Here is a 250,430-nt window from a genome sequence, read left to right on the forward strand (position 1 = left end):
GCATTATTTCAATTAGTTTCAGCGAAGTAAGCCGAAGTGTCATAACAATTGGAACAATAGCATATGAATCTGACCAAAGCACTGGGAAGTCTTAAATTCAAGTCCACGTATGTCAAAAGTAGTTTAAATTCAGTCCTTGTCGCCTGGGTCGATTGCTCACTCATTCAGGTTTTTACTGGTATATTTAATTTGTCTTTGGTACTGTAACAAAATTAACCCGATTTTCCCCCCATAATCATTCTACGAAACCCTTGTGATACCGAACTTGAATTACTAACCGTGACATAGTGGGCGGAGAAAGGACGAAACATAAAATGAAAAGAGTGGGCACACCTAAAATTCCACAACAGCTTCTTTGAAAATTCACACGAATAGATGAGACTCAATAAAGCACCATTTTATTCAACCCCGCACTCAACTGTCCAACACACACAAAAGAACACACGAAAAGGAAACTTTGAGCTGAAGGTGGAAGGAAGTCCCTATCGCACCCGGGGCACTGGCGGATTGGAGCAGGAGTTGGATTGACAGCTACATGCGCGCCGTGGCGTCTGGCTGGCGCAGCTGTCAATCAAGGCGCTGCCGCTGGTTTCTGGCCGCTGTAGCAAGCTGGCGCTGCTGCTTTCTGTTCATGTGTATCTGGCTTCTCCCCTTCACTTCTCTCTGCGTCTCCCGCCAGCCCCCTCCCCCCCTTTCTTAAATATCTCCTCGGTCAGTGTGCTCTGTCTGCTGGCTGTCTGGAGAGGACGCAGCGGCTGGTAGTGACCGCATTTTTTTTGCTCCTTCCCCCCCCCCCCCAAAAAAAACTGAATTATTTTTGTTCGGGACTCCAGAGAGTTTTAGTGCACGCAGATCTGTTTGGAACGATGTGCTGCTGATATTTCTCTGCACCATTAACAGAGAGAGAACGAAATTCATTTTGGATGGATCTGGGTGCGGCGACCTTTACTCTGTAAGAGAGAGGACAGGATTATTGAAATATTCAGTGGTCTGGGGAGGATAGGTTTGAGCGAAGAACGGCAGCAGCTCTTTCTCGTAGGTGAAACTACAATAGGGGAAGGAGACATTCTTCACTCTCCACCCTCCCTCCCCCTCCGTTGCAGTGTTTTACTACTTACGCGTTGGGAATACTGTGCATTCGCCGCGGTTTCCTTCTTTGAAGGGAAGCAGTAACTTGATCGTCTTTTTTTCTGCCCACCCCCTCCTTTCCCCGGCATCTTTTACCCTATATTCAATCGTTTTGCGCGAACAGAGCCTTTAATTGAATGAAGGAAACAGAAAGTTACTTTTTAAGATGACAGGGAAATAAAGGGACTTAATTACATCATAGGGTGAAGGGAGGGGAAGGTTTTTTTAAAAAAAAACTTGGAAACTTCTGCCCAGAAAGCCATAGCAAAGATTCAATTGGGCTGTTTCAGTGTCAGTGCGAGGTTTTCTATTTCTCTCTTCCTTCCCCCTCCCCTTAACAATTTAAATTATTTCCCCTTCCCCTTATGGTTTAACCCTTCGTAACCCCGCCCCGGGCTGATGTTTGTGGATTGTGTTGGCTGCCGGTTAAAGTTGAAAGCCGATGAAGGAGCGGGCTGTCCGGAACAGTGGTGAAAAAAGGTAAAAACAAAAATGGCTTGGGGTTTTTGGGATTTTGTCTTGTGTGAGAGGGCCCGGCCCTATCCGCCTGCTGTGTGTGGAAACTTGGTGAGCGCCCGCCGATAGCCGGCTTTTAAAAGGCAAGCATTACCCCCTCCGCGGGAGGAAACGCCAATTGTTTATCTCGAAAGCAAAGGAGGAAGTTTGGTCTTTTTTTAAGTTTAAACATCTAGGTGATTAAACCGGACCAGCCGAAGCTGTTCAAGGTCTAAACGTATCATACAGAGAGAGATCCCTTTGTTTAACTTAAGCCGTTTCGGCTCAGGCCCTTACAGCATCGACGCTGGTATGTTCACAGTTACGGTGTTGAAAGATAAGTGCTTTATTTACTTATTCGGATATTTGGCTTGGCATCAAAAACACTACAAACAAATGTTAACCTGGTTTCGCCCCTCCCCATAGAGAGAGGTTCACACGTATTTCTCTTACGAAACCTTGACCTCGTTTTCTACGCCTTGTTTCCCCGCCTGCCCACACCAGATATCTAATGATTGAAAAATTCATTTGAGGTCAGCGATTTACATCTGCCTCAGCAGAAAAAAAAGTATGTTTTATTTAATCGTTAGAGATCTATGATACAGGTATGCGAGTATACAAGTGTTGATTTCAAGGTTATGCGTGCAGTTTAACGCTCAAATTAACTTTGTCGTTCGTCGAACTACGCACGGTTATAGCTTTTTCTTTTTTCTTTGCAGTACTTTGGAGTCGAAATGATTGATGAATTTGTTCTGTTTTGTGGACGTTATCTGATGTTTCCGTTGTTTTTATTATGTTTGGTTCTTCTGTGTTACTGGGTAAAATTCCAGAGATTGTTTTCCATACGTGCTATAATTATGTCTAGGACAACGCAGCATAAACAATAACCTATAGTTTGCCCTTCAGAATTGTTGTATTAGTGGGTGGAGGAGCAGGGGACGGGGTTGTGCTGCAGTTGGTATTTCACTGTACTTTCAAGTTAGATAACAAAATATTCCTGCAAAACTTTACACAAGCTTACACAATTGAGAAATGCACCTATTATAGTTCTGTATTTTGTGAGAACTTTCTCTTGGATTTACAGCACTGAACTGACGTGTTGTTATCGATGATTCAAAGATTTTGTGAAATAATGGAAATGTGTAAATCTTCCAAACTGTCTCGGGAGGTGTAACTCATCTTTCCAGCTATGATTATGTCTGGGCAACTTGTAGCTCCTGTCTGCTTCTAGTGCCATCTTAAGTAGCTTGACCAACAAATGTAATTGTGGCTCCAGATGACTTAGATTTAAAAGCACAAGTGTGGGGGAGAAAAGTTTTTTAAAAAGTGAAGTCATGATGTGGAATCCATGGGAGGGTAATAGAAGACGATAGGATAGAATAGTAAAGTAATTGGATGTATATTTTAAAAGGAGTAAGAACAGAGAAGGGGACCTGATGGAATATATTTTTCCAAAACTAAGATGAATAATTTTTGTGTGCACTGTTCTCTGACTCAATGCTACTGGTATAATTGCATTACACTTGGGACAGTTAGGCTAAGTTGGTGGGTAAATTCACTTAATGTGTTAATTTTTTTGAGATGGTTGTTGAAACACTGAAGCTTGAGATGAACTTTGAATGCCTTGCAGTGATGCATCAAGTTGGTGCTGAAGTTGCACCTTGATTTACTGTATATACAGTATTGTGCAGTAGTCCTGGGTACGTATAGCTAGGGTGCCTGACTTTTGCACAGCACTGTAGTAAAATTAATGATATGCATAAATTATGTACAGCTATGCAAAAACAATTTTGATGACATATGTGAGTGATGAAAAATCTGATTCCGATATGGGTCTCTTTTGTGGACTGAGTCAGAAGGGGACAGGGAGAAGGGAATCATCTTTCAGAAAAGGGGAGGGAGCAGGAATCTTCAAAGAGACTTTCTGTAATGATAAATAGGCCAATTGTTTGGAATCAATTGACTTGGTGACTCAGGGTGGGGGTGTCTGTACGCAGACCACCTGTCCCACATCCCTCCTGTGACCCTTGCCATTTCCAACATCCTCTTCTCGCACCAGATTTACAAACTTGCTCCCTGCTTCATGTTGACAAATACAATACTGTGTGTGTGTGTGTGTGTGTGTGTGTGTGTGTTTGTATGTGTATATGTATGCTTTTGCACAGTACTGTAGGCACGGTGTTTATACAGTGGTATGTCAACTTGTGAGCTGTTTAATTGACCTGTTGGGTTGAGCCAGCTAGTAAACTCAATCTCATACCAAGCAAAGTTTGGAGCCATGTGCAATTTTTCATGGTGATCATAATTTGATAAATGAGTTTATTACTGACACATGTATGAGCGCACAGTGGAAATACTGTTTTGTAAGCCATTCCAACAAATGAGCAAAGGGAAGAGCATCATGTTACAGTTGCAGAGAAAGAGTAGTGCAGGTTGCTGGTAATGTCCAAGGGTGTGTAGATTGAAGTTGAGTCCATCTTGCTCTACAAGAGGTCCATTGAATTGTCTTATAACAGTGTCAAAACTGTCCTTGAGCAAGGTGGTACATGTTCTCAGGCTTTTGTGTACCCTCTGCCCAATCAGAGTGGGGGAAGAATGTTCAGGTAGAGTGCTCGGCTGCTTTACTGAGGAAGCAAGAAGTGTAGAAAAAGAGCGTGAAGAGGAGACTATCTGCATGCTGAGTTTGACTGCAGTTGGTTTCTTCCTTCTGCACTCAGTGGCCACTTTATTAGGTACACCTGTGCACCTGCTTGAATATGCAAATATCTAATCAGCCAATCACATGGCAGCTACTCAGTGCATAAAAGCATGCAGACATGGTCAAGAAGTTCAGTTGTCCTTCAGACCAAACAGAGTATCTCAGAATATCACTGATCTCCTGTTACTTTCATGCACAACAGTTTGCAGAGAATGGTATGAAGAACAAAAATAATTCCTGTGGGTGAAAATGCCTTGTTATTGAGAGAGGTCAGAAGAGAACAGTCAGACTGGTTCAAGCTGACAGGAAGGAAACAATAACTCAAGTAGCCATGTGTTGTAGCAGTGGTATGCAGAAGAGCATCTCTGAGCATGTAACACATTAACCCTTGAAGTTTCAAGGGCTACAGCAGCAGAAGACCATGAGCACACACTTTGTTAGGTACAGAAGGAACTGAGTGTATAACTTGAGTTGTTAAGCTTTCTGATGCGGTCTGTCATTTGAATTAAGGTGTGAGTGTGAAAAGGGGACTACAGACTAGTCTGCCTCATAGTTGGGTTGAGACTCTTAGGTACTGAAGTGGTGAAAAGTCGTTTGAAATAGTTGGGTGGAGGAAATCATATTTGATAGATCCTTTGGAATTTTTGAGGTTGCAAGTAGCAGAATACATAAAAGGAACTAGTGTATTCAGTGACTTTCAGATGGATTTCAATAAGATGCCACATCAGAGATGATTCAACATAACCAGAGCACGTGGGTCTGGGGATAATAGAAGAGACTGTAGAGTTGTTAGTTTTGCCATATGGTGGTGTGACCCAGCTCACAATCGGTATCATTGATCTGGATGGGGAAAATGAGTGTTGTGTATCCAAGTAGACTGATTTATCGGGGAAAAATGCTGGCTGGCATCGTGAGGTCTGAGGAAGATGCAGGAGTTTTCAGGGCACACGGATCAAAAATTGAATTGGTGGATGGAATGGAATGTTGAAAAAGTTATCTGGATCATAAAATTATAACTAAATGGTGGTAAGATTGAAGGATGATATTCAGATGGACATGGGTGTCTTGACCATCGGTCGCTGGAGTCAGCACAGTAAAACAGTTAGTGCTGCTACCATGGTGTTGTCGGGGTTACTGCTGCAGCTTCACAGAGTGCCCCAGGATTGATCCAGCTCTCAGCTGTTGTTTGTGTGGAGTTTGGACATTCTCTCTGTGACTGCACAAGTTTTGTCCCATATTCCATTGATGGTTAATTGGGTGGGTGTAAGAGGTTGCAGGGAAATTGGGAGATGGCACTGAGATGAGGGCTGTATTGACTTGGCCATCTCTAGGGGAATTTGAGGAATTTAACTTGAATATGCAGCAAGCCATGAGGAAGACCGATGGTATGAAGGCCTATTATGGCAAACAGATTTGAGTAAAACTCTGGAGTTTTGTCACAATTAGATAGGAAGCCGATGAGAACCACAGCTGAAGTTGTGTACAAGTCTCCAGATCAGATTTGGGCCAATTGGCTTCTGTGCCTCATGGTTTTATGGTCTGATCTCCCAGTGATGAAAGGATAGAGGGAGTAAATGTTCATCAGTTTGATTGTTAGGATGACGAATGGTGGCTTGTCTTATAACGAGGGGCAAACCAGACTGGAGCTGAACATGCAAGGGTCTGGAACAATGTGCAGTGACTTACTGAAAATTCTTGTGGGGCTTTTATAGGGTTGGTGGGGGAATGCTATTTCTTCTGGCTGACGTCCAAACAGAGGGCAGAATTTTAAACTAAAAGTCCAGCCATTCATGACGGTGTGGTGCACACACAAAATAGAAAAATAAAAGACATAAATATTGAGAGCACGTGATTGTCGAGTCCTTGCAATCAATTCCGTGTTGTGGTGAGTGAAATTGAATATAGTTACCCCTCTGGTTCAGGGGCCTGACAGTTGATGTGTCATAACAGTTCCTGACCCAAGTTGTGTGGGACCTGAGGCTTCCGTATCTCCTTCTCACTGCCTGCACTGAGAGAACATGGCCAGGATGGTGGGGTTCCTTTGATAGATGTTGCTTTCCTGTGACAGCTCCTTACGGATGTGCTCAGTGGTGGGGGAGTCTAGGATCAGAAGGCAAAGCTTCAGAATAGAGGGGCATCCCTTGAGAGCAGATATGGGGAACCTTTAGCCAGACGGTGGTGAACTTGTGTAATTCATTGCCACAGATGGCTGTGCAGGCCATGTTATTGAATAAATTTGAAGCAGAGGTTGATAGGTTATTGGTTAGTTAGGGTGTCAAAGGTTATGGGAAGAATGCAGGAGAATAGAATTGAGGGTTAATAAATCAGCCATCATGTAATGGCAGAGCAGACTCGATGGACTGAATGGCCTAATTCAGATGGTTTTATGTCTAATATATCTGCCTCTACTACCACCCATTAGGGCATTCCACACACCTTCCACTCTTGAGCGATTTTAAAAAAAAATTCATTACGTCTGACAATCCCTGTACTTTCCTCCAATCATCTTAAAGCTATGACCCCTCATATTATCCATTTCCTCCCTGGAGATAGTCTCTGGCTATCCACTCGATCTATGCCTCTTATCTTGTATACCATTGTTCATAGTGAAGAGCAATGTGGTATTGAAATTAGTTTATTATTGTCACATATACCAAGAAACAGTGAATAGCTTGTTTTACATACTGTGCATACAGATCAAAATCATTGCACAGCGCATCGAGGTAAAACGATAATAATACAGAATAAAATGTTAAAGCTTCCGAGGGAGTTCAGGTAAATAGTAAAAGTGCAAATTGTGAGTTGTATTGTGAGGTGAAAAGTCCTTATTGTACGAGAGGTCCATTCAGGAGTGTGATAACAGTGGGATGAGCCTTGGTGGTACTGTGTGTGTTTTCAGGTCTTCATATGTTCTACCTGATGGGAGAGGGAGGTAGAGGAGAGAAATGGAAACTGGCAAAGGAAGTAAGTGCTGCTGAAGTGAAAGATGCTTGGACTCAATTGTGGAGCATGGAGTGAGAAGCCATGTTTCACATCCAAGTTTCATTTCAAACAGCAATACTTCATGACGTTGGAGTCTATCTCTGCAGTGGAAATCATTCTTCTAGTCATTTTGTTAATTTGCTGGATAAGTAGGAGGAAACATTACTCTTTATCCTCTGGTATAGGTATTGATGAGTTCTGTGTGTGGTGGTTGCTGTTGTCATTCTGCTTTCAATAAAGTTAAATGTCTTCATTTAGTGTAATGTTTTTAACAATTTATTAATACATTTGACAACATTATTTATAAGCTAAGTATTATGCAGTCTGCAAAAGGGGATGTGGATGCTTCCTATTAAGACCTCTAATACTATTTGTATCAAGATTCAAAGACCTACATGTGCAGGAGTGATTTGGAACAGCTTTATATTTTGATTGAATTCGTAAGCATTTGTCATTTGATCAAGCAAGCATTTTTAGTTAGTAATTTTGTCAGTTAACTTGCTTCAGTAATAATTAAATTGCAAACTATAAAACAACAAGAAAATAATATTAGGTATACAGACTTAATTTTAAAATATGGAAAGGAAACATCCCAAAGATAACTAGCTGTTATTTTGTTTCAATTTCTTGTGAAGCAAATAACTCAATTTCTTTGTTTACTAAATCTGGAAAAAGTATTGGGTTCCTGAATTTGAAATCGTTGACTGTTCTGCATAGTCCTATCTTGACTCCGTCTTATGAATACAACTGAGAATGACCTTGGACTAAATGCCATTGGGAAGGAGTGAGTCATCTAACTTAAGCAAGTCAGCAATTGTTTCATTATAAGGAATAAATCTTTGAGGTTTGTACATGTTTGTGATTACTTTTGGTTTTCTGTGGCTTTGGTAAGGGAATGTATCTCAAGAACTCATTTGATAAAATTAGTGACACCATCAAATTGTAGATGACGAGGGCATACTTTGCCAATTAAGTTGAAGATCGATGAAAGCAGAAAATGCTGGAAACACTCAGCAAGTAAGGAAAGAGAAATGGAAGATGATTCAGTACTGGGTCCACCTGTTTGTCATTATTCCATTTTGTAGCCAAACGAACCACCCATTGTTAACAAGTGAAATTAAACAGAATATAAATAGGTTATTTGTGATATTAAACCTGGTGAGCAGTTACTTGAATATATAGTATTGAGGTAAAATTGTGTGAATGTAAATCTGTGGCATACTGGAAATACCAAAATGGAGGAAGTGCATTTTTGGTTGGTAAGGAGAGATTTCAAAATAGATGAATTATCCATTCATTCTGATATGTCAGATCACTGGTCACAATCATGGTAGCGATCCAGGAGATTAATGCAAAAGGATTCATGGTGAGTTGTTAGACTGGGTTCCAAATGGCAGTAGAAGACAGAAGATGGTGGTGAAGGGTTGTTATTCTGAGAGGACTGTGACCGTGATACTCCGCAAGGCGCGTTGCTGGAACCTGTTTGTGAGGTGTATAAATGACTTGGTCAAAAATGTAGGTGAGCTGATATGTAACTTAAACAATGCAAAAGTTGGCAGAATTGTGGATAATGAAAGTTGTGAAAGGATACAGATCCATGGAAATCTGGGCAGAGAAATGGGAGATGGTGTCCAGGCAAGAAAGAGGTCGGCAGTTAGGAAGGACAAATGCAAAAGGGAAGTAAATGGTAAGTCCTTTTGAGCATTGGAATGCAGAGTGAAGCAGGGATGCGAGCTCATTGCTTCTTGAATGTGGCAACACATAGAGAAGGGAGTAAGAAAGGCATATAGCTTGCGTGCCTTGATCGGTGAGGTGTTGATGTCGAAATCAGGAAGTCGTGTTGCAGTGGCATAAAACTTTGGTTATGCTCTACTTGGAGTATTGTGTGCATTTCTAGCTGTTTTATTACAGGAAGGATATGGAGGCCGTGTAGAGGGAGCAGAAGAGGTTCACCAGGATGTTGCCTGTATTATCAATAATGATAGGCCAGCCCAAGTTGTATTGATTTCTCTCCAGTATCAGAAACTAAGCAGCAATGAAATTGAACTATATACAATTATGGGAGGCACAGATGATCTTTATCTCAAGGTGGAAATGTCAAATGCTAGAGGGCATAGTTAAAGTTCAAGTGTAATTATCATTCAACCATACATGAATACAGCCAAACAAAACAGTGTTCCTCTGGGGCCAAGTTGCAAAATATAGTCCAACAGTCCTACACAGAGCAAGGCACATACATATAAGGTAGCAAATAAACAATCACGCAAAAAAAATATATAACCCAAATCCGAGTGGCATGATTGGTGCATGGGTGTTATCGGCAAGAACAACCACTTCTCAGAAGTCTGCAGACGAATGTATGCGTGCGTGCACGCACAATCCTCCTCATCTTCATCTGAGCAAACGTTGGAGAGTAGCATGGACTGGGGGGCCAGCCTCCAACTCAGCATAGATGCTGCGCGACACCGCCTTCTGGCATCTCCTAGATTGAACTCAAAGGACCTGATTTACTGCTGGTACTCATTCCTTTTTCTATGAATGCTAAGTTAGAGTTTAAAAAATGTATTGCTGTGGAATTTTGGTTGCTGAGATATGAGGAAGATTGACGTGGTAGGTCTTGGTGAACAAACGGAAAGGGATTAAAATTAGCTTTTGAAGCTGGTTTTGCAGATCAAAATATGATCCTTCCAAACAAGTAACATTTCTCTACTTCAAAATGTATGCCTCATTACTGGAGGGGTGCAAATAGTGGTAAATCCAAGCTGTTAACATAGTGAAATCCCTCTTTAGCAGTGGATCTATGAGTCAGGATTTTGCAACGCAGCAGGCAGTCTATTATTAGTTTGGCTGGCTTTTTGTTTGAAGTAATTATGTAGACCTTTGCATTTTGCCTGTACAGGACTTTCCTTTCCATCTGTGTCATCGTCCACGTGATGTGTTGAGCATTTGGAAGCATGGGCTACTTGGACAAGAAGAAGTAACATCCATTTATGGAGCCGAAATAGAATCCTGGAATATCTTGAAGCATGTTAGTCAGCAAATTGTGGCTAATCTGAATGAAATGGAAGTCCTGGGTTTTGGCTTTACGTTTGTGTCAGTAAATTCATAGTTACATCTTTAATTAGGTTATTCATTAATTTGTGAATAATTTTAAACAGTAAATCTACTGTTACTACTCTACATTTGGATGAGTGTTTTCTTTTGCAAGTCTCTTAAAATCTAAAATAGCTTTATTTGCTTTCAATTTGTTATAATAAGGTATTTGGGTTTTTTAATCCAGGAATTCTTGTTTTTATTTCTTTATTAAATTATTTGCAGAAGACAGACAATGGATATTTCTTTCTGTTTTATGGCTGTATCATCCTTAAGTTTGTATACATTGCTTAATTCCTTGTGTATTTTGCAATTATAGACAAAATTGTAATTTTTGTTGATGAGAAAATTAAATGCAGTTTGGAGCTCGCTCTAGATGAAGTGAGTAGGCACAACGATAAGCTTTGCAGGATTTCCAGTGGTTGATTCCTGGTGTTTTGAGAACTTCAGCCAAGCAGTTGGTCTGCGTGCCAATATCTGTTGTTTAAATTGTTCTTGACTGTTTGGTGTGGCAGCAGTTTACTTGTAAGGAAGTATTTAGAAAAAGGAAGAAATAAATGTACCATAAATACTGCGGATGCTTACATTAGTTATTCAATGGGTTTGATGGAATATCTTATGGAGTTTGAGTTTTGTTTGGTTTTTTCCATCCATCTTTTAGGATGTAGTGTCTGCAGTTTATTTGTTCTGAACAGGGCTTCGTTCTCTCACTAAAACAGGGAATGTGCAGGAAGTTCTTTTGACCCAAGTGTACACAGATGAAAATCCATTTTGGCAGGTGGGGGACAGAAAAGGGATTTTAATTTATAGGACTCTTTCTGTGGTTGCTTTGTTTAACTGCTGCAGTTGGCTTGCATTGCAAATATTTAACTGGTTGATTATGGTTTACAGTGCCCTGAATGAAAGGTCATGGCTGGAGGTGCAATTATATAATTACTTTGGTAAGCATTAGCAGGAACTTAAAATAAGTTGAGATGGCAGGGCGAGTGAGTGGCTGATGTGCAGCTCTGGGGACTGGAGTTCATTTGTTACCTTTCTGACCACATGGGTTTACTTGGTCTTAAGTGGTAAGTTAATTGACCACTCTAAATTGCCCCTAGGGTGCTGGTGAGTGATAGAATGTGGGGGAAGCTGATGGGAATGTGATCTGGGGGAATGGAATTAAGAAGAGAGGGTGGGTTTCCTCCAGATGCTCCAGTTTCTTCCCACATTTCCAAAACTTGACAGTTAATAAGTTGTGGGCATGCTATGTTGGTGCCATAAGCATGGTAACATTCGCTAACCACATTGTCAAACTGCTGGTTGTTGACACAGAGCAGCACATTTCTCTGTATGTTTCGATACACGTGCCAAATAAAATTATTTATCTTAAATTGGGTAATTGATGCTCAGTACAGACTTGGTGGGTGAAGGGCACATTTCTGGAATCTGTATAAAATGTTCTTCCTTCCCTGATTTTTTTATTACAAGTTCCTTCTCATTTGGCTTTGAAGTTTCCTATAAATTTAGGGAATGGAGTTGGGTGGATTTGCAGAGATTGCCTGTTTTTGATTTGTAGGTAAAATAAGTTTTGTAGCCATACTTCGAGTATTTTTCATTGGAGGCTCTTGAGGTTGTTGTATTTTATCTAAGAAGACGGGCTATAGTACTGGTATAGTAACTGAAGAACACTTAAGTTGCTCACAACCTTTACAAAGCAAATATTTGAGCAATTTAGCCATCAGTTTTAAGAACAGATTGGTTTCTTGGCAAATAACTTGTCCCTCCACTGACCTGTTGCTGTTCTCACAAAAATATTCACTTTTTGCACCTCCACAAACTGAAATTTAGTCGGAGTTCTTAAAGTCTTTCATCTTTATGGATTGAATCTTTGCCTAGCATAAGATCCCTTGGGGCCACATTTTAAATCTATACCACTTTATTTGCATATATTTCAAATTCTTTTCATTAACAAATTTTTAGTTCTAGCTTGTATCACCATCTGAGAATACTCCTTTCCAATTTCCAAACTTATTCAGTAGTTTAAACATGCAGATAGCATGCTTGTATATATGTGGTTTGAAAGTGAGCATGGGAGGAGGTGGTTGGTACCCCCTTCCCTACAGTCTAGACATCCATGATGTTCCACAGGAATTATTGCATTAATTGGTGCCGATTTTGCCAATGATTTATCTTGTGTTCATTATGGGATGTTTTGAACTTCCGTTTCAAAATTGATTATAAAGTGCAAATGTAATCTCGAGATTCTAGTGGTATGTTGCATCCAGAAGCCATTAGCTAATAAAAACACCTTTTTATAAATTTGAGCAGATGGTAAATTATTGATTTTTAAGACTTCCAAACTTAAAAATTGTATTCACATTTTTGTAGGAACTGTAATTTATATGAACTTCTCTGCCACCTCAGAAATTTTGTAGGAGGTAGAACAATACTGGTGGTTTCAGACAATAGTCTGATGGAAAATAGCATGACTAACTCTGTAGTAATGTTTGCTGACGCTGCAGAATTCTGCTTTGGTCTTTGGAAAATGGAAACGATATGACAGAGTTGCAGTTACTTTAAATTTTTTCTTAAGTGATTCTGATTATTTTGTAAAGTGTTAAAGAAACCGGTAACCCTGAGTATTTCTAATGCTTTCAGAAGGCAAGTTGTTGCTTTTGGCAAAGGACATGTTTGAAGAGGATGGGTTAGTAGCTACCTGATTCCAACAAAAAGTAGTGGATATGACCCAGTCTATCACAGATAAAGCTGTCCCCACCATTGAGCACATCTATATGGAGCATTGTTGGGGGAAAGTTGCATCCATCATCAGGGACCTCCACCATCCAGGTCTCTTTTTGCTGCTGCCATCAGGAAGTAGGTACAGGAGCCTCAGGATCCACACTGCTAAGTTCAGGAACAGTTAGTACCCCTCAACCATCAGGCTCTTGAGCCAAAGGGGATAACTTTACTCAACTTCACTTGCCTTAGCATTAAAATGTTCCCATAAACTATGGACTCACTTTCAAGGATTCTTCATCTCCTGTTCTTGATATTTGCTTATTTATTATTATTTATTTATTGTATTTGCTCAGTTTGCCTTTTGCACACTGGTTGAATGCCCAAATTGGGGCAGTATTTCATTTCTTCTATTATGGTTATTGGATTTATTGAGTATGCCTGCAGGAAAATGAATTTCGGGGTTGTATTCAGTGACATCAATGTACTTGATAGTACATGTACTTTGAACTTTGAAATTTTGGACTCTGAGACTATTGTGGCGAGGTTGAATTTCTAGTTTTACTTTTGTCTGTGTGAGCCGTTTGTCCCTTTGGAGAGTGAAATGATCTTGTGCATTTCAGCAGTACATCATACCTTTAAAAGGCTCCCTGGTAGTTCAGTCATTAATAAGCATATAATCCATGCTGACACTTAAGTATCCACTGAGTGAGTACTGCATTGTTGATGTGATCCTCTGGATGAGATATTCAGCTCCTTTCCATTAACCGTTCGTTCATTCTAAAAGGTCCCATGGCACTGTTCAAAGATGAGCATTGAGTTCTCTGGTGTCCTGGCTCATATTTATTCCTGAACGTAAGATTATCAGTCATGGCACTGTTGGTATGTGTCCCATTCATTTGCTATTGAATCGGATGCTTATAAAGAACTTTATTTGCAGATTGAGAGAGTGAAACCATACAATAATATACAGTATGCATCCAGATTGGAGTGTGTGGCTGGTGGAACCGGATTGTCGCTTTGCCTCAGCACACTTCAAATAGGAATCCATTAAATGTTCAACAATTTAAATGTTCAATAAGTTGTCCTTTTTTGTCATGTCTCCAAATCTTGAGGTATGTTACCCATGCTTGTGTCTAGGTTTGTACAATTCTGGTGGCTGCATTTAAGAACAAATGCATTTGCATTCAGGATAGTTCAGGAAAGGTTCACTAAATTCTCTCCTTGGATGAAGGAGTTGACATGTGAAGACAGGTTGGGCCTCTCGTGGGATTATAGGAGAATGAGTGATAATCTTACTGAAATGTGGGATTCTGTGGGGGATTGAGAGTATTGAGAAGATACAAAAGCGTGAACACATACCACCAGGCTCATGGACAGTTTCTCTTGAACTGCTCTCCGGTACAATAAAGAACTCGTGATCTCTCGATATCCCTTGCACCTTACTTGACTACCTGCAGTGCACTTTCTCTGTAACTGTAACTCTATATTCTGCATTGTTACCTGCAGTGCACTTTCTCTGTAACTGTAACTCTATATTCTGCATTGTTATTTTCCCTTTTGTACTACCTCGATGTCCGTGTTATGAAATTGCCTGGATGGCATGCAAACAAAGCTTTGCATGGTATCTCAGTGCATGTGACAACAATGAAACAATTACCTATGTTTTCTCTAGTGGAGGTTTCTGCAAGGAGCGTGAACGGGAACTTCTTTCCTGAGGGCTGTGACCCTTTGGAATTCACTAGAGTAATCAAATAGATGCAAATGCAAAGTTGACAGGCATTTGAACTACAATTGAAGCAAAGTGTTTAATAAAGGAGAGTGGTGTTGAGACCATGATTAGATCATTGATCTCATCGAATGCTGGAGCTCAGAGAGCCAGTTGGCAACTCCCACTTTTTATCAGGAGTTCTTGAAAACTTTGCATGCAAAATTTAATTATGGAGTAAAGCAGGATGCTGTTACTGACAGAGTGCCAAGAAAATTTACAAGGATGTTGCTGGGACTTAAACTGAGTTATAGGGAAAGATTGAATAGACTGGGACTTTATCCCCCAGAGTGTAGTAGAATGAGAAAAGATTTGATTGAGGTATATGAAGGGTATCGTTCGGGTAAATGCTTGTTTCTCTCCCCCACTAAAGTTGGTGAGATTAGAGGTCAAGGTGTTTAAGGAGAACATGGGGGGGAGGGGTGGATCTTCATTCAGAGGATGATGAGAATGTGGAATGACCTGCAAGTGGAAGTGGTGGATACGGGTTCTATTTCAACATTTAAGAGAAATTTGGATAGGTGGATAAATGGGAAGTATCTAGAGCAATGGTCCAGATGCAGATTGATAGGAGTAGGGAGAGTAATAGTTTGGAATTTACTAGATGGGCCAAAGGGCCTGTTTCTGTGCTGTAGTGCTCAATGACTCTACTCTCTTCGTGCATTTCTTCAAATGTTTGAGGAGGATGTGAAGACAGTGGCAGTTTGGAGTTGGGGGGTTGGTTAGAGTTGTGAGTAACTTTTCTTCAATTAAATGAAGGGTTTGTTCTGGAACAGCATCTGTTGGCTATGTATAATTTCAATACAGACCTAGAGGAATTTGTTTTAAATGTGCAGATGAGATTTTTTTTTTAAAGTGCATGTACTGAATAGAAGATTAGCTAGTCTTCTGCTTGAGATGAGGATTGAGAGTTAGAAGTTTATAGAGATACATAAAGGTCAGTATACCTCAATGACAAATCTAAAATTAAATTGAATTCTCAACTCTAAAGAGTGTAGAATATCAAATCCAAAAAGCACTGAAGTGCTCATGTGAAACGTATTAAAATTAGTTGCCATGTTGGACCTCAAAATAGGAAGTTATTGGAGTTTGAGAGATTACAGTACAGTTTTACTAGAAATAAAAAAAATCTAATGAAATCCTTGAAGGAAAGGTGTCTTGTGTCTGAATGATGTGTGTATTCATGTTGAAGATGTTTTATAATTGAGAAGCAGCCTGTTTACGGTTTTTGAGAGGAGCAGACAGTAGTATAATAAAGTGTCAGAAAGTTCAAATGGAGAGAGAAGGGAAAAAACTTTCTCAGTGTGGTGTCTGGAAGTTTGAGGTGGTCCTGGGTTTTGTTGAAGCACATACAGGGTTAGATTGGAAAAGTGGTTGAAGAGATGAGAGCAGGAAGGCTAAAATGGATTAGAATTAATTGTTGTGTACAGTTTATAGCCACAGCTTGACTAATTTTTTTTTGTTTTCTGAAAAACATTATACATTTTCTATTGTGAATGGAATTTTTGAGAATGTTTATAAATAATAGACCAGTCCTTTCATCTTAGTCTGGTACATTTGTATTTCATGTTTTTAAAGATCAACAGAAGTTGCACTATCTATTTGTAGTTATTTTTAAAAAAGTGAATCTTCTGGGTATGCACAGCTGTTTTAAATATTATTACAGGAACATTTTAATGTTACTGCTTGCCTTATTTTCAAGGTTTAATGAAGTTAGAGTCAGAGTTCCAATCTTGGGCACATGTATATAGCTTAGACTTTTGCATGTACTGTAGTAATTTAGTATTGTACCGTACTACTGCCACAAAAAAATTATGGCGTGAGTGATGATAAACCTGATTCTGATATGAGTCTTTGTTGTGGACTGAGTGCTGGAAGGGTGCGGGAGAGGGAAATCATGGTTGGGAAAAGGGGAATTAAGAGGGGAGTGAGTGGGAAGCACCAGAGAGAGATTCTGTCATGATCAATAAAACAATTGGTTGGAATCAACTGACCTTGCCTGGTGTCTCAGTGCTGGGTGTGCCTGCACCCATGCCGCCCCCTGCCCCTGGCACTCCTCCTCTGCCACCTGTCCCACACTCCTCCTGCAGCACTTCACCTTGGCATTCCCACCATTCTCTGCTCCAGCCAGATTTACAAACTCGTTTTCTGCTCCACAATGACAATGACTGTGCAAAAGACATGGGCACCCTAGAAATATATATGTGCCCAACACTGTATTGTACAGAGCACAGAAACAGGCCCATCAGTCCAACTTTTCCTGCTAAGCAGGTTGCCTACCTGTACTTGTCACTATTTATCTGCTTTTGACTCATTCTCTAAACGACTTATCAATGTAAAAATGTCTTCTAAACTATGTACTGCATCTACCAGCCTATTCCATGTACCCAGTATTTTCTGTTGGAATAATTTGCCTTTCATGTCCTCTTGCAATCTCTGTTTTGCTTCTTGTGTCAAATTAATTTGAGTTAAATATTAAGCTTGATTAAATGAATCTATTTTATTCAGGGTAGCTTTTTTGCAATGAGCTATCAGTAGATATTCTATACTCATTCTGTGTCCATTAATGAGTTCCATGTGCACCATGCTGTTTCTTTGGCTTGTGTAAACTGAATAAGCCGATTGTCTTTTTGAGATCAAATCAATGCTACCTTATTCTGTTGGGTTAGTTTGATTGCATATTTGGAATTTTTGAACATTTTGTGGTGTGTGTAGGGTGGTGCAGAATTCGAGTAGTGTCACTTCATCACTGTGTGGACACAATATTTAAATTTGTTTATAGACTACTTTTTGTGGCTGAAACCTATCTTGAGATATAATTTATACAAAATATTATAATGACCAATTTGTGGCACACAAAGTCACTTTTGATCTTTGTGCCTGACTGCTGAGGCATTGCTACCTCCCACTTTGTAGACCACCATCACTTCAAATGCATTTTGTGAGTGCTATGTAAATAAGGATTTCTGCCTCCACTATTTTCAGTGGAGAATTCTGACTTCCTAGGAGAAAAAAAATTCTTGGCTCCCCTTTAATGTTTCAAGTAATTAGCTTAAATATATGCTCTATTTAACTAGAAGAAAATTGCTTCTTCCTGTCCGCTCCATTCAGACCCTTCAATTTTGCATATCTTAATTAAACCTTCTCTTTATCTTGTATAAGGGAAACAAGTCCACTCCTTTCTCATAGCTAAAATCTTCCATTCTTGGTAATGTCCTCTGAAACTTCGACTGGATATTCTCCAATGAAATCAGATTATTTTTATCTTGTTTTGAGCAAAATAACGAAAAGAAGTCTGGAAACACTCAGTGGGTGAGAAGCATCTGCAGTGTAAAATGTTTCATACCAATATCTTCTCATCAGCATTGACAAAACTGTTTCATTCTCCACAGATGCTGCCTTATCTGTTGAATATTTCTAGCATTTTCTGCTTCTGTATCAGATTTCCAGCATAGATAGTTCTTGACTTTTGAGAAGATCCATTGTAATTCTCTAGCACTGGCCTAATTGTTATGTAGTGTAATTGCAGCATAATTTCCATGGTCTTGTAACATAAATACCATAACCAATAATGGCAAGAATGCTTTGTGGCTTCTTAACCATCCCAATTAGGAAGTTGTACAATATTGTATTCCCAGTTTCCTGCTGACTTATTTTGACTTCATAGTGTGCCTTGATTATTCTGGGCTAGAGGTGTACCATAGTTTTAGAAAAAAGTCTTCAATCCTGTCTTTTGTCAGCTGGTTTAAATTGAGATGTACAGTGTAGTTTATCTTTTTTTCTTCTCCAGCAGTCTTTGCCAGCTCCAACAGTATACATGATCTTCATCCTGTCGGAAGCAATTTAAGACTTTCAGGGTTGAATAGCAGATAGTGGCAAGAATCTGGCACGTGGTACCTATCTACCCGTCTCCACACATTGTAATGTGGATGCGACTCAGCAGATTGTGTCCCATCCTTTGAGTGCCTGAGAATGTTACAAGTTGTTAATGGTTGTTGGTGTTGGAGTGAATGTTTATACTGTGATTATAAAACTTGCTGACAAGTGCCAATATATTATTTAACTGTAGAGTTTGGCTCTTTATTCATTCAGTACTGGGCATTTTGTTGATTTGAACAACTTAACCTGATTTGTTAAAATACGCACTGTATGCTGTGATTGCTGTATTTACAATATGATAAAGGAATGCAAATAGGACTGTGAATGGTAGAGTGGACCACAGGACACAGATCTCGTTAAATGAGTGTGCTATCATTTAAATAGTTTTCCATGACCTTGCTTATTTGCACTTTAAAAGGCAGTTTGCTAGGTTTTGGCTTCAATCTGTTACCTCACTTCACTCTATACACAATGTCTTCTCTTTTCCTTTGCTTTCTTCTCCACCCAAGTTGACAAAGGTCATGACAGCATTGGTTCCATTTGTGACATCCATTTGTTTGACCCTATCCTCTAGCAAAAAATAAAGGGATTCCCCTTGTGCTGTGCTCTCAGTGGGTTTTGTATATCATGCCCCTTTGGTCCATTGTAATTCCCAGAGAAATTTTCCTTTCTCCCCTTTTATGAAGAGACCTATTCTTCCACTATGCTGGCTGCACTTCCACCTTCAACAATGTTCACAGGCCTTCTCACACAACCAGGAGAGTCTTTGAAAGGGGGGCAGCTGGAGGATTACAGGCTTAATTCAAGAAATGAGTTACTTATTATAAACCAATTGATCCTCAGTGCCTCCTAATTGATTACAATGATCATGTAATCACCTTATCTCTAGCTAACCCACCATTATCTTAGACCTTACTCGAAATGTATTTTAATTAAAAACAATGTGACACTTCTGTATTTGGCACATCATGAGAAATTGGGACTGAGGAAATCATGTTATTTCCAGGGCTGTCCCACACATTATTATAGTTCAGTACTGTAGGACAGTGTGAGCATGTACGATTCCCATACTCTAATCACGCAGTGGTGCATTTCCTGTGAATTAGGGTATGGTATTCAATGGGATTAAGTTCAGAATCTGCCCCTTTGAATTGTCTTGACTGTATTTCTCTGTCTTTGAGCTTTGGGCTACTTTACATACCCTTTGGCAGAGTCGTGGTTTGCCTAAGCTATGATGCTGTCATAATTTTCCCCTCTATATCACAGCTCTTGAGGTTGGATTTAAGCAATCGGTGATTCACCATGGTCATTAATCCATCATGAAAATGTCAGAAATAGATCAAATGGAAAAAGTGTAGACACACTGGTATGGAATATCTGAAATATAGTTTTATACCAGCACCAAAAAACCACAGCAGCCAATGTGTCAGTTTGAAGTTTTTTCTTCAAATGAAGCAATGAAACTGTCCAGGCTCCTTGACCATTTGAAGAGAATACTCTCTGATAAAGCAAACAAGAACTTGGCTTATTTTCAGTCACTTGTGGAAAAACTTTAGAAATGGAAAACTCCTCAAAATCTGCTTGCCAGCACTTCACAACAAAACAGTGATGGTTTGCATGCCTCCTATGACATTTCATTGCCCATTGCTAAATCTTTAAAACCCCATAGAAGTGGACAACTGATTCTTCCAGCAGTAAGGGAGATTCTGAGTGGTTTTGTGTAATTCCCAAGACCAAATGATGAAAATAATTCTGCTCAGCGACAGCTCTGTGTAGAGACAAATAGATGAAATGTCTGAGAATGGATAAGACCTATTGTGCAACATAATTAAGAAAACAGAATTTGCTCTGCAGTTGGATGAGTCAACTTTGTCAGACAACAAGTCTTTGCTTCTTGATTATGTTCACTTCATAAAAGATGAAATCGTGGTTCAAGAGTTGTTGTTATTTGCAAGGGGACTGAAAACAGATACCAAAGGGAATCAATATTTAGAGTTGAACAATTTTTCAAAGAGAAGGACATTCTGCTCACCAATATTTTTGCTTGTGCAACAGATGGGGCACCATCAATGACAGAACATCATAAGATTATTATCATCTTGAAACAATATGTTTAACATTATTTATCATTCACTGTGTAATTCACAGACAACATCTTGTTAGGGGGGAAAAACCCAAGTGATCAGCTACATAAATCATGAAATACTGTTATCATAGCGGTAAATAAAACGCTCTCCATTCTTGACTCAGCTTTGTATTGAGAAGGATGAACAGTTTGAACACTTGCTGTTTAACACCGAAGATAGATGACTCTCAAAAAGGAAACTGCCTCAGATACTTTTATGCACTTCTCGAAACTAATAAAATTCTTCAAAGCTCAAATGCTTCATTCAATAATCAAATCAGGAATATTAGACATGACATCGCTTATTTGTCAGAATTATTTGCAAAGTTTAATGAAATTAGTTCTCAATTGCAAGAAAATGATGTGATTCTTATCAAAGTTCAATCAGTCATCTCCCTATTTGTCAAAATTAACCTTATTTATGTGCAAAATTGGCTGCTTCAAGATTCGAGGGAGTAGAATTAGGACAGATGAAGAGGAATTGCTTTTCCCAGACGGACTGTATCTGTGAAATTCTCTGCCCAATGAAGAAATGGAGACTACCTCAGTAAATATATTTAAGACAAGGTTGGATAGATTTTTGCATAGTAGGGGAATTAAGGGTTGTGGGGAAAAGGTAGATAGGTGGAAATGGCCAGATCAGCCATGATCTTATTGAATGGTGGAGCAGGCTCAATGGGCCCAATGGCCTATTCCTGCTCATGTTTCTGATGTTCTTACACCGTGCCTTTTTCCAATTTATGAGTCTCTGAGTTGGAAGATAAAGAAATAATATCACATGATGATCTTCAAGTATACTGTGCCCACCTCAGTAAGCTACATGCAGACATGTTAGAGAGATTTCAGGATATTCACTTGATCCGAATTCCAGATTGGACAATAAATCTATTTCTGAACTCTTGTAATGGGGAACTGATCTTGGTACAAAATGATTGGCTGAAGCAGAGGTTCAAAAAAAGTCTTTCAAAGCAGTGAAACAGACTGCATATTACTGAACGTGGGGATCTGAGACTCCTCTTGAGTGACACCTGGCCTGATGTTGAGAAGATGTTAAAACTGACCCAACCCCATCCATTTCATTGAAGGGTGAAAAAGCAACAAAGTAGTGAATAGTTGGATTACTAATATATGTTCTAAAATTATTGAGGAAAATTGTTTTTATGGTAATTAAAGAAAAAAGATATTGTAATTTGAATAGTTTTTGCATTTTTTGTCACTGCTTTCAGTTTGCAGTGTCTATTTTATTTTACTTTCATTGTAAATAAAAACTTTGTAGATTTTATGTAATGGCCAGAAAGGCCACAAAAGTGCACTGGGGATGTGGTGTGGGAGCCAAGAAGATGGTAACCCAAAAAAGTTTGGGAATCACTACTCTAGGCATTTATTACATTAAATGAGCAACATATGACTTTGTGCCATTTTAATGGGCAGATCAAATCAAGTACTGCTGGCTGCCGATCATAGCTGTTGACATGACTACAGTATAGCTATAACTTTGTGTCAGTGCTATTCTTATCTGTAGGTTAGTAAGTGATAAGCTCTTGTTAGTTGCAACGTTTGATAATACACTTGGAGTATCTACTTTTGAATCATTTGTGAAATTTCATTTGGTATTATTATGTTTTTGAAGATAACTGGTTACATTAAGATTATGAATCATCCTGATTAAATTGAAAATGGTTATATTAGGCCTTCTGGATCAAGTCTTTTCATATTTGAGCAGTAAATGTTCTTATTTAATGAACTCAACTTAAACCAAAATGTTTCATGATCTCCTCACTCCCCCACCTCATGCCTGCTTTGCTGTCAATTGCTGTTTGGATCAAGTGATAATTTTAATTAATGTGAATATTGCTTGGCTAAGCACGTAAAGAGGGCTCGTAGAAATGCTTTGTTAAAATGGCACACATGTAAATCAAAATTATTTTGGTTTCAATAGTTGTGGGTTCTGGATCCTTGTTATCAGATACAAGCTGTTCATGACTGATCTTATACCTCAGCATCATTTTCTTCTGCAGACCCCATACCCCTTAATTCATTAATATCTAAAATGTTGCAATCTGTTTTTACTGAACATCTACAGCTCTAGCAATGGTTCCCTACTCACTTGTGAAGAAAGTTCTTGTCTCTCCTGAACTGCGGTCTCCTTGTTTTGGAGATGCATGGTTCAGGGCAACCTGACCAGGGGGATCTTCATCTCTCATTTTTCTAAATTTAAGACTTTGTTGAATCTGCTTAATCTATTGTTAAACAAAATCACTGTTCCAGCAAACTTAATATGGTAAGATTTTATTGCACACCCTCCAGATATGGAAGCTAGATGTATTCATTGTATTCAAGTTACACTCTCACCAGCGTTCCATATAGATATAGGCATAGTATCATAGCAGTTAGCACAGTGTGACATAGCATGCCAGCTGCAAGATGCTGTCTGTGAGGACTTTTTATGTTCTCCCTGGGACTGTGTGGCTTTCCTCCAGGTGCTCTGGTTTCCTCCCATGTTTCCAGGATGTATGGGTTCAGGTTAGAGTTGTAGATGTACAGTGGTGACAGCAGCAGCCCGGTGACCCTTGTGGGCTTCCCAGCACAATCCTGGCTGCTTTGTTTTGATGGAAATGACACATTTCACTGTATGTTTCGACGTGTATGTGACAAATAAAGCTAATCTTTAATGTGATAAAAATGCCTCTACTTTTGACCTCGTTAGTTTGATGGTTGGAAGAATGGGCAAAGTGTCTGCTTGTATCTGTTGTGGTGTGATGCCTGTGGTTGGATGGATGTACCTGGATTCCAGGAACCTTTCCAAAAATTGTAATTTGCTTTGACTACCCCCTCATGCTTTATTCAGGAATTTTTCAACTATCATAAAACGAAATTATTCAGTTAATCTGCAAATTGGCTACGTTCATGATGTTGAGTGCTTTCTGCAAAGAGTGCTGAGCAGATCACTGGTCAGATGAAGTAGCAGCTGGCACTCAAGGCCAGTCCTTGATCAGGTTTGCTTAAATGATGAAGCTTGATGGGATTCAGCAAGCTTTGAGGACTCGACCACTCTCTTTTAGTTGTACCCTTCTGATCTGCTGAACAGTCTGAAAACCAGGGATACGGCCTAATCTTCAACGGAAATCTGGATATCCATCCTGCTGCCTTTAAGCGAGGAAAGCTTTACAAGGCATCATTCCATTTTGTGTCTTTTAATTCAGAGCTGAGAAAGTAGCAAAATGGGTTTTATTGTTCTCTTTTTTTTACCCACGTGCTATTGAGCGCACCTGCAAAATTACTTAAAGGGAATTCAGGCTCTTGTTCCTGATTACAACTCTTCCCCAAGTACATTGGGATGGACTCTAGTTTCCACATTCTTTTTGATCTTATTGGGTTGGCTGGGAAATTAATACTGCAGTGTACTTGTTTTTAAAAAGCAAATTTGGAGTATGTGAGAATATTATTTTCAGTAATATTGCAGAAAATGTGACATCATTGAAGTATTGAGCATGTCAGATTAATGGGGTTTTCCAGTAGTCAGAGTTTTTGTGTATATATAGAAAGTTTGATGCATTAGACCCATCTTATTGATGTAAACTGTTGTCGATTATTGCAGTGCTGCTATCTGTATGAAACTGCTTTCTGCATGACAACTGAAGCTATAAAGTTTCAAAATTGATTTCTAGGAGATGTATTCCTGGAAGGGAATTAGTCTTATGTAACACAAGGTGCTGCTGAAATGAACCTTTTTAGATTAACATTGAGTTTACGAGGTTAAGTTATGATTGTTACTTGAAAATCAAGTGCCCATCTTAAATGGCCCCATTCCCAGTGTGACGATTTCTTATAATAGATGTTGGGATGTGTTGCTTTAGATCTCTGACTTTGGATCTTCCACTCTTTTTGATAGGAAAAATTCAATTCTTACAGTAGAATAGTAAACTTTGTATAAATATGGCCAAAACGGATTCACATGGCAAAGCTGCAGTTTGATAACTACATGACTGATTGCGGAGATAATGCATTGCTTCACAGATTATGTGAGTAGGAAGAGTATGAATATATAATGCCCTAGTCTGAAGAACATCAATAGAATTTTTAATTACTATGGAAGTAATCATCATGAATAATTGGTTGATTTTTTTTGAAACTTGAATGTACACAGATAAAAGAAAAAGTCAGATGTTCCCTAGTTTACCTGAAGGCATGGCCTTGAAGCTGGCATATAAAGGTTGATCTTCCCAAGAAGAGTGAAAGTTGGAATCCTGGTTTTAAAGTAAGCCCTTATTAACAGTAGGAATTCATCAAATCGATTGTTATTGATGTTGTGCCATAATGTGTCAAATTGCTTCAGATTTCTTGCTGATTTGATTTTATTATACTGTAATTTTTGCATGTGGATTTACACATTCTCCCTTCATTTCTCTCATCTTCCACTTCCTCCCCTCCCTACCACACTGAAAGTGCAGCTACAATGATTTGGGCCTGTGTACCTACAATCCTTCAGTTCTGGTAGCATCCTAGTTAACTGCCTCTGCACCGTCACTGGTGCATCTGCATCTTACTGTAGCATGATGACCATTATCGCTTAACTTTCGCAATTTTTCCCATTGGTACTGGTGTCTCAAACTTCAAAGCAGGTTCATTTCAACCTTGTCAGTATTGTACTAAACAGCACCATACCTAAGGTGAATAATAAACAATGCAGTGAAACTTTAAACTAGCATGACACCAGTGTGTTCTTATTGTAAATTTTATCCATTGAAAGATTTGTGCTTATAGAAATGTTCAGTCATTGCCTTTGTGACAGGAATAGTTCAATTGAAATTTAATGGATACTGAGTAGGTATTATAAAAATAGCATTACCCAATTTATTTTTCTTTTTTGGTGGATTGGAGATCAAACTGATTTCATACTCTGATGCAGTTGTGAAAATAATTAAAGGTTCTATTTTCAGCCGATGAAAGGCTTTAACTCCTTTTTGTCTATTTGTATTTTGTTTCTGGACTGTATGTAAAACAAAGTAACAATATATGAGCTATGAGCCCATGCCTCCAGCAGGGAGTACAATCCAAATGTGTCCACTTTGTTCTGCAAACGTTTCTTATAATTAATAACATCTTGAACATATCAAATGTAGCAGTTCTCATCATGATACTTGTTGCCTTTCCAATTATAAATTTACATTACTTTAAACCACTTAAGAAAAATTATTCTATTAATGTTTATTTTTTAACTGCCCTCCCCTCCAATTTTAAATTGAAAGCTTCATTACTGTTTTGTGTAAGTGCTCTATTTGCTGTGCTTTGTAGAGAAGGGCACACATGATCCGTTAATGAATTTAGACGTTAGCTGAGCTGAATTGGCTGTTGTGAAACATTCAGTGACACTCTGTGAAGAGAAATTCCCATTGGAGACATGGCATAGCTAATGAAAAGCATATGGAATTAAAAGGTTGTACGGCTATGCACTGTTGCATGCTGTATGAAACGAACTAGTTTTCCGGTGCTTAACGCCTCACAAATGCGTTTGAGTTTTACTGATAAAGCGTGCTAATAGGAATATTGAGCTTAGTCTTTAGTTGCTGAATTTGCCTTGGGTTTTGGAACTATTTTGGTGATGAACCCAAGAGCAGCATTTTAAAAACTAATTCAATTCATAAAAAAAGTTTGTCTTAATTTGCAGTCTTTTAATGTTAAACAGTGGCATAATCTGGGCATTCCATATGCTGAATCATGATCCGTCAACAGAAGTTTAATTGGATCAGGTATGTGAAGCCAACAAAATTACTGGACGTGTTGCAAAACAAAACCAAAGTGGTGGAAATTGGACTTTGGATCTGGGAGTGTGGGTGCCGAGTATAATAACCTCACCTTTTCAGGTCCATGATCTTTCATTATCTGAGAGGTTATCAACTCAAACTATTTACTGCACACATACCTGACCTATTACATAATATCAGCACTTTCTTCCACCAGTTACTTCAAGTGTATTTTAGAGGCTGGGTTTCCTGTGATGACTGATATGCTTGGTAACTGACCAACCAAACTGCCTTTCACCAGACTTGCCTTTGCCCCACCGAGAAGCGCAGTTCCTGTCTCACCACAAATCTTTTACGTGATCTATCATTGTGGGTGAGGATTCTGGAACTTGCTGTCTTAAAACACTTTGGGAGGCCTTTATCACAACAAATGTAGTGCTTCAAGGTGACATGTTGCTCCCTCCCCTGTGTTGGGAAATAGCAATGAACATTGATATAACACTTCCTCTAGCAGATTGGTCCACCTAACCAATAAACAGTTGCCCCTTGGGCTCCCTTTAAATTCCACCCCCCCCCCCGTCCCCCGTCCCCACCCAGCATAAATCTATACTCAGTGGCTAGTTCATTAGGTACCTCCTGTAGCCCATCCACTTCAGGGTTCGATGTGTGGTGTGTTCAGAGACGCTGTTCTGCACAACACTGTTGTAATGTGTGTGTGTGTTTTTTTAAGCTAATGTTGCCTTCCTGTCAGCTTGAGCCAGTCTGGCTATCCCGAAGTCGACAAAACTGCTGCTCACTGGTTTTGTTTGCTTTTCTCCATTCTCTGTTATCTCTGGAGAAAATCCCAAGAGGTCAGTTTCTGAGGTATTCAAACCACCCGTCTGGCACTGGCAATTGTTCCATGGTCAAAGTCACTTGGATCACATTTCTTGCCCCTTCTGAAGTTTGGTCTGAACAACAATTGTACCTCTTGATTATGTCTGCACACTTTTATGCATTGAGTTGTTGGCACATGATTGCCTGATTGGATATTTGCATTAAAGAGCAGGTGTACTGAAGAGTGGTTTTATACCTCCCTGCCCCAGAAAAAGACTAACCAATGTCCTTATCTTTGTCCCTCATGATTTTGTACACTTCTATAATGTCACCACTGGGTCTCTTATTCTCTAGGGGTGGGGAGTCCCCAGTCTATAGTCCCCCCAGGCCCAGTGAGATGGGGGACTTCTACACCCTTTCCAGCCTCATGACATGCTTTCTTCAGCTAAACAACAAGAACTACACACACTACAAGTGTGGTTTCACCAGTAACTCATCCCATTGTACTTAGTGCTGTTCTACTCTTGTACTCAGTGCCTTATCCAGTGAAGATAAACACTACAAATGCATTCATCATCACCACGTCTACCTGTGTAGCAACTTCCAGGGAACCATGTACTTGTACCCTTTTGTCTCTCTGTCCTACAACACTCCCCAAGTCCATGATGTTTATTGTGCCCTATTTCCCTGTTGCTGCAATCATCCTCACTGTCCATTGTACCACAAAGCTTGGTGTTGTATGCAAGTTTTGCTTAAACCATGCTAACTGTGTTTTCATCCAATCATCAATGCTGACCCCTGTGCATATCGCTGGTCAGGGGTTCCCATCTGACAAGCAACTCTCCACTATCACTCTGGCTCCTCCACCAAGCCATCCTGTCAACAAAATACAAGCTTTCTGAATTTTGTCAACACTGTATCCGATGGATACCAGGTCTCACTTCCTGCTGCTTTATCTCTGAGTATTTTGATGTGGATCAATGTAATATTGCAAAATTAACATATTGCAAGAAAAAAGTCCATTAGCATTTAACAAATCTGTAATATTAATACATTTGAGCATATTTAGCATAAGATTATCAGACATTGTTGGCTTTCTGCAGCTGCTAGATTTTTTCATGTTTGCTGTTCTTGTTAATCCACATTATTGTATGTGGATGTATATCATATTGCATATCATGCCTTTGATTAATTTACAAGAGCATACTTGTGTTTCAAGCTGCCTTTTCCTCTGGTGCTCCTTCCCCTTCCCTTTCTTCCGTGGTCCTTTACCCTCTTCTGTCAGGTTCCCCTTCCTCCAGCCCTGCGCCTCTTTCACCAATCAATTTCCCAGCTCTTTACTTCCCCCCCCATCCCCCCCCCCCCCCCCCCCCCCCCCCCCCGGTTTCACCTATCACCTACCACCTTGTTTAATAGGCTGGAAAGTATTTCATCTTAAAATTGACCTTTTTCAGTTTGGGAATTGACATACATGGTTGTGCCAAGCCTAGTTTTGTGGCTAATTACAATTTAAACCTGTTGGTTTACAAGTAGGACTGGGTGTCTGTTGATTACTGTCAGAACAATGACTAGAGTTGGTTGCTTATTACTCTTTAGTACTGGTATATGGTTTTTTTTATGCTTCTTGTGTGAACCAGCTGTAGAATGGCTGGAAAAATTTAATTACGAAAAAGATTCTCATAATTTTCACCTTCTTTAAAATTTGAATCTAAAGAAAGGTTATAGGCAAAATCCTTAAAGTTATTGTCAAAGGACATTCCAAAGTGGTTTGCATTCAGTAAGTTATTTTGGAATGTGCAGTCATAATTACAGGGTTTGATGCACCAAACCCACATTTATAATAATGTGCAAGTTGTGTTGGTTGAAAGAGTGAAGAAGTTGGCTTGATAATCATAGCACAAGTTGCCTGAAGCTTTCAGCAGGGTAAGCTGCACCCATGAAGAGGGATATTATCAATGTTTCAGATGTTCTTCAGAGTTTAAAACTTATTTTATTTTACAATTTCTGACATTGGGGTCACTGACCAGAAACAACCTTTTCTTCCCCGCTCTCTTACAAAGAAACTGGCTCAGTGCTTCTGCCATTTTCTGTCTGTTTCAGATTTCCAACATCTGCATTTTTTTTACAATAATTTGATTGGGGTTTTATCATTTGTTTGGAATCCTGTCTATTGCACAATTGGAGCTCTGTTGAATATCTGTAAATTTGGCGCTCACTTTACCACTTGAGCTGATAGAAGTGTCTACTGGCAGAAAAAAGGAAGTCAAAATTTGGCCCAGGTTTAAAAAAAACTTGAGTCCAGTTGATAATTTAAAAGTTTAAAAACAGAAGATGCTGGAATTAAAGCAGCAGTTCAGTCAGCATCTCTGGAAAGAAAAGATAATTAATATCCAGATGAAGGGTTTCAAACTGTTATGTTTCAACTATAACCTGTTCATCATTTTTGTTTTTAAGATTTCCAGCATCTGCAATTTTTTGTTGAATTTCCTTAATTGGTGGATTATATTGTTTTTCTTGTTATATTTGACCCATACAAAAATGAGTCTTAAATCTGAACAGTTCTTGGGTAATTTATTGTGTTCAGTAAAAACTAGGGAATGCTTTTTGGCTCTCCCAACAGGCATGTTTGTATTCAGTGATGATTTTAAAAAATAGGTGAACCTGGCTTTTTATTTTTGAGTTGTTTAAATTAGTCAGACAGAATGTGGTTTTGTAGTTCCAATGACTGCATTTCTCATTTGGAGGGACAGACTAGTCAGGGACAGTGAAAATTCTCGCTGCCTCTCCCTGTAGTTCTCTATTTTGAATACTAATGTGATTCAACTGTCAGGTATTCTGGGTTTATTTTATTGCTCTAATGTCGATCCATCATTTGATGAGTGGTTGCATTGGGCTTGTGTGCAATTGCTCAGAGATCCATGGGGTTTTTGCATCAAGACCATGGTTTATTGGGGGTTGGAGAAATGCCAGATTGGCGAAGATGATGCTGAGTTACGTATAGAGGATTTAGTATATATCTGTGTCTTTTGTGAACTTTGAGCCTTCAGTCTTATGGAGGATGGTACTGCCACAGTGGTGTCAATGGTGGTGATTCCAGGATTGGCATCAACGTTGTTTTATTTGCAATTATTTTCCCATAATATTGATACTCTGGATTTTCTCATTGATCTCTCATAAATGAGTAGTGCACTATGAGGAGATTTTCACCAATTTTAGTCAAAATGGATAATGAATGTTGATTGACCATGTGTGGTATCTGGGCGATTGAATCCACTTGTAAATGCCCTGTTGTGAATCAATCCTCTTATGTTGTGGTGGAGCCCTTCTGTTTAAATGTGCAGTGGTGTTGATTGTTAGGGGTGTGATTGAGCCATCTGAGTTGTGGTTTAAGGGATTGTTAGAGTTCCTTGTGTGAATGGCAGTCATATATTGACTCGAAGTTTAAGTGGATTCCTAGTACAGAATGGGAAAAAGTGTATGTGGTATTTAAATGAAATGCAGAACAATTGGAACACTACCAATACCTCTACAGTACTATAAAATTGTTTTAGCTCCTAATAGTTATTGACAGAGGAATTAATCTGCCATGTTCTTTTGACTGTAAATGAACAAAATCAGCACAGACACCCAGTGCAGATAATGGATTGCCCTCATACAGTGTTTTAGACAATTTCATCCTCCAAATCTTCTTTTTCATTGTAACACTCAAGATGATTGTCAATACCTTCAGAATTCCTAACTTGTTGAAGTAGTGAAATCATTTTGTTTTCACTCCTGGCCATTTCTGGCATCTCCAAGCCTGAATACTTGAAACTGCAGTAAGCAAAACAGTTCCGAGTTATCTTCCTGCTTATTTCTCACTAACTATCAGTGACAAAAATCACTGCTTTTTGATATATAGAGATAGAGAGATAATTATTTAAACTTCTGGGCAGTGATGATTTGATTCTGTGTTGGAGCTTATTGGTATCTGGCGTCTATGCATTAATGTCCTGCTGCAGGTGGACTTTATTATTGGTAAACTTATGGGATCTGACCTCTATGGAAAGTACAGTGAATGAAAGCTGCAATGTGCTAAAGGAGGCATGTTGAAGAAGCTGCAGAACCCTCATCTTCTGTAGTTCCGTTGTGCAACAGGAATGATGAATGTCCAAATGTGATTGTTTAATATTAATCAGGATTCATTCAAGCCATTGCAGGAATTTTCCTCTTTGCTCTAGTTCACTATTTTGTTGCTGTTGATTATCTTCCTCAGGTTGGAGCTACCCCTGTTGTTGCTTTGAGTTATACTTGTGCATCCACATCAGGAACGAGGCTGTTCTGAAGCCTGTGGCTGGATGATTTCAGCAGAAGTTAGATGCTGCTCCAGCAGGCTGGTTATTGGTAGTGACTGAGGATAGGTGACAATGACATGGTGGGTTTATCACATTCCTTTATAGCATTACAAAATTGATAACGTGCAGTGTTTTCAAATGCCTCTGCCCTTAAATTTTATACCTATAGGGATATGTTTTTTTTTGGTAAATGGTGTTGATTCACAAAGCAGGAGAGCAGAGCGAAAACCTTTTTCCAACTAACTGCTTTTTTGTAATAAAGGTTGTGCCCTATCTATATTTTCTTGTGTCAAAAGACTAGAATTGCAAAAACATCTTTAAACAAAGATTTTTATTTAGGAATTCCATATTGATGTTTAGTGTTCCATAAATATTTAATAGAACACTGAAATGTACTTGTGTGTTTTGAAGTTGTAAATTATGTTTAAAACACTTACATTGTGAAGAAAAAGCATTTCAGGATGTTTTTTGTGCACTCTTCTCTGACATTAAATTGGACCTTTGAGCCTTGAACATTGCAGGAGACTAACTTCGAAGCCATTGGAGTAATTAAGTGGAATGTCGTGTGTAGGGCAAAGGACATCTCTTCTGCAAATAAAATTAAGTTGATTAGCTTTAAATTATTTTTCACACCTTCAGTATTATACGGGTAATCAATCATATTTGAAACATGGGATGCTGCACCTAATCGAAAATATTTGGCCCCTTGGGCAATGTCACTATTCCATATACATTAAAACCTCTCCCACTCTGTTTCTGTCCCTCTGTTTGTGACTTGATGTAAACCTTGTGAACCTTTACTACTTTTCACACAAAGTAATTACTTTATTTTGTAGCTCATAGAAACAGCAAGGATACTTGCATTGAGGAAGAGACGTGTCAGAAAATCCAATTTTGTGAACAAAATTTCGTTGCCAGTTTCAGATTCAGCAGTTTATTTCTCCTGCGAGATCCATTGAATAAAAAGCATTTTCAGGATATAGTTAGATTCACTGGGGTTGCAATGCAGCTCATGGGAAGACTTGAAGGAATCCATGTCAACTGGGACTTGCTGTATTGCCGTGTGTGATCAGTAATTTTTGCTGGGCAGAAAAGTTGTATCTTTTGTATTTAGATTATACGGCTGCTTTATATGCAGAGTCCCTGTTTGCATAAAACCATATCTTCCTTCAGCAGTGCCATCGGAGATGTATCAGTGAAGCTAACTATGACACTGGCTGCAAATACATGATAAGTAATTAACAATGTAATGCAGCATGAGTGAGGCTGGATTTTAAAGTGAATCTTTGCGTAGTATATAACAATCAAATAAATTAACTTCTGGAAAATGTACTTCATGCTTGTATTAAATTAAATAGGTTGTCTATTAGTGAATCATATTTGTGTTTGTTCAGCAGTCTTCTCTCTTTAAATTGCTTTACAGTGCATCCTTGTTAGTGAATTTTCACTGTTAATTGAGTATTAATACTTAAACAGCTCTTTAAAATATTTGGCTCCAACACCATCCCCAAACTTTAAAAAAACAAACTACGCCTAAAACGATCTGGTATTTCTCCTAAAGCAATTCATGCAACGATTTTTTTCTCTCGAAGTGAATACACATTGGAAGAGTAAATTGAAAGTCCAAGTATGTTCATAGACGAAAAAAAGTCTGCCTTGAGATTTATGTATAAGCATGGATGCAGCCATGGTGGCCTTAAACTGGAGGGGATTCAAGTAGTGTTAGTGAACACAGTGGCTTCAGGAATGTGCTCTGCCATTTGATTTTAACAAATTTTGGAAGGATATGTACCCCTTCTGTTATGAAAATAGGATGTATACCATGCTCATGCTAGGCAGTATTGATGGAAAGAGCAGTGGTTGACATTTTAGACTCCATATCTTTGTCAGAGCTGGGAAAGTCACCAATTAAAATTGGTGTGGGGAGGAAGGTTTTACTACCTCTGAGGCCTCCAAATTACATAATTTTGTTTTCCAGATAGCTATGAGCTGGTCACTTTTTTGGCTGCTTGCATTTCCAGCCCTGTATGAAAATGCTTGGATGAACCAACTGTCCTCTTCACTGCAACATCGCAGATAAAATTTCCTCAAAGGCTACATTCAAGTGGCAGGAGAATTGGGTAAAAATTCAAATGTAACTAAAGAAAATTGCTTCTGTATTACTATTTCTTCCAGCCTACTGCCTGCTTTGCCATTTCTTGTGTTGGATGAGGACTCATCCCCTGGAATAGTGTTTTATTAATGATGCTTAAAATTGTGCTATACCAGTGACGGTAGAAAATGATGACTACTGAAATGTTCAAGGTAGTGACATTAATCATGAGCATTGCTGTTGGCCAAACCAACATATTTCTGCATCTTGTGAAAGTTAATATCTGTACATGCTACACTGGATGCTCATGCAGAGGCAGCCGGAGCACCAATTACTTGCGGTAATAAGGTAGAAATTTCTCAAAATGGGTCGCAGACTTGTACTAGCATGGTCAGTAGGGGTGAGGGGAGGGGGGAGGAGGGTTTGCGTCAATACTTCAGCTAGTAGAAGCGAAGGCCCTAATTCGAAGCTGAGAAACTGAATAACACTATTAAAAGCTCTGATCTTGTCTAAGTGGAGGTCTGATCTACTACATTGACTTAACGTCTTGGTATTTCAAAGATGTAAAGTACATTTATTATCAAATATATAAATTATACAACCTTGATATTTCCTGCTTGCATACAGGTAGCCACTAAGCAAGAAATCTGAAAGAACTTAATTAAAGAATAAATAAAAAAAAGCCAACTCCCAATGTGTGAGAGAAAGGGGGGAAAAACACAAATCTTGGCAGCGTGGAGGATCTGAGAGATCTTGGGGTCTTTGTCAATAGGACACTCAAAGCTGCGCAGGTTGACAGTGCTGTTAAGAAGGTGTATGGTGTGTTGGCATTCATCAACCATGGGACTGAGTTCAGAAGCCATGAGGTAAGTCTATATAAGGCCTTGGTCAGACCCCACTTGGAGTACTGTGTTTAGTTCTGGTCTCCTCACTACAAGAAGGATGTGGATACTATAGAGAGAGTGCAGAGGAGATTTGCATGGATTTTGCCCAGATTGGAGGACGTCCCTTATGAGAATGGGTTGAGTGTACTTGGCCTTTTCTCCTTGGAGTGACGAAGGATGAAAGGTGACCTGATAGAGGTGATGATGGGCATTGGTCATGTGGATAGCCAGAGGCTTTTTCCCAGGGCTGAAATGGCTAACATGAGAGGGCATAGTTTTAAGGTTCTTGGAAATGGGTACTGAAGGGATGTCAGGGGTGAGTTTTTCCACACAGAGTGGTGAGTGCGTGGAATGGGCTGCCGGTGGTGGTGGTGGAAGCAGATACAATAGGGTCTTTTAAAAGCCTCTTAGATGGGTACATGGGGCTTTGAAAAATAGAGGGCTATGCGCTAGGGAATTCTAGGCAGTCTGTAGAGTAGGTTACATGGTCAGTACCACATTGTGGGCTGTAGGGCCTGTGATGAGCTGTAAATTTCTATGTTCTATCATGCAAACAATTGAAGTGAACAACAACATTCTGAACTAGACGTACAAACAAGCTGGATCAATTCAGCAGGTCGGGCAGCATCCGTTGAATTGATCAGTCAACGTTTCGGGCCAAGACCCTTCGTCAGAACATTCTGAACTAAACTTGAGTCCTCAGATCTGAGCCCTAGAGTAGGCCCAAAGCCTTGCTTATCAGTTCATCAGTAACAAATTATATGACGTATCCCAGTGATATTAAATCTAATTCGTCATATTAACAGGCATAGAGCACAGCGGCTGGGGCAGTCTTCATGGCCTCAGCGCCATGGGGAGAGGAGTGACTATCGCGGAGAGCAAGCAAAATTACCTCTTGCCTCTGATCCAGACATCCTGTCTTTTCAGTATTTCTTTCAAAATGGCAAAAAGTGACAAGGCAGTAGTAGTTCAATGGGCTCATCATAGATAATATTTCCTCTTTATCATTAAAACTATCAGATCTCTGTATATGGTGTGGAATAAGGTGACTTCAGTGTTCAAAGTAAACTAGTTTGATTTAAGCAGTTGATTTATGGAGGGAAATATTGTTTAACCATGTCACATAACTGATTCCTCATAATGTTAAATCTATATCTCAGTCAGAGGTATAATCAGATTTAGCAGTCGAGGAGGGAAATCCATCAATCTTCCAATGTTGAAAGAAGATTTAAAGTAACATACATAGAACAAATACCAGGAAATTCTTCATTTGGATCAAAATATCAAAATGGTAAGTCATAGCATGAACATCTAGACATTGGTTTCCAAAAGATCTTGTGCTGTTTACCAATATTACTAATAGTAATATCGCTAGAATAATAGCAAGGGAAAGGAAAATAGCCTTCTGTGTGGTCGGTTTTATGATTCTTCCTTTACTTCTGTCTTTTCAGCTATGTGGTATTACCTTGTAAGATAACGCCTCAGATGCCCATTTGGTTAAGATCCAGGGTTCTTCAGTCATAAGTTGCCATTCATACTTGTATGTTCTGTCAGTACTTTCTCCTCTGTTCTAGGTTTTCTCTTGGGCTGGTCATCCCAATTGGCCTTGGCATGCAAGATGCTAGGTTTGGATCAGAATACTAACCTGCTTAATCATGACTTCTGATAGATGTTTAGGCTGTTGCATTTTCTCTTAATCCTGCTGATGTTTACATTTTGGTTTGGTGAATTTTTTTTTTCACCTGCCTTCCCCTAACACCCATTCATGGAGCATATATAAACACAAGGGATTCAGCAAAAGCTGGAAATCTTGAGTCAGGGCAATAATCAGTTAATGTTTCAGGCTGAGGCTGAAGAGTTGACTGTTTATTCCCCTCCATAGACGCTGCCTAGCTTGGTGAGCTCCTCCTGCATTTTGTTTGGCTCGTGGAGTACACCTGCTGATTTCACTTTCCTTTGTCTAACCCTTTAATGTTATTAAATTTCATTAATGCATTTTCCTCAAAGTTATATTTGTCAGCTGACTCCGTTGTGCCTCTTTGTCCCAGTGTATCAGTTTGGTTAACAAGTTTGTGCATGGATCATATAAGTGAGAAGCAGTGGTGGCTCCTGCACTGCACCCTAAGGGGTTGTGTACATCACTTTTAATGGCAAATTATTTGTTTTAATGCTTCAACTAATTTGCACTTTGCAGGACTGATTCAGGATGCTACAGCTTGTGAAATCTTTGAGGTAGTGTGACTGTATTTGTTGTGTATTCTAAAGATTGGCTGAAAGCTGTATCCAAAGTCAAGACTCGTGTTTGGTTGTCTTAGTCTGTTTGTGAGACCGTTTAACACTTGGATATTGCTGCTTACCCCTGGCTGATTGAGTTGTGAGTGGAAAGGTGCAATAAGCTGAATTTTGTTTTCGTTTACTAGAGAAAGACCATCAACAAACAAATAGCATACTAGCCCACTGAGTCCACACCGACCACCCATTTACAGTTTTTATTTTCCATGTTGTCATCAACTCTGTCTCCATGCTAGCATATCGAAGCACTTGGGACCATTTATGGTCATCAGCTGACCCTCACATTTTTGAGATGTGGGAGGAAGTTAAGGCACCTGAAGGAAGCTCACATAGTCAAATGGAGAGTGTATAAAGTCCGCGCTGGTGGCACGTGCAGGCAGGATTGAACTGGCCCTCTGGCGCTGAGTTACCATTTAGCTTTTCTGTATAAGTTGTCCAGCTGGATTGTCTTAGTTTGATCTTCATGATTCTTAGAGGGCCAGCATTGTTTTTTTTTGCAGAGATGTCATAATCAGTTTATTTTGGATTATGCATAATCTGTGTGGGTATTTTGTTTTTATCAGAAATGTCTGCATATTATGAAGAAAGGATTTTGAATGTGGATAGCCCTAGCAAAGTAAGCAAGGTGTGTTTTTGAATGGTATGTAATGGATGACTTGTTATCTCTCCTGCATTGTTTCAGTGGTATTTAATGTGCAGTCAAGTATTTTACCCTTTCAATATTTCGCCTATATTATCTGGAGATTTTTGATGCCCTAACATTAATTTGATGGCAGGTAGTTCAATTATAACTCAGTTCAATTTTTCAGCAGGAAATTTCTCCTTTGTCAATGTATTGTTCAAGTTCTCGTTCTTCATGTCTGGAGCTTTTAAAGTAATTTTATCTAATGAGATCTAATTTAATCAGGAAAACTTTGTTTTTACATGAATTTACATTGACTAAATCTAACTATCATTATAAAATTGGACTGTAGATGGGATTGAGAAGTAATTTGATTTATTTACTTCAGTCAAATTATTTTAGTCATTGATCACAGCCATTACCTGCAAGACCCAGTGTCCTTTGCCCAATCCAACTGAGTTGCTTAGATATAAGTGATTTGCTAGCTATCATAGAAAGCAGATGAAAGATATTAACCAGATTGTGTTCGGAGTTTCATATAAACCAGATAGAGCAAGTGTGACAGACTTCCTTCCCTGATGGGCATTACAGAACCAGATATGCTTGCATGATAGTTGGCTGGCTTTATGGATGATTTTTACTGATGTTACTTAATTGAATCTGGAGTTTTTAAAGGAAGCTAACAGTTTTAAACTACTTTTTCTCACTGTTTTGGGATTTTAGTTTGTCAGGCTCATTACTGCAGGCATCTGATTTGCTAATCTAGCAATTGAACAAGATTGATTTAAAGATTTACTTAATCAACTTTAAATTTCATACCTGTTCTGCTTAGAAATTGGTGTGTGCCTCTGGATCATTATTCCAGAACTTCCGGATGATTCTTAGGCAGTCCCTTGGGCTCGAGGTGTACTATCTTCTATTCTAGTTTTGTGTTCTGGGGTAGCTATTGTGGACTCTCCCATTAGTGGGGCAGGAGGTGTTTGATGGGGTAGGTGGTACTTTTGTCAGGTAGTGTACTCCTGTCACTTGATTTGCCCTTATTTGTGCCTCTTGAGAATGGATGCTAGGTTCTCAATTCAATTTCAAATGCTTGTCCTGCACTTGGAATAGTCATGGTACATTGATTCTTTTGGAAAAGCTTTGAGCATATCTTTGGATGCTTTTTCCTCTGGTGATTTTTTTTTCAGGGTTGCCTACCTTAAGATTCAGCCTTCAGTGAGAATGCAGGCTCTTTGAATGCTTGGGACAATGGATATTTGATGATCGAGCCCCCCCCCCCCCCCCCCCAAAGTTAGCTCAGAACTAATGGTCCCCCAGAATCAGTCATCTCTGCCCTGACATTTTTCTGGCACCAAGGCTAGCTACGACAGCACTTAAAGGCTTTTGAAAAATGCTGCTAACCTTGTTTTGGCAAAGTTTTGCAAATTCATTGGCAGTTAAGCAAACCAGTGAGTTTGTCCTCTTCCAGACCAACAGCATCTTTGTTGTACTCGGGTGGGCAGACTATTTTCTCACATGATTGTGACTATTCTACTCATTATCTACACAAACCCTTCAATTAGATTACAGCATGTAGCTCCCATCCAGCTACCTGTTGTTTTACAAAACTGCAAAAGTCTTGGCCACATGTATATACGTAGCTAAAGGGCCTAAGACTTTTGTACAGTACTGTATGTATAAACTACAAGAACCCTTGGGTGTATTTTGGCTAGCAATTGCTTCCAGGTGAATGTTATTTGATGTATGAACCTCCTAAAACTCTCAACTGGAAACAGACAGTGAGTGTTTAGTCCAGTGACTACATGCTTCTGGTCTCCAGGAAGAATGGGCTGTGCTTATCCAAGTAGTGTGGAAACAGTGGAATTCCTTCTGTAGAAAATGTATTCTGTGCATGCAAACCTCTAGTGCAGATTGTTCCTTTCGAAAGGTATGGAAGGCTGTGATCACGCATACATTGAAATTTAATCTCACAAGCCTTATGTATGCTAAACAGGCATTTGTCATATTATCACATCAGTTTCCACTCCTGTTAATCAATTGTTTTGAACTGTTCAGTATGTTGGTTCCATTGTGACCACGATAGGAAGCTGAATCAAATTATAAGTTCAAGATGAAATGGTGCTGCGTTAATCAAAATTGCAAAATTAATGGATACCAGGAATTCTTGGCCAGAGAACCAGCTGGTACCTGCCCTGTCACTAAGAGCAAAAGTGAAATTGAGCAGCTTATTCCCTGCTCTCAATAGCTGGGAACGGCAGAGTTGAAATCTTCCCAGATCATGGGTACTGTAGGAGTGCCGACAAAAATTGGCATGTGTGTGTATATATAGCCCCGTCCCCAAAATGTAATGTACAGCGTAACATGTAACATACAGGGAACTTAACCCTTAACAGTGTGGGTGAATTTTGCCTAATGAAATTAAGGAGTCGCTCCAGAACCTTATTTTAGCAGAGTATTTTGTCCGCACTGACCCACGTCCATGCCACACTAAAAGAATAGAGAACACCAGCTGGGTGGAAATGCCACCACCTGGAGGTTCCCTTCCAATGCTGATGGGGAAATCTCACTCTACTTTGTCATTGGGTCTGTATATTGGCACTTCATACACAAGCAATGTGGAATAACCTTCACTGGAATGAATGCAGAGGTTCAAGAAAGTGGCATATTGCTTTTTCCCCTGGCAGTTGCAGATGGGCAATGAATATTGGAAAGCATGCCCAGATCCTTAAAAGTGAATGTCTGTATATGTTAGTTTTGAACATTTTTAAGGAAGAAAGGTGGTGAGAAACTAGTTTGTGTTCCCTGCATCCAGTCAAACTGTTTAGCCAGTTTGTGATTATAGATCTCTTTGGAGTTGAAGTTAGTTTGTCTGGTGTATGTGCTGTAATATACATCCCAAAAACAGATTTTCCAATAAGAGAAAGCCTGCAGATGCTGGAAATCCAAGCTGCACACAGAAAATGCTGGAGGAACTCAGCGGGCCAGGCAGTATCAATGGAAAAGAGTAAGCAGTCGATGTTTCATGCCAAGACCATTCATTAGGACTGTACCAGACCCTCATGAAGGGTCTGGACCCAAAACACCAATTGTTTACTCTTTTCCATAAATGATGAATGACCTTTTGAGTTCCTCTGGCATGTTATGTATGTTGCTTTCCAGCCATATCTTGTACATAGTGTTGGTGAACTTTGCCTAATTAATAAATTGGCTGACAACTTGGGCTGATCCAGCAGATTGCAAAAGGCTGATGCTATTGAGAGTTGACATTCTTATGACTTTTTTTCTGAGTGTGCCGGAACCTCAGCAACCACTTTTTTCAAAGTGGTGGTCTTGGAGGAATGATTCAGTGAGTGGTCCCCTACGTACTTCTCACAGCACAGTGTTTTTTTTTGTGAGGCCGAGTTGCAAGCTTGACACTCAACCCGGCACAGATGGAAAGCGCGTCCGGGAGCGGCCCACCTGGATTCGAACTCGGGAACCTTTGCTCCGTAGTCCGGTGCTGATGTCACTGTGCCACTAGCCGTCCATGGTATGACTACACAGATTAAAATGTGGGGAGGTGTGCAAACATCTCAATATTTAAAAGGAGCAAAAGTCATTCACAAAGGTATATTTCCCATAGTCTTATAAAAACGTATACATAAGTTTGGTTAGTTTTCAGTCTTATTGTTGCTGAAGAGAAACATAAATGTCTCAAAAAGTTCCAGTGGTGAAGCCCTATAAATCTTTTAATGCTCTGAGGCACAATTGTACCAATGTTCCTTTTATTAATTAGATACTGTGAAGCTTGGGTGTTGAATGGTGCATCTTTTGTTGAGCTTTTGCATGACCTTGATGTCCCTAGGTACCGTTGAAGAATAATTGTTAATTTGAAGGAGAGGTAGGCAATTTGTATGAGTTCCCATAAGCAAGATACAGTGGTGACCCAGATTATCTGTTTTGTGTTGGTTAAGTATTGTGAAGTCCATACTCCTTGTATAAAAACAGTCCTTGCATTAAGAGCCAGTGTATTCAGTATGAGTAGCTTTTATTGCTCATTGCTTTGACATTTGAGATGGCACCTAACCTGAATTAACCAAGTGAACAACTACTGTTTACATGAGGTAATGAGCTTTTACTATGCATAATGTAGATTCTTATTTTGGTGTTAAATGAAAAGTACTCTATATCTAAGTATAGACCAAGGAGTACTTCAGTGACTGAAAACAAAATGTGGGTGTAGCAAGCAAATAGGAAGGCAGATGGTACTCTGAATTTCGTTGTAAGAAATTTTGATTTAAGATTCAAGGGTGTCTCCTTGTAAATTTATACAGCTTCTTGCTGAGGTCACGTGGGTGTAGTTTTGGTCTTATCTAAAAGGATGTATTGACCACGGAGTGCAATGAAGGTTCATGAAAATGATTCTTGGTATGATAGGACTAGTGTGGAGAGAAATTGGGTCTCCCTGGACTGCATTCAAAGTTCAGAGAGATAACTCGCTGAAAGGTACAAAATTCTGGCGGGCAGGGTGCAGGGCTGGGGTCATTTGTATTCTCCCCAGCTGAAGAATTTAAGACTGAGCCTTACAATATCTCTTCCTCATGTAACCAGAGTCTGTGCTTGTGCTCTGAGAGTGCTGGAGAGATTGAGTGCTGCAGTCTGCTTCACTGAGCGGTCGCTCTCGGGTATAGGAAGTGGTCAGTGCTTTCCTGTGTCTCGGTGCAGCTTTATTGCCTGTGGGTGGTTTTGTGCAGTGTTGACATGTTGGAGAGGAGCTTTGTATTAACTGATATTAAAATTTAAATGATTCTCTCATGCAGTTGAGTGACAAGTTGACCATGACTTGCAGCTGGGCCTCTGAAATAAATTACGTACTGTAGACAATGACTGATGGTTGGAAGTGCACATTGAATAGTTCACTTGTCCTGGAGACTGGCATCACTCACAAGTGTTGGAATGATGTTGCAGCTTTTCTTCGTTCCATTCTGCGTTGGGATTGGGTCAGTGTGAACTCATTGGTTGAGATCCAAGCTTGAATTCCATCTGGGAGCCAATTAAAGATGGAAACTATTTTCCATGACAATCAAACTTAAGAAGGATGCTCCACAGTCTCTTACAATTGATGGAGAGCTTTACTGTGTTAGCTCTTGGGAAGAGACTAAAGAGTATTGAGCGAAAATCCACAAGTTACGTTTTCCTTATAAACCAAAGATAGACTTGGGTTTCTTTATACTACTTGCCAATTAAAATGTGCAAGGTGGGTCTGGGAAAAAAGATAGCTCTGCCATGTGGTTTCCAGAAATTTTCTGCTGCATCCCATCTTAAGTTTGATATAATTTTTCATCAGATATCTGTACTAAAGGGACACCTAACAATATTTCAGGAGCTTGACATCAAGCCTCAAGAGAGTTTTACTTTATTTAATAGGTCTATTTACAGATGATGCTGAGTTGTCTACCCTGCTTTTTCCAATAAATGGCACAAAATTAAAAACATAAACTCAAATTTTATTAAGGTTTAGTTTTAACTTATCAGGGAGCAGATTAAAGCCATTTATAGATTTATCATAATTTAAAACAACCTTCAAGGAACTAAAAGATATTGGCACCCATGTTGCAGCAGTTTGGGTAATGGATATTCTCTTAAATAATTCACAAATCACTTAAAAAATTTTTGAGGTATGAATATTTGTGCATAAGGAATTTGTGAGGAAAAATAACTAAGAATAGATTTTGTCAATTTTTATGCAGTGTGTATGTTATGAAAATCCTGGTTTTCTAGAAACGCAAACCCTCTGTAACCCGGGTTGACGTATATTCTTGTATCCAGTCAGCCTGAAACTTGTAACTGAATGCACGAACTTTGGAGCAGGAGTAAGTGATACGTTAGATGGCTTTCAATATTCAATAGGATTATGGCTAATAAGTGATCTACTGCTGCATAATTCCTTTTTCCTCAAATATATTATCGAGTAATCTCAGATTTCAAATGAGCACTGTTTGAAGGAACATCACTTTGCCATTCAGTGAAGTTTTTCTTAATTCTCCTTTAAAATGTTTGAGTAGACATTGCTCTTTAGACCAAAACTTGCCACTAGTGAAAATAACTTGTGAACCTAGCAGGCCTTTCTTAAAATTTCAGCAAATTCACCCTTTAACATGAATTTTGGAAACAGAATCCTGATTTGTAGGTATTCTGTTGATGTTATCTTCACCCCAATGATCCACACAGAAAATTTTTACTGAACAATTTAGGAAGCTTGTTGCTGAATGGACAAATTCTCATTCAGCATGTAATGGTAGAATCCATCAGTTAATGATAGAATTAAAGAATGAAGTATGTTTATTACTTCATGAATATTCATAATCATAACATTGATTTATTTTCCCATCAGCAATATATCACGACTTCAAAAACTGTTTACAAAATAGGCAGAATTTTGGAAAATGAATCATGAAATAATTTAACTTTTCTGAATCTTTTAAATTAGATCATTTTAAAGTTAAAACTTTAAATCCTAGTGAAATAATTTAACCTGAAACATCAACTTTTCCTTTCTTCAGTGATACTGACTGACTTGCTGAGTATCTGCAGCAATTTAATTAACTTGTATCAGCGAGGTAGTTAAAGATTAATGCACATTTTAAACATGGCAACAAATACAAGGTTTTGATTTGCTGTTGGTTCAATGTGATTTTTTTTCCCAAGGAGATTGTGTTGGCCATTCTTGTGCCACGAGTTTATAACTGTGCGCTTTCTTTTTTGGGAATTGTTTTTGGTTCATTATACATAACTAAAATCAAGCCATGTTGGAATGATCTGGTTCCTGATGCAGTGGTAAGCAGTGATGGGTTGGTTGCCAAACATTCTTCATGGAAAGATGCATGCTTTTTCTATTTAATATATTTATGTGGGATGCTTTGTCATTAATACATAGTTTCTTCCAATACATCTAGATTTAACTATTAATATATGTAATGAGATGCATATTTGCATTTAATGTAGAACAATAGTCACAGAGAAATGTAACGTGGATACAGTGAGTTTACGCTGAACTGTGGTGTCCACCCACTAGGTTCAGTTTCTTGTATTTCAAAGTTCAAAATAAAATTATTATCCAGTTACATATGTCACCTTGTATCACCCTGAGATTTGTTGCTTTGCAGGCAATCACAATAAATATAAGAAAAACAACAGAATCGATGAAAGACTGCACCCTAAAAGACAGACAGCAACCAATCTGCAAACAAACTGTGCAAATACAAAAAAAAGGGGGAGGGGAAAAGAAATAATGATTGAGAACATGAAATGAGGAGTCATTGAATTGAGTCCTTGGGTTGTGGGAACAGTTCAGTTGAATGAAGTTATCCCCTCTAGTTCATGAGCCTGATGGTTGAGGGGTAATAACTGGTTGCAAACCTGGTGGTGTGGGTCCTAAGGCTTCTGTGCCTCCTTCCTGATGGTAGCAGTGAGAAGTGAGCATGGCCTGGATGGTGGGTGTCATTGAAAATGGATACTGCTTCCTTGTGACAGCTGAGTAGTGGGGAGGGTTTTACCTGTGATGGACTGGACCATATCCACTACTTATTATAGGTTGCTCTATGCAAGGGCATTGGTGCTTCCATACTCTGATTCCAGGCTCTGATTTCCTCCTCCTCCTGGAACAGGAAGCGTTTCAGATTTTGGAATATTTACGTCTATATAATGAGAGAGCTGGGGATGGGACTCAAGTCCTTGAAATCCATATACTTTGCATATACAGCTGAGATTCTGAAGGTAGTTTTATGCAATATTTTAATTAATTGTGCATGAAACAATATTGTGTACATTGAACTATCAGAAAAGGTAAACTATCACTACCTCAGCCATCCAGGTGGACAACCAGTGGCTGTGTTTGTCATCGCCATGGATTCCCAACTCTGAATTGATGTGCTGCTGGTAAGGGGTCTTTGCCTTGCACTTGATCATCACACATATGTACTGAATAGTAAAAATTATTACATATCATTAATAGAATGAAAGTATAATGTGTGCAGGGTGACAAAAGCAGCCCAGCAGCATCAGGAGATTACCTGAATCAGCTGTTGTACAACAATAAACAACGGCGGGCTTTCAGTTTCCACCTACTATGCCATGTTTTCATTGTTACTGTACACTGTACTTGTATCTGACTTTGTAGGTTTAATGTAAGGTATAAAATAATGATTGAACTTCATTGCAGAAAAATGTAATAAAAGCTGTGGAGGAGGAAGTCAGTGTTTTACTTTCGGTGCGATAATGATGCTGGTCATGTTACACTCAAATATGGGATTTGAGGTGGAGATGAAATTCAGGTTTTGTGCAAAAAAAAATGTTTTGTGAGTTTTTTCTACTTTTCAGGTCCCCACCCAGACCTGGGAACTTTCCCGACACCTTGTGGAATTTTCAATTTGTGGTGTCGTGTTAGTGCTCCAAAATGTATAGGATTTGGGAGGTTCTTGCATAACCTGTTTTGGGGAACAGGCATTGACTAACAACTGAAACAGCTGAAGTACCTAACAGAGGCAGGGTTATTTTCTATGAATGTTTGTCAGTCCTAACAGTAGTCACGATGATGTCTGCACCTTGAATCCACTTTCTCAACAATCTTGTTTCCCTTAAATCTTGTCTAAAATTCTTTTCACCTTGGTGTAAACTTCATTCCCTATGTTGGAGATCTGAAAATTCCAAATATTCACAGCTGTCTGATAGACATCTGTGTGGCTGACCCCTTACCTAGTTTTTCCAGGTTGAGAAAACAGCATCCGCTCTGATCCGAGACGTGCCTTTCAACAAGCTTGCTAGTACTCACTGCAGTCGAGAAGAATGAAAAGTCAGCCTTGTTTAACCTCTTGGAACACTGCTCTTCTGGATCAGTTTTGTAAGTCTACACTACCCTGCCTCCAAGGCATGCGTTTCCTCCTTTGTACGTGGAAACAAAATTGCACGGTATTAGGGTGGGTGCCATCTGTTTTCTTCTTGTTGCTAAGCTAGGTTTCTAACATCCTGATTTGATCGGCATAACATCATTTGCCTGTCAGTTGGCTTCCTCTTGGGAGTCCACAAGTGGGATTGATGACCTCTGCTTTTTAAGCTAAGTTTTCAAATAACTTGTATTACAGAGTGGAGGATATTTGAAGTTGTAATTGTCAGCTTACTGTCCTTCAATTTTACTTTACAGTGGTTGTAATATACAAAAAGCTGCATTTCCAGATTTTTATGTGCTGCAATATGCAAATAAAGCTATAATGTCCACCACAGAACAAAGCAAGAATTTCAATAAAGGAAATTCCATTCACAGTCAATCAAATAACTGCTGGCTTCTTTTATGGATTGGCAATCCTGTTGTTGCTACATGATTTGACACTCAACTTCTTTAAAAATTAGTTTCTAGAGATGATCTGCCATGTGACAGAATATTTCCAATAAAATGTATGCAATTCGGGAAAAAAACGGTTCTGTTGTAAGCTTTTTAAATTGCACAATGGAAAGTGTAATATTGGATGGCATTGTGAGAGGAAGTATGAAGGGGTCTACTATTTTTGAAAGTATAGGAATTACTAATCAGTTTTTTTTTGTCCCAGGCTGTCAAAAGGCAAGGGAGGTAGCTATGGGACTCTGACTAGTTTCCAAGCTGAACCAGTTATAAGGCTGGTACTAGAGAATCTGAAGGAATCTAATGTTACTTAAAGATTAAACAAAGACATTCTGAGCAGTAGGAACTTCAATTTCTGGGTCCCATATCGAAGAAAGGATGCGCTGGCATTGGAGAAGGGGTTTGAGTGTTTGATGGGTCTGGGTTTGTATTTGCTGGAGTTCAGAAGAACGTCGGGGGGGAGGGGAGGGTAGATCCTCATCGAAACATGTCGAAAGGTCTGGATAGAGTAGATGAGGAGAGGTGTTCCCAATAGTGGGGGGAGTCGAGGACCAGAAAGCAGTCTCAGAATAGAAGGACGTCTCTTTAGAGTTGGGGAAGAAATTCCTTGGCTGGATGACTGCGGAGGCCCAGTCATTGTGAATATCCAAAGCAAAACTTAATAGTTCCTTGATTTGTAAGGGCATCAGAGGTTACGTAGGGTTGAGAAGAATAATAAGTCTGCTATGATCAAATGGTGGAGAAGACACGATGGGCTGAATGGCCTAATTCTGTTCCTGTGTCATGGTTTTAAAAAGTGTATATTAATCAAAGATTTGTTTGGAGAAAGATGTTATTTGATTTGTTTGAATATGCCCTTGATAGTAAGGGCATTAGGTTTAAATTTATTAAGGTTGTTAACGAGGTTTGACTTGGGATACAAGGGAGTACTGAAGTGGCAAGCTGGGTGAATGTTGACTTTTGCATTTGGAGATCAATTTTTAGTGTGGTTTCAACAGATTGTTTATTTGGTTGCCTGTTCGTATTAGTGATTTAGACTAAAATGTATGTGGCATGTTAAAGTGCCAGAGGTTATCAATGGACTGATCAGAAAAGTGGCAAATGTCAGTCTTCTGAGAACAGTCTCTCTGAATGGAACATTGTTGTGTCAATTTTTACAAACCATGCCTCACTTACCAAGTCAGTGCCTTCCCTTTAACTTGAGCCTTGCTTTCCCTCAATACAACTTTCAACCTTCTTGCTCTTAGTAAACTTCTTGTCCTTAGTAAACTTAATGTATTTTGATGTGGAAAGTCTGGCTGAGTGGTGCAGCAACAACGACCTCTCAATAAATGTCAGCAGGACCAAGTAGCTGAATATTGACTTCAGGAGGGTGAAACTGGAGGTCCATGAGCCAGTCCTCATCGGGGGATCAGAGATGGAGAGGGTCAACAACTTTAAGTTCCTCAGTGTTATCACTTCAGAGGATCCATCCTGGGTCCAGCGTGCAAGTGAAGAAAGCACAACAGTGCCTCTACTTTAGAAGTTTGCAGAGATTTGTCACAACATCTAAAACTTTGACCAAACTTGTATAGGTGTGTAGTGGTGGGTGTATTCACAGCCTGGCATGTGAATGCCAATGTCCTCAAATGGAAAATACTACAAAAGGCAGTGGACACCGCCCAGTCCATCACAGGAAAAGCCATTGAGCATATCTGCGCAAAGCATTGTTGCAGGAAAGTAGCATCCATCATCAGGGACCCCACCACCATTCAGATCGTGCTGTCTTCTCTCTGCTGCCCTCAGGAAGAAGGTAGAGGAGCCTCAGGACTTACTCCACCAGGATCAGGAACAATTATTATCCCTCAACCATCAGGCCATTGAACCAGAGGGGAAAACTTTACTCACCTTTACATGCCATATGACTGAAGGATAGACTCACTTTGAAGGACTCTTCATCTCCTGTTTTCAATGCTTATTGCTTATTTATTATTATTATTTCCTTTCTCTTTCTGTATTTGCACAGTTTGTCTTTAGCATACTGTTGGTGCAATCTTTCATTGATTCTATAATGTTTATTGAGTATGCCCACAAGATGATGAATCTCAGATTTGTATATGGCAGGGGCTCGCAGCCTTTTTTATGCCACGGACCCCTACCGTTAACTCAAGGGTCCGTGAATCCTAGGTTGGGAACGTCTCCTATATGGTGACGTATATATGTTGATAATAAATTTACTTGGAACTTTGAACTTTGATTTGTACACACTGACTGTATCTGAGGTATTCCACCAGTCCCATTCCTTCTCTCTCGTACCCCTATTTTTTCATGTACCCACCATGTTCATGTTGATTGTTTGGCAATGTATCCACACTAAGGAGTACTTTACAGTCAAAATAGCGTACCTTTTGTGAAAAGAAATGGGAGTATTTGGTGGAAATCCATGTGGTCATGGGGAGAACATGCAAACTCTACAAAGTTGATTGTTGTGTTATTGTGTCCCACCTTTAGCATAATGCTTGTATAGCCTGCTTGGCAAAGTTGCTTTGCATGAGACTCAAGTGCTTAAGAGCCTTTCACACCCACCTGGCTTCACCTATCACCTTCTGGCATTTAACAGGCCCTCCATTCCCTCCTCTCCCCCCTCCCCCACCCACTTTTTCATTCTTGCATCTTCCCCCTTCCATTTCAGTCCTGAAGAAGAGGTCTCAGCCAGAAACATCAACTGATTGTTCATTTCCATAGATGCTGCTGAGTTTCTCCAGCATTTTGTCTGTGTTGCTTTGGACTTACAGTATCTGCAGAATCTATGCTTGAGAGCATGTTATATTCTGCTTTTTTTTGGGTGGGGGAAAGAGGTTCATATGAAAGATTTCTTTCACTTTTACTTTGAAAAAAATTTGTATATACATGTATTGGAAAGGAGACCAAGGTATGAAGTCTGTATCACAGATCTCAAAGACCAAATAACTTCTGATCAACTTGTACGGTAATTTTTTTCCTGAAAGCTTTCTGTGCTGTTTGTGATGTTTACATTGTGGAGTGATGCAATCAGTAGACCCCTCTGATCAGGAAAATGTTTGAACTGACTGCTTCAATTTGCTTGGTGTTCAATAAGTTAATGGGGATTAACTTGGTGGACTGGTGACATCAATTTTAGTTCAGTCACGGGGCAGAGGTTAATGCAAAGAAAATGCTGGAAACACATGGGTCTGTCAGAATTTGAGGAAAGAATCAGAATTTTAGTGGTGTGTCATTGACTTAGAGTGCCTACTTTCTCTCCAGAGACCAGGCATGTTGATCACCATTACTCTGTGCTAAATTTTTGTTTTGCAAGGATTTGAAGTTGTTTTTTTTGGATAGCCAAGGAAGCATAAATGCGTCTTGTTGATTTTGTGCGCCATCAACAAGTTCCAATTCTGTTCTCTATTATCACCAGCTTGCTCTTGTCTATTACTTTTTTTAAGGTATGAGAGTGCTACTCATGCCATGATTTTCTGGTGTTTAAAATGGGTCACAAGTCAGAGCTTAGACCCCTAGAACAAATTTGGATGCAATGCATTTGCCAGTCAAGTCTTAATGATTCATTGAATAAAAAGTTGTTTTGTTATTGTCATAGGCAGTGCCTTGGCATCTTGCATCCATCACTTCTAGGCCTCTGAGGTGGTTGACAACACTAATGTGGGAACTACAGTCTCTTCCACAGAAGAGGTGGATAGGAGTTTGTGAAGTGGTTTGCTCTATTGACTATTAGCATCACCATGAATCTCTTTGTGTTGGGGGCCATCAGTTCTCAATCTCACCGTGAATTGCCCACTATAACCAGTTTGGGATTCACATAGTGGGAGAAGTTGCATTCTTCCCCCCCCCAAGAGGGCCTTTGAAAAGATCCTTCAGTCATTTCCCCTGGTTAGCTCTTGCCTTTCTTGGCAGTCTTATCAGTTGTACACTATGTGGCCATCCCATGAGAGCAGGCTCATGGAACTGGGCTGCGAAGTGGTGGCGTTGACATTCCATTGCAGTGGTTGATGTTTAATGACTGGTCAGTTAGTCTGTTTATTGAATAAGTATTGTAATTTTATGAGTTAATATGCAGACATTGAGTAGTTATCAATCCACTGCAACAGTTAGATTGCTTTAGATGAGTGATTATTCTGTATGGCTTTGAATAACATGCTCAGTCCCTGGCAAAGGCCGAATGCCCCCAGAATACAGCTGTCATCAGTGGGCTCTTCTGACCACCTGCTGCTTGACAGTCCTTGGAGAGGGAAATTAATTTTGAATCAAGATTTACAGTGTAAAAGACACATGGCAGAAAAATACCCAATAGATTGCCACGGGTTCAATTGTGCAATCCCCTGCAAGGGAAACGTACTTCTACCTGAAGGACTTTGTATCTTGTTAATGACTTTGACTGCAATCCAGAGTGCGTCATCATTGATAATGCTTTTCTGAAATAGTCCAGTGTGAATCTCAACTTAATTAAAATGAAAATGAAAATGTAACATTTGACCTTATTGACTCATCTCTATATGTTTAATCTAAAACAATTAAAAGTGAAATTAATTACTGAAAAGTTAGAGTGTGTGGCAAAAGAAGAGTGGCATTAAGTTGAGAATTATTTGATTTTTAACTACTGCACAGGACCGAAAGAAGCTGCAGAAGGTTGTAAATCTGGTCAGCTCCATCTTGGGCACTAGCCTGCAAAGTACCCAGGACATCTTTAGGGAGCTGTGTCTCAGAAAGGCAGCGTCCATTATTAAGAACCTCCAGAACCCATGGCATGCCCTTTTCTCACTGTTTCCATCAGGTAGGAGGTACAGAAGCCTGAAGGCACACACTCAGTTATTCGGAAACAGCTTCTTCCCCTCTGCCATCCGATTCCTGAATGGACTTTGAAGCTTTGGACACTACCTCACTTTTTAAAAAATATACAGTATTTCTGTTTTTGCACTTAAAAAAAAATCTATTCAATATATGTAATTTATTGTTTGTTTATTATATTCTATTATTATTTTCTCTCTCTCTCTCTGCTAGATTATGTATTGCATTGAACTGCTGCTGCTAAGTTAATGAAGTTCACGTCACATACCAGTGATTATAAACCTGATTCTGATTTACAGCATAGTATAGGCTCTCCGGCGCACAATTTCCCAACTGCTTAACCTCAAATATCAATCTAGAGTAGGATTCCCATCCTGGAGTCCATGGACCCCTTGCTTAATGGTATTGGTCCATGGTATTAGAAAAACAGTTGGAAATCATTGAACGACAGTAACACATAGAGGAACTCAGCAGGTTCGGCATCATCTATGGAAAGGAATAGAATCAATGTTTCAATCTAACCCTTCCATCCTATGTAGCCCTCCATTTTTCTATCATCTACGTGGCTTAAACATCTTTAATGTACCTGCCTCTACTACTGCTCTTGACGGGGTATTCTTCATGCCCACCCCACTCTCTGTAAAGAATGTATCTCTGACATCCTTTAAGCTGGTAATCTTTTAACCTGGTTTTTGGAAATGGTTGTGCTTTACTATTTTTTCCATTGTTGATCCTGATGAATACTACTAGATCATTGGGTAGAATGTAGGTCACTCTTTGAGGGCTGTTGTAGCCTTTATTGGTTAACTTTTTTTAAAGGTTAACAATTGCTTGGTTTTAAACTACAAACTTTTAAAAGAATTTGTAGCCAACTACGATGCTGAGTACTTGAGTCATTCTTAGAAGATTAATATGGAAGGGCAAATATGAACGATAGAAAATCTGCTACTTTAGTGTAACTTCCCGGAAATGGAGACTTGACTGAAAGCTAGATAAAGAGCTCTAAGCTGTTATTCAGGATGTTATCAGTGCGTGTTTGGTTAAGCTTGTGCTACAGGGAGATGGTTGCGTGTATGATGTTGAAAATGCAATCTAAACAAGTGATGTCATAACTGTTGAAATGTTGGTTCCCTTTCTGGATGCCTAATATTTATCTAATGGAATTTATCATACCATGGCCTTATTTTTCTTTCCTTCATTAGTTATTTAAAAAGTGATGTGTTCTTGGCAAAAGTTGTGAACAAAATGGCCTACCCATGAGAGTCTGCATGTAATTCCGCTGCAGTGTGAAGGTGTCAACCTTTCATCACTATGACTGATGTTTAATGGGCTTATTTCAAATTGCCCACCAATTTCAGGAATTCCAACATCAATAAATCTTGAGTTGACTCTTCTTAATATATACCCTATTTGCTCAGCCTACCTTGTCAGCAGCGGCCCTTGGTACACGCATCTTTTTGATTTGCCTCAAGTGCTGATTTAGTCACTTACTGACACGGTCTCAGAATTAGACAATAGACAATAGGTGCAGAAGTAGACCATTGTAGGCGTAATAACATTTTAAAATGATGCTGGCCATCTACTTGGCAAATTTGCTCATCAAAATCTTTTGCCTTGTCTGGCTTGCAGTCCTTTTTACCTATCTGAAAAGCTTCCTAACCAAGGCCTCCTTCTGTTTATGCTCTCAATTTTGATATCACCCTTGTTTTCTGAATCTTGCATTTTGTTCAAAACTTTTTTGTTTTCATCCTCTAATAACTTCTCCAAATCTAGTCTTTTAATCAATCTTATTTCCTCTAAGACAGAAGAAGCCACTTAGTTAATTGAGTTGATTCTGGCTGTCAGAGCAACCTTATTCTTTATTTCCCTGTAAGCTATTTTTCTTGCATAACACACTCCTGATTCTGTAATGCCAGCTATACTTGTGACTACTCAACATAGCAAGTAAATCTTTTTGATGTAGGTAACTGCTGCATCCAGTGAAAACCCCATACAATCACAAGGAAACTACACAGCACAAGAGGTTAGAACGTATTGTTGGGGCTTGGAGACAACTGTATTACCTGCCCTAACTATGTGTCCCTCCAATTTGAGCATTGGACACTTTTCTGACAATATTTTTATTGATTTTTTTAAATAAGGAGAACCTAGTGTAAAGGAGAATTGTGCAGTGCATATCAAATGTACAATTCACATTCATGAAAGAGATGCACCCATAGTACAAACATTATCACCCCACCCCTCCCAGTCCCCCAACTCCAAGCCATCAATGCATTGGCAAAAAGGGTTAAACAGAACCTTTGTCCCCACAAAGCTGCATTGGTGTATTTTTCTAATACATAGACTGTTGTATGATAACAAATCTTGAGTCCAAAGAGTTGTACCGGAAAATGCTGGAGGTCAGGGATTTATGTACTGAGGAAAGGGAGAGAGAATGGACCTTTAGTCTGGCTGTGAATTTTGAAAATATTCAACGAAGGGTCCCCACACCTTTTGGAACTTTATTTCTGAAATGAGGATTGAGTAGTGGATCTTCTCAAGGTGTGGACTGAACATGATGTCCCTGAGCCACTGAGTGAGGCAGCATCCCTCCACTGGAGCAAAACTGCGCGCCTGGCCAGCAGAGAGGCAAAAAACGGTGTGCGATGTTTAGTCGGACTTAGGTGCATGTCCCCCTCTCCGGAGGTGCCAAAAAGGGCAATCAAACGGTTAGGTTCCAGATTGTAATTAAGTATTTGGGATAGAGTTTGGAAGACACTTTCCAGTATTTTTCCAAACTGGGGCATGTCCAGTACATATGGATAAGGGAAGCCTTGCCCCTTTTGCATTTGTCGCAATAGGGAATTAACATCTGGGTAAATGTGAGATTATTTAGTTTTAGACATATGGGCCCTGTGTACAACCTTAAACTGTGACAGGCAGTGGCAGGCACATAAAGAGGTTAAGTTAACTAATTTGAGGACTTCATCCCATACCTCCTTTGACATTGAAAAATTTAAATCTTGCTCCCAGGCAGTTTTAATTTTGTCAAGAGAGGCTCACCTCCGAGCCGTCAGCTTGTCACAGATAAAAGATATTAGACCTTCACGCAATGGATTCGTACAGAGAAACAAATCAGGTGTCGGGTGTCTCAGGGAAGTTTGGTATCGGGGCAGATAAAATGTTTAATTTGCAAATATGTAAAGAAATGAGTGTTGGATAGATTAAACTTTGCAGATAATTGTTCAAATAATGCAAAACAGTTGTCTGAAAAAAGATCTTTAAATTGTCTGATGTCCTTTCTGTACCAGTCTTGAAATGTTGAATCGTGTATAGAGAGCTGGAAGAGATGATTATGTAGAATAGGACGAGAAAGAGAGAAGGCATGGAGACCACTATGCTTTCTGAACTGAGCCCAGACTCTCTGGGTGTGCCTGATGACAGGATTAGCAATTGATTTAGACGTACAAAAAGGGAGTGCAGAGATGGAAACAGTCTTAGTAAAGTTCAGCTCCATCGTCACCCATAATGGGCAGTTGGACTGATTATAAAAATGAGACCAAAAGATGAGACAACGTGTGTTAGCTGCCCATTGGTATAAGTGGAAATGGGCAGAGCCTTGCCCCAACACTTAGATTTTTGAAGATGAACTTTATTCAGTCAGGGACGCTCGCCTTTCCATGGGTAGGACGATACGACTGAGTCTAGTGAGTCAATGGCTTTAGGAATGAAAATTGGTATGGATTGAAAAAGGGTATAAAAATTTCGGAAGGATGTTCATTTTGAGAATGTTGATTCGGCCCATCAGGGACATGGACAGGGGTGACCACTGTGCTAGGCTCTGTTTTGTTTGATTTAACAAATTAATAAAGTTTTCTCTAAAAAGATACTTACATTTCCTTGTTACTGTAACACCAAGGTAAGTAAATTGGTTATTTACTACCTTAAAAGGCAGGTTATGAAACTCTAACATTTGTGCTTCTCTATTTTTTAGAAAAAGTTCGCTCTTGCGAAAGTTAAGTTTATATAGAGAAAACTGGCTAAATTTGTCAAGGAATGAGAACATGGGCGGGTAAGGAGGTGATCGGGTTTGATATAAAAAGTAAAAGATCATCAACATAAAGGGAAACTTTGTGCTCAACTCCCCCCACCCCCTCCAAATCCCTGTTAAATCTGCACAACTACAGAACGCAATCGCCACTGGCTCTATGGCCAGATCGAAAAGTAAAGGGCTAAGCATTTGATACTTCTGAAATTACACTCACTGTATCCCTGAAATTGATTGTTACTTTTTCTTTTGCTTCCATTCAGTTGTCAAGACCCCTCAGCACTGGAAATCTTTCCACCAGCCTTTCCAATGTCTTTGACCTTCTTAAAATCTTCCATTAATTTTTAGTTTTGATTGGACTAATAAACTGAACCTTGTGGGAATCTATTCCTGGATGTCTTGATGACAAATTCTGCTGATTGGTTTGCCATTTCAATGAATTATTAATCTAAGTTTTCTGACAGAATAAGTTCTAGTCCTGCTATTATTGTGATTTTTATCAATTTATCCATAAAACAAGCACAGAGTTTGAATTTGAATTATCGTGTACAGTCGGCCCTCCTTATCCATGGGGGATTGGTTCCGGAACCCCCTATGGATACCAAAAAACGTGGATGCTGAAGTCCCTCATTTAACCTGTCACAGTGAGGTGGTCTTTAGGACCCAGCAGAACTCCGGACTTTATTTAACATTAGGAGCAGGCGCAGCTCTGAATCCGCAGTGTTTCTGTTCATGAAAATAATCACGGTCACAATTGAAAATAAGGTGGAAGTAATAAAGCAATCGGAAAGAGGTGAAACGCCATCTGTCATTGGAAAAGCGTTAGGCTACAGTCCGCCAACGATCGGAACAACTTTAATGGAGAATGTGAAAGGCCCTACCCCAATGAAAGCAACAATTATTACTAAGCAACGCAGTGGTTTAATTATTGAAATACGTATGTTTCTTAAGTGTTTTACATGCATAGAAAGGTACTATATACTAAGAAAAATGTTTTACTAACTGACACTAAATAATACCAGATGTACCTGTTCCGACTTCAAATCCGACTTAAAGACGGACTCAGGAGCAGAACTCATTCATAACCTGGGGACTGCCTGTACTTTTAAATCATCTCTAGGTTACTTGTAATACCTAATACAATGTAAATGTTATGTAAATAGTTGTTATACTGTATAGTTTAGGGAATAATGACAAGAAAAAAATAGTCTATACATGCTCAAACTGTGTGGAGTGATGGAGAGAGAACTTCCGGGTTTTCCCGATCCGCGTTTGGTTGAATCCGTGCATGTGGAATCCGCGGATAAGGAGGGCCAACTGTACTGACAGCAGAGGTTAGGAAGCTCACTGATAATTTGTTGTTTGCCTGCCTTAATATGCTGGGATTTGTCAATCTTGGAAAAGTTAATGTTTGAAGATCTATAATATTGAACAGAATGGCAACATTAAAATATTTGAAAATAGTGCAATAGTTTTACTCCATTAATTGTTAAATTAACATTTCAATTAATTCACGATACCAATAATAATAAGCATAACATTAGGGTGTTTGGAATGGAACTGTCACATCATTAACTGCTTCCATTGGTACAGACAGGAACTAAGCTTGTTTCTCTTATCATTTACTTTTAAGAAGTTGACATGTCCACTGGAGGCTAAAGGCGGCCTGTGCTAGGGATAGAGAGATCCTTTATGCGGGTGAGTGGGAGGAAGAAACAAAGTTTACTTTGCCGTTGTTTGGAATGTTCTTGTGTTCTGCGCAGCATGGTGGGCATGCTTCGTTAGTGTTGGAACGCGTGCTGACACTTGTGGGTTACCCTCAGCGTAACCTTGGGTGTGTTGGTGGTTAATGCAGAAGGTGCATTTCACTGTGTATTTTAACGTACATGTGATAAACCTGCATCATATTTTCTGCAATGTAGTCTTTTCACCTCTGCTAAAAATGCAGTTATTTTAATGAGGTTTTTGCCAGTCACCCATTAAGTATAAACATAGAAACATAGAAAATAGGTGCAGGAGTAGGCCATTCAGCCCTTCGAGCCTGCACTACCATTCAGTATGATCATGGCTGATCATCCAACTCAGAACCCTGTACCTGCTTTCTCTCCATACCCCCTGATCCCTTTAGCCACAAGGGCCATATCTAACCTCCTCTTAAATATAGCCAATGAACTGGCCTCAACTGTTTCCTTTGGCAGAGAATTCCACAGATTCACCACTCTCAGTGTGAAGTTTTTCCTCATCTCGGTCCTAAAAGGCTTCCCTTTTATCTTTAAACTGTGACCCCTCGTTCTGGACTTCCCCAGCATCGGAAACAATCTTCCTGCATCTAGCCTGTCCAATCCCTTTAGAATTTTATACGTTTCAATAAGATCCCCCCTCAATCTTCTAAATTCCAGTGAGTATAAGTCTAGTCGATCCAGTCTTTCTTCATATGAAAGTCCTGCCATCCCAGGAATCAATCTGGTGAACCTTCTTTGTGCTCCCTCTATGGCAAGAATGTCTTTCCTCAGATTAGGGGACCAAAACTGCAGACAATACTCTAGGTGTGGTCTTACCAAGGCCTTGTACAACTGCAGTAGAACCTCCCTGCTCCTGTACTTAAATCCTTTTGCTATGAATGCCAACATACCATTTGCCTTTTTCACCACCTGCCGTACCTGCATGCTCACCTTCAATGTCTCGTGTACAATGACACCCAGGTCTCATTGCACCTCCCCTTTTCCTAATTGGCCACTGTTCAGATAATAATCTGTTTTCCTGTTCTTGCAACCAAAGTGGATAACCTCAGATTTATCAACATTAAACTGCATCTGCCATGAATTTGCCCACTCACCTAACCTATCCAAGTCACCCTGTATCCTCTTAGCATCCTCCTCACAGCTAACACTGCCGCCCAGCTTCATGTCATCTGCAAACTTGGAGATGCTGCATTTAATTCCCTTGTCTAAATCATTAATATATATTGTAAACAACTGGGATCCCAGCACTGAGCCTTGTGGTACCCCACTAATCACTGCCTGCCATTCTGAAAAGATCACGTTTACTCCCACACTTTGCTTCCTGTCTGTCAACCAATTCTCTATCCACATCAATACCATACCCCCAATACCATGTGCTTTAAGTTTGCACACTATTCTCCTGTGTGGGACCTTGTCAAAAGCCTTTTGAAAATCTAAATATACCACATCCACTGGCTCTCCCCTATCCACTCTACTAGTTACATCTTCAAAAAAATTCTATAAGAGCTGACTTTTTCCCGATGATTTCACCTCTTTCCAAATGTGCTGTTATCACATCTTTGATAACCGACTCTAGCATTTTCCCCACCACCGACGTCAGACTAACAGGTCTATAATTCTCGGTTTTTCTCTCCCTTTTTTAAAAAGTGGGGTTACATTAGCTGCCCTCCAATCCTCAGGAACTAATCCAGGATCTAAGGAGTTGTGAAAAATTATCACTAATGCATCCACTATTTCTTGGGCTACTTCCTTAAGCACTCTGGGATGCAGACCACCTGGCCCTGGGGATTTATTTGCCATTAATCCCTTCAATTTACCTAACACCACTTCCCTACTAACATGTATTTTCCTCAGCTCCTCCATTTCACTAGACCCTTGGTCCCCTACTATTACCAGAAGATTATTTATGTCCTCCTTAGTGAAGACAAAACCAAAGTAGTTATTCAATTGGTCTGCCATGTCCTTGTTCCCTATGATCAATTCACCTGTTTCTGACTGTAAGGGACCTACATTTGTCTTGACCAATCTTTTTCTTTTCACATATCTATAAAAGCTTTTACAGTCAGTTTTTATGTTCCCTGCCAGCTTTCTCTCATAATCTTTTATTCTCTTTCCAAATTAAGCCCTCCTCTGCTGGTCTCTGAATTTCTCCCAGTCCTCAGGTGTGCCACTTTTTTTGCTAATTTATGTTTCTTCTTTGGACTTGATTCTATCCCTAATTTCCCTTGTCAGCCACGGGTGCACTACCTTCCCTGGTTTATTCTTTTGCCAAACTGGGGTGAACAATTGTTGTAGTTCATCCATGCGATCTTTAAATACTTGCCATTGCATATCCATCGTCAACCCTTTAAGAATCATTTGCCAGTCTATCTTAGCTAATTCAAGTCTCATACCTTCAAAGTTACCCTTCTTTAAGTTCAGAACCTTTGTTTCTGAATTAACTATGTCACTCTCCATCTTAATGTATTCCACCATATTATCGTCACTCTTACCCAAGGGGCCTCGCACGACAAGATTGCTAACTATCCCTTCCTCATTGCTCATTACCCAATCTAGAATGGCCTACTCTCTAATTGGTTCCTCGACATGTTGGTTCAGAAAACCATCCCGCATACATTCCAAGAAATCCTCTTCCTCAGCACCCTTACCAATTTGGTTCACCCAATCTATATGTAGATTGAAGTCGCCCATTATAACTACTGTTCCTTTATTGCACGCATTTCTAATTTCCTGTTTAATGCCATCCCCAACCTCACTACTACTGTTAGGTGGCCTGTACACAACTCCCACCAGCGTTTTCTGCCCCTTAGTGTTATGCAGCTCTACCCATATCGATTCCACATCCTCCAGGCTAATGTCCTTCCTTTCTATTGTGTTAATCTCTTCTCTAACCAGCAACGCTACCCAACCTCCTTTTCTTTCCTGTCTATCCCTCCTTAATGTTGAGCTCCCATCCTTGGTCACCCTGGAGCCATGTTTCTGTGATCCCAACTATATCATATTCATTAATAACTATCTGCACATTCAATTCATCCACCTTGTTATGAATGCTCCTCGCAAACTACTCAAACTAATTTCACTGAAGCCCCTGAGAGATACTAAAAAGCACTACTGTCCATTTTGTATGTGTGTGCTCTGAGAGGGTTTATTTTAGTCACAGGTTTGTTTTGAATGTTTAACGGTAATGACAAAATGTTTTTGTGCGAGTTTGTCTTTAATGTTTGAAATGGTGTTAATTGGGGAAAAATAAACACAAATGATATTTAGTGTAAAGCCCACGGCTGATTGCACTTTAACATAGCATTGAGATTTTAGAATTTGGTAAACTTGTATTTGTAAATTCTGTCATTTGTGTGAAATTTGAAGTTTAATTTACTAGTGAAATAGCTTTTGACTGATCCACTTGCTGTAGAGATTGCGGTATATTTGTGTACCAGTATACAATGCATTTTCAATTTCATTTTGTCTGCTAACTTTGATTACAAAGTTTGTAATATTTGATTTGAAAACTGTTCAATGCCACCAGTAGTATTTTGCTTGGCTTTTAATAGTGTGTAATTTTTTCTGTCAATGTCTGTGCTTTGTGCATATTTAATTGTGGGTTTAGAAGAACCAGTGTTACAAAAACAAACACACAAAATATTGGATGAACCCAGCAGATCAGGCAGTATCTGTGGAAACAGTCAATGTTTCAGGCTGAAACCCTTCTTCAGGACTGAGATGGAAGGGGAAGATGCCAGAATAAAAATGTTGGGGAGTGGGGAAGGAGGCTATCTAGAAGGTGAAGCCAAATGAGTAGGGAATGTAAAAAGGGCTGGTTTTTATTCTGGCATACATTCCCCCCCCCACCTTTTCAGTACTGAAGAAGGATCTTGTCCTGGAACGTCAACTGTTCATTCATTTCTGTAGATCCTGCCTGACCTGACAAGTTCCTCATGCATTTTGTGTGTGTTGGCCGGCTGGTGGCACAGAAGAATCAGCGCTGGACTCCGGGACGAATGGTCCGGAGTTCGAATCCAGCCGGCTCCCTTGCACGCTTTCCATCCATGCTGGGTTGAGCTAGCAACTCGGCCTTGTGAAAAAAAAACTGAAGGATGCTACAGAAATGTCACATGATGAGCAATCACCAAAAGGATCGGTGCAAAAAGCTTGTCATGACGGCGCCCTGATGACTCCACCAGGAATTGAGGGCATTCTTCTTACTTTCGTGTGTGTTGCTTTGCATTTCCAGCATCTGCAGAGTTTATTACAAAATGGAGAGTCATTGCTGACTCCTGTACTCTTGCGTCATGCTTGCAACCTCTTTCTCTTGAACTAATGTGAAATTAGATTAATGTGGTAGTCCACAGGGTGGATACACAATGAGACAGGAAATTATTGTTACTCTTCCTGAATGAAGTGAAATATTTCAGTTTATGTAGCAGCTTTAATGTGGAAAAGGTGTTCTTGTTCAGGAACGGGGTATTTTCAGTGGTTAAAGAAATAACGGATCAACTCTGTAAAACTCCTGACTAGTTTTGGTGAAGGAAAATGAACCAATAGGTGATGGATGGGATGTAACATCTGATATTTCAGCCAGCTTGGGAGTTGACAGATTCCGATTTACAATTAATGATGTATGATTCTTGCAATTTCAGTTACTGAAATAGAATCATGGATAAATCCACAAAATGAATTTCTTGGTGCAAGATTATGGAACTTGCTGTATAGATACTATTCATTTGTAAACACCCACAAGGTTTCTTCCTATATCTTTTCCAGCTTATTCCTTATTCCTATGGGAACAGACCTATCACTCCTCCCTCCCCATCAACCTCAACATGGGTGTGTCCCCAGTGCTGTATGCTGAGCCCATTGTTGTACAGTTTGCTTAGAGATGACTGCAGGGCCAGACATCCGAATAATCACATCAGGTTTGCCGATGACTTTTCAGTGGTGGGGCTCATCACCAACAACGGTGAGAAAACCTTATAGAGATGCGGTGGAAGAGCTGTAGGTCTGGTGCCAGGCCAGTAACCTCTTCCTTAATATCAACAAGACAAAGGAGAAGGTCGTCAATTTCAGGAGAAGTCACCCAACTCACATTGCCATTTACATTGGCAGCACAACAGTGGAAACTGCAAGCACCTCCTGCATATCTCTCAAGCTCACATAGTCTGAGAACACATCCTTCAATCAGGAATGCTCACCAGTGCCTCTACTTTCTGAGGAGGCTGAAGAGTGCTGGACTACGCACGCCCATTCCGCTGTGATTCTAGGGATATGCACCCTGACAAGCTCCCTCAGTGCTCAGCATGGGGAAGGCTCTACCATGGGTGGTTAAACCTACCCAGTGCATCACCAGCTCCAGTCTATCTGCCAGCAAGGACATGTATTCAGAAAGATGCCAGAGAACAGCTGGTGACGTTGTGAAGGATCCCACCCATCCTGCTCATGGACCGTTTGTCCCACTCCCATCAGAGACAAGGCTATGTAGCATCCGTACAAGGGCCCCAGACTCAAAAAAGGTTACTTTTCCTGAGCTGTAAGAATAATCAACACCTCCACCCACCAAATCCCCTACTACTTCATTATTTTGTCTGTCACCTTATGCACAGCCCAGCAAGACTCTATGGACATACGATCAATCTGTATACAAGCTATCTTATGCTTTTGTATTTATTGTAATTATTATTATTTTGATCCTTTTGTGTTTATTTTGCACAATTATTTCATTCTCCTTTACACTTGTGTGTTGGACATGACATTAAACCATCTTGAGTATGGACAGTTGCCATAGTTCTGTCATGATGTGAAATTACTTAAATGTCTTTCAGGTTTACGATTGGATTTTTAGACCATAAGACAAAGGAGCAAAAGTCGGCCATTTGGCCCATCGAGTTTGCTCCGCCATTTCATCATGAGCTGATCCAATCTCCCCTTTAGTTCCACTCCCCCACCTTCTCACCATAACCTTCGATGCCCTGACTACTCAGATGCCTATCAATCTCCGCCTTAAATACACCCAATGGCTTGGCCTCCACTGCCACCTGTGGCAACAAATTCCGTAGATTCACCACCCTCTGGCTGAAATTTTTTTTTCCACATCTCTGTTCTGAATGGGCGCCCTGCAATCCTCAAGTCATGTCCTCTCGTACTAGACTCCCCCACCATGGGAAACAACTTTGCCACATCCACTCTGTCCACGCCTTTCAACATTCGAAATGTTTCTATGAGGTCTCCCCTTATTCTTCTAAACTCCAAGGAGTACAGTCCAAGAGCGGTCAAACATTCCTCATATGTTAACCCTCTCATTCCCAGAATCATTCTAGTGAATCTTCTCTGAACCCTCTCCAATGTCAGCACATCCTTTCTTAAATAAGGAGCCCAAAACTGCACACAGTATTCCAAGTGAGGTCTTACCAGTGTCCTTATAGAGCCTCAACATCACATCCCAGCTCCTATACTCTATTCCTCTAGAAATGAATGCCAACATTGCATTCGCTTTCTTCACCACCAACTCAACCTGGAGGTTAACCTTAAGGGTATCCTGCATGAGGACTCCCAAGTCCTGTTGCATCTCTGCATTTTGAATTCTCTCCCCATTTAAATAATAGTCTGCCCGTTTATTTCTTCTACCAAAGTGCATGACCGTATACTTTCTGTACTCTTTATGATTTTTGTTAATTAATTTTGAAATTGTTTCTTCGGATTGTACTTAAATAATTTTTTAACCTTTACACTGCCAGACAAAACTCGAGTCAAAATCTAGATGCTTACAGGAGGAGGGCTAAAACTCATCAATCCTACTTGATAACAAAACCTATTACTACAGTGTTACTGTCTTTTTTTAAAAAAAGTGTTTGCTACCAAGCTCTTGAGTTCCTCCAAAAATGCAGGTAACATGCTGAAGTGGTCAAAGGAATGCTTTTGTTTCTAATCCAGCCTGTGCTTTATCTCAGTAATAATAGTATTCCTGGCTCCACTCTCCTTTTCTGGGCTCTCTCCACCCCAGATATGCGTCATCTGAAGATACAGCACGTTATGACAGGAACTGTCATTACAGTCTTTATTTTCTGAGAGGCGGCCATTTGCAACATGTAGGCTCTGTATAAGATGAGCCACATTAGTGTCATTTCTCAGACACTCTTTTCTCATTTCTGAAAATACAATTGAATCAGTTGTATTTTCACCAGGAATCTCCGATCAAATACCATTGTGTGAAGGTTTTCTTTAACATTATAGCTTTGTTTGTTTATTTTCCAGGTCTGCACCCTCTGCTTTTCAGCACTTGTACCAATGGATGATAAAGTCCACAATTTAGATACTTTATCAAATCTCCCTTTCAATTATTTCTCTAAGAACAACAACCCCAACTTTTCCAATCTGCATAATTTAGCCTTTCATCCTGAAGTCACTTTTTTTCTTTCTATTTTCTAAGACCTTTGATGCCCAAATGTGACCTGACATTGTACTTCATATAGGTTTGGCTTTACTTTTGTATTCTGTGCCTCTCTCGGGAGGAAATAAGCAGTATATAAGCCTTTTTATTCCATATCTTGGCTTGTTCTTTCACTTTAACACCTGTGTACCATGAGCGCAAAATACTTCAGATCCTGCACCTGAATTAAACAACTTTATTCCTCTAACAAAATATGTCAACTTTTCCTCTGTTAATTATCTGCCAAATGTCCAATTTGTACTAGTGACATAGCTTGGTCTCGTGTTGTTCTTTGCTTGAAATGGATTGATGTGTGTGTGTGTTTCTTCAATTAAGTCAGGGTTCACAGTGGCCCTGGAAGTGCTCATGGCCAGCAAAACATCAAAGTTTTCAGCCTTGTACCTCGGAAGAAATCTGTAATAATCTGGAGTGGTGATTATTTTAATATAGATGCTGATTGACTGCTTTATGTTTCTAACCTCATTTTTAAAATAAATCCTTCTGCTTGTTTTAACTTGTTAGGCTGTGATCTGTATTTTCAGGCATCATAGCTACACTTGAAGTGAGGAACTTTATTCTGATGAAATACCTGTTCAGGAGTTGGCTTAAACATTAGTTTAAAAAAAAGAAAATTATCTTCAAAGTACTGAGTGTTAAATGTGAGACACGGGGAAGAATGTAACAGACCTTTATCATGAAATGCTTTGTGCTGTGCAGTCTTCAGTTTTTTTTTGTTAAGTTGTAAGTTGTTTAAGAAAAGAGAATTTGATTAATGGAAGTGCTGCTACCAGCAAACTTTAAAATAAACAATTTTAGGTTTTGATTGTATCCAGTATGTACATTTTGCTTGTAATAAATTCTGCTTAATATTTTCGGGTTCAAGCATCCAGTCTAAATGTTGAACTGAATACACAGATGTTGTCATCAATGTTTATGCGTTTTACTTGAGTTCTTTTGATGCTGAAGAGCTGAACCTTCTGATGGGTCACAGAATACTCAGTTGTGTTTATTATGCTGGTTTCTTAAAAGACTTGTCTGTGGAAATGTGTATGCACTGGGGAAGGCTATCAAAAGATAATAATTGTGAACTCTGTTGTTAATCAGAGGATGGAGAACTGGAGATTAAATCTGTATCCTTCAGACTGGAAGGAGCTGGTTACTGTGCCAACATGGTACAGTAATGACAGGAAGTATTTTTTAAGCGCAATCTTTTTATGGAACATTAAAATGCCTAACAAATTGATTGAGGAAATTAACCCAACATGGCTTATGTTCCTAATGATGTGTTTTATTTCAAGGCAACACTTTTAGTTACAAGTTTAAACTGTTAGGATGAGAACAATCTATATAGATTGGTTTTTTTAAACAAATATTCCCCTCAATTCTTGGGTTAGATCTTAGTTTTACATAGCAATGTAAAAGAAATACACTTGGAAACTATTTCCTCCTCCTCATAAATTTGCAAATAACATTAGACTTGGAAGCAGAATGAATTGGGGGGTGTGGCTGTAGACCAGGACGATATTGACAGACTGAGGGGACCAACAGACACAGAAGAAGATGAAGTTAACTTGGGTAAAATCTGAAGGACTAAAATTTGGGAGTCAAAATGAGGGGCAGAATTCTAACAGATACAGTAATACCTTATGGTTTGTGCTGTTTAAGCCATGGCTTTAGTGGAGATGCATTCCATAGCCACTCTACCAGTGGCGGTGGGAGTGAATATCTAGATTGATACCTAGCACCATGCCTGAATGTAAAGCTGTTTAATGTTGCTTTCTGGCAAATAAATCCCCAATGAATAGTCTTTTTATTGAAACTCTTGCAGACCCGCACTTTTCTCTCTGTGCTTTTCTCACCTTGCTGAGGTAATAATGTTTTACCGGTTTATTTTTTGATGAACTGTCCAGATAGATCCCATTTTAGCATCTCATTGACAGGTGCCAACTCTGACACAAGCAGAGCAGTGAGAATATAAACTTGCTAGTTGAGTGGGATGAATCTGTGACCTTAAATCTGGGCAGGAGTGCTGTGCCCATAGCGTCAGTTATGGTTTGCCATGAGAGAATGTGGCAGTGATTTGCGTTGGTTTGCTTGAGCAAAGTGTCAATATGAATACAGTGTGCCAAAACAGTGCTCCATGCTATAAAGCACTCTGCTACTGCTGTGACTTTAGCCCCAGAATGAAGAAGCAAGAGGTGCACATAAGAGGCAATACTGTGTAATTGTGGAAGGTTTCAATCCACCAAAATCAGGAGAGCTGCTGACAATGAAGAGGATGAATCCCTGAGCAGATCACAGTCAAACAACATAAATGCCACCAAATGAAACAATATTCCTCCAGAGCATGGTGCACAGCACTATACATACACACAACATAAAGGTAACATTACCACAAATAAATTGAAAATAATAAAGTGCATTTGCCAAAAGTAAACTGTAAACGCTACTGGCACCGTGCATGATGAGATCTGGGTGGTGGCAGGGAGTCCAGTAGTTTCACGGCTTTGGGGGGGGGGGGGGGAGAAGCTTTTTCCAATCTTAACACTTCTTACCCTGACACCTCCTGCCTGATGGTAGGGGATCAGAGAGATTGTTGGATGGATGGGGAGGGATCATTGACAATTCCTGATGAATATGTAGCCTTTTTATTGAAACTCTTGACAGCCTGGTGCTTTTCGCTGTGGTGTCTCGCTGAATGGATGCCAAGCTGGGAATCCAGTGGCGAGTAACTTGAATCCTACCCAAAGACTGTTCACCAACTACAAGACTCAGTCATTTGTGTGATGGAATACTCTCCACTTGCCTGGATGAGTGCAGCTCCAGCAGCACTTGAAGCTCTGCTTCATACAGGATGTAACAGCTCGCTTGGTTGGCACCCTATCCAGAACCGTTCACTGCTGACGCACAGTAGCGGCAGTCTGAACCCTCTGCCAGATGTACTGCCACAACTTACCAAGGCTCCTTGGGCAGGACTTTACTGATCTATGAACTCTGCCAGCTTAAAAAAAAGTGGCAAAAACATGGGATCACACCAGCTCAAAGCTGCCCTCTAAGTCACACACCATCCTGACTTGCAAATCCGTAGCTGTTCCTAGTCATTCCTCCCTGTGACTAGGTCAAAATCCTAGTGGCAGGGTTGTGGATATACCCACACCTTGAACTGTAGTGGTTCAAGATGATCACCTTCTCAAGGGGATTGAGAGATGGGTAATTAAATGCTAGCTCAACCTGCAAAATCCACATCCCTCGACTATTTAAAATAAAGTACAATAGAGATTACTAGCACAGTATTGAGGTACTGGCTAGGAGCTGGTCTGTTTTGGAGCTAGAATGTACAATGAGAAAGGTTTAAAGTTATGAAGGTGCTTGGGAAACTGACTATAATGAGAGTTTTGCATTGTTAGAAAGTGATATACAATCTGAATCTTGGGTTTTCAAACTAAACAATGGAAATTGAAGTTTAGGGGTGGGATGGAGGACTGTGGTAGCCCAGGGAAAGTAAGCTCAAGGGTGTAATATTGGACTCACAATGACTAGCATTTAAACTGATCACCTGCAAAGTATGCTTGATTTTAGAGCAGAAAGGTGCACTAGGAAAATCAGGCCAACGATGAATTAAAGGAAAAAAGTGAAGGTGTAATATTAAATCTGAAGAAAAAGTTTATAACATGACTGGAAAAAGGCAGTATGCTGAAGAATAGTTTTTTAAAATTTAGCCAAGCTTGACCAAAAAAAAACAGCCTCAGGGCATGTGTGGATATTTTATAGACAAATATGCATATTTGCATTGGGCCACAAGGAAATGGCAGAGGAATTGAATAAATGCCTTGTTTAACTGCATGGAAGAAAACAAAATCTTCAGGGGAATTCATGGAGAAAGGGGTTTGGTGCAAATGAGAAAGGGAAAGAGATTAGAATTAGTAACTAAAAGTTCTTCAGAGAATTTGGCAAGCCTGAAAATTGATCAATTCCAAAGATCTAAACCAATATTTGATAAGAAGATAAGAAGTAAGTCTCTTTCTCTCTTCTTTCCCTCACCCATTGACCACAGTTGTATCCTGCACACAACAGAGTCGTGTATAGTAAGTACTTTTCGGACCTAGATTCTGAGACAATAGACAGTAGGTGCAGGAGTAGGCCATTCGGCCCTTCTAGCCAGCACCGCCATTCACTGTGATCATGGCTGATCATACACAATCAGTACCCCGTTCCTGCCCTCTCCCCATATCCCTTGACCCCACTATCTATGAGCTCTATCTAACTCTCTCTTGAATGCATCCAGAGACTTGGCCTCCACTGCCTTCTGGGGCAGAGCATTCCACATATCCACCACTCTCTGGGTGAAAAAGTTCTTCCGCATCTCTGTTCTAAATGGCCTACCCCTTATTCTTAAACTGTAGCCTCTAGTTCTGGACTCACCCATCAGTGGGAACATGCTTCCTGCCTCCAGCGTGTCCAATCCCTTAATAATCTTATATGTTTCAATCAGATCCCCTCTCATCCTTGTAAATTCCAGTGTATACAAGCCCAGTCGCTCCAATCTTTCAACATATGACAGTCCCGCCATTCTGGGAATTAACCTTGTGAACCTACGCTGCACTCTCTCAATAGCAAGAATGTCCTTCCTCAAAATTGGAGACCAAAACTGCACACAATACTCCAGGTGGGGTCTCACCAGGGCCCTGTACAGCTGCAGAAAGACCTCTTTACTCCTATACTCAATTCCCCTTGTTATAAAGGCTAGCATGCCATTAGCTTTCTTCACTGCCTTTTGTACCTGCATGCTTGCTTTCATTGACTGATGTACAAGAACCCCTAGATCTTGTTGTACTTCCCCTTTTCCTATCTTGGATAACCTCACATTTATCCACATTAAACTGCATCTGCCATACATTTGCCCACTCACCCAATCTGTCCAAGTCACCCTACATTCTCATAACATCCTCCTGACATTTCACACTGCCACCCAGCTTTGTATCATCGGCAAATTTGCTAATGTTACTTTTAATCCCTTCATCTAAATCATTAATGGATATTGTAAACAGCTGCAGTCCCAGCACCGAACCTTGCGGTACCCCACTGGTCACAGCCTGCCATTCCAAAAGGGACCTGTTAATCACTACTCTTTGTTTCCTGTCAGCTAGCCAATTTTCAATCCATGTCGGTACTCTGCCCCCAATACCATGTGTCCTAATTTTGTCCACTAATCTCCTATGTGGGACTTTATCAAAAGCTTTCTGGAAGTCCAGGTACACTACATCCACTGGATCTCCCTTGTCCATTTTTATAGTTACTTCCTTGAAAAAAAACTCCAGAAGATTAGTCAAGCATGATTTTCCCTTCATAAATCCATGCTGACTCGGACTGATCCTTCGACTGCTATCCAAATGTGTCGTAATTTCCTCTTTTATAATTGACTCCAGCATCTTTCCCACCACTGACGTCAGGCCTATAATCGGTCTATACTTCCCTGTTTTCTCTCTCCCTCCTTTCTTGAAAAGTGGGACAACATTAGCCACCCTCCAATCAGCAGGAACTGTTCCTGAATCTATAGAACATTGGAAAATGATTACCAACGCGTCCACAATTTCTAGAGCCACCTCTTTAAGTACCCTGGGATGCAGACCATCAGGTCCCGGGGACTTATCAGCCTTCAGACTCAACAGTCTATCCAACACCGTTTCTTGCCTAATATAAATTTCCTTCAGTTTATCCTTTACCCCAGTTCCTTTGGCCACTATTACATCTGGGAGATTGTTTGTGTCTTCCCTAGTGAAGACAGATCCAAAGTACCTGTTCAACTCATCTGTTATTTCCTTGTTCCCTCACCTGTTTCTGTCTTCAGTGGTCCAATTTTGGTCTTAACTATTTTTTTTGCTATTCACATACCTAAGGAAGCTTTTACTATCCTCCTTTATATTCTTGGCTAGTTTACCTTGGTACCTCATTTTTTCTTGGCGTATTGCCTTTTTTGTTATCTTCTGTTGCTCTTTAAAAATCTTCCCAGTCCTCCGGTTTCCCGCTCATCTTTGCTATGTTATACTTCTCTTTTATTTTTATACTGCCCTTTACTTCCCTCATCAGCCACGGCTGCCCCTTACACCCCTTAGGATCTTTCTTCCTCCTTGGAATGAACCGATCCTGCACCTTCTGCATTATTCCCAGAAATACCTGCCATTTTTATTCCACTGTCTTCCCTGCTCGGGTATTGTTCCATTGAACTTTGGCCAGCTCCTCCCTCATAGCTCCTTAGTTCCCTTTGTTCAACTGTAATACTGACACATCTGATTTTCCCTTCTCCTTCTCAAATTGCAGGTTAAAACTTATCATATTATGGTCACTACCTCCTAATGGCTCCTTTACCTCCAGGTCCCTGATCAAATCCGGTTCATTGCACAACACTAAATCTTTGCCTTCAAATCATTGCCTTCTCCTGCGTAGGCTCCAGTACAAGCTGTTCTAAGAATCCATCTCAGAGGCTCTCCACAATCTCCCTTTCCTGGGGTCCAGTACCATCCTGATTCTCCCACTCTACCTACATTTTGAAATCCCCCATGACAACTGTATCATTACCTTTGCGACATGCCAATTTTAACTCTTCATTCAACTTACACCCTACATCCAGACTGCTGTTTGGGGGCCTGTAGCTAACTCCCATTAGGGTCTTTCTGCCCTTAGAATTTCTCAGTTCTGTCCATACTGACTCCACATCCCCAGATTCTATGTCTCCCCTTGCAAGGGACTGAATATCCTGTATCAATAGAATGTGAACACTTGCAAGTCTGCATGACCTCACTGACCATCCCAATGCATCTTGTTTAAAAAAGAGAGACGCCTGCTCAGGCTGTGCCACTGCTGTTGGTGTTTGAGGGTGGGTGTTGTTCGAGCTATCAGTTGGCTGTAGCTTGCTGTAAAGGTTGGTGTCTTCTGGCTCAGGGTTGCGGTGAGCCTCTGTTGGATGTATCGGAAGCAACTTTTCTGCTCTCTTGTTGTCTGGGTGTGCAGTTTGAGTGGTTGAGTATACCTGGAATTAGAGCAAACGTGGAATGGAGCTTGCTTACTGCCACACCTGCCTGGAATGTCAAAGGTAAAATAGAGAAAGTCATTTTTGTGCTTCACTTCCCCCTAATTGAGCAAAAGGCCTCTGAACACTGTAATGTCAGCTATAATCAGGTTTATCTGGATTTTGAGGTGGGATGAGAAAGAAATTAATTGCAAGGTTATAGAGAGCAAGGTCTGATGTGAGACCACTTTATAAAAAGGAAGCGTGGAAATGATGGTCTGTTCTGTGTTCTGCTCCATGATTCTTTAAGGTAGTTGTGTGAAGATAAGTTGTTGTATATCCTGTTATTGAAATGACACAATTCTCAAATACAGTCTTTGTAAATGAATCAGTGGGCCTATCCCTAAGGTGTACGACAGGTTGTGCTTATGAGTCAGGCACAGGAACTTGAACTATGTGCAATGGAGATGTCGAGCGTGAGGTTCAGGGAGGTTTCAAAGGTCTGCATAACCATGCGATTCTCAGTGACTAGAAAATAGTTTTAATTTGTAAATATGTTCTTGAACTTGGAGAATTTGTTCAAAGTTCAAAATAAATTTATTAATAATAGATAATATATTTATCTTTATTTATTGAGACAGTGTGGAGTAGAATCTTCGAGCCACTTTGCCCAGCAACCCCTCAATTTTAATCCTAGCCTAATTGCATGACAATTTTACAATGACTAACTTGCCAGCTGGTACGTCTTTGGACTGTGGGAGGAAGCTGGTGCACCTGGATTGAACCCAGATCACCTGCACTGTAAAGTGTTGTGCTAACCGCAATGCTACCCTGTCACCACATACAACTGAGATTCTTTTTCTTGCAGGCATACTCAATAAGTCCACAATGGCAAAATAATCACAATAGAATCAATGAAAGACAGCACCAATATTATTTGGCACACTTGTTTGACAGCAAGAGGCTCAAGGAACCTCGGATATTTATTTCAAGGATGCCCCTTCACAGGTTTATAAAAAAAACAGCAACGTGGAGACTTTAGAATGTTGACTCTTTGATTTGCATGAAGTAATTCTCAACATCGAAATTTCCTTGCCGTCAAGGCATTTAAAAGAAGTTGACAGTAATTTTAAAAAAAACTTTCTGTAATTTTAAATCAAGAGGTCCCTAAACTCAGACAACTGGGCAACAGTTATCAGGCTCTAGCAGAAGACCACAGTATGAAATTGTGATTGCCTTCTCCCTGTCTGATGGACCAGCACAAAAGCTGTTGATGAACACTGATAACAAAGAGCGCACGATTATCATTTAATCATGAGGCAATATACACTGCTAGGCCTTCAAAACCAATGAAGACCTGAGCTGGAGTATAAACTTGCCTTCTGGCAGGTAGTTATTAACTTGCTATCATTGCTGGCCAACAGCATTTCACTTTTGCCTAGTTGACAAGGGCCATTGTAAATGTGTTTTTGCTTGGGCAGTTGAGCGTTTTCCCCAAATAGAAAATGCTTGAAATACTCAGCAGCCTGGAGAGCAGATGTGGAGAAAATAGAACAAGTGTTTCAGGTGATGAAGAACAGAAATAAAGTTTCAAGTACCGGTATGTATACATGAGGTTTACCTTCTTGCAGCCAGCCACAAAACAAAGAAACCCAATAGAACCCATTGAAACAAAAGTTCATCCAATGTGCAGAGAGGAAAAAAACAATCAGGCAAATAATAGAAGTAAGCAAATAGCATTCAGAGCTGAAGTTCACGAAAGTGAGTCTACAGCCAGGCGTCACTGCAGCTGATCATTAAAAACATTTGACGTCCTCTAGGTTTCAGTCTGTTGAAGGAATTATTCAACAAATTTATGCACCAAAAAATTTACTTGACACATTTTGCCTAATTGCCTACTGATTTTGGGCTTTTGAGTAACATTTCCTGCAGAGTTAAGTTCCTGGAAAACCCTGAGGTGGTTTATTTGTGCAGACAGTGTCCAGGGCCAAGCTAGTGTCCTGCATTTTACAGAATTAAAATAATTAAAGTGAAACTAAGTGATTGGAAAAAAAAAATCTAAAAGGGTGGCTGATGTACGTACGGCACTTCCTCCTGACTTGGAACAAAATTTCCATGAAGATTTTGCAACTTCTGGTGAGGTCATTGCATCTACGAACCCTCACTGCCGATGGCTGTTGGTTTGAAGGACTCCCTGGGCACCAGCAGCTCTGTTTGGCATGAAACTGATGTTATGAGCAGTCAGTCACAATACGCAGAGAACCAGGAAGAATTTTGTTATTGGCTAGAACGGTAACATTTTGGTGTAATTACTCTTATTTAAATCATTTAAAGTAATTTTAGTATTTTTAATGATTAAATCATTTCAGGAGATTAGAGTAACAAGAGTTTATTAGAACCAAGTAGCTTATAACAGCATAAGGGTTTTCAAGCGCAAGGCTAATGAACTGACGTTTAGTTGGAGAACACTTGATCACAATTGTAATGTCAGAATCTCAGTGAACAACTTGGGTTCACATCATGCATTTATTGTAAAATTTGAGAGGTACAATTGAACAAAATTTGACACAAGCTGCTAAGTAGGTAATACAGTGTGTTTTTACTGAACGGCTTAAAGGAGACCTGAGAGAGAAAGACTGAGAATTTGGGTCCTGGGTTGCGGGTATTACCAGTGCCATTTTATGTTCTTCTTCATCCTCCGTGTTACACTTTGAAGTACTCCACTGCACACCATTCCCAACACCAAACAGTACACTTTCGTTACTACAGGAGGGCATCTTCTCCCTTTGGTTCTCCAAGTCTCTCAATCTTTTTGTTTTCTTCAACCAACCCTACATGTCTCCACATCCAGGGTTCCTTGCCCTCCACCATTAGTTTGAGACTTCATTAATGGGACACCTTCTCAAAGTAAAGAGTTGAGACTTATTGGATATCCATCTCAAGCAAGACTGAATGGGTTCTAATTGAACTATTACACCATTCCTACCACCTCCCCCCAACTAAAGAGAAGCACATAACTTTAATGTGGTTTAGTAGACTATTTATTAAACTGTATTTTTCTATAAATGAAATCAAGTAAATACTTGATCACTATTAACTACACAAAAATGTAACACACCTCGTGCCCTAGTTTATGTAGTTTATTTTGCTTGCAAGCCACTTAAACTGGGTTGCCTTTATCAGTACTGAAACCCTTTTTGTCAACTTTACACCATCTGTTCGATCAGCAATCAATGGTCCAGGTTATACTGAATTTCTTGTTGGCATTTCGTGATGTGTGGTTGCTGGAGGCATTTATTCTGGCCATGAATGCTGGTAGAGGATATTGTTTCCAAAAAATAAATGGCTTGAACTGCGTAATTCATGTTGCAGCACAGGTTTGTCTGCCTCATGAGCTCCTTACCACAAACCATGCATCCTGTTGTGCTTTACTTGCATGTATTTTTGCATTCCAGAACTTTTTTCTCTCTTGTGTGCCCATAGTTGAAATGGGAAGCACTGGATTTCCACAAAGTCAAGAAAAGCAATGTAAGCCAAAACTGATCAGATTGCAATGAGAGATGCAGAAGTGTTAATTGATTTTCAATCTGTTAAGTATGAGCAGTCAAGTGCTAGTCCCTTGTGACATGAATATGAAAGAACAGCTAATCTTGAAGCTATTAACTAGGGTGTTGAATACCACAACGTTTATAAAGTGCACTGCAAGATACATGTAGACCGAGGTGGGCTAGGGTGAAGTTTTTAAAAATAACCTTTCATAGTTCCATTCAATTTGCACGTATCTGCAAACCTAATCTCAAATATTTCTGAGCATGCCCGAGTTTTTTCTTAATGCAAATTATGGTTTTGATAGAACATGGGATCATTGAGTTTTTGAAATTTTAAATCTTCTGCAAGAGTTGAAACTTGATGTATAACTTTTTAAATGGCCAAATGTAAAGAAATCTTGAACATTAAGTTAGGTCAGCTGCACAAAAGGCAGAAGTTTTCATTTGACTGAAATGAAAGCACCCAACTTTTTAATTGATTGATCAATGTTACAGCATTTTACTTGCATTGAGCAAGGTAAAATTAACAGAACAGCAGCTACTGGGTGCACCTACAGAAGGTACCACATCATTGTCAAACAGGAATGCAAGCAGGCTTTTTCCACTGAGGTTGGGTGGGACTACAACAAGAGGTCATGAATCAAGGATGAAAGGTGAAAAGTTTAAGGGAAACGTGAGGGGAAACTACTTCACTCAGAGATACATGAGAGTGGAAAAAGCTGCCAGCTGAAGTGGTGCGTGTAAGGTCGATTTCAACATTTAGTAGATAGATACATGGATGGTAGGGGTATGGAGGGTGATGGTCCCAGAGCAGGTCAGTGGGAGTAGGCAGGATAAATAGTTCCAGCATGGACTAAATGGGCAGGAGGACCTGTTTTGTGCTGTACTAATCTGACTCTGTGACTCAGTTGAAAATGGGGTCTTTGATCCACTGTCTATGCCAACTGACAAGCATCCATGTACATAGACCCCAGTTTGGTGCTTGTGTCCACATGAACAGCACCTCCCTAAGATTCATCTTCTGTTCATCTACTTGGTTATACGAATGGCCCTTCGGATCTTCACCAGCCACGTTACACCTGTTTGCACTATTCCTATACCAGCCCCATTTTATTGTTGTCAATTTCCCCCGCCCTCACCTTCCAGATTCTTCCATTCAATTATGTATTAGAGACAATTCAGTAACAAGTTAGCCTACCAAGACAGATGTGTCTGAGATGTAACCACAGGCAGAACAAGAAAACTCCATCCCAACAGAACTGGAGGACAGGGTTGAACCTGTGTCTCTGGATTGTGACACAGCAGATCAACTGGCATGTCTCGGGCATGTAGGAGAAGATGAGCACCTGTGGTGAGCCCATTAAGTGGGTAGTGCTGAGTTGCTGATGTGCAAACTCCGCTGTGTATTCAGGACTTGGCATTTTGTTTCAATTTGGATCCTCAGTTTAGGTTCAATTTTGTGTTGCTGCAAGCTGATCCCAACCCCAAAGCTACACCTCCACCTCTGTACTTCCACTGAACTCTGCCCTTGTGTGTGTTTAGAAATAGTACTGTTTCATCTAAAGCTCTGTTGTGGAGTTATTGTGTGTGTGTGTGTGATTTTGCTTGTTGCTACTCAAACAGAATTTTGCCATTGATGGTTTTTCTTCTGAAGTTTGGCCAAACTCCAGCCTAGCTGGCGAGGTTGGCACCAATTACGCCTGCCACTTTGTCTTCGGAAGCTGTTGATGTGGAACTTTGCCAGTTTTTGTGGACAGTTGTGGTTAAGGATTGGCCAAATCCACTAATAGCCTCTCGACAGTATTAGTGATTTCTTTTTTTTAATCTGACAAGGACAAGATCATTTGTCATGCTTCCAAATCTATATTCACTTTCTTTTGTGTTAAGTCAAATACTTTTGTGGAGTCATTCTAAATCAGTTCAATATATTTTGTGTTGTAAAAAGTCCCGTTTTTCTTGTTCTTAAGCCGCCATTGATTGAAGGCATGTAGAAACTGGCACTTGTACCTTCCCCACGTTGCCTTTTATCATTATTTTCATTGAGTGGAACCTCCTCGTCTTTTGCCAAGGTTTGATTTCAAAACAAAATCCTGTTAACTCTTGAACCGTATGATCACTCCCACTGCTGCATAGCAACAGCTTTTACTCTCTGACAGCCCCTTGCGCTTCTCCCAGATATCAGAGGGCTTTTCTAAGGAGCCACTTGCTTGTGGATGAGTCATAAGGAAAATGTTGATATTAAAAAGCAGTGCATGCCCAAGTATTTCAGCATCTGAAAAATATTGGTCCCCCCCCCCCACAAAATATTGACATAGTCAAGTTGATTGAATCTTCCCCCATTTTGCCAGCCATGTAGTGTCTTTACTTTTTATTTATTTCATTTTCATTTTTTATGGTGTCGGAAGGTATCTGGCCCAACAAGGTTGTTGGCTCTCAGCCAATGTCACTCCCATGTTTATTTCCCTGTAACTCATTCTGTCTCATTTTTGTCTGTTAACTGCAGCCTGTTTAGAGTGGTACAGAACGGCAGTGAGCCCTTTGGCCCATCTGGTCCCTGTTGATCAAGATTCTCATCTAAGCCAGTCTCATTTTCCCATGTTTGGCCCTCTTTCCTATCCATGTACTTGTCCAACTTACTTTCACGTGTTATTAATGGACGTACTTCAACCACTTTTTCTGGCAGCTCATTCTATGTGTGGACCACCTTCTGGTGGAATAAGTTGCCTTAAGGTACTCCCCTCATCTTAACTCAGTGCCTTCTAGTCCTTGATTCCCCAATGCTGGGGGAGAAACGACTTCATAATTCAGTACACCAGCCTGCCAGCACCTACATTAAGCTGGAGAAGGTGCAGAAGAGATTTTCAAGGATGCTGCCTGGACCTGCGGGCCTGAGTCACAGGGAAAGTTAGACTACACTGGGTCTTTATTCCTTGGAGCATAGGAGTATGAGAACTGACTTCAAAAGTTTTTCAAATCATGAGGGGCATGGATAAGGTGGGTAATTCAGTCTCCTCCCCCCCCCCCCCCCAGGTGGTGAGCCCAAAATTATAGGGTACAGCTACACAGTAGGAGAGAAGAAGTTGAAGAGACCTGAGAGGTAACTTACAGAGTGTAGTGAGTACGGAATGAGCCACCCGAGGAAGTGGTCATTGTGGATACAAATGCAACATTTAAGGGTCATTTGGATAGGAATATGAAGGGGAAGGATGAATGATTGTGGGACTAATGTGGGGAACTGAGACTAGCATGGTGGATACTGTGGTTGGCATAGACCAGTTGGGCCAAAGGGCCTGTTTCTCTGTTGCCTGATTCCAGAGGAAGTTGACAGAAATCCATTAACTTATCACTCAACATGCCTATTGGAATTTGGGAGGAAACTGGAGCACTTGGGGATGTGCATGCATTCATGGAGAATTTGCCGATTCGACGCAGAGAGCATCCAAGATCAGTATTGAATCTGTCAGAGCTATTTCACTAATAAACTTTATTCTCCTTCAGCTATTGAGTTTGGTATAACCATCTACCTTTCCTGGGTATCAGAACAGTGTATATAATGGTTGGCTACAGGCTTTCACCTAAGTTGCCTTCAGCATCTTCTAATCACTTTGTTTCTTGTAGTGCTGCCTGAACTCTTCATTTTGGATACTTCATTTATTAACCATATAAAGATTACAGCACGGAAACAGGCCATTTCAGCCCTTCTAGTCCGTGCCGAACGCTTACTCTCACCTAGTCCCACCTACCTGCACTCAGCCCATAACCCTCCGTTCCTTTCCTGTCCATATACCTATCAAACATTCATATCTATATTATATGAATTATTATCTGAATAGTAAGCCTTCCATTTCCCAACCAGCATAAATTTGTTTCTGTGGTCTTTTATCAGACAAGTTTATGGGTTGCTTTATTTTTTGTTCCTAGGTTAAATTCTTTGGTTAGCTTTGATATACAGCTACAGTTGTCACTTGTGGGCTGAGCTCTATCTGGGTTTCTGCTGTTTACTATTGCAAAATGAAATTGTTTCCTAGTTATTTATCATTAACTCTGATATTGGCAATTGCTTCCTGAAGTACTTTGCCCTTCCCATCATTCTTTTCCTTCATGGGCTCCATTCTGAGATGCCTGAGTAACTTGAATCTGCCTGTGAAGTGTTTCTGGTATTGTACAAGAAATAAAACATTCAGGAATGTTGCTTGACGTTGCAACGGTTGTGTAAATTGAGTCAGTCCATTTGGGGCCTAGGACAACTTCCCTTTGTTATAAAGTGGAACAGGTATATTTTATCACACAAGGCTGCTCCACACCAGCTACATTATCTTGGCAGAGTGAGGCCTTAATGCATTGACAAACAGGAGTAAGACTGTTATAGATGAAGCACAGGCTTAACACATATGGGTACATTTCTCAGTCTTTGCTTTAATCATATGCAGATGAACTCTCAATTTCTTCCCCTTTCCCCCGTTTTTTTTTAAAAGATCAAAACAGCAAAGAATCCATAATTTTGAGAAGGCTGGACTTGAGCTAAGAATGAAATCAACATCTACTGAGTTTGACCATTTGAGTCCAAAATTATTGCGGCATACTGTGGTTCTTCAAGGGTTAATGGAAGCTCAGGGCTTTCAGCTGAGAGATGCTGTTAGTCAGATGGGTTTGGTTCAAATTTCTGCCTAATTGACTTCAATAGGGTTGGACATTCTGTTTTGCAGGTGAATAATTTGTGGTGTAGATGTCAATATTTGTTAATGCTGGAGTTGTTTTGATGATAATTTGTGATATTTTCCCCACGAGTTATAAGACCTGAAAAGAATGAAGGCGGAGAAAATAAAATTATCTTTGAATGTAGAAGTATTCTATTTTAAATGTAAAACTACATTTCAATTCATTATTAAGCAGTGAAAACTAAAGGAATGGCTACTCAGCCCAGAACTTTCATTTCCGTGGACGCTGCCTGACCTGCTGAGTTCCTCCAGCATTTTGTGTGTCTGTTGCTCAGGGCTACTTTGCTGTGATTAGGCTGAGGCTCCAAGAACCTGATATTTCAGAGTAATTTTATGTAAATGAATAGGAACCTGAACATTTCATCAGCAGTTTTGTGCAATACAATAGGAAGTAGAGTATGTGGTTGCTGCTTTGAATACAGCTCTGTTCCCTTCCCTGCTGTCTGGGAGTTGGATAGTGATGCTTATTCCCTGGAGCCAGTGGAGCTCTGAGTTTGAAACATCACTACCCAAACTTGGTACATACTTGATATTTAAACCAGCTGAAGGAGACCTTGAGCAGCCACATATGTTTGGAATTGTTTTGCCGATCTGCCAATACCTGATAGGTTAACTCATTTGTGTTCTGAAAAAGAACGTGACTGAGCCAAGCTTTTACTGCACTCTCCAGTCTAGGTTTTAATTTCCAGCATACGCAGTTCCCTTGCCATGATCAAAAATATTTTCTGAACTTAAGATGTTCCATTCACTTAAATTTGTCAAGTTCTAATTTCATAAATAGCAGTTAAAGATCTTTGTCCCATTATATGTTTCAGACAAAACTGACAGAAAGACAGGACAGCCTTCTGATGAGTTTTCCAATTTGCTGTAACTATTTTATGTTAACTGAATTTGCATTGCTCTTTTTAAAAGTGAAATGTAATCTTTTGATATCAGATTTGTCTACAGTTTTCTCTGGTAACATTCAGTGATCTATAGTTTATCAACTACAGTAGTTGTGGTTTTTTTGAAGGCTACCTGTACTGATAAGATTATGTTTGCCCCATACAGTCTTTCACTTGCTGTTTTTTCCCCAGGTGCTTGTCTTTGAAAGTCATGACACTTACTGGAACCAAAGTCCAAAGTTACCAGGGATTCCCTTACCCAGACCGCCATTTGTAATTGTACCAAATTCAGGAGAGCTGTAATTGTATATAATTCAGGAGAGCTGTGTTGAGTTTCCCCACAGAAGGTCATTCTTTGTACAGAGGTAATTGGTATTACCAGTCAGCAGCTGCAGTGGAGTCAATTCACTTTTATTCATTGCTCTGCCAACATTGTACAAAGTTGACATTTTTCCTCCATGATCAGAAGCAAATTGTTGTCATCTGAACTTGGTAACTCATTACCTGCTGCATTTACCTGCATAGTTTGTGTTCTGTTACTTCTATTTAAGCATATCGTGGGTTACCAATTAAGAATCATATTCTGTAAGAATTAAGAACTTCTATTAAACAAACACATCTTAGCACCCGCCACATGCTGATACACTCTGGCAAACCCCACGCATGCTCAGTGCTCTCCAACCAGGAACTGGCACATCACCACACTTTTCTCATTCAGTGCACTCCAACTTCATGGCCATCCTTGGGTTTCCATCATGCATCATATTCTAAAATTCCAATAAGAAACTTCTTTTCTTGGGGGCCTGAAGCTTTAAAGAGTAAAAGGATCTGATAAGATGGACTGTCAACTACGCAAGAGTCTGAGGATGTCCAGACTCAGGATGTCAGAGAAGCAGGTTATTGGCCCCAGAGGATGGGAAAGTACTTGATTCACCTTGGTCAATGCTTGCTTTTACTATCAGCATTTACTAAATAGAGACGCTGGCAGCTGGCACACAAATCATCAGAGCTAAGCTTCTTAAAAAATTATTTTGGAAAATGCATCATAGTTTACTATGTATGATATGGGTAGAAGCATTGCATTTGTGTAGTGTTGATACAGATTGCCCCTTTGGCGGTTTAAGACTCAACAACTGGGCAGCCCAATGAGACCACAGCGTAGATGACGAGCTTAGAGAGGTGTTACTGCAGAGAGGTGTACCTGGAGCTAGGAAGCAGCAGACGAAATCAGAACTAATTGGAGAGCTTGTAGGTGAGCAAGTCTGCCATTGGGTGATGTAGTGAATTGAAATTATTCGATCACTGTTCACTTTATAGAAGTGTATTTAGTCATGGTCATTGACAAATTGAGTACTTACAAAGTGAAATACTTTGTTTTACTTTGGTTTTGTTTGACTTTAAGAGACCATTTAAAATTTCTCAGATTTCTGTATCTGCTTTGCCCTGTGAGCAGTTCCTGCGGACAGTTTCTAGACTGGAGGTTTATTGACTCAGACAGTCCTGAGTGTGGTGGTGGTGGTATGTGCTCTGAAACTGCTTTTGGCATAACAGAAGGAAATAAGAATTTGCTTTTGCTATCAAAAATCTGGGTTTGTGTACAGTGTTGGAGATGACCAGCTTTGGTTGTGAATATTGTTAAATATTCTATCATTACTGCAGAGGCAGATATGATCACTGAGATGTCAGAGGCTGCGAGAGAATAAGTACCAGAATAAGGAATCAGTACCTAGACACTTTGGGTTGGAAATGATCACGAAATGTCCTGCTATAATTTAGTTTTTTTTAAAATTGTACTTAAGTACGTTGAAGTGAATAAAATGGTTTCAATTTTTGTGTCTCATAGTTTTGAAAAAATGGCATTTTAGAACTTCTGTTGTCTTGTGGAGACACTTTGGCTGGATTCATTTGTGAGCAAGCATTTTTTTTTAAACTTGTTCAGGCAGGCAATAAAGAAATGGAATGGAAAATGCTACTCTATGATAAATTTCTGAGTAGCATAAAATGAAGTAAGTAATGCTAGTGTGCAGACTGCTAAAGTTACTGTTATCTAGTCACCTGTTCTGGCTTGAAAACCAATCTACTTGACAGGCAAACTTTCCATAACTAATCCTTTTGTGCAGCATCGAGGTGGCTGCTGTTTTGTCCCTGCATCTAGGAAAGGAGCGCTACACTTATGCTTTAGTTGTCCAGAATTAACAAGTTAGGATTTGATTTCAAAAGCATTGTTTCCATGATTGGTTCAGGTACTCTTCAATAGTTCTATTCTGACCGAAAAGTTCAAAGTAAATTTATCTTTTTCCAAAAGGTCGACTGTTTATTCATTTCCATAGATGCTGTCTGCCTACTGTGTTCCTCCAGAATTTTGTCTGTGTGCATTGCTTTGGATTTCCAGTATCTTCAGTGCTCCTCATGTTAACAAAGTAAATTTGTTATCAAAGTACATGTATGTCATCTTGTACAACCCTGAGATTCATTTTGCTGTGGGCATACACAGCAAATCCAAGAATCATAATCCTAAATAGAATCAATGGAAGACCACATCCAATAGGATGAACAAGTCACCAATGTTCAAATACAAAGGACAAAAAAAGAGATAGTAAATAAATAAGCAGTAAATATGGAGAATCTTAAAGTGAGTCTATAGGTTATAGGAAAAGTTCAGTAATGGGGTGTAAAATTGAGTGAAGGTATCCCCATTGGTTCAGAAGCCTGATGGTTAATGGGCAATAGCCCTCTTCCATGCAACTTAGATTTGCTAAATTACAGATTACATGCGGTTTCTTTTTCAACACGTATGTAATGTTTGATTGCAATATATTTAACAGTAGTCTTAGGGATTTGTCATTGGCTTTTTTTAAATGATCCCAAATGATTCTTCACTTGTAATAAAGTAGATGTGCAGAACAATGAAGTCTTTTCACTGAAATACAAGCAGCCAAACTGTTTTGAATGGAATTAATTTTGAACAAACTACATTCAATTGCAGTCTGAGATGACTTAGATTAACTGGAAAAACCTGATCTGCTGGTGAGTTGTCATGTTGTGATGTGACCTATAGGTGTGTCACTTTAAGATTACGCATCCTTTTAATCTTTAGTCTTTTAAAATTTTCTGCCCAGTTTAGCAATGTTGTCTTCTGATATTGTTGTTAACGAATTAGCTAAAAATGAATTAATTTACTAAAACACCAGATATTATGCAGGTGCTGGAAATCTAGAGCAGAACACAGACATGTTGGAGGAACTCCACAGGACTGAAGGGTCTCTGCATGAAACATAGACAGTTTTATTCTTCTGCATAGATGCTGCCTGACCTGCTGAATACATTCAGCATTCGGTGAATTCACTGAAATGACCTTTTGTTTTTAGGTGTATAAGTGAGCTGAAATTCCTTTTGCAAAATACTGCATTAGTATTTAACATCCTTAGTCATTTCCCTTTTTTTCCCACAAAGGACTAGCCTTGCTGTCTTCTGACCTGGTTTGACCCTGCACAAACTAATCTTGGGGAAACCACACTCTGTAGTTGATCATTCAGAAATGAGTAGCAGTGTATGTATTTTGTGCTTGCCTTCCTATTAGGTGAAGTTGCAAGGTCTCGATCATATGTAATGGATCGTGTGCAATGACCATGGTCTGCATTCTAGAGTAGCAGAATGGAATTTTGGGCATCGATAATAAATTGAAGTAGAGTTTAAATTTTTTTTTAATATACTAGAACCATAATTTAATAATCTTGGTGTGTAATTGAAAAGATTGATGTTTTCTTAAACTATATATAAATCATAGTGGAGAGGGTATAAAACAATTGTCACTCCACAAGCATGTAATTATTGATCAAAAACTAATGCTAGAAAAACTTGGGGGGTGGGGGGTTGTCAAGTAGCATCTGATGCAAGAACTCAGTCCAAAATGTTGATTTAAGCCATTTTTTTCTCTACAGAATCTGCTTGCGTTCTTCCAGCTTAGTGGGGTCCAGATTCCAGCATTTGCAGTGTCTTCATTTGATAACTCATTTGGCAATGAACTGCAGTGGAAATAGGTTCCTATCCATCTTGTCGTCAGTAATGGATAACTGTACTGCATGAACAACTTGAACTCAAAATGTCATGCACGAAACCTTTTTAATGTTTAAAAGTAACTGCTTAATGTGTAACAGTAAGGTTCCAGAGTGTAACAATATTTCCTTTGGGATGGGTATAAAGTGGGGTAGAGATTGGATTTATTTTAAGAAGTGGAGCTATTTAATATAAATCTCCTTCACCTGGACCTATTGCAAAAAACTGGGAAGAGTTCATTGGTGTAAAAATTAGTAAATATCATTTTTTTTTTACTGCGTGTAGACAAGATATGTCCACTATGTTCAGGATAGTGGAGGACAGGAAGATGACTTGTTCAGAATCTCTTTGGCTTGTATGAAGTCTTGCGTTGTCCAGTTATTGCTGGAATTGTGCAACACTGGACTTGCATTGACGGTTATGATGGTGCAGAAGCTAACTGATCTCCCCAATATTCATACCCTGATGTCCAAGGTAGACTGTTGAAGAGAACAAAGCCAGCGGTTGAGAAATGGCTTCCACAGGAAAAACAGGACTGGTCTACAATTGCAAATACAGAGTACAGTACCAGTGTGAAATGTCTCTTTAATGTGGTTCCAAACAGCTGTAAGGCCAGGGCATGAACAGAAGGACTTATGAATTCACCAGCGGCAGTCTGGGCAGTTAAAAACACTTGTGTGAGACTATTGCTTATTGACTTCTACTCTGCCTTCAGTATTATAATTCCAAGCAAATTCCTCTCCAAGTAGGACCTTGGGCTCGTTGTCTCTCTTTGCAGCTGATTCCTTGACTTCTGACCAATAGATGCTGATAAGTAAGTTAACCAGCAATACCATGATGATTATCCTTAACACAGGTGCCCCACAAGAGTCTGTCTTTCACCCCCACTCTATTCCCTATACACTCAAGACTGTGTAGCAGATTCCACTAACATCACCTACAACTGAGCAGGTGATGCCACAGTTGTGGGCCGTATCTCCAAAAAAAAATGAGTCAGAGGACAGGATAGAGATGGGGAGCCTAGTAAAGTGTTGTCATGACAACAATCTTTCCCTCGGTGTCGGCAAAACAAAAAGGCTGGGGATTGACTTCTAGACCATAAGACGTAAGAGCAGAATTAAGCCATTCAGCTCATCGAGTCTGCTCTACCATTCTATCATGGCTGATCCTGGATCCCACTCGACCACATACATCTGCTTTCTCCCGATATCCTTTGATGCCCTGACCGATCAGGAAACAATCAACTTCTGCCTTGAATATAGGCACGGAGTTGGCCTCCACCACGCTCTGCGGCGGAGCATTCCACAGACTTACTACTCTCTGTCTATATATATATATATATATATATATATTTATATAAAATTCCTCCTTACCTCAGCTCTAAAGGGTCACCGTTCAGTTTTGAGGCTGTGCCCTCTAGTTCCGGATACCCCCACTATAGGGAACATCCTGTACAAGAAGGGGGTGGGGTGAGAGAATGGTGGTGTTACATGTGCCTGTTTGCTAAGATCCTGATGTTTGAGATCTTATGAGTTCTTCGGAGTGAACATTACCAACAGCTCGTCCTGGTCCAACCATCTTGATGCACACCAGCCCCTCTATTTGTTCAGGAAGCTAAGGAATTTTAGCATGTCCCCTGTGAACCATACCAAAGTTTCATTGATGCTCCAGAGAAGGTATTATATCTCAGGCTTTTTCCTGGTAGGTCGGTTTTAAGAAAATTTCTGCATTGTCAGGTCAATTATCTTGAAGGTATTAATTGTTCCAGTGGAGGCTTCATTATCCACAATGTTTCTCATTTAAGGAACGTGTAGTCTGTTAGTAGAGATAGCTGTCAATCTGTTGACTAGTGTTTAGTTTTAAATCAAGGTGACTGGCACTTGTCTTGCTTTCTGTCAGCGGCATGGTGTGGCAGCTGCTCTGCTCTGACTGCAGGGAAGTGGAAGCAGCTTAGTGCAAGATGAAAAAGGAGCTTGTCTTCCATGGATTCTGTCTTCACTTTTCACTGCCTTGCTCAAGTAGCCAGTAGAGTCAGAGAGCCCACCCTCTCTGGACACTCTCTCAACTCTCTCCCACCATCCCCCATTGGGCAGAAGGATCAGAAGCCTGATCGCATGTCACACCAGGCTCGAGGATAGCTTCCACCTCACTGTCTTGAGACTATTGAACATTACGATAAGAGTGGGTGTTTGACCTCACAATATACTTTGTGGTGAACTTGCACCTTATTGTCTACTTGTCCTGCACTTTTCTCTGTGGTCTGTTCCTTGTACTACTAAAATGCACTATGATGAATTGACACACATGAATGATAAGCAAGATGTGTTTTTTTACTCTACCTCAGTACATATGACCACAATAAACCAGTTTGCCAATGGAAGCACCACTTAAGTTGTCCAGCGCGCTTGATATGTGTGAGTGAGTATTTGAAGTGTTCCTTTTAAGAAAAATCTTGAGGAAAAGTATTCTTGGAGCTTCCATAAAGAGGATGTATCTTCCTCTTTCTATAAGCCCTGCCCACCCTTTTCAACTTTGTGTTGCAGTACCAGTTATGTGAAGCAATATAAATTCAATATAACAGCATAAAAATTGGCATTTATTCTGAACAGTTAGGGAGGCAGTTGATGCAGATGCAGCAGACATGCGGATTTGAAGTGAATAATGTCAGTGGTATGTGAAATATTTTTCCAATTACCTAACATTGTCCCATGAGCATAATTTTTTTTAAGTGAAAACAAAGCTTTGTAGAACACTGAATCAAAAACATGCTGATTCAAATGCTGTTCTTTTGATCGTCTTGACATTCACTTGTTTCAAATAATGCTTGTTATTATTGTTATATTAAACCAAACAATTAAAATCGGGTGTTCAGGATGCATTTTCAAATACTGTTTTCCCTTCTAGCTTTTCCTAAATTAACATGTCATGTGTAACATGAGAAAACTAATTCTCCTGCCATGTCCTTTGGTGTGAAATTAATAATTTCCAGGTATGAAACCTTACAAAGTCCACTTTGTCTTGCAGAGTTTAATCATGACGACGAAGCGTAATTTGTTTGGACGACTGGTGCCATGCCGTTGTCTCCGGGGTGAAGAGGAAGCAGTCACTGTGTTGGATTATTCTCACTGCAGTTTAGAACAAGTACCCAAAGAAATCTTCCCTTTCGATAAGACTTTGGAGGAACTTTATTTAGATGCCAACCAGATTGAAGAACTTCCAAAGGTGGGAAACTCTTCAGGAAAGCCTCATTTGCTTTTTGGGTCCAATGTAATCACTTTTTAAAAATCTAATTAATTTCCCTCAAACAAAGCATGAATCAGAGTACTGATTTGTTTTGACTCTGTACTTTACCCTGACCCAGGTGTTGGTTTTTCTGATATTTCTTCTTGCATTTGACAAATCAGTGTATATTACCTGATGGGTTGTGTGAGTTAAGGCTACAAAAAATAAAGCTGAATTTTATAGCAGAAAGACGACACAGCATATGCCAGAAATGTGGGATAAAAATAGTCACAGCACTCAAGCTAACTTGCATTTAACATGAATATAGTATCAGATTTAAATAATGGCAAAATCACATTGGCTGGAACCGGGGGAATCTGGCAGTGACTGGAGGTGAGTCATCTCAGAAGGGGGGGTGGGGGGGGGGAACGTCAGTGCAAACGTTCTCAGGCCAGTCTCCAAGGCCAAGCACTTGTCAGCTCTTCATCACTGATCTTTTAATTTGGGCTACAGGAAGAGTGTGGGGGAGCTGTTATTATAACTCCCTGCGCTCTGTCGCTGTGTGGTGCAGAATCTGGACATCTCTGATAATTTAATCTTTTCCAAGTGTTGGTTGACATCTGGTGCAAGTATCAATTGCAAAATGAGTGCCAAGAACAAAGAGCCTCAGGATCTTCTGTTGAAATTCATCAGCACTGAATGTGCCACTATAAATGATTTGGGGACATTGGGAATCTGCCGACTGTGCTAAAAAAAAATGCTAGTGGAACTGGAGGGTCAGGCAGCATTTGTGGAAGGAAATAGACAATCAGTGTTTTGGGTTGAAACATTTTCAAGATGGGTAAGATGAGAGGTAGCTGGTATAAAAGTGGGGGTGGAGGGGTGCAGCAGGAGCTGGCGGCTGACAGGAGAATCCAGTTGAGGGATTAAATGGCAGGCTGGTGGGAATAATACAAGAGTCAGGGAGGTGATGGGGGGGAAATGACAAAAGACTGAAGAAGATGGAATCCGATGGAGGACAGCAGACCATGGAATACTGAGCAAGACAGCTATGGGGAGGAATGTGTGGGTGGTAGGCAAATCAAGAGGGCAGGGAAGCGGGTAAGAAAAGTGAAACCCCAGCCGGCTTTGGGTCTTACCAGTGCAGAGGAGGCAAACCAGATGCAGGATATGACAGAAGCATTCACAGGTAAAGGGCTGGTTACGGCCCTGAATGGTGGTGAGGGAGGAAAGGTAGGGGCAGCTGTAACACCTCGCACAAATGCAAGGGTAAGAGCCTGTGGGAGGGATGAACAAGCAAGGGAGTCGGTGAGAATGGTTCTTCTGCAGAGGGGGGGTGGATACTTTGCCTGCTGGTGGGATCATGTTGGAGAAGGTGGAAGTTGCAAGGAATGAGTTGGATGTGAGGACAAGGGAACTCTATCCCTGTTTTCTCTAGGGAGGATGAGGTTTCGGGATGAGAGTAGGAAAACAGAAGAGAAGCAGGTGAGGGTTGTATTGATCACCGGGAGAACCCTGTTTTCTGGGAGGAAAACACCGCATCAGGTATCCTGAAAAAGAAAGCCTCATCTCAAAAATAGATGTGGCAGAGGAACTGAGAGAAAGGAATAACGTTCTTGCAAGTGATGGGGTAGAAAGAGGCATAGTTAAATTGGCATTATAGAAGATGTCAGTGATTAATCTGCCCCCTGAGATGGAGGCAGGGAGATTAGGAAAAAGGAGAGGGGTAACTGGAAATGGACTTACTGAACTTGAAGGTAGGGTGGAAGTCAGTGGTGAAGTTGACGAAATTTGTGCTGCTCCATATGGTGCAGGGACCAGCACCAATTCAGTTGTCAATGTGGTGAGGAAAGAGTTGGGCAGCATTGCCAGTGTAGGTTTGGCTACATGGAGCCATCCACCTTCCAATGAATGGGCAGGCAGAACTGGACCCCGCTCGTGGTGACACCATTGATAGAGAGTGGGGGTTGCCAAGATCTGCCAGATTGAGGAGAGTGATGGCAAAGAGGAACTGGTTGGGTCTGTTATCCAAAAAGAGGGTGAGAGCATTGAGGCCTTCCTGATGAGTCCATGGTGAAATGAGCAGTCGGGGCTAGGGAACTGAAAGCGGGAGAGAGCATCCAAAGTGGCATGGGAGTAAGGGAGAAGGGACTGAACCGGTGTACAGACAAAATACAACCTTGAGATTCATCTGCTTAAAGGCAGCTACAAATCAAAAACCCAATAGAACCAATTTTAAAAAAAGAACTGCCAAACACCCAAAAGTGCAGAAAAAACAAATTGTGCAGACAATAAAAATAAACAAATAACATTCAGAACTGAAGTTCACATAAGTGAGTCTAAAGCCATGATGCCATTGTTACTGCAGCTGATTTAGGAGCCCATTAGTTTCAAGCCACAGCCTCGGTTCAGTGCAGAGATGAGTAAACCTCACGGAGCCGCGAGCTGAACACTGGCCCGTCCTTCATCTCCAGCCCTGATAGCCTGACCTTTTCAATTTGGCCCAGTGCTTAAATCAGCCAAACTTCATGTCATTCCTCACTCTCAGACCCAGGCCCTGCTGCTTGAATAAGCTCTTGGACCCAGGCCCCACCACATCGATTTGGCCCATGCCCAACCTTTCCAATTTGGCCTGGTGCTTAAGTTGGTCAAACCATGGGGGACCTCACTCGGGGGTCCAGGCTCCACCACCTCGACTCTGCCTCCCCTCTGCTCTCCTCATTTCTGCTGCATTGAATCACCTCCAAGTCCAATCCAGCAATGGCCAAACATTGGTTCCTTTCCCAATCTCAGCTCCGGGACACACTGACTCGATTCAGCCCATAAATGCCACGGCACAATCCTCCTGAACCTTTTGAGACTTCACATCACGAAAATTCCAGGTTGTGGAGGCAGTTCAAAAGTTGGACTCTGAAAGGGGTCCTCAGATTGTACCTGAGGAAACATTGTTTACAATGGCAAGTTGTCGCTATGCTTCACTATCTTAAACTGGACAAGGTAGTCCGCATATGAGGGTATATGTTCAGTAGGGCAGGAGTGGGCAGAAACTATGGACACTTGCGTTTGTGGATCTTGAGTAGAAGGCAGAATGAGTTTGGGGAAGAGTGAGGTTGAAGTTTGTAGAGGGGAAATCTCCAGAGGTGATGAGGTCCGTCATGGTTTTGGAGACAGTGGCCTGATGTTTCTTGGTGGTGTCCCGGTTCAGAGTTATGTAATAGGATTTGTCTGAGAGCTGCTTTCTGGCCTCTGCAAGACCAAGGCTAGACTTCAGCACCACTCTACACCAGACTGCAACGGCACCACTCTTGTCTGTGTGTTTGAGGTTGGAATTGGTGCAGAGAGAGTAGAAGACTGTGTGTTCAGAGGGAGTGAGGTTGTAAGTGCAGTGTTACCCCAACACTAAATCATTTGCCTTTCCATTTCTCAAATTTTCCTGGATTAAGTACAAGAAATACAAGAAGAAATGGCAGGTTATGATTTTCATTGAATGACTCACTTCCTGAAGCACTGACGTTTTCCATCTACTTAACTGGGGCTAGCATGTGATGGAATGCTCTCCACTTGCACGAATGTGTGCAACTCTTAACAGTACAAAGGCTCGGTGTTTTGAAGAGTACACAATCAATAAGTCATATGTGAACTCTTTTTTTCTTAATGTGGTTTTAACTGTATTCCGGTACTTTTACCATTTAAGTGTTTGATTTCTTCCATTTTTGCAATGTCTAGATGAATCCCTGTGAAACTGTCTGAAATAGAGATACAGGGCAAACTGTGTACAGGACATACGGGCAATGAATGTATCTCCACCAGGGCACTGTAGGAATGAGTTTGGTTTGGAATTCAGAACGAGGGAAAACAGAGTTGAAGCTGTTGTGATGTAATTAGTTCAGTTAAGGACCAGAAAATGTAATACATGAACACGAGAAAGTCTGTAAATGCTGGAAATCCAGATCAACACACACAAAATACTGGAGGAACTCAGCAGGTCAGGCAACATTTATGGACATTAGTCGTTGACGTTACAAGCCAAGACCCTTCCTCAGGGTGAAAGGGGGGTGTGCCAGAATAAAAAGATGAGGGGAGGGAAAAGAGGCTAGTTGGAAGGTGATAGGTGAAGCTAGTTGGGTGGGAAAGGTTGGGCTGGATATCAGATCTCTGATAAGAGAGGTGAGTGAACCACAGGGGAAAGGGAAGAAGGAAGAAACCCATTGGGAAGTAATAGGCAGGTGAGAAATAAAAGATCAGAGTGGAGGAATAGAGGGCAGGTGAATTTTACATATTCAAGGCAATGGCAGCAGCATTCTTTTAAAAAATATTAAATGGATTGATTGGGTCAAAGTTTAAGCTTACAAGTGTTGTATGTTAATGTCCACTCGTTTTAGTTTGGAAAAATGTAGCTGGTGTTCTCAATATTTCTCAATACTATTTAATTAATTAACGGAGGGACCCTCCTGGTGGGCATGTCGCATCCTCTGATGTTTCAAATTTGAAATACATCCCAGAAGACGCTAACATAATCTTTAGTAAATGTTCTTTGATTCTTTTTCTTCTGAAATCTTCAGTTCACCTTTGTTTTTGCTCTCTATTAAACAGCAACTGTTCAATTGCCAGTCACTACACAAGCTGAGCATGCCCGATAATGATCTCAGTGTGTTGCCAGCTTCCATTTCAAATCTCATCAATCTCAGGGAACTAGATGTCAGCAAGAATGGTAAGGACTTATGTCATTTTTTTTTTAAATATCAGAATGTAGATGTTTAATCCATGCTGGGGTATGGAATTTCTTTTGTGAATTGGTGAATAAGTGAGGGCAGCTGGGGGTATGCAGTAATCACACAAGCCTGTTTCCATGTCCAAATCTGTTCCCCAATTTGTCAGTTCTTTGTATTACATTGGTGTTGCTCTTGTGCATAACTGAGGTCTGACATAGCTTTGCAAATCCTCATTGATGTGAATGAACTGAAGGTAGCTTGTAACTGAATGCTGCCAGTTTATAAATCAATTCTCGTTTGCCACAAGGAAATATGTTCCAGGTCACGGCCACACTCTGAGATCCAGGGTGCAGTGAATTCTTATTGATAAGTCTGTCGGTGCTTTGGATGTGTAATAATCACATATTTTATCTCTAAACTTGGAATTAGTGTTATGTAACAAACGGGTCATCAGTACAACTTGAATGATCACTGATGTAGAGTGGCCTGTGGCTGGACATCCATCACAAGAACACCAGACTGAGATGTGTACTGCTTGGTGGGACACATCCTTTATAAACATGCATTCAGGGAATACATGTTTTTATAAAGCATTTTGACAAAAGTCATTATTTTGGCTGAATGAAAGAATTTGCAGAGCTATGGGAAGGAGGTGGTTCAATGAGATTTATCTTGGAGCTGGTAGAAACTTGAAGCCAAATGACTTTGTTTCATGCCGTGACTGTTCTAATTCTGTTGTGCGTAAAATCCTCTGAAACATGAAAGATGTCCAAGGTTTCCAAAAGAGCAGCCAGCAGATTTGTTCTGATGACTATATTCTACAAGGATTTGTTTAGGTTTCCTCCTCTGTCTGCCGAGTCTTGGCAGCGTGATCTATAGACCAGCTCAGATTCTGAATTTGCACTGACAATATCCAGCTGTCTCTCTAGCACCATCTATCCCGATCCTTTCTTCTGTCGTCAGATTTATTTGACATCAAGTCTTAAACTGCAAGTTAAACACTGGGTGAGCAAAAACTTGTCTTCTCCACTGGCCATAAATTCTTATTCTTCCCCCTTGATTATTTTTGATTCATCCTGTTTATTTTGTTATCTGCATGCAACACTCCCCTAGCCAGAGCCATTTCTCTTGTTATAAGTGACCAAGTTCAGCTCTATAATTTGCCTTCCACCTCAATCTATCATTGATACAGCCTTTGCTTGTATTCTGGTTAATGCTTAACCAAACTCTTATTCTCTTGCAGCGGGGATACCACATCAATAGGATTATATCTTAGTTAAAATTTATATTCTTATATATATATATATATATTCTTTATATTCTTCCTGGTTCAATGCTCCCATTAACTTGGCTCCTGAAGTTTGAAGTTCTTGTATCTTAGCTTCCCTCCATGGCCTTGACCCACCATCTGAGATTTCTTTAGATGTACACTTCCAAACATTTCAATTTCCTTGCTGCGTTCGAGTTTCTAAATCTACCCTCTAAAACTCCCATCTATTACTGCTTCTGGCTTAATTATCTGGAGCACTACTGTGAAGTGTCTGGAATACATGTTTACATTATTGACACTGCAGATTGCTTTTTCTTTCTAGTACTCCTTTTACCTTAATACAGACAAATGTAATCTGTAACTATATTGTGTTCTGTTTTCATCCAGCACTTTCTATAATTTTTGACTTGTCTGCATTTTATTATTGCAGTTGAATACCATCCACTTTAGAAACCAAATCTTGTTAGCCACAACAAAATATCTGTTTCAGATCTGGGTCAGTCTGAAATCCAGGATGTAATGGGTTCTTTCAGATTAGTCTTTCAATTACTTTGCTTTGAGTATCTGAATTTGGTGCTGGAGCAAATTAGAAACAGTTGTGATCCCAGTGCCTTGGCTCCAAGTCAACACACACAGTATTATCCATTCTTCATCAGCTGCCAGGCATGTTAGAATTATATCTTCTATCTTGTTTACCATTAGGAGGAGACCATCTTATGATCTATTGAGTTTGTACCAGCACTACAATCAATCTCACCGCCTCATTTATTTCCTGCATCCTGTTCACTCTCATAGTGCTCAGCTCCATACTGATTTTCTCCCAAACTATGCATGAGCCAATTTAATGACAGGGCCATACTATCAATAATGTACTGTATCTTATGAGAGTCCGCTGTGCACTTGCCCACTGTATTTCCTAGTTTACTCAGCCAGTGTCGAGCCTTTTGAATCCAGGTGATTGTAGCTCAATGGAGAGAATTCTCCTAGTTGTTTTACAGCAAATAGAAGTATGACTAAATAGTCTTAGCATCAGCAGTTAAAAGATGCACATTTTTTTCCCCCAAGGCTGCAAGTCTTTGGAACCCTCTTCCTCAAAGGGTGTGGAAGGTAGAGTCTTTATTGTTAGGGAGTAGTGATTCTTTGTAAAGTTCAATAGGGGAGGCAAAATTATGGAGTTGATGCACTAAGTTCAGTTGATCTTAATGAACAGCAGAGCAGGCTTGGAGTGCTGAGTGTCTACTTCCAATTCATTGACAATTGGAATGAGCTCTTTGAATCCAGGTCAGCTAAAAATGAATTATTTGCATTATCCCAATTGCTCTTGGTCCAGAGTCTACAAGTGATGGCACCAAAAGCTACTCAAGCCAGTGAGTTTTTTTGAAAAAAAACCACCTCATTTCATTTAACTTTTAGAGCAGAGTTCCAGATCCTCGGTATCCTCTAGGTCAGGAGTTCCTACCTTTTTAATGCCTGGGAACCCCTGCTCTAGGTGAAAGAAATATTTTTCTTCACCCCCTTAAGGAATGTCTATCTCAACTCCCACGCAACACGATTTCAGCTACTCCTCACCAACCAGGAGGTGTATCAGTCAGTTATTTAAATCTCATTGAAAAGAAGCCCTTGTTCAACACCCAGGCCTTTGAAAATTATTTCACCTCATTTTAAGTTCTCCCTAGCTTTCATATTGAGACTGAAACTTGTTATCTTGGAATAAAGGTATGAGCCAAGGGCATTATCCTGGTGTGGTTTAACTGGAGATTTTTTATACAATCCAAACCTGTGCTTATCAATATTTTCATCTATAACTCTAGCATCTCCTTCAGTCTGCTACCAATAAGTTGTTCCTTCCCCATTGTCTCTCAGCTCTGGCAACATAATTACCAATGCCTCACAGCTCTCTCTAATCTGGGCTGGGCAAATCATAACTTTTGTCCTGTTGACCTCAAACTTGCATCGCAATTGCATGAATTTTGTTTGGTTTACTTTGCTTAATTATGAAACGGGGACTCTTCTTTTCCTGGGATTCATCCTTTGTTTTGATATAATAAGAAATACAACAGCGTCACACTCAATGTCAGCAAGACTAGGGAGCTTCAAGGAGCTATTCATTTCAGGAGGAGGAAACTGGAGATCCTTGAGCCAGTCTTCATCAGGGATCAGAGGCGGAGAGGGTCAACATTTTAAAAGTCCTCAGTGTATTCATGTCAGAGGATAAATCATGGGTCCAGCACATGGGGCCATTGTGAAGAAATGTCAGCAGCACCTCTATTTGCCTCAAAGTTTAAGATTCAGCATATCATCTAAAACTTTGACAAATTTGTATTGATATGTGGAGAGTATATTGACTGGCTGCATCACAGCCCAGTATGGAAACATCAGTGCATTTGAATGGAAAAGCCTACAGAAAGCAGTGGATATGGCTCAGGCCATTGCAGGTAAAGCGCTCCCCACCATTGAGCACATCTACACAGAGCACTGTCATAGGAAAGCAGTGTCCCTCATCATGGACCCCCACCATCCAAGATGTGCTGCTCACTGCTACCATCAGGAGGAAGGTACAGGAGACCCAGGACTCTCACCACCAGGTTTAGGAATGGCTATTAGCCCTCAACCAGCAGGCTCTGGAATCAGAGGGGGTAACTTCAGTCAACTTCCCTTACCCTGTCACTGAACTTTTCCCACAACCTATTTATTCAACTTTTTAAAAAATTAGTTTTTCTTGTTCTATATTTGCACTTTGATTTCATTTGCACATTGTTTACTGTCTGTCCAGAATGATCAATATTTTCAAGGTAGCACAGTAATTCAGCAGTTAGTGCACAGCTGTCACAGCCAGGGGCATTGGAGAATTGAGTTCATTTCTGGCACCATCTGTAAGGAGTTGTTACATTCTCCCCATGAATTGCGTGGGTTTCCTCCTGCAGTCCAAAGACAATGATTAGAAGGTCAATTAGTCATTGTAAATTGTCCTGTGATTTAGCCAGTGTTAATTAGAACTATAGAACACTACAGCACAGAAAACAGGCCATTTGGCCCTTTTAGTCTGTGCCGAAACTTTATTCCACTAGTCCCATTGACCTGTACCCAGTCCATAACCCTCCAGACCTCTCCCATCCATGTATCTATCCAATTTATTCTTAAAACTTAAGAGTGAGCCCGTATTTACCACATCAGATAGCAGCTCATTCCACACTCCCACCACTGAGTGAAATTCCCCCTAAACCTTTCCCCTTTCATCCTGAAGCCATGTCCTCTCATATTTACCTCTCCTAAGTGGAGAGAGCCTACTCGCATTTACTGTCAATACACCTCAATTTAGGAAACCTCTATCAAATCCCCCCTCATTCTTCTACGCTCCAAGGAATAAAGTCCTAACCTGTTCAATCTTTCCCTGTAACTCAACTCCTGAAGACCTGGCAACATCCTAGTAAATCTTCTCTGCACTCTTTCAATCTTACTGATACCCTTTCTATAGTTAGGTGAACAGAACTGTACATAATACTCCAAATTTGGCCTCACCAATGTCAAATACAAATACAACCTCACCATAACATCTCAACTCCTATACTTAATACTTTGATTTATGCCAAAAGCCTTCCTTACAACCCTGTCTACCTGTGATGCCACTTTCAGGGAATTGTGTGTCTGAATTCCCAGATTCCTTTGTTCCTCTGCTCTCCTCAGTGCCCTACCATTTACTATGCATGTCTTATCTTGATTTGTACCTTCCAAAATGCAACACCTCACACTTGTCTGCATTAAATCCCATCTGCTATTTTCAGGCCCATTTTTCCAGTTGGTCCAGATCCCTCTGCAAGCTTTGAAAGCCTTCCTCACTGTCCACAACACCTCCAATCTTGGTGTCATCAGCAAACTTACTGATCTAATTTACCACATCATCTAGATCATTGATATAAACAAACAATGGTCCCAGCACAGTTCCCTGAGGCATACCACTAGTCACAGGCCTCCAGTCTGAGAAACAATCATCCACCACCACTGTCTTCTCCCACACAGCCAATTTTGAATCCAGTTTACAACCACTCCATGGATACCTTGTCTCTGAACCAACCTCCCATGTGGAACCTTGTCAAAGGCCTTACTAAAGTCTATGTAGACAACATCCACAGCCTTTTCTTCATCTACTTTCTTGGTAACCGCCTCGAAAAACTCTACAAGATTTGTTAAACACGATCTACCACGCACAAAGCTATGCTGACTATCCTTAATCAGCCCTTGGCTGTCCAAATACTTGTATCTGATCTCTCAGAACACCTCCAATACTTTACCTATTACTGAAGTCAGGCTCACCAGCTTGTGATTACCTGGTCTTTTTTAAAAAAACGGAACAACATGAGCTACCCTCCAATCCTCTGGCAGCACGCCCGTGGCTAAGGACATTTGAAATATTGCTGCCAAGGCCCCTGCAATATCTACACTAATCTCTCTCAAGGTCCGAGGAAATATGGGAGGGTGATTTTAGATGCATATCATATTTATACTGTTAAATACTGTATGTAATTAGTTTTGCTACTATAAGTGTATGGGACACTGGAAAAATGTTGGATTTCCCCTTGGGGATGAATAAAGTATCTGTCTTCGCTGTAAGGCAGCAAGCACCTCCTCCTCTTTAATCTCTATTTTCCATGACACTACAGCTCATTTCCCTTCCTTCCATATACGTTATGCCAGTTTCCTGAGTAAATACTGATGCAAAAAGACTGTTTAAGATCCCCTCCATCTCATAGATGGCCACACATAGATGGCCACTCTGATCTTCCAGGGGACCAATTGTCCCTTACTATCCTTTTACTCTTAATATACTTGTAGAAACCCTTCGTTTACTTCCGCATTATCTGCCAACACAACCTCATGTCTTTTTGCCTTCCTGATTTCCTCCTTTAGTATTTTCTTGCATCTTCTATGGTCTACAAGTACCACATTTGTTCCTTGTTGCCTATCCCCTGCTATACACCTCACTTTTTCTTAACCAGATTGCCAATATCTCAAGGTTCCCTATACTTGCTAACTTTGCCTTTAATCCTGGCAGGAACATGCAACCTCTGTACTCTCAAAATTTCACCTTTGAGGGCCTTCCACCTACTGAACACATCCTTGCCAAAAAACAACTTATCCCAATCCACTCTTACTAGATCCTTTGTCATGTCCACAAAATTGGCCTTCTCCAATTTAGAACCTCAAATCAAGGACCAGACCTATCCTTATCCATAATTAACTTGAAACTGATGACATTATGGTCACTGGACCCAAAATGTTCACCTACATATTTCTGTCACCTGACCTGTCTGGTTCCCTAATAGGAGTTCAAGTATTGCATCCTCTCTCATAGGTATCTCTATATATTGATTTAGAAAGCTTTCCTGAACACATTTGACAAAACTCCAAGCCATCTAGCCCTTTAACGGTGTGGGTGTCCCAGTCAACATATGGAAGTTAAAATCCCCAACTATTACAACTTTGTTTCATGCATTCTGCTTTCCCTCTACAGATGTGCTCCTCCAATTCTCTCTGACTATTGGGCGGTCTATAACACAACTCTATTAGTGTGGTCATACCTTTCCCATTCCTCAGCTCCACCCATATGGCCTCTGTGGCTAAGCCCACTGGGCTGCCCTGTCTACACACAGCTGTGATATTTTCCCCGACTAGTAATGCCGCTCCTCCCCTTTTCATCCCTCCCCCCCATCACCTTCCAAAACAGAACCCCAGAACATTAAGCTGCCAGTCCTGCCCCTCCTGTAACCAAGTCTAACAGCAATAATGTCGTAATCTCACGTGCCAATCCACGCCCTAAACTCAACTGCCTTACCTACAATACTCCTTGCATTGAAATAGATGCACCTGAGAACATCTCTCATGTACACACCTTTGATTTCTGTCTATACATGCAGTCCTCACATGACCTTTATCCTCCTCCACCTCACTATCTAACATTCTGGTTCCCCTCCCCCTGCAAATCTAGTTTAAATTCCCCCCCTGAGCAGCATTAGCAAATCTACCTGCAAGGATGTTAGTCCCCCTCCAGTCCAGGTGCAACAGGTCCCACCTTCCCTGGAACAAAACCCAATTGTCCAGAAACAGGAAGCCTTCCCTCCTGCACCAACTCCTTAGCCACGTATTTAGCTGCATTATCTTCCTATTTCTAGCCTCACTAGCATGTGGCACAGGTAGTAATCCAGATTGCAACCCTGGAGGTCCTGTCCTTCAACTTCACACCTAACTCCCTAAACTCTTTGCAGGACCTCCTCCTCCTTCCTATCCACATCATTGACCACTACTTGGACCACAACATCTGGCTGCTCACCCTCCCTCTTGAGAATACCAAGAACTCTTATCTGCAATATTGTGGACCCTGGCACCAGGAAAGCAACAGACAATCCAGGATTCTCGATCTCCCACAGAACCTCTTATCTGTCCCCTAACTATTGAATCCCCTATCACTACTGCTCTCCTCTTTTCCCTCCTTCCTTTCTGAGCTGAGGGTCCAGTCTCAGTGCCAGAGACACAACCACTACGACTTGTCCCTGGTAGGTCATCTCAAACAGTATACTAATTGTTGATGGGAACAGCCAAAGGGGTATTCTGCTCTTTCTGTCTATTCCCCTTCGTTCTCCTGACAGTCACCCAGCTACCTGCCCCTGACTTTTAGGGGTGACTGAAACTCCTGCTTATTTCTGCCTCACAAATGATCTGAAGTTAATCCAGCTCCAGCTCCCTAACTCAGTTTATCAGGAACTGCAGCTGGATGTACCTTTTACAGGTGTAGTCATCAGGGACAATTGTACTCTTCCTGACTTTCCACATCCTGCATACAGAGCACTCAACTGCCCAAACTGCTGCCTCCATTACCTACTCCTAAGCTAAATAAATTAATTAAAGGAATTTACCTGGCCTTACTTCACTGGGAGCAAGCTCATCCTCAGCCTCTGCTCGCTAAAGCCTCAAAGCTCCACTCATACCCTGAGCCACTCACATAGTGGGTACTCCTCTTCAGTTGCCCCTCCTTTTATTTGTCCCTGCCAATTATCACAAGTACTCACTCCCTCTAATCAACACTCTGTTTAACCCTTCAGTTGCCCTCCACGCTCCTTTTAAAGCGCACTCACCTCAGCTCCTCATCTGCTTCCCAGCGCTCTCCCGAGCCCCTCGCTCCTCCTCCTGCTGCGACGGTTCCGCGATCACACTGGGCAGTGTGTCTCATTGGACAGTATAATGTGGGTAAATTTCCTAAAATCAGGTTGCTGTTGACTTGCATTATTAAAAAGCTAAGCTCTGTCCTGCAACAGTGGCTTACTTTTAGGACTGGGTCTCAATCATTGCATGAACTAGTGGAATTTGAGACAAAGAAAACTAAAACAGTTGTTTTCAGTTCCAAAGTAAATGAGAGGAGAGGTTGAAGGGCTAAGGTGGGAAAACAAATTTCAGCTGAGATTAAATACAAGAAACAAATCTGAATTACTTGGCACTAAAAGAAAGATTGTATCCTGTAGTTTAATGTCCTTAGTGTTGTGTGTCTGAAATAGTAAAGTTTAGTTGTGACTATCTAGTTTCATCATATTGTATGTCGCTGCATGCTTGAGCTTTTGCTTAATAGACTTTTTCAGACTTACTCTCAAACAATGTACATCTTCCTCCTATTAATGCAGACATTGTACTGAACACACTCGATGGTTTCTCCTTTTTCTCTTTCAATATTTTTATTAGTTTCTGCATAGGGGAATACAGAGTACAAGAAAATATATATTTTAAGTCAAAAGAAAAACAAGTACCAAATACATTGTATTAAAAAATACAGTTACAATCACAAAACCCTGTATTCATAAAAATTATATTGTCATGATATTGAAATATAATAATTTTGTTATACAGAAAAAAAATCTAAACACTACTAAATTCGGAGCTGTTAGGAAAAGCAAGAAAAAAGGGTGGGGGGAACCTTTATCGAGTAATAAGATCTACTATTAGCCACCATCTGTCCTTTTACAACATATCAAAGGTTTTGAAAGTTGAAAGATCTTGAATCTCAAAAATGGTCCCCACAATGTATACAAGTCTAGGCTAGATTCAAAAACTGAACAACAGATCTTCTCTAAATTTAAGCATGACATAACATCCCATAACCATTAAGCATGAGTAGGCGGAACAGCATCCTTCCCTTTTAGCAAGAGCGCCCTCCTAGCTATAAGAGAAATAAAAGCCAAAATATGCAAATCAGGTGTCTCTAAAATAAAGTCTTTTCCTTCAACAATACCAAATAATGCAGTCAAAGGGTTAGGCTTGAAATTTACCTTGCAAAGTCCAAGGAAGTTTGGAATACTTCCTTCTAGTATCTTTCAAGGCTCGGACATGTCCAAAGCATGTGAATTAATGAAGCTTCTATCACAGAAAGGAGATAATCTGAATAAAAATGAGATTGCTTATCTTTAGACATGTGAGCCCTATGAACCATTTTAAATTGCAACCTTTTTAACTGACAGCAGTGAAAGCAAAGTACAATTTATTTTTGTTATTTATTCAGTGATTCAGTGTGGAGTAGGCCTTTCTGGCCCTTCGGGCCCCGGCAACCCCTGACAACTCCAACTAACCATCACCTTATCGTGGGACAATTTGCAATGACCAATTAACCCAACTAGACTATAGCAAGAAACCAGATCACCCAGGCAAAACACATTCATTCCACAGGGAAGGCATACAGGCTCTTTACGGACAGTGCCAGAAATGAATTCTGAACTCTGGAACACCACGAGCTGTAATCGCCTCTATTCAACCACTACTCTACTGTGGCGCTCATCTGGCTTTGCAAGAAGTTGGAGTTGAAGGTGAACAAATCAAATGACATCTTGCATACCATTTGGGTAGGTTCAGAAAGTGTTTTGTATATTTTGAGAAAGCACGGAATCATAGAAAACCTGCAGCACAATATAGGCCATTCGGCCCACAATACTGTGCTGAAAACCTTGCATGCAAATACCTCTATAAATTATTTAAAATTTAAGCAGACTTTTCTTCTGTGTACCCGTAAACTAAACACACATGGTTATGTTTTGATAAATTTAGGGGTGAAGATATACTGTGGGTTTTTTAGTCAGAGTCTTTTACGAGTGTTGTGCCATGTCTGTAGAATGAGTCTTTGATTTTAAGAACTTGAGAAGACAACAAATAGTATTCGGCATTTGGCCCTTCTGACCCACTTCCATTTATCAATTTCACAATTGATCTTTTACCACAGTACCTCTTTCCAGCCAGCTCTATCCTTGAATCCCTCAATGCCAGTCATTGTTTCAAATGAATGGCAATTAACACAGCTATCTGCAATAGACAATCTCATCGATCCTCTGAGGGAACAAAATTCCCCTTGTATCACACCTATTTGTCCTATACCTTCCTTTTAAATTTTATGCTAGGCTGGTATTCAGCCCAAAGAAATATTTTCCTACGTCTAGCCTGTTTTGGATATTTTGATTGTTTCTTCCAACCTATCTAAATTTGAGGACATCTTCAACATTTTTTTAAAAAGAGTGGCATCCATCATTAAACACCCCCCACCATCCAGGACATGCTCTCTTATGGCTACCATCTGGAAGGTGATACAGGAGATTGAAGACACACATTCAACTTCCAAGGAACAAATTTTGACCCTCTGCCATCAGATTTCTAAATGGTTAGTGAACCAACCCATGAACACACTACCTCTCTATTTTTTTGCTCTTTTAACACTACTTACTTAATTTGCTAATATATATGTACAGTAGTGTGCAAAAGTCTTAGGCACCTTAGATTTTTTATATAAATTGTGTTTGAGTTTTTTTGTTTTGTCTTCTGTATTCATGTGTCAGTTGAAAAGACCAAAGTTAAATTCCCTTAACACTTTCCAAAAAATTGAATGTCAGAGAATTTTTTGCATTTCATTAAAGTCGCATATTAAAAAAATGGACCACTTTTCAAATAAAAATGATGACTTTGTAGGTATAGCCCAGTGCATGATTAAACCGAGATAACAAACAGGTGCTAATGATCAATGACATAATGAATTGAATGAACTAAACTGATTAACAGAAAAAGGTCTAGAAGGAATCAAACTGGGCAAAGGACAACCAGACTAAAAGATGAAAGTGTGGCAGATGTGATCATTTAACTTTCAAATCGTCAATTCTTACACCATGGCAAAAGACACAAGGTGGTCATCCTACATCAGCAGGGTCTCTCCCAGGCAGAAATTTCACGGCGGACGGTAGTTTCAAGATGTGCTGACCAAGCTCATCAGAAGAGCATGAAGAAAGGGGCAAGGTTGAAGACCAGTGGTCAGCTGTGGAAACTGAGTGCAGCGGCTAAGAGATGCATCGACATTTCACAACCCACCCCCGGCAACCAAAATCAGCACTGCTATCAGCTCTGAACTCTCAGAAACCATTGGAACCCATGTACACCCCTCTACAGTCCGGAGAAGTCTTGACAGAGATGGTCTTCATGGAAGAGTTGCTGCCAAAGTGCCATTTCTCTGCAGTGGGAGCAAAGCCACCTACACGCAAAAACGCAAGGACTGGGTGCTGAACAGTGCCAGAATGTGCTCTAGACTGACAAGACAAAACTTTAAATTTTTGGCTCAAACAGGAGACGGTTTGTCTGTTGGAAAGCGCTATGTGGATGAGTGTCTGCAGCCAATCGTGAAAGATGATGGAGGTTCCCTACAGGTTTTGGGCTGTATTTCTGCAAATGGAGTTGGTAATCTGGTCAGTATTAATGGAATCCTCAATGCTGAAAAATATAAGCAGATTCTCATCCATTACATAATACCGTCAGGAATTTGTCTGATCTGTTCCAACTTCATTCTGCAGCAGGATGACTGGCACAGGCACATGGCCAAGGTCATAAAGAACTGTCTTCAGTGTAAAGAAGAACAAGGAGTTCTGCAACAGAAGGTATGGGCTCCACGGAATCCTGATCTCAATGTCATCCAGGCAGTCTGGGATTACCTGGAGAGATAGAAGTGAGCAAGACAGCCAAAGTCTGCAGAAGAACTGTGGCAAGATCTGCAAGATGCTTGGGAAAACCTACCAGCTGACTCTCTTATTAAAATGCACGGTGGTGTACCGATCAGAATTTATGCTGTTTTAAAGGCAAGGGATGGTCACACCAAATTTTGATTGTTTTCACTGTTACAGTAAATTTTATGATGTGTTTATTTTTTGAAAGCACCTTTGCTTTACGTATTTTTTGCAGGTCCCTAAGGCTTTTGCACAGTATTGCAATCTACTGTTGCAAAACAACAAATTTCATGGCATATTCTAGTGATGTTGCATTCTGATTCCAAAGCATGCAGTTCAATTTTACTTGATCTCCCTGTATCATGGTAAACTCAGCAGACATGAAAGTATAATGAATCTTTTCTGCACTTTCTTGAGATCAGCTTCAGTATATTTTTAGTGATGGAGACTAAAACCATAGAGAGGGTGCTTGGTATAGTCTAACTAATGCCCTGTACAATTGCAGTAAAGCATCTTTATTCCTATTTCCTGATACCATTTGTCCACCTAAATGCTTTCTCCACTTGTATGCTGGCCTTTGGTGACCCACTTGGGTTCCTTTGAACATTACTCAATTTCTCCCCTTTTAAACAAATGGAAAGCTTTTCTGTTTTGTTCACTGAAGTAGATGGTCTCGCACATTTGGAAATTCTGACGATTTGGTGTGTTTACATTTCCTTTAAAGCTCTTTGCATCCTCCTCTCTTCCCACTGAATTTAGTTGAATTTTTATCCATGATTTCTGTTTCTCAGCTCTACATAAACAGCCATTGCATTTAGTCAAGTGGAAGGGCTCAAGTTTGCCAAAGAGAATATGCTGATTTAAAAAGTTTTGTTTCAAGCACAGCCAATTAGATTTGGCTGATCTTGATGACATATTGTCTTTAAGGCTTTAGTTTTGCCTACATTACTGATACTGACCTTAAGTTGACACAGAGCAGAAAATGTCATCTCTCTGGCACCCTGCACAACTATAATTTATTATTGTTTAGTCTGCAGCTTGGCAGAATTTCCTACAGTTCTTACAAACCCCAATTTCTTATACTTTTCTCATTCCCCAGCCCACCAAAGGGGGAAAAAAGATGCCTGTTACTGTTTTTCACCCACTGCAGATCAATGTAATTTCGTCCTCCTTTCATACCACTTCAATATAAAGACCAGAGTCCGCTCCACTGCTGTTTGTAAGGAGTTTGCACATTCTCCTCGTGGCCATGTGAGTTTCCTGCAGGTGTCCCAATCTCTTCCCAAAGATGTACGAGTTAGTATGTTGGTTACATGAGTGTAACGGATTTGTGGACTTGTCAGGCCTGTTATCCTGGTGTATCTCTAAATGAAGCAAAATACTCTAATTTCTCCCTTTTTCTACTCCCTTAATGACCACTGATAGTAGGGTATAATGTGAAGCTGGATGGTGTGATTTCCTATTTCAATTCACTGTAGGTGTTTCAAAGTTGCTCCTCACCCTGAACGTATCGTTGCCTGAACTGCGAATTTTCATTGGTTCCAACCTGGGAACCCCAGCTTGATTTTTTACAGCCCGGTTCAAACATGTGATTTTCTTATTGATGTGTTTTGGAACCCTTCCTTAAAAATAATCCTTTTTCCTGTGTTTATTCTTCAGCTGTGGCTTACTTGACCACACTTGAATCCAACTATATTTTGTCTACCGGACAGCATTTTGAAAATATTAATTTTGACCCTTACAGACCTGTGCAAGTCATTTCCTCTCAACTTTCTCATGCAACCCTAATGGATTTTATTTTTGGTATATCTGCATGCAAAGCACGTATTGTATATTTACCATGCTGACACACCTCTGTTTGTTTCTAGTGAAGTAGTACAGCTGAACTCTGTAGCACTGCTGGGAGTGCATTGTTGATTCCTGTAACCGTGCATTGCAAGCACAGATGATTTCTTAGCAGCAGTTTTAGCTCAAAATATTTAAGCAAAGTTCTTACCAGATTAAACTATTTAGTGGCTTAAAAGACTTACAAATGCGTTGTGTTTTTCACCATATGCACTTCCTATAACCTCTTGTTACACTTTTTTACTTGCCTTTTTCTTACTTACTTTGTCTTGACCACAATTTAGTGGTCACCGCGTGGTCGTGAAGGATGAATGCTTTTATGCCTTAGACCACCAAGGTTTTTTTGACAACGTCTCTGAAGCCATGGTGTCCATCGCTGGCTAATAATTGGTTTTCATTCAGCATGCTTCTTTTCTAGCCCATAATCCATTCTCTCGTTTCCTTCACCCCTCCCCCCACTTCTCATTTTTGTTTCTTGGAAAGGCGACAAGGGTAAATGAGAAGACACGGTCCACTGTATTCTCCCATCAGATTCATCATTCAACACTTTATTGGCACCTATCAGGACCTAGATTCTCACATCATACTCCTCCCACCTTCACCCCCCCCCCCACCCCCATCCATTCTTATCTGTCACCTGCTACCTTGCTCCATCTCATTCTGGCTTCTGCCTCTTTCCTCTCCAATCCCGATGTAAGGTCTAGGCCCGACAAATGGACTGTTTATTCCGTTCTAAAGTTGCTGCCTGACCTGCTGAGTTCCTTTTGTGTCTGTTGTTGCCTAACACAATCTGTTCCATACTTGTCTCTGGCTTCTGCCCTGATTCACCATTCCAAATGCTTTCTCAATGTAGTGGAAGATTTTCAGCATCTGCAGAATCTCTTATCTCTGTTGCACTGGGGATTATGATGCATGGAGCAAGGAGGATGGAAAAAGGTGGGAGCAATGGATAAGGCAAGGTGAGGGGACAGAAGTAGGAGGAACAGTGCTGATGGAAAATGAAAATGAAAATAAAAGGTGGGATAAGGAGGATCAAATTCAGGGCGGCAAGTGCATTAATGTAAAGTTGCATGGCCTAAGAAATCTGGAATGCAGATTGTTTGGGCTTGAGCTATAAATACTAGAGGGATTAAACAGTAAAAATATTCTGTTTGATCGGAGTTCACTTCCTGAGTGTTACATCTGTAGCATTTTGAAGGGCCTGGCCCACCGTGGAGTAAAAATATTTGGTTTTGAATCTTTCTGAGAGTTATGAAGAAAAATATGGGTTATGGTGATAATTTGAATCTCGTTATATAAAAAACATTGTGAAGAAAAATCTTGTTTATTTGCGAACTGATCTTGAATAAATTACTGGATTAATTTAGATAAAATGTGCAAATGTTAATGCTTTTATTTGAATTACAGCAGTGATTGTGATTTAAATGTTACCTATAAATATGCTTTTAACTTGACTGTGTATATCCCTTCAAACTTCTGTCCTTATTAGTTCAAAATCTAATTTGGAAAGGAGAAATTATTTATTCTGGAATATTAGTTATGTATGTTCTATATTTTTTTCTCTAATATCCCGAAAATAAGAAACATTACAGTATTGTCAGGGAATTTGTGAATGATGCAATACAGCTAGTTGGCAATCATTTTAAGAATTGAAGCTTCCAAGATGGATAGAGAAGTCCTTTTTTTTAACAAACATGAAAGATGTTTAGGTTATACACACAGAATGCTGGAGGAAGTCTGAAATGCTGAAGGGTTTTGGCCAAAACCATCAACTGTACTCTTTTCCATAGATGCTGCCTGGCCTGCTGAGTTTCTCCAGCATTATGTGCGTGTGCTCGGATTTCCAACATCTGCAGATTTTCTCTTGTTTGTGATGAGATGTCCAGGTTCTTTGTTGCACCATAGACTGACCTGAACAACAGTTTAGCATCTTTTGTCTAGATCTTAATTGGATTATACTTTAAACCTCAGCTATTTGAAGAGCAGAACATCCCTTCAAGGAAATTTACAGAAACTGAAACACTTCAGGGTATCAGATTTGTAAATTAGAAATGTGTTCATCTTTATATTGAACTGTACGGTGTAATTCATTATAGTTCAGCTGAAGGAATTAATAGCTTTATAGAAAATTATTCTTTATAGTAACATGTTTGTGGTACAGGCTTAAAGGGCCAAATGGTCTTTCTGTACTTATCAATAAAGTATGTCATTTTATTCAAGGACTAGCACCCTGAATCTGGACTAGAATTTATAACTGGAATGATTATATTTACTAAAATGGGATGAGTTACATTCTAGTTTCGGAATATACACAAGTTTCATTCTTCACTTGGTCAGAGGATTTTAAGCTCCTTGGTTTACAGTACCATGGAGAAAAAGGGTCTTTTGTCCAACCACATCAATGGTGATCAAGTAACCAAAGATGCTAACTCCATTTACTGTCATTTGGCCTTCTACACTTTGAGTATTCATATAGCTGGCTCATAAATGTTAAGTTTCTACCTCCATCAAACCATCCGCATATGGGTTGTAAATACCAATTACCTCCTGGGTGGGGGTAATATACCCTTGGTTCCTTGCCCTAAGCCTGTACCTTCTAGACCCGGACACCTCTACTGTGGGAAAATGTTTCCTACTGTTTAACAGATCCATTCCTCTCTAACTTTGTGTGCTTCTATCAGGTTATTCCTATGCTGTTCAGAAAATAAACCCCCAGACTACTGAGGGTTTATTATTAATTGACTATTGAGTCTCCATTCATAATTGAGGAAGCAATATTCTGCTGAATTCTCTCTGTACCCTCCAGTGAAATCACTCTGGCCTTAACAAATGGTTAATAAAGCTGCACCAAAATCTCCATGCTAATAAAATGTGTTTGGGTGTCTATTTTAATAAGCTCTCCTTTCTACCTGTGCTGTCACTCACTATCAAGGATCCTTTGACATGCTTGTCAGAGATCCCTCTGCTCCTCAGTACTACTTAGGGCTATTCCATTCACAAGATATGCCCTGCTTTATCAATCCTCCTGAAGTGCATTATCTCGTTCTAGCAGGATTAAAGGCCATCTGCTATTAATCTGTCCACTTTAATAACTGACCAATTAATGCCAATTAACTTTAACCCAGTGGGGGGCTGTGAGCATGGGCAGAAGACGTATTAAAATCTGTTGACATTTCGGGCTGAGACCCTTCAGGGCACAAGTGTCAGTTCGAAACGTCGACTGTTTATTCTTTTCCATGGATGACCTGCTGAGTTCCTCCAGCATTTTGTGTGTGTTACTCTGGATTTCTAGTATCTGCAAGATCTCTTTGTTCAAATCTGGTTGTGTTGTCACTTTTATGGTTAGTGCTTCAGATTTAAAAAAAACACAAGCTTGCAGGCTCTTAGTTTCATTCCATGGCTGGTTGATGTGTGGAGGTCTGAGAACATGGTGTCATATCATTTCCGATGGTTTCTTCAGTTTTCCTGATTGTTCTTAAAGCTGAACTGCTACATTGTTGATCTGGGCAAGGATTTAAGGTTAGTTGTGGTAATTGTGTTCTCTGCTGAACCAACTTGTATGCTGTAATTTTGAGTAAGATTTCTGTCAGATTTAATAATAGAATTGAAATGAATTGGGCACAGTCTGTGAAGTGAGGCTGCTTTGGGTAGAGGGCCTGTGTATCAGAGGCTGTCGATAGGGCAAAATTGCAGTCAGCGGGATGATTTGCCTAAAGGGCGGACAAAATCGTCAAGCATGAATAGAGGACTGAAGGTGCTATATTTGGATGCATGCAGTACAGGTGTTCCCCCCCCCCACCCCCACAAAGGTAGAGCATTCCTATGAAACCTTTCTTAAACCAAAATGGCGTAAAGCAATGAACCATTAATTTATATGGGAAACATTTTCGTAAAAACGAAAATTCTCTTTGTAATGCGAAAGCGGGTTACTAATGTAGGTCTTTTGTAAAAGTGAAGTGGTGTAAAGTGAACATCCGTAAAGCGGGGGGCACCTGTATACAAAATAAGGTAGATGAAATTGCAGCACAGATCACTGAGTCATGGCTGAAAGAAGATTAAAGCTGGGAGCTTAATGTCCATTGTAGGAAGGCAAAGGGGTGTGTTGCTCTTTTGGTTTAAAAAAAATAAAATCATTAGAAAATGGTGACATAGGGTTGGAAGGTGATGAATCATTGTGGATAGAGCTAAGAAATTGTAAGGGTAAAAAGACCCTAGTGGAAGTTGTATATGGACTCCCAAACGTGGCCTACAAGTTACAACAGGAGCAATGCTCATGTGTAACTTCAATATGCAGGTAGATTGGGAAAATTGGATTGGTGCTGGATTCCCAGAAGGGGAATTTCTCTAGTGCCTATAAGGTGGCTTTGTAGAACAGCTCGTGGTTGAGCTCACTAGGGGGTCAGCTATTCTGGATTGACTGTTGTGCTGTGAACCAGAATTGATTAGAGAGCAAGTGATCATAACATGATCAATTTCACCCTAAAATTTGAGGAGAAGCTAAAAGCAGATGTATCAGTATTACAGTGAAGTAAAGGGAATTACAGAGGCATGAAAGAGGAGTTGGCCAGAATTGATTGGAAAAGAACACAGGCAGGGATGATGGCAGAGCAGTAACAGTTGGAATTTCTAGAAGCAATTTGGAAAGCACAAGATGTACACATCCCAAAGAGGAAGAAATAGTTCAAAGGAAAGGCAACACAACCATGGCTACCAAGAGAAGTCAAAGCCAACATAAAAGCCAAGGAGGGCAAAAATTAATGGAAAGTTAGAGGATTGGAATTTTTTTTTAAAAAAAACAACAGAAGACAAACTAAAAAAACCCATTAAGAAAGTAAAGATGAAATACAAAGGGAAGTTAGCCAATAATATTAAAGAGGATACCCAAAGTTTCTTCAGGTACACAGTGTAAAAGAGAGATGACTGTAAAACGATGCTGGAGAGGTAGTAATGGAGGAAACAAGGAAATGGCAGACAAACTGAATTAAGAATTTTGCATCAATCTTCACTGTGGAAGACACGAGCAGTATGGTGGAAGTTACAGGTGTCAGGTCTTGAAGTGTGTGAAGTTACCATAACTAGAGAGAAGGTTCTTGGTAAAGTAAATGCCTGGAGGTAGATAAGTCATCTGGACCAGATGACATATGCCCCAGTTCCGAAAGAGGTGGTTGAAGAGATTTTGGAGTCATTAGTAATGATCTTGCAAGAATCACTAGATTCTGGAATGGTTCCAGAAGTCTGGAAAATTGTAAATGTCACTCTCCTCTTCAAGAAGGGAGAGAGGCAGAAGAAAGGAAACTGTAGGCTAGTTAGTCTGACCTCAGTGGTTAGGAAGATGTTGGAGTCAATTATTCAGGATGAGTTCTCGGGGTACTTGGAGGCACATGATAAAATAGGCCATAGCAAGGTTTCCTTAAGGGAAAATCTTACCTGGGAAATCTGTTGAATTCTTTGAAGAAATAACAAGCAGGTTAGACAAAGGAGAATCGGTTGATGTTGTGTACTTGGATTTTCAGAAGGCTTTTGACAAGGTGCCAAACATGAGGCTGCTTAACAAGCTACAAGCCAGTGGTATTACAGGAAAGATTCTAGCATGGATAAAGCAGTGGTTGATTGACTGGAGGCAAAGAGTGGGAATAAAGGGGGCCTTTTCTGGTTGGTTGCCAGTCTGTGTTGGGACAGATCCTTTTTACGTTATATCCTAATGAAAAGGCCGAGTCTTTATGTAAATTTAAAGCAGAAGTTGATAGATTCTTGACTTGTCAGGGCATGAGGGGGTTTGGGGAGAAAGCAGGAGATTGGAGCTGAGAGGGAATTGGATCAGCCATGATGAAATGGCAGAGCAGACTCAGTGGGCCAAATGGCCTAATTCTACTCTTATATCTCATGGTCTTACGGTCTTTCAGTTCCTGTCTTTCAATGTTTGAAATAAAATCCATTACGCTTAATAGCATTCACCACCCTACATTGATGTACCTTAATTCTGACCTCCATTTGTTAAATCAAAGGTAGTATGGTGTGAATGTGTTTCAAGTAACCTAATTTGAGCGAGCTGCTATGATTACCTGGAAGCTGTCCCTGTACAGTTTGTCATACCGTGTGCTGGTGGAATGCTGCAGTATAACACTAATACAAGATAACGATTGTTGTGGCAGACTGAAAAAAATATTTCTTTTATTTCAGGCCTTCCTGATAAGGCTCCAGGGCATATAAAAGGTTGGGAGCCCTTGTGACTGGCTTAAAGTATTGTTCATATCCATCAGAATGTAGAACCAGCAGCTGAGGGGAAATTGGGGTTGTTACAATTCTTACAATGCTAAGAATTTGTTGGGGCGGGGGAGGAGTCTGAAATCCAGAACTAATCATTAAAAATGTCAATGCTTAAAAGAGAAATTTATTTTCTCTTTACCCCAGTAATCTTAAAATTCCATGTCATTTAATAAAAAAAAGGGTTTAGACACCATAAGTCAAATAGCATTGGTGATCATATTTCAATGATGTATAGCTGGAATATATTTTAATGGGTAATACTTTAATGCTCCTGAGTCAGGAAATGTAGTTTGTCTAATCACAAACAAGAGAACATCTGCAGTTGTTGAAAATCAAAGCATCACACACATACAATGCTGGAGGAGCACAGCCGGCTAGGAGGGATATATGGAAAAGAGTAAACAGTTGGCGTTTTGGGTCTTGGCCTGAAGAGTCAACTGTTTACTTTTTTCCATAGATGCTGCCTGGCCTGCTGAGTTCCTCCAGCATTGTGTGTGTATTAATATAGTTTTGTGTGTTTAAAGGCAACACGTGAATCTGCAGATGCTGGAAATAAATAAAAAACACAAAATGCTGGCAGAATTCAGCAGGCCAGACAGCATCTATGGGAGGAGGTACTGACAACGTTTCAGGCTGAAACGTCATCACTACCTCCTCCCATAGATGCTGTCTGGCCTGCTGAGTTCTGCCAGCATTTTGTGTTTTTTAGTTTTGTGTGTTTGTTTTTTTTTTGCTCATTTCCAAACAAGCTGAAGAATGGGCAAAGTATGTTGAAACATGGTAATAAATTTTATGAGATGACATTTGGTTGGGACACACAAAACTGTACAGAGTTAATAACGTCTGTACTGTATGATGTGAATTTTCATGCAACACAATGGAGTGAGTCATCAGATTTATTGAAGAACCAATCTTAAAAGACCATTACATTCTAAATGGAACTTCATTATTTCACTGAAACCAGCAGCAAGCTTGTTTCTTTACGTAATAATATCCGTTTATTTTATACTGTTTGCCGAAAGAACAAACTCAGTGTGCATGATAGTAAGAACAATGTGACAACAGCTTATTAGACTTGCAACTCAGTAAATTTTGTAGTGTTTTTAATGTACAGATATGGCTCTGATTTATAAAACTGAAACGATATATAGACGAAGCATAAAAGGTCTTCTGTCATTTAACTATGGAGTGAATTTCCATGGGCAGTATACTGTCACATTTCCTTTTAATTTACATTTATTTAGCAGGTAAAACAGTGACAGCTGCTAATAAATAAATCTCTTTTCTTTTTCAGGAATTCAAGAATTTCCAGAAAATATCAAAAACTGCAAGGTCCTCTCTGTTGTTGAAGCCAGTGTAAACCCTATTTCAAAGTAAGTTTCCTTTTGTGCTTTCCTCCTGTCAATACATTTGAATAGCATGTGCATTGGCATTTTATTTCATGCTGGCATGGAGCTTGGCAAAGCTGGTCATTTGCTTTGAAGTCATGTTGGTTTCTTACACCCTGATCCGTTTACTTGGCACCTATTTAATGTGCTGCTTGCTATTCTCAGGATAAAGTAAAAGTCACACTGCAGGATGTGATATGAAAATGAAGAAGGGTACTATTTATATTCCTTTATAAATGCTATTCTGCACATACATGGAAAATTGATTTTGTTTGTGGAATTGCTTTTCACACTTTATTGATCTCCATTGATGATTATGTAATGCTGAGTTTGAATTTTAGAGTTAAAGGCAGTGCAAGCATAACATTTATGGAATATGGTAAGGTTTTTACATCCAGTTCTGAATCATAGATCTATATGTTTGAATTTAATGTTTCCTTTTTTCAAAAGGAAAAGCTTGGAAAGGAACAATGAGATCGAGCCTGAGCTGTTTGATTGGATAAAATTAGATTAGTTAGGTGAGGGATTCACTGGACAGAAAAGGTAACAAAAGGTGAATTGGGGTATCTTCAGATGAAAGATGGAGAGAAAAAATCTAGTTCAAAGTCTGCTTTCATAGATAACCAGATCCAAGACTAAGATGATTTAAAATTCTGTGTTAAGGCCGGAGTTAATAAAGAATTCATGAATATCAAAAGTGAAGTGTGTACAATTTGCAAAAAAAAAGAAATATACTACTAGGTGAATAAAGGGGTATTATATGTGCATATTTAAAAAGCAGTTTGATTATGAAAGTTAAAGGTGTAAGATCCAATATTTTAGAAGAGAGTAGCAGTTCATTTGGAAGTTGTGCTAGATAATTGTAAATCAATAATTGGGTGCAGGTGCCAGTATTTACGAAAAATGTAGAGATCTGGGAGAGATTTAGCACCTTCATAAAGAGACGCATGTCTGCCGAAGTACTTACAGAGGCAACATTGTTGGGTGCCACAGTACCCGAATGGTTAGCACAACTCTTTCAGCTCAGGACATTCTGAAGGTCAGAGTTCAGTTCCAGTGCTCTTCTGTAAGGAGTTGTTTTCATTTGTTTTCATTATTCACACAATTGAAGCAAAAATTTCCTGCTTCAAATCATTACATGTTCCAAGTACTTGAACTAAAGTTGTGCGTAATTTTGGTTGGGATTTCAAACATTAATGTCAGGCATGTACACAAGTGTTATATTAAACCATGGTTTTAAAATTGATCCCTTTTGTTGAATGTTTTTTTAAAAAATTCATACCTTGTATCCCTGAGTATCATCTAAGAAATTAAAGTTTTCGGTTGTCTGTATCTCTTCTAGGCTTCCTGATGGCTTCACACAGTTATTGAGTCTGACACAGCTTTATCTAAATGATGCCTTTTTGGAGTTTTTGCCAGCAAATTTTGGAAGGTAAGCAAGTTAATTTATTCCCTGAGTGATTTGTTTGTTTTAAAAACAAAATAAAAACAGAAAGTACTGGAAACACGCAGCAGGTCAGTATCTAAGGAATGGGAAGGAAGTTGATGCTTCAGGTTAAACACCCCTTTTCTGGTCCCTTTTTAGGTGGGGAAAGGTTTGGATTAAAGAGTTGAATATCCATGATAGGTTGAGGCCAGAGTTGGGCATAAGTTAGAGATACAAGAAAGCAAATGGAAACCACAGAGTGTGTGCGAAGTGAAATGGTTATGGTGCCAGAGAGCAGAGGGAGAACTTTGACGTCGACACAGTCCTGAGCGTGGCAGTGAAATCAGCAATAATGAAAATCAAGTCTGCTTAATGCAGGAAATATAAAACAAAACCAGAAAATACTGGAAACGAACCACATCTGTGAAGAGGGAAAAATTAACTTTAAGGTCTTGGTGCAAGTTCTTAAACCAAAATATCAACTATCCCTTTGCCTCCATGGATGCTTCCTAACTTACCGAGTTCCTCCACTGGCTTTTGCTTTTTTCTCCAGATTTTGGCATCTATAGCTTCTCTCTAACATTCCTTTCTTCCTAAAATTGCTGTTTGTTGAGAAGTGGCAGATGGAGTTCAGCCTGGAAAAGTGTGAGAAGATGCACTTTGGAAGGTCAAACTATAAAATCAATGACAGGATTCTCAGATTCTTCAGTGATTCTGTTCTACTACGCTCTCCAGAGCCTGTAATTTAATGTGCAAGCCCTGCCCTGGTTTAACTTGCCAAAATGCAGCAGTTCACACTTGAGTTAAATTCCATCTGCCATTCCTTGGCCCACTTCCCAGTTGACCTAAGTCCTAGTCCTGTTGTAATCCCAGATAAACCATTATTGTCTGCTATGTCATGAGTTTTAGTGTCATCTCTAAACTTACTAAACATGGCAACCACATTCTTGTCATAATCTTGATTATAGCTGATATTAAGTCACAGGTTTTGTTGTAACTGGCTGGCAAATCTGTTTTTAAGAAAATCATATATCAAAAATTTGAATTGCTTGTTTAAGAAAATTAATTTTTCAGTCTTTGGTAACATAGTAGTCAGCGCGAAGCAAATATTGGGGCTTCCCAGGTTAAGATTTTTGATTTATGGAAATTCAACTTTGCACAACTTCTCCCGTGTATTTTTAAAACATTTTACAAGATGATAGTTACAACCTGCTTTGTGGTAATCGTTACTGACTGGATGCATTATATATTCTATTAGTTATGAGGAGTGTTCAGTTAAATATTTAGTGAAATTAAAGAATTGTAGCAAGCATGTAGACCAATATAATATGGGCAGTTATAGAAAACAGGCCTGTACCACTTAAAAATCTGATTACGCACTGTTTTCATGAACAGAACTGCATCCAATGCTACAAGAAGTCACAATAAAGCACATTCAGCAGGATCGTTCTGTTGGAAAGAAGAGCAGATTTGATGGTTCAGATTAACAAGTTCTCAACAGAGCTGCAGGGGAAAGGAGGTCCATGCTTAGCAGGAGAAATTCAGTAACAGAGCAGATAAAGATGTTTTGCAATAAGTATGGTAACGCGATAAGAGGGTGGACCTGGTGGGTGTACAAATGGAAATACAATGATTTATTTGTTTGAAACAGTTCAACCCTGTGTTGAACTCGAAGATGTAATATTCTGCGGGCTTATCTTGAGCGTCATTGGAAAAGATTTGGAGGCTTGATGCTCTGTTTAGATTATCTATGGAGCAGAAAATTCAAGTGATAAACAAGTTTATAGTGGCTTTATAACTGGAATCTTCTGCAAAGCTGATAACATATATATATTTGGACGCTCATACAAATGAAATCATATGGTGTACAGTAAAACAGCAACCTAAAAAGAAGCAAGTTTCTTTTTACCATGGAACTGGTTGGCAGGGAGTGAAAGGTGTGTTTTTAATAAATGGAGTGTAAGTTACTTGGCTAATTTCTAGTGATTTCTATAAGTTCACCTACTAACGAACAGAATATGTTGTTACTGACAAGAACAGTGACCTTAAATTCTCTTGGGGGTGGGGGGGGGGAAGATTGCATCACAGCAACAGCATTGTGCGTGCATTTTCTGCAGTTTGAGGACCAAAGGAGGAGAGTGGTGTTCACACTGTGCATGGCATCGTGCACACAGTGGTTCTTTTTATTTCCTGCCTGTAGATGCGTAGGGATAGGGTTAGCTATGTTCAAGTGCCAACTAAATGTAGCAACCAGGGCTCTGTTTTTGACAGTTTGTTGTCTCAAAAGTGTTCCTTAGGTGATCCTACTGTGAGGAATTGTTTCCTTAAGCATGAACATTGACAAAAATAGTTTTATTAAACTATGCGTTTTCCTCTTTCTTCCATCATAATTTTCAGATCTCGTGTGTGTGTGTGTTGGAAAGCATTCATGGAAATGCGTGTGATTTTGTGACTTTCCCTGTATTTGCAGGGAAGTATCAGATCCCCCTTTCATACTGCCAAGCAGCAGCAGTGAAGATGGTTTGCTCCCTCTGTAGAAGATAATGCAGTTTGTTGTGTTCAGCATGCTATCACTAAAGTAATGAAAATTAAAGCCTTCTATATGTACTGAATGCTAAATGAATATTTGTTTAGGATTAGATCAGTAATTTATAGTGGGTGGAAATGCTGGTATTGGAAACAGCTGTACAAACCTATTTGAGGCTGTGGAAGGATACTCCAGAGACTGGCTGTTAATAATTCATATCAATGACTTTATTAAAGATATTATGATATATTGCTGTTTGTAATGAATAGTCTCTCTTCCACTCATTTGAGATGGTTATTGGGAATGTTGCAAATGGAGGGTCCTTGGCATTGTCAAGGATCCATCCCATAATCTTTAACCCTCTACCATCAGGTAGGAGGCACCATAGCATTAGGACAAGGACTGCTAGGATGTGAAATTGCTTCTTCCCCAAGCCATGAGACTAGTGAATTCCCTACCACCACTTAGGTCTCACTACATATGAAGTGCTAGTAGCGTTCTACTGTTAAGTAAACAATTCTTAACTTGCACTGTCAATTTTCTGGATTATACTTTATCATTTGTGATAATATTACTTTAAATGTTGTGAATGAGTTATGTCCTGTTCTGCATCTTGGTCTGGAGGAACGTTGTTTCGTTTGGTGGTATGCATGTCTACGTTTGATGACAATGAACTTGAACTTTGACGATGAATGTAGAAGAATTGGCTCAAGTTTCATTGGCAAAATTTTAAAAATTAGTCAAATGATAAATTATCATGCTTCACGAGTCTAACTTCCAAATGTTTTAGTGAGCTCATCCACGCGTCCAAAAGCACGACGGCAAAGCTTTCAGTCTGAAATCATTTGATACATTACTCAGACACATAATTCGATTTCTGCCCCCAATCTCAAGATCTAATAGTATATTATTCTATCTTATCATTGTCATGAATGAACACATTATTAATAGTTTGATTGCTGAGGATGAAGCCTGTGTTGGTTCTTTCATCAAGGGTTGATTCCAGACCCTATCTGACATTAGTGTACCAGTTTTAGTGTTTGGCCTTAATTCCCATTTAGGTCACACACTCAGCCCATATTATCAGCCTCTTTCCCTTTATGGATCACAAGCATTCATGACAGAGGGTTGTTAGACTGGTAAAACAGCAATTTGGGCTAATTTATTTCCCACCTCGTTTCAAGCCCCACTTGTTAGGGAACCTCCGTTTACCCAGGAGTTGATTTAGCATGGGGCATTCCGGATTCTATACTTGTATGAAAAATGTTTTCCTCAGCCACCACTGGTCCTCTAACCAATTATCTTAAAAATGCTACCACTCACTGCTCCCAGCTATTGTTGACCACTCTAAGTGGCACGATAGATCCTCTTTTCACTTGACCAAGTCTGTTCATAATTTTGTACACATCAGTTTAAATCTTCCCTGGAAGTTTTTGTTCCAACGCCCAAGTTCAGACTTGACCTTGGGTGCTGCTGTGTGGTGTTTGCCAGTTCTTCTTGTGACTACGTGTGTTTCCTTTGGGGTTCCAATTTCCTCCCCTTTGCAAAGGCATGTAAGCTATAGGTTAATTAGCCACTGCAAATTACCCTTGGTGTATCATTGAGTGCTACAATTTAGGGGTGCTGAAGAGGAGGTGGGAAGTATGAAAATAATTTAGGATTAGGGTAAATGAATGGTTGATGGTTGGGCTAAAAGACCTATTTCCATGCTCTCTCTTTAACTCTGTGACAAGTCATTCTCCACAACTGGTGTTAACTTGTAAATCTCCCTTGTGCTAGAGTTACCACACCATCATATTGGAACTTGTACAAGCTTCAATAAATTTCCAGCAGGCTTTCTGCTCTTGTAATTGATGGCTCAGTTAATAAGCATCACATATGTGGCTTCCTCATGCCTCTTCTTGTACCTGTCCTCGTGCCCTGAGGTGTCTGGATAACCAAGACACCTACGTGAGACTCCAGTTTATTGACGGCACTCTGCCTGCAACAGACAAGCACATCTTCGACTCTTCAACCTTGGACTCTCTCTGCAACTGGATTCTTACCTTCTGGACCAGCAATCCACAGTCAGTCAAGAGAAGCAGTGACACATCCACTGTGATTATCCTCAACACTGTTTTCAGCCTCTTTCTTTACTGCCTATACACTCAGAGCTCTGCAGCCAGATTCTGCTGCAGCTCCATCTACAACTTTGCAGATGATGCCACTGTACTGGGCCACATCTTAGACAATGACGAGGAGCACAGGAAGGAGATATTTTGCCGAGTAGCATGGTGTCAAGATAACACCGTTTCTCTCAATATTAGTGAAATAGAAGAGTTGGCCGTTCACCAGGAAGTGCTGTGGGGTACATGCCCTTGCCTTCATCAATGGTATTGAAGTGGAGATTCATAGATTCATATATAGAACATAGACATCTATGGCGCATTACAGGCCCCTCGGCCTGCAATGTTAGCCAACCATGTAACCTACTTTAGAAACTGCCTAGAATTTCCTTACCACATAGCCCTCAAGGTATCGCTGATATCTTGTCCTAGTCCAACTATGTAGGAAGCACAACAGCACCTCTACTTCCTCAGAAGGCTAAGAAAAATCAGCATGTTTCTGATGACCTTCATTAATGTTTATAGATGCACCATAGAAAGCATGTTGTGTTAATTGCTTTTCCTTTTGTCCAACCATATTGTACTTCTATCTTGGGAGCATGCAAAACAAAGCTTTTTTCTGTATCTTAGTACATGCTGCAATAGTAAACCATTTGGGGACATGCAGTCTAAGATCCCCTGGGTCATCAACACTGTCCAAGCCAACATTTTATTAGGCATTCCCTTTCCTTGTTTGCTATTCCCAATGTATTGCCTCTTAGCTTCTGGACTGAATTCCATTTGCCAAAATGTTCCTATCAAGGAATCTTACTAATTTTAGAGCATTCTGATTGGCTGCAAGTCAACAGGGTGTGGAGTCTTCAGTGCACGGGATCACAAGAGATTGCAGTGTGTCGTGGACGCAGCCAGCTCAATTACAAGCGCAGCTCTCCCCACCATTTAGGACGTCATCAAGCAGTGGTAACTCAAGAAGGTGACACCCATTATTAAGAGCCCTCAGCACCCAGGACATGATTTCTTCTCGTAGAGCAATCTCAAAAACAGCACTCAGTGACTTAGGAGCAACTGCCTCTGACTCCAGCTTGAATCTTTATAAATCACATTTTAAAGTTTGAGCTTATTCATAAGCTTACAAACTATGATACATAAATACAAGTATATATCATTGACGTTCAACACACATAGCTGGGGAAATGGGACCCTGTAGAAGCCCACTGAATGTACTTGATGGTAATGCAGTAGAATTGAACATTGCATTCAAAATGCTGTGTGTTCCCTATAAGAAAGGGAAGGGTCAAAACTGAATTATTTATAGGTATACAACTGGTATATCTCTATAGGCATACTACATCCTACAATAAATTTGCTAAAAATAGATGAATTTCAGAAGTTGTTCATTTGGTCTATATTTGCCTTTTGAGATGTTGAAGTTCATTAAATGAACTGTTGGTATGTTACTTAATTCCACAAATTTTGATTGGATTTACTAAGGACAGCAACCTTTATTTGCTTTGGGTCAAGTTATAAATTATGTAGGCTTGGCTAATAATTATTTTTGGTTCTCCCAGAGCATACATGTATAATTTATTTGGAATAGCTGTAGATTTTTATTCTGCACTATTGTGACACCCTCCCTTAATAAGTTGCATATGGGTACTGATTTGTTTGTAAAAATACCTCTGCATTTGTTACTAAGCTTCAAGGGTCTATTATGAAACTTTTTTGAAGTTTAAAATGTCTAGTGTATCAGTGCTTCCACTTGGACTTTCGTGGTGAATTTATGAAAGGCTGTTGTTAGGTGCTAGTTACCTGAAACAGGTAAATTGTATCTGGGTTTAACTAAAGATGTTGTAAAGTAAAAACTTCTGTCAGCATACCAGCTGTGTTACTGTGCAGTGTATCTTCTACTGAAATTCCATTTTGTGCTGATACTATTGGGCTGTGATGTATTTATGTTCTTTAAAACTGGAAATAAATCTCAATCTTGAGGCAGACCAAAGAAAATGGATTCTGAACAACACACACACAATCTGTTGGAGGATCTCAGGAGGTCAGGCAGCATCTATGGAAAGCATCTTGAGCTGAAACCTCAACTCTTTATTCTTTTTGCAGATGTTGCCTGGACTTGCTGATTTCTTCCGGCACTTTGTGCCTGTTACTCTGCATTTCCAGCATCTGCAGAATATCTTGTGTTTAAAGTAGTTTCTGAACTTTAGCATTTCTATTTGGGTTGTTTTATTTTTGTCCTGGTAAAATAAGTCTGCATTTATTTTAACATTTGTGAAATTGGCAACTTGGTGTTCAATTTCCCACTGTAATTATAATGTCTTATTTGATCTGGTTGATTGTCTCCCAAGAGTCAAGAAGCATTTGGCAATGTGGGAGGGCCAGTAAGGAATAACTTGCGGGATCCATACACTTGAAAAGTAGGAAATACAAAGTTAATGAACTGGACTTTTCTTGATCATACCACAATCACATTCTTTGAAACCCTAAGCCATCTGTTTATTCATTTGTCCATTTATTCGTTGTCTGATCTAATGCCATGCATTTTGCCTTTAAGTAACTTCTCAATCTTTATGATTCCCATCTCTTTTTCTGTCTTAGTCTTTCAGTGACTATTAATGTGCATCGTTTTACAATGCAGCTTCTACCATTGCTTCTCTAACTTAATACTGGAAATATTCACAACCTTCTACTTCTGTTTCTTTCCCCTTTTGACCTTTTGCTGAACCTGGTTACCTGGGATCTTGCAGCCATGGCCAAAAACATCTAATTTTCACTTTTCTAATTCCGCTTGCTTTTTGTTTTTCTCTTACCTTGTCCTCTCTGCCTTAGGCTCCTGTGACCCACGGAATTCTTCTGGGTGCACTGGTGTCCTCCCACTCTCCCAGGATATACAGATTAGAAGATTAATTGGTCAAATGGCTGTAATTTGATGGTGCGGGTTCATTTGGCCATAAGGGCCTGTTACCGTACTGCATCTCTAAACAAAGAAATGCTTTTCTCATTGTGCAAATCATTGGATTTTTTTTTATTCACACAGTTTACCACCTTTTGCACGTTGGTTGTTTGTCCATCTTTGTATGTAGTTTTTCCACTGATTCAATTGTGTTTTTCTGCTCCACTGTGAATTTAAGGAAATCTCTAAGTAGTATAATGGAGAAAGAAACTTTACCCCTCAGACCAATCCCAATTGTTCATCTTGCATCTGGCTTTTGCTCCAATTAATTCAAACTTTCTGCCTCTCTCTATTCAGTTTTCTGTAAAGACCATTTGAAATTCTGAAATCTCAATGATCCCAGCCTTCCCAATCCTTCGCTATTTCAGTTTTTCCATTCCTCAAACACTTTTTCCTATTCTACCTGCCTCCTAATCAGTTTTCATTTTGTGAAATGTCACTTGTGTACCCATCTCATCAATAAGAGGTTGTTGACCTTCCTTCCTTCCCTGACTTCTACTTAACTTGTGTATCTTTCAAAGGTCAAAGGTAAATGTATTATCAAAGTATAAGTCTCCATATACTACTTGGAGATTTTCTTAAATTCACAGTGGAACAGAAAAATACAATTGAATCAGTGGAAAACCTACATACAAAGATGGACAAACAACCGATGTGCAAAAGTTGGTAAACTGTGTGAATTAAAAAAAAATAAGTAAATAAATAAATAGCATTGAGAACATGAGTTGTAGAGTCCTTGAAGTTGAGTCCATGGGTTGTGGAATGAGTTGAGTTTGGAAGTGAGTGAAGTTATCCATGCTGGTTCAGGAACCTGATGATTGAAGGGTAATAAGTGCAGTCGGCCCTTCTTATCTGCGGATTCTGCATGCGTGGATTCAACCAACCGCGGATCGGGAAAACCCGGAATTTCTCTCTCCAGCACTCGTTGTTTGAGCATGTACAGACTGTTTTTTCTGGTCATTATTCCCTAAACAATACAATATAACAACTATTTACATAGCATTTACATTGTATTAGGTATTATAAGTAATCTAGAGATGATTTAAAAGTACAGGCAGTCCTTGGGTTATGACTGAGTTCCATTCCTGAATTCGTCTTTAAGTCAGATTTGAAGTTGGAACAGGTACATCCGGTATTATTTAGCGTCAGTCAAACATTTTTTTTAGTATATAGTACATATTTTACCTTTCTATGCATATAAAACACCTAGGAAACATACGTATTTCAATAATTAAACTACTGTGTTGCTTAGTAATAATTGTAGCTTTCATTGGGGCAGGGCCTTTCACATGCTCCATTAAAATTGTTCCGATCGTTGACCGACTATAGCCTAACGCTTTTCCAATGACCGATGGCATTTCACCTCTTTCCGATCGCTTTATTACTTCCACTTATTTTCAGTCGTGACCGTGATTATTTTCGTGAACAGAAACACTGCGGATTCAGAGCTGCACCGCCGGGTCCTGATGCCCACTGCACTGATAAATAAAGTCCGGGGTTCCACTGGGTCCTAAAGACCAGCACAGTGAGACAGGTTAAATAAGGGACTTGAGCATCCGCGTTTTTTGGTATCCACGGGGGGGGGGGGGGGGGTCCCGGAACCAATCCCCCACGGATAAGGAGGGCCAACTGTATTCCTGAACCTGGTGGTGCGGGACCGGGGGATCCTGTACCTCCTCCCTGATGGCAGCAGCAAGAAGAGAGCATGGCCTGGATAGTGGGAATCCTTGATGGTGGTTCTGCTTTCTTGTGGGAGTGTCCCTTGTAGATTGCTTAATGGTGGGAGGGCTTTGGCAGTGTGTGTCGTTAATGTTGTTCCACGTGTTTATTTTACATTCCTGGTTCTGCATTAGAAAATATTAGTATTTTCTCAGTGCCTTGCACCATTATAAACGAGTGGTATTTAACTGTTTTCCACTTTATTTTTCAGATTAACTAAACTGGAGATATTGGAGCTGCGAGAAAATCAACTCAAGATGCTTCCAAAGTAAGAACAATTCCATACTTAATATAGAAATCATGGGTCAATGTGGAGTAATATTAATTTAGTTATCATCTGTAACTTGTTGTTCCAGTTGCTCTGAGTGGTCAAAGCTTTTGATGTCAGGCCTGAGCTATCCAAGCAAAATAACAATAAGTATCTATGTTAAAATTGGTTTTGAATGAAATGGAACAATATGGAGTTGCTGAACCCCAGTCTGGTTGTATTTCCGAATGCTTGGAACTGTGGTTTGTTCTTGATAGTTCAGTAAAGTTACTCATACAGTGTTTTGCTAGTTCACAGCCAAATTTAATTACAATCCACTTTCCTTTGCACTTACTTATTAAGTTGTTTGCAAAGCAGGCTACTTTAGCACTAAGAATGTGCTTGTGTAATGTTGTCAGCAACACAAGGCTCTCTACTCAACAGATGTGATTTGCATTTTCAGTTGATGAAAGTTGCTTGCTGTTCCATTCTTTCTGTAAAATGCAAACCCCACTCCCTTTTGTGCCAAGTGCAGCTTGGTTACATGCAGGGTACTGCTTTGTCATAGTCTACTCCACGGGCTGAAGGCACCCATTACAGTATTTTTCATGTAGCACAGCATGTGACTTCAAATGTTTGTTTAGATTCTTTGTGACTGGCCTAAGACAACTTATGGGTTTTGCTGTGTAAGGGTTGGATGGATGTTCTGTTGCCTAAGGGGCTAAACGGTTTATTCCTCATAACAAATTCTCATAACACAATAAGCTCGTAATTAAAGTTGACTGTCCAGTTTAATACCATGATCAAGACAGGTTGGTCCTTTGCCTTTCAGATGTGATGTCAGACAGGAGCAATATCCACATTTTTGTTAACAATGTTGCTTTCCTTTTTTTAAAGAGAGTGGGATTTATTCTGCTTTCCTGGTTAATTTTGATACTTAAATCAGCAAAAATGAAAAATTCACTGGCTTCTCATCCAGCAAATGTGGCTATGGTTTGGGTTTGCATTATTGAAGACATATTATATCAAAGCTCAGAGAGCTGCTGCTTCATTGCGCTGTGTCCTGGTTTCGATCGGCTGTTTGTGGAGAGTTTGCATTTCTCCCTGTGAACATGTGGGTATCCTTTGGGTGCCCCAGTATCTTCCCACAAGCAAGCGATATGTGGGTTGCTAGGTTAATTGGACATTGGTAAATTGTTTAAGGTGTGGTTAAATAGTCTGGGCAAGGGGGGAGGGAGTTGATCTGGATGGGTACTTGATGGTTGGTGTAGGCCATACTTTGTCACTCTATTAGTTCCAAGTGATGTGATTAGATGCTCATGGTAAGATTTCTATGCTCTAGTTTAAACTAACATAACATTTATCTTACTCTGTTCATTAACAGTCTTCCTATAAAGTTAATAACATATCATCTGAGTATTCCATTTAGATGAGAAACCCATTGTCTGTTGGTTCAGTGGCCCAGATTTTACAGTCAGTGGTAAAGTAAATTTGGCTGCCATTTTGGATGAAAGTTCCCCTGATCTCGAACAAGCCATCTTGCTGTTGATTGCTCTCAGCTATTACTGTGGAAGGATTTCCTGGCACCCAGTAGCCATGACACCAGCACCAACCACCTTAAATAATTCTTCAGAAGCCAGGAAGGGGATACATAGTTTTAACTAAGATTAGGGTAGAAAGTAGCCTTTGAGAAACAGGCTTTAATTTTTTTTTAATCTTAAATTTTGTAGCTTTTCATGTGATGATAATCCATAAAGTTTAGTTGTATCACTAAGGCATCTATTAAATGATGGATTATTACACTATGCTCTCATTCAAATATGATTATAACAGCATGTAATATTTTAAGTGTTTAGAAGTAAGGCTGCTGTGCATGTATCTGAAGTTCACTTCAACTTAATGGGTTTGCTTTGACTATGTTGGAGAAGAACACTAAGCTGCACAGCCAGTGAAGGAGGGCTGGATCACATAGATTGCCATATCAAATTAGGGCCATGACGGTGTCTTGGGGTTGCTGTCAATTTCATGCTTTAATGACAGAGAATGCTGACATCATCACAACCTGAAAATCTGAGCCAGTACTCCAGGTGGTTTTCTTTCCCGTCTTTGTCTGTCTAAATGCTGTACTTTGAAGTGTGAAAAGTAATTGGGAGACTAATAATTACTGGCAAAAGTTATTGGCCAAAATTAATAACATAAAAGCTGCTTATGTTCACAGGCTGTGAATGTTTGTGATAATTTCATAAGCCATTCTGCTTGTTCATTTAATTTATTTCATTCAATTATTAACATTCATTATGTGAGTCTTAAATTAACAGTTTCAGTTTAGAGTCATGAAAACATTCTTTTTTGCAAATTCCTTTCCCATTTACTAAACCATAGTCCTGTTGCAATTGTCGATGCTTTTCTGAATGACAGCTTGGATGATTCAGCTTTTACGTTTGTGCATGGATTCCTGGGAAGATCTAACGTGACATCATCAGTTTAAACATTACTGGGCCAGATCTTCCATTGACAAGATTGCCATTAACTTTTTCCACGCACCCATTACAATTGCTTCTTGCTATCATATGGACACCCTACATCGTCTCTGAGCTCTCAATGGAGCTTGTTGAATAAAAGCAAAAGCTTGGTAATCTTAAGCATACACTGGTGATCAATCAGCCAATGTTGTGTGCTGAAGAGATTCCGTCAACATTTGATAACCAACTGTCGCCATTTGAATAAGATGAGGAATATCATGAAAATATGAATGGCATCTTCAGATTAGTGTATTTAAAAGTTCATCCAGGACAATGAATGATAGAAAACATAAAACCTGAATCAGCTGGAGATCGAGTGTCTCAGCACTGAAACCCCGCTGTCTAAGACCAGCATACCAGCACTTAAAATATATCTAATGTGCAAGGACCAAGCGTTTGGAACTTCAACACAGTGACGCATGATATCGGTCTAGGAGTAGTTAAAGTTTTGTTAATGTTACTTCATATTCATGGTTATTAATGTGGAAGAAACTCACAGTATGTTGGAAGTTCCAGGTGTCAGGGTCATGAAGTCTGTGAAGTTACCAAAACTAAGAAGAAGGTTCTTGGGAAACAAAGTTCTGAAGGTAGGTAAGTCACTTAGAGCAGATGATGTACAACCCAGGGTTCACTCCATGGTTCTGGAAGACTGGAAAATTGCAAGTGTCATTCCAAGAAGAGAGAGAGGCAAAGGAGAGGAAACTATATACTAATTAGTCTGACCTCTCCGATTGGGAAGATGCTGGAGTTGATTATTCAGGATAAGGTCTCGGGTACTTTGAGGCACAGGATAAAATAGGCTGCTGTCTTGCTTGGCATATCGTTTGGAATTCTTTGAAGAAGTAACAAGTAGGATAGACAAAGCAGATTTGGTTGATGTTGTGTACTCTCAGACCCAGATAACGCTGAGGATATGCCCCTCCGAGGTGGAGCACTACATAAATCAGTGCTGTCTGGGATCATTATAACCTTATGTAAATGGACATGTGCCTGATTAGAAATGAAATGTAGAACTGAAAAGGTAGACTATTTTCTAAATGGGTAGGAAAATACAAAAAAACTGAGGTGCAATGGGACTTGGGAGTCCTTGTGCAAGATTCCCTAAAGGTTAATTTGCAGGTTGAGTCTGTGGTGAGGAAGGCAAATGCAATGTTAGCATTCATTTCAAGAGGACTAAAATATAAAAGCAAAGATGTAATGTTGAAACTCTATAAAATACTGGTGAGCAAGAGTGGGCCCCTGTCTTTGAAAAGATGAGCTAAAAGTGGAGAGGTTCAAAGGAGGTTCATGAAAATGATTCCAGGATTGAATATGAAGAGCATTTGATGTCTCTGGGCCTGTATTCTCTAGAATTCAGGGAAATGAGGGGTGACCTCATTGAAACCTGTCAAATCATGAAAGGCTTTGATAGAGTGGATGTGGAGAGGATGGATGTTCCTATCGTGTGAGAGTTGAAGACCAAAGGACACAGCCTCAGAATAGAGGGGTTTACTTTCAGAGTGGAGATGAGGAATTTCTCTCGTCAGGGAATGGTCGATCTGTGGAATTTGTTGCTACAGGCAGCTGTGGAGACCAAGTCTTTCTGTATATTTAAGGCAGAGTTTGATAGGTTCTTGATCGGTCAGGGCATGAAGGGATATGAGAGAAAGCAGGAGACTGGGGCTGAGAGGAAAATTGGATCAGCCATGATGAAATGGCGGAGTAGACTCAATGGGTCAGACGGCCTAAATCTGCTCCTATATCTTACGGTCTTGTGGGTGTCTAAGAACATCAAAATTGGGTGTTATTGCATTAATGGAAAGGTATTCAGAATCAAATTTCTCTCTGCCACTAGTTTTATTCTCCTATTAAGTCCATGAAACCTGGCTCCCCTGATGCCAATAAATACCAAATGACTCTGCTCTACGTGGTATTGTGGGACTCCATCTTGCACCCAGCTTGTGGCCATTTGTGCATCTCTCTGGCTCTTGGTTAAGACACAGAAGTCTGCTGTTGCAGAGCATTGCTGAGAGGAATTGAAGGATTGTAAATCAATAGTAGCGGTTTATTTCTGTGGCCTTCTGAATCTTATAGACCAGGCTTAATTGTACTTTGTCAGAGGTGTGCTTTACAGTATAACGTGAAAATCTGAAATGTAGACTGAATGCTCAGGACACTCAGTCCAAAAGCATTTATGTGGGGAGAAACTGATTTAAAATTTTGGTTCAGTTTCACTTCCAAATGTGACCTAACACTTCTTTTCTTCCTTGTTTCACCATTATTGTTTCTATTTGCTTTTTTTCTGGTCAAGTACTTGGCAAAATTATTTTAACATCCTGAGTACTGATGCAAATTCATCAATCTGAAGTGCTTGCAACACACACAAAAACGCTGGAGGAACTCAGCAGGCCAGGCAGCATTTATGGGAAAAAAGTACAGTTGACGTTTTGGGCTGAGACCCTTTGGCAGGACTGAAGAAAAAAGGATGAGTAGTTTTAAAAGGTGGGGAAAAGGAAAAATGAACACTTGGTGGTAGGTGAAACCAGGAGGTGGAGTGATAAAGTAAAGAACTGGGAAGTTACTTGGTGAGAGTGATACAGGGCTGGCGAAGGGGGAGTCTGCTGGAGAGGATGGAGGGTCATGGAAGAAAGAAAAGGGGAGAGGACCACCAGAGGGAGGTGAAGGGCAGGCAAGGAGAGAAGGTAAGAGGGGGGAAAGGGGATGGGGAATGGAAGGGATTGGGAGCATGGCCAAAAATTCAAGAAATTGATTTTCACACCATCAGGTTGGAGGTTACTCAGATGGAATGTAAGGTGTTGTCCTCCAACCTGAGAGTGGCCTCATCGTGACAGTAGGGGAAGCCATGGATTGATGTATTGGAATGGGAAGTGGAATTAAAATGGGTGACCCCCAGGAGATCCCACTTCTTGCGGGTGGAGCATAGGTGCTTGGCGAAATGGTCTCCCTCAATCTACGTCGGGTCTTGCTGACATACAGGAGGCCGCACTGGGCACAGTATTTAACTCCCACAGACTCACAGGTGAAGTGTCACCTCACCTGGAAGGACTGTCTACGACCATGAATGGTAGTGAGGGGAGAGCTGTAGGGGACAGGTGCACTGCTTGTTCTACTTGCAAGGATAGTGCCAGGAGGGAGATCAGTGGGGAGGGACAAATGGACAAGGGAGTCACATAGGGATCAATATAAATGGAAAGCAGAAAGTGGGGGTGAGGGAAGGTGTGCTTGGCAGTTGGAGACAGAAGTTCTGGAAAATTATGTGCTGGACACAGAGGCTGATGGGGTGGTAGGTGAGGACCAGAGGAACCCTATCCCTGTGGGTGAATGGAAGGATGACGGGAGGATGGAATAAGAGAAAAGTATGTGAATTAGAAGAGACGCAGTTGAGGGCAGCATTGATGGTGGTGGAAGAGAAGCCTCTTTCTTTGAAAAAGCAGGGCATCTCCTTCGTTCGAGAACAGAAAGCTTCATCCTGACAGCAAACGCAGTGGGGACGGAAGAGTTGAGAGAAGGGGATGGGTGGGGAGCGATATATAGTCCAGGTGTCTGAGAGTCCGTAGGTTTATAATAGTAATCGGTAGATAAGCTGTCCCCAGAGATGGACATTGAGAGTGAGAAAGGGGAAAGACCAGGAAGTGGACCAGGTAAATTTGAGGGTAGGGTGGAAGTTGAAGGTAAAATTGATGAAGTCAACAAGCTTCACATGGGTGCAAGAAGCAGCATCAGTGTAGTCATTGATGTGGCGTAGGAAAAGTGGGGGAGTGATACCAGTGTAGGCTTCAACATAGACTGTTCCACATAGCCGATTTTTAAAAAGCCTGGCATAGTTGGGACCCATGGGTGTGTCCGTGGCTACACCTCTTGTCTGAATGAAGTGGAAGGAGCCAAAGGAGACATTATGAAGAGTGAGGGCAAGTTCTGCTGGATGGAGGAGAGTGGTGGTGGAGGAGTACTGGTTGGGTATGGTGTCCAGGAAGAAACAGCACGCTTTCAGGCACTCTTGGTGGGTGGGTGGAGGTGTACAGGGACTGGACATCCATAGTGAAAATAAGTTGATGGGCCCAGGGAACATGAAATCAATGAAAAGGTCCAGAGCATGCGAAGTATCACAGATGTAGGTAGGAAAGGGGATAAAACAGAGTCGAGGTATCCAGATATTATTTGAGTGGGACAGGGACGAGGTGAAAGGAGTGGGTCCAGCTGGACAAGCAGGTTTGTGGATCATGGGAAGGAAGTTGAGTAGGGTCTGAAATGCTTCTCTCTTCAGTGATAATGCTTGACCTTTTGCCTATCCCTTTCATTGTCTTTTCCCAATAAAATAGCACTGCAGATTAATAAATCTGCTGGTTTAATAATAGTGCAGCCAATTGATAACGGGTAAAGTTCAAAATGAACTTATTATTGAATTACTATATTAAGGCCTGAGATTCATTTTCTTGTGGGCATTCACGGTAAGTAAAAGAAGCACAATGGAATTAGTGAAAGGCCACACCCAGCTGGACGAACAAACAACCAATGAGCAGTAGACAACAAACTGCAAGTACAGAAGAAAGAATGTTAATAACTAAGTAAGCAATAAATATGGAGAGCATGAGGTGTGGAGCCCTTGAAAGTCAGTCCATGGGTTGTGGGAATAGTTCAGTCCTGGGGCAAGTGGAGTTATCTCCTCTGGTTCAAGAGCCTGATGGTTGAGGGATGGTAACTGTTGGTGAATGTGGTGGTATGGGTCCTGAGGCTCCTGTGCTCCTTCCTGATGGCAGCAGCGAGAAGAGAGCATGGCCTGGATAGTGGGGGTCATTGATGGGTGCTGCTACCCTGTGATAACACTCCGTGTAGATGTGCTCAGTGGTGGGGAGGGCATTACTGAGATGGGCTGGGCCGTATCCACTACTTTTGTAGGTTTTTCTGTTCTAGGATATTGGTGTTTCCACACAGGGCAATGGCACAGCCAGTCAATATACTATCCACCATATAACTCTCAAAGTTTGTTACAGTTTTGGATGACATGCCAAATTTTCATAGCTTCTCAGAAAGCTTTGCCATGCTTTCTTCATAAGTGCACTTGCACGCTGGACCCAGGACAGATCCTCTGAAATGATAACACTAAGGAATTTAAAGTTGCTGACCCTTTTCATCTCTGATCCCCCGATACGGACTGGCTCATGGGCCTCTGGTTTCCTCCTTTCGAAGTCAATAATCAGCTCCTTGGTCTTGCTGTTAATGATTAAGAGGTTATTGTTATGGCACCACTCAGCTAGTGAGGAAATCGAAGATCCAGTAGCACGAGGAGGTATTGAGACGATGTTCTTGGAGCCTATAGTCTGGTTTTGTGGGAGATGATTGTATTGAATGCCAGGCTGTCGTCAATGAAGATCATCCTGATGTATGCATTTCTACTGTCCAGAGTTTCCAGAGTTGGGTGAAGAGCCAATGAAATGGCTTCTGTTTTGCCACTACACAAGTTAGAGTGAATCCAAGTCATGCCTCATCACCAACTTCCCAAAGTGCTTCATCACAGTGTATGTGAGTGCGACCGGACAATAGTCAGTGAGGCAAATTAAACACATTCTTGTTGGGCACTGGTGTAATTAAAGCCTTTTTGAAGTAGGTGAGTATCTCAAGCTGTTGAAGCCTGGGTTAAAGATATCGGTGAACACTGCAGCCAGTTGATCAGTACAGGTCGTTAGTACCCCATCTGGGGCATCCATGGGTTCACCCTCCTGAAGGATGCTCTCACATCAGCCTCAGAGATTGAAATCACAGGGTCATCGGGAGCTCTTGAAGTTCCTGAAGATGCCTTGATATTTCAACAAAGCAAGCATAAGTATTGTGCTCTCTTGGAGCGAAGCCTTGTCATCTATGTCATTTGGTTTCACTTTGTAGGAAGAGAAGGCATTTAATCCCTGCCACAGTTGTCGAGCATTCTTCAGCAATTCAGAATTTGTCTGGAATTGTAGCTTTGTATGTGAGGTGGCTCTCTGGAGATGGTACCTACACCTTTTGTGTTTTACTTTGCACCAGATCTGGACACCACTGATCTAGCCCTCAGCAGATTGTAGATTTCGTGGTTCATTCAGTGCTTCTGGTTGGGGAAGACTGTAAATGATCTATGCGGGCGCATTCATCAATGATAACTGTAGTGTATTCATTCAGATCCTCTGAGTCCTTAAACACAGTCCAGTCCATCAACCCAAAGCAATCTCGTACTGCTCTTCTACCTCCTGTGATCACCTCTTAGTTGTTCTTGCCTCCAGAGTCTTGCCCTTTAGCCTCTGCCTGTATTCGGGTAGAAGGAGGATGACTGAGTGATCAGATTTCCCGAAGTGTGGACTAGGAATCGCACAGTATGCATTCCTTATGGTAGTACAGCAGCGGACAAGTGTGCTGGGATTCCTGGTGCCGCAAGTGAAATGTTGATGATAATTGGACAGAGAATTCTTCAAACAAGCCCAATTGAAGTCTTCAGCAATAATTTGAAAGGTATTGGGGTGGCAGTTTCTTGTTTGCTGATGGCAGTATATCAAGTGTCTGTTTAACATTGCCATTTGGCCAGATGAAAACTGTGGTCAGGATCATGGAAGAAAACTCCATTAGTAAGTACAGTAGATATTCCATGTTGGGGTGGGGAGGAGAAGAACAGGAGTGCGATAAGACTGCTGCTTCTGAGCACGACAAGAATTTAAGAAAGACCGCTACCTTTAGCCTTCTCTGAAACAGCAGAGTGGTCTATCTGGTGTATCCAAAAGCCCTCTGGTCTCATTGCTGAACCCAACATGTCTTGAGTGAGCTGAAAACAGCAGTCCCTCATTTCCCACCAATATAGCAATACTGAGTCTTGTTCTCCAGCAAACAAACGTACATTTGCAAGATACTGGGTAGAGGAAATTTCAAACAGTCATTTAATTCTGGCTTCTTCTCCTTCCCTGCTTTTGGCAATGGTGATTTTCCTTCGTCTGCTTAAAGTTGCCGTGTCTGCACTTTTCAGAGGTAAATCCGTCAAATGCTTCTGAAGATTATGGTTTCACCAGCAATTGTATTGTGTAAGACTGTTTTTCCAAACGTGATTCAGCACCTTCCCTTTGAGGAGGAACTGACATGTGAGCCAATCAGCCCCTGAAGTTTTAACTTCTATTTAATATATTCCTGGCTCCTCTGGGCTGTCCTCAATCCCTATATCAATTCCCCATAATGTTGAATGAATTTATCTACATCTGAAATGCATCTAATTATCCAGCCTTGTGCAGCAGAGGATTCTAGACTTCCCCTTCCCTCGCAGTTACAGAGGATGGTCCCAACCTGTCCATGTCAACCAAAATGTCAGTGTGAGTAAGTGTCTGTGTTTGGCCCAAACCCCAAAGACAGGAGACATATTTTAAAGCACTGGCTTTGGAAGGCAAGAGGTTGGGGCTGAGAGGAAAGTTAGATCACCCATGATGAAATGGCAGAACAGTGGCCTAATTCTGCTCCTCTATCTTACGGGTCATTTTCTAAGCTTTGTTTCCTTTTTAATGACTGGTGCTGCTGGAAGTGCATGCAAGTGTCAGTCATTATGGAGTGGCTCCCGATAATGTACAATTCAAAGATTTATACCCAAAGGGCCTCCTGTCTGCTGAGGAAACTAATTTCAACAAGAGGCAAAACAAAGATCCTAATCCCTTGGATTGGAAGAAAAAAGAGTTTCTTCTGTTAACCTCACTTGGCCTGCTAGAAAGTGATGGGTTTGAATCAGGACATGGAGGCCTACTAATGGTCACACAGTATTGAGTTAGATCCATCCAGAAGAGGAACCAGTGGGAGTGTTTTCTTTACCTGGCCTAAATGGAAGACATTGCTATTGACCTTTATATTTGGTTGATAATTGCCCTGGGGATTCAGCCTACACTGTGGTTTCTTTTTAATGAATACACATTGTTGCAAGTACATAATCTTCTTTCTGTGTGCAAACTGTGATCAATTGGAACACTCTAAAGCACTGGAAGTCCCCTCTTTAGTTGTCCTTTACGTTCACAATTTAATTTTATTCCTGGAATTATACATTATTCATTATTCATTATTTTTTTGTTTCATTGACTGATTTCATGAAGCTCTTGAATCCTTTTTTTCCCAAAAAGTCAAAGTGCCCTTTGACCAACCCATGCATCTGAGGAGATGCACTATTCCTTTGAGACTAATTGCTACTGTAGGAGTAAAATGATCCCCTTGTGTGCACACACTGTGGCGTAGGACAATAGTAACATATAAATATAGGAAAGCCTTAATCACTGAGGTCCCCCTTCAGATGGAATATGGTATCCCAATAGGTAAGGCACAGATGTGGCAAATATGACACTTGGAGTGCAGTTGGATCAGGGTGTTCCTTGTAATGAGCACAGAGATTTTTTCGATTTCAAAGTTCAAAGTACATTTTTATCAGGTATGTTTATATACATTATACAACCTTGATCTGTTTCTTTAGTCAGCCACAAAAACAAGAACCCATTTTTAAAATAAACGGCACTCAAAGTGCAGAGAGATGGGGGGAGAAAACAAATTGTGTGAACAATAAAAGTAAGCAAATGGCATCTAGAAACAACAAAGCCCGGAGCAGTTGTTTAACCATTGATTTCTTCATCTTTCACTTTGAAGGCGGTAGCTGTATTTTGGTCATTGTGAAGAATCTCCATCAAGCCATCCTGCATTTTCTCTGTTGGCCTCATTAAAACCAAGCTTAGTAGAGGGTGCAGAAAACATTCACCAGGATGCTGCCTGGACTAGAGGGCACATGCTGTAATGGGAGCTTGGACAAACTTGGCTTGTTGTCTCCGGAGTGGAGGAGGCTAAGAGGAAATCTGATAGCCTTAAAAGGTTATAACAGGCATGCATGGAGTAGACAAACAAGCATCTTTTCCCCAGGGTTGAAATGTCTACTACCAGAGGGCATGCATTTGAGAGGGGGGGGGGGGAATTTCAAAGCAGACGTGTGGGGCATGTTTTTTACACAGAGTATTGGGTGCCTGGAATACACTGCCTGGACTGGTGGTAGAGGCAGTTACATTAGGGACTTCTAAGAGTTGTGTAGATACCACATGAATGTGGGCAAAAAGGAAGGTTATGAACATTTTGAAGGCAAAGAGATGAGTTGGCTGTTTGATTACTAATTTAATTGGTTCGGGACAATACTGTGGGCCAGAGAGCCAGTTCCTGTGCTCCACTGTTCTATGGAACAGCTTCTTCCCCTCTGCTATCCGATTCCTAAATAGGCATTGAAGCCGAGAACACTAACTCACTTTTTCACTTGCCTCTGTTTTTGCATGATTTTTAATCCATTCAATATCCATATACTGTAATAGATTTATTTATATTATGTATTGTAGTGGTCACCAACCTTTTTAAGCCCAAGATCCCCTACCTCGGCCTTAGTGAAAGGCAAGATTGACCCCAGATTGATTAGTTGCACGCATGCGCACCGGGGCAGAAAAGACCGGAAGTGAAGCCCCACAACCTGGAAGTAGAAATAATGTATGAACGCCAGGGGTCCCCACCGTTTTTTTGCACCACGGACCGGTTTAATAGTGACAATATTCTTGCAGTCTGGCTGACGGGGGTGGGGGGGTGGTGGTGTTAAACACAGCTGGAATACTGCAATACTCGAAGCAGGTTCCTTATGTCCAGTCTATTCCGCAATTTAGTTTACGTGGCTCTCAGCTGCTGTCCTGCTTGCTCACGTTTTTTTCCGCTGAGAAAGCTCAACAGGTTTGTCTTTAAGTGCAGGGTGCTTGGACTCAGGGTGCCGAAGCAGTCTTGAGAGCTTCATTGCCTCATTAGACAGCCTCCAGGCCTGAACTCCAGTCTCCTGCCCGCCCGCCACCAGATGCTTTGGCCAAGTGCGGCTGGTCGTGGGTGGGGTGAGAGGACAAGGTCAGGGCCAGCGGTCTCTGTGCCGGGGCTGCAGCGGTCGTAGTCCGGAGAGAGTGACTGACCGAGCGAGGAGTGCGACAGGATGCCCCCTCTTGTAGAATCTATCGGCCGACAAAAGTTTGCCTTGGGATGACTTTCAGTAGACCACAGCGAGGTAGCTGCTCTGTTACTTACGAAACCCTGAGCGCGAATTAGGTCGTCTGCGAATATTTTAGCACTGGGTTCCCCTCGAATATACGGTGTAGTAAACAGGTTTAGAGGCCCCACCCATCTGTCCGCGCTCCAGGCTGGTACCAACAGCACTTCCTGCCGGCTGCGCAAGGCTGTGACTGCGGTTAGGCGACTGATGACCTCGCATGGCTTCAAGTTCAACAGCGGACGTGACGGAATGAGGAAAGGTGCAGCCGACTCGTATTGTTTCCTTGCGGCCCGGTGGTTGGGGACCACTAAAGTACACTGTGTAGTGAAGTGCGTGGCAGGGGAGCTACACGCATGCGCACTGGGCAGAAAGAACGGAACTAAAACCCTACAACCCAGGAACAATCTCTCAACAGTATTTGTGTATTTATTTTTCATTTTTTTTCAGGATCTACTGGGAATGTCTCGAAGATCGACGGGGTGGTGACCACTAATGTATTGCAATAAACTGCTGCTGCTAAGTTAACAAATTTCATGACACATGCTGGTGATAATAAACCTGATTCTGATTCTATGTTCTTAATCTCCAATGACCTGTTTTCATCTAATTTTGATTCCGTGAAAAGCCCATTGGTTCCTTTTGCTTTATTTGTATGATGCATTTAAAAATGAGCAGGTCAACCCTTTGGAAATTGGTACACATAGCATTGGCCATTAATGTCATTAAAGATCCATGAATTAGCTCCGACTGACACTTTCATTAAGTAAAAACACTTTTTTTTCTGTGTGATTGGAAGGCTCGGCCCTCTCAATCCTGTGTGTCTCTGATCTGTTTTTAAACTTTGTGAAGATTGTCTCTCATGTTTTATTTTTACTTGGACCTCATGACAGATTTGCATTTAAGGCGTAAAATTGATTTGCCTGTGTAGCTGCGATTAGGTGTTCTCAATAGCTTTTATGTCTGGACAGTTATTATGCACAATATTGTTTTGTGTTTGCATATGATTTAGTAACATAGAAAACATAACAGCACAGTACAGGCCCTTCGGCCCATGATGCTGTACTTAGGAATTACCTAGGGTTACCCACAGCCCTCTCTTTTTCTAAGCTCCATGTACCAGTTAAAAGACCCTATTGTATCTGCCTCCACCACTGTCACTGGCAGCCCATTTCATGCATTCACCACTCTCTGCGTAAGAAAGAAAACACTTCCCCCCTGACATCTTCTGTACCTACTTCCAAGCACCTTAAAATTGTGTCCTCACAAGTTAGCCATTTCTGCCCTGGGGGAAAAAGCCTCCGACTATCCACAGGATCAATGTCTCTGATCATCTTCTACACCTCTATCAGGTCACCTCTCATCCTCTGTCACTCAACCTATTATCATAAGTCATGCTCCCCAATCCAGGCAACATCCTTGTAAATCTCCTCTGCACCCTTTCTATAATTTCCATATCTTTCCTGTAGTGAGGTGACCAGAACTGAGCACAGTACTTAAAGTGGGGTCTGACCAGGGTCCTACATAGCTGCTAAGCTCAGTCCCATGATTGATGAGGGCCAATGCACCATATGCTTTCTTAACCACAGTCAGCCTGCACAGCAGCTTTGAGTGTCCTATGGACTCAAACCCCAAGATCCCTCTGATCCTCCAAACTGCCAAGAATCTTACCATTACTGCTATGTTCTGCCATCATATTTGACCTGCCAGAATGAACCACCTCACACTTATCTGGGTTGAACTCCATCTGCCACTTCTCAGCCCAGTTTTGCATCCTATCAATATCGTGCTGTAACCTCTGACAGCCCTCCACACTATCCACAACATCCCTAGCCCTTGTGTCATTGATTTATTGAGAGTTATCTTGTATCCAAAGTTCAAAGTAAATTTTATTATCATTTTATTATCAAAGTACATATCAGGGGAAGTAAGGGTTATTAGGAAAAGGCAGGTACAATAGGTGGAGATGAGTCCGTGGCCAGATCAGCCCTGATCTGATTGAATGGCGGAGCAGTCTCGATGGGTCAAATGGCCTACTCCTGCTCCTACTTCTTAAATGTTCTTATATATGTCACAAAACACAACCCTGAGATTCATTTTCCGATGGGCATACTTAGCAAATCTATAGAATAGTAATTATAAAAGTGAAAGATCAACCAAAGTGCAGAAGATGACAAACTGTGCAAATGGAAATAAATAGCAATAAGAAATGAGAACATGAGATAACAAGATGAACAGTCCTTAAAGTGAAATCATTGGTTGCAGGAACGTCTCAACAGATGAGTGTAGTTATCTCCTTTTGTTCAAGAGCCAGATGGTTGAGTGGCAGTAACTGTTCTTGAACCTGGTGGTGTGAGTTCTGAGGTTCCTATACCTTCTACTTGATGAGAGCATCGCCTGGGTGATGTGGAAGTCTGATGACGGATGCTGGTTTTCTGCAAAAGCAGTTTCATATAGATGTCTTCTGGTCAAGAGGCCTTTGACTGTAAAGTACGGTCCAAATCCACTAACTTTTTTCGGACTTTCCATTCAAAGGCACTGGTGTTTCCATACCAGGCCATGGTGCAGCCAGTCAATAAACTCTCCACTACACATCTACAGAAGTTTGTAAAAGTTTTAGGCGTCATGCTGAATCTCTGCAGACTCCGAAGGAAATAGAGGCACTGTTGTTGTTGTTTCCTTGTAATTGCACTTGCATGTTGGGTCCAGGACAGATTCTCTGAAACAGTAACACCCAGGAATTTAAAATTCCTAACCCTCTCCACCTCTGATCTTCTGAGGACTGGCTCATGGACCTTTGGTTTCTCTCTCCTGAAGTGTATAATCAGTTCCTTGGTTTTGATGACATTGAGTGAGAGGTTGTAGTTATGACACCACTCAGCCAAATTTTCTGTCTCCCTCCTCTTATCACCACCTCTGATTTGACCTACGACAGTGGTGTCACAGCAAACTTGAATATGGCATCAGAGATGTGCTCAGCCACACAGTCGTAGGTGTAAAGCAAGTAGAGCAGGGTTCAAGTTCATTGAGTTAAAGATCAAGTGTATTGTCAGGTGTACTGTACATGTATACAACCAAGTAAAACAATGCTCCTCTAGACCACAGTGTAACCACAATACCAATATCATACAGCACATAAAGACAATATTTCCGCTAATATGTTAATAAAATACAATTCTAAGTACGCAGCACAAGTAAACAGTTTGCTTCCTGGTGAGGAGACCTCAGTGATGGTAGAGTGTTCATTAGGCTCAGAGCCTGGGGAAAGAAGCTGTCACCCACTCTGTCAGTCCCAGTCATGATGCTCTTGTACTTCCTTCCTGATGGTAGTGAGTGAAAGAGACTGTGAGGTGGATGGTCGGGATCCTCAACAATGCTCCAGTAAGGGGGAGAGGGAGACCCCAGTGTTACTGATCTATGTAGGGTTTTGCAATCCAATACCTTGAAGCTTCCATGCCATTCAATGATGCAGCCAGACGGGGCCCGTTCTGGTGCTCCTTTTGGAAGTTGTTGGAATGGGGACCAGGAACCTTGCATGCCCCAGTCTCCTTGGGAAATGTAGACGGTGGTGTGCCGCCTTCACTAATGAGCATTGCGGGTCCACAAAGATAAAGATGTTTTATATTTGTACATCAATTTTTAAAAAATTAAGGGTTAACCAAGACTTCTGGTGTATATTATAGTCCAAAATGCAACATCTTGTTTTATGAATAATACTAACCAGAGGCATGAACAAAATTAGTTGTTATTTTTAGCAACAATTCTGCTTTTACTTCCTGGAAAGAATTAGATTTCAACTTTAACCATTCCTGATGCTTTCTGATCATGTGATGAATTTTAAAATGAGAATTTGTTTTCTCGTAGTGTCTCTCTCACCCCAGCCATGCTGTTTCCAACAGCTAGTTTGAAAGCCTTTCACAATTAAGATACCAGTTAGTTGAAATTAAGTGTCCCAGTGCAAATACTTGGGTGCTTAAGGCTGTGGTCTCCAGGATCATCAAAGTGTACATTGTGAAACAAAGTCATCTTGAATTTCTGTATCAGTCTCTTGAGTGAAGTAGGTAAGGCATGGCAGTGGGAGCACTCAATGCCAGCATCTGTTTGAAAATATGACATCTGTGTGAGGGAGACTGATGCCTGTTTTCCGATGAGTTTCAGTTTTGTGTTGTCTGTAAAGATGAGGCATGGCGAGGTAGTTCCAAGTGAGTGACATGTGCATCCAGTGTCATCAGGGAAGTTGTGCATAATTCCAGAGACTTGGACAACCTCATCCATGGGAAATGGTGCCTGCTGTGGCACCTTAAGCCTTCGGTTTTGGTGCTGGAGTGGCAGCTGGAGCTATTGAGCCTGTGAAGATGAAGAATTCATTGATAGCACATAAGGCCATTTGACATACAGGGACAGAGTGAGTCTATTCAGCCCATTGCGTCTACTCCACCATTCCATTATGGCTGCCTTCACCCTGTAACCTTTGACACACTTACCAATAAAGAACCTAGCAACCTACTCTTTGAATATATCCAATGACTTGGCCTGCACAGCCATCTGTGGCAATACATTCCACAGATTCACCATCTTCTGGCTGAAGAAATTACTCCCCCTCTCTTGCTTTGAGATGTTCATGTGTTCTGATGCTCTGTCCACTCTCGCTATTGGAAACATCTTCTCCATGTCCACTCTCTATCTAGGCATTTGAATATTTAACAGGTTTCATTGAGATCCTCCTTAACACTTCTAAACTCCAGCAGGCACAGGCTCAGAATCAAAGGCTCCTCATACGTTAACTTTTCATTCCTGAACCTCCTGTGGACTTTCTCCAATGCCAGTGCACCCTTTCTTCAATAAGGGGCCGAAAACTGCTCAGAATACTCCAAGTGTGGTCTGACCAATGACTTCATAAAGCCTCTGCCTCACATTTAGGAAAGCTGTTATAGTGTGGCAGAGAGTGCACAGAGAGATCTAGAGTGGGTTACTGCCAAATAGCCCAAAAATCACAGTCCATCGCAAACAGTTTCTTTCCTTTTGGAGAATGGTGAGTGTGAAGGTTCCTGAAGGCTCAGCTACACAAGAGGGAAGGAAAAAAATGGAGTAAAATAGTGACAATATTATGCATTTATTAGGGAGATGGACAGGTGCAAAGACATGTTGAAGAGCATTCTGAGACAGGGTAAAGAACCCATAAGTTTGGCCTACATTTCTGGTAGGGAGTTGTTGATCAGATTTTAGGGAGTTAAGGCAGTATTCCAAATAGTAGTAGTATGCCAATTAATTCTAATGCCATATTAATCCATTGTTTGGAGTTTTTACTTTCTCCTTCTGACCATAGTTACCAGGTGGGCACTGTGGTTGGTATGCCCTTGTTGAACCAAAGAACTGCATTGTTGCTGTGTGGCTAGTGGAATAATTTGATTAAACTTCCATTTCTTTCTAAAGACCACATCAACAATGCTGGCGTTTGTGGAGAACGTTAGTTATCTAAACTAGTGAAGGTTTTAAATAGCAGAGGGGATAGGTAATTAGTGGTGGTGAGGGGAGACTTACCAGCTGGAAGGCAAGAGTGATTAAGCTGATTTCTATTGAATTTCCAAGATGTGCAAGTTATTGGCACCTCTATTCTGTTTGTGGGTATGACTGAACCTTTTTGGCCATTTTGTCTTTGTTATTACCCTGAGAAAGTGGTGGTGGTACTGCCTTGAACTGATGCAATCCTCTGGGGGCATCTGCTCTGTTATAAGCCACTGGCAATCAGGGGATGGAGGAACAAGCGGGGGGGGGGGGGGTGCGGCAGTGGAACCCAAGTCACACTCATGATATTTCTAATCCATCAATGGCAGTATAGTTCAGTTTAAATTGGTATTTCAGATCACGATTATTTTATCTTTGTTGTCTTCCATTTATTAGCCCCCCCAACCAAAATCTCTCAGCAATTCACTGCTAATTTATACAGTGCTAACTAAGTGTGTGCATTTCAGATTAACATAGCCCACCTCCCAGCCGTTAGTTTTCTCCTATTCCTTTGGGGCAGACTGTCCCGAGAGCCACAAACTGAAAGTTCATGGCATAAGTTTCTGGAAGGTTAATTCCCACATTTGTGCTTTTTTTTTGTAAACTGTTGCTACTCACAAATTAAATGGAGGTAGTTAAAAATAGAAACAAGTGACTGAAACCAGCCGTGAACCCATCCATTTGGAAATTTGCTCCCAAAGTGAACCGTTGTTCTACATTGGTAATATTCTAGACAACAGTTAGTATGTAAAAAAAAATAAAGAGGAAAGGGGCATTTTTAGCAGATTACGTAGCTATGACTTTGGTTGCGAGCATTACACATATGGACGGCCTGGTAACCCTAGACATTTCCAGAGGGAACTTGGCCAATATGATTGACCAACAGCTATGCCTTGAATTTTGAACAGAAATGATATATTCTGTTCCACAGAAGATGGTTTTTTTGGGTTCAGTGGCAAAGTTTGACAGCAATAAAAATAGTGCACTTGTGGTTGACAGAACAATTCTGTTGTAACCATTAGGTTTGCAGGAAGTGCTCATCTTTTCAAAGATGGTGAACAAGTGACAGTTGCCTTGAGAATTTTCTGTATCTGCGTAGTGCAATAACTTTGACCTAAAAAGCTCAAAGGAACATTGGGTGAATGTTTTAAAACATTAACCATAGCACAGTACAGGCCCTTTGGCCCATAATGATGTGCTGCCCTCTTAACCTACCTTTAGATCAATCTAACCCTCTCTCCTACAAAGCACCCTCCCCATTTTTCTATCATCCTTGTGCTTGTCTAAGAGTCTCTTAAATATCCCTAATGTATCTGCCTCTACCACCACCCTGGCACTGCATTCCATGCACCCACCTACCTCTTTGCAAAAGAAACTTATCTTTGACCTACCAGGCCCCACCCCCCTCATACTTCCTTTCAGACATCCTAAAATTAGGCCTTCTTGTGTTAGCTGCTTCCTATGGGAAAAGTCTCTGGCTATCCATCCTCTTGATCTATGCCTCTTATCATTTTGGACACGTCGATCAAGGTGCCTCTTGTCCTCCTTCACTCCAAAGAGAAAAGCCCTGGCACTCAATCTACCCTTGTAAGGCATACTCACTATTCCAGACAGCATCCTGGTAATCTCGTCAGTTCCCTCTCAAAAGCTCCTGCACATCCTTCCTATATTGAGATGACCAGAAATGAACACAATATTCCCTGTGTGGTCTAACCATAGTTTTATGGTGGCTTTTGTAATTAAACAAGCAAGCTTTTCTTTTGTGAAAGCTTTATTCAGATGGCTCCTGTTGACATTCCAACTCCAGCATTTTCTGGTTTCTTCTCCCTTAAGATGTATACAGTCGCCCCTCCTTATCCGCGGGGGATTGGTTCCGGGACCCCCCATGAATAACAAAATTCGCGAATGCTCAAGTCCCTTATTTAACATGTATCAGTGCGGTGTTCTGTAGGACCCAGCGGAACCCCAGACTTTATTTAACATGTCTCTGTGCAGTGGACATTAGGACCTGACGGTTCAGCTCTGAATCCGCAGTGTTTCTGTTCACGAAAGTAATCACGATCGCAATTGAAATAAGGTGGAAGTAATAACACGATTGGAAACAGGTGAAATGCCATCAGCCATTGGAAAAGCGTTAGGCTACAGTCGGTCAACAATCAGAACAATTTTAATGGAGAATGTGGAAGGCTCTGCCCCGATGAAAGCTACAATCATTACTAAGCAACACAGTGGTTAAATTATTGAAATACTTATGTTTCTTAAGTATTTTATATGCATAGAAAGGTAAAATATGTACTATATACTAAGAAAAACGTTTGACTAACTGACGCTAAGTAATACTGGATGTACCTGTTCCGACTTCAAATCCGACTTAAAGATGGATTCAGGAATGGAACTCATTCATAACCCGGGGACTGCCTGTACTTTTAAGTCATTTCTAGATTACTTATAATACCTAATACAATGTAAATGCTGTGTAAATAGTTGTTATACTGTATTGTTTAGGGAATAATGACAAGAAAAAAATAGTCTGTACATGCTCAAGCAACGAGTGCTGGAGAGAGAACTTCCAGGTTTTCCCGATCCACGGTTGGGTGAATCCACGCACGCAGAATCCGTGGATATGGAGGGCTGACTGTACTGCATTGTAGGGACAGTGTCTACTATCTGGATCGTTAGTTGGCAGGTTTCATTCAAGTAAGAGCTTGGGACAAATGTGGTACTACAATATAAATAAAAACCATTGCTGTGGTTTCCTCTCTACACCCGCGTCCCAGCTGTCCCTCCATCTTTCAAAGGTCTAAAACTAAACAAATGCTTAGCATCACAGTTTTTTGTAAAACCTAGATTTTATATAGTAAAGGTGTTGTAGTTCTGAATGGGAGAGCACATGTTTTGCTGACATACAACTGTTCAAGACTTCAAGGATTGGAGCGAGGACCGTATTACAAATTTATAGCAAAGAAAGCAATCCACTGTGACTGTGGTGCCTATACTGAACATATCAAATCTATTTGGTTTATCTTGTTTCCTTGTATTTGGTCTGTGGATTTTGGGGCAAAAGTGCTGAATCAGATATCTAGGTGTCTGTGACGGACAGCTCTCAGTAAGTACACTCCTTACACACACGCACTTACACACACATTGCCTGGTCATTCTGCTGTCATTGCGCTGAGTGTGTGCGTCTCAATGGCTTCCTGGTACGTTCTCATAATGGGCCGTAATCGAGCTGATTTACTCTGGTTGGCTTTACGATGCCTTTCCCACCATGCACGGCAGAATATGCCATTTCTTCAGTAATGGAGATGTGTTTATGTTGTTTGAATGCTGTATTTAAGGTTAATGCTTTTGTTTATTTTGTAATAAGATTGTATCTGTGTTGTGGAGTGCATCATATTCTAACTTTGTAGGCAATTAATGATGTTATGTTTTAGAGGGAGGGGGGACAAGGGAAGGCTGATCGCTTTCAGCAGGAGAGAGAGATTGGGGCTGCCAGGAGCTCTCGCTGGCCCAGTGCAAGTATGGAACCACCATTGTGTTTTCTAGTAGATGCCTTTTTGTAAATATTAACAGTTTCTGTAATTTTTTTTTGTAAGTTTGATTTTGACACACCTAATATACACACAGTGCTAGCAACTCCAGCCATTTTTTTTTTCCTCTTTGGTCATAACCCAAGTATTTAACAATGCTTCAGCTTTTTGCTGCCTTTGGAGCAGAGTTTCAAGCACTCACTTGGGTGAAACAAAATCCCTGCCAGTCCTTTTTACTGGCTAGCTTCAATCTATGTCCTCTTGTTCTTGGCCCACTGTACAGATGTGAAGTTTTGATACACTTGCTCTGAAAGTGGCTTTTTCTTCTGCCAATAAACAGCTGGGCATCCTTTTTGGGTTGGTCTTTGTTTAACTTCCAAGATCAGATGTTGTATGGGCTCTAAGATACAGTCAGTTTAAAGACGGAAGAAAGTGTATGCTTAAAATTAAATTATTTTTCAAGCTTGTGGAAATGAAGTGTGGGCAAGTGACTTTGCACAGAAAAATTAGTGTTCAGCCAGCAATTGAGCTTTTCCTGCCCTTCAAAATCGTTGCGAGGCTCTTTCTCTATCGCAGAGTGCAATATATGCTGATACTGAAGTATATTCAAGGTTGAGAAAACTTCCTAGATGATTAGGGAATTCAACATTGTGGGCTTCAGATGTGAAAATAGAGCAGGGTCAGTGAGCAGGGCAGCCAGTACCTTCAGGAATGGTAGAGTAGGTTTGAGGGGCTGTAGGATCTATTGCTGTTAATGTTCACATGTTTGTTTTGCAAGTTGTAAATGGACATCTTGGGACTTGTGACCTAGTCTTTCAAATGTTCTGTCGATCCATCGGTGAAGAATTGAGGGTTGAACTGGGAAAGGCTGAACCAAACAGATGGAGGCTTAAATGTGCAGTTAAATAGTGTTGAAAGTTAAATGAAGAGTGAATTAATAATCGGTTTAAAAGAAGGCAGGGGAAGAAAGAATAAGTTTAATGATATGAAGCAATCTATTTTGGTCTGCCACACAGCTGCTTGTCCTATTTACCCAGATCCCAGGTTCACATCTTACAGCATCTTGTACACAAGCATGTGGAAATCAAATGAGCAATTTTAATGTAAGGCAGGTGCTAATTGTTCACTTGAATGTACTATCAGCTGCAGTAAAATTACTTCGACACACAAAATACTGAAGGGAACCCATCGGGTCAGGCAGCATCTATGGAAATGAATAAACTGTTGACACCAGCTCCATAGCAAAGAAAGCTCAGCAGCGTCTCTACTTTCTGCGAAGGCTGAGGAAAGTCCATCTCCCACCCCCCCATCCTCATCACGTTCTACAGGGGTTGTACTGAGAGCATCCTGAGCAGCTGCATCATTGCCTGGTTCAGAAATTGCACCCTCAGATCACAAGACCCTGCAGCAGATAGTGAGGTCAGCTGAGAAGATCATCGGGGTCTCTCTTCCTGCCATCACAGACATTTACACTACACGCTGCATCCGCAAAGGAAACAGCATTATGAAGGACCCCATGCACCCCTCATACAATCTCTTCTCCCTCCTGACGTCTGGGAAAAGGCTCCAAAGCATTCGGGCTCTTACGACCAGACTATGGAACAGTTTCTTCCCCCAAGGTATCAGACTCCTCAATACCCGAAGCCTGGACTGACACCTTGCCCTACTGTCTTGTTCATTATTTATTGTAAATGCCTGCACTTTTTTTGTGCACTTTATGCAGTCCTGGGTAGATCTGTAGTCTAGCGTAGCTTTTTCTGTTTTTTTTATTATTACATAGTTCAGTCTAGATTTTTGTACTGTGTTATGTAACACCGTGGTCCTGAAAAACGTTCTCATTTTTGCTATGCACTGTACCAGCAGCTATGGTCGAAATGACAATAAAAGTGACTTGACGTGATGTTTCGGTCCAAGACGGTCCATCCATACTGGAAAGGAAGGGGAAGATGCCAGAATAGGTGGGCGGGGGGAGGGGAAGGGAAGGAGGACAAGCTAGGTGATAGGTGAAGCCAGGTGTGGGGTGGGGAGGGGATGAAGTAAGAGCTGTGTGGTGATACATGGAAAAGGCAAAGGGCTGGAGAAGGAGGAATCTGATAGGAGAGGAGAGTGAGGTCATGGGAGAACGGGAAGGAGGAGGAGCACCAGGGGAAGCTGAAAAGCAGGTGAGAAGAAGCCAGGGTGGAGAAATGAAGGGGGGCGGGGAATGATCAGAAGTTGGAGAAATCTGACTTCCTGGCCTCAGGTTGGAGGCTACTTAGGTGAGATATGAGGGATAGGTAGTCCAGCCAGAGAGAGGCCTCGCCATGGCAGAAGAGGAGGCCATGGACCAACATGTTGAAACAGGAATGATGATGGGAGTTGAAGTGGTTTGCCACTTGGGACATTCCACTTTTTCCATGTGGCGCGCAGGTGCTCAACAAAGTTGCCCCCTAAATTGCATTGAATCTAACCAGTGTAGAGGAGGCCTCTTTAGAAGCACTGGCTACTACAGATAACTCCAGCAGACTTGCAGGAGAAGTGTTGCCTCACCTGGAAGGACTGCTTGGGGCCCTGAATAGTGGTGAGGAAGGAGGTGAATGGGCATGTGTAGCACCTGGTTCCGCTTGTGGAGATAAGTGATAGGAGGAAGATGAGTGGGGAGGGTTGAACAGGCGAGGGAGTCACGGAGGGAGAGATCGCTGCAGATAGTGGAGAGTGGGTGAGGGGGGAGGTAAAGATGTGTTTGGCAGGGCCCTGTTGAAGATGACAGAAGTTGCACATAATGATGTGTTGGATGTGGCTCAGAGGGTGGTAGGTGAGAAAAATGCTGCAGTTCCCCAATAACAAAACTATCTGCAGCAACTCTAAGAATAAAACTTCACACCTTGTAGGTCAACTCTGAAAGGCAGGAAGGATGGCTGACTGTGACTCAGGCATGCAGCATCTCTTTTAAACAAATACTTAAATGGATAAGCTCTAGTTGTATGAATACCAGAGTCTACAACCACTAATCAAGTATCAGAGCTTCACATCACTTGAAATTCTGAACGATGAAGCAGTAGGCAGCTTATCATTCACAGTAAGCTAAAGATAAGGCAGTGCACCTCTGATAACAGTTCATGCGTAACCATGCTCTGCCTTTGCCTGACATTAGTGTATGTATGGTTTGCTGTCAGTGGTGGGCAATGGCCTCGCTATTGTCTTGCCAGTGAATTCTCACCTATTATAGTGAGTCATTACTAAGTTAAGATTTACCCTGGTATGCTACAGCATGGTTTGAACTATTCATCAGGATAAACTGTTGCAGATAACGTTTTATTTTGCTGTCCGTATGAACAGTGAAGCACGGTAGTTATCGACATTCATCATGGCTTGCCTTATGAATCAGGGAACTTCTATTCTTGCTGTGTGTGCACAACTTTTAAAATTCATAAATATGGTTTAATAACTACAATATTTGAACCTTGCGATCTGTTTAAAATTTCTGCTTAATGGTAATAGCAAAATAAAATAATCACTACCTGGTAAATGAATTGAAAGGAAAAACTGCAATGGTTGTTTGTGCAAAGTAGATATCCTTAAGTCATAAGAGCAGAACCAGGCCATTTGGCCCATCAAGTTTGCTCTGTTATTCCATTATGGCTGATTTGTTATCCCCCTCAACCCCTGCCTGCTCCTCGTAACCTTTGACACCCTTACAAATCAAAAACCTATCAAGTTCTGATTTAAATATACCCAATGACTTGGCCTCCACAGCGGCCTGTAATAATAAATCCTACAAACTCCACTCACTGGCTAAAGAAATTCCTCCTCATCTCTGTTTTGAAGGAATGTTTCTTTATTCTGAGGTTGTGCCCTCTGGTCCTATACGCACCATATCCACTCATCAATATTCAACAGGTCTCAGTGAGATCCCCCCCCCCCCCATTCTTCTAAATCCACTTACGTTGCTCATCGTCATAATCAATTGATACTTGGGGAAAACTGTACCTTCAATAGGATGGAGTTTAAAGTGATTTCAGGTCCAGATTCATTTGATATACATTGAAACACAGTGAAATGTGTTGTTTGCTTTAACAGCCAAGGATGTGCTGAAGGCAACCCACAAGTGTTGCCCCACATTCTGGCACCAACATAGCACGCTCACAATGTCTGGCAGAACAATTCTCACATCTGTCTCTCTGAACCTAATATATTTGGAATCAAAATATCCAAAACCCATGTCAGTGCTTAACTGTTTGTTTTGCCTCATTTCTCATTCTCTTACCTGTTGATTCTTGATCTTTCTAGAACCATGAGCAGACTGACCCAGCTGGAGAGATTAGATTTGGGAAGCAATGACTTCACAGATGTGGTAAGGAGTTCAAGTGCACTTGTTACTGTTTTTAAAAAAAAATCAGTGGGTTCTTGCATTTGGTAACATGGGGAGTATTTTCAAGACTATCACAGCAGAATTCATTGAAGTTGTAGAATAACTGATCAGAAAAAATATAAGTTGAATTTTTGACAGTAAAGAATTCGGCTGTGCTGGAAAAAAAGCCATTTGTAAACAGTAGACTTAATTTTCTAAGTAGTAATAATAAAATTATTATACAGCTTTAATAAAATTATCGGCCAGGGTGATTTCTGTAACGACCTTTACATTGAAATTGAAGGTTTTCTTAGAAGTTAAACAGTTACATAATCTTTAAAATGATTCATTCAAGGGCCATAATTACCAAATCATCATATTTATCTTTGACATACTGGTTTTAGGTGAAGTGCAAATTTAAAAATATATTAATTTCATTTGCCACTTGGTATTTTTCAACTACTTTTCACCAGAATTGTCCTCCAAAAGCAAAAAGGTTTAGTTCAGTGAGTAGATATTGAGGTAGGTAAATGTCTGACGTGTTTAAAAATCACCTCGTGTGTGGAATTCTTTTTATGAAATGTCACTTTCAATGTCCTATTCCCTTTTAGCCTGAAGTGTTGGAACAACTGAGTGGACTGAAGGAGTTATGGATGGATGGCAATAGACTTGCAGTGCTCCCTGGGGTATGTGTGTGGCAGCAATTGATATACACTAATGTATCAACTTAATGATTAAGATGTTTCAATCTATTTGAGGTTTAATTGGCAGGCCATTAACATTTAGGTTTTGATTGCAAACATCTGGTCCATTTTGAAGAATATTCATTTAACTATGCTTCTTAATCCTTCTGCCAATGAGTAAAATGAATGTATAATCAAATGCAGGATGAGATTTTCAAATGTATGTCGGGCTCTGCATTCTTTCAGGAGCATTAAGGAATTACGTTTCTATTAATTGCAAAGCTGATGAATAAATCTCAAATCTGCTTTCAATTTTCTAAACCTAAAATGACTGAGCTACCACATTGCAGCATGAAAATGTGGTATTGACTGACTCTTAAAAAGTAACCAAAGAGTTTTATTCTTTTAAAAATTTGCAAGAAGAAATAATACTTCGGTAGTTTCTTAGTGCACTGATTTTTATCCTGTTGATGTTCTTTGCTGTAGTTAATGGTGTTTATGTGAAGGTCTCCTCATAATTGGGGGCCCAGACAAAATCAGTTTTGGAACGTTGCTTTTCCTTTGAGCCTTGTCCGGAGCAGCATGACAAAGGGAGTATATCCTGGGGTCATCTGAAAGAACTTGTGGTCAGCATCAGACTTGCTGTTGACCTAAGGAATTAAATTCAAACCTGACATGCCTCTGTGTGCAGTGGTTTGGGGGGGGGGGGGGTGGCTGCGGGGAGATACCTGTGAGCCAGAACACAAATTGAAAATTGTCGATCTCAGTTGACAATTGGCATGTTCTCCAGCCCATATGGGGCCACACCGTATTTTATGTGGGCGCCATGTGGACTGGAGGACAGTCTGATTTTTCAAATGAAATTTATTTGTCAGAATGTCTGATTCATTTCAAAAATTCTGGGTTGCTTGGCAGACAGCCGCAGCAATAACATACTTCTTGATGCAGCCATGCGCATTCAATTAGGGAGGGTGAGGGTGAGAAGGGAAAATGTTTGTCCCTTTGACTTCTCACTGCTGCCAGCACTGAAACTCTAGTGGTAGACTGCTATGAAGAGAGTCACATGAAGAAAATTACTGTCTGAAAAGCTACACTGCCAATACCAGTCTCAGATGATCTCTCACCATTGCATTGGGCTATTTATCTTTCACTCTGAGGTTTAGATCTTAATACACCTTGAAAATATTACACCTTCAGATTACAAAGGTTGTAGCCTCTTTTGATAGCTGTATTTCCTGAATATGGTGCACTGCAGGTGCTGATAGCTGTGCTCCGGTTATCAGGTACTCTTTATTAATATACTAAAAATAACATCAGTGGGAAGTGCATTAGTCACAGTAAATCCAATAAGGATTTTTTTTCAGTTTTCATTCTGAATCTATTTTTATTAATTGTGCAGTCTTTGCTTATTCATATGTGAACATTTACTGCCACACTGTCCAGTTTAATTTGCACTCAAGATCAACTATATTCTGTATGTTTGATCACCAGGTTGATCTATTCATAAATTTCTCGCTATATTGTGTGACAAGAGAAAAAGTCTTAAGAAAACCAAAACTAGTCCTTGCCAACCAAGATGCTGATTATATGCTCATACCACTTCCCTCTGGTTGGCCTGTAACTCTCCACACTAATCCGTGTGCCTGTCCAAATGTTTCTGAAAAGTTGTCGTTGTACCAGCTTCTGTGGTGTCTTCTTCCCTATTACCCACCACCTACCCCGGACACTGTCTCTTCTTCCTCCTCCCATTGGGCAGAAGATCCACAAGTCTCAAAGCACAAGGCTCAAGGACAGCTTTCTACGCTGCTGTTATTGAATGGTTCCCTTGTGCAATAAGATGGACTGTTCACAATCTACATTGCTATGACCTTGCACTTTATTATCCACCTCCACTGCACTTTCTCTGTAGCTGTTGCAGGTTATTCTGCATTCTGTATTGTTTTGCCTGTGGTACCTCAGTGCACTCTGGAATAAGTTCATCAGTATGCAAGGCGAGCTTTTCACTGTACATTGGCACATGTGACAATAATAAACCAATTTCAATTCCTCTGGGCAAAACATACCCATCACATCTCCACGAATGCATTCTGTATTGCTTTCGTTTGTTCTACCTCAATGCACTGTGTTATGAATGGATCTGTATGAATAGTATCTGTATGAATGACGTGGTGGCCATTACAGAGACGAGGATGGCTCAGGGACAGGAATGGTTACTTCAAGTGCCTGGTTTTAGATGTTTCAGAAAGGACAGGGAGGGCAGCAAAAGAGGTGGGGGCACAGCACTGTTAATCAGAGATAGTGTCACGGCTGCAGAAAAGGTCGATGCCATGGAGGGATTGTCTACAGAGTCTCTGTGGGTGGAGGTTAGGAACAGGAAGGGGTCAATAACTCCACTGGGTGTGTTTTTCATAGGCTGCCCAATAATAGGGATATCGAGGAGCAGATAGGGAAATAGATCCTGGAAGGGTGTAATAAATAACAGAGTTGTCGTGGTGAGAGATTTTAATTTGCCGAATATCGATTGGCATCTCCCTAGAGCAAGGACTTTAAATGGGGTGGAGTTTGTCAGGTGTGTTCAGGAAGGTTTCCTGACACAATATGTAGATAAGCTTACAAGAGGAGAGGCTGTACTTGATTTGGTATTGGGAAATGAGCCTGGTCAAGTGTCAGATCTCTCAGTGGGAGAGCATTTTGGAGATGGTGATCATAATTCTGTCTCCTTTACAACAGCATTGGAGAGCGATAGGAACAGACAAGTCAGAAAGCGTTTGATTGGAGTAAGGGGAATGATGAGGCTATCGGGCAAGAAATTGGAAGCAGATGTTCTCAGGGAAAAGTACAGAAGAAATGTGGCAAATGTTCAGGGGATATTTGTGTGGAGTTCTGTGTAAATACGTTCCGATGAGACAGGGAAGTTATGGTAGGGTTCAGGAATCATGGTGTACAAAGGCTGTAGTAAGTCTAGTCAAAAGAAAAGAAAAGGTTTCGAGAACTAGGTAATGTTAGAGATCTAGAAGATTATAAGGCTAATAGGAAGGAGCTTAAGAAGGAAATTAGGAGAGCCAGAAGTGGCCATGAGAAGGCCTTGGCGGTCAGGATTAAGGAACACCTCAAGGCTTTCTACAAGTATGTGAAGAGCAAGAGGATAAAACGTGAAAGAATAGGACCTATCAATTGTGACAGTGGGAAAGTGTGTATGGAACCGGAGGAAATAGCAGAGGTACTTAATGAATACTTCAGTATTCACTATGGAAAAGGATCTTGGTGATTGTAGTGATGAATTTCAGCAGACTGAAAAGATTGAGCATGTAGATATTAAGAAAGAGGATGTGCTGGAGCTTTTGGAAAGCATCAAGTTGGATAAGTCTCCGGGACCGGATGAGATGTGCCCCAGGCTACTGTGCAAGGCAAGGGAGGAGTCTGCTGAGCTTCTAGCAATGATCTTTGCATCATCAGTGGGGACTGGGGAGATTCCAGAGGATTGAAGGGTTGTGGTTGCTGTTTCTTTATTCAAGAAAGGGAGTAGAGGTAGCCCAGGAAATTATAGACCAGTGAGTCTTATCTCAGTGGTTGGTAAGTTGAAGGAGAAGATCCTGAGAGGCAGGATTTATGAACATTTGAAGAGGTACAATATGATTAGGAATAATCAGCATGGCTTTGTCAAGGGCAGGACGTGCCTTACGAGCCTGATTGAATTTTTTGAGGATGTGACTAAACACATTGATGAATGAAGAGCTATAGATGTAGTGTACATGGATTTCAGCAAGGCATTTGACAAGGTACCCATGCAAGGCTTATTGAGAAAGTAAGGAGTCATGGGATCTAAGGGGACATTGCTTTATGGATCCAGAACTGGTTTGCCCACAGAAGGCAAGGAGTGGTTGTAGATGGGTTATAATCTGCATGGAGATCGGTCACCAGTGGTGTGCCTTGGGGATCTGTTCAGGGACCCTTACTGTTCATGATTTTTATAAATGACCTGGATGAGGAAGTGGAGGGATAGGTTAGAACCATTGAATATTACAGCACAGAACCAGGCCTTTTGGCCCTTCTTGGCTGTGCCGAACCATTTTTCTGCCTAGTCCCACTGACCTGCACCTGGACCATATCCCTCCATACACCTCTCATCCATGTACCTGTCCAAGTTTTTCTTAAATGTTAAAAGTGAGCCTACGTTTACCACTTCATCTGGCAGCTCATTCCACACTCTCACCACTCTCTGTGTGAAGAAGCCTTCCCTAATGTTCCCTTTAAACTTTTCCCCCTTCACCCTTAACACGTCCTTTTTTTTCCTCTGCTAGCCTCAGTGGAAAAATCCTACTTGCATTCACTCTATCTATACCCATCATAATTTTATATTCCTCTTATCAAATCTCCCCTCATTCTTCTACGCTCCAGGGAATAAAGTCCTAACCAATTCAGCCTTTCTCTGTAACTCAGTTTCTCAAGTACTGGCAACATCCTTGTAAAACCTTCTCTGCACTCTTTCAACCTTATTAATATCCTTCCTGTAATTTGGTGACCAAAACTGCACACAATACTCCAAATTCAGCCTCACCAATGCCTTATACAACTTCACCATAACATTCCATCTCTAAGTTTGCTGATGACACAAAGGTTGGAGGTGTTGTGGATAGTGTGGAGGGCTGTCAGAGGTTACAGTGAGACATTGATAGGTTGCAAATCTGGGCTGAGAAGTGGCAGATGGAGTTCAACCCAGGTAAGTGTGAAGTGGTTCATTTTGGTGGGTCAAATATGATGGTAGAATATAATATTAATGGTAAGACTCTTGGTGACGTGGAGGATCAGAGGAATCTTGGGGTTCGAGTCCATAGGACACTTTAAGCAGCTGTGCAGGTTGACTCTGTGGTTAAGAAGGCGTACAGTATATTGGCCTTCATCAATCGTGGACTTGAATTTAGGAGCCACGAGGTAATGTTGCAGGTAATAGGTAATAGGACCCTGGTCAGACCCCACTTGGAGTACTGTGCTCAGTTCTGGTTGCCTCACTGCAGGAAGGATGTGGAAGCCATAGAAAGGGTACAGAGGAGACTTCTGATGTTGCCTGGATTGGGGAGCATGCTTTATGAGAATAGGTTGAGTGAACTCAGCCTTTTCTCCTTGGAGTGACGGAGGGTGAGAGGTGACCTGATAGAGGTGTATAAGATGATGAGAGGCATTGATCGTGTGGATATACAGAGGCATTTTCCCAGGGCTGATATGGTTGCCACAAGAGGACACAGGTTTAAGGTGCTGTGGAGTAGGTACCGAGGAGATATCAGGGGTAAGTTTTTTTACTGAGAGAGTGGTGAGTGCTGCCGGCAACAGTGGTGGAGTCAGATATGATAGGGTCTTGTAAGAGACTTTTGGATAGGTTAATGGAGCTTAGAAAAATAGAGGGCTGTAGGTAAGCCTAGTAATTTCTAAGGTAGGGACATGTGGGCCGAAGGGCCTGTATTGTGCTGTAGGTTTTCTATGTATGCAAGGCAAGCTTTTCACTGTGCATTGGTGCATGTGGCTAATAAGCCAATTTTAATTGCTCTATGCAAAATTTACCCATCAGCTCTCTTTGAAATCTATCTGATCTCATTTTAAACCTATGCCCTCAAGTTTTAGAATGTGCCCTTCATAATTTTATAAAATTCCTTTCAGGTCACCCCTCAGCCAACTTCACTCGAGAGAGAATGATCCCAGTCTGTTACTCTAGCCCTCCAGTCTCAGTAACATCCTCATGAACTGTTTCTGCAGTCACATTTTTCCTATAGTGCAACAACCAGAATTCCACACATATTACTCCATCTACTGCTAGCCAATGTTTTTATCTTCATCTCAAAAACATAACATTGTATTTTTTTTAAAAACCTGGAAAGTTTTAGAATTATTTTAATCTAAAAGTGCTTGATATTAGAGCTAAAATCTGGATCTAAGAAGGCCTGACTGGGATCCATTTGCTTTCATCAGTTTTTGGAGTTTTTCTGTAAATTCTTTACTCAGTAGCTTCATGCTTGTCAACTGAAGTTGCAAGTTATCAGCCAATAAAGAAATTGGTCTTACAATCAAGTTATGGTATAGTTGACACCAGGTATTTGGTTTCAGACTTCAATTTTAACCAGTGTCATTGATTGGAACCGATGGCATGAGGGAATGATGCAGAACATCAATGGGAGATTAGAACTCTGCAATCTGATAGATATCATGGACCACAGTTCTTCTGAAATTCTGAGGAAGTTCGCATGCTGTTGTGCTTATTTGGTTTTTAACCCATTTGTTTCTGCACTCCTGTTACTTTTTCTGTTTCCCTGAAATATGTTTGCAAGAACTCATGCTCGAGCTTTTGGATGTGATTCATTTTAGTGGCCGATAATGAAAATCTGATGTGTAATATGAGATGTTAATCAGACTTTCTCTTTACAAGCTGCACTGCGCTGCTTCCTCTCTACCGTTATCCCCAAGCCCAGAGGACTTTGGGCCTTGGTTTTGTCCTGTACCATTGCCCTGATCAGACCCTGCTCACCTGGGAATAGCTGTTCAGTACAAATTGCTTTTTGAATGCAACTCATTAAGTTTGCTTGTCTCAGTTGCTCAGCCATCAAGGATGTCCTTAACCCGTATTACCTGTTTGGATATAGAAATGAGCTGAGTATCACATTGCAACACTGATTTCTTTTTTCTCCTTTTGCTCTTGTAGTTCATTGGCAAATTAAAGCAGCTGACTTATCTGGACATTTCCAAGAACAACTTGGAGATGATTGATGATTCCATTTCTGGGTGTGAGAATCTACAGGACCTCTTGCTGTCCAGTAACGTGCTTCAACAGCTACCCGACTCCATTGGTATGTTGGTTTTTAATTGTGTATAGAATGCTTCGATGCTCTACTTTTAATATACGTATTTAGTGACAGTGATGTAAATTGAATTGCAATATTTACAATGTGTGACCATTTTATATTCACATAAGTGACCCCTGTGGGTGTTCATGAAATACAGGTTTGAAATGTGTGGCTGTTGGTACTGTGTTTTGCACTCGACCCCAGATTGATGCTGTTTTGCTTGGCTGTATTCTTGTATGGTTGAACAATAATTAAACTTGAAATATATCAAGGGTCTGATGAAGAATCTTTTCATACTCGTTTAATAAACGGCCAGCAGGTGACTCAAGTTCAGAAAAATTCTCTTCATGACATAGCCGATGAATATTTAAAAATGAGTAATTCCATTTTACTATATTTTTGTCAAGCAACTCCCAAGATTCCACTGTTGTATGTCTTGACATGTTTCCTTTGGCAAAGCCGCTTTATTTTTAACAAACCTAATGAATAAATTGGAACAAACACATAAAATTCTGTGTATTTAAATGATGGTGTCAACCGGTAAGTTGTGCCAAAACATCAAAAATTAACAAAAATATCAGAGTAACAAAATTAACAGAGTAACAAAAATTAAATTAAATCAAAAATTAAATTAAAAAGTACATGAAAACATGAATACATGGTGTATTCTATGGATTAATGCCTTGTTCTCTATTTCTGCTATGTGTCAACCAATTTCTAGTTTTCTTCGTTTTTTTTTAAATGTAATAGTTGATTTCCAGAAATTCTCCCTACAAAATTCACAGTACTGTTTCCATTCCTCAGCAACCATTTGCAATGCAGTTGTTCTGGATGCTTGAGCCAATGTCACTTTTGCCATTCCTGACTGAAGGAGGTAGAATTCAGCCATTCCTGGGTGAATGGGGAAGAGGGTACGTTCATGAATTACGGCAAAATAAAAGGCAGAAAGCGAACTCGGCAATGAGGAAAACCCAAAAATTTGGTTGAGTAACTCATTAAGTTGAGATTAAATTAAAATTAAGTTAAAATTTTGAAAAAAATATGAAGTGGATCACTTGCAGCTTTGTGAAACAAAATATCTTAGGAGCACAAAAACAGGAAAATCTTCAGAGTAGTTAATCAAGCTTTTTAGATTAATAACTACTCTCTCTTCTTGGCTTTAAATCCATTTCATTCACTCTGGACAGTCTTCTATCTTGTGCCACGAACTCCATGCTAATTTGTGTCTTTTTTTTATTGGTCTTATCTTGAAGTGATGTATATTGAGGAGGGTGGAGAATCTCTTCACCTAGCACATCAATTTTGTTCTTTCTTTTTCAATCTTTTTATTAATACCAACATATTAAGATAACAAAAATTAATACATAATTGTTGGGATTACAAAACTAAAAGATAACATAAATGGATACATAAACAATAGATACAAAATAATTAATCTCCCAAAATCATACATGATACAAATATAATGTGTACAGACAAGAAAACTAGGTGTAACAATATGGGAAAAAAATCAGAAAAAGATGAGAAAAAATTACATACCCCAAACAAAGCAAAAAAAAAAACTACTCTTAACAAGCTAACCACTAACTTTTAAAAAAGAGAAAGAAAAGAAACGTGGGCTGTTTATAATATCTGAGAAAAGAAAAAGAAAAAGTGGCATCAACTCTGATCCTCTCTACATGTATATAATCAGAAACAGAAAGAAATAGGTTTGGAAAAGGTCAAATTACATCATATGAAAACATTGAATAAATGGCCTCCAAGTCTTTTCAAATTTAATAGAAGGATCATATATGACGCTTCTAATTTTTTCCAAATTCAAACATAACTTAGTTTGAGAAAACCAATGAAATGTGGTAGGGGGATTAATCTCTTTCCAATTCAACAAAGTAGACCTTTTAGCCATTAATGTAAGAAATGCAGGAGATAAATGAATTGGCTCATGAACCAAAAATTGTGGTGATAGGGCGAGGTTATAAATCAATACTCAATACCATATAAATAATATTGAAGATATCTTTCCAATATTTTTTCAAAGATGGACATGACCAAAACATACGAGTTAGAGAGGCTGTCTCAGAATAACATCTGTCACATATAGGATTTATATGGGAATAATAACGAGCTAACTTAAGTTCACTATTCCTATTGAGAAATGGGAAAAAAATTCTTCAATTAGTTAATTCATCCTCTATATGTTCCAAACATTCGTTGATACAGTTTAAAGTTGTGCACAGGGCTCATATGTTCAAGGATAAATTAGCTTGTTATTATTAGCACATCAATTTTGAAAGCTTCAACTTCTTCCACTTGTCAAAAATTTTTTTTAAAAACTGCATTAAAACCAGACTGGCAGTTAAATGTATGAAATGAATCGTAGTAATTGATTAAAGATTTAAGATTCTAGGTTGTTTATTGTCATTCTCCAGTACTCGAGTGTAAAGGAGAACAAAATGATTGTTACTCTGGATCCAGTGCAGCATAAACAATACAGGCATAAACTACTCAATAAATATGAATATAAAAGCAATCCTGTAAAACATATACAGGTGACTGTTGAGTGTGGCCGGAAAACTTAAAAGAAATAGCTGGCAGTTTTACAGTTTTTTTAGCCAAATGGAGCTCTATTATGTAAAGTATTACAAACTGGTGTAAGTTGAGAATGAATGTTCAAGGAAGGTTGGTTGGTGGGGCTGAGGAAGGTGAAGGGGTTCATTTCAATTAAGGAGCAGAAGAGCATGAACATAATTCCAAAAGAAAATTTAGAGAGTTTGAGGTAAAGAAACTAATCGAGTGGTGAGCAGAAGTCATTTAGGTTTAGCTGAGCTTGTAGTAGTCCAAAGCCTTTTAGTGGCCCTTGGCCTGGGACAAGGCATTTATGTTGTTCCCCAAGGTTCCCCTACAACATGAGAAGGTAATGGGTCCAGGTCCACACCTTAGCAAGGACTTGGACCCATTGCAATTTGCCTATCGCCACAATAGGTCAACAGCAGATATAATCTCAATGGCTCTTCACAGGGCTTTAGACCATCTGGACAACACAAACACCTTTGTCAGGATGCTGCTCATCGACTAAACTTCAGTGTTTAATACCATCATTTCCACAATCCTGACTGAGAAGTTACAGAACCTGGGCCTCTGTACCTCCCTCTGCAATTTGATCCTTGACTTCCTAACCAGAAGACCACATTCTGCGTGGATTGGAGGTAACATCTCCTTCTCGCTGATGGTCAACACTGGTGCACCTCAGGTGTGTGTGCTTAGCCCACTCTCTATACACATGACTGTGTGGCTCGCCTTAGCTCAAATACCATCTACAAGTTTGCTGACGATACAACCAGGTGCTGACGAGAGACTGTACAGGAGATATGCCAACTAGTGGAGTGGTGTCGCAGCAACTACCTGGCACTCAACGTCAGTAAGCGGAAAGAGCTGACTGTGGACTTCAGGAAGGGTAAAATGAAGGAACACTTACCAATCCTCATAGAAGTGGAGAGAGTGAGCAGTTTTAAGTTCCTGGGTGTCAAGATCTCTGAGGACCTAACCTGGTCCCAACATATCATTGCAGTTATAAAGAAGACAAGGCAATGTCTATACTTCATTAGGAGTTGAAGAGATTTGGCATGTCAACAAATACACTCAAAAACTTCTCTTGATGTACTGTGGAAAGCATTCTGACAGGTTGCATCACTGTTAGGTATGGAGGCGCTACTGCACAGGACCGAAAAAAGCTGCAGAGGTTGTAAATCTAGTCAGCTCCATCTTGGGTACTAACCTACAAAGTACCCAGGACATCTTCAAGGAACAGTGTCCATTATTAAGGATCTCCAGCACCCAGGGCAGGCCCTTTTCTCACTGTTACCATCAGGTAGGAGATACAGAAGCCTGAAGGCACACACTCAGCGATTCAGGAACAGCTTCTTCCCCTCTGCTATCCAATTCCTAAGCGGGCATTGAACCCTTGAACACTACCTCACTTTATTAAAAGTTATTTCTCTTTTTTGCACGATTTTTAATCTGTTCAATATACATAGACTGTAATTGATTTATTTATTATTATTTTTTCTGTATTATGTATTGCATTGAACTGCTGCTGCTAAGTTAACAAATTTCACAACACATGCCAGTGATAATGAACCTGATTCTGATTCTGATGAAGCAACAAATTAACTAGTTGGATTAATGAATTCCTGTTTTCAGTCTCGGCCAAGAACTGGGCAAGAGAAAGTACTTAGTGCTTTCTGAACTTGAATGCAGAGAGCATAATAAAGAAATGAAAATTAGGGTGAAATAGTTAACAATGAGGGGGGAGCAAGCCTTAAATCTTAACTTAATATTTTCTCGACTAATTAATACTTGTAACTGGTCTGGCTTTAGGTATATAGAACAAAGTTTCAGTGCTGAAGTGATTTAATTGCACTTTTGGTAGATCACTTTTTACAACTGAAATGAGCAAAGTGGAGCTTGCTGCATTAGTGGGAACTTGTGTTAGTACATGACTTCCTTCCTGCCCTTGTTTTTATTACCGGTCTCAGCAAAGAATTGAGGTAGCAAAACTTGCAGAGGAGTAGGGCAAATCAAGGAACAATGTAGCAATTTCTGCTTTCAATTCTTCATGTTGAATTTGTTCCTCTTCATTTCTGGTTAAAAGAATGAGAGCTAAAAGCCGCATTTTTAACCATAAAATCTGAGCCAGTTAGAAACCTAAAACTGAGTGAATGTTAAAAAAAGATACTTTGTATTATACTATTGATCTTGCAATAACTCACTTTGAAAAACAAATTATACTTTTTAACCTGTTAGTAGAATGCCCTGTGGCTCATTGCTGTCTTCTGCATTGCAATATGCTGGATGAAACTGGCTTCTGTGGAACCATCAACTTCAATTTTTTTTTGTATGTTTATATTTGTTTATATTTTAATTTTTGATTTTTACAATCATTTTTAATTTTATATTTGTGTGAGAAGTATTGTTTTAAATTGAACATTTGAACTGGTTGGGCCAGAACTCAGAGTTCAGAAGAATTAGGGGTGATTATGCGAAACATATACCACTGAGTGAGCTTGCATGGCAAATGCTGAGGGGTGTGTTTGACTTGTTGGGGGAATCTTGAAGTAGGCCATAGTTTCAGAGTAAAGATTCAGAATAGAACTTTCATTTCTCTAGGTTATAGTTCTCTGCAACCCCAGATAATTGTAGTAGTTAAATATTTGAGAGATTTTTTGACAAGGGGATTGTGGAGGTCAAGCAAGAAGATGGAGTTAAAAATCAGATTGGATATGAGCTGACGGAACGGCGGATTGAGTTTGAGAGGCTGGGCCGACCATTAGTCTTAGCTTGTATTCTTAACTTCAGTCATTCTGTACATTTGACCTACAATTCTTAAGAACCAATTCGATATAATTATAATTGTTCATTAATCTATATTGCAGGTTCCCTTAAAAAGCTCACTACACTTAAAGTGGATGAAAACCAATTAATAACTTTGCCAGACTCTATTGGAGGGTAAGTACTTGGGATAGATCTTCCAATTAAAGAGCTATAACTTGTTGTGAGTAGCCAATACTTGGAGAAAATTATTTTGTAAACTCTTTAAACTTGTTGGTTATGTTTCTTGTCAGAAGAACCTTTATCATGGTTCATGTCCATGGTGGAATGTTTTGATAAGTATGCGAAACAGAGTGTTGGTTATGGAATCATTTGTTTATTTGTGTTTGTATAGGCTGTCCTGTTTAGAAGAACTTGATTTCAGTTTTAATGAAATTGAAGCTCTACCTCCTACAATTGGGCAGTTACAGAATCAAAGAACACTTGCTGCAGATCATAATTTCATTACAGATCTTCCATCAGAGGTGAATTGTTAATCGTGTTTAATTTTTGTTGGCACTAAGTCATAGTTCTTTTGGTAATTGTTATGAAATATACTGTTATTGAAAGTACCTTGTTTATAATCAGATATGCTGTTCCTTACCAGTGTTCTTTTTTTAAACCATGTACTTTAGAATCTAAGCTGAAAGTTTTCAACCTTAATGGCCATTATCTTTAATATTGGGTGTTAGCTGGAGCTTATTCTGAACTGAAATAATTCACATTTTAAAAGTAGTCAGTTGTGATTTGTAGGGTATAGAATTAGTTCTGTAGCTGTGAATTGGTGGTAAGCTGCAGAGCAGACGAGTGAATGAGTGGCTAAAAGTGCAGCTAATATTGAGACATGGGAAAGTTAACAACATGTTTGTGTATCTCTGGGGGGGGGGGGTGTTCTGATTTGGATGCCATGGTGGTGTACTGGTTAACGCGATGCTATTACGACTCAGGGCATCGGAGTTCAGAGTTCAATTCCAGCCCCTATAGAAGGAAGCTTGTATGTCCTCCCTGTGACTGCTTATGGGTTTCCTCCCACAGTCCAAGGATATACTGGTTAGTAGGTTAATTGGTCATTGTAACTAACTTGCCCTATGATTAGGTTAAATAGGTGGGTGACTGAGCGAAGAGACTCAAAAGTGCTGAAAGGGCCTGTTCTGCACCATGTCTTTAAGTAAATAAAAAAAATAGATTGTTAAATTTGGCAGTCAAGTTATTTGTTGTCCTACTATCAATAATACTTTCTGGAGAATATACATATATCAACTTTTGAACAAAGGGTGATGTTCAAGTTAAGGATTTGCTGATCGATTCATCTTTTTACATCAGCTTGTAAATTGTTCATTTTTGGATCTTCAAGTAGTAAAGTTTAATGCCCATCCTGAACTGGTCCTTTGCAAAATGATTGCGAATCCTTGGATTGGCTTGCTGCTCTTCTAATGGTGAAGTCCCTTCAGAGTGCTGTTGAGTCGAGGAATCTAATTTTAGTAGTACAATGATCAATATATCTCTGACCAATGGAGTATGCCTTGGCTGGGAATCTGAAGGTGTTGGTGATTCGACTCATTGAGATGATTTTTATGGTGGTAGAGTTCATCAGTTTTGGGGGTATTGCTGGAATAAGTAAAACAAGGAACTGTATTTTGCGAGAGTACTGTTTAGTCACTGCACGCTGGTGAAAAATGAATGCTGGAGTAGTTGAGGTGCCTATTGAGTAAGCTGCTTTGTCTTGGGTAGTGTCGAGCCGCAGGCAAATGCTATGTTAACCTCCCCACCCCTACCCCACCTTTAAGCTTATGATCTGGTGTTTGAAATTTCCACGTGGGGGGGCAAAGGGATCTTCAGTACCTATTTTACATAATTCTGTCAGGCCTTGTCCAAAGTTTGTCCATGACACCAAGTAAAATATATAATCTCGGCTTCCATTGCAAACTTGATCTCCTCGGAAGAATTTGGGGCAGTCTGTCACTACCACAGCATTTGCATTTCTAAGAGGAAACTGCAAAGCTAGTCCTGAAGCTTTTTATTGAGGTAAATGGAATTAAGAATTTCACAGGTGATAGCTAGTAAGTTAACATCAAGTTCATCAGGGCAAATGTTAGCTTTATATTAGACACCAAAATGTTGTAAACTCATTTTGTCTTTGGTTTGGAAGGCTATCGTTATGATGATGGGACAGACCTTCATGACTTATAGAATATATGGGTGGTCTGTTCTTGCACCTGAATGAAAATCACCCCTATGCAGATTAGTTTGGGCAAATGAATGATGGTATATTCTCTACCCAAATCTGGCTGAGCTTTAATTGCATGAAGGTTAAATAAATAGAAATTTGTAGTAAACTCAGCCTGTGATGTGGGATTCTACCACCACAACTCAAGTGTCACTGGAGGTGTTATGTGCTATTGAATCGAGCTCTGGCATCGTAATACTGCTGATAGGTTTGTTGGATGACTTCTGTCCCTGAAATACTCCTCATCACTTAACCTTGATGCTCTAATACTGTGCCACACCAGTTTCAGGAGAATTTTATAACTGTTGTGACTTGTTCGATGATTCATCCCAGTCTCTCCTTGCAGTGATATAATGTTAGTGCATTAGTTTATGCTGTTGTAAATAAATGTCTCATTGAGACAGTTTGATTTATTTCAGATTGGTAACTGCAAGAATGTGACTGTACTGTTCCTGCATTCCAACAAGTTGGAGTATTTGCCCGAGGAAATGGGAGAAATGCAGAAATTGAAAGTTATTAATCTCAGTGACAACCGGTTAGTATTTCAGAAATGAACTTTTAAAATAAATACAGATATTAAAAGATTTTTAACCATTGTAGAATTTGAATATAGTACAGGGATGAATCTATAATTCCAGAGTTTGGATTCAAACAATTCTAAGTTTACAATTGACAATAAACTGGTGGGAGGCAGTTAACTATTTTTAAAAAGAGGGAGAAAATAAGTGTTTTCAGAGAAGTTGTCATGCGATGGGGAGACATCTTAGGAATTAGTAAATTGTTTTATTATTGTCCTGTGTATTGAAATACAGTGGAAAAACCTTGTCTTGCATGTTGTTCATTCAGATTAATTCATTGCAACAGTGCCTTGAACTAGTTGAAGGTAAAGCAATAGTAGTGCAGGATAAAGTGTTGCGGTTCCTGAGAAATTCAGGGCAGATGCTGTAGATGACAAGGTGCAAAATCATAATGAGGTAGATTGAGGTCAAGAGTGCATCTTGTAGAGCGAGGGATCTGTCTAATTGTCTCAGAACAGTGGGGTAGAAGCTGTTCTTGAGCTTGGCAGTATGTGCTTTCAGGTTTTTCTATCTGATGAAAATGGGGAGAAAAGGGAAAGTCTTGATGCTGCTGGCTGATTACCGAGGTATTGAAGAGCTCCCATGGAGCGGGAGCTGTTTTCAGTGATCTGCTGACCAATGTACACAACTCTAGTTTTTTGTGGTCATGGGCAAGGCGATTACCATACAGAGCCATCATAAGAGCATGAGATATAGGAGCAGAACCAGGCCATTTGGCCCATTGAGTCTGCTCCATCATTTCATCATGGCTGACCCAATTACCCTCTCAGCCCCAACCTCCTGCCTTTTCCCCATATCCCTTCACATCCTGACTAATCAAGAATTTATCAACCTTTGCTTTAAATATACATAAAGACTTGGCCTCCACAGCTGCCTGCGGCAAAGAATTCCACAGATTTGCCACTCTCTGGCTAAAGAAATTCCTCGCCTCCATTTTAAAAGGACACCCCTGTATTCTGAGGCTGTGTATTCTGGTCTTAGACACTCCCACTCTAGGAAACATCCCCTCCACATCCTTTCAAGGGCTTACACCTTTCGATAGGTTCCAATTAGGTCAACTGCATTCTTCTGAATTCCAGTCAATACAGGCCCAGAGCCATCAAACACTCTATATAACAAGCCGTTCAATCCTGGAATCATTTTCATGAACCTCCTTTGAACCTCTTTGAGTTTCAGCACATCCTTTCTGAGATGAGGGAAGCAAAACTGCCAACAGTGCTCTATAAAAGTCTCTACATGACATCCTTGCTTTTATGTTCTAGTCTTCTTGAAATGAATGCTAACACTACATATGCTGCCTTCACCACAGACTCAACCTGCAAATTAACCTTTAGGGAGCCCTGCACAAGGACTCCCAAATCCCTTTGCCTCAGATTTTTGTATTTTCTCTCCATTTAGAAAATAGTCTACCCTTTCATTTCTTCCACCAAAGTGCATGACCATGCACTTCCCAACGTTGTATTCTATTTGCCATTTCTTTGCTGATTTTCCTGATCTGTCTAAATCCTTCTGTAACCTCTCTTTCCTCACAACTACCCGCCCCTCCATTTATCTTCATGTCATCTGCAGACTTTGCAGCAAAGCTATCAATTCCATCATCCAAATCATTGATGTGTGAGGTAAAAAGAATTGGTCCCAACGCAGACCCCCACGGAACATCACTCGTCTCAGAGAGCCAACAAGAAAAGACTCCCTTCATTCCCGCTCTTTGCCTCCCGCCAATCAGCCACTGTTTATCCTTTCTAGAATGTTTCCTGTAATCCCCTGGGCTCATAGCTTGTTAAGCAGCCTCGTATGTTATCAAAGGCCTTCTGAAAATCCAATATCTACTTAAGATATGGGGACCAAAACTGTTCACAATACTCCAAGAGAGGCCTCACTGGTGCTTTATAAAGTCTCAACATTACATTACATCCTTGCTTTTATATTCTCATCTTCTTGAAGTGAATTTTAACATCACATTTGCCTTCCTTACCATAGGCTCAACCTGCAAATTAACCTTTAGGGAATCAATTTTCTTTGTGTATCCTGCCTGTTAGTACTTCAAAAATTCTGTCAGATTAATCGGGCAAGAATTTTCCTGAAGGAAACCATGCTGATTATGGCCTATTTTATTTATATTGCTCCAAGTTCCTGGAGACCTTGTCCATAATAATTGACTCCAACATCTTCCCAACCACTGAGGTCAGACTAATTGGTCCATAATTTCCTTCCTGCCTCTCTCCCATGACACTTGCAATTCTTCACTGTTCTGAAACCATTTCAGAGTTTAGTGATTCTTGAAGGATCATTACTGAAGCCTCCACAGTCTCTTCAGCCATGTCTTTCAGAACTCAGGGGTGTACACCATCTACCTTCAGACCTTTGTTTCCCAAGAACATTCTCTGTAGTTATGGTAAATTCATGACCTCTGACACCTGGAACTTCCACCATACTGCTAGTGTCTTCAAAAGTGAAGACTGATGCAAAATACTTATTCAGTTCATCCGCCATTTCCTCGTCACCCATTACTACCTTTCCAGCATTCTTTTCTAAAAGTCCGACATCCACTCTTACCTCCCTTTTACACTGTGTTTCTGAAGAAACCGTTGGTATCCTTTGCATTTCCTCAGCTCTGTCCAAAATGATTGAACACCTTCTGACCCTATGTCCCCTCTTTCTAATGATCTAATTTCATTTTTTGCCAACAGAGTCACACTACCCCCTCTGCCTTCCTGCCTGGCGTTTTGATTAAATGTGTATCTTCGGACATTAAGCTCACGGTTATAATCTTCTTTCACCTATGATTCAGTGATGCCTACAACATCATGCTTGCCAGTCTGTAACTGTGCTACAAGTTTATCGACCTTATTCCACATACTACGCACATTCGAATATAACACCCTTAGTCCTGTATTCACACCTTTTGATTTCTGTCTGCCTTTTATGTTGCAACTCGTCCTGCTGACTGCAATTCTGCCCTGTCATTAGTCTCTCCTTGCCAGGCGTCTTATTGCACATTGCTTCTGTTTGTAAGCCAATCTTCAGCATTATCACTCCAGTTCCCATACCCTGCCAAATCAGTTTAAACCTACCCAGAAAACTCCAGCCAACCTGTCTGCAAGGATACTGGATCCCCTTGGGTTCAGGAATAACCTGTCCCTTTTGAATATGTCATACAGTACCTTCCCCGGAAGAGATCCCTAAGATCCATAAATTGAAACACCTGTCTCTTGCATCACTTCCTCAGCCACGCATTCACCTGGCAAATCATCCTAATCCTACTCTCACTGGCACGTGGCACAGGCAGCAATCTGGAAATGACTATGATGGCATCCTGGTTCTCAGCTTTCTACCTAACTCCCTAAAATCTCTTCAGGACCTCCTCACCTGGTCTACTTGTGTCATTGGTGCCGATCTGTACCAAGACTGTTGGCTGCTCACCCTCGCCCCTGAGAATGCCATGAACCAGATCCAAGGTATCTCAGATCCGGGCACAAGGGAGGCAACATACCATCCAGATGGCCCTATTACACCCACAGAATCTCGTTTCTGTTGCTGTGGTTAAGGAGAGTCTCCGATCAACACTACCCTTCTTCACCTCTCTGCTCCTCTGAGCTGCAGCACCAGACTGTGCTCCAGAGACCCGGTCACTGTGGCTCCCCCACGATGGCATGGATCTGTTTTGAGGTAGACGAGTTGCAGTGGGTTCTGGTTGTCTGGGAGAAGGGGGGGGGGGGGGGTGACCTCTGCTCTAACCAGTACTTCCTGATAGTGGATGTCAGAGCCACCGAGCATTAGTCACTAAGGCACATTATCTTGTTTTTCTTGGGAACCAGGGTGTTAGTAGTGTTAAAGCAGGTGGGAGCCTGAATGAAGCAGGGAGAATTTAAGGGTTAAGATAGAAGAGCGCTCGAAAAATAAGGCAAAATATCGTAAATTTAGGGAAGGGAGTTGGTCTTTGAGGATTATGAAAATGAAACTGGTAGAATAACTGGTAAATGTTTCAGGAAGTTCTCAAGAAAGTCCTATGTAAAAGGGTGTGCTAAATTAAAATGCATGATGTTGCCGTAATATTTCGGCATGGAATAATAATAGACTGACTGACAGGAAACAAAATGGGAATAATTGGGCATTTTACACAGTGGCATTTATCTGTGTTTGGGCTTCAGTTATTCATAAAGCAGAAACATGATTTGCACAACAGAACCAACAGTAAATTTTCAAAGTTCACTGATCACACAGTTCTGTGTGGTATTAAGATCTTGAATAAAGAGACTTCAGTGCAGCTTAAACAAATTGAAAGGCTGGATTAAAGCTTGGAGTTTTACGTGCTGAATGCGGTAACTGGGGCGAGCAGAGAGGATAACGTGGTCAGGATGGATCACTTGGGCTGAAGGTCCTGTTTCCACGATCCATTACTCCGATGCTCGAGTAAAATCTTGCTCGGTATATCGTGTACATTTCTAGCTTCCCTGATTTAGCAAAGACATTGTCAAGCTGAAGAGGGTGCAGAAGAGATTTATAAGCATGCTGCCTAGACTAGACACCATGATATATAACACAGTTGAAGGTGGGCATGCAGGTACGGCAGGCGGTGAAAAAGGCAAATGGTATGTTGGCATTCATAGCAAAAGGATTTGAGTACAGGAGCAGGGAGGATCTACTGCAGTTGTACAAGGCCTTGGTGAGACCACACCTAGAGTATTGTGTGCAGTTCTGGTCCCCTAATCTGAGGAAAGACATTCTTGCCATAGAGGGAGTACAAAGAAGGTTCACCAGATTGATTCCTGGGATGGCAGGACTTTCTTATGAAGAAAGACTGGATCGACTAGGCTTATACTCACTGGAATTTAGAAGATTGTGGGGGGATTTTATTGAAACGTATAAAATTCTAAAGGGATTGGACAGGCTAGATGCAGGAAGATTGTTTCCAATGTTGGGGAGTCCAGAACAAGGGGTCACAGTTTAAGGATAAAGGGGAAGCCTTTTAGGATCGAGATGAGGAAAAACTTCTTCACACAGAGAGTGGTGAATCTGTGGAATTCTCTGCCACAGAAAACAGTTGAGGCCGGTTCATTGGCTATATTTAAGAGGAAGTTAGATATGGCCCTTGTGGCTAAAGGGATCGGGGGTATGGAGAGAAAGCAGGTACAGGGTTCTGAGTTGGATGATCAGCCATGATCATACTGAATGGTGGTGCAGGCTCGAAGGGCCAAATGGCCTACTCCTGCACCTATTTTCTATGTTTCTATGTTGTCACTGTTGGATCTTTACTTCCAGGAATGTAGGAGTAGGAAGTGTAACTTCACAGAAGTTTATCGAACCATGAAGTGTATAGAAAAAGTAAGAAAGTCATGGTCTTTGCCCCAGGGTTAAGGAGTCCAACAATAGAGTACACAGATATGAGATGAGAGGGGAGAGGTTCGAAGGAGCCTGAGAATAGCTTCTTTACACAGAGGGTAGTGAATACCCGGAATGAGATGCCAGAAGAAGTGGTCAAGATGGGTACAATTGCAACACTTAAGTGTTTGTCTTTGTATATTGAGGGAAGGATCTTGGAGGGGCCTGGGCCAAATGCAGGTAACTGGGACAAGCAGGGAGATGCTGAGGTCATTACTTAGTCAGTGAAAAGACAGAATTATAATTAAACACTGTGAGAAACATTGACGGTAAAAACTCGTGGGTGTCCTCATACTTGAGCAGTTAAAAAAGTAAGTAGCTTGTAAGAGGATATGAGTACAGGAGGGAGAATGTCTTGACACAATTAAACAAGGCCACATTGAGACCACACATGGAGCATTGTGCTGATCTCCCTACTGATAAAGGATTTACTTGCCAAGAGGGAAAATGAAGCAATGGTTCAGAAAACTCATTCCTGAGATGGCAGGAATGCTGTAAAGGGAGAGATTAGGTCAACAAGGTTTTGCGTTTGGTAGAGTTTAAATGGAGGAGAGGATCTTATTGAATTTAAATGAATTCTGAGGGTCATACAGGTGGGGTATGAAGGTGTTGTCTCAGATGAGGTCTAAAGTGAGGTGTCACAATCTCTGTGAACGAGGCAAAAGGTATGGGGCAAAGGAGAAATTTCTTCACTTGGAATATTACTGATTTAAGGAATCTGCTGTCATGGAATGCTGTGGAGGCCAGGTGATTGATTATGTTTGAGTGGAGTTGGCTCTCCAGAAACGCAAAGCAGGGAATCTTCTGGAGAGAAAGCAGAAGCTGGTAGTGAGAGTTGATCAAGCAAAAGGTTGAACAGGCTTGAAAGACTGAATGGTACACTCCCACTTTGTTTTTCTTTCAGTTTGCAGAAGATTTTAACCTGTTTATTATTGCAATTTTAAAGCTTAAGTGCAATATACTTTCCAATTGAGCCTGTTGATCTTAATGGACTTACAGGGAATAGTACTTAATGTGTTAAATTTTATTCTTAATGAGGTTTTACAACAGTGTTTTTTTCGGAAATTTTTCTGGAGCATGTAAAGGAAAAGACACTTGGCATTTTCTAACAATTTTGACCTCTTCAAATTCTCATGAAAGTTAATTGCATGCTTGTTTCTTAAATATGCCATTATCTTCCTGAATTTATTTGAAAGGCCAGTGCTTTACAGTATGGTGAGATACTGTTTCCATAGATAATCTGTGTCAGCTCTATCAAAGCCTGGCATAGTTTAGAAAGACCTTCTCTTAGGGCATTCCTTAATAGCTGCCAGAAGGAAGTGACCCAAGCCGATACTGAACCCCTTTTCTGATAGGTATAATTTTACATTTTGATGCCATCCTTAATTTTTCTGTTCCTTTTATCTTCTCTGAATAATTATGTCACAGATGTCTCCTTGTTTGAATAATTACACTTGAATTCTCCATGTTTTATTCTCCCCTTGAGTGTTTCTGTATGACCTTATCAACTTGTCAACAGTGATTTGTGTATTTATACTTTTGCCCTCAACTCTTGTTCAGTTGCTCAGTTTCCAAGAATCATATATTAACTTTTATTTCATGTATTCTAGTATTGATGCTCTTTAAACAACTATTTGTCCATTTTACATTTTCATGATTGTGTCCTTATTGTTACTAGGACTTTGCTCAGTACTGATCATCAATTACCTTTCCCCAATTTAGTGCTATTTGCGAATTGTACATTTGGATTTAAACTTTATATCATCAATGTGAATTATCATTCATTGATATATTTATTATTTGTCAAAGACATCTTGCAAATCAAGATAAATGATGTCAAAGCAGTTCCCGCTCTGATGCTTAGTCTGACTATTGTACTGGAGTTGGCCATTAATGGGTTGGGTGAGGCTGAACCACTAAATCACTCAGTGAAATTGCCAATTAAACTACCAGTCACTGCTTGGAATGCCTAATTTGCTTAGCAGCTATTGGAATGTGCTTGACTACTAGGCATTACAGTTTGCATTGAATATCGGCACAAGTGAAAGGAGAAGCATACTTTTATGTGACCTCTGCTATGCTTGAAAATTTAAGTTAAAACATTGCCATCATATTATTTCCATTGATGTGGTTTCTAAACCTTGGAAAGCCTTAAAATGTTACTTGTGTTCTCAAGTTTGAGAAGACTGGAAATAGCAGGTCAGCGGTCATCTTTAGAGAAAGAAAATCAAAAAAAAAACTGCAGATGCTGGAAATAGAAATGGAGTTAACATTTCTTTTGGCCCGTACTCTAATCCAAGTTCTGCTGAAAGATCATTATCTTCAAACTTTACTCTTCTTTCTTGCCACAGATTGCCTGACCTGCTGAGTACTTTTTTTCTACTGACTTATTTAAGATGCAGAAGAAAATTTGCTGTTATGGAGTTTGTGAAAAGAAAGTGAATTAACACAATTTATCTGCAACTCTTATTTTGTGATGTAGGCCCAAATTATGCAGCTACACCTTATGGAAAATTGTGGTACTTTTTTTTGTATGAATGGAAGCTTGTTGCCTGTAATAGTTCATAACTTTTGTATATTCAGTCACTGTTCTTAAAAAAAATTGTCAGGCTGATTTATTCCTGACAGTCTTGTCAGAGCTGCATTTGAAATATTAATAGCCTGCTTGATTTTATCAACTTGAGCATTAGTGCCTTTAACATCCAGCATAGCATTTTCTCTAAACGTGATTGTGTAAAATTTATTTTGTGAATTAAGATTTTTTTGTTTACTCTTTGTATTTTGATTATGTTTCCTTAGATTAAAGAATCTGCCATTTACTTTCACAAAATTGAATGAGCTAACAGCGATGTGGCTGTCTGAAAATCAGGTAAGTGATTGAGTGAGCCAAATGGTAAAGCTATGAATGTGATATGGGTATCGATTTATTACTGCCACGTGTAGTGAGGTACAGTGAAAAACTCTGCCTACCAAATAGATAAATCATTTCATCACATCAGTTCATTGAGGACGTACAAGGGAGAACGATAACAATGCAGAATAAAGTGTTGCTGTTAGAGGAAGTGCTCTGCAGTCTTGCAATGAGACAATTTCTGTGCTGCAATGCTCTATGATGAACAAGGTGAATTGTAAGGTTAGGATTCCATTTTATCATACAAGAGACTATTCAGTAGTCTCAAAACAGCAGGATAGAAGCTATCCTTGAGCTTTGTGATGTTGTATTGTCAGCTTTTGTATCTTCTGCCAATGATGAGAGAATATCTGGAATGATATCGTGCCCTCCAGTGAAGTCATGTAATTTTCTGCAGACAAAACTGGACAGGGATGCAGTTTTCCCACAATTCAGCACTTCAATTTTAGAATGGCTACGGCAACAGACTTTGGCCTACTGAGCTTATGTAGGCTCTGAGTACAGTCATCCCTTTAGTCACTCCCCCTGCCCCCCACTTTTACATGAAAGCCCTGCAAATGATTTCCTTTCAAATGCTAATTTAATTCCCCTTTAAAGCCAACCCTTTAGGCTGTGAATTCCACATATCACTCTGAGTTTAAATATTTAAAAAAAACAACAAAAAATCTTTATTCATGATCCCTTGGCGTGTTTCACTAAAATGCTGTGTCTGTGTCTGACTGCTTCACAAGATGGTGCCAGTTGATTTTGGTACACCTGAGCTGCTGTTCTTGTTGCTTGGGAGTCTGCAGATGTTATTTTTCCCTCAGCCACTGGAACAACAGAACATGGTGAAAGGTGGCTTTGGTAATGACACTTTGTCCTAAATTTCCCTGAGGCACGATTTGATTAATCTCTTTACTTTTCCAACTTGCTGGGTTGTGTTTCCCAGTGCATATTTAGATTAAAGGCCTGTCTTTTGCAGCGAGGAAATTATTGTTTTGTTCACCTGAAAACTGCACTTTTTCCTGTGATGGTTGATCTTTTCAATTTACTTTTGAGTTGGAAGTAATTTTTGACGGTCTGATTATTCAGGTCTGATACCTTTTGAAAAGAGTGAATGATTTTTATGTGATGTACGGCCTCTCGTTGTTTAAACCCACACCTCCACTATCCCCCTGCAGATACAAACTTCGTTCCCTGGTCTTAACCCTTCCAACCCTTGTTTATAGTACACACTCTTCAGCCCATGATGCTGTGCCAGCCTTTTAACCTACTCTTAAGATCAATCTGACCCTTCCTTCTCATATAGCCCTACATTTCTCATTTTTCTTTTTTACACTTTGCGTGTGCCAATGTTATTTGTTTGTGGTGTCCCCCATTCCTAGCTCCAGTGTAGCTGGCCAAGTACTAAAGATTTGTGCTGAACAACAGGGTGGAGTGTTCAATAGACAATAGACAGTAGGTGCAGGAGTGGGCCATTCGGCCCTTCTAGCCAGCACCGCCATTCACTGTGATCATGGCTGATCATACACAATCAGTACCCCGTTCCTGCCCTTTCCCCATATCCCTTGACCCCGCTATTTATAAGAGCTCTATCTAACATTGACTGAGATCTTGAACCTCTTGCCTCAACAGTCTGAGGTACCCACCTGCTTCAAGCAGGCTTCAGTTATACCGGTGCCAAAGAAGAATGTTGTAACCTGTCTTAATGACCATCGTCCAGCAGCACTTAGATCCACAGTGATGAAATGTTTTGAGAGGCTGGTGATGAAACTCATCAACTCCTGCCTCAGGAGCAACGTGGATCAGCTCCAATTTGTCTACTGGCACAACGGGTCCCTAACAGATGCCATTTCACTGGCTCTTCTCTCAACCCTGGAACATCTGGACAGCAAAGATGCATAAATCAGTGTGCTCTTCATCGACTGCAGCTCAGCTTTCAATGCTATCTTCCCCTCTAAGCTAATCGATAAGTTTCAAGACCTTGGCCTCAATACCTTGTGCAATTGGATCCTCTATTTCCTCACTTGCAGGCCTCAGTCAGTTCAAATTAGCAATATCTCTTCCACAATCTCCATTAGCACAGAGCGCATCATAAGGCTCTGTGTGTAGTCCCCTGTTCTACTCACTTTACACTTATGACAATGTGGTTAAGCACAGCTCCAATGCCATATTCACGTTTGCTGACGACACCCCTGTTAAGGCTGATTTCACTTGTGTGTCGCATCCACGCTGTAGGTGTCGCGTACCCTACACTGTACCTACGCTGTACCCTACGCAGTAGGGTAACGTGCACCTCTCCAGAAAAGTTACTCACACATCGTGGCGACGCAGACCACAACAACTGTGATTGGTTGGCTTGGTAGCGTCGCATTTCCTCCTACGCATTTCCGGTTGCTGCTTCTCCGCCATGTTTGCAGGCTGTGCGTACTCCGATATGAAATACATGAACCAAATTGCCAAACCTACCTGCCGACATGTTTGAAATGCATTTCCTCATCCATGTCTCTCACGAAGAAACTCAACACAGTGGCATAGAAACTCCACCGCCAACTAGCGTTTTGGCGCACACCAATGCATGCTCGATACGGCGTAGAGTGATGCAGAAGTGAAAATCAGGGTTACAGCGTAGGCTGCGCGTAGCCCAAACGCACAAGTATAAATCAGCCTTTAGGCCAAATCAAAGGTGGTGATGAATCAGCAGATAGGACGGAAACTAACAATCTGGATCAGTGGTGCCATAACAACAACCTCTTCGTCAACGTCGGTAAGAGCAAGGAGCTGATTTATTGACTTCAGGAGGAGGAAAACAGAGGTCCATGAGTCAGTCTTTACCAAAGGTGTTGTCATTTTCGAGGATATGACGTGGGTAGAAAAGGGAAGGAGGCCCTGCAAAAAAACAACACGGGGTTGGGAAGGAAGTTGAGAAGCAGGTCGTGATCTTGGGAATGCTGTCTGTGCACGCGACAGTAAGGATAGGGATAGAGTGAGGTGGAGGATAAATGTGTGGCTGAACGATTGTTGTTGGGAGCAGGGATTCAGATTTCTGGATAATTGGGACCTCTTCTGGTGCATTTGTGACCTGTACAAAAGGGATGGGTTACACTTGAACCCATGGCACATGCTCCATGGTAAATAAAAATAAGAAATATTTAAGATCTCTCCCATGTCCTGTGACTCCACACACAGGTGGCCACCTTAATCCTTAAGAGAACTAGTTCTGTCCCTAGTTACCCTTTCGGTCTCAATATACTTGTAGCAATTTACAGCATGTTACAGGTCTTCGGCCCACAATGTTGTGCCAACCATGTAACCTACTCTGGAAACTGCCTGGCATTTCCCTAGCGCATAGCCCTCTGTTTTTCCAGGCTCCATGTACCCATCTAAGAGGCTCTTAAAAGACCCTATTGTATCTGCTTCCACCACCGTTGCTGGCAGTGCATTCCACGCACCCACCACTCTCTGTGTGGAAAAAATTACAGCTGATATCCCCCGTGTACCTACTTCCAAGCACCTGAAAACGATGCCTGCTCGTGTTAGCCATTTCAGCCCTGGGGAAAAAGCCTCGGGCTAGCTGCATGCTCAACACCTCTATCAGGTCGCCTCTCATTTTCCATTGCTCCAAGGAGAAAAGGCCAAGTTCACTGAACCTGTCCTTATAACACATGCTCTCCATTCCAGACAACATCCTTGTAAGTCTCCCGTGCAGTCTTTCTGTAGTAGTGAAGTGACCAGAACTGAACACAGTACTCCCAAGTGGGGTCTGACTAAGGTCTTGTATAGCTGTAACATTAAAGCTATATGTAGACATAGGATTCTTTTACATGCAAGAGCTATTTTGTCCTCCCTTCACCCTTCTGATTCCCTTCAAGAGTATTTCTGTTCTGAAGGGATCGACTTGATCCCAGTTTCCTCGTATGCCTTTTCTCCCTGACCAGAGCTTTAATCTCCCTCATCGGTCCTGTTCCCTTCATTCTGCTGGCCACACCCTTCACTCGAACAAACGTTCTGCCCCTGAACCCTCACCATCTCAATTTTTAAAGCCTCCCACTTGCTAAACATCCGTTTATCTACTAATAGCCTCTCCCAGCCATTAGCAAATTCCTGTCCAATGCTATTAAAATTAACCTTGCCCCAATTTAGAACTGGCAGACAGTGCTTTCTTTTTCCATAATTATTTAGAACTAATAGAATTGTCAGTGCTGTGTCACTGATCCTTCGAGACAGTTCCCTGCATCATTGCCCAATAGGTTGTTGACCCTCCTCAAGTAGGGCACTCTACACATTGATTTAGAAAACTTAGATTAGCCTTGTTCCAGTTTTTTCCAAGGACAGGAAGGCTATTTCAATAATTCTTTACTAAATTTTTAAAATATAAATTAAGTCGTAGTGTATCTGTCTTCCAAAGCTTACACCCCATATTCATGTAATTTTCTCAGTATTTCATTCTTGGTCTGATGGTAATTTGGTGAACTTGTGATATAATCCTTCTAAGAACAATACAGTATTTCTAAATTGCTGGCCTAATGATACACGCATTTCTTCTGATCCTTCGGCTCTGTTTCATAAAATTGAAGCTGAACGTGGTCCCATTTATATTCTCTGGTTTTTTAAAAAGATGTATCGCATTAGCTTTTCAGCACATTGTTTTGTATCAGATCAATTAATATCAGTGCCCTCTGCATGAGGCCTTGTGTCTCTGAAGTTCGTGGTTCTTCATAGATTTTCAGCATTAATATTGTGTTGGAACCAGTGGTTTGTTTTGCTTCAGGATGGATGGCTGCACACTGCCTGTATGAAACCAGTTTGGCATACTATTTCCGTTCCTTTTACCTGAGCGGCTTTGGCTATAAATTCTGACCCTCCCAGTCACAATGAATGGAGGAAATATATCCACATCTATTGTAATTTGTAATTTCATCAACAATCCACACAGTTTAATATGTGCGTCAGCAACAAACTTGGACATCTAGCTCCCCCTTGTGTCCTCTTGGTCATTAATATTGAGAAGAGTTGAGGCTCCAGCATGGGTCCTTGTGAGGGATGACAATAAGTCACATCCTTTGAATTTGGGAGCATTTTTCTGCTCCCCAATCTCTCTAGCCTTTCATTAATTACTCCTTATGAGGCCAATTAGATCTGTGAGCTCGCGTTTTGTGTTCAGGACAGTTGAAACGTCATCAGCCTGAAATATAAACTCTTCATCTCTCTGCAGGTGCTGCCTGATCTGAGTATTTCCAGTGTTTTGTTTGTATTTCAGGCTTCCAGCAGCTCCTTGTTTTTTGTTTTCCATTCTAAGATATACAGTTATATTCTTGAACAAAATAATATAGCTTTTTATCACTCCCTACTTGAAGAGATTTGATCAATTGTTGGGAAACCAGGTCTTGGGAAAATTGGCTGCTCATCTTATTGAATGTCAAGCTAGATTCAAAAGGCTAATGCCCACAATCATTTCCTCCTGTTTTCCCTTCCCATGTTATTGAATCCTGAAAAATTATTGTAATATATATAATATTTGCAGTAGATATGCTAGAAGAGGACAAAATGGCTAAAGTGCCTCATTCTGTTGAACGTTTGGCTATCAGGTGAATATCATTAGAATCTGCAGCCTGTCGTTTCCCTTCGGAAGTTGTGCTTTAGAACAGTCTGCATGACCTGCTGTTCTTGAGGTACTCTGAAGAATTCAGTGACCTGGACTCGGGAATGTGGGTACGGCTGCAGGGCAGCTATTACTCGTGTGGACTTCGGGCGGGATTGAAGTAGCAGGGGTCCAGGCACAAGACTGATAAATGAACCAATATTTTAGCCGCTTTAAGTGCTGAGCCAGATTGAAAGATCGAGGTGTCGCGGCAGAGGGCGAAGAGCGAACCGGTGTTTTGCTCACCTCGGCTCTGAACTGGCTCCATGGCCATCAGGCTCCTGGACTGACTGCAGCGTTTGTCTGGCTCCGTGGCTGCAGATTCAAGTATGGGGGCTCTGCAGTTCACGTTCTGTGTGTTATTTGTTGACTTTTGGTATTGCTTGCACGATTTGTTCGTTTTGCTCATTGGGTGTTTGACAATCTTTGCCGATTTTTTTAAATGGATTTTATTGTACTTTTTTGGGGGGCTGCCTGCAAAAAGATGAATTTGAATATTGTATTTGATATATATGTACACAAACTTTGACTTTAAAAGTGTACTTTGAACTTTTGATATGCTTATGAGCAAAAATACATTGGTCAATTCCTTTAACTTAGGGAGGTCAGTTGTAATATACCTGGGAGCTGCTACCACTGAAATGTTTCCTAATTATTTTCGTGCTTTCAAGCATATACATGCGTGTCAGAATGTGCAGTGGAACAGTAACATATAACTTTGTGTTTGCAGTCCAAACCACTTATTCCCCTTCAGAAAGAGGTGGATGCAGATACTCAGAAGCAAGTACTCACAAACTACATGTTCCCTCAGCAGCCCAGAACAGAAGATGGTGAGTTTCAGTTGAATTTTAGGCTGTTATTTTACTATCTGAGACCATTTTAGCTCATGATAATTCAGCTAAATTTTGAACCAGCTTTTCACTATTTCTCCCGCGTTGCCGAGATACGATTCCACCTTGTGATATCTTGTCCCAATTGATCCAGCCACTCCACCTTTCTAAGTGACACTCGGGTTTCTGGGGTGTTTGGCTCTAACCCATCTTTTTATCTGTCCCTTTTGGAGAGCAGAATTGCATTTAGTCAATACGTTAACAACATTTTTTTAAAAAAGACTACTTGGACAAGCACATGAACAAGAAAGGCCTAGAGCAGAAATTCCCAACGTGCGATCCACGAACCCTTTGGTTAATCATAAGGGTCCGTGGAGTAAAAAAAGGTTGGCAAATTAGAGGGATATGGGCCAAATACTAACAAATGGAACAAGTTTAGATGGGAATCTTGCTTGGCTGAACTAACTGGATCTGTGAGAGTTTAGTTGAAGTCTGTCTCTGCCTGTGAGTTACTGCCTATTACACCGCTAGCATTTAGGGCAGAAATGAAAGTCCTCCATCTCTGGCGGTGTAGATGGGTTCCTTCATCGTGTCAATAGCTTCCTCTCTGTTTTCACTAGTGTCCATGCAAGTTCCAGTTGGAAGCTCAGGAATACTGTTGTACTCAGATGTAAAAGGATTCTTCATTGGTGTTTCCAGAGCAGTTTTGTTTTGCCAGTGCTGAGCTGAACCTCCATAGTGTAAATACGGGTTAGAAAATCACACCCCAAAACTCAGCAGGTCAGGGAGCATCTATGCAGGGGCATAAAAAGTTGATATTTTGGGCTGAGACCTTTCATCAGGACTAGAAAGAAAGGGAGAAAGCCAAAATAAGAAGGTGGGGAAGGGGAAGGAGGACAATCTTGGTAGGTGATGGGTGAAACCAGGTGAGAGGAAATATAGCTGGGTAGGATAGGTAGGATGGGTGGGAAAGGTAAAGGGCTGAAGAAGGAGGAAACTGATAGAGAAGAGTTTATTCTCCTCTGACGGGCTGAGTTCCTTCAGCACTTTGTGTGTGCTGCTCTGGATTTCCAGCATTTGTAGAATCAGTTTCTGTGTGCTATCTTGCTCAGACTCCATGACATCCGATAGTAAATTCCATTACTTCTCCAAGAAATGGCAGTGTCAGAATTGACAAGACAAGCACTGAAGCGCCACCATGATAAGGGAACACTATGGACTGTCTTTAATCTTTGTCTACCAGTCAGTGCAAAATCCAAGACATCTATGCTGATGTTAAAATAATATTTGGAGTTGCATGTAGCACACTGCCTTTTTCTGACTCCTGAGTATCAGGATTCAACAAATATTTATCTGTAGTACATACCTCAGGAAAAAGCAAATTCACTTCTGCATTTATAAACAAGACATGGCATTGTCACAATAGCTGCTACAGCAGGATTTGAGTGGCAGCCAATTAATTCTGGTTTCAAAGTACTTAAACTGTTCTTTTAGACAGGTGCTTTCTTGGGTTTGATGTAGAATTCCATTTGTAGATTCAATTTGTCAAATGCAACACAATGCGATTTTAAATTCTGTTTAATAAACGTTTATGGCGCTTTTCTATTTTAGTTAAACCCTTTGATTTAAGCTCAGTGCTAAATTCGTTTGTAATAAGAGATTTTTAAAAAAATAGAAATCTGTTTTCTGTTGCTGTATTAGCGTTGTTCATCTCGGATAACGAAAGTTTCAATCCTTCACTGTGGGAGGAACAGAGGAAGCAGCGGGCTCAGGTGGCTTTTGAGTGTGATGAGGATAAGGACGAAAGAGAAGCACCGCCACGGGTAAGATACAGGAGCCGTCAATCTAATTCCCCCCTATTTGCAAGACCCCGTTCACTTGGTGTTTATTGGCTATATTGGCCAACCCTTGTTTCAGAATTGGAAAGCTTTACAGCTAAATCAAGACATGAATATGTAATCACAATGCCATTGAAGCACGGGGGACAAAGGGTTAAAATGGTAAAATAGGTTCTGTTCTGCCACATCCTTTGAGTTTAATGGGGGGTGTCAAATAGTTGATGAAACAATAGGAAATTCTCCTTGGTTGACCTATGCTATATGAAAACATACTTGTTTTTTCCCCTGCTGCTTTTGGGGTTTGTATTATAGCAAATCACCACCACAGCTACCCAAGTATGTCACTGACACATTATGTTAAAGTATTTCAAGGGGCTGGCTTGTCCTGCTTGCTGTTAGTGAGGATGGCTTAGCTGGTAGTAGTTATCATGTGAATGACATGTGTTAACACTCATTTCCAATTAATTATCAGTCAATGAGTAACTCCAGGACAAGTTAGTTGAGTTATGGGGAGGAAATCAAACGTTTGGTTTCCATTTAAAAGTTGAATTGTGAATGTGTGTGTTTTTTGCAAAATCTAGCATATTAATACTGTATTTTTACCAAGTATATTAAAAGGCTGCTTGCCATTGGTGTAATTTAAATGGAAAATACATTATGATAGAATGTGGTCATAAGATAGAACTCTTACTGTGATTTCAGTTTGCTTAATAATAAATGTTAATACACCTGAATAACTATATTGCACAAAGATTGAATGAAAAAGTCTTAATTTACAAGCTAATCCTTGGAAAGAATGATTTAATTGAATATGCAACAAATAGGCCTTTTTTTTATAAAAGCTTGTACTTGATTGCATCTTTCAATTTGAATTCTTTTATGGCATAACAGTCATAATTATTTTTGAGCATCATTTTTAATTGGTATTGAGGATTAATTATTCTGTGAGTTCCATATGTTGGGATATGATGACTTGCATTCATATTTTGCTAATACTACAAGTAGCAACTTTTTATAGTATGATTTAAAATTTAAATTCAAATCAGATTATTATCTTTCTATGTAGAATATAAATGGTATCTAAATAAGCAACCATGTTTTTACTTTAATTGAAATGTATTGGAACAGTGCGCGTGTTCAGTTTTTCCAGTGCTCTTTAGGGATAATACAATGCCTGTGGAATCTGTTCAAATAGGAAGGTAACTTGAAAAGGTATCCAACACCATATCCTGATGAGCTCAAAAACATGGTTAAAACTGCACAGAGTGTGGTACATAGATTAAAGGATGATGGGAATTCAGACGACTCTGCTCCTGAAATGAAGCCTATCGATGACCGATCAGTCACAACAAAAAATTCTGCAGAGGTGAGAAAATACTAAGGCACGGTCCTAGTAATTACAATATTGTGTTTGTCTAGTTCAGTCTATGACCAGCTAATGGGTTATTTTCATCCACTAATGCATTACAAATTCTGTACAAATGCATTTTGATCCAAGCAGACACAAATTTGTGCTTCCTTGCATATGAGACTATAGCATGCTAATTTTTTTGTATGGTATGATCTTGTATTTTCTGCTTGAGAGAGGAAAATTCAAAAAGCCAAGCTAACAAAATTTAATCAGCTGGTGTGCTAATCTGCACAGAAATGTAAGCAACTTATCTTTTTCCCTGTCAGTCTAAAAGATTTGATGAGTTTCTGGTTTGTCAATTGTGTGTATCTATTTAAAATTTCTACTTTTTTAAATTTTAAGATGCAGCACAGTAACAAGCCTTTGCAGCCCAATGCGCCTGCACCACTCAATTACACCCACGTGACCAATTAACCTACTCATGTGGGAGAAAGCTGCAGACCTGGAGGAAGCCCATGGTCACAGGAGGAACGTACAAACTCCTTACAGGAATTGAACCCATGTTGCTGGTGCTGTAATAGTGTTTGTTACACTTAGCTCTACACTACTATGCAATGCCGAAATCTAATCCTGTGACTTTACCTGCCAATGGAAAGATTTATCTTGAGTTTTTACCAATATAGAACCATTTTTCTAAAATGCTGCATTAGTTGGAAGCTTTTGAGCCGGGGGTGGGGGGTGCATCTAATGAAACTTATCCCGGCCTGGACTCTTGAAAATTCAGTGTTTTTCCTGGATCAATGTGCACTTAATAACTTCTTTAAAATTAAAAGAAATTGAGTGAAATTGACATAGATGCTGTTCATTAACTGGAAGCTTTTTCTTCAGCATTCATTTTGGCTACTGTTTAACTTGGGAATTGACATTGCACTTCAATAGAAACAGGTCATATCTGACTTTGTACAGTGTCACTACTATTTTAAAACCAAACTGCAAATATTAATTTGATACTCTTTTCCTTTAAATATTGATATTTACGATATTGTATGAGGCTGTTTCGTCAAACTACAGCTCTGCATTGTAAGATGTAAAACACTGCTAACCATTGGTTCTGCATCCAGGCAGTTTGTCATCTGGCTGGTTTTCTGTCCAGAGATCCTGATACGAGGTTGATTATGCATTACTGAGAGAGGGGTCTGGGTACGTGGCCAGAACCAGGGTCCCAAATGTGGACTAGATTTGTGGGTGAGCTGGGTGGTACATTTTGGGAATATCAATGATCCATAATGTGGGCTGCACTTGTGGTCAGGCACTGGGTCTATAAGTGTTTCAGCTTATTTTGACAAGCTAAAACTTGTGGAGCTCTTATTTCCCCTTCCACTTTAAATTCATTCGATTCACTGAAAAATTTATTGTATTAGTGACATTTTTGAAAAGAAACACAAGTGAAATACTTAGGGTAGTATTCCAGTTGTCCGGTAATCACCTAGTTTGGCACTAAAGGTCTTGAGGATGCAGATTACTGAAATCTTACTTTACATTGTGGCGACCCACTTTCTGCGCAGGCGAACCGGCTCACAAATAGCCAGCGCGCGGGGGGAGACATTGGTAATGCACCTCTGACGTCATTTCCGCCCGGAGAGGGCGGGCGCTAGGGATTAAATGCCAGCGCCGTGAAGTTTGAATAAATTTGTCTAGAAATGACTTACTGACTGTGTGTCATTATTTCAGCACTGTGTGTAGCACATCGCTACAACATTAAATTTAAGAGACAGAATGGGCAAGTCAAAATTGTAAAATATAGTGATTCTGTTGTTAGGTAAAAGACAATGCAGTCGAATTCAACAAATCATCAGAAAACATGGAACTGAATATGGTGGAAAACTGCATAAGCAAAACACCTGAGCAAGAACTGAGCAGCAATGTGAAAGACGTACAGATCAACGCAGTTGTGGATGATTCCGAGGTTATAAATAAACCCACTAATGATATCCTTGAGGTATATTGGTTACTGCTAATATTCTATGTTTCTAAAGTCAATAAGCTACGGTCAAAAATATGAAACTCAGTTGGTATGAATTCATTGCTGACCTTTTGCATTATTTCATTTGCCGAGTAGCTGAATAGTTTTTATTTAGCTATGATTTCAGTTTTACCCTTTCCCTTTGGCTGTATGAATTTATTGGTGCTCTTTTAAGCAAAAATAATCGTTCCTTTCAATATAACCATAAATTCATTACCTTGATATAGGTTTTAAATCAAATGCCCATAGAGACTGGAAAAATTAAAACAGAAGCTGCTATAAATACTCTGGACAGACTGTATCCATCATTGATTAACAATGTTAACTGTTTTCCCACAGATACTGTCAGACCTTTTGACCAGTAAGGCATATTCTGTTGTTCTCCTCTATAAATTTTAAATTTACAATATGTTAGTATTATTCAAGTTTATTGTCATGGCACATTTACCCAGAGCATAAAAGTCATGAAAATTAATTTTATGCAGCAGCAAAGCTGTATGTTGCAAATATAACACACACAAAATGTTGGGGGAAATCAGCAGGCCAGTCAGCATCAATGGAAAAGAGTAACCAGTCGTCGTTTTGAGCTGAGGCCCTTCATCAGGACTGGGAAAAAGAGATTAGAAGTCAGAGTAAGGAGGTGGGGGAAGGGAGGAAGAAGTTACGAGGTGGTAGTTGGTGGGTGAAACGAGAGGGGTAGGTGAAGTAAAGTGTTGGGAAGTTGATTGGTGAATGAGATAAAAGGCTGGAGAAGGGGGAATCTGACAGAGGACAGAAAGCCATTGAAGAAAGAGAAGGGAAAGGAGCATCAGAGGGAGGTGAAGGGCAGGTGAGGAGATAAGGTGAGAGAAGGGAATGGGAGAATGGTGAAGGAGAAGGGGAGTAGGGCAGTTACCAGAAGTTGAAGAAATTGATGTTTATGCCGTCAGTTGGGAGGCTACCCAGATGGAATACAAGGTGTTGCTCTTCCAACCTGAGTGTTGCCTCATTGCAGCAGTAGAGGAGGCAATGGACTGACGTGGTGGAATGTGAAGTAGAACTGAAATAGGTTGGCAACAGAAGATCCAATACTTTCTGGAGGACACTGTGGTAAACTATGTGTATACCTGTCTGGACATGCCCCTCTGTTGACTGCTCCTGTGGCTCCTCCCACAGACCCCTGTATAAAGGCAATTGGAGGCACTGCTCCTCCCTCAGTCTCCGAGATGTTGTGGTCACTTTTGTTGCTAATAAAAGCCTGTCATTCGCCTCCCATCTCCAAGTTATTGATGGTGCATCAGACACATTACTACCTTTTCACCTAACAACTACTGCCTTGTACTTCTTTCTCTCTTCTCTCTCCCCCCCGCCCCACCTTTTTACCCTGACTTCTCATCTCTTTTTTTCCCAGTCCTGATGAAGGGTCTCTACTGGAAACATTGACGGTTTGTTTTTCTGTAGATGCTGCCTAGCCTGCTGAGTTCCTCCAGCATTTTGTGTGTATTACTTTGACTTCCAGCATCTACAGATTCTTCTCCTGTTCGTGATTCGACATCGCAAACATGATGATGCAAATTACATAAACTTAGCATAAATTATACTTGCAGAACTGTATAAACAAGAAGCAATGTACCAATTTTAATGCAAGTTCAGGAGCAGAATGTGGTGGAGATGGTAACTACCAGAAAAGCATTAATTCTATCTGTACCTTTGAAAACTTTTTCACTCAGTAATAGGCAAACTGACAATGGATAGTAAGGAATAACTTGGCTTCAATAAATTCCTTGATATTTAGAAGAATCTTTGTCAAATAATTAAATCAAAATGCATTATTAAATTAAATCAAAATGCACTAATTGCATGGAGGTTCAGTTGATCCTAGTTTACTTTGTCCATTAGAAAATTGTGACAAGGTTCCAAAATCCTTTAAAACTCGATGCTATAATACCAACTTTTTTTTGTATGTTCCTTAGAAATAACGCTATGAATTGTATGGCATTCAGTCAGCATTTTTATTAATTTGCTTCTCATGACTTGACAGGATTCTGAAAATACTACTTCGGATGAAGAGATGAAGGTGGCAGAATTAAGACCACCCTTGATTGAAATACCAATTACTCAACCAAAAGTAGTTGCACTGAATAAAGAGAAAAGAGGTTAGTAATGATTAATACACCAAATGCCCTGATAGATGAATAAACCTGTCAGAATTTGATTGTGGATAAGAAATGATAATGTATTTTGAAAAGACACGTAATTTACAGAAATTGTTGGCATTTCCTGTATATATTGCCACGCATCATGCACTATGCAGATGCCAGTAACTGATGAACTTTGGCATGTACCACTCACTTCCTTTCCTCATCCTTTATACCCTACAAATTCATCGCTGAATCAGATTGTTTCAGAAAGAAGGAAATCAGACTTCAAAAAGCAGGAAAAAAACTTGATTGAACTGTGAGATAGAGAATGCAACAGCTGCTGGAAATCAGAAGCTGGTTAAGCATTGCATTTTCAAACAGACTGTTGTTATTTTATTAACCTGGCTCAATCAGGGTTTGTAATCTAATAATCGGAAATGTATTGAGAGTTATTGAGCTGAGTAACGTATCAGTGTATAATTTAACCTGTGAAGCGTACCCAGTTTTGCCTTCTGCACTGATCTTCCTTCCACAGCTATCAACGACATTAGTGGTCACCAACCTTTTTAAGCCCAAGATCCCCTACCTTGGCCTTAGTGAAAGGCAAGATCAACCCTACTAAATCGGTTAGTCACATGCCTGCACACCAGGCAGAAAAGACCGGAAGTAAAACCCCGCAACCCGGAAATAGAAATAATGTATGTACACCAGGGGTCACCACCCTGTTTTGTACTGGGGATCGGTTTAATATTGACAATATTCTTGCGGACTGGCTGATTGGGGGCGGGGGGTTGTTAAACACGACCAGAATACAGCGATACTCGAAGCAGGTTCCTATTGTCCAGTCAATTCTGCAATTTAGTTTACATGGCTCTCAGCATTTAGCTTCTGTCCCGCTTGCTCATGTTTTTTCCACTCAAAAAACTCAACGGGTTTGTCTTTAAGTGCAGGGTGCTTGGACTCGGGGTACCGAAGCAGTTTTGAGGGCTTCATTGCCTCATTAGACAGCCTCCCGGCCCGAACTCCAGCCTCCCACCACAAGACACCTTGGTCAGGTGCGGCTGGTCGTGGGTGGGGTGAGAGGACAAGGTCAGGGCCAGAGGTCCCCATGCCTTGGCCGCGGCGGTCGCAGACCAGAGAGCGCGATCGCTCCCCCTTGTAGGATCTATCGGCTGTCGAAAGTTTGTCTCGAGGGATGACTTTCAGTAGATCGCAGCGAGGTAGCTGCTCTGCTACTTAGGAAACCCTGAGCCCGAATTAGGTCGTCTGCGCTCCAGGCCAGCAGCAACGGCACTTCCCGCCGGCCACGTGAGGCCACCGGTTACCCGAGGACAGCCAGTGATCCCTGGCGCGAGGATGTCACTGCCTTTAGGCGACTGATAACCTGGCGTGCATTCAAGTTCAACAGTGGGTGTGACAGGGAATGAGGAAAGGTGCAGCCGACTCATATCGTTTCATATCGATAAATCATATCGATTCCAGTGGTTGGGGACCACTGAAGTACACTGGGGGAGCTGCACGCATGCACACTGGGCAGAAAGCACGGAACTAAAACCCCGCAACCCGGAAACAATCTCTCAACGGTATTCTTCACTTTTTTCGGGATCTACTGAGAGAGTCTCAAAGATCGAACAGTCGATCGCAATCGACTGGTTGGCAACCACTAAACTATATATTACTTGTTGGCTGCTTTCCCTGATCCATCCCTTTTGAAAGGATCATATTTGGCTTATTGTTGACATAGTGAAAGAATTTCTCCCTCTAATAGCAGGACGTAGTTCCTTTACAGGATATATTGTTTAACTCTGCTTTACTCGGTACCCATGTTCTGTACTGAAGCAGTGAAATACAAGTGGCTGAAATGCTGTAACTTCCCTCGAGCATGTGGCTGCACAATAGTGAAGCAACGAAATAATTGCAGCTACTCTTGGTCTGAAATTAAAAAAGGAAGTACTGAAAAGACTCATCAGGTCAGGCAGCAGTGAAGGAGCAAGAAAACCAGAGTGAAAGTTTCAGGTTGAACATCCTGTGCAGAAATGAGAACATTTAGAGGAAAAGGTGAGTTTCAGAGAAGAGCGCAGGGTAGAGAACAAAGGGAATTGATTACATTGCTTGAGTATGGGTGAAGGAGTTTATTGCAGCTAATTTGTAGTTAGGTAGTGTATAGGTGAAGGGAAGAGAGAAAGACAACCGTATTTGAACAGAGATGCAGAACATAGCAACTGCTGTAAATCTGATGTAGAGATGGGAGATGAAAGCACATCTAGCTTATCAGGCAGTATCTGTGGAGAACTTGCCCAGGACCACAGAGCCAACTGGAGATCTAAAACAAAAGCTGAAAATGCTGCAAGATTCTTCAATATCTGCAGGGGCTTTTTTTTGCTTTTTAAACGTTTGGCATATTCTGATTTTTCAGATGATGACTGGGCACTGCCAACTTTCCCTTTTACTTCTGATTACCAGCAGCTGTTGAATTCTATATCTCACACTTGAATCTTTTTTTTGAAACGGATTAAATCTTCAGATTTGCATTCTGAAGTTTTGAAGAAATTGGCTGTGGAGTTAATGGAAGCACTCATCGTTATTGGCTGAACTGTGATAGCTTCTGGAATAGTTCCAACAGTGTTAACCCAACTGCTTAAGGCACATTGGAAAGAAAAAATGGGGAACTTCAAGCCAGTTAGTCTTGCATCAGTCAAGAAAATGCTGGTATCTTGATTAAAGAAGTAGTAACTGCATGCAGAAAATAATAGGACTGGGCTGAGCAATTAATGGAAGGGAAATCCTGTTAGACAATTCAGTTAAAACTCAGATTGGAGCTAGCAGATGCAAGCCACCTGATGTGATATACTTGGAAAGACGTTATGCCTGAGGGTGTGAAATGCTTTACAGACTGAAAGCCGTAGGAATAAATAAATAATTTTTAAGTTGAAAGGCTGTGAATAGTGGGGATGCTATTTGCAATCTTTGGTCCGGTCATGCAAGTCTTTGACAAAGTTGAAAGTAAATTTATTATTATGGTACATCTGTGTCTCCATATACAACCCTGAGACTCCTTGTCTTTTGGGAATATTTAGTAAATCCAGGAAAGACAATAGAATCAATGAAAGACCGCACCCTTCAGGGTGGGCAACCAAAAATCCAACAAACTGCAAGTACAATAAATAAATAAGCAATAAATATTGATAACATGAGGTGAAGAGTACATGAAAGTGAGGCCGTAAGTTGAAGCAACAGTTCAGTGATGGGGTTGGTGACGTTATTCTCTCTAGTTCAAGTGCCTGATGGTCGAGGAGTAAAGACTGTTCCAAAACCTGGTGGTGTGAGTCGAGACATGTATGGCTGCATCCTAATGGCCTGAGCATGCCCTGGTAGTTGTGGTTACGTGATGATGGATGCTGCTTTCTTCGGGCAGCGCTCCACGTAGGTGTGCTCAATGGCGGACAGGGCTTTACACATGACGGACTGGGCTCGATCCGCTACTTTTTCTGCAGGGTTTTCCCTCCAAGGGCATTTGTGTTTTCTTATCAGGCTGTGATGCAACCAGTGAATATGCTCTCCACTGCACATCTATAGAAGATTGTCAAAGTTTTAGATGACATGTCGAATCGTAGCAAACATCTAAAGAAATTGAGGTGCTACCGTGCTTCCTTTGTAAATGGCACGTGAGCTGGGACCAGGACAGCTCCTCTGAAATAATAAGACTGAGGAATTTAAAATTGCCAACCCTCTCTACATCTGATCCCCTGATGAGGACTGACTCAAGGACCTCTGGTTTCCACCTCCTGAAGTCAATAATCAGCTCTGTGGTCTTACTGAGCTGGTAAGACCACGGAGCACTCGCAGCACTCAGCCAGATTTTCCATCTCCCTCCTGTACGTGGCTTTATCATCACCTTCGATTCACCAATAACAGTGGCAGCGGAGCTGTGCTTAGCCTTTCAAACATGAATGAAGTGAGTAGAGCAGGGGGTTGAACACAGCCTTGTGGTGCATCTGTGCTGATGGAAATTGTAGAGAAGATGTTACATTGAAACATAGAAAACCTACAGCACAATACAGGCCCCTTGGCCCACAAAGTTGTGCCAAACATGTCCCTACCTTAGAAATTACTAGACTTACCCATAGCCCTCTATTTTTCTAAGCACCATGTACCTATCCAAAAGTAGACCCTATCGTACCCACCTCCACCACCATTGCCGGCAGCCCATTCCATGCGTTCACCACTCTCTGAGTAAAAAACTTACCCCTGACATCTCCTCTGTACCTACTCCCCAGCATCTTAAACCTGTGCCCTCTTGTGGCAACCATTTCAACCCTGGGAAAAAGCCTCTGACTTTCCACACAATCAATGCCTCTCTTCATCTTGTACACCTCCATCAGGTCACCTCTCATTCTCTGTCGCTCCAAGGAGAAAAGGTCAAGTTCACTCAACCTATTCTCATAATGCTACCCGATCCAGGCAACATCCTTGTAAATCTCCTCTGCACCCTTTCTATGGCTTCCACATCCTTCCTGTAGTGAGGCGACCAGAACTGAGCACAGTACTCCAAGTGGGGTCTGACCAGGGTCCTATATAGCTGCAACATTACCTCATGGCTCCTAAATTCAATTCCACGATTGATGAAGGCCAATACACTGTGTGCCTTCTTAACAACAGAGTCAACCTGTGCAGCTGCTTTGAGCATCCTATGGACTCAGACCCAAAGATCCCTCTGATCCTCCACACTATCAGGAGTCTTACCATTAATACTATATTCTGCCATCATATTTGACCTACCAAAATGAACCACTTCACACTTACCTGGGTTGAACTCCATCTGCCACTTCTCAGCCCAGTTTTACATCCTATCAATGTCCCGCTATAACCTCTGACAGCCCTCCACACTATACACAACACCTCCAACGTTTGTGCTATCAGCAAACTTACTAACCCATCTCTCCACTTCCTCATCCAGGTTATTTATAAAAATCACTAAGTGTGGGTCCCAGAACAAATCCCTGAGGCACACTACTGATCGCTGACCTCCATGCAGAATATAATTTGCCTACAACCACTCTTTGCCTTCTATGGGCAAGCTAGTTCTGGATCCACAAAGTAATGCCCCCTTGGATCCCATGCCTCCTTACTTTCTCAATAAGCCTTGCATGGGGTACCTTATCAAATGCCTTGCTGAAATCCATATACACTACATCTACTGCTCTTCCTTCATCAATGTGTTTAGTCACATCCTCAAAAAATTCAATCAGGCTCGTAAGGCATGACCTGCCCTTGACAAAGCCATGCTGACTATTCCTGATCATATTATACCTCTCCAAATGTTCATAAATCCTGCCTCTCAGGATCTTCTCCATCAACTTACCAACCACTGAGATAAGACTCACTGGTCTATAATTTCCTGGTCTATCTCTACTCCCTTTCTTGAATAAAGGAACAACATCCGCAACCCTCCAATCCTCCCAAGCCTATCTTGTCCCTATTGATGATGCAAAGATCATCACCAGAGGCTCAGCAGACTCCTCCCTTGCCTTGCACAGTAGCCTAGGGCACATCTCATCTGGTCCCGGAGACTTATCCAACTTGATGCTTTCCAAAAGCTCCAGTACATCCTCTTTCTTAATATCTACATGCTCAAGCTTTTCAGTCTGCTGCAAGTCATCACTGCAATCACCAAGATCCTTTTCCATAGTGAATACTGAAGTAAAGTATTCATTAAGTACCTCTGCTATTTCCTCTGGTTCCATACACACTTTCCCACTGTCATCATTGATAGGTCCTATTCTTTCACGTCTTATCCTCTTGTGCTTCACATACTTGTCGAATGCCTTGGGGTTTTCCTCAATCCTGCCCACCAAGGCCTTCTCATGGCCCCTTCTGGCTCTCCTAATTTCCTTTTTAAGCTCCTTGTTAACCTTAAAATCTTCTAGAGTTCTTACATTACCTAGCTCTCTGAACCTTTTGTAAGCTTTTCTTCTTGACTAGATTTATTACAGCCTTTGTACACCACAGTTCCTGTACTCTACCATAACTTCCCTGTCTCATTGGAACATATCTATGCAGAACAAATATCCCCTGAACATTTGCCACATTTCTTCTGTACTTTTCCCTGAGAACATCCGTTTCCAATTTAAGCTTCCATTTTCCTGCCTGATAGCCTCATCATTCCCCTTACTCCAACTAAACACTTTTCTAACTTATCTGTTCCTATCTCTCTCCAATGCTATTGTAAAGGAGATAGAGTTATGATCATTATCTCCAAAATGCTCTCCCACTGAGAGATCTAACACCTGACCAGGTTCATATCCCAATACCAAATCATGTACAGCCTTTCCTCTTGTAGGCTCATCTACATATTGTGTCAAGAAACCTTCCTGAACACATCTAACAAACTCCACCCTATCTAAACCCCTCACTCTAGGGAGATGCCAATCGATATTTGGGAAATTAAAATCTCCCATCACGACAACTCTTGTTATTACACTGTTACAGAATCTGTCTCCCTATCTATTCCTCGATATCCCTTTAGGTGGCCCATAAAAACACCCAGTAAAGTTATTGACCTCTTCCTGTTCCTAACCACCACCCACAGAGACTCCGTAGACAATTCCTCAATGGCGTCCACCTTTTCTGCAGCCATGACACTATCTCTGATCAACAGTGCCAGGCCACCACCTCTTTTGCCTCCCTCCCTGTCCTTTCTGAAACATCTAAAACCCAGCGCTTGAAGTAACCATTCCTGTCCCTGAGCCGTCCAGGTCTCTGTAATGGCCACCACATTATAGCTCCAAGTACTGATCCACGCTCTAAGCTCATCTGCTTTGTTCACAACACACCTTGCATTAAAATAGACACATCTCAAACCTTCGGTCTGAGCACAGACCAACTGGGGTCTACAAGTGAGGAAATTGAGAATTCAGTTGCACAAGGAGGTATTGTGGTTTAAGTCTTGAAGCTTACTGATTAGTTTTGGGGAGATGATAATATTGAGTGTAGAGCTGCTGTCGATGAAGAGCATCGTCACTGCCCAGCTGTTCCAGGGTCAGGGGAGGAGCTAGAGAAATGGCATCGGCCAGTTGGAGTGAATGTGAGTGGCTTCTCAGGCATGGGTTGATGAGTTACATCACCAGCCTCTCAAAGTACTTCATCACTGGACATAATTGAGCCAGGCACACCGATGATATAAGCTTGGGTGCCTTTGTGGGTTTTGAGGTGGCAACAGAGTGGCTCTTGGGATGTAGATAGACGAAGGGAATCAGTTGATGATGCAGCAAATTGAAGGTAATCTGCATTAATCAGAGGTCTGTCACTTTCTGGAAGGAAAAACTAGAAAAGCACATTTTAAATTGTGAATCACTGTCGTAGTTGACAAATATGTTTCAATCAGGATGCACTTGGTATGTTATGTGCAATTTTTGTCACTCCATTACAGCAAGGGTGTTTAAGTTTATTGCCATCTGACTGTACATATATCCAACCAAATGAAACAACGTTCTTCTGGACCAGGTTGCACCCACAAAACATGTATCACACATAGAACATAGAACAAAATGTTAGCATAAATAAGTTAACAAAATATAATTCAAAATGCAGATAGTGCGTGGTACAGTACAGTGAACAGCACACTGTCCGAGTGACGAGACTTTGATGGTGGCAAAGTATTTTAATCTCACAGCTTGAGGGAAGAAACTGTTACCCAGTCTGGCCGTACTTGTCCTGATGCTCGCTTACCTCCTCCGGAATGACAGGGGGCCGAACAGATTGTGGGAGGGGTGGCAGGGACCCTTTTGTCTACAGCACTCTCAGTAAATGTCACAAATGGGGGGTGGGGGAGGGAGACACTGATGATCCTCTCGGCAGCTTTTACTATCCTTTGGGTCTTGTGGTCTGCTGCCTTGCAGTTTCCATAACACACAATGATGCAGCCAGACAGGACACACTCAGTGGTGCTCCTGTAGAAGTTGTTAGAATGTGGGAAGGGAGTCTTGCAGTCTCCTCAAACTGTAGACGCTGCTGTGCCTTCTTGAACAGTGAGGAGGTGTTGTAGGTCCAGGTTAGATCATGTTCTGTATACACACCGAGGAGCTGGGCCCTCTTCATGGCAGAGCCATTGATGTACAATGAAGAGTGGTCAACCTGAAGTCCACAATCACCTTCTTTTGCTTTGTCCATGTTGAGACTTGGGTTGTACTCATACTTATGGGACAAGCCTCTCACCTCCTCTGCCGACTCATCATTGCTGCTGACGAGGCCAGCCACTGTCATATCGTCAGTGAACTTGACAATGTGGTTTGAACTGAATCTGGCAGTGCAGTTGTGAGTCAACGTCAACAGCAGTGGACTGAGCACACGGTCCTGGGGGCACCAGTGGTCAGCGTGACAGAGCTTGAGGCATTGCTGCCTACTCAGACGGACTGAGGTCTTAACATCTGGAAGTCTATGATCCAGTTACAGAGGGGTTTTCAGACCCTAGAAGGACAGTTTACCCACCTGCCTCGGGGATGGTTGTGTTTAAACACAAGGCTGAAGTTGATTAACAACATCCTGGTGTACAAGACGTCATTTTCTAGGTGGGATAAGATGGAATGAGGAGCTGAGGCTATGACATCATCAGTTGATTGGTTTGATTGGTAGGCGAACTGGAAAGGGTCCAGTGTAACTAGAAAGTGGGATTTCACACAAACCATTGCCAGTTTCTCAAAGCAGTTCATGATTTTTTTTTTAAAGTCACTGCTTCTGTGTGGTATTCATTCATCAGCACCAGAACAATGGCTGCCTTGAAGCCTATAGGGAGAGTGGACAGTTTCAAAGAGATATTAAGGATATCCATTAAGGTCTCTGTTAGCTGTGCCACACAATCCCACAGCACCTGACCAGGTACATTTCCCAGCCCTGCAGCTTTGTGTGGGTTTACCCTGGCTCGGATCCTCCTCACCTCAACAAGGGCCAAAGGAGGGTGCCTGTTCCTCAAGAGGGACAGGGGTGAGGGGGGAGGTGGTGTGCTCCATGTCGCACTATTTGTTGCATCAAATTGTGTCAGGCATTCAGGGCATTCAGTGTGTCAGGAAGGGAGGTGTCGCTGTCACCTAGAGGCTTTGGGAAGAGTGTAGAAGAGGATTACCAAACGGGTATCAGGAGAGTTTGGACAAACTTGGGTTGTTTATTCTTGGATTTCAGATGTGGGGTGAAGACCTGATGGAAATTTATAGGATTATGAGAGACATGGGTAGTGGTTGTGTGAGGATCTTTTTCTCAGGGTAGAGAAACCAAATACTAGAGGTCATGCATTGAAGCCTCACAACTTGATCGTTTTATTTTAAGGTTTCTCTAAACGTTTTGGTCCTCTCATCTAATGAGCTTTGTGTCAATATTTTGTTTGATAATTTTCCTTTTGACAGCTATAGGGTGTAAATTTTTCAAGTTAAAAGGAACCTTCTGAATTTTCCACTGACTTTGTCTGCTTTTGGAATGTGGGACAGCTAGGCCTGGGAATACAGAATGGCTTGAAACTTCCTTTCATTACATTGAGGAAAAAAGGACTGATTCAAGCTGTAAAGCTCTATTTCCATTAAACTTACTCGGGAGCCAAGTGCTAATTAATAAGGACCTAATAATAGGGTACAACGATTTCTTCAATTTTCAATTTAAATATGGGCAGGTTTTCTAGATGTTGTTCGCTAGATATTTGCAAATATTAGTTTTGAAGCTATATTTAGTGTTTTTGTAGTGGTGATAGCTGCTGATACAAATGTAGGTTTGCGTAGGTGTGAGTAAAAGAGATTTTTCTTACATGTATTTATGTTTTCTTTACTCAAACAGATGATGCTGACTCTTTACTTGAGGATATAATCCCAAATAGTAATCAAAACAACAGTAATTGTTCAACACCGTCTAGGATATCAGATACCGTTTCCTTCAACACAGGAAGCAGCCAGGAGACTTTGCAGTCTACACCAGACAGAGATCTGAAAACTACCGTCCCAGTCCTAAAGCGGTAAGTTGGCATCCAACGGACTTGGAAAGTAAATGTCTCACGCTGAGATTGCTAAAGAATAATCAAAGTTTACAGGAATTACAGACACCTGCCAGATAACTCTACTTTCAGTTGGTATAAATTTTACAAATAACAAATGTATCAAGCCTAATTTTGTGAAATATGCAAGCAACTGAAAAATTAATAAATTGAAGTTAGTAAAACTTGAATCAATACTCCGATCAAAAAGTAAGTGAGGGCAATTTTGTCTGCTGCGGTATTCAAGTCAGTTAAGTTCGAAGTATGTTTATGTTACTATATACAACCCTATGATTCGTTTTCTGCGAGCATACACACAAATCGAAGAAACACAATGAAAGTCCACGCCCAACAGGAAGAGCAAGCAATCAATGTGCAAAAGATGACAAAATACAAAGAAGAAGAATAACAAACAAGCAATAAATATTAAGAACATGAGAAGAAGAGTCCTCGAATGGAGTCCAATAGGTTGTAGGAACTGTTCAGCAATGGATTGAGTGAAGTTATCCTCTTTGGTTCAAGAGCCTGATGGTTGAGGGGTATTAACAGTTCCTGAACCTGACGGCATGGGTTCCAAGGACCCCATACCACCTTCCTGATGGTAATAACAAGAAGATACCATAGACTGGAGTAGTGGGGGTCCTTGATGATGAGTGCTGCTTTCCTGCCACATTGCTCATGTGATTGTGCTTTACCCATGATGAACTGGGCCATATCTACTACTTTTTGTAGGATTTACTGTTCAAGGGCATTGGTGTTTCCGTACCAGCCCATGATGCGATCAGTTGATATACTCTCCACCACATATCTATAGAACTCATGTCAAATTTCTATAGTTAAATTGGTTTCCTGCATGAATGTAACAACTGAAGGTCTAAGGGAACACTGTACACATTTGTAATCTTTTCCCCCCCTCTGTTTTTGAGGGATATAAATAATTTAACTAAATTCTGGTATGTCAAATTATTCCTTGCTTCATGTTAAAAAGAGGTCCTTGACTCTTTCTACTTAAACAAAGTTTGACCCTGAAACATAGATTTGGAAATATAATTGAATATGCAACTTATGTAGGCTAGAAGGTATGAGAATTACATGGCGTATGAATACCTTTAGAATGAGGTTAGTTTTGTGATGAACTTCGGGCTGTAATCCATTGTGTGTTAATACTGTACCATTATACAGTTTGCATACACTTCAGTAAGGCCTCAACTGGGCTGGTCCAAAGGTTAGGTCCCATGGGATCCAGGTTAAGTTAGCAAATTGGCTTGGCAGTGTGAGACATAGTGATGGTGGAGGATGGTGTTTGTGATTGGATGTCAGCAACTGGTGATGCTGGAAGGTCAGTGCTGAGACTCGGGCTGCTAGTAATACACATAATTTGGATGTGGATGGAGGTGGCATGATCAGACAGTTTGCAGATGATACTAAGATTGGTAGAGTGTGGAGTTGGTCTTGGGCTACAGCATGATATCATTGGTGGTGAAATTGGTTGAGCAATGGCAGATGAAGGTTACCCTTAAATATGGCAGTGATGTGTTTTAGGAGTACTAATAAGGTTAGGATGTAACAGACCATAGACACAGCAGAATTAGGCCATTCAGTCCATCAACTCTGCTCCACCATTCCATCATGGCTGATTTATTACCCCTTTTGACCCCATTCTCCTACTCCCTGTAAACTTTGGCACCCTGACCAATCAAGAACCTATTAACTTTTGCTTTAAATATACCCAACAACTTGCCTCCACAGTTTGTGGCCATGAATTCCATAGATTCAGTACCTTCTGGGTAAAGAATTTCTTCCTCATCTCCTTTCTAATTGGACATCCTTCTGAGTCTGTGTCCTCTGGTCCTAAACTCCCTGCTAGAAGAAACCTCTTCTCATCCACACTGGGCCTTCCAATATTCAATGGTTTTCATCGAGGTTCCTCCTCATTCTTATAAACTCCAGTGCGTACAGACCCAGAGACGTCAAATGCTCCTCATTAATCCTTTCATTTCCTAGAAACAGTCTTGTGAACCTCCTCTTGACCGTCTCCAATGCCAAGACATCTTTTAGATAAAGAGCCCCAAAAAACTGCTAATACTCCAAGTGAGGCCTCATCAGTGCTTTATAAAGTTTCAACATTATATTCTATTACTCTTGAAATGAAAGCTAATGTTGCATTTGCCTTCCTTACCAACAACTCAACCTACAAGTTAACCTCTAGGAAATCTTGCATGAGGAATCTCAAACTTCTGCGCACTACTGAGTTTTGTATTTTCTATCCATTTATAAAATAATCTACCCTTTTAGTTCTTCTACCAAAGTGTATGACCATGTTCCATCTGCCACTACTTTGCCCATTTGCCAAATCTGTCTGAATCCTTCTGTAGCCTCTCTACTTCCTCAGTACTACCTGCCCATCTACCTATTTTCATTTCTTCCGCAAACTTGGCCACAAAACCATCATTTGTCTTCCAAATCATTGACATATAATGTGAAAAGAACCATTCCTGACAAAAGACCCCTGCAGAACTCTGCTCATCACTGGCAGCCAACCAGAGAAAGGCACCTCCCCTGCAGCCAAAGAGGATTCAGAGATCATAGCTACTACTCCAGCGATCTCTTCTCTCGCTTCCCACAGCAAACTGGGGTATATCACATCCGGCCCTGGGGGTTTATCAATCTTGATGTTTTTAAGAAGATCCAGCACTATTTCTTCCTTAATCTCCACATTGTCCAGCACACAGGCCTGTTCTATTTCGACCTCACCCTGATCAAGGTTCTTTTCAGTTGTGAATACTGAAGCAAAGTATTCATTTAGGACCTCCCCAACCTCCTCTGCCTCCAGGCACATGTTGCCTTCTTTATCCTTTAGCATCCCCACCTTCATTCCAGAATGATAATTGTATGATAACAATTAACTGATAATAATTATAATTATCTATTGATTCTTGAAAGATCAGTAATAATGCCTCCACAGTCTTTTCAGCCACCTCCTTCAGAACCCTGGCGGTAGACTATCTGATCCAGGTGACTTATCGGACATAATGACAAGGGTCTTGGGTGTATCGAGGAACAGAGGGATTTTAGTATACAAGTCCATAGATTCTTGTGGGTGGCACTGCAGGTAGATAATATGCTTAAGAGGGCAAGGGGATTCTGGCTTTCATTTGTTCAGGTTCTGAATACAAGACCAGGGAGGTTTGTGCTCTAACTTGATAAAAAATTGAGCAAGCATGCATTTCTGGTAATCAAACCGTGGGTGGTGGGGAGGGGGTGAGAAGTGATGGCACTGGAGAAGGTGCAGAGGAGATTTACCAGGATGTTGCCTGACAGTGTTTTAGACATGAGGAGAGACTGGAGAGGCTAGGTCTGTTTTCCCTCAAGTAGAGGAATTTGGGGAAGGGGGGGTATGCTAAATATGTATGAAGTTATGAGGGGTAGATATCAAGTAGCCAGGAGAAATCTTTTTTCCCCTATCACCTATCAGAAGTATATTAAACGAGAGAATATAAAGGCTAAGACTTTTAGAGGGGATCTGAGAAATGTCTTTTTCACCCGGAGATGCTGAGTGTCTGGATTGCATGGTTGGAAAGTTTGATGGAAGCAGAATTTTGATGACATTTTATTGGTGTCCAGGCAAGCACTAGAATCACCTTGCCATTTTGGGCAACAGGCCCCGTACTAAAATTGGAGTTAATTGTAGATGGGTATCCACAGGTCGGTGTGGATTTGGTGTGCCGAATGGCTGTGTGACTATTCAGAAAAGGTGAATGATTTGCCAAATACAATTTCAAGAAGAATAATTTTTTTAGAGGTGAAATGAGTACATAAAGTGGGAAACCACAGAAAATCGTCAACAGGATAAGCAGAAATCGTGGATTTATTGGCAGCCATCCAGTTATTTGTTCTGCTTGTGGAAGTTATGTTGAAGCAAAATGAATTGCCATTTTTCACCCTGAATACATAATTGTAAATATATCATAGATGTTGGTTTATATTCCAGAAATCAGAATTTGGTACCAAACTTTCATTCTTAAAGTAAAATTCATGGTTTCATTGTTCAAACTAGACATCCTTAATTACAAGATCGTGGGTAGTTCATCTCCTGTTGCTGATTGCTATTGTGAAAGACAGCGGCAGATGTATAATGCAATACTGGCACAGCTGAAATTGGCAATTTTCCATTTTTTTTTTATTACTTTTGTGTTTAATTTTGTCTGCAGAAACAATCGATGTGATGCCCCTGAAATATCACTGCTACAGAATGGAGCAAAGACAAGCACACCACTTGAAAGCAGCATGAGAAGCCTCGAGAGGATTGATACTCCTGTAGAGAACAAAGAAGCCATTAAGTCATCTGAATTTGAGTTAAATGCCGAGGAGAAACTAGCTCTTCTGGAGAAGGGTATTGATCTAAATAACAGCGCACAGCAATACCAGAAATTGCTCAAGATTGGCATGAATGAGAATGAGCTTGCTGCCGAGGGTCTGATACTGGGTTCAGGTGGGGTGACTAAAACTAACAGTAGTGTTGATGGAATGTTTATTGCAGAGCCATCGGAAAATACTTCGGAAAGTAGTGCAAAAGTAACAGAACATTTAAAGAATGGAAATGAGATCCCTATACCCTTCCCTCAATATCAAATAAATGGCTGCACGGAAGAAGCTAAAAGCCCTCAACCCCACATAGAACATGGAAAACAATATTCACCTGGCCTATATTCAGGTGGTGATGCTGCATTGTCTCGGAGCACGGAAGAGTTGTCCCCTCAGAGAGAATGTCCGCGAGGGCCCGTTGTCAAATCGCACAGTATAACAAACATTGAGACAGGTGGTTTGAAGATTTATGATATTATCAATGACAATGGACCGCATGAGCAATGCTTAATGGCAAAGGGGCCGCCTGGAGCTGGTCAGGGGCAAAACATAACTCGCAGTAAGTCGGCCAGTCTTCTAAGTGAACAGTCCCTACAGCCATTCACGGGAAATTCTGCGTCGTCGTCAGATATTATGTCGAGCAAAAAAGCGGTGTACACCTTTGATCAAAATTTCAACCCTCAAGGCATCAGTTTGAAGAGAGGTCCTATGGCTATTTCACAGATGCCTCCTGTACCTCAATACAATGTCCAGTACAGCAGTAGTGCATTACCCAAAGAGAACATGTGGCCACAGAGGCCAGCCTTTCATACAGAGCAAGGTAGTGCAGTTTCCCAGCACCACCTGAGGTCAGAGACACTTGACAATGCCAATTATGTAAAGCATTCGGCAAATATGAACTTCTCCAATCGCAACAATTCCCAGTCCAGCATTCCCAATTACAACATGCAGCAGAGGATGGGACCTCGGCAGATGGAGATGTGGGGCTGCCCGCCAAATGAGAGGCTGATTCAGACTAATCAGAGGACCACCTTGCAAAGGCAGAGCAGCGTCTCATCCAATTCTTCCGTCACGCTTCCGGAAACCCTTCACTGCAGGCGGTTTCCAGTCCCGGAGGCGGATTATATGACTTACAGGGATTTGCACACGCTTGGACGAGGGCCCCCGATGGCTCAGGGTTCACAGAGACCTTTGTCTGCAAGGACTTACAGTGTTGATGGGCCATCTGCAGCCAGGCCCCAGAGTGCTCGGCCACCAGTACCCGAAGCCCCAGAGAGAACAATGTCCATCAGCGATTTCAATTACTCACGGACTAGTCCCACCAAAAGACCGAATATGAGAGTGAAATCTGAGCATTCTCTTTTGGATGTACAGGGGATCAATAAGGTTCCACCTGATTGGAGGGAGCAGGTGTTGCGTCACATTGAAGCCAAAAAACTAGAGAAGGTATGTATCTTTTATATAAAATAAATTACTTTGCTCAAGATGTACCAGCTTGAAAAAGGAGAACTGGTGAGTATGTTATAAATATCATTGCACCATGCATGTTATGTTTCTGGAACAGTTCAGAAACTTAGCTGTGTTTTCATCCTCATTAGACACTTGTAATAATCATCCAAAGCTTCATTTACTTCTCTATCTTTTTTTTTGTAATCATATTAGTATTAAACTTTTGCTAACTGGTTAGTCAAAATGAATTAATGTAGGTTTGATATCCTCACTAGCTTATCCACTAAGCTGAAAAATTCAGTCAAGTTTTTTAAAAACAAAGTTCTTGAAATTGCAATATTCCTTAAATGGGCAAGTGAGCATTTTTCTTATTTTCAGATATTCATAATCTGATAATACAGCACGTAATGTGTGTATTTATGACCCCAAAATGACTTGCGTGATTTATCATCTCAATATTTTGTAGTCTGCACCTATGGCATTTTCACTGGGGAACCATCATTCACATTTGAATTGTGGTGAGCAATATGCAAACTTAACAAGATTTTAAGATAATTACATCAGTGGGTTCATAAATTTGGACATTATTTGCCTTGTTTCAAAAATGGTTAGAATATTAATTGAAAATAAATTTTACTGAAATAAAAATGCAAAATGTAAATCTCAAATATAAAAAATATGATCAATTTTGATTTTTTAGTAGAAGGAATATTTTCACATTGAATGTTCTTTGAGCCTACTTTGAGCATTTGGTGATCTTGACAGCTTTAGCAATACTGATTCCAAATTAATTTCGGAAGATGCATGTTAGCTCTCAATTTTGTCACGGTGGACAGCAAATAAGTCTTTGTGATTATGGATAGTTTAGGCATAATTTTCTGTTTGCCTGAGGGCAGAGAAAGAAATGTGTTAATGTTCAAAATGGTTTTCATCGCTGGGGTGCTTGAAGGAAAAACTGCTCGAAATGTACAGATGTGGAAATGAGCATTTTTGAAATTATAAAGATGGAAGCATAGCCACATTTCCAAATTATCCATAATAATTGTTCATTACATATTACATCTGCAGCTGTACATAAGTGACGGTGTCAGCCACTCTTGCTAATAAAACAATACATTTCCATTTAAAGTGTTTTAAAATGGAAAAAAAATTCAAGAGTCTCGCAATTTATCCATGAACTACAAAAACAAAGTTTATTTTTGAGTTTTCATTGTTTGAAACCTATTCTGTAGGCTTGAATAAAATAACACCTTCAATTGCTTACTGTCTCCAAGAATGACTTGTCTTAGTTCTGTAATTGCAGATAACAAAGCACTAATGTCTTGGATTATGAAAGCTTTGTTTCTGGCGGTGTAATGTATCAGGGAAGAGATATAATTTGCCTTTTCTAAAGCAAAAATGGATGCAGTAAACACCATTCTATCCCTTGCAGCCTCAGTAAAATGGAGTATGTTTGTTTTCAATTTGTTGTTGACTCTCGAGGTTATGTTCTCTAATTATCTCTGAATTTAGTATATTGTCCTATTGCACATAATTCGTAATCTGACAGGTGAAAAATGGTGCTTTCAGTACTGACTGAGACTGAATGTTCCACGAACATCTGATAAAGCTGATCTCCATTGGAAGAAGCTTCATGCATCATTTGCATTTTGGTGCTTCTTAGAATGTGGAATTATTTATGCATCCAATCTTTATCAGCCCGTAACTACATTAGGGAGAGTAATGGCGTTCTCAACCTTCTGGCTTGACAATGTGACAGAAATGCATTTTTTTAAAAAACAAATGGACATAAACCTGTCAAATGTTCAACATTTATTTAAAAATAGCAAGCCATTGTTCAGGCAGTAGTGATATGTGTGCCACTTAACAGGCTAAGGAAAGGTATACTGCAATTTCATTATCTTATCATTAATCACATCCTTTTGCTTAGTATGCTTCATTATACTGCATGAGAAACTCACCCTGTTGTTACAGCATGTGCACATATCTGGGACTTTTTGCTTCCAATTGCTGAATTTTTGTACTCAAGTGGTTGGGAGATAAACGCAGGTAAAATGTTGCTTTGCTTTCTTAAATGCTGAAGTTTTAACTGAAAGAAACCTGTTGATACAACCTTTATAAAATTATCTAGTATTCATGTAGATAATTTTGAAGACTGGAGGGAAAAATGCTAATTTGAACTAAATGCATTTAAGTGGCATTTTCAAAATGACCTTATCAGAGCTTTAAAACTCCAGTTGTCTGCTATGAAGCAATTTTCTCAGCAAATATGAACAAAATTGAATGACACCTAATTTACATCAGATTACATATAACGTCTCTCCAACACTTTCATCATTTGGAAAAGGAACTATCAGCTGAAATTGTTCTGTGTTTTTTCCTATTCTTGATTGCCAATCCATATTTGTTCTGATATTGAGTATCACCTGAAACGGTGGTCCATCCGATTACTCACAAACTTCACAGCAGTTCTGTTGTGAAAGTCGCCATGACTCTTGGCAGTCTGGGAACTATTTTCTTTGGCTAACTCCTCGTTTAAAATTGTGCCAATCAGAACAATTTCAGAATTCCTAATGTGTGTATAAAGTTAGGTGACCTTCACTTTGCATATTTGCTGGGCATTTTTTTAAGAAGGCTTTGCTGAAGTCATGAGGGCATATCCGGGCTAGTCAATGGCTGGGTCAGAGTATTTGTTTTGATTTGCATGCTGTTCTGTTTGCTTGATGCCTTGAGTCCTTGGAGAAAGTAATCTCTTGCAGTTTGTCCTGTGTTAATGCATGCAGCACTAATCTCTGTGTTAAAGCTGTGGAACTTTCTCCCTCTTTATTCAGAGCATGCTGTCTAGGTCGTTTAATTTCAATTGTGCTGCTTTCAGCAGCATGCACTCTGGAAGCTGTAGGGAACTGCACGACAGCCAGGGCAACCTTGCCTTGAGTGTTGCAGATGGAAGGAATTCCGGAGTGCACATATTCCGTGTGAGTACCAACATTGGGCTGTTAGCGTGCATGAGTATTGTAGCAGCTAACTGACAACTAGCCACAAACTAACTTTTAATAAATATTAACCACCTGGTTTAAAGAAAAACAAAAGTACTATACCCTCCCCCCCCCTTCGTTATGTATGTAATAGGTTATTTAATCGAGCTCCAATACTTGGAAATGAAACAAAATCTTTGCACCTGAGACCAGTAATGTTTCAGTTAATCCTGGCAGAAAATGGTAGTGTTTTTAATCCATTTTTCACCTCTTTCCGATGCAACTCTTTTTTTCTCCCTTTTTAAGAATCAAGCTCTCAAAATGTGGTACTGTTTTTAATATATAAGCTGTGCCCAGGCCATTCTTTTGTTATGAAGACATTGTAGTCAGGCTCACTTACGATGCAGGTACGAAACAGCTTTTGCTTCCGCAGTAAAGATCACAGAACAGCAGTTGTAAGCTGAGGAGAGGGAACGGAGGTGGTGGTCTCCCCCACTAGATCCAACCAGTAGCAGGATCCTTGCAGGCACAATTACGGTCTGCAGGATTCCACTATGGAATATAGATGTTGAAAATGCTGATGTTCTCAAAATAGGTCCTCTCTGGACTCTTGGAACCTATTGGGAGACAGGAAGGATGGAAGGGGATGGATTCGCTGGGCTGCTCCCACACCCCGTCTCTTCACCTCTGACCCCAGCCCTCCAATTTCCTGAACTGCATCAATCAGAAACTAGGTTGACCTGAGAAGAGCTGAGTGCTGAGCAGTTTCTCTGTCACTCATTCAGTGAAGCTGGCTAGTTGTCATTCTTCACACAATTCCTTTCCTGTCACAGCTATTTCCGTGATCTTCTCCATGCAGTTTTTATTCGTTTCTGACATACGAACAGTTCTCCAGTATCAAACCCCGTCGTAACCTTGAGACTGTCCCATCTTATAAAAATTTGATTTTGGACCACATTTACCAGGAAACTGATCTAATCTACAATTCTTATTTTATAAACATATGACAGAAAAATCTTGTCTGGTAGTTTAGAGTTAAATACTATATAATCAGAGCTTAGAACCCCAATGTCTTACTGTATTTCTATGTATATAGTTTGGAGTACACTTGCAATTACAGCTGATTTGTCATTGCAGCAGTAATTGGATGTTTGTCCCATACCTCAGTTGGAAAAACTTGTTCTGTGTAAAAGCAAAAAACTGTTAATTGCAGAATTAATAATTTGCTTGTGTAAAGAACAATAATTTTAATACAAATTTCATGCTATGTGGCAATGAATGCTTATACTTTTTTACAAATATCTTCTAAAATAGTATAAATACGCAGGGTAATATAAAATGAAATTTGTATTAAAACTTGCTCTTTACACAAGTAAATCATTATTCTCTGGTCTTCAGTGTTGACCATAAAAGCATTTTGTTTTGAACATTTTTGTACAGAACGTTGCTATATCGCTTGTATAGACCCCTCTTCTGAAGGATACTATTTTTCAAAGGGCTAATGATTAACAAAAGTTTGAGGTTGTAACAAAACAATTAAAATGTAGTGTCCTTTTTGAATTTTTTTTAACTCTACAATTGCATGAATTGCTACTTTCAAGAGTATTGTTCTGATTACATTGTTATTAGCAATTACTGTGATCAAATCAAACTTCTGTTTACAGAAAGCTATCTGTTCCTTTTATCAGATGCTTGTAAATACTTTGTTATGGTTCATTCAAAATATATTTTTAAATACTCTAGGTTTTAAAAAAATCATTAAATTATGCATTCTCGTTAAGCTTTAGCTTTTGTTGTATGTTCAACTTTAATGAAAGCAATTTAATCTGAATCAGATTTATTATCACTGGCATGTGTCATGAAATTATTCAATATATGATAGTATAGAAAAAATGAACAAGTAAATCAATTACAGTAGGTATATATGTATATTAAATAGCTACATTAAAAAAGTGCAAAACAGAAATATATATATTTTTTTAAAGTGAGGTGGTGTTCATGGGTTCAGTGTTCATTTGGGAATTGTATGGCAGAGGGGAAGAAGCTGTTCCTGAATCACTGAGTGTGCTGACCCTGTCTTAATGCAGTAGTGTAAGTTAAAACTTGACAAATATTGGCATAACATGTCATGGATTTGAAACAAAAAGTGATCCTGAAAGCAAAATATTGCAGTGTTTGATGTACATAATAAGAAGTTTTAAAGTCTCTCCCAAGCCTTTAAGCTCATCAGGCCAGTACTTATGCCGGTTTCCGTGGTGTGAAGCAACTGAGAGTATGAGACTCCCCCCCCCCCCCCCCCCCCCGATAGGACGCCGGTCTATCGAGAGGTTAACCCCCAGCAGTTTGCCGTTTTCAGCTGGGTGGACTGGAGCAATGTGTGGTTAAGTGCCTTACTCAAGGACACAAATAAGAAGAGAGTACTGAAAAGTGTCAGTAGTTGAGAGGGAACAAGCAATGTTCTGAGTCCGTGATCGGAGGTGATCATTATTTGGTGTGCATGATCGTGTCTTGCACTTGAGCTTTGAAAACAGGAAAAGCTCAAAAAAACCAATGCTGATTAAATACTCAGGTCAGACCACATCTTTGGGGGAAATGGAGTGAATGCTTCAGAATTCCTTCAGTTTTAATTTTCAATCAATATTCTGCCCTATCATTATTTGTATCAGTTCTTTAACTTCCTTTATGGTATTAATTTCACATTTTGTTTATAGTATCCATCACAAGGTAACAGTATCGGCGACCCAAGTCTAGATGATGTCTTCAGCATTGGCCTACAGAACTACTCGCCTGGCACAGTCAGTATGAAAGATATACCTCCAGACAATATAAGAAAAGTAAGTACATTACAGACTAACTAATCAAAAGTGGGTGTTATAGAACATTTCAATAATGACTTGTATCTTAAAATGTTGCACATTAGATGGATATGTTTGCTTTTATTTTGAAAGGTATGGTTCTTGCAGTATTTTTTTGTGTGCTGTATTGAGAATGCTGTAATGTCAAGTAAATTGGGTGCAATTAATATATAAACACTGGTATTCTTATGTACAGTTTGATTTTTGCAATGAATAATGGCACAGAGTACAATATTATAGAGCCAGTGAATTTCAAGCTTTCCTTTTGGCAAGCAAGGTGGTTAGCTTTTACTGCAATGGATTGAGAGAGCAAAAGTTGTCTAGTTGTAATTGTACAAGATTTTGAGATCACAGCTAATAGATATGGTGTAGCTTCTAGGTAATAGAAAAGCATGGATGGTCTTAAAATGAAGGTACAGCATTGGGATGAGATTTACCCCCAATAAGAAGTGAATTAAGATTGGTTGTACTCACTGCAGTTTAGCAGTTATGTGTGATCTCAGTGAAGATCAATAGATTTTGAGTGAGATTCGCTGTAAGTGCTAAGAGGTTCTGCCTCTGCCTTAAAAGTCTAGAACAAAGCAATGGAGTTAAAAGTAACAGATAAGCGGTTAAGAATTGTGAGAAATTTCTACTGAGTTTTAAATCCAGAATTTGCTGTATGGATGTTAAGATGGTCGGTTGGTGAGCTTGTAAGTTAAAGATACTAAGTCAGTGCTGGCGGTGTAGCGGCATCTGATCTGGTCTTCGGAGCAAGAGGTCCTGGGTTCGAATCCAGCCAGCTGTTTGCACGCGTTACCTGTGCTAGGTTGAGCATCAAGATAACATCTCAGTCTCGTAAAACAGGACAAAAAGCTAAATAATCTGCAAGGTTGTCACCCGATGCACCAAATGAGACATGGGGAGGAACTTTACCTTTACCTCAGGATACTAAAGAAAGGGGAAGAGATGAAGCAGAGAAATGGCATTCTGATAGAAGATTGTAGCGCCTCCTAAGGAGGCATTCAGCATATTTCAACTTCATTTCTGAAGTTAAAAGAAACTTAATAGAAAATTCTGGGGCACATCTTCTATGATAAATTATTGGGATTTATTCATCTGTGAAGTATCATGAGAGTATTCAAATTAAACTCATTTATCCTTGTATTCCTGGTTCCTGGTTAAATATGCTGTTCATATGAGTTACTGTAGATGGTAACATTACTTCTGATTTAATTGTTTTGACTTGCAGTTTCTATCGCTTGAGAGTCCAAGCTTTGGGAAGAAATTTAGGTTTTAAGAAAAGCATGTCTAAGTGTATCAGTCAACTTTTAAGTGGCAAATAGAGGTTCATGCAAATTCACCCTATCCTAGAATTTGTCCTTCTGCCAAAATCCTGAACTTTTCCCCTTCATATTTTGTCAAGCAATATAAATAGATAGGATCTGGGATTTTTTTTCTCTCTCTGCTAAGTAATCAGGCATTAGTCTATCATCTCTTAAACTTCTATTCAGTTTAACACTAAATGCTTTACTTTTTATCTCTTCCATGTTGGTTTTATTTGAATTATTTGGATCCTACATTTGAGTGCAAGTGTATTAGTTAGATTCAAGAAAATGATGCTAAACTAAGGCACAAATAGCTCTTCAACCCTCAGCAATTGCTTTCCAAGTGACAGTGGCATTGTCTTTCGGTGTCATATCGAATACAAGTTCTCTTCAGCTCCATTTCCATATTTTTACATGCTTTTCTTCGATCTTGGTAATTAACGTGGTAATTAGGCTGTTTTATCCTTGTCATTTCAGTAACAAATTTATTTTATCCTGTTTCTTCTGATTGTAGATTGAGCTATTCCTGACCACGTTTATTGGTGCTCACAGAAATTGGATTACTCCTTCACTGAGACTGTTGTGCTGACTGTTTTACATTCTCTAACCAGTTGTTTTTGCTTCAGGGAAATAGTCTGTGTTTCATCTCTTCTGTTCTTTATCTTTAATTGGTGTTCTCCCTCTAATTTGCTTTGAGCTCTGTATCACATTAGCAAGTTCACATTTGTTGTATCGTTGGTTATCTGTCTGTTTGAAGTGTAGTTTTAATTAGTTTGCTGACCTGCTAGTTGTGGGTGTGCATACTGGATTGATCCAGTAAATTTCTCGTTTCAGAATATTTCTGCAGTTTGTTGAACAAACATTAGTCATTCATTAATTTGTGACTTAGCATCAGGTTAATATAAAGTTGTTGGTTTACCGATTTTTAAAACAATGTTTTTAAGAAACATAGAAAACCTACAGCACCACACAGATCCTTCAGCCCAAACATGCACTTACTTTAGAAATTACCTAGGATTACCCATAGCCCTCTATTTTTCTAAGCTCAATGTACCTATCTAGGAGTCTCTTAAAAGACCCTATCGTATCCTCCTCCACAATCGTCGCCGGCAGCCCATTCCACGCACTCACCACTCTCTGCATTTAAAAAAAACTTACCCCTGACATCTTCTCTGTACCTACTTCCAAACACCTTAAAACTGTGCCCTCTCGTGCTAGCCATTTCAGCCCTGGGAAAAAGCCTCTGACTATCCACACGATCAATGCCTCTCATCATCTTGTATACCTCTATCAGGTCACCTCTCATCCTCCGTCACTCCAAGGAGAAAAGGCCGAGTTCACTCAACCTATTCTCATAAGACATGCTCCCCAATCCAGGCAACATCCTTGTAAATCTCCTCTGCACCCTTTCTATGGTTTCCACATCCTTCCTGGAGTGAGGCGACCAGAACGGACACAATACTTCAAGTGGGATTTGACCAGGGTCTCATGTAGCTGCAACACTTCCAGAGTAAGGATAATGATACTAAAATGCAAAGCAGTATCTGAAACACTTTAAATCTATTTACTGAGATACAACATGGTGGAGGCCCTTCCGGCCTTTCGAACCACAGAGCCCAAAACCCCAGGATTTTACCCTAGCCTATTCACAGGACAATTTACAATGCTCGATTCACCTACCCACCAGTAGGAAACAGGAGCACCCGGAGGCCCGCGCGGTCACGGAAAGAACATTCAAAACTCCGTACAGACAGCGGCAGAAATTGAACCTGGGTCGCTGGTACTGTAACCTGTTGTGCTAGCCACTACGCTACCATGTTGCCCAATTAGACTTTTACATTCAGAATAACCCATGAATTTCTTACGCTGTCTCTTGCTCTGATCAAGTGTAGTTAATAGCAGTTCCTTCATGTTCAATCAAATGGACTCTCTAAACCACAAAAGCCATGATGTGCCATACAGAATTGACATCACTGAAGCAGGATGTTTTGCAAATATACTGTGTACTTTGCTTTTGCACAAGTTTCAAGAGTGCTGAAGCATGCCTTCAGCAGATAATGAACATTTCATTCTGCCTAAAATATGCGTCCATACCCGAGTTGAAATGGGAAAGGTAATCCTGATTTATAACAAGTCCTTAAGTTTTATTTTTGAGATTACAGCAGCCAGTACAATGTCTGCCTTATGGACTATGCTATTTGGAAGTATGTTGGTTCACAATCAGGTGAATATGACCAAAGTGGTCTCTTCAGCTGGGGCAACAACCCCCTCCAGTCAAATTACTTGCATGTCCCCTGAGTTTGTGTTCTAATGCATATGGAAAGTTGTCCAAGCTTTCCTAGTATGCTCTTAGTAACTTGTTTCCATTTCGATAAAAATTTGCAGATCAATTCGTATATTTACCGAGTTATGCATTGGGTAGTCAACTTGAAAATTTCCTTCTAATACTGTGCAAAATAAACTGAAGATATAAATGGTTTTTAAGGGATGAAGAATTGAAGGGGAAAAATTAAAACTACTTGGATTTGCTTTTGCACTTTTCAAGTAGGCTCTTACGCTTTGAGAAGTTTGCTGGTGTCAGAAGTTCGTGAAATTTAGAAAACAGTGTATTGGAAGTTCGTTATTCATTCTTTTTCTCATACTTAGGTGCCTTTGACAAATGGCCAAATGTACCAACCTTCTAGAGTCCCAGTGAACTGCAACCAACCCAACCACACAATGTCCCAAGCAACCGTTGGGAGGCATCCTTCCAGGGAGCAACTGATTGATTACCTAATGCTAAAAGTATCTCACCAACCACCATATACTCAAGGAGCTTCCACAAACCATCTGATGAGACAGTGTCGTGATATTGTACAGCAAGAGGTAATAATCAACAATAGTTAAACTTAAACTAAAAGCAAAGTTGAAGCATCGGCTTTTACATGGGCTGTGAAAATATTTACTTTGCACAGTTACTAATACAGTGCACGTTGAGTTTTGGGATCCACCACAATTAAGCTGAACTATCAATGAGTAAATGTTCAGCAAAATTGTGAAAGTGGTTTGCCCTTGGTCCTGTATCTAGGAGCACTGTAACAGACATTGACCTCAACAATGCAGAAATCTGTTAACAAGGTAGTTGAACTGTAGATCTTCATGGACTGTGATATTTTATCATCAAACAAATATTAATTTATATTATAAACACTTGTATAAAATTCAAATATGAGTAGAACTTTTAGCGACCTCCTTTATCACTTTAGTGTTATAGTTGCAAAAATCAGCTCTATGCAATCGCCATGAAAAGTTACAAGGAACTGTTTTCAGAGCATCTGCAGCTCCTCTGTGTGAAAGACTTTGATCCAGAATTTCCTCTGATCTGCACACACACACACTACATTTGCTCTACTTATACAATGCGAGCCAAATTTACATTGCACTTCCAGGTGAATGATATCAGCGAAATTCAGGGCTTTTTACAACATAAACAATTTCACTTTCTCTCAGTAGCATTTCAGATGGAAAAATAATTTCCCCTTCTGGAAATAATCATTTGGACGGCGCTTTAACATACTGGTTAGCACAGCACTTTACAGTGCCCGCAACTCTGGCTCAAATCCCACCACTGACTGTAAGGGGTTTGTACGTTCTTCCCGTGACTGCATTGGTTTCTTCAGGTACACTGGTTTCCTCCCGCAGTCCAAAGACGTATCAATTAGTAGGTTAATTGGTCTTGTAAATTGTCCTGTGATTAGGTTCGGGTTAAATTGGGGGATTACTGGATGGCGTGGCTCAGATTGCCTATTCCACGTGCTATCTCAATAAAGAAATAAATTTCTATAAAGTGCAATTATTCCATGAACAGGATAAATGTACCAAAGTAGTGAGATATCAGAACTAGTCCATCAATGCCCAGAAGTCTATGATTTGCAACAGAAATAGAAATCAGGAAACTTTTTATATGCTTCTTAAGATTGTTCACCTGAATGATTGCAGACAGGATGTCTCTCATAAAAAAAAGAGAAATTTATTTCAACTTGTAGTACTCTGTTAGCCTAGGTTAATTACTGACAACTTTCTATGATCTTGAGGCCATACCTTGCCAGTCTGAGGGTGAGAACGTTTTGTTCAGTGAAATTATTCAAGTTCACTTTCTGTTCTCAACATAAAAGTCAAACCTGTAACTAACAAAGTCATGTTAGTTTGCCTTTCCTTTTCCCTGAACCTTTCCCCTCCACTGTCCCCATCCTCACCCCATTCACCCTCATCCACGTGACAAGTTATCTGGTTTAAAACATTTTTGAGTAAATGAAATAATTTTTAATTCTTTCCAGATGCATATTAAAATAGATAAAAATCCTGAGTTGGGTTTCAGCATATCTGGAGGTATTGGAGGTCGAGGGAACCCCTTCAGACCTGATGATACAGTGAGTATTTATATAGCCTTTTACAATGGTGTATAGTTTGAGTCTGAATTTTAGAATTATGTGCTACTAAAATGGGCCCTTGGGTCCAACACATCCATACTAGTCATTTAGTACCTATCCATACTAACTCCATTCACTGGCATTTGGTCTGCCTCCGTGTTGTGAGAGTATCTGACACCTCCACCACTTCAGACATTGTGTACCAGATACCCTTTGAGTGGGGTTGGGGAGGGAAGGGTGGAATTCTTCCTCTGATTCTCTCTAAATGCCTTGCTCCCTGCCTTGAACCTAAGCCTTGTGGCATTAGCTACCTCTTGCATGGGGCCATTTTCCCTACCAATGTGACAGAAGCATTCAGTGACTGATGGTAGCCTAGTGAGTTGCTCTGCACCACTTCCATATTCAGAATTGTACACTGTGTTGCAGCTCTGGCCTAACCAGATCTCCCTATGCCAGTAAGCATCATATATCCCTTTTTACCCCATTACCTGTTGCTACTTCCTTCAGGGACCTTTGGATTTGAACACTAAGATCCTCTTGTTTCTCAAAACTCCCTGGTTTGCGGAGTAAGAGATGAATGTCTTTTGTTGGCTTAGAGAAAAATGGTCTGCCCAAGCTAACCTGATAAAAGATCTGACTTTTTTGATACCCAGCTTGGGGTGGGTTGGATGAGCCCATCTCACTGATAGTATTATGCACCGTGGACCTTTTCGATCATCCAGATTTTAAACTTCCCAGAAGAAAAATCTTGAGATGTGTGTTAATCATTCATAGCTAAGCTGCTATATGATATGTATAAATGGTTATAAGAAAGTTATGTATGAAATATTTATTCTTTACTCAGGGTATATTTGTAACTAGAGTTCAACCTGAAGGTCCAGCTTCAAAACTGCTTCAGCCTGGAGATAAAATAGTTCAGGTAATTATTAAATAGTCAAAAGTCTTTTTATTTTCAAAATAATAAAAAAAAATTTCTAGCAAACACAGAACATTGTATGAACTCAGCAGGTTAGGAGGAAGTTCCAGCATCTTGCATGTGTTACTCCAGATTTTTATATCTCTGGCAAACAGTCTTTTTCTCTCCTCTTTATTTGCTCTTGGTTCTCATAGATGTGCTCCATAAACTGATTTCTTCCCTTTTTAATATCTCTTAAAATAGAATTATTTCTGGATATTATTTCTTTGTAGAGCAGATTACTTACTTTAAGAACATGCATTTGTATTGTTTTCAAAATGAATTAGTTTAACAATACTGTTGCAAAGTGTATACAGTAGTGTGAATATTAAATTCATAATTATGTTTTAACTAGTGATGAATATTTTGTCTTTAGTTAATGGTGCATGTTATTCCATTTGATATTCTAGTTATATTTTCCTGTTTCTACTTGACTTAATTGTGATCTATCAATATGTTTCTCTTTTGCATAATTTTGGGATGGGATCAATTTTGTGAATCATGATGCTGTGCCTCTCACATACTCCTTTCAGTTTTTTTTTCTGAATGTGATTGTGGTCTTGAATACACAAGATCAGATTCATTTACTTTTGTACATAACAAGTTGCTGAAACACTTTACAACAGTACAACATTGACAACCACTTTGCATCGGCAATTTCTGTCTAAACATATTTAGGAGTGGTGCCTTGCAAAATTGTAAAAGAATGGGTTTTTTTGTGTGTTGGTGAGAAAATCTTAAATTATTGAGTTCTCTTCGGGATTGTTACTTCCACTAGGGCAGTTTCAACTGAGCTTGTGGCACTAAAGTGGACTTTTCACACATAATCTAAGTTACTTGTTCAGAGATGCAGTGCAGAGCAGGCTCTTCCTGCCTGGGAAGTTGTGCCACTCAGGAACCCACCTCTATAATACTAGCCTAATTACAGGACAATTTACATTGACCAATTAACCTTCTAACCAGTACCTCTTTGGATTGTGGGAAGAGACCGATGCAGTCACAGGGAAAGTGTACAAACTCCTTCCAGGCACTGCCAGAATTAAACTCTGAACTCCACCATGAACGATAATAGCATCACACTAACCATTGCGATACCATGCACCCTTTTGCCTTGGCTATAGTGTGATTTTAAACTTGGTTATCAAATACTTCCATGCATACCAGCAGACTTTGAAGTTTGATGATTCCTCAAATGATAAGGAACTGATGTTTTACATAGAGTGGTAGAAGCATGATTTCAAGTAATGTTCTGTCTGAGAACCAGGTAACCACTTTGAACCACTTGTCCATGCACCATGGGAAGAACAGAATCATTGAAAACGTACTTAATGTTTTGCATTATGGCAAATGGAGTCCATGGTACAACACAATGAACTGTATGTGGCTGCCTGTATTATTATAGAAAACTGAAAACATGCTGCCCTTATTGTGGGAAGACTAGCTGAGAGTGAATCTGTGCTAGTTTAGAAAAACGTCTTCAGCATTTCATACTTCAGAGTTGGTCCTTGACATGTAGGTGATAGACAGATGGGTTTGGATGGGGGAGATCAATAAGCTTTGGTAATGAGGAGATTTGGGGATGGAAAAGGTGAACAGAGGGAAGAAGAAGCTGGATAGGTGGGAGTAGTCACCTGAAATGAGTAAAGTCAATACGCAAACCATTGGGTTGTAGGATGCCCAAGTGGAGTTTAAGACATTGTTTTTCTAGTTTGCATTTGGTCTGACGAGGATAATGGAGAAGACAAAGGACAGACAGATTAGTATGGGCAGGGGAGTTAAAATGACCAGCAGCTGGAATTTTTGCAGTGCACCTGTTCTCTATCTATAATGGCCAACATAAGCTTCAAGTTGCAGGCCACTCAGTGATCTATTATGGGGGCTTCAAGGATGCTAAGATACCTCAGTGTGAATGCAGAAATGACCAGAGGATTTCTGGGCTGAACTCAATTACATTCTCCATCACAGCTATCATGAAAATTCTGACGTTGGAACTGAAAATGTGATCTACATGTTAAAACTAGTTGATGATTACTGCCCTACCTTTCTGACAAGCTGTCATCATTCTTCCTTCATTCTTTGTCCTTCTACATGATTTGTGTTGGGGAAGGAACTGAACCACATTTTCACAAGAGACATCCCACATTTATTCCACTGAGTTCTCCTCAAAGTGCCAATGTAGAGTAGCTATTACAGTTCGGGGCAATGGAGTTCAGAGTTCAACTATAACACCTTCTGTAAGGAGTTTGTACGTTCTCCATGTGTGACTACATGGGTTTCCTCCCACAGTCCAAAGACATACCGGTGAGTAGGTTAATTGATCACTGTAAATTATCCTGCGATTAGGCTAACGTTAAATAGGTGGATAGCTGGCGGTGAAGCTCATTGAGCCAGAAGGGCCTGCTCCACACTATTTCTAAATAAATAAATAGAAATTTTCCACCTAGCTCAGTACCTGCTACTTCAAAAGTTCTTCTGTCAACATGCTTGCTTAATTCCATGTAACACAGGAAACTGAAAGGGCAAATAGTTTACAGAAGTTCATAAACTTGCTCCTTCAACTTATTAAAACTGCAAGTTAGTGGATATCTTTTCATTAGAATGGTATGTTGGTACATCAAATGCTATTTGTTATAGTTCTGCTTGTACACTACTTATGTATTTCTTTTTACAGGCTAATGGGTACAATTTTGTGAATATTGAACATGGACAAGCAGTGTCACTATTAAAAACCTTCCAGAATGCAGTGGACTTAATTATCCTGAGGGAAGTTGCATCCTAATGATGAATTATGGACAATAAGAAGAAATCAACCAATGTGATCAGTTTTTATAAGTAATTCTGTAGCAAAAAATGCAGCTGATATCACTTTTTTTACTTGGAGACGCGGGAGGATCAATGGACGGTTCAATTTGTTGGTTGAGTTTAGTCTGTATAATGTATTGGCAGTGTAGAGCTTGGGTGTAAGGGGCACAACCACTCTGTATGATAGGGGTGCAGATGCAGAGACTGAAATAGGTTATAGAAACAAATACAGCAGGGTGAAGAATTAACATAGCAAACATCAAAATCACTCTTAATATGAACAAACCTGTGTGCTTTTCTGTACAGATTTTAGGTTTTATTTTTGGATAATCTTATATATTACTAAAGAAACTGTACAAGGCTTAAGTAGTGAGCCTGATTTCTGCTCAGGGACAGGTGGCAGGGCTATCTGTTCTGTAGATTTAAGCCTTTTATTTTTAATCACCTTTGTATAATTGTTAAACGCTGAAACCACTGGGTAAGATGTACAGGAGCTGGAAAATGGATGTGTGTACAGTGTTTAGACGAATGGGTAGATGTATGGTTTGAGCATATACAATTAAGTGACCTTGCTTGGGAGTATCTGAAAGAACTGAGTCTGGGGCTAGGCTACCAAAGTAAGTATTTGATGGTTTGATGATGGAGAAGGTATCATTGAAAGTTAGACTGGGGAAGGAAACAGCAAATTAAACCTGTCTGTGATGATCTGTTTCTCTAAGTTCTGAATAGTGAATTGGATTCTTCAAGAACAGTCTTACTTAAGGGTTCTTAGTCCTTTTGCAAAGAGGAGGGAATGTGGTTATGCTGCCTACTACTCTAAGAATGTTATTTTATTACACTTATAATTTCTAGTGCATTTGGCCAACATTTTAAATAAAAACTTTCTATCTTTACTAAAAAAAAAGGATATAATTAACAATAATGATGCATATTGATCAGCTTTGTGTATCACAATAAAAGTGCCATACGAGACCAAGAATTATCTTTTAAAATGCAGGTTAAAAACTCTGCTAAAAAGCAATACTGTAAGTCTATATAGTGAAGAGGGTGTAGATCTGATATTATGAATTTTAAAAGCTCTTGTACCTGTTTAAAAACAAAAAATATATATATTCCAAGATGAGCATTAAATGAACAAAAGAAAAACAAACTGCTGGAGGAAGTCTGGTCAAGCAGCATTTGTGGGCATTAAATAAGTTTTATTTCATAAGATGTCCATTCTAAATATTATCATAGGATAATATTTCACTACTCCCATTTATGGTGCAGAAGGATAGTTCCCACACGAGTGGAATAAAAATCAATACAGTAGCTGTAAGGGTGTAGCAGAAACACTTGGATACACAAATGAAAACAGACCCCTGCTTGGGTAGTTCCAGTATGTTGCAGCAAATCTTAATGGCTTCGTGTTCTTGAATACAGGTATCCTGTAACAGCATTCCCATTAAGATGAATTATATATGTTTGTTGTGGGTGTTGAGAATATCAAAGATTTTTTTTAAAGAAATCTGTTTGTTGCAAGGTCACATGCTGCATTGATGACTAAAAGTTCTATTTTAAAAGGTTTTTTTTTTACCCAGGCATGGTTTTTAAAAGTGTAGAAACAGGTTTTAATCATTGCCCTGAGGAGGAATAATACCATTCAGCTGCTTGGTAGAATTATAACAAAATATATACAAGTGTGTACATTGTATTTCAATGAAGTAACCTGTTGGTAAGCATTGAAGTTTTTAATACCTTTTCAAGCTGGAATTGCCTTTCATGAACTTGGTGATCATTGTTTAAAAGCTTTCAATTAAGCATGCACTTTCAAAATAAGCTTTGGGTGAATTGTCAGACATAGTCTGAGGATACCTTGAATTAGCTAATATTTGTGTAACCTGGAGAATAATTTTTCAAACCAAGTTTGAGCTGGTTAATCGATTGGATTAGGATGACAGGATGCAACACAATCTACTTGTCAGGCAACAAATACTGTATTGCAGATTTTGATAAGCCCTTGACTTTGGGGGAGAAGATGATACATGTCAAAGCAAACTGTTTCCTTTCCCCTTTAATTCTGTTTTGTGTAATGGTTGAAATAATTCTTTTTGACTATGACCAGTTTGTCATCTTTGATTGTGGGGTAATGGTGAGTTTAAATATTTGATGGCCAACTCTTGAAAGGTATAATTCAGCTGTATAAGTAAACCGCAAGTAAATTGAAAAATCCTAAACATTCCCATGTATTTATTATGTAATTTATTTATTCCGATGGTTTCTTGTGGGCTAGATTTTTCTAAAGTTTGTATATAGTTGAACATGTCCTTGATTAGAACAAGTATAAAATGAATAAAAAGTAGCCAATATTCTTGGTTCCCACAGCAATGCTGTATTCCTGATACATTTTAAACCATTGCCTTTATTTTGAGCAAGTCTGTGATGTTTGAAAAGAGCTACATTTGTCCAACATTCCACATTTTGTATATAACTAGACGGTTTCTAACACAATCTACAATAATTAGGGTCAACTAATGCTCTTCACAATCTGATTTACTTTGTACAATTTTAGTTTGTAAACAAGGCAGTTTGTTGTAAATGAAATCTTAAGTTGGTCAAAACTGTTGTGTGTCCCACTGACATGAAAATGATTTGTAAATCCACTCATTTTACAAAAGTGCAAATGGCTTCTATATGTTCCTATTGTGGTTTATTAAAAAAAATGGAATCAAATCACTTGACCACATTTTGTGCTTTATTTTTAGTATCTTGGAAGACTATAAGATAGGAGCAGAATTAGGCTGTTCAGTCCATCGAGTTGTTCCCCATTCCATCATGGTTGATTTATTATCCCTTTCAACCCAGTTCTTCTGCCTTCTGCCTGTGACCTTTGACACCCTGACTAACCAGGTCCATAAGATATAGGAGCAGAGTAATTACAATGGTGGCTATCCATCCTGTCAGTGATGATGGGATGCTTGTTCTGGAGAGTTTTGAATTGAATTGACTTTATTACTTACATCATTCACATACCTGAGTAAAAATCTTTACATTATCTAAATATGCAATGTGCAGTTTATAGTAATTTGTAATAAATAGCATGTACAACAGGACAGTCAATAAAAAATACAATTGTATTAGCATGAATTAATCAGTCTGATGGCTTGGTGGATGAACTTTTATGCTGCAGTACTGTTACCCGGATGGGAGCAGTTAGAACAGTTTGTGGTTGGGGTGACTTGGTTCCCCAGTGATCTTTTGGACCCTTTTTACACACCTGTCTCTGTAAATGTCCTGAATAGTAGGAAGTTCACATCTACAGATGTGCTGGGCTGTCTGCATCACCCTCTGCAGAGTCCTGCGATTGAACGAAGTACAGCTCCCATACCAGGCAGTGATACAGCCAGTCAGGATGCTTTCAATTGTGCCCCAGTAGAAAGGATTTGAGGGCCCATACCAAACTTCAACCATCTGAGGTGAAAGAGGAGCTGTTGTGCCTTTTTCACCACACGATGTGTACAGACCACGTGAGATCCTCGGTGATGTGGATGCTGAGGAACTTAAAGCTGTTCACCCTCTCAATCCCAGATCCACTGATGTCAATAGGGGTTAGCCTGTCTCCATTCCTCCCGTAGTCCACAACCAGCTCCTTTGTTTTTGTGACATTGAGGGAGAGGTGTTCTTGACACCACCATGTCAGGGTGATGACTTCTGTACGCTGCCTTGTTATTATTTGAGATTGGGCCAATCAATGTAGTATTGTCAGCAAGTTTAATCAACAGATTGGAGCTGTTGCTGGCAACACAGTCATGGGTACACAGAGAGTAAAGGGGTTAAAGTGGAAAAGCAATTGTTCTAGGGCAGTTTCAATCTCAACCTCAGAAGTCTGGGTTCAGCAGTACGAACAGAAGAAGAAGGTGCAGGAGTCGGCCATCTGGCCCATTGAGCCTGCTCTACCATTCAGTAAGATCATGGCTAATCTGGCCATGGACTAATCTCCACCTTTTCCCCATAGCCCTTAATTCCCATACTATGCAAAACTCTATCCAACTTTGTCTTAAAGATATTTACTGAGGTAGCCTCCACTGCTTCATTGAGCAGAGAATTCCACAGATCCACCACTCTCTAGGAAAAGCAGGTCCTCCTCATCTCCATCCAAAATCTACTCCCCTGAATCTTGAGGCTATGTCCCCTAGTTCTAGTCTCACCTACCAGTGGAAACAACTTCCCTGCCTCTATCTCATCTATCCATTTCATAATTTCACGTTTCCATTAGATCTCCTCTCATTCTTCCGAATTCTAGTGAGTACAGTCACAGGTGACTTGATCTCTCCTAATAGTCTAACAAGCAAGTGTTAGAAACTGGGATCCTGCTTACAGTAGATGACCATGGTATCTTCTGTGCCTTCTTGTGCCCTTTGCCCTCCACGGAGTATTGCAGTACCACCTTGGATCTCACTGTAGATCTCTTCCGCCCAGTCCACCGGAGCAGACATCGCATGCTAGGACAGGCATACCTCTACTTCACTGAGGTTTAGCCTACCCGTTGAAACGGTGTACTCGGGAGTGGTCGCTTTCCCTTACAGACAGCTACTTGAGCCACAGGTGAGAGTTGCGAGTCTGGTGGGGACCAAAGGTGAGTAAGCTATACCAGGAATGGACATGACCAGTTCCTTCACCAGAGGTGCTACCCCTCCCTGTGTACCCCATGCACCCCAGTAATTACAATATTGTACTGAATACTTCATTATTTAAGCAGTATCCATTACGTGTGAAACAAAATCTTTAAACATCTTAAATGAAAACATTGCTTCAAAATATTTGTGATCAATTGCAGACACAGGACTGCAGATGCTGGAATCTAGAGCAAGAAAGAAACTGCTGGGGGAACTTGGAGGGTCAAGCAACATCTGTGGAGGCAAAGGAGAAGTCAACATTTTGGGTCAAGACCCTGCATCAAGAATGATTGTGTAAAGGGATGATGATTCTAAATAGATGAGAGAGAAGAATGAAACAGGAGCTGGAGTTTATGGGTGTAACCATGTGATGTGGGGAAATGATAGATAGGTGGAGACAGGTCAGGAAGAGGAAAGAGGGAGTTAAGAAATGGAGGCTGGTGCTATTTGGCCAATTTGGATACAATGAAACTATGGAACTACTCTCTGTGGTAGTGGTTACTTTCTACCACCAGCTGAGGTTTTCCAGTACATTGAGACCAACCCAATAATAACACCAGAATACATGGGAGTAGAATGATGCCATTTGACCCATCAGGTCTGTGCCATTCCATCATGGCTGATTCACTTTCCCCCTCAACCCCATACTTCTGCCTTCTCCCTGTATCCTTTGATGCCATGACTAATCAACAACCTGTCAAGCTCCACTTTAAATATACCCAATGACTTGGCCCCCACAGTCATCTATGGCAATGAATTCCACAGATTCACTGCCCTCTGGCTAAAGAAATTCCTCCTCCAGCTCTGTTCTAAATGGACGCCCTTCTATTCCAAGGCTGTGCCCTCTGATCCCTGACACCTCCCCTCCCCCCACCATGGAAACATCCTATCCACGTCCACTCTATCTAGGTTTTGAATATTTAGAAAAATAGAAAACCAACAGCACAATACAGGACACGTCCTTCCCTTAGAAATTACCTTGGGTTACCCATAGCCCTCTATTTTTCTAAGCTCCATGTACCTCCATGTATCTAAGAGTCTCTTAAAAGACCCTATCATATCTGCCTCCACCACCGTCGCCGGCAGCCTATTCCACGCACTCACCACTCTCTGCATAAAAAAAAATACCCCCGACATCTCCTCTGTACCTGCTTCCAATTGCCTTAAAACTGTGCCCTCTCATGCTAGTCATTTCAGCCCTGGGAAAGAACCTCTGACTATCCACATGATCAATGCCTTAGGTCACCTCTCATCCTCCGTCGCTCCAAGGAGAAAAGGCTGAGTTCACTCAACCTATTCTTGTAAGGCATGCTCCCCAATCCAGGCAACATCCTTGTAAATCTCCTCTGCACCCCTTCTATTGTTAAGAACTCCCGTAACTGGATCACTTACCAGCAAAGATAGAGAGGTCCGTTGAAGTCTGATGGTACTATTTTTTAAAGTATTTATTGATAAAGGGCACAAAAATAAGATTAATGCAAACATACAGATAATATATGTCATCGATACTAAATCTAAAGCGCGGGTATAATAATAACCAATAGGAAATAGCTCTATCATTGTCTAGGGGATAATGTATTGTCCGATGGAAAGATAACAGTCACTGTTAGTTCGTTCAAGCTGCAGCGTTGTTGGGTTTAAGAGTGATGTGGTTTAAACTTGCCCAGGTCTTTTATGAGGCCAATCCGTTGAGTCAGAGGAGCGGATTCCGCCGTGGTTAGCTAAAAGCCGTTTTCTGTGGTTCCAGCCACGGAATTGAACGCACGTGGCCTCCTTCAGATGACTTCCTGCTGTTATGTGGTTGCTTAACGTTTCTTCTGGTGCGTCTGAGGGACTGTTCCTACAGACCCTCTTTTATCCTGACTCGCAGGGTCGTAGATGTCAATCAGGTTGGGGGTGTGCACTCTCTCCCTCAACCAGCCCACTTTGCCTGAGGGCATTCACGTAGTATAGTCGCTCAATCCACAAATTGGTCTCCAAGGGACAATGGCCATGTCCCGTAGCTTTACATCGCCGGGGAAACGAGCCAGCCTGCACGTCTCTTTTGCCATTTCCTGGGCCCCTTGACCCAACCCAACAGTGATCTTGCGATTCTCACAAAGGAGGGAGCTATGGACGTAACACTATGGTTTCCACATCCTTCCTGTAGTGAGGCGACCAGAACTGTGCACAAGCGGGGTCTGACCAGGGTCCTATATAGCTGCACTATTACCTCTCAGCTCCTAAACTCAATCCCATGATTGATGAAGGCCAATGCACCATGTGCTTTCTTAACCACAGAGTCAATCTGTGCAGCAGCTTTGAGTGTCCAATGGTCTTGGACCTGAAGATATCTCTGATTCTCCACCCTGCTAAGAGTCTTACCATTAATACTATATTATGCCATCATAATTGACCCACCAAAATGAATTTATCTGGGTTGAGACCCATCTGCCACTTCTCAGCCCAGTTTTACATTCAATCAATGTCCCGCTGTAACCTCTGACAGCCCTCCACACTATCCACAACACCTCCAACCTTTGTGTCATCAGCAAATTTACTAACCCATCCATCCACTTCCTCATCCAGGAATCACTAAGAGGGATGATTTAATGGGTTTCAGTGAGATTCCTCTAAACTGCCATTGAGTACCAGCCCAGAGCCATTAAAAACACTCCGCGTATGTTAACCCTTTTATTCCCAGAATTATTATCATGAACCTCTGCTTGACCTTTCAGTGCCAGCACTGCTTTTCTTCGAAAAGGGACCCAAATCTGCTCTCTGTATTCCCAAGTGCGCTCTAACCGATGCCTTATGAAGCCTTAGCATCTCATTCTTGCCTTTATATTCCATTCCCTTCAAAATGAATAGTAATATTGCATTTGCCTTCCTTCCCACTGATACAACTTGCAAGTTAGTGACTTGCGTTATGCTTGGATACAGTTTATATGGGCTTCTGGAAGGCACACTATTGGACACAGGTTCAGTTAAAGGTCACGGCAATTTGAAATGATTCAAAATCTGGTTTGGTGATGGAATGAAAAGGCAGTTTTCTAGAATCAAAGTTTAAAAGTAAATTTATGATGAAAATATATGTACATATGTGTTTAAGCGTGTGTGTGTATACGAACTGGGTGAACAATGGATCGTTCAGGAGGCTGAATGGAAGACAGGCCGTATAGAGAGGTAGTTACACCTAACGTGCAGGACACAGGAAACTGGGTGACGGGAAGGGGAAAACGGTTAAAGAGCCAGTGCAGAGTACCCCTGTGGCCACCTTCCTCAGCACCAGGATTCTGTCCGGGGTGGAGGGGGGGGGGGGGTGACCTAACAGAGGAGTGTCAGTGACTCTGCAACAGAGTCTTCCTTTGAGACTCAGAAGGGAAGAGGGGAGAAGAGGCACACTGTGGTGATAGGGGGTACATTAGTTAGAGGAATGGACAGAAGGTTCTGTGGATGAGAATGAGATTCCTGGATGGTACATTGCCTCTGGAACGTCTCAGATTGAGACCTCAGAATTCTTAAGTGGGAGAGTGAGTGGCTAGAGATCGTGCTCCATATGACATGGGTTTGACGAGGTTATGGATAGGGAGTTAGGTGTTAAGTTAAAGGTGGGACCTACAGTGTTATTGTCTCAGGATTGCTACCCATGTCACATGCTAGTGAGGCCAGAACTAGGAAGATTAGGTGGTTTAACAAGTGACTAAGGAGTTGGTGTAGAAAAAAGGGCTGAAGATTTTTGGATCATTGGGCTCTCTTCCAGGGAAAGTGGGGCCTGGACAGAAGGGATGGATTCCACCTGAACTGAAAAGGGACTAATATCCTAGCAGGAAGTTATGTTAATGCTGCACAGTGGGGTTTAAACTAGAGATGCAGCAGGATGGGAACCAGAGTGCCAGAACAGTTAGTGGAGTGGTTGTGGAGGCAGATGTCAGTGAGACTTCAAAGTTAGGAATCAAAAGGTTGAGTGTGGTGTGACTAGTGTCCTGAGCTGCTTATATTTAAATGCAAGAAGCATCGTAGGAAAGGCGGATAATAGTGCTGAAGATGAGGTAGCTGGTTTACAAGCAGGCATTGTGTGGTGAGGAGAGGCTGTCAATAGGGCAAAATTGCATTCAACAGGATGAGTTGCAACGTAAAAGGTGGACAAAATTGAAAAGGGTGAATGGATGACTGAAGGTGTTGTATCTGAGTGTGTGCAGAATATTGAATAAGGTAGGTGAACTTGCAACACAGCCGCAGATTGGCAGGTATGATGTAGGCATCACTAAAGCATAGCTGAAAGATTATAGCTGGTAGCTTAACGTCCAAGGATACACATTGTATTGAAAGGATGGGCAGGAAGGCAGAAGATGTGGTGTTGCTCTGTTGGTAAAAAAAAAATGAAATCAAATCATAAGAAAGAGGTGCCATAGGGTCAGAAGGTGTTGCATCCTTGTGGATAGCGTTAAGGAACTGCAAAGTTAAAAAGACCCTGATGGGAGTTGTATACAGACCCCCAAACAGTAGTAAGGCCTACAAATTACAACAGGAGATAGAAAATGCATGCCAAAAGGGCAATGTTACAATAGTCATGGGGCTTCAATATGCAGATAGATTGGGAAAATTGGATTGGTGCTGGATTCCAGAAGGGGAAATTTCTACAGTGCCGATGAGATGAGATTTCTAGAGCACTCGTGGTTGAGCCCACTAGAGGATCAGCTATTCTCTACTGGGTGTTGTGCATAAACCAGAACTGACTAGAGAGGTTAAGGTAAAAGAACCCTTAGGGGCAAGTGATCATAATATGATCAAATTCACCCTGAAATTTGAGGAGAAGCTAAAGTCAGGTGTATCTGTATTACAGTGGAGTAAAGGGAATTACAGAGGAATGAGAGAGCAGTTGACCGGAATTGATTGGAAAAGAACACTGACAGGGATAATGGTAGAGCAGCAATGGCTGGAATTTCTGGAAGCAATTCGGAAGGCACAGGATATATACATCCTGAAGAAGAATTCCCGAAGAAGAAATATTCTAAAGGAGCGCTGACACAAATGTAGATAACAAGAGAAGTTAAAGCCAACATAAAATCCTAAGAGAGGGCATATAATAGACCAAAAATTAGTTGAAAGTTAGGTGATTGGGAAGTTTTAAAATCCAACAGAAAGCAACTAAAAAAAGTTAGAAGGAAAAGATGGAATATGAAAGTAAGCTAGCCAACAATTCTAAAGAGGATACAAGAGTGGATGTCAGACCACTGGAAAATAATGCTGGAGAGGTAGTAATGGGGGACAGTGAAATGGTGGATGAACGGAATAAGCATTTTGCATCAGTCTTCACTGTGGAAGAAGTGTGGTGGAAGTTCCAGGTGTCAGGGGACACAGTGTGTGAAGTTACCATAACTGGAGAGAAAGTTCTTGGGAAACTGAAAGGTCTGAAGATGGGTAAGTCACCTGGACAGATGGTGTGCACCTCAGTTCTGAAATTGGCTGAAGGAATTGTGGAATAATGATCTTTCAAGAGTCACTAGCTTCTGGAATGGTTCCAGAAGACAGGAAAATTGCAAATGTCACCCCACTCTTCAAAAAGGGAGAGAGGTAGAAGAAAGGAAACGATAGGCCAATTAGTCTCACCTCAGTGGTTGAGAAGATGCTGGAGTCGATTATTAAGGATGAGGTCTCGAAGTACTTTGATGCTGGAGTCGATTATTAAGGATGAGGTCTTGGAGTACTTAGAGACACTTGATAAAATAGGTCATAGTCAGTGAGTTGCCCTTAAGGCATTTATTTAGCTTTATTACATTTTTGCTTTAGTAATTCATTTGTAATTATTTTCTAGTTAAAGTTAAGGTTGATAACTGTATTGCAGTTGTTGAAGGTAAATTCATTATCTGTGATGTATCACAGCATGTGATGACATCACACCCGGTTTCGCCACGTCTTGTGGGTAAATACCGGTTTGGAGAAACGGGAAGGCGGGGGCTTGTGTGTGCAGGATCAGCGCAAGAAAAGTTCTATTTTTACACACTAAGAAACATAGAAACAATGCTGTAAGTTCATATGAACTGTTGATATGTTGAAGTAAAAATGTTAGCCTGATTCTGTTAAAAGAAACAACGGTTGATAAGGTTTATTTTCTTGTGCTATTGAAAGCATTGCTGGAAAGTTTGTGTTAAAGTGTATTTAAAGTTGTTGATGGCATAAGTAGATTCTTACTGTATGTTGTACTTTAATGAGACTTTAATATAGTTTGTTGTAGTTTTACTTTTACAAGTATTTATGATGTAAATATGATGTCAATTAGGAAACAAATACTGTATATATTTTGTATTATCAACAGTTTTCACCATACTTTAATGTGGAAGAGTGAACAGTAAATGGTTAATCTTACTGCGATCCTGTCCTCATTGGCTACAGTTTAACTTGGTGTTTAGTTCAGAGTTTCTACACACTGCACGAGAACACTAGAGTCAGTATTGTTTCCTCAAGGGAAATTCTTGCCTGACAAAACCATTGGAATTCTTTGAAGAAATAACCACAGGATAGACAAAGGAAAACTGGCTGATGCTGTGTACTTGGATTTTCAGAAGGCCATTGACAAGGTGCCACACAAGCTACGAGCCCATGGTATTACAGGAAAGATTCTAGCATGGATAAAGCAATGGCTGATTAGCAGAAGGCAAAGGGTGGGAATAAAGGGAGCCTACGGGATATCCCTACGGGTGCCACCCGGGTCCATGTTGGAATCAATTATTTTTATATTATTTGTCAATGATTTGAATGATTGAATTAATTTCTTTGTTGAAAAGTTTGCAAAAGATATGAGGGTAGCTGGAAGGGCAGGAATAGAGAGGCAATGGAAGGGCTTACACAGATTAGAAAAATGTGCAATGAAATGGCAGATGGAATACAGTGTTGGTAAATGTATGGTCATGCACTTTGGTAGAAGAAATGAAAGGATTGTCTGTTTTCTAAATGGAGAGAAAATACAAAATACTGAGGTGCAAAAGGATTTGTTAGTCCTTGTGCAGGATTTTCTAAAGGTTAATTTGTAGGTTGAGTCTATGGTTAGGAAAACCAATGCAACATTAGCATTCATTTCAAGAGGACCGGAATATAAAAGCAAGGTTGTAATGCTAAGTCATTATAAAGCACTGGTGAGCCTCACTGGAGTATTGTCAGCAGGTTTGGGCCCCTTACCTTAGAAAGGATGTGCTGTTCCTGAAAATAATTCCAGAATTGAATGGCTTGTCATTTGAAGAGCGTCTGATGGTTCTGGGGCTGTGTTCGCTGGAATTCAGAAGAATGAGGGCTGATCTCATTGAAATCTATCGAATGGTAAAAGGCCTTGATGGAGTGGATGTGGAGGGGATGTTCCCGAAGGTGGGAATAGAAGCATGTCCTTTTAGAATGTAGATGAGGAGGAATTTCTTTAGCCACAGAAACATAGAAAACCTGCAGCACAATACAGCTGTGCCAAACATGTCCTGACCTGAGAAATTACCTCGGGTTACCCACAGCCCTCTATTTTTCTGAGCTCCATGTACCTGTCCAGGAGTCTCTTAAAAGACCCTGTCATATCTGCCTTCACCACCGTCGTCGGCACCCCGTTCCACGTACTCACCACTCCCTGCGTAAAAAACTTACCCCTGACATCTCCTCTGTACCTACTTCCAATCACCTTAAAACTGTGCCCTCTCATGCTAGCCATTTTAGCCCTGGGAAAAAGCCTCTGACTATCCACATGATCAATGCCTCTCATCATTTTATACATCCCTATCAAGTCAGCACTCATCCTCCGTCACTCCAAGGAAAAAAGGCCGAGTTCACTCAACCTATTCTCATAAGGCATGCTCTCCAATCCAGGCAACATCCTTGTAAATCTCCTCTGCACCCTTTCTATGGTTTCCACATCCTTCCCGTAGTGAGGCGACCAGAACTGAGCACAGTACTCCAAGTGGGGTCTGACCAGGGAGTGGTGAGTCTGTGGATTTTTTTTTGTAACCGACAGCTGTGGAGGCCAAACCTTTATGTATACTTAAGTAAGAGGCTGATATATTCGTGGTTGGTCAGGGCATGAAGGCATATGGGGAGAAGGCAGGGGATTGGGGCTGAGAGGAAAACTGGATCAGCCATGATGAAATGGGGGAGCAGGTTCGATGGGCAAAATGGCCTAATTCTGCTCCTGTATCTTATGGTCTTAGAATAATAACCATAATATAACCAATGAAAGACTGCAGCAACTTGGGCATTCAACCAGTGTGCAAAAGACAATGAACTATGCAAGTACAAAAAGGAAATAATAATACAGTATAAATAAATAAATAAGCAATAAATATTGAGAACATGAAATGAAGAGTCCTTGAAAGTGAGTCCATATGTTGTGGGAGCAATTCAATGATGGGTCCAGCGTAGTTGGGAGAAGTTATCCCCTTGGGATCAAAAGCCGGATGATTGAGTAACAACTGTTCCTGAATGTGGTGGTGTGTGTCTGAGGTTCTCTGAAATGATAACACCTGGGATTTTAAAAGTTGCTGACCCTCTGATGAGGACTTGCTCATGGATTTCCAGTTCCCTCTTCCTTGGTCTTGCTGACACTGAGTGAGAGGTGGTTGTTGTGGCACCACTCAGCCAGATTTTCAATCTCTCTCCCAAATGCTGATTCATCACCATCATTGATTCAGCCTGCGACAATGTAATTGTCAGCAAATTGGAATACACTGAACCACACAGTCGTTAGTGTAAAACGAGTCGAGCAGGGGGCTGAGCACACAGCCTTGTTGTGTACCGGTACTGCCAGAGATCCTGGAGAAGATATTGCCAATTTGAACTGACTGGGGTCTGCCAGTGAGGAAATAGCACAAGGAGATATTGAGGCCAATGACTTAAAGCTTATTGATTAATTTTGAGGGGATAATTTTGGATCCACTTTGCCAAAATATCTTGGACCCCATATGCCCCAAACTCTCTGGACCTGCCTTGTCAGAACCCTTGCTAAAGTCCATGTATACCACATCGTATGCCTTGATACAGCCTCCACCATTCCTCACAGTAGGGATGGGGTGTTTTTGATGATGTGCAGTGTTTGGTTTATACCAAACATAGTGTTTAGCCTGATGGCAAAAAGCTCGATTTTGGTTTCATCAGACCATGGAACCTCCTCCTAGCTGACTTCTGATTTTCTCACATGCTTTCTGGCATCTGTAGATGCTGGAATTCCAAGCAAGACACACAAACTGCTGGAGGAACTCAGCAGACCAGGCAGCATCCATGGAAAGGGTACAGTCAGCGTTTCTGGCTGAGATCCTTCATTAGGACTGGAGAAACAAAGATGAGTAGAGTTAAAAGATTGGTGGAGGGAGAGGGAGAAACACAAGGTGATAGATGAAAGTGGGTGGGGAGGTGGTGGTTATGATAAAGGGCTGGGAAACTGATTGGTGAAAGAGATACAGGATTGGAGAAGAGGGAATCTAATAGGAGAGGACAGAAGGCCATGGAGGAAAGAAAAGGAGGTGGAGCACCAGAGGGAGACAATGGGCAGGCATGGAGATAAGGTGAGAGAGGGAAAAGGGGATAAGAATGGGGAGGGTGATGGGGCCATTATCTTAAGTTCGAGAAATCAATGTTCATGCCATCAGGTTGGAGGCTACCCGGACAGAATAGAAGCTGTTGTTCCTCCGACCTTAGTGTGGCCTTATCACAATAGTGGAGGAGGCCATGGATGGACATATCGTAATGGGAAGTGGAATTACAATGGGTGGCCACTGGGAGATCCCGCTTTATCTGGCAGAGGGAGCATAGGTGGTCAGTGAAGTGGGCTCCCAATCTACATCGGGTCTCACCATATATACAGGAGGCCACACCAAAGCAAAGTATATGACCCCAACAGACTCACAGGTCAAGTGTCGCCTCACCTGGAAGGACTGTTTGGGGCCTTGAATGGTAATGAGTGAGGAGGTGTAGGGGTAGGTGTAGCACTTGTTTTGCTTGCAAGGATAAGTGACAGGAGGGAGATCAGTGGGGGAGGGACAAATGGACAGGGGAGTCGCACAGGGAGTCATCCCTGCGGACAGCAGTCAGTGGGGGAGAGGGAAAGATATGCTTGGTGGTGGGATCCTGTTGGAGATAGCGGAAGCTGTGGAGAGTTATGTGCTCGACACCAAAACTAATGGGGTAGTAGGTGAGGACAGGAGGAACCCTGGTAGGGTGGCAGGAGGATGGAGTGAGAGCAGATGTGTGTGAAATGGAGGAGATGCAGTTGAGGGCAGCATTGATAGTGGAGGAAGGGAAGCCCCTTTCTTTGAAAAAGGAGGACATCTCCTTCTTTCTGGAATGAAAAGCCTCATCCTGAAAGCAGACATGACAGAGGAATTAAGAGAAGGGGAAGGTGTTTTTTCAAGTAACAGGGTGAGAGGAGGTATAGTCCAGATAGCAGTGAGGTCCATGGATTCATAGTAGACATCAGTAAGTAGGCTGTCTCCAGAGATAGAGACAGAGAGATGGAGAAAGGGGAGGGAGGTGTTGGAAATGGACCAGGTAATTTTGAGGGCAGAAGAATTGGAGGCAAAGTGGATGAAGTTGGCAAGTTCTCCATGAAGGAAATGTAGGGGATGCAGCTGCCAGTGTAGGCTTGGAACATGGAGTGTTCCATGTAGCCAACAAAGGCAAGCATAGCTGGTCCCTGAGCCCTTCTTCCACCACCTCCGTTTCTGTGCCTACTTCTCTAGCAAGGACTCTCCACTCCGCACTGATGACCCCTTCTCCTGTCTTCAAACCTCCTGCTCTTCCTGGACACCTCACCCTGGTCTTCTGCCTGCTCTGGACCTTTTCATTGCCAACTGCTGATGGGAATTAACTGTCTTGACTTCAACACCACTCTCTCCTATTCCAATCTCACTCCTTCCAAACACTCGGCTCTTCACTCAGCACTAATCTGAACCTCACCATCAAACCCGCAGATAAGGAAGGTGCTGTAGTAGTCTGCCGTATTGACCTCTACCTTGCTGAGGCCCAACGACAACCCTCAGACACCTCCTCTTACTAACCCCTCGAGCAGGACCCCACTAAAGAGTACCATGCCATTGAATTGAATTGACTTTACTTCTTACATCCTTCGCATACTTGAGTAAAAATCTTTATGTTATGCCTACGTCTAAATGAGCAATGTGCATTGTAATTATATAATAATTTATATTAAATAGAACAGTCAACGTAACACAGAGTACACTCAAATCATCGTGAGTTAATCAATCTGATGGCCTGGTGGAACAAGCTGTCTTGGAGCCTGTTGGACCTGGATCTTATGCTGCAGTGCTGTTTCCCAGATAGTAGCTACTAGAATAGATTGTGGTTGGGGATGACTTGGGTCCCCAATGATCCTACAGGCCCTTTTTTCATACCTGTCCTTGTAAATGTCCTGAATCATGGGAAGTCACAACTACAGATGTGCTAGGCTGTCCGCACCACTCTCTGCAGAGTCCTGCGATTAAGGGAGGTACAGTTCCCATACCAGGCAGTGATGCAGCCAGTCAAGATGCTCTCAATTGTGCCCCTGTAGAATGTTCTTAGGATTTGGGGCCCCATACCAAACTGTCTCCCACACCATCACCAACCTTATTAACTCTGGGGTTCTCCCATTCACTGGCACCAATCTTATAGTTCACACACCCCGCACTTCCTGTTTCTACCCCCCTACACAAGATATACAAACCTGCTTGTCCAGGTAGATCTATTGTTTCAGCTTGTTCCTGCCCCACTGAACTCATATCAGCATACATCGACCCTGTTTTATTCCCCCCCCCCCAGATCAGTTCCTTACGCACACTTCACCCGCTCTGGATCTATGCAATGATTTCAAGTTCCCTGGCCCCCATCATTATATTTTTACCATTGATGTCCAATCCCTCTACACTTCCGTCCTCCACCAGGAAGACCTCAAAGCTCTCTATTTTTTTCTGGACACCAGACCCAACCAGTTCCCGTCCACCTAGCAGAACTTGGCATTGCTCTTAATAATTTCTCATTTGACTCCTCCCACTTCCTTCAAACAAAAGGTGTAGCCATTGGCACTCACATGGGTCCCAGCTACGTCTGCCTTTTTTGTCAGCTACGTGGAACAGTCTGTGTTCCAAGCCTACACTGGTGGCTGCGTCCCCAACTTTTCCTCGGCTACATCGACAACTGTGTTGGTGCTGCTTCCTGCACCAATGCAGAACTCATTGACTTCATCCACTTTGCTTCCAGCTTCTATCCTGCCCTCAAATTTACCTGCTCCATTTCCGCCATCTCCCTTCCCTTTCTGGATCTCTGGAGACAGTTTATCTACTGATGTCTATTATAAATCTACACACTCTCGCAGCTACCTCCTCCCACCCTGTTACTTGTAAAAATGCCAGCCCCTTCTCTCCATTCCTCTGTCTTCACTGCATCTGCTCTCAGAATGGGGCTTTTCATTCCAGAACAAAGCAGATATCCTTCTTGGAGTGTTATTTTGTAGTGTTTTCAAGGATACTGACTTACCAGCAGTTGGACCTTGCAGGTGTATTTTTACCACAATTAATTGAAATACCTTGACTGCACACAGGTCTTCATTTAACTAATTATGTGACTCCTCATATCAATTGGATGCACCAGTGATGGTTTTCTGTGTCATATTAAGGGGGGAGTGGTGAATATTTATGCAGTCAGTCATTTTGTGTTTTATATTTGTAATTAATTTAGATCATTTTGTAGAGGAAAGTTTTTGCTTTAACAGAAAAAGAAGTCTTTTCTGTTGATTAGTGTCAAAAAAGCCCAAGTTAAATCTATTGTGATTCAATGTTGTAAAACAATAAAACATGAAAACTTCTGGGGGGGGGGGTGAATATTTTTATAGGCACTGCAGCGAGGATGGTGGCTGAAGGATAAAGAAGGGCAGCGATCAGCTGGAAAGTTGGATAGGGTGATGGCAGATGGAATGCAATCCCGACAAGCATGAGGTACTACATTTGGTTTGTCTAATACAGAAATGATGACCTACAATGGGACCTTGGGATGCAACATCATAGGTTTGTGAAAATGGAATCACAGGTGGACAGACTAATGGATAGGCATTGAGCTTGCTTGTTTTCCCAGGCCTTGGGATTGAGTACAAGACCCTGGACATTTTGTGTTGCAGCTGTACAGGACGTCCATAAGGCCACACTTGAAACATTATGCACTGTTCTGGTCACCACACTATAGAAAGGAAGTGGTGGTACTAGAAAGGATGGAAAAAGATGCACTGGGACATTGTCTTGAATGAAGGGGTTTTAGTTACAAGGAGAGATTAGAGAGGCCAGGATTGTTCTCACTGGAATGCAGGAGGCTGATGGGTGTCCTTAGAGAGATTTATCAATTTATGAGAGGCTTGTAGTTAGATAGTCATTTTTCCATGAGCAGGACATGAGATTGGAGCAACAAGTTTTTCATTGTGAAGTTGGTGGACACCTGGAACAAGCTTCACTGGATGGAGTAGAGCATGTACAGTCATAGCATTGATAAATATTTGACAGAGACATGGATAGGGAAGGAATAGAACAAAATGGGACAAATGCAGGAAAATAGCTCTAGCATAGATAGTCATCTTGGTCATCATGGCAACCGGGACCAAAAGGGTCTATTTCTGTGCTGTACAGCTCTATGATTTTCAACAACTATACAATAACAAAATATGTTGATGATATTAAGACTGGTGGCATAGTGATTCTTGTAGCTGTGCACCTAATATTTCAAGGGGTATTGGGGTATAGAGAGGATCATTCAGGCTTTTCCCTTAATGTTAAGTAAGACTAGAACCAGAGTTCACTAGTGAAAGGTGAAGTATTTAAGGGGAGCCTCTGGGGGAGGTTCTTCACTCAGAGAAACGAACTGCCAGCAGAAGTGGTGGGTGCGAATCAGTTGCAATACTTAAGAGAAGCTTGGATCGGTACATGGACGAGAGGGGTAGGTGCAGACAGATGGGACTAGACAGAAAGACAAGTTGGCATGTCCTAGAGAAGCCATAGGGCCTGTTTCTGTGCTGTAGTCCTCTATGCTATGATCATTTTAGTTCAATGGAAGCTACTTGTGGGGTGCAAGGGCTTCCTCAGAATCCACCTGTTGCACTGTTTGCTAACTGTATCCCACAGTTTGACTTCCCTCCTTTTTTTCCCTGCACTCCCAGCTTGAGAAAATTATGTAATCTTTCACTGCCTTACAAGGAATCAATGTTATTGACAATCTAAGAGATTTGAATTTGATACATGGCATAATACACAACAGTTCCTTTGTTGCATACTTTCATGTAATCCAATCTTCTGAGCCCTTGCAAGCAACTTTCAAGCAATAAATAGCAAGCTGTTACTAAGGTGTGTACTTCTGGACTGTTAAACAATATTTCAATTGTTTAGCCCTGAAATTTGCAGGCAGGTTTGGAATCTTGAATGTAACACTTTGCAAGACTAATAGGTCTGGGAAAATGGAAGACTGATGCCTACTTTTATTTCATCCAATTGTAATTAAAACATAGTTCACATTTGCTATAACTTCTCCTGTCATCCATGTTCTTCCCTCTGCATCCGAGCTCCACCACATTCAGTTCTGCATTTGGGAATATTCTGAGCCATGATGAAGGCTGGTTTATAATCTGCAGGCTATATCTTTGAAATAGCTTAGTGGGTAATCACTTAAGTTTGTTGAATCGTGTTTCTCTGCCTTCTATTTTATCTCTCGTCCATTTATAAACAATACATGAACTAATCTTGATTAAAACAATGAAGGGCCATCAAGTAATTCAAGTTTTCATGTCAGTACATCCAGTTGAACTCTGTCTTTTTGTGTGTTTCTCCCTGCCTGTCAATCTGTGGTTTTGCATTGCCATGTGCTGCTGTCTCTGCTCCTGCTCTACTCCGCTGTATCACTGAGTATTCCGTCTCTCATCTATTTCTCATTATTACCTGTATTACTGCCACTGTGCTCCACCTGTCATCTGCCTCTGTTTATTGCTCAGTGTATTTCAGTTCTGTGTTTTCACCCGTTTATTGCCAAATTGTGCCGGTGAATTGTCCTGAGCCTTTCCAACATTTGTATCTGTTCTCTGTCTGTCTGAATATCGACTCTGCCTGTTTCCTGATTCTGGTTTTTGGATTTCTCTGGATGTTTTGATCTCTGCCTGAACTTTGACGCTGACTTTGTTGCCCCCCATAGATTTGCTACTCAGTAAATATCACAGTGCGCACAGTACTCGGTCTGCAATTGGGTCCCTGCTTTAACGGCCTAACAATTCAACACTTTCCTGTTGAATATCTGTTCCAAGTCTTGTATCTTCTTATGACAATTATTAAGACTGTAATTGATGTATTAAAATACATTGCTTGTGTTCAACAAGATCAGTATTTTTGCCTACATTGAATGAAATTTGCAATTACCCTGTTTTTTTTTCAGGGGGAGCAACAGTCCTACAAATATTTCTGGTATCACTGGAGTTTTTCCACACAATTTAATTTCTCATAATGTAACAATATGGGTGGAAACAATGAATATGTGTCAAAAGTCAAAGTCCATAACATTGATACCTAAGAAGTCAGATAATACTTTCAAGAAACTGATTCATGTTGATTATTTCCTGTAAAGAACATACATTTAAAGTACAAATTGTTATAAATGTTTATAGGATACAATTTTATCAATTTAAGAAGTCATACAGATCAAAGACCATCAGAGCAATTATAAATAAAAGTTGCAGGTTATGACTATTTTCCCTGAAAAGCCATGATGTGTTTTAGGTACAGCTGTCAATGCAAATGTTGAATAAAGTCTTAACACTGTTCTTAGAAAATCACCATGGAGTGCGTGAGATACTGCATGAATGAGAAGTTTCTCTTTCTAGTGAATGAGTAAAGCATTACTTAGAAAGCCCTTGGCTAAAAACTCCTGGAACATTTTCAGTATTTCAGGAAACTTTGATTGGGACTCCTATTTGTCCTGATGAATGAAGATGTAAGCTTGGTTTAACATTACTTGAAAATTCGACGTACACTTGTGACACTGAGGTTTATTTTAATAAATGTTTTCCACTGTAATTCTACGTACATTCAGAAGGTTACTTTGAGCAGGGCATGCATGGCTGACTTTGGCTGAAAGTAAGTTAGAGGTGGCACAGCGGTGCAGCTAATAGAGTTACTGCCTCACACCTCAATTAGCCATGTTTTATGCAATCTGTGCGGAGCCTGCAAATTTATTCTATGATTCCTCAGATTGCCTCCTAGTGCTTTAGATAGCTGCTGTATCGCAAAGACGCATGTAACTCAATTGGCCACTATAAGTTGCCCTAATATGTAGGTGAGTGGTAGAATCTGGTTGGAGTTGATGAACGTGCAAAAGGAATGCAGTGGAATGAGTGGAGGTTAGCATAATTGCGTGTTTGACAGCCGGTGCGGATTCAGTAGCACAAGACTTCCTGTGCTGTGTGATTTAATGAGCCCATGCAGAAATATAACTATGTTATAGACCAGTTGTTCAAAGTTCAAAGTAAATTGTGTTCAGAATTCAAAGTAAACTTATTATCCAAGCACATGCTGTATGTTACCACGTACTACCTTGAGATTTTCTTGTAGGCACTTTCAGGAAAAAAGAAAGACAAATGTATTTTACAAAAAGCTATTCGTAGGCAAAGACTGACAAACAACCAGTGTGCAAAAGAAGAGTAACTGAGCAGATAAAATTAATACTGAGAACGTGAGTTGAAAGTGTCCTTGAAAGTAAGTCTGTAGGTTTCAGAATCAGCTTAAAGTAGTGGTGAATGAAGTTATCCATGCTGGTTGGAGGGTAGTAAGTGTCCTGAACTCATGGGTATAATACCCAAGGCTTCTGTACCTCCTACCCGATGGTAGTAGTAAGAAGAAGGCATGAACTGGGTGACATGTTCCCTGATGATGGATGCTGCTTTCCTGTGGCAGTGTTCCATGTAAAAGTATTCAATAGTGGTAGGGCTGCCACTCTTTATGAATGGAGGGAAGCAGAAGAAAGGAAATTACAAGTCAGTGGCTGGGAAAATGTTGGAGTCCAGGTTGAGGGGTCAGGATACATAAAGGCACTTGATAAAATAGGCCGACATCAGCAGGGTTTCCTTCATGGGAAATCTGTTGGAATTCTTTGAGGAAATAACAGGCAGAATAGACAAATGAGAGTCAGTGTATATTATTTACTTGGATTTTCAGAAGGCCTTTAATAAGGAGCTTCTTAAAAGAAAGAAGGAAAGATAATAGCACGGATAGAAGATAAACTGACTAGCAGGAGGCAAAGAGTGGGAATTAAGGGAGCCTTTTCCTGATTGAATGCTGGTGGCTAGTGGTGTTCCGCAGAGGTCGGTGTTGGGACCACTTCTTTTCACTTTATATGTCAGTGATTTGGATAACAGCCTTGTTGGCTTTGTGTCCAGGTTTGCAGATGGTACAAAGGTAGGTGGAGGGGCAGGAGCAGGAAGACTGCAGAAGGACTTAGACAGATGAGGAGAACGGGCACAGAAGTGGCAGATGGAATACAGTGTAGGGAAGTTTTCTGTCATGCACTTCGGTAGAAGAAAGAATGCATAAACAATTCTCTAAACAGGAAGGAAATTCAAAAATCAGACATGCAAGGGACTTGGAAGCTCTTGTGCAGAATCCCCTGAGGTTACCTTAAGTATGTCAAGGCAAATGAAGTACAGCATTCATTTTGAGAGGACTAGAATGTAAGAGCAACAATGTAATGCTGAGGCTTTATAAGGCATTGGTCAGTCTGCACATGGAGCATTGTGTGCAGATTTTGGCCCCTTAAGAAAAGGTGTGGTGTCATTGGAGAGGGTCCAGAGGAGATTCATGAGAATGTCTCCAGGAATTAAAAGTTTAACGTATGAGGAGCATTTGATGGTCTGGATTGTATTTGCTGGAGTTTATAAGAATGAGGAGGGATCTAATTGAAACCTATCAAATAATGAACAGCCTGATGGAGTGGATGTGGAGAGATGTTTCCTATAGTAGGTGAATCTAGAACTAGAGAGCATAGTCTTGGGATAGAGAGATGTCCATTTAGAAGTAGAACTGAGATGAGGAAGAATTTCTTTAGCCAGAAGGTGGTGAATCTGTGGAATTCATTGCTGTGGACGGCTGTGGAGACCAAGTAACTGAGTATATTGAAAGTGAAGGTTGATAGGTTCTTGATTAGTCAGGGCATCAACGAATATGGGAAAAAGGCAGGAGAATAGGAATGAAAGGGATTTTGATGGAGAAGACTAGATGGGCCGAATGACCTATTGGCTATATCCAATCACAAACAAGAGAAAATCTGCAGATGCTGGAAATCCAAGCAACACACACAGAATGCTGGAGGAACTCAGCAAGCCTGGCAGCATCTATGAATAAAACTACATTTGACGTTTCGGGCCGACAGGAGGCTATATCCAACTCTTTCCATTCCTGAGCATTGGCGCTTCCATAGCAGGCCGTGATGCAACCAGTTAGGACACGCTCTCATTGTGCATCTATAGAAAGTTTTCAATGTTTTTGCTGACATGCTGAATCCAGACAAACCTCAAAGAAAGTCAAAGCATTGTTGAGCCTTATTTCTGATGACACTTGTGTGCTGGCCCCAGGATAGGTCCTCAGATAATACCAAGAAATTTAAAGTTACTCCCCGTCTCCACCTCCTTCATTTTAATTAAGTCCATTAAACCCTTCTGTTTCTTTCAAGTCTTTTTTCATCTTTATCTGGATGTCCCCTTACCTTTTTACAGTGCTCTTTACTACTGGTCTCAACTGAGGTCAGAAACAGAGCCAGAGTAGGTCATTCAACCGCTTGTACTGGCTTTGTCATTCACTGGAGAATGGGTAATTACTTAACTTGGAACATTGCACACAAAATGCTGGAGGAACTCAGCAGGTCAGGAGGCATCTCTGGAGAAAAATAAGCAGTTGACATTTCAGGCCAAGTCCCTTCACCAGATCCATCAGAGCCACTGCTCTAATCCCACATTCTTTTATACACCTAACATTGAAAAATCAATGAATCACTTTCTTGAAATATATTTAACAATGGATCTGCCACAACTCTCAGGTAGAAAAGAATTCCATAGATTCATTACCGTTTGGGTGAAGATATTTCCTCTCTTTTCAGCCTTGAATGATAACCCACTTTGAAACTGTGACCTCTGGTTTCAGACACCCCAGACATAGAACTCTCCAACTCTGCGCTAACTCAGTCAGACGCCTTCAGAATTTTCCATGTCTCAATGAGATCACCTCTCAGACATCTGAACTCAAAAGTTTATGAGTCAGATTTACTTACTGTCTCCTCAATTAATAAAACCACCATCCCTCCAATCAACCTGGTAAATCTTCACTACTATTATGAGCATGCACTTTTTTGAGTAGGCAGACCAAGCTTTTATTTTCTCCCCTTGGTAATTATTTTATTGTCATCAAAGGTTTTGCTTTGCATGCCAACCATACAGGTCATTTAACAAAAAAGTATGTACATTGAGGTAGTAGAAGGGAAAAACAGAGGCAGAATACGATGTTACAGTTATAAAGAAAATACAGTGCAGCTAGACAGTAAATTGCAAGGCCACAGTGAGGTAGACTGGGAGCTTAAGAGTCTATCTTATTACACAAGCACTTAGCACAAGGGTCTTGGAATAGTGGGATAGAAGCTGTCCTTGAGCCTGATAACGTATGTTTTCAGGCTTTTGTGTCATCTACTCAAAGTAAGGGGGAGAAGGGAGAACATCCAGGGTGGGAGGAATCTTTGATTACAATGGATGAGTTTCCAAAGCAATGAGAAATGTAATAATCAGTTATAAGAAATTTTCTTGAAATGAAAATAATGTATCTCCTATAACTGCAATTTTAAAATATTAATTTTAAGGCAAAAATAAACTTATTTCACTTTCCTGAAAGAATGTAATTACTTTACTGTTTCTAAACATATGTTCATGGTACTGGTGGAGTGTCTTTTATTTAATAGCACCAGTTCTGATTTTTTATTATTACACAGTCCATTAATTTAAAATTGATCTTAATTACCAAAGTCAATAGTTTTTTGTCACAGAATTGAGGACCTTGCCTGAACCACTAGGAAACCCTGTTTGAGTAAAATGTACAGCATAACCAAAGGTACAAGGTTGCATTTGCTGTTCAAGAACTATTTTGTTTTGATTGTTTCAGAGAGAGCAGAAGCAACTTTGAATGTAAAGTATTCTTGGAAATCTGGACAGCTACATCTAGAAAGGAATACTTCAAAAATATATCAGTATCAGATATTGATCACAAAAGCTGGCACTACAGAGCGATGATGGGTGAGTCAAGAAAATGCCTGGAATATATATGGATATGTAAATTATGGGTCTCTCAAAAAAAATGAGAAGGAAATCATAAATCTGTAATAAAGCATGACCTCCTCTGCATTGGTGAGACTAAACACAGATTGAGAGAGTGATTCGTCAAGCACCTTTGCTCTGTCTGCCATAAAAAGCGGGATCTCTCAGCGGCCATCCATTTTAATTCTACTTCCCCTTCCCATTCTAGCCTGGCCCCCTCTACTGCCAAGAAGAAGCCACACTCATGTTAGAAGGGCAACACCTTAAATTCCATCTGAGTAACCTCCAACCTGATGGCACGAATTACTTCTGGTAACTGTCCTATCTCATCTCCTTCACCATTCTCCATTCTAGTTTCACTCAGGCTTTCTCTTCTTATCTGCCCATTACTTCCTTCTGGTGCTTCTCCCCCTTCCATTTGTTCCATGGTCTTCTACCTCTCCTATCAGATTCCCCCTACTTCAGCCCTTTGTCTCTTCCACCAATCAATGTTCTAGCTCTGTTCTTCACACCCTCCCTCTCTCCTGGTTTCAACTATCACCTGCCACCTTGTGCTTCCTCCTCCTCTCCCCCACCTTCTTACTCTGACTGTTTCCACTTCCTTTCCAGTCCTGAGGAAGGGTCTTGGCCTGAAACATCAACTGCTTATTCCCATTCATAGATCCTGCCTAACCTGCCGAGCTCCACCAGCACATTGTGTGTATGCTCCAGAAAATTGTGTTATCGTTATAAGGAGATTATTACAGTTTAATAGCATTGATAGAGCTATGTAAGACAGGGCCTATCCTTTGGTTTCATATTCCCTTTGCTCACTTTATTGCCACAATTCCCCTGAGACAATATGATAAAGTGTGTGTTTGAGAGAGTTCCAAACACTCAACTCACTGAGAGGGAGAAAAGGCAACTTAAATGGGTGATCCTTTACTTTTAAACAGTGGCCCTAGTTCTAGATTTTTCCACGTGGTACCATTCTCTCACATCCATTCTATCCAAACTCCTCTAGATCTCAAATACTTCAGTAAAGTCACCTCTCATTCTTCAAATCTCTAGCAGATTCAAGTTCAGCCTGTTCAACCTTCCTCCATCATGATGGCAGATAGAAAGCAAAGGGTAGCAGTGAATGGGTGTTTCTCGGACTGGCTGGAGCTGACTAGTGGGGTACCACAGGGCTCTGTATTGGGACCACAGCTCTACGATTTATGTCAATGATTTAGATGAGGGCATTGAAAACTATATCAGCAAGTTTGCTGACGATACTAAACTGGGTGGCAGTGTGACATGCGAAGAGGACGTTAGGAGAATACAGGGAGACTTGGATAGGCTGGGTGAGTGGGCAGATACTTGGCAGATGTCATTCAATGTGAATAAATGTGAAGTTATCCATTTTGGAAGCAGGAACAAGAGGGCAGAGTATTGTCTGAATGGTGTAGAGTTAGGTAAGGGAGAAATGCAAAGAGACCTAGGAGTCCTCGTTCATCAGTCAATGAAGGTGAATGAGCAAGTGCAACAGGCAGTGAAGAGGACAAATGGAATGTTGGCCTTTATTACAAGGGGAATTGAGTACAAGAGCAAGGATGTCCTTTTGCATTTGTACAGGGCCCTGGTGAGACCACACCTGGAATATTGTGTACAGTTTTGGTCTCCAGGTTTAAGGAAGGACATTCTGGCAATTGAGGAAGTGCAGCATAGATTCACTAGGTTGATTCCTGGGATGGCAGGGCTGTCTTACGCAGAGAGATTGGAGAGATTGGGCTTGTACACACTGGAATTGAGGAGATTGAGAGGGGATCTGATTGAAACGTTTAAGATAATTAAAGGATTTGATAGGAGGCAGGAAATATGTTCCAGATGTTGGGAGAGTCCAGTACCAGAGGGCATGGATTGAGAATAAGAGGTCAGTTATTTAAAACAGAGTTGAGGAAGAGCTTCTTCTCTCAGAGAGTTGTGGAGGTGTGGAATGCACTGCCTCGGAAGACGGTGGAGGCCAATTCTCTGGATGCTTTCAAGAAGGAGCTAGATAGATATCTGATGGATAGGGGAATCAAGGGATATGGGGACAAGGCAGGGACTGGGTATTGGTAGTGAATGATCAGCCATGATCTCAGAATGGCGGTGCAGACTCGAGGGGCCGAATGGTCTACTTCTGCACCTATTGTCTAGTGTCTATTGTCCATCAGAAATCAACCATTCTTCTGAAACACCTCCAAGACATTAATGGCTTCCCAAAATTAAATTAATATTTCAGTTTCATATTTCATTCAACACAGAAGGAGCCCACTTTCCTCTTAGGTCAATGCTCACCTGCAGTATTCTCCTGTGCCCTTCTCTATCGCAAGTAACGTGCACTTCACTCCAGATGCCCTCTTCCATACCCTGCACATTCTTGCCTTAGCCACCATGATTCAAATTCTTTTTTTCTTCAGAGTGTTCTTTCACTTTAAAGATCTTTAACATTTCTTATAATTAAGCATTGGCATACTCACCAAAGCTTGTCCTCTATGAAGTTCTTGGTTCATGAAGATGCCCCTAGACCTTTCAAAGTTGGCTAAGAGAGCAGCAGGGGTTTACTTCTTCAGTCAGACATCAGACATCAGATTGTGAAGAAAACTGGTGATAATTACCAATGATTTTTCATTTTTTGTCAGCTGATGTGCAAAGTCTGGAGTTATTGACAAGGCCCCATGCTGGCATTACACTCAATGCTTGACATATTGGACTAGTCAGCACCCTGAGGTAACTATCAGTTGGTTTGCCCAAACATACATGGATAGGTGTTGATTCTGTTGAAGAAACTGATTATGGACTTTAGTAAGGGGAAATCAAGTGAGTCCTCGCTGCAGGCCTGTGGTGGAACTAGTGAGCAGCTTCAAGTTTCTGGGTATCAACATAACAGAAGGTCCATCCTGGGTCCAGCACGTGCAAGCAAACATGAAGAAGGCATTCCAGCCTCTCTACTGCTCTCTGCCAGAGAAGATGATATGAGCAGTTAAATAAGAAGGCTATAGAATCACCTTGACATCAATGGAGCAATACAAAGCTGACTGTATCCTCATGTTCCTCAAAATTGGCTGACTGACAGGTAATAAAGAGTAGCAATTAACGGGTCCCTTTCGGAATGGCAGGCTGTGACCAGTGGAGTACCACAAGGTTCGGTGCTGGGACCGCAGCTGTTTTCAATATACATTAATGATTTAGATGAAGGGATTAAAAGTAACATTAGCAAATTTGCTGATGACACAAAACTGGGTGGCAGTGTGAAATGTCAGGAGGATGTTATGAGAATGCAGGGTGAATTGGACAGGTTGGGTGAGTGGGCAAATGTATGGCAGATGCAGTTTAATGTGGATAAATGTGAGGTTATCCACTTTGGTGGCAAGAACAAGGAAGGCAGATTACTATCTAAATGGAGTCAAGTTAGGAAAAGGGGAAGTACAACGAGATCTAGGTGTTCTTGTACATCAGTCAATGAAAGCAAGCATGTAGGTACAGCAGGCAGTGAAGAAAGCTAATGGCATGCTGGCCTTTATAACAAGAGGAATTGAGTATAGGAGTAAAGAGGTCCTTCTGCAGCTGTACAGGGCCCTGGTGAGACCCCACCAGGTTAATTCCCGGAATGACGGGACTGTCATATGTTGAAAGATTGGAGCGACTGGGCTTGTATACACTGGAATTTAGAAGGATGAGAGGGGATCTGATTGAAACATAAGATTATTAAGGGAGTGGACATGCTGGAGGTAGGAAGCATGTTCCTGCTGATGGGTGAGTCCAGAACTAGAAGCCACAGTTTAAGAATAAGGGTAGGCCATTTAGAATAGAGATGCTGAAAAAGTTTTTCACCCAGAGAGTGGTGGATATGTGGAATGCTCTGCCCCAGAAGGCAGTGGAGGCCAAGTCTCTGGATACACTCAAGAGAGAGTTAGATAGAGCTCTTATAGATAGCAGGGTCAAGGGATATGGGGAGAGGGCAGGAACGGGGTACTGATTGTGTATGATCAGCCATGATCACAGTGAATGGTGGTGCTGGCTAGAAGGGCCAAAGGGCCTACTCCTGCACCTACTGTCTATTGTCTATTGTTTCCCACATAAGCTTCTTAGCAAGATTGGGCTCCAAGCACAGGGAATCCAATATCACAGATGAAACGTAGCCACCAAAAAGCACAAAAAATATAATTATGAATTTTGGAGCAAGGACACATTAACGATACCAATATTTCCAGAGTTTAATTTTACAGATTTTGGAACACTTCTGCTTCTGGAACTACTGTCTGCTTATGATTTTGGGGTACACTGCAAAACCATGGCAACCAGCAGCATTTGAAGTCTGTGGAGCAATAGGTACTATGCTCCTCCAGGTATGCACATACGAAATGCATATTTAAATATTTAGCCCATTTTATTTGATAGGCTGTTGCTTGATAACAACATCAAGGCATACGAGTGAATGGTAGGTAGATGGCTTTGCAGCAATCAGCAATTTAAAGCTTAATTTTATTTATCATAGGTACAGCAAAACCTACAGAAAAATGTATTGTCTGTGTCAAATCAATTCAGCAGGGATTGTGCTGAGTAGCACACAATTGTAGCCATTTTTCCAGCACCAACATAGCATGCTCATATCTCTCTAACCCTTAGAAGAAGAGAGAGCAAGCTTCTGACTCTTTGTTCTACCAATTTTTGTGCTTCCCTAAAATAAATCTGCATTGATTTTGTTACGAACC

At 40.6% G+C, this 250,430-nt stretch overlaps 1 protein-coding gene across 7 annotated transcripts; it reads left to right on the plus strand.

Moving 5' to 3' along the window:
• Positions 1-812: 812 nt before the first annotated feature.
• Positions 813-221,825, plus strand: erbin (erbb2 interacting protein). Of its 7 annotated transcripts, none has more exons than XM_059974399.1 (27): positions 813-952; positions 1,561-1,608; positions 88,272-88,469; positions 93,063-93,180; positions 114,864-114,942; positions 116,300-116,389; positions 125,908-125,964; positions 151,800-151,863; positions 152,472-152,546; positions 159,232-159,376; positions 164,806-164,878; positions 165,096-165,225; positions 167,387-167,502; positions 175,727-175,796; positions 182,192-182,291; positions 183,993-184,114; positions 185,325-185,495; positions 187,300-187,479; positions 189,524-189,638; positions 199,440-199,614; positions 203,844-205,443; positions 208,278-208,421; positions 211,133-211,255; positions 215,230-215,448; positions 216,900-216,992; positions 217,837-217,911; positions 220,619-221,825. In XM_059974399.1, the coding sequence occupies exons 3-27, from the start codon at positions 88,281-88,283 to the stop codon at positions 220,724-220,726; spliced, it is 4,431 nt and encodes a 1,476-aa protein (XP_059830382.1). In that variant the 5' UTR covers positions 813-952; positions 1,561-1,608; positions 88,272-88,280; the 3' UTR covers positions 220,727-221,825. The 7 variants fall into 7 exon arrangements, with proteins under 7 accessions (XP_059830382.1, XP_059830383.1, XP_059830381.1 ...); XM_059974400.1 differs by lacking the exon at positions 813-952 and adding an exon at positions 25,034-25,144 and having other exon boundaries at positions 1,333-1,608; XM_059974398.1 differs by lacking the exon at positions 813-952 and having other exon boundaries at positions 1,334-1,608.
• The last annotated feature ends 28,605 nt before the right edge of the window (positions 221,826-250,430 follow it).

Source organism: Hypanus sabinus, chromosome 7, assembly GCF_030144855.1.
Source record: "Hypanus sabinus isolate sHypSab1 chromosome 7, sHypSab1.hap1, whole genome shotgun sequence".
NCBI lineage: Eukaryota > Metazoa > Chordata > Chondrichthyes > Myliobatiformes > Dasyatidae > Hypanus > Hypanus sabinus.

Coding starts and splice junctions, on each gene's coding strand:
- erbin (XM_059974397.1), top strand. Junction 152,547..159,231: donor GACTTGCAGTGCTCCCTGGG/GTATGTGTGTGG, acceptor TTGCTCTTGTAG/TTCATTGGCAAATTAAAGCA. Junction 208,422..211,132: donor CCGGAGTGCACATATTCCGT/GTGAGTACCAAC, acceptor TTTTGTTTATAG/TATCCATCACAAGGTAACAG.